The 288,358-nt window shown below is 34.7% G+C and overlaps 4 protein-coding genes across 6 annotated transcripts; 2 read left to right on the top strand and 2 right to left on the bottom strand.

Moving 5' to 3' along the window:
- Positions 1–6,763: 6,763 nt before the first annotated feature.
- On the bottom strand, positions 6,764–25,126 carry LOC101899987 (ubiquitin-conjugating enzyme E2-17 kDa). The gene is made up of 5 exons (XM_005187119.4): positions 24,756–25,126; positions 15,492–15,555; positions 12,547–12,578; positions 9,325–9,508; positions 6,764–9,248 (listed from the first exon to the last, which is right to left on the bottom strand). Exons 1-5 carry the CDS (start codon positions 24,777–24,779, stop codon positions 9,109–9,111), a joined length of 444 nt encoding a protein of 147 aa, XP_005187176.1. The 5' UTR covers positions 24,780–25,126; the 3' UTR covers positions 6,764–9,108.
- A 6,703-nt stretch (positions 25,127–31,829) lies between these two features.
- Positions 31,830–34,316, bottom strand: LOC101900449 (phenoloxidase 2). Its single transcript, XM_059126851.1, is given in 7 exon segments — positions 31,830–32,101; positions 32,169–32,424; positions 32,498–33,125; positions 33,187–33,636; positions 33,695–33,875; positions 33,938–34,103; positions 34,106–34,316. Coding segments are annotated over 7 exon segments (2,025 nt in total). The 5' UTR covers positions 34,254–34,316; the 3' UTR covers positions 31,830–31,905.
- A 6,993-nt stretch (positions 34,317–41,309) lies between these two features.
- Positions 41,310–43,900, top strand: LOC131804257 (phenoloxidase 2-like). The gene is made up of 7 exons (XM_059126842.1): positions 41,310–41,552; positions 41,616–41,791; positions 41,854–42,034; positions 42,093–42,542; positions 42,604–43,231; positions 43,307–43,562; positions 43,630–43,900. Exons 1-7 carry the CDS (start codon positions 41,373–41,375, stop codon positions 43,823–43,825), a joined length of 2,067 nt encoding a protein of 688 aa, XP_058982825.1. The 5' UTR covers positions 41,310–41,372; the 3' UTR covers positions 43,826–43,900.
- A 10,778-nt stretch (positions 43,901–54,678) lies between these two features.
- Positions 54,679–279,316, top strand: LOC101895306 (serine-rich adhesin for platelets). Of its 3 annotated transcripts, none has more exons than XM_059126734.1 (8): positions 54,679–56,462; positions 264,847–265,785; positions 265,862–266,397; positions 266,459–266,840; positions 266,909–267,007; positions 267,065–267,695; positions 268,080–268,984; positions 273,606–274,516. In XM_059126734.1, the coding sequence occupies exons 1-8, from the start codon at positions 55,695–55,697 to the stop codon at positions 273,636–273,638; spliced, it is 4,293 nt and encodes a 1,430-aa protein (XP_058982717.1). In that variant the 5' UTR covers positions 54,679–55,694; the 3' UTR covers positions 273,639–274,516. The 3 variants fall into 3 exon arrangements, with proteins under 3 accessions (XP_058982717.1, XP_058982716.1, XP_058982718.1); XM_059126733.1 differs by lacking the exon at positions 273,606–274,516 and adding an exon at positions 275,897–279,316 and having other exon boundaries at positions 54,683–56,462; XM_059126735.1 differs by lacking the exons at positions 54,679–56,462; positions 273,606–274,516 and adding exons at positions 88,057–89,380; positions 275,897–279,316.
- The last annotated feature ends 9,042 nt before the right edge of the window (positions 279,317–288,358 follow it).

Genomic DNA, 288,358 nt, shown 5'->3' with positions numbered 1-288,358 from the left:
AATACATGAAATCAACTGAAAATATATATGGGAGCTATATCCAAGTCTGTACCGATTTCAATATAAATTGTATATATTTTCCAATTATATCATACTGTGTCTGTAATCGATCAATAGATATGTGCATATAAAATCTATATTTTTGGGAGGTTCCTCCGATTCTGATGCTTTATCTCCAGTTCCAAGTGGAATTTCAAAAGTTTATATAGCCTATGTTACTTTCAGGCGATGTTATAGTATACTTGGAAATTTTCGGGGAAATCTGTGCAGCGGTTTTCGAGTCCATAAATTATAAACAAACATACAAACATTTTCCTATTTTATAGGTATAGAAGATATATACATATACATGGTACAAAGAAGAGAAGGTAGGTTAACTTCGAAAAAATTGCAAGTATAGAGGTCTACCTGTTTGGCTTGTAATGTCAGAATTAGTATCAAAACAATAAAAATTCAAACAACTTGTTGCATTTATTTTGAATAAATAATTGAGAACCGTGAAAACTCAATGAAAAGTCAAAATTTCTTTTCAAAATCATGTTCTATATATCTCTAAAGGTTTATTTCGCTACAAAAACTGAAGATTGTTTCGATGCATACGTTGAACTCAACATTTTGAAAACACTCGAATTTGAATATTTTGTGAACATTTTCTTTGTCTTTGACAAATATAGTTGACAATTAAGCCAAGAAAATAAAAAATTAAAATCATATGGTACCATAGCCCTAACTTGATCTTATTGTACCATGTACATATATAAAAGAGGAAAATGTTTGTAAGCATGGTACATTGAATCCTAGGTAGGGCAGAACTACCATATGATTTCAATTTTTTTATTATTCTGGCTTAATATGTCAACTTCATTTGTTTATGTGTGTGTTCTTTTCAATAATAAAAAAATTGTTCAGAAAATATTCAAATTCGGGTGTTTTCAAAATGCCTATTGCAACATATGCATCGACAAAATGTACAGTTTTTGTCGCGAAATAAACCATAAGAGATATATAGAACATGATTTTGAAAAGAAATTTTGAACTATCGTTCAGTTTTCGCGGTTTTAAATTATTTATTCAAAATCAATGCAACAAGTTGTTTGTTTTTTTATTGTTTTGATAGTAACCCTACCAACCCTACCAATTTGGGTGGTCATCGGATAATATTTAGCGGGTAAAATAGAAAATATTTTTTGTTGAAAAAATTCCAAATTTTTCATTAAACCGCGAATATTTTAAATCCCGGCGAAATCACAAAGCCATGACAAGGTTACTTCTGATCTTTACATTGATGTTAACATCCAACAAATCGGATATATAGCAAAATATGTGCGATATATATGTCTATCAAAGAAGATATGCTTGAAAGATCTCTTATATGTCGAGAACGGCTGAACTGATTTCGGCAGTTCTCATTAATTCAGAATGGCCTCTTGGCAGGAAAGAAAAAACGTCTAAAAAAATCGCATAAAAATATCTCTCAAAGATGAAAATATTGATTTTGTAAAATTTTCTCATATTTTTTCAATTTTGTCATATTTTTGGCATATTTTCATTTTGAATTAAACATTTAGTAATATTTCTACAGCTAAAAAAAAAAACTAAGTAGTTAGGATATCAGGATATCATATACAGATCGCATTTATGGCCCGATCCTTACGAAATTTTGCATGGGGTTAAGATGAGGGTCAGATAGAAGCCTACTCTTTTTGGAGATGATCGCCATATATTTAGGGGTTGAAATGGACCAAAAAACTGCAAAATTGTCAGCAGGTCGTAATAATCGCCCGATCCTCACGCACATTTGAATGGGGGTTACCGGACATTGCAAAAGCCAAGCAGTTTTGGTTGGCCATCCAAAAATATTCAATGTGTGAAATAGTTTGCCAACTTTTGTAGATAAAATACGAAAATGTCCATTACAGTGACTTCTTGGAGAATTCACAAATACAGGAAAGACGCACTTCTGACTATTTCGTTAACGCTGATTTAGTTGAAGAATATAGCCAAATGGCTGTATCTCATATAGATGCGTTTCAGTCAAAAACCAATAATAAATGTTAATCTTTTGCCACTTCTGAGAGATTATAGGTCTTTGGGAAATATTGGTTCCAGATCTAGGAAGACCATTTACGTGCAACATCTACCAATAAATTGGAAATGAGGAAATTAGTTTAAGTTGCTATTATTCGAAAATTAGAGAACGAAACCTGATGGTTTTCTTTTATTATTTGTCACAATATCTTGTGGAATTCTTTCGAGTATCTCGCCTATATAAACTGTATCGTTTATTATAGTGTTGTAGGGTGTTCAACGGTCGGCCCCGCTCGACGGTAGCCTTTGCTTACTTGTTTTCTAAGTGTGTCCGACTTCTGCCAATTTTGTGTATGTATTTATTGTTTTGAAAAATGGAAACAAAACATTTTCAAAATCAATGATTGGAAGACACATACATTGCGGCTCGCGCATTAAAGCTATTAACCAGTTTAGCCATGAAAATTAAGGATCGAACAGTTTGGATCATATTTTTGAGAGAAAATCCAGGCATTTCATTCATTTTTCGTGCTATTTAACTCATTTAAAAATGAGGAAAAATATGAAAAAATGAAAACAATTTGTTGTATATACTTTTGAATGAGTCTGACAGGAATCTAGCATAGCCTCAGGGCTGTATTTCTGTAATTTTACGAAGCTGTTCTACCTCCTTGTTGTACCATGCTACTAATACAAATTTGAGAAAACCGTCAATTATTGCCAATTTTAAGATCTATGAGTGAATATCAACACTTGTAGTTTTTGGTTTTCTAAATTGAATAAGCCACATCATTTACAAAAACAGAACAGAACCAGACTGCTACCTTTTTTTGGAACAAAATTACATAAGATAAATCGACATTTTAAATTGCAACGCAGAATCACAAACTAAATGCAAACCGTCAACTGCATATGTTTCAAAATCTTAATCAGGATCAATATTTGTATTTTTTAACTGTAAGTCTTTATAGATTTTCTAAAATATCGCTTTTATTTAAAAAGGATAACATTTTTTTTTTGTTAAGGAACTCGACGGACCGATTACAGAAGGTAGAACAAAGCTACCCCCTAAATACAAAATACAATAACTGGAAATTCAAATTCAATTCAAATTCGGTTGCAAAATAAATGTATATTTTCGACGTTAATGGGCAACACATTGTTTCAAACTAACCGCTGATTCTTTTGACCTTTGTTTGGTAGACACCAGAACCTTTGTTTGACCTTTGTTTGGTAGTACCGAGAAGAACAATTTTCAACTGGATACAACATTGTTAGATATATAAAGATATGCCATGTATGGAGGATTGCAGTGCAAAGTTTTATTAAAAATTTGAAGATTGCATTTGTTCTATCTACTTTTTGGTAAATATTTGACCCCAACAATTTTTTTAAACATCAATGGGGATTTCGTAAATTTCATTTAAATCGTTTGCTTCTTTCACTGTTTATAAATAAAAATACCATGAACAAATCCATTGTATTGCTTGGTGTAACGGCCACGACGAAAATGGTGCTGGATTAAAATTTGTTCGCATTCAGAAAACATAATTTTTCGCAGTGAATAGATATTAACATTCGAGCTCATTCAGAATCATAGCAGAGATTTGCTTATTTTCACTCAGGAGCGAAACTTGCTCGCGAGCAGGTTTGCTCGGAGAGTGGGAATTTTTTACGGAGTCTAAGAACAACTCCAGTTTAGTAGGTAAATGCTTGTACCCTGATTCCGGGAAATTACTTTCGCTCAAAATTGAGATTTGTGTGTGTGTGCAATAGCAAACCGATGGGAGGGAAAAGGCTTGGAAATGGGGAAGAGTGGGATAGGATCTTGTACAGGAAAAATACACATACATAGAAATACAACGACAGTATGACAAAAACTAACAAGTAAAAAAGCTGTAAGTTCGGCCGGGCCGAACTTTTAATACCCTCCACCATTTGGTATAAATTTGGCAATTTCCAAAAAAAAAATAAATAAATAAAATAAAAAAAATCCTTTAAAAATTCTGTTAAAATCTTAAAAATACGGAATGTCTATACGACGACGTATACCTGCATAGGCAACTTTTGTCATAAGTTATTACAACATTTAAATGCGAAACTTGAAGAAAAATTTGTTTATAATGTAGCTAAAATCATCAAAATACCGAATATAGGGGGTACCGTTATATGGGGGCTATACGAAGACGTGGACCTGCACAGACAATTTTCTGGCATGGGCTGAAGTATACATTACGAACTTCAAATGCGAAATTTAAAACAATCCCGGTAAATAATGTCGATAAAATCATCAAAATACCGAATATCGGGGGGTACGGTATATGGGGCCTATACGAAGACGTGGACCTACATGGTCCATTTTCTGTTTACTGCTGCAGTGTCTATTACGAACTTCAAATACTAAATTTGGAACGGTTCCGTTAAATAATGTCGCTAAAATCATCAAAATACCGAATATCGGGGGGTACGATATATGGGGGCTATACGAAGACGTGGACCTACATGGCCCATTTTCTGTTTTCTGCTGCAGTATCTATTACGAACTTCAAATACACAAATTTGGAACGGTTCCGTTAAATAATGTCGCTAAAATCATCAAAATACCGAATATCGGGGGGTACCATTATATGGGGGCTATACGAAGACGTGGACCTGCACAGATAATTTTCTGTCTTAGGCTGTAGTATCCATTACGAACTTCAAATGCCAAATTTGAAACAATTCCGGTGAATAATGTCGCTAAAATTATCAAAATACCGAATATCGAGAGGTACCGTTATATGGGGGCTATATGAAAACTTGGACCTACATGACCCATTTACGAACTTAACCTGCCTACTGGCAAAATATACATGTGTGCAAAATTTTAGCCTTCTATCTCAATTTGTTCGAAAGATAGCGTGATTACAACAGACAGACAGACAGACAGACAGACGGACAGACAGACAGACAGACACACAGACAGACAGACGGACATGGCTAAATCGTCTTAGAATTTTACGCTGATCAAGAATATATATACTTTGTTGGGTCTGACGTGAGTATTTCGAGGAGTTACAAACGGAATGACAAAATTAATATACCCTCCATAGTATGGTGGAGGGTATAAAAAACTATTCGGTAGGAGTAGAATCTTCTCGATTTCGGACGAATTTTGCTCCCACTCAAAAACGAGGAAGACATGTTCACTCCGATATCGAACGATATCGGGAAATTGATTTTCCTCGATTTTTTTTTCAGTTCCCAAAGCACCCGCTTGAATTCGAGTTCCACTCCGTTCAAATTCGAGCGAGATTTCGGAAGTCTGTTCAGAATAAAGACGAATATGGTCTCAGCATTACGATAACATACAGCTGACATTGTTATGAAATTGTAAAATATTTATTGAATTAAATTCGATTCGCAAAACGTCAATACTTACCTTTATAAAGAAAATTTATTAAGACTTTTAGTTTTGAGCGAAACGTTTTTCGGGAGAAAAGTTTCAAGTGTTTGTTATACCTGTTAATAACTTTTCTGTAGCAATTTAAAATTCTTAGCAGCGAACGAAAACAAACGAAACAAACACACGAAATCACAAACTTTAAAATAATTTTCAATCGTTTTGTACTTCAAACAACACAATACAATAAACATTTCAATGTCAGAAGTACACAAACCTTAATGTACTTCGGCTCTGATTTGCCGAAGTGTCAATATACCGAATATAGGGAGGTACAGACTTGGACCTGAATAGACAATTTTCTGTTACATTACCATTACGAACTCTAAATTCGTAATTTGAAACTACTCCGGTGAATAATTACGCTAAAATCATCCAAATAGGAGGTACCTTTATGTGGGGCTATACGAAGATGAGAACCTGCACCTGCATTTCGAACTTCCAATGCCAAATTTGAAACAATTCCGGTGAATAATGTCACTAAAAACATCAAAACACCGAATATCGGGAGATTCCGTTATATGCCTACTGACATAATAAACAAACCAACACTGTTCCATGTGTGCAAAATTTTAGCATTCGATCTCAATTCGTTCAAAAGATAGTGTGAATACAACGGACCGACAGACATCGCTAAATCGACTTAGAAATTTACCCTGATCAAGGATATATAAACGTTTGCAATGAGTTTTGTACTGTTTCGTTTCCTATGTCGCGTCATCCAGCAGAGTACATTTCAGTTTTGTTTTTGTTGCCACACATCTACGCAAACAGTACAAAACACAAAATAAGTCTCGTTTTCTTAATATCGGTTTTGTTTCGTTTCGCACGGATTCGGAAAATACGGAACGAATCGATTGCACACGTTTGGTAAAGTTTATTTTCGTACGCTGATTCTTAGTACCAGAATATAAAAGGGATTAAACCTTCGTGGATCTAATGTTTTTAATTATGCTATAATTTTTTTTTTACGTTCGAGGAACATCCCGTTCATTACGGAATTAGTTTCGTTCAAGTTGTGAAGACAAACCATTATAGATACTCAGGCAGTGACTGATTGACACAACTACAGGATCAATTATCATATGCAATAGTCTTGATGACAATTCCGTGTAACCCCCCTTACCATCCATTTCACTTAGACAATACTACAACAACAACAACGCCCGATTAATTACCAATCTTTTATAGGTAAAATCATTTCACAATCGTTCGGATGAAATTAACAGAAACGAAACTATATCTAAATGAAAATCTGTGTTCAATGAATAAAGAATGATTAACAAAGGTATATTTATGTTTTTTAATACGTTTATTATTGAAAATTATTAAAAATTAAAATACGTATTTACTTATTTAGATTACACCTAAAACAAGTGAACATCATAAATATACAGATGATGAAAAGGAGCTACAATGACAAAGTTCCATTCATAGAAAAAAAAGAAAATAAGTTTAAAAACGTCAATTGTGTGATTGGGTCTTAGCATTTATTATAGAACGAACTCTTGGCGGTGTTGTCAACTTTACTGGATGCTTATATTTTTGTTTTCATTTGCAAAATACAAAGAATTATATATTTTAAAAGATGTATATATATAATGACAGCACGGCAAAAAATTCTTTATTTTTAAGAAACCAATTTTTCACATTGCCACATTCTATATGAGAATGATATGATTGCCTTAATTCAACTGGATGCAGTAAGATTTCACTTTAAAGAATACGTATTTATAAAAAATCGAACCAAATTCTCTATACCAAAAATTAAGTCTATCAGAAAAGTTATGTTTAGCTGGGTTTTTTATTAGCTGCTTTATTTCATATTAAATGGAATTTTTAAACATTGTATACTTTGAACGATTCTAAATAAGAAAATTGGCTTGAAAATATGAACGAAAAGTAAATAATTATTGGCAGTATCATTCCTTTGTTAAGATTGAAAATTCGTTGTTCCAGCGAATCGCATTTGGAAAATAGCTATAAGAATCAAGACAATTCAATAACCACGTAACTTACTTGGCATCGTTAATTCAGTGCTTTTGAGTGGGGAAACAAACCGGATGTATTCGAGCTCCAATATAACACTACACTAAAACCCCAGCTTTAATTAAACTTCAAAACAATTTTTTAAGTTGAAAAAAATCCATCTCCGTTTGAATATTATAATTTAGAATTAAATTTTGAGAAAAATTGTAATTCAAAATAACAATATAAAATTTAAAATTACTTAAAAAAGTAAAACAAATGGATTTGAAACAACAAAAAAGCGGGTTTTTTTATATCCAATTTTAATATAATAGAATACAAATATATAAATATGTACGTCTTGTTCGAGCCATTCAGTTAATGAAAAGTTTCCCACACGATCTGTATGAAACGAAAGCATTATATAATAAATATGAACGTCTTGTTCGAGCCATTCAGTTAACGAAAAGTTTCCCACACGATCCGTATGAAACGAAAGCATTTTTGGAGAAACCCCCTGCTGAAGAAAAACTCCCAACATTTTAATTGCTGCTACAGAGGATAAATTAATGAAAACGGGGAATAAATAATAGCAGGAGACCGGCTTGCAAGTCAATTGCAAGTGCTGCAGATGTATTGGTTTCTTAAAACGCTTCTTTTTACATATTACTTTCTTTCTCAGTTTTATTTGTTTGCTATTATTCCTCTTCTCTTTCTTTTATAAATTGTTTAAACTGAATAAATGAATCTTTTATTTATTAATTAATATCATTATTATTAAATGTTTAATTGTTTTTTGTTGTTTTCACATCATTATGCTTTTTTATATTTATTCAATTAATGATGAATGTTTATCTTTTTGCGTGTATATGGGTGTGTTTTAGGTCTGTAAAAAGGGGGCGCTATGTGTGGTGTTGCAATGTTTGCTGTTTGTTGTTTTTATTTGTTTGTTTGGTAGTGTGGTATTTGTATTTTTACTTCTGTTTAATTAATGTATATCTAATTTACTTGCTGTTGCTGTTTGTTTTTTGTTATCTTTTTTACTTTAATTATATTTCCTTTAAAGAGCGTTTACACATTACATAATTCTGTTTATTTTGTCGCTAAGTTGTTGTTGTTGTAGTGATAGTAGCAAAATTCTTTTATAATTTTTGTTTTTTTTTTTCCTTTATTATTATTTTGTTTAATCCTCCAAATCATTTTTCTCTTTACAAAACACATTTCTTGTTGCTGTATTTATTCTCTCTTCAATATATTATATTGTTGCTGTTGTTGTTGCTGATGCTGTTGTTGCTGCTGCTGCGATTGTTGCTGTTGATGTTGTTCTCATTGTTGTTGCTGTTATTATTATTATTATTGTTGTAGTAGTAATAGTTGATCTTGTTTTCATTATTGAATTTATTTAAATAGTTGTAGATGTTGTTGTTGTAACCATTTGACGACGACAATAATATTATAATTAAGTTGAAATATAAGAATAAGAATAATGATGATGACGACGACGGCGGCGACGACAACGTCGGCAACATTAATGGCGTCAACGACGACGAAGATGATGGTGGTGGTGATGATGATGTTGAAGACGGTAACGACGACGACAACAACAGCAACAACGACGACATCAACATCGACATCGACGACGACGATTCAATTATACAAACTGGAACGCATCACATAGCATACTTCCTAGTCCATTCTCGTGCCAATTCATTATATTTTTCCCGATCAGTTTTATATATTCTTGCAATCTCTGGAACAAGAGGATCATCTGGATTCGGATCACAGAGTAGAGAGCAAATTGATAATAAAACTGTAACATAAAAACAAAGTTGCAATTAGTATGTGTATATGGGTGGTATATGTGTAAACATTTAATTTATACCAACCTTTTGATATAGTAAGTGCTGGCGACCACTGAGATCTCAATATATCGAGGCAAATAGATCCATTACTGTTTATATTTGGATGGTATATACGCGTTGTAAAAGCCACTTTTGGTGGTTTGAATGGATAATCTGTTGGAAAGTGAATTGTTAAGAAAAACACACCACCTTGGTACGGGCTGTCAGGCTGCAAAAAAATAAGGAAAGGATTATCATTGAGGGATAGAAGAATTGAAATAAAAATTAAGAAACAGACTATATAGATATGTGTAATATAAATCAAATACCTATAATTGTGTATATATGTCTAAAAATTACACATCTGTTTAGCAAGATATATTTATTACGCAACTGTTTGTATTTGCAAACAAATATATCATCGGCACTTTTTACAGATCATTGTAAATAAGCCATACATTATTTTGTTGTAGGCACAAAAATGCCGATGTCGCGGTTGGTACCGTTTTTAAAAATTCGGTCATTAAAATACGCTTATCTTATCAATTAACGGTTCACGACAGTAAAGTATTTGCTGGTGGCTTCTGCAAGATTAAAAAATCTGAATATTGTAGTTTGGTCATCATGTATGAATCACAGATGGACTTACAAACGATCATAGTTTATAAAAAAAATATATATAGCGAAAAGGGCGCGTGATGTGTACATCTAATATTCTTTAAAAAATAAGGAATTGGAGAGAAAATATATATGGAGTTTGCGAAAGTCTCCTTTAAATTCAGAGCCTACTCGTTATACACTGCTATGATCGACGCATGAAAATATGATTGGAATTAAATATATCAGCTAATTCAGAGACAGAATATTATAAATTTTGCATATTTTACGAAGGTGAGCAAGTGCAAAATATCATGGTCAATCTTTAGAAAGGTTTTGGGTATTAGGTTTTGGGAAAGGTATTGGTTTATGTCGATACATTTTGCATTTTTTGGAACAATTTTAGATAATTTCACAATAATAATGGTGAAGTGGCCGCTATTCCTATAAAAACTATATTTGCATATAACAAGCTTTATATATTTTTCCAAGGGTAGACAAGGACTTCAAATAAATAATTGTAATATTTTCCTTCTAAAATGTAGGGACGCTGAAAAGAATTTTCCGAAGCTAGGGGAATCTAATGAATTAAGACTATAACAACAAACCTAAAATCATCACCCATTGGTCAGGAGTTTTAGAAAAGTTGTTATCAAAGGAATAACTTATCAGAAAGAAAGAAATTTGCTGTAACCGAACAAATGGTGAAGAGGAGGTACTGTAGTGTACAGTGGAGTGTTTAAGGTCAAGCACTCCTAGTAGCTTAACAAAAGTTATTGCGTATTCCAAGCAGTAGTAGATTTCGTCTTTATTCGGCCGTAAATAAGGCTGACTTTATGAAATCAAAGCAAAAAGTCTCCCAATGACCTCTTTGATATACCCTGGGTATGATCATTAAATGTTGCGCATTTTACCGCCTATTTCCACACGAGGAATATGAAAATATCCGCACTAAGTCAACGGCCACACTCTCTACCACATGGTCTGCGATGCGAGATGAGAAAACAGCTGAATGTGCCCCACAATTCGAGGGATCACTGTCCTTCCAAACCTACCCCACTCATTCCAAAAGATTTTTGGTTACATCCTACTAAGTTTGCCGATTTTTTAAACCTAGAGCTAAAGCCGGATTAACAAAAAGGAATACAACATATACTGTTGTTACGACAACAACAGTAGCGATTGTTATTCCATACTATATCTCTTTGTATGGAAGTCATGATTTTAAAAAAACTAGCGACATTATTCACCGGAATTGTTTCAAATTTGGTATTTGAAGTTAGTAATAGATACTAAAGCCTATGACAGAAAATTGTCCGTGTGGGTCCACGTCTACGTATAACCCCCATATAACGGCACCTCCCGATATTCGATATTTTAATGATTTTAACGACATTATTCACCGATATTTTTTTTCAAGTTTCGTTAATACAACAGGTACATGCTGTATTTTTAAGATTTTAACAGTATTTTTAACGGATTTAATTTTTTTGAAAATTGCAAAATTGGTTCCAAATGTATTCATTACAGCTTTTTTACTTGTTTACAATCAAGAATGCAGCCAAAATGTTAAGACAACTTAGTAATAGCCTAATGATCGCTCTATCCTTTATGATATCGAAAAAAATGACAAAACTAGTAGATTCTTGCAGGATCTGGAACAGAACATAAGACGAACAGTAGCTATGTATGCCAATAATCAGGCAGCTCTTACAGCTGAATCCAAGTGTCACCAAATCGAGTCTCATTTCTGACTCCAGGTAAGACCTCTTGAAAATCAAAGACTTTATTAAGCTTTATTGGGTGGGTAATGAATTAGTTCGGGGTAGTTCCCAGTCGATAGATCTACAGGTTGATGAGACTGACTGAACAAGAGACGAATACATTCTTCTGGGACATATATACCATAATAACATTGCTACAAAGCCTCTCCTGGTTGGGAAAACCAACCCGCTAAATCACCCCAATTTGTGTTTTTTTTTAAATCTACATCTTCTATCGACACTATCTATAATTTATCTTACTATCCACAATTTTTCTTGCAAGGATGGACATAATGGCTATAGGTCTCCTAGTGAAGCTGCTATCGACTTCTGTATAACTACGCGTCCCTAAACCAATCCATGAATCAGTATGGACTGATTCAAAATAATTTTGTAGAACCACTACAACATACAGAACAACTTGCTGTTAATTTTGCAATAGTTTGTCCTTTAAAATAGCTTATCCTAAGGCCACTGAAAATAAAAACAAGTTCAGTTTTGGGAACTGCAACTGATACACAACAGTCCGATATAAATATACACTCGCCGTTCATTTAAATTCAAATTACTTTCTTGATAAAAAAATACAAATCCTTGTCTAACTCCTGAATAACAATTGAAATGTTTCAATGTACATATAGATTTCTTAAATTAAAAATGATTTATTTTAGAATTATCGACAGAAAAAAGAAATATTTTCATCTGAAGAAGTCCGTTTGTGTGTTCCATGCAAATAACTATTCAAACTAAATTACGTGTAGGATCTGGAATAGGAATTCGCCCAAATAGATTACACCACTTAAAGTGTAATCTTGTTTGTTTTTTTATAAATTTGTATCAAAAATTCAAGCCCTCAATTATTATTTAAAAATTGAAACTTATTATCTATCACACTATAATATCTTACCGGTCCCATTATTGTTGCTTGCCAGTGAAATACTGAAAAAGAAAGAGAAAATGTTTACGTTATGAATAATGCTAACAATCATGGTATTTTATTATATTATATTGGTCAAAAGAAATAAAAAAAAAAACTCTTTCCATATAGAAAAAATACGTGCTACATAATAAAATACATCTTTCTGTACCCGTAATTTAAAATGCGTCTTAAGGTCTATACAAGTTGTATTAGTTTCGCAAACATAATCTGTGTCTCAGATTTTGTTTCCTAAGTCTGGAGTAAATTTACTTCAACGTACTCTCTCAAATTTCCATTTTTAAGAGGCAAAACTCTACTACATAAAAAGACCTACATTTGGACTAATGTTGGAGTAATTTGGTCCTAAAGTATTGCTATGTGTTTTAATTCAATCTTAATATGTTTTAGTGAATAAATTTTTAATTGGAAAATATAAACCAACAATTGTTCCGAAAATATAAAAAAAAACATGTGACCTTTCATACTCCTTGGATCATTTTAATTTTGAAATTGAAAAGTAAATTCTTGGATTCAAATCAATCTTGGTCCCTGGAACTGAATTTCATGGCAAGTTCCGCTTCGTTTTCCTAGTGCTATTGAGTTCTTGTTTTTTTAATTTCTTAAAACAATTGTTGATTCAGTTTGTACCATAAAATTTTGGATTTTTTCCTTTTAAAAATCCAACGATAAGTGCAGCAGAGATAACGATGAACATTGATGGATACTTTTAAAGCAGCCCAGTGAAATGACGTATGCTTGCGACACTTTTAAAATTACCTTTTGAAAATTTGGTAAATACTGTTGATTTTATTAGTAGTGACACCATTGGCTTTCTCTCATTGATTGAATTGTAATTTTCGATCAGAAGATAGAAGTAGTTGCCAATACCTATGATGATCAATTACTCAAAGAGTGTAATAACTCAAACCAATAAAGTCTAAAAGTCTTGCGGGCCGACTTTATGATACCATACAGCCTTTGCATATTTAGTAAAGCTTCATTCTCGTTTCCTTTTGCCCGTTACAAACAAATACACAATGATATAATACCCTAACCACCTTGTGTAGGGTGTAGGGTAAAATGCTGTGTGCTATCGGCCGCGTCTGCAGGAATGCACAAATGATATATTAGATAGATGCGAATTAAATCTTGGACCAAATATTCGCGTGCTCCTTGGACTCGACAAAGCGACGTTACTGGTGCCCTTAATTGACCTCTAATCCCCTAACAATGGGGTGTTATTTTTTTGGGAACGCACCAAAAAACCTTTGGGAATACTCCCTCCATAACTCAGGGGAACTTTTATAATTTTTTTTCATAATCAAATTATTCACAATTCATGTTAACAATTATAACAAAGAGGTACAAAGAGAAAAAAAGAGCGGACATTTTTTGTTTAATAAATTTCCCAGCTAGGATGACTGAAGTAAATACCTCCACTACCTAAACATTGACAGAAAGGCAGCCCAGACTGCTATCATTTCCAAGCCACTCGTTCGACAGCTGTTAAAATTATTCCAGGGACAGCTCATTATATTGTTTACAGGCGTATAAAAGCTTTTTTGTGAGATTTTTCCAGAAAAAAAGTTATTCGTGATGGAATCAAGCGTGATAGTGTGATTTGTTTATATTTGGCTGGAAAATCACAAGTGGCTATCGTTAGAACACTCCAGCAGAAATGGTTCAAAAAGTAAAAAATCGACCTTCGTCGCAGTGGCTGAAAAATGGCTCTTGAGCTGAACACATCGCAATATTCCTTTCGGCAAATAATGAAAAATGAGCTCGGGGTAAAGCCATTGAAATTCCAAAAAGTGCAAGAACATTCACCGCAAGAGAAAGAAAATGGACTCAGAAGAGCCAAAGGGTTGCTTCGCTTGGCCGAAAAGTGGTGAACTGCCGAATTTTATTTTCTCCGATGAGAAAACACTCGTTGTCCAGCAGTTTCAAACGAAATGATCGTGTTTACTTGCCAAAAAGGTCAGCTGAAACTCTACACCTTCGGTTGGCAACTCAAGCGTCAGCTATGGCCGATGGACGATCTCCGCTCTTATGAATCAACCGTGGCATCAGAATAAATGCCAAATATTATCGCGAAAATATTCTGGAGGGTGTATTAAAGCCTTGGGCACGCCAACATTTTGGCCGCAGACCTTGGACATTCCAACAGGACTCAGCACCATCGCACTCAGCACGCGCCACCCAAGAATGGTTACAAAATGAGGTTCCTCTAATCATTTCTAGCGCAGAATGGCCACCAAAATCTCTGGATACCAATCCGTCTGAAGTATTTTAGAATGCAGGGTTAACACTAAAAAATACCAGTGTCGATCGCCTCAAAAAAGCGCTTCGCCGGGAATGGACCAAAATACCGCAGACCAACATTCGGGCAGCGTGTGACGGTTTCATTGTCCGTTTGATGGCCATAATTCGTGCCAAAGGTGGCCACCAATTCGAACAAATCTAAACTTATTCTAAAATTTGATGCTATTTCCGAAATGTTTTGCTTTCATTCAATAAAATTAAAAAAAAAATGTAAAAACGATAACATTTAAAAAACAATTTAAAAATTATGGGGGTTGGCTTTGTTGCAGTTTTTTTTATCTCTCCCTGTATGTCCTTGGTCGTACAACCCCACATCAATCAAAAACCAATTTGTACTGAAAGACTATGATGGAATGAAGAAACGATTGAAAACTTTGCAGATACAATGGAGATATCCTACGCAGTCTTATGAGAGACCCCCCCCCCCTTCTACAAAGTGGGAATTATCGGACATGAGGTCAAAAACATTTTTATTTAGCAGACATTTGAAAATAAAATGAGTATAACTTCCAGGATCAAATTTTTCAAATTCATAATAAATTGTTGAATGGATTTAGCTTGATGAATAAGTCGTTATAAGATAACTGTATTCATTGAACAATTATACTTACAATCGTCGCCAACTGGACCAGCAGAACATTGTGCAGGTGGATCTCTGCCCAAATCTTGTAATTCCTAGAATAAAGATAAATATTATTTAGTACATGTAAAATAGAATGAATCACGAATGAATTGAAATGCAAAACTACGTATAAATCCATAATCATACTTTAATATCCAAGGTTTGTTAAGAAAAAAAAAACTGTTATACCCAATTGTATTGGTAACTGTGTCTCATAAAACGATATGAACAAATTTATTTGCAATGAAGGTATAAATTGCAAGAAAAATGAGAAACCGTAAAAACGACAATAAGCAAACGTTTCACACGCACGCAGGCACGTCCACACATCCCACCACAACTAAAAATATAAAATTTAATACCCCCACCAAAATGCATGTAAAATTTCTGTATTAAAAAAGTTCATTGGCCCTGCTCTGGCTGCTTTCAACACACAAATGCAAGCAAAGTTTGTTTTTTTGGCAAGAGATGAAAAAAATGTTTGCCTAACAAAACCCAAAATCTGATTGCAAAACCAAAAAGTGCATGTGATGCCACTTTTGCACAGTGGTTTTGTAAAGATAACATTAGTTCTCTCCATATAAGCTCAACATGGTGGAGATTTAATGAAATGATTGTCGAGTTTATTTTAAGGCCGTTTAAAATGTTAGTGCGAATTCTAGTGAAACCGGTGAACTAAAAGCAAGTAAAACCCGAGGATAATGAACTTGTCCGATTTCCAAAAAAATCAGTTTTAGAAAATATCTCTTCACCAAATTTATTCGAAAGTTTCAATGAAAAATTGACATTTTAAAACATTATTTTTCTCGTAAGTCGGATATGTGATTCAAAACCACATCTAGTTTTGTTTTTAATGGCCTATTCTTATGAGGCAATTGAAAAAGCTTATTTTGATTCCAATTTGAAATTCTGCGACTGTTTGAGAAACGTTTTTGTTCGTGTTTTGAATTTGATTCCTATTTATCAGAGCTACAAAAATATACTACCAATTTAGTAGAACCTTTTGCGTTATACGACAAGGCAAGGCACAATATAAGAATTTTGTTTAAAAAATTGAAAAAAATAAATGAACAAAACCAACTGTTGCATATTTAAAAGTCTATTTGACACTATAAGACTCCAGCACAGAGTTGTATTTTTATATTATCTTTGTCATTCCGTTTGTAACTCCTCGTATAATAGACCCTACAAAGTATATATATTCTGGATCTGCGTGAAATTCTAAGACGTCTGCCTGTCGGTCCGTCTGTAATCACGCTATCTTTCGATCTTTGTAATCACGCTATCTTTCGAACAAATTGAGATAGAAGGCTTAAATTTTGCGTACATGCATAGTTTACCAGTAGGCAGGTTAAATTCGTAAGTGGGTCGGTCCCCGTTTTTGTATAGCCCCCTTCTAACGGTACCTCCCGATATCGGGTATTTTCATGATTTTAGCGACAGTATTTACCGGAATTATTTCAAATTTCATACTTAGAGTTCATATTAGGTACTACAACATATGACAAAAATGTTTGTATAGTCTTTGTATATCCCCATATAACGCTACATCCCGATATTCGGTATTTTGATGATTTTAGCGACAATATTAACCGGAAGTTTTTCAAATTTGGTATTTGAAGTTCATAATGGGTACTACAGCCTATGACAAAAGAATTTGTAACAGGTCCACGTCTTCGTAGTCTCAATAAAACATTTTTCATTTAAGTGGTATTTTCTTTCCGGAAGTTATTGGAAATTTTTCAAGTTCCTTCCAAATTAAAAAAAATATATATATTAAAAGTTCGGCCCGGCTTAACTGTTTTACTTGTTCTAGTTTCTTTGCATCATATAAAGAAACTATAGGTCCATTTCGTTTTCTTTTGAATGCACAAAGACATAATACCGTTGGCTCCACAGTATCAAAGAATTAAAAACTTCCAAACATGACAATTTCAAATAAACTAAAAATCTAAATTTCATGACAAAAAAGAAGAGTACAAGTGTAACATTTTACACTTTGTTTCCAATGCGATTATGCGTTATAAGAATTGTGACGACATGAAGGCAAAGAAAGCACACAAGTCCACACTATATGTCTGTCTGTCGCCTGTTTGTATTTCCTTGACGTAGAGAAAGAAAACAAAAGCAAAAAATATAAAAACACATTCACACACACCGCATGTATCGAGAAATATGCTACATATAGAGTAAGATCAGGAAGAGGTAGCACCACCATGCCTCATAATACATAGTATTTATATATATCATCGTTTATTATATATACAAACACACAAATATATCTACATAATAAATATATATGCATGGCTGGCTATAACTGCCGGGGATGTATAATATTCGTCCATCAGAAACGATCAACGTTGACAAAACGTCAGCAATGACCAAAACAAAAATAACATCACGAATAAAATCTAAAAAAAAACAAGTAAAAATAATTTTAACACTACATACTTTTAAGTATTTTTGATAGTTAACAACAGGAATATTCTTGTATTTTATTTATCTAAAAAGGCATAAATGTGTTGGTTTTTGACATCCATTTACACAAAAAGGAAATAGGGAAAGTTAACCAGTTATTTATGGTTCCGAATAATGTTCATGGAATTATTATTTAAATAGGTTTATTATACACATCGGGAAAAATCAAAAATTATGCCCAATACAAAACAAACATCTGACAATAAATGGTTATGCTCTAAAAAAGCTCAAAATACAAATCAAACGCCGACGGACCAAAACATCAATGCATTATTTAAAAATTAAGAAAATTGGTATATGAGCTATATGGTGACATAAACATAACTAGACTTGGGCACAGTTTCATATCGGGTTCCAGAACATCGCTAAAAATCATTGTCGATGGCTACATCAAACCTATTTTATAATTCATGAAAACACGCAATATCTAAACATCCGCATTTTTAAAACTTATTAAATCAGACTACACATAAAAAATTTCAAAATTAATTTGTCCAGATATACAGAGTAAGATGAAAAAAACTGCAACCAACTTCAGACTGCAGTCATTTCTAAGCCACTCGTCCGACAGCTGTTAAAATTATTTCAGTGACAGCTTATTATATTGTTTACAAGCGTACAAAAGCATTTTGGTAAGAATTTTCCAGAAAAAGGTAATTCGTGATGGAATTCGAGCGTGATGGTGTGACTTCTTTATATTTGGCTGGAAAACCCCAAGTGGATATTGATATTGATACCATCGCTTGTTACAGTGATACTGGCAGCGTAGCCCGACGTCAAGGAAGTGGACGGAAGAAAACAGCAACATCAGCAGAAATGGTTCGAAAAGTAAACATATGGCAATATTCCATTCGGCAAATATTGAAACATGAGCTCCAAAAAGTGCAAGAACTTACACCGCAACAGAATGAAAATAGACTCAAAAGAGCTAAAGAGTTGCTTCGCTTGGCCGAAAGTGCTGAACTGCCGAATTTGGTTTTCTCCGATTAGAAAACATTCGTTGTCCAGCAGTATGAAACAAACAAAATAATCGTGTCAACTTGCCAAAGAGGTCAGCTGAAAATGTGCACCTTCTGTTGGCCACCAGAACTCAAGCGCCGGCCATGGTGATGGTGTGGGCCGCCGAATATGATCGCGAAAATGTTCTTCAGGGCACGCATACATTTTGGTCGCAGACCTTGGACATTCCAACAGGACTCAGCACGCGCCACCGAAATGGTTACAAAATGAGGTTCATTTCCAACGCACAATGCGGATAACAATCCATTGGACTATTGTGTCTGGAGTATTTTGGAAAGCAAGGTTAGCACTAAAAATAACGCTTCGCCGGGAATAGACCAAAATACCGCAGATCAAAATTCGGGAAGCGTGTGACAGTTTCATTGGCCGTTTGAAGGCCGTAATTCGTGCCAAAGGTGACCAATTCGAAGAAATCAAATTTGACATTTGTTTTTATTCAATAAAATAAAAAAAATGTTAAAATAACCATCATTCTTCTTAGAGCACGTTGCATAGATAACCAGATGAATATGTCGTGCATTCTCCTTATTCATTTTTCTTCATAGAAATCGTAGTCGTTTTTATTTTTTGTAAGTTGACTCGAATTCGTGTGAGTTCACCTAGTAAATTTAGTCCCCAAAGAACGGAAAATATAAATTAATTGTTTACAAATAACACAAGAAAGAACAAGCTTAAATCATTCTGAAACTAACATTTTATATTAATTACGTGAAGAATTTGCAAATGCTTAACTTCGCCAGAAAATAAAAGCAGCAAAACTACAGTGGCCTGGTAGGTCAGACTCGTGCATTTTTGAATTTCTCTCGACTTAGTTCTAAAAAAAATTATTTTAGTTAACGTGGAGGAAAACTAACACCAATTTCAAACATGAAAATCAATATATTTAATTCTTACAAAGTAATGACCTTGACATCATATGACTCGAAGCAATGGAAGGCTATTTAGCAACGTTGCTGTTATCGCAATGACTAATGTATAATAAATGAAAAAAAAAAAAAAAAAAAAACAACCAACAAAATGTTCAACTGTGACATTTTATGATTATAAAATCCCAAGTTGCAGTTGATTATGAGATAAAAGAGATAAATAAACTAATAATAAATTTGGAATAAATATGCTTTTTTAAAGCATGCAAAACGTTAAACAACAATGGCAATTTTTGTCATATCTTCAACATGAAAAAAAGTAAAGAAAAATTATTATGATGACTCATCAACAAATGAATATGAAAGACAAAGAAAAACGTTAAACTACCGGTAAACCTTTATAGAACAGCCAACTGGCTACTTTACTATGCAAACATATATTCAAACGAATGTACGTCCACACATACCTAGGGTGATTTAGAGAAATCGCCGGTTTAGATATTAACCATTTACTCAACATGAAACAAACAACTTCAAGTCAATACAATTAATTTTAGGAAAACTATTTCGTTGAGCTGTATGGTGCTTGATTGGTTTCCGTTTGAAACAAATTATCATTATTATGCATTTCTTTCAGAGCTTAAGTATTAAACCTGGTCTGAGCAAAGACATATATTCCGAGAAGAATATACTTCAACAAGTAATATCATATTGTATTGTAAATAGGATCCAAGAACTGCTTGTGGTTAATTTTTAAAAATTATCCACGCGCGGTCCCTGACATGAGATGTCCCCAATGGTATTATTAATATCAATCTTCATATAAGACGGTAGCTTATTTAAATTTCTATCTTAAAACTTAAAACGAGTGGTACTCTATGTAGCGTCGTAAAGGTGTAAACTGTAAACCAAGAAATGGAAAATAACAAAGAGAAATGGGTACGACAGATCCATATTCTAGACATTTTTGAAGTCCTTAATCGATTTTATTGTTGTCAAGACAAAGGAAACTCAATGAGGTCAAAAATAATGTAAATTTACTTATATTGGTTTCGAAAATGTATCAAAAATATATGTTCATAATCAGAAAGTTCAGACAAACCAATACCCTAAACCTTCCTTGTAAAAATTCAATCATAAGTTACTGCTTTATTTTTATAAGAAAGAGCTTCTAAGAATGAACTTAAACGCACAAAAATAATTTGTTTGTTTAATAATATGTTCCACTAGGGGTTTCGCGTAATTTTATTATAATGCTATTACTATATAACTAATGTTATTCCTGAGAAAATGTTAACAAGAATACCTCAAAATTGAACAGTACTATATCGCATTTCGATTATAAAGTTGAGATTTCGACATCGAACTTATTGGCAAGACAGTAAATAGGTACCCTTTATCCAATTCGAAAAAGTTTAGCGTGGTATTAATTTGCTTAGGCCTAATTTCGACCATACAGTATTTATTCTTATGGATTTATATGTTAAGGTCTTTTTAGGCAAATATTGTTGTTGTAGCAGTGACAACGTGCTCCGTTGTTTATTGACTGATTAATCCGGTTCTTCCTCGATGTCCAGGTTTAGGAATTCTGTTACCTTAATGGGCTGTAGCCAAAGATCCTCTGGACGGAGTTGAGTAGGCTTGCCTGGACAATGAAACAGGTGCAGCGCATTGGTCGGACCTGTATCGCACGCTGGGCAGGCGCTCCGCACATCTTCGTCAATTCTTGCCCATGAATTGAGACGGCTGCACCATCCTGAACATATACATTAGGAAAAGGTAGCATTTTTCTCTGATGAGTTCAAACATTAACAACATTGAAGATAATTAAAAACTTTATGCCGAGTTATTAGTTTAAGAACTTCGGATTTACATATCTGTGCGAACCAAATACGGGAACCAACGTGCTTCTAAAATATAATAACACTCCCTTTTAGATAGCTGACGTTTAGTTTATCACCCATGGGTTATACCGGTGTTGAGGCTACGCGAACCAAAGTGCTTCTAAATTCGATACTCATTTTTAGATAGTCCGCATTCAACCGGGGCTTTACATTTTCACCCCCAGGGTTTACAAGATTGTACAGCAAAAAAATCCAGTCAACACGAATAATGTAAACAATGGGTACATTTGTTGTTGTTTCTGGGACTGAGCTTTTGAGGTCCACACATATCTTGGGAATTATTTTGGAATTCTACAAAAAGTATATTATTGGGATTAAAATGACTACACGCGGTACAAATTTGGAATAATTCTGGGAGGTGTACTTAATATAAATTAAAGCTCCAATGTGACATAAGCACCTCACTATTGTACAACGAGAGTTTGATGTTAAATAAGCACCAGACAATAGTACAACAGGTGTTTGCAAACCCATCAAATAGTATAATACACCAGCATTTGTCTTTGGATTTCAATTCAATTTGAATCTTTATGTTCCTTCTTTGATTCATTCGAGTCATTTACAATACCCAATAGACTTAGAGGTTTTGTATTTTTATCCGTCCCTGAAAAATCAATTAAATTTTTAGTTTTTTAACAAAAACTGTATCTTCAACCATTCCCCCTGGCGAAAGTTAGTGAGCGATGCTTTTCATTTCTACTAGTGTGTTAGCAGCTGTTCATTTTTTACAATTGTCCCCTGACATTACACATTTATTAGTCACAATATATAATATGCTTTGGATAAAGTTGAACTTTACGCGTACAGTGACACATGCTGGTTTGTTGGAGATTTCCTTTTTGAAATTTGACATTAGACGACAACAGTCAACACACACAGCATTCATTTAGCGACGAAATTTGCACTTGGCACAAACGAAGGTCAGTAATCGACCACAACTTGGTTATCAAATTAAAACACCAAAACATCTGGTAACCCCTACACCCAAGAAGATCCTTTCTTATTAAAAAACACCCATTCATTCCAGATACAAAAAAATCCGATAAGATTTTATTTGTGTACATTGTTTTCTTTTATTAAAGTAAATGTGTGCGTTTGTGTCACGCATGAGTTTTTGCAAACTATAAATCAAAAATACAACTCTGTGCCTTATAAAATTACTGAGTAACGTCAACGGAATAAAGCACAGAGAACCCCTAACTAAAAAACGAAAACAAAGTACAAAGAAAGAAAGGGACAACAGCATCAGGACAAAAGAAAATTAAAAACAGCCACAAATCTCTAAATTTTGCAAAACAAAATTTACAGAGTTAATGTATTACAACCAGACTAGGTTTTATCAATCCACCTCTGGTGAATAACAGCCTCCCACAAACAAATATCACAAAAATAAAGAAAAAGCAAAAATCCTATTGGAATAAAGCCGGCTTTGCAAGAAAACAAACAAGGGCGTAAAACAGCTGCGACAATAGAGAGCGAGCTCTCGGTAAACTCTGCTAGCTGGGCCACTGCGGCTGAACACAACCGTCTGTTTGTCCGTCTGTCAAAAAACAACAACAAACAAAAGGGAGACAACACTATTTCAAACAATTTGGCCTTTGAGAGAAAGCTATACGAATTACGAGAAGAAAAGAAATAGAAAGTAGACCCCCGACAAAAACCAACCAAACGAAGAAACAAAACCAAAACAACAAAAACAGCTAACGTCCCTGTTAAATGTGACGTTTGCCTGCTGATGTCGAGTTGTTCGCTTCGTTTTGCTTGCTGCAGTCGACGTCGTCGCCGACGCTTTTGCTGCTTATGATTGTACTATATTCTAGAAGTTTTTCTTTTTTTCCTTCTCCCAGCAATGGCAGCAAATCAATTAAAACATTGCATTCAAAATGTACAAGAATATCCTTGCACCACTCCATGAAGTAATGGCAAACACCAACTGTGACAAGTTGGCGTTTGCAATTTAAAGAAACAAATGTTAGGTTAGGTTCTTGCTCATTTGGCAGACTGGCGACTGACTGAGACAACTTGTAGTGCCGTGCCATGACTGACTAACTGCTGGAGAGTATTCACTTTGTCTTTGCTTTGTGTGTGTTGTTCTTGTGTTTTTGCTTTTGATAGCAACAGAACTGCTATAAAAAAACGTACACGGACAGACGGAAAGACTGATAGCTATAATTGCTGTGTATACCACGAAAATTGGGTAACACCTTTAGGAAAGAGCAAAAAACATTGCCATTGTGTTTTCTTCTATTTTTAATTCTGGCATAGATGGATAAATATTCCTTGGCCAAATTCGTTGAAACCGGCTTCCTCCTCAGCTTTTGATCAGACACGCTGTAATGCAAATTCTTCGTTCATTACTTTCATTCCTCATCACTGTAGGAGAAAAAAAAAAACAAAAGTCCATCATCATCGTCAACATACACACACAGGAAATGAGGGGGTCCACATGCAGAATAAAAATGTAAAAATTCGATATCTCCCCACCGAACAACACTTCTTCTACAATTTTTTATTTTGCACAGAACTTTTTCCGCAACCATTTCCATTTTACCAAGACGAGATCATTGGACTTTCCACAGCTTTTTTCTCCAATTGTAGACAGAAAAATCGTCACCAACCACAATGTATCATTTTTTTCCCTTATTTGAATTGCCATTAATACTTTTTAGCAAGCTTCAGCAAAGCAAAAAAATAAAAAAGAAAAAACTTCGTGCCGTGTGTGCGGTGTCTCATCGGTTGGACTATTCGGTCGGTAGCCCATCATTTTATTCGATCAATTTTCCCCGTCATTTTATTCGCTTCTCATTTTTTACACTCCGAGACGACGACGACGTTTCACATTTCTTGCATAAATTTTTTTCTTATGCCAATCTAAAATCATTTTTCATCTTTTTGTCACCGCATTTTTTGCATTTCAATTATTTTCGTTTAGTTCTTTATCCTTTGATCATTCTTATTCAAACGTTCTCCAACAAATTCACATACCTTATTAATTCTTTTTAACGCCATTTTATGCTGTTAAAATTTGATTACAAATTTTCTGTGTATGATTTTTCTTTTTTCCACGAGAGGTTGAAGCCGCCGCTGCTCCTCACCAACAATTGTTGTGTAGCAAAGCTCACTTAACAATCCGAATATCAATAAAAAATTATTTAATTCTACTCAATATTTCTAATGGAAAATATTTAAAGAAAAAAAGAAACGTTGGAAATTTGTGAATTTGCTCTTTTGTCAGAATTCAGAGATTTGGCAAATGAATTCGATGTAGTAACGACGAATTCACAATTCTTTGCACCACACAAATCGCACTTGATTTTGACGACTGCCTTTACAAACGAACGTACAAAAGACTCGGCTAAACGACGAGCCAAATCTATTGGTGGCTCGTTTGCTAAATTATGCGGTTGTCTCGCTCTTTTCAACGGATATGGGTACCGGTTACCAATAAGAAATCGCCAAATACCCCTTCATTTTACAGAATATTTTATTGTATTTGACGAAGTTTGTTGGTTGGAATTGCAAAGCTTTCATTGTACAGCGTATGCACTATCAACTACGGCGTATGGCGTCAACAAAAAGGCATAATGATACGTCAATACAATGGTTTTAAGAATCAGCTGTTATACATGTGGACTTCACGATACAATTATTGTAGGTAACCAACAGCAAATAACTGCTTTGTTCCAGATCGTACTAGTTTTGCAATTATTTCGACATCATAAACGAAAAGTTCGTTATCATAGTAAACATTTTTACATTCTTGCAGGGAAGGGACAAACCATTGTAATTTGTTTTCAGAGAGTAAAGACATTAAAGTCAAAAGAAGAAAATTTAGGCAAACTATCCAGATGTAATAGTAAGGTGTTACAACTTATTTTCCAAATTAGAAAACAATTCAATATTTGTGTACATTTTTGCTCTGTTCGAGAATCTGCAAGAATCTAATAGTTTTGCAATTTTCTTTGATATTATAAAGGAAAAATCCATGGTAAAATTAAGTAGGCAAAGTCATGCAGTCATATGATTACATTTTTTTTTTTTTTTGAAATTATTAATTTCGAAAGATGTATATTTACAAATCCATTGTATATAATGAATTCACAGATGGGAACCTGTTTCCTATACATTGAAAATTGACAAGGTATGGATTTAAGAGGATGTATTTTAAGGCAAATTTAATAAAGAAGCACAGGCGTGGAATTCAGGCCGTAAGCTGCTATCAGAATAGGGTTTTACATATGAGATGTCACTTTTATTTTTTTTTTATTCAGAGAAATTTGATATGCTAAATTACAGAAAATGCAGAGATGGATATTCTTATTTGAAATGACTTTACCTTCTTAATTTTACCATGCAACCATGAGGTCACACCCGTAATATCCATTCCGCAACAATAATCGTTGGTACCATATATCAGATACAACTCTGAAATAAGTGTATCAAAGAAAATGCCGGGATGGATATTCTTATTTGAAATGAATTTTCCTTCTTAATTTTACCATGCAACCATGGTGTTTAAAGTCACTCACACGCGTAATATCCATTCCGCAACAATGATCTTTGGTACCATATATCAGATACAGCTCTGAAAAAAGTGTATCAAAGTTTGTCAATATCGGTTCAGATTTGGATATAGCTCTCATATATATCTTCAACCGATTTGGGGTTAATTGTGCACTAAATGGCCAATATCAGTCCAAATGACCTGAATTTTGGCACCTCCGATCGAATTCAGTCTAGAAGAGAGTACATTAAATTTGGTGAAAATCGGTTCAGATATAGCTATATTTCCCATATATATGTTTCATCCGATTTGGTGTTTAGGTCCCTCGCATTCGTAATATGCATTCGACAACAGCAAGTCCCAGCTGATTTGATTCTATATTAATACTAGTGTCATGCTGTTTCCGCTGTTAAAAAGTAGCTATACAACATTATGTACCATATCCGTATATTTCATGTTTCCTAAAATTGCAAAATGTAGAATACTTTATGTGTATATGAAGATTGGTTTCAATTTGAAAAGAATGTTGCCATTTCCACAATTTTCTAGCGATTGCTTTAAGTGTTGAGATATTAGGATCTACAGCTAATAACTATGCATTCAGGGGAATGATAATAAAGCATTCAAATTAGATAATTGAGGAACTATTCTTCTGCATTTTAAATTTAATAATCCAAATTCTACATAAGTATATTTTTGAGATTAAAACATTTTATAGAAAATTAATTTTTTTTTTATATTTTTGGACATATAACTCTAAGACTTGTATTAGGTACAAAAACAAATTCGTATGTGGTTGTTTAACAACATTTGCTGTTACCTGTATTATTCTACCATGAGCTAGAGCATATCATCTGATAGAGTACAACAAATGTTTCAAAAATACAGTCAAAGTTGTATACCTTTATTTTAAAATTCGACGTACCGTACCCAAATATTCAACTTCCCCATTATGGCAAAATGTTTTGTACGCTCGTACGTCAGGCCCATATTTTAGAGTCTACCAAACTACCAATTCCAATTACATTAATATTTCTGGTATTATTCATTTATTGCTCTGTTCCAGTACCTGCAAGAATTTACTAGTTTAGCAATATTCTTCGATATAATAAAGGGAAAGTAGGCTGTCGTAGTAAAAACTTTTACATTCTTGCAGTTCGGGAACAGACCGTGGATCCACTTAAAAAAAGGGAAATGCAACTCTGTGCCGGGGTATTATAGTATCAAACATGACAGAAGAATACAGGTAGATGCATTAACGCTTGAGAGCATTGATATGTCAATAAAATTTAAATTTGTTTTCAAATATAAGTAGATTTTTCAACAATTTTTACAAATTTGAATAATTTTTCATTCAACATTTTCAATTCCGAAATTGGTTTGACAGTTCATTGTCCCAGCAGCTGTGTCGATGCGTCTACCTATATTCTTCTACCATGGTATCAAATATATTTTTAAATGTGCAACAAATGGTTTTGTTTACTTTACTATTTTCACAAAATAACTATATTGCGGAAAACCCACAAAATGGGAATTAAATATTGGGGTTTCTCCACAAAATTAAATACAATATAGAGGGACACTGTTGTTTAATACCAAAATACTTTTTTCTGCGCGTTAACGTGGAAAATATGAATTTTTGTTGTATCTAAATTTGAAATAATTTCAAATTATTTTCTTTTTAATTTAACACAATACACACACATATACAAAATGGATCTTTTCCAGAACTGTAAGAACTGTAAGAAGATAAAAGTGTTTACCACGAATTTTTATGATATCGAAGAAAATTGCAAAAATAGTAGATTCATGCACATACTGGAACAGAGCAACTGTATTGTATTTAGGGGGTAGCATGGCGCAATTACAAAGCTAACCCCCATGGTAAAATAATACAGGTAACAGCAAGTGTTGTTGTATAACAATCGTAACAATAACCACATACAAATTTGTTTTTGTACGTAATAAAAGTGTCAGAGTTATGTGTCCAAAAATGTAAACATAATAATTAATTTTATAAATTATTTTTATTTCAAAGATATACATTTTTGGAATTCGGATTATTAAATTGAAAATGCAGAAGGATAGTTCATAAAATATTTAATTTTAATGCTTTCACATCATTCCCCTGAATGTATAGTTGTTAGCTGTTGGTTCTAATCTCTTCAAGCAATCGCTAGAAAATCGTGGAAAAGGCAACATCCCTTTCAAGCAAACCGCATACATACATAAAATGTTCTACATTTTGCAATTTTTCTTTTAAATTCGGACTTTGGTGCACAATTAATTTGAAATCGGATAAAGATATATATGGGAGCTATATCCAAATCTGAACCGATCTCGATAAAATTTGGCAAAGCTATTTCTGAGCTGTATTTGATATATTTCCGGAGTGCATATTACGGTTGTGGGTAACAAATATAACAAATCGGATGAACAACATATATGGGAGCTATAGCTATATCTGAACCGATCTTCACCAAATTCGACATACTAGCATCTAGGCTCAATTCGGTCGTAAGTGCCAAATTCCATCCCATTTGGACAAATATTAGTTTGGTGCACAATAAAAGGTAAATCGGATGAAGTTATATATGGGAGCTATATCCAAATCTGAACCGATCTCGATAAAATTTATCACATGTATTCGGACTTTGGAGCACAATTAATTTGAAATCGGATAAAGATATATATGGGAGCTATATCCAAATCTGAACCGATCTCGATAAAATTTGGCAAAGCTATTTCTGAGCTGTATTTGATATATTTCCGGAGTGCATATTACGGTTGTAGGTAACAAATATAACAAATCGGATGAACAATATATATGGGAGCTATAGCTATATCTAAACCGATCTTCACCAAATTCGACATACTAGCTTCTAGGCTCAATTCGGTCGTAAGTGCCAAATTCCATCCCATTTGGACAAATATTAGTTTGGTGCACAATAAAAGGTAAATCGGGTGAAGTTATATATGGGAGCTATATCCAAATCTGAACCGATCTCGATAAAATTTATCACATGTATTTCTGAGCTGTATTTGCTATATTTCCCCAAATATTGTTGTTACAGAGTTCATATTACGGGTGCGGAGGACAAATATAACAAATCGGATGAACAATATATGTGAATAATAATGTCGCTAAAATCATCAAAATACCCAGGTCGGCAGGTACCGTTATATGGGGGCTATATGATAACGTGGGCCTACATAGCCCATTTACGAACATAACCTGCCTACTGGCAAAATATACATGTCTGCAAAAGTTTAGCCTTCTATCTTAATTCGTTCGAAAGATAGCGTGATTACAACAGACAGATGGACAGACAGACAGACGGACATGGCTAAATCGTCTTAGAATTTTACGCTGATCAAGAATATATATACTTTGTTGGGTCTGACATTAGTATTTCGAGGAGTTACAAACGGAATGACAAAATTAATATACCCTCCATAGTATGGTGGTCTCTTTTTTTTTAAATTAAAAATAGCCGTTATATTGGGGTCTATACGACGTGGAATTACATTGTTTGTTATAAACCATTACCATATTATAAACGGGTATAATGTAGCATCTTCAAAATACTATATATAGGGAGGTACCGTTATATCGGAGCTATACGAAGACCTGGACCTGCATAGACAATTTTCTGTCACAGGCTGTAGCATTCATTACGAACTTCAAATACGACATCTCAAACAGTTTCGGTGAGTATTGTACCTAAAATCGTCAAAATACCGAATATATGACGGCACTGATTTATGTGGCCTATACGAAGACCTGGACCTGCATGAAACATTTTGTATCACAGACTGTAGTTCCCATTACGAACTCTAAATACGTAATTTGAAACTACTCCGGTGAATAAGACGCTAAAATCATCTAAATACCGAATATTGGGAAGTGCCGTTATAGGGGGGCTATACGTAGACGTGGACCTGCAAAGATAATGTTCTGTATTAGGTTGTAGTATCCGTTTCGAACTTAAAATATCAAATTTGAAACAATTCCGGTGAATAATGTCGCTAAAATCATCAAAATATCGAATATCGGGAGGTACCATTATATGGGGGCTATATGAACACGTGGACGTACATGGCCCATTTCCGAACTTAACCTGCCTACTAGCAACATAAACATGTCTGTATAATTTTAGCCTTCTATCTTAATTCTCAATTCTATCCCTACAATATACTTTGTAGGGTCTATTATAAATATTTCGAGGAGTTACAAACGGAATGACAAAGTTAATATACCCTACATAGTACGGTGGAGAGTATAAAAAGAAATTAATTCACTCATGAAAATTTATTATTTGAATTAAGAGTGCCATCGGCAAACGATTTTAACAATTTTGTAAGAATGGATAGCTTCACTCACGAGGAATTACTAAGCCTGGTTGAGTTCAGGTATTTCGGCATCAATACTTCATATTAATTTTCTTTAATAACCCATTCTTATAAGAGTATTTCTCACATTTAACATCCCAAAGTGCTGCCAAGGACCCGTAAACTTCCAACAACTCAAAAACATTTTTGTTTTCCCAGTAACCGACATCTCTATGCACCCAATCGCTTTGAAAAAAAAACGTCACAAATAAGAATATGCATGATCTCTCCATCACACACACACGTCGAAATCGAACGTCATTCTCAAGAAAAATCAAAAAATTCAGATTTTGCTTCATGCTTTGTAGGTGTGACGCATACATACAAATTTTCACTGACACCACATAATTGCATTTTGATCGTGTACGGTGCACTTAAAGTAATATGTGACACTTGGAAATTGTAGAAGATTTTATTTTTGTTGTTACAAAAAAAATTTAAATTTTAATACCCTCCACCAAACTATGGAGGGAATATGTATATATGTCATTCCGTTTGTAACTCCTCGAAATATTCGTGTCAGAATAGTATATATATTCGTAATCAGCGTAAAATTTTAAGTCGATTTAGCGATGTATTTTGCTAGTAGGTACGTTAAGTTCGTGAATGGGACATGTCGGTCCTCGTTACATAACGGTACGTATCAATATTCGGTATTTTAATTATTTTAGCGGGCCCACGTTTTTTAGGCCTTACATAACGGTACCTCCCAATATTCAGCATTTTTATACCCTCCACCATAGTATGGAGGGTATATTAAGTTTCTCATTCCGTTTCTAACACCTCGAAATAAACATTTTAGACCCCACAAAGTATATATATTCTTGATCAGCACAAAATTCTCTGTTCGATGCTTTGAAGAATATACATATGAAAATACTGAACCAGAGACGGGCATAATGCACAATATTTTTAGCACCCTCACAATTTCAATACCACTATACAATCAGTGGGAGTACAATGTTTATATCACTATGACTAAATGTTTTGTGGTAGTGAAGAATCAAATTAGAATCTGATTACAACTTGATTTTTCACTACCACAAACCATTTAGTGGTAGTACAATTTCAATAGCACTATCACAAATTATTTCTTAGTGCACTAAAAATCTAGCACAATATGCCCAACCATGTGAACAACCAACCAAAAGAAAAGTACTTAATTTGTATATTATTTGCATTTTAGTGTAATTTATTTATGTCGTTCAATCTCCAGAATAGAACACTAACACACATAGATTAAGTTCTATCGACTACTTGATCATTGAAAATAATTTTCACATCAGTTTTCATCAAATTTGTGAAAGACGATGTCAGAGCAGTCAAAGTATTGCCCGGCAAACGTCTATCGAATGGGAAGCCCATTGTTCGTCTATCAGGATAGAGTTTGTCCTTCAAACCACAGAATGAATAGGCATCGCCACAAACATCGGGGCTACAATGAAAATAAGAGAAACCTCTCAATATGTTTTATGTTCAGATATGAAATTAAATGAATTTACCTATTGTTGGTCTGTTGCACAGCATCGTTGGCATAATCAGAGATCATGACAAACAAATCGAAGGTCATACCCTCGGGTTTGCCCTTGGGCAATAGAAGGTGATCGGGCCATCCACAGCCGCAGAACTGGAATGAAGCCAAAGCTGCAGCGTCTGTTGGTTGTGCATTGGGTCCTACACGACGCAAAGATCTTTCGAATGGAATGGTAACAGACGATTCATCAGAACGACGACGAATGGTATTTCTTCCAGGGGTCACTGCAAGTATTCAAAAAAATCGATATTAAATACACTCATTCACATACACACATGCACACTCCCAAAAGCTTACAATTGACAGTGAATTTGTCCATCTCGATAGCCAATAGACGTTGATCCTCAAGACTTAGTGGTGTTCCGCGTTCATCGGTCTTGGGGCACAGGAAAATGCGACATGTTCCCTTCTTGGGGGTGCCATTGGAGTTTGTCACATTGACCACATATTCGAATGGAGCATGTTGCAAATGAGTGAAGGTGGCGAAGACACTGCCGTTGGGACCAAAGTCCAAACCAGCAGCCAAATCGACATTCGATTTTTGCCAATAGGTCAAGAGCACATTCGGTGCTGCTGTACGGGAATTGATTCTGGCCTCAACGTTGTTAATGGTAATGCCGCGGTAACTCAAATGGTTTTGGTCGTATGGTGGCAAGAGGGTCTTGAATTTATTGAAGAGCGTATCCAAGTAGCCATGCCATTTGTAGAAAACGGGGTCACGCATTGCAGTTGTCACATCACCCATTACCCCGTACTCTTCCAAGTGGCGAGCGTCAGGGTCGTGGGCAAAGGAAATCAGATTGTGAACCATGTTATGGAGATTACCATAATATTGGCGATTAACCGACAAGGAAGAAGCTTCAACCATATCGCCGAGAATATCAATGCCCTTTACTTCGTCCAAAGGTATGCGTTTTCCAGCAGCCTACGAAGTGCAGACATTAGTCGATATTGTTCTGAAATTTATAGCCCGCTGGCATACTTACATCTTGAACAAATCCTTGATCAATGGCTGCCAAAATACGATCACGCCATCTTTCGCAATCAGACACTTCGAGAACATTATTCACCCGGTTCATGTCACGCAAAACCGTGTTGGCCACGCGGCCGGGATATGTGCGGTTATTAACACTGCTCAAGAGTTTGGGGAAGTATCCCTCAACAATGGGTTCACGCAAGTTGTTCATGATTTCGGTACGTTTCAAGTTGTTGCAGAAACGTTCGACATTGTAGCGGGCTATAATTTGATGGTGCATATAGTAGAACAACTCGCCGCGACGATCCTTTGCAACAACCTCACGTGGTCCCTCTGCGGGATACACCAAATGCCAGTGCCAATGATGCATATTCACCCCGATATCTTCACGGAAATAGGCAACACGTTGTTCATCTTCCAAATCGGAGGCAGTATAATTCCTGGGAATTTCGATTAGAGTCTGCACAAAGTGAAATGATAAGGAGTTCATCTTTGAGAAAAGGACAAAAACAACTTACACGTTTGTTTGGATCCGGTACAAGAGAAGCCTCTTGGCGAGCATCCTGCAAAAGCGAAGGCTCTACGAAGTTTGAGGGGAAAGTTTCAGCAATTGGTGGAACACGAATATTTCGTGTATCCCGACGATGTTGAATAGCAACGGAATAACAGTACTGGAACAGCAAAGGATTGACGCGGTCCCTGAAAGAATGTTTCAAAAAAGTCATATCATACCCTATTTGTGGTATACTCCACTTACTTACTTTGTATAGGCACAGAGTGAAGCAAAACTTTGTAAATCAGGACTATCCATGAACAGGCTAATAAGTTGGCTAGCCACCTTCTTATGTTGATCCTGGAACAGGGAGAACTGCTGTTTCCTTCCAATAACTTTGGCAAAGTCCAAGTTGGGTTTTCGGGCCAGGTCAATTGCAATTCTACATTGGAACTACTGTAACGATCGGTGTAGTAACTGTCGGGTAAATCGAAAGCGGCCTTGCCGTTGTCACGCGATGTAAAAACAGGTTCCAGAGGACGCTGGAACAACAGTTCAAGGGCTTTGGTATCGCTCGAAGACATATTTAAACGCAGAAGGAATTATGTTGTTGAAACACTGAAGACATCCGTTTAACTGATGGCCATTCCCAGTCCTCCATAGTTTTTATAGTAGCCGGAACAATGAAAATGTTAGTGATAAGTGCTGGAAATAACACATCGGCGGTTTTCCACAAACCATTCATGTCACAAAAATTTTGGGGCTATGTGGTCACGTTCGTAACCGCAGGAATTGATAATAGTGCGTGTTAACTATTTATTGGTAGCTGAAAAGATCACCATATAAAGAATAAGTGACATAAAGTGATAAGTTAAAGAGAAGGACTTGGTCAGTTTTATCTTCAAAGTATTTTTCTAAATAAGTTTTTTTTTAATTCATTTTGAGTTCTCACGATTTCCTGGATGTGTGATTCATTCATTTATCTGTTATAATTCTTCAATTCTTTTCTAAATATAAAGAAATGTTGTTTTCTTTATAACTCTCCTTTAATTCATAATATTGCGTCCACTACTATTCGGGATACAAATGAACAATAATTTTTTAGAATAACCGACTATTGAATGAACTAATCAATCAAGATTTTGGGATGTTTCTATTTCTGTATGGCGATTCGAAAGTGAATGTATGGTTTTCAAAATGTTCAACGTTTTTAAATTAAATTATATAAAAGGGTTTTCGTTCGTAAGGTTAAAGGTTTATTAAGCCATTTTCGAAGAGAGAAAAAATAATGATTTACAAACTATCAGGTATAAATTCCTTTCTTGTTATAATTTTGTTTAGCGATTGAATCTCAATTAAACTTACAAACTCGGCATATATTACTCAGGTAGAGTAACGTTTTCAACATGATTCGTATTGTTTTCCAAAACAATATCTTAAAAGTTTTCTTACTAATGTTTCTATTTTAGGGAATATGCTGTACCACAATACTGGATGTATAATTATTTTGTATAAAAGTAGTTTATTTCTAGCTGGGAGATCTGTATTTGCCATTCTAGAAAAGGATCCTAACGTTTTTATGATTTTCCCCTTATTTGTTTTGTATGTTTATTAAATTTCCATAGATTATTAAAAGTAACTGCTAAGTTTTTCATAGAATTTTCAATAGCGATTTCAACATCATTGAAAGTTAGGTTAATATTTTTAGATTCGGGCATTACACATCTTCGACATTCCCAAGCGCGTAGCGTATACAGATAGCTTCTGTTTTGGATGGATTTGCAGTAACTTAAGTTAGTGCAGCAAGTGCTAATTCATCGAGAGCATAGAGCAAGGAAACATCAGCATATTCCTATATAGGGGAAATCGTACATAACAATACTGTATAAATTAGGTGACAAAATAGATTCCTAGGTGGTTTCTCATTTGTAACAAGTAAAGAAGTATCGGTCGGTTTTATTTTTTTATTAACATGTGCGTGAGGTTCCAGGTCGACCGAAGTATACCATTTTCATGATTCACCTAATACAGATAAAAATATTGATATGGGCGAAATTACAAGAAAATCGAACATTTATATCCAATTTATGGGAAATCATAAATTCCATATTCATCTCAGGATTTCGGTTGATATGGCAAGTTGTAAAAAATCTCTGAGAGTTTCGCAATTTATGGCAGTTAAAATATTGAAAACTGTGACACTTTGTGGGTGTGGTACCAGAAGGGGTTCGCAGAAATATATCATCTCCGCAACAGATCTTGTGTTAGCGCAAATCCTGTGTTGATAAAAATATTTGGATGTGCCAAGTCTAAATGGAATCGGAGGTTAATTTCGCGTTTTATGAGCTTAATGAATATTCAAAATTTCGAACTTTTGTGGGAGAGGTACCAGAATTATTGAATAGACCGATATTGTCTATTTTCTTAACACCAGAGCTTGTGTTCATACAGATATTGGGATATGTGAAATTTGAAAGCAATCACACAATCAATACATTTTATAAAAGTTGTAATTATTCAAAATTTTGACTTTTTGTGGGGGAGGAACTTGATGGAGTGGACCGATATTGTCCATTTTCGTACCTGACATAGCACTGATGAAAATATTAGGATTTGCAAAGTTGGAGCAACATCAGATTATCCTTTCCCTTTCTGGGCAGAAAAATATATTTTTTAAATGCCCACCTTTTGTGGGGGAGGTACCAGAAGGAGGGGACCGATATTGTTCATCTCCGAACTCAATCTAAGTTTGACAAAAATATTACGATGTTTCCAGTTTGGACCAAATCGGATACTCCCTTCGAGAGTTATCGTGCGCACCAGCCAGCCAGACAGGCAGACAGACGGACGGACGGACATCGCTAGATCGACCCCAAATGTTCTGAAACGGATTTGGTCCAAAGAGATCTAGGGTCTAAAACCGTTATTTCGACTTGGCACGTTTTGACCGTATCAAATGATATATACCCTCTGTAGCCATATGGCTGAGGGTATAATGAGGGATTGCCAATATAGGACCACACCTTCTGGTGCCTCCCCCACAAATAGTCAACATTTTCACAGAAAAAGGCTTAACGTATGGAACAAAATCTGATGTGAAGATAAAATATATCGGTACACTCTTTTGGTACCTCCCTCACAACGGGTCAACATTTTAAATAACCATGAAGCTCATACAACGCGAAATGAGCATCGGGTTATTTAAAAAATTAATATAACGCAGCTGTCAACATTACTATGTTCATTTGCTCTCATTTACTGAACTTTTTGGTTATCGAACAATATTTTGTAATGGTTTGAGCGAATTTTATGGATTATCGTACATATCTAGTTATAGACACGATCGACTAGAATTTTTTTAAAAATTGTCAAAGCTATGTAGTGCCAAATCAAAAAATATTAACTTAATTTTTAATGAGGTTGAAATCGCTATTGACAATTTTATGAAACCCTAAGCAATTATTTAAATAATCTATTGAAAATTAATAAACATGCTAGACGAGTAAACTACTTTTATGCTAAACAAGTATTCGGTAAGTATTATTGTATGCTTATCCAACATGGTTTAGCATATTCCCTATAATAAAAAGCGAAATGGTGATAGTTGAAAGAAAGTTTTTAGGCGAATCAAGTTGTAAACGTTACTCTAACAGGGTAATATACAGGGTGAAATGAAAAACTGCCGTCATTTTTAAACCACTCATCCGACAGCTTAAAATTATTCCAGTGACAGCTCATTATATTGTTTACAAGCGTACAAAAGCATTTTGGTGAGAATTTTCCAGAAAAAAAGTTATTCGTGATGGAATTCAAGCGTGATAGTGTGATTTCTTTATATTTGACTGGAAAACCACAAGTGGCTATCGTTAGAGCACTGCAGCATTTAAATGTGAATAAATCTTCTGTGTCTCGTACCATCGCTCGTTACTGTGATACTGGTAGCGTAGCCCCACGTCAAGGAAGTGGAGGGGAAAAAACAGCAACATCAGCAAAAATGGTTCGAAAAGTAAAGAAGCGACTTGATCGAAACCCGCTTTGCAGTGCCCAAAAAAAACATATCGCAATATTCCATTCGACAAATATTGAAAAATGAGTTTGGGGTAAAACCATGGAAATTCCAAAAAGTGCAAGAACTTACACCGCAAAAGAGAGAAAATAGACTCAAAAGACATGAAGAGTTGCTTCGCTTGGCCGAAAGTGGTGAACTGCCAAATTTGGTTTCCTCCGATGAGAAAACATTCACGGCTATGGTAATGGTGTGGGCCGTCATAACAGTCGATGGTCGCTCTCCGCTCGTATTAATCGACCGTGGCATAGGAATAAGTGCCGAATATTATCACGAAATATTGTGGAGGGTGCATTAAAGCCTTGGGCACGTAAATAGTTTGGCCGCAGATCTTGGACATTCCAACATGACTCAGCACGCGCCACCCAAGAATGGTTACAAAATGATCATTAAATGGTCATTAAGCTCATAAAACGCGTAATTAACATCCGATTTCATTTAGACTTGGCACATCCAAATATTTCTATCAACACAGGATTTGCGCTAACACAAGATCTGTTGCGGAGATGATATATTTCTGCGAACCCCTTCTGGTACCACACCCACAAAGTGTCACAGTTTTCAATATTTTAACTGCCATAAATTGCGAAACTCTCAGAGATTTTTTACAACTTGCCATATCTAACATACGTCTCCCAACCGGAAACCTGAGATGAATATGGAATTTAGGATTTCCCATAAATTGGATATAAATGTTCGATTTTCTTGTAATTTTGCCCATATCAATATTTTTTTCTGTATTAGATGAAGCATGAAAATGGTATACTTCGGTCGACCTGGAACCTCACACACATGTTAACCAATACAGTTACCAATATAGTCCAAACATGGCACGTCGCAATATTTATATCATATTTATGTAGGTCCAATACGAAATGGACAATATTGGCCCATTACTTCAGAACCCACTGCATAGAGGGTCGAGAGTTTGAATACACATAACAGAAGTCAAACTATTATTAAATAATCGAACATTGGCTGAGGGTGTACATCTGTCGGCAAAACCAACCGATACTTTTTTACTTGTTACAAATGAAAAAGCACCTAGGAATCTTTTTTGTCACCTAATTTATAAAGTACTAGCTGGCCCGGTCCGCGTTGCCGGCCCGTAATTTTAGTCTTTAATGCTATTATATCATCCACCTTGGAAAGGAGGGTATATTCAAAGACATAGAAGTATAAAGATAGGACAAGACAGAGTAAAATATGGCAACCCTGTGAAAAAGACCTCTGTTGTTATGATATCGTAACAACATAGTTACAAATGTTAAGCAATTTCAACCGCTAAGGCCATATGCAATTATTTAGGAGGGTATATGGAATAGAATTTTGAAACCAATATTTTGGATTATCCAAACTTTTATTTGTCATTTTTTCCTATAATTGTGTTTTTTATATTAACATGCCTATGCCATGAGCTGTTATTCAAGGTAGTATAGCCACAAACCATTTGCTCAGAATGCATTTTGTCTAGTCTTTACCATTTTAGGTCTTTGGTATATTAACTTTTCATTCCATTTGTAACATCACTAAATGTTCGTCATAGACCCCATTAAATATGCATATATATTCATAATCAGCATAAAACTCGAAGTCGATTTGTCCGTCTGTATGTCTGTTTGTTTAAATTACGATACAGCCCACATTATTTGACGTATAGTGTCAAAATTTAGCTGAATAATTTGTATTGTGGATAGGATAAATAATTTGTATCGTGAAAGTTTAGGAAGAATTTCTGAAAGAATAGAAATCCTTTTCCTTTTATATTCGGTATTTCACTGATTGCAATCCCAATGAATTTTGCATATTGAGTTCTCATTGGACGGATTATTGTCATGTGATAGAAGTAGGTAGGTCCATGTGTTGAAATGAGCCCCATAACGTTTTGTCGGTTATTTTTGTTTATTTAAATGTGTTCGCATCTTCTATATAGTTTTTAAATTGAAAAAATTTCACGCCAAAAGGATTTTTTCTTTTATATTTTTATTGGCATATTTTACGCAATTTTTTTTTGCTAGATTCCATTCCGAAGTTGTATGAATTGTGAACATCCGTCAAAACGTTCTTGAGTTATAAGCATAGTAACTAATAAACAAATTGAAAAAAAAAATCTTCAACTTGTTCGTTGTCAATAAAGTCAAAACATGTCACGTCGCAGTATTTATATCATATTTATGTAGGTCCGATACGAAATGGACAATATTGGCCCATTACTTCAGAACCAACTGCATAGAGGGTCAAGAGTTTGAATACACATAACAGAATTCAAAATATTTTTAAATAATCGAACATTGGCTGTAGGTGTACTTTACTTGTTACAAATGCGAAACCACCTAGGAATCTATTTTGTCGCCTAATTTATACAGTATTGTTATGTACGATTTCCCCTATATAGGAATATGCTGATGTTTCCTTGCTATATGCTCTCAATGAATTAGCACTTGCTGCACTAACTTAAGTTAGACATAATTTAGATAGAGCAAATTAATTTTACTACAAATCCATCCGAAACAGAAGCTATCTGAATACGCTACGCGCCTGGGAATGTCGAAGGTGTGTAATGTCCGAATCTAAAAATAATAACCTAACTTTCAATGATGTTGAAATCGCTATTAAAAATGCAATGAAAAACTTAGCAGTTACTTTTAATAATCTATGGAAATTTAATAAACATACAAAACAAATAAGGGGAAAATCATAAAAACGTTAGGATCCTTTTCTAGAATGGCAAATACAGATCTTCCAGCTAGAAATAAACTACTTTTATACAAAACAATTATACATCCAGTATTGTGGTACAGCATATTCCCTAAAATAGAAACATTAGTAAGAAAATTTTTAGGACATTGTTTTGGAAAACAATACGAATCAAGTTGAAAACGTTACTCTACCTGAGTAATATATGCCGAGTTTGTAAGTTTAATTGAGATTCAATCGCTAAACAAAATTATTATTTTTTTCTCTCTTCGAAAATGGCTTAATATATAATTTAATTTTTTTATATAATTTAATTAAATCTTTATATAATTTAATTTAAAAACGTTGAACATTTTGAAAACCGCCATACAGAAACATCCCAAAATCTTGATTGATTAGTTCATTCAATAGTCGGTTATTCTAAAAAATTATTGTTCATTTGTATCCCGAATAGTAGTGGACGCAATATTATGAATTAAAGGAGAGTTATAAAGAAAACAACATTTCTTTATATTTAGAAAAGAATTGAAGAATTATAACAGATAAATGAATGAATCACACATCCAGGAAATCGTGAGAACTCAAAATGAATTAAAAAAAACTTATTTAGAAAAATACTTTGAAGATAAAACTGACCAAGTCCTTCTCTTTAACTTATCACTTTATGTCACTTATTCTTTATATGGTGATCTTTTCAGCTACCAATAAATAGTTAACACGCACTATTATCAATTCCTGCGGTTACGAACGTGACCACATAGCCCCAAAATTTTTGTGACATGAATGGTTTGTGGAAAACCGCCGATGTGTTATTTCCAGCACTTATCACTAACATTTTCATTGTTCCGGCTACTATAAAAACTATGGAGGACTGGGAATGGCCATCAGTTAAACGGATATCTTCAGTGTTTCAACAACATAATTCCTTCTGCGTTTAAATATGTCTTCGAGCGATACCAAAGCCCTTGAACTGTTGTTCCAGCGTCCTCTGGAACCTGTTTTTACATCGCGTGACAACGGCAAGGCCGCTTTCGATTTACCCGACAGTTACTACACCGATCGTTACAGTAGTTCCAATGTAGAATTGCAAACCCGTTACGGCGATAATGTCGAAGTCAAGGTATGTGGTATCAGTTATCAGTATATTTAGAGCATTTGGATATACAAAATCAATTTGTTGTAGATTCCATTGCGTGACCTGGCCCGAAAACCCAACTTGGACTTTGCCAAAGTTATTGGAAGGAAACAGCAGTTCTCCCTGTTCCAGGATCAACATATGAAGGTGGCTAGCCAACTTATTAGCCTGTTCATGGATAGTCCTGATTTACAAAGTTTTGCTTCACTCTGTGCCTATACAAAGTAAGTAAGTGGAGTATACCACAAATAGGGTATGATATGACTTTTATGAAACATTCTTTCAGGGACCGCGTCAATCCTTTGCTGTTCCAGTACTGTTATTCCGTTGCTATTCAACATCGTCGGGATACACGAAATATTCGTGTTCCACCAATTGCTGAAACTTTCCCCTCAAACTTCGTAGAGCCTTCGCTTTTGCAGGATGCTCGCCAAGAGGCTTCTCTTGTACCGGATCCAAACAAACGTGTAAGTTGTTTTTGTCCTTTTCTCAAAGATGAACTCCTTATCATTTCACTTTGTGCAGACTCTAATCGAAATTCCCAGGAATTATACTGCCTCCGATTTGGAAGATGAACAACGTGTTGCCTATTTCCGTGAAGATATCGGGGTGAATATGCATCATTGGCACTGGCATTTGGTGTATCCCGCAGAGGGACCACGTGAGGTTGTTGCAAAGGATCGTCGCGGCGAGTTGTTCTACTATATGCACCATCAAATTATAGCCCGCTACAATGTCGAACGTTTCTGCAACAACTTGAAACGTACCGAAATCATGAACAACTTGCGTGAACCCATTGTTGAGGGATACTTCCCCAAACTCTTGAGCAGTGTTAATAACCGCACATATCCCGGCCGCGTGGCCAACACGGTTTTGCGTGACATGAACCGGGTGAATAATGTTCTCGAAGTGTCTGATTGCGAAAGATGGCGTGATCGTATTTTGGCAGCCATTGATCAAGGATTTGTTCAAGATGTAAGTATGCCAGCGGGCTATAAATTTCAGAACAATATCGACTAATGTCTGCACTTCGTAGGCTGCTGGAAAACGCATACCTTTGGACGAAGTAAAGGGCATTGATATTCTCGGCGATATGGTTGAAGCTTCTTCCTTGTCGGTTAATCGCCAATATTATGGTAATCTCCATAACATGGTTCACAATCTGATTTCCTTTGCCCACGACCCTGACGCTCGCCACTTGGAAGAGTACGGGGTAATGGGTGATGTGACAACTGCAATGCGTGACCCCGTTTTCTACAAATGGCATGGCTACTTGGATACGCTCTTCAATAAATTCAAGACCCTCTTGCCACCATACGACCAAAACCATTTGAGTTACCGCGGCATTACCATTAACAACGTTGAGGCCAGAATCAATTCCCGTACAGCAGCACCGAATGTGCTCTTGACCTATTGGCAAAAATCGAATGTCGATTTGGCTGCTGGTTTGGACTTTGGTCCCAACGGCAGTGTCTTCGCCACCTTCACTCATTTGCAACATGCTCCATTCGAATATGTGGTCAATGTGACAAACTCCAATGGCACCCCCAAGAAGGGAACATGTCGCATTTTCCTGTGCCCCAAGACCGATGAACGCGGAACACCACTAAGTCTTGAGGATCAACGTCTATTGGCTATCGAGATGGACAAATTCACTGTCAATTGTAAGCTTTTGGGAGTGTGCATGTGTGTGTGTGTGAATGAGTGTATTTAATATCGATTTTTTTGAATACTTGCAGTGACCCCTGGAAGAAATACCATTCGTCGTCGTTCTGATGAATCGTCTGTTACCATTCCATTCGAAAGATCTTTGCGTCGTGTAGGACCCAATGCACAACCAACAGACGCTGCAGCTTTGGCTTCATTCCAGTTCTGCGGCTGTGGATGGCCCGATCACCTTCTATTGCCCAAGGGCAAACCCGAGGGTATGACCTTCGATTTGTTTGTCATGATCTCTGATTATGCCAACGATGCTGTGCAACAGACCAACAATAGGTAAATTCATTTAATTTCATATCTGAACATAAAAAATATTGAGAGGTCTCTCTTATTTTCATTGTAGCCCCGATGTTTGTGGCGATGCCTATTCATTCTGTGGTTTGAAGGACAAACTCTATCCTGATAGACGAACAATGGGCTTCCCATTCGATAGACGTTTGCCAGGCAATACTTTGACTGCTCTGACATCGTCTTGCACAAATTTGATGAAAACTGATGTGAAAATTATTTTCAATGATCAAGTAGTCGATAGAACTTAATCTGAGTTGGGTTGTAATCTGGAGATTGAACGACATAAATAAATTACACTAAAATGCAAATAATATACAAATTAAGTACTTTTCTTTTGGTTGGTTGTTCCTTATTTTAATAGGTATGTTCTTTACGTGGCATTTTATGCTAACTTTGCTGCAGCAATTACACTAAGTTCCCAACTGCTAAAGGCATTTCTTATAAATGCAGCTTCGATAAAACTCTACCTCCTGGATTACATATTTCCAAGCTTATAATGATATCATGAACAAAACAAGTTAGAAAATGTCCATTCACCCCCAACACATGATCATTTAGGCTAATAGATACACCTTAACATCTCAATGGAATTTTTACCATATAGAAGAGAACAGTCTCTCTGTGACAGTCATTCTGTGCAGACGTACTTTTTGTGCTAACAAGACCTTTGTATATTTTTTCCTCAAAAGTTTAAACATTGCACTTTGTCACCAGATTTATTATAATTGAAACGGTGAATGGTAAATATTACCAACAAATTCAAACTTTTTTTTCGAAACCCGAACAAACGGACACATTCTACAACAACTCCACGTACCCACACTCAACTGCTGAACCAGCAGCATGAGTGTTGGCAACAACAAAACCACAAGTGCTAGTACCTCCAGCACTAACCATGTCAGAGACCTCGATTGGCAGGTAGTAAAATCCAATAAACGTCGAAGCGAAGATTCCCCAATTCGCAACAACACAAAACGTTTTGCATTAAATGACTGTCCATCAACAAGTGCAAATAAGTATCATCTACTTTTGAACAATGATGTTGAAGAAACGCAAGAGATAGAAGAAGTCGCTGAACCCAAACCACCACCTATAATCATACCTGATGTTGCTGATATCAAGAAAATGTTAGAGGATATTTCAACGATTATTATGCCTCAAGAATTTACATACAAGTCAGTGAAGAATGGTCACGTAAGACTAATGACAAAATCCACAAGCGCCTATCGAACTGTTGTCAAATATTTAGACATAAAAAAGAAAATGTTTCATACTTATCAGTTGAAACAAGAAAGAGCATATAGAGTCGTTGTTAAGAACTTGCATCATACAACACCTCCACATGAAATTAAGACTGCTATTGAGAAGGAAGGTCATAACGTGAGGAATGTCATGAATGTAAGAAGCAGAATTAGCAAACAGCCAATGTCAATTTTCTTTGTGGATTTGGAACCAAAAGCTAACAATTCTGACGTTTATAAAATTAAATACATAGGCAATGCAGTAATAAAAATCGAAGCCCCTTTGAAATCGAATGATATTGTACAATGTCAGAGATGCCAAGGACATGGCCACACAAGAAAATACTGCAGATACACTCCTTTTTGCGTTAAATGTGGTCTTAATCACCTAAGTAGCGAATGTAAAAAAGATAAGAAAGATCCACCTAAATGCGTAAATTGCCAAGGTGAACATCCAGCAAACTACCGAGGTTGTACTGCTTACAAATCACTTCTGCAATTGAGATCTCAACAGAAACGTCAAAATATTTGCCCTGTTATCGACCGGGAAATATTAAGAAACCCCAATGAAGACTGCAACGAATCTTCCCCAAACTCCTATGCAGGCATTCTGAAAAATAACGAGCAAACGACTTTCGGCAAAATAGAAGAGCTGTTAAACAAACAAATAGAGTTAACAAATACCCTCCTTAGTATGATGTCGTTACTAATCTCAAAATTATGCAATTAAACCTGCGAATAGCGTTATGGAATGCCAATGGGCTTCTAAATCATACAAGAGAAGTTGAAATCTTCCTTAAAATTAACTATATTGATGTGTTTCTCATTTCCGAAACACACTTTACAAGTCGTTCATATTTTAATATAAGTGGTTATTACCTTATAAAAACTAATCATCCTGACAACAGCGCTCATGGTGGATCTTGCATATTGGTGAAAAATACAATTAAATATGAAACACTAGATGAAGTAAAGGAAAATTTTGTTCAAGCTACATGCATAAAAGTTAAAAGTAATGATGGAGACATGGTAATCTCATCAATCTATTTTCCACCTCGACATCAAGTTTTATACCGGCAATATGTCGATTTTTTCAATAAGATGGGACACAAATTCATTGTTGGAGGTGATTACAACGCTAAACATCCTTGGTGGGGCTCGCGTTTAGTTAATCCCAAGGGAAGGGAATTGTACAAATGTATTCAAGACACAAATTTATCAGTTCTTTCATCTGGTTCACCAACGTATTGGCCATCCGATCCAGGTAAAATTCCTGATCTTCTAGATTTTGCTGTTTATCGTGGTATTCCATGTACCAGTTTAGACATATCAAACGTGGACGACCTGAGCTCGGATCACATACCAATATTGATAAACATTTCTTTGTCTATTCGATATACACATTTAAAAAATAAACTGATAACCCCCGAAACTGACCTCCGGACTTTTAGAACGAGTATTGATCGCAAAATAAGTCTAAATACAAGTTTAAAAACTAAATGTGAAATAGATAATGCTATAGATCATCTCACGAAAACAATTCATGAATCTGCTTCTCTGGCAACACCCACAATTTCGAACATTCCGAGAGACAATTTGAAATTATCATTCGAAATAAGGCAACTAATAAGTGATAAAAGAAGGCTTCGAAAAATCTGGCAAGCAAGTAGACAACCCACCGATCGTATACGGTTCAATAGGGCATGCAGACTGTTGAAAAAAGTTCTTTCTGATTATAAGAATGACGCCACAGCTACCTTTCTAGAAGCGATAAATAATTCAAAGTATGATGAACACTTATTGTGGAAAACTACTAAATATTTGAAAAGACCTGTCAAGAAAAATTTCGTAATCAAGAACGCTGACGGAACATGGTGTAAATCATCTAAAAGCATAGCAGATGCTTTTGCAACTCATCTTACAGAAATTTTTCAACCCTTTGATTTCGTTAATAGAGAAGATTACAATGAAACTTGCCAATATTTGGATTCAGCTTGTCAAATGGATCGGCCAATTAAGCACATATCATTGAATGAAGTAGCAGATGAAATTAAAAGCTTAAAAACAGGAAAATCACCAGGGCATGATTTGATAGATGCTAATGCCATTAAAAATCTTTTCCGCAAATGCTTAATTTTTCTAACCAATATATTTAACGCGATCTTGCGATTGGACCACTTTCCAACAAATTGGAAAACCGCCGAGGTAATTATGATTCCGAAACCAGGTAAACCTGAACACATCCTGTCCTCATTTCGGCCGATTTCACTTTTACCAATATTCTCGAAAATATTTGAGCGAATTTTTAAAAAAGATTGTTACCGCTGTTAAAAAATGAAAATATTATTCCCGATCACCAATTCGGTTTTAGACAAAAACACGGCACTCCTGAACAATGCCACAGGATCATCAACACCATAATAGACACTTTAGAAACTAAAAAATATTGTTCGGCTGTTTTTCTAGATGTCCAGCAAGCCTTCGATCGTGTGTGGCATGACGGATTATTGTACAAAATAAAAAAGCTACTACCAGCTCCCTACTTTCTCTTTTTCAAAAGCTATCTTGGTCATAGAAATGCTTACGTAAAAGTTAAAGATGAAAAATCGCCCAAAATTGAAATTCGATCAGGAATTCCCCAAGGCAGTGTATTAGGCCCTATCTTATACACCCTGTACACTGCAGATATGCCGATATCTCCAAGGGTTACTATTGCGACCTACGCCGATGATACTGCCATTGCTGCAGTAGATGAATGCCCCCAAAATGCCTCTTTCGATATACAAAGCGAATTGAATGATCTTGAATATTGGTATAAAAGATGGAATATCAAGGTCAATTCTGAAAAATCAAGTCATATTACTTTTTCACTACGAAGAGGAGACTGCCCCCAGTTATTATTAATAACGAACCAATTCCCAAGCATAACACGGTGAAATATCTTGGAATGACGCTGGACCGCAGTCTCACCTGGAAACCGCATATTAAGGCTAAACAAAACATGCTAAAAATTAAAAGCCGCAAGCTTTATTGGCTACTAGGACCTAAATCTAAACTTAATTTAAACAACAAAATTCGCGTGTATAAAGCTATACTAAAACCGGTTTGGACGTATGGCATCCAATTATGGGGAACATCTTGTAAATCGAACATAAATATTATACAAAGGTTTCAATCGAAGATGTTACGATTAATTACAAATGCCCCATGGTATGTCAGGAATAGTACGATATCAAGAGATCTGCAAGTACGCACAGTGGAAGAAGAGATTAAAAGACTAAGTAGAAACTACAATGAAAGACTTCAAAACCATCCAAACCCTCTTGCCAAATCTCTATTGGACAACATACATGAAACAAGAAGACTGAAGAGAAAGCACGTACTAGATTTAAGTAATTGAGGAATTGCATTTATAAAATATATATCTTCTTTTTAATTATGTCATTTACAATTATGTATCTTACTGAAGTTACATAATTGCTGTTAACTTTACTTTATCTAATTTGCTTATTGTCTAGTTTTAAAGATAGATTGCAAATAAAGAAATAAATTTATATTAAAAAAAAAAATATATAGAAGAGAACTGATACGCCCCTTGTATAGCGATGCTCGATGTTTGCATCAACGTGGATGAAGGAGGTATCTTATCTGAGTTTCAGAATATTTTAAAACATTGGCCGTTTGTGGGAGAGGTAACTATATCCCATTTTCGCAAAATTTCGGTAAAAATATTCGGAAAGGTTTGGAAAATCCATAACAAATGTCACAAATTTGTTTGCAATCGAAATTGCCCATCTTTGAACTCGATTTAAGTATAAAACCAGTAAAGAAAGTCTTCAAGTCGGGCGGGGCCGACTTTATGATACCCTACACCACTTTGCTAATTAAGTAGAGCTCCACATAACAATTAAAAGTTTTTATGGGAGAATTCAATCATACACGCTATGATAATAATTATAATTCAAAGTTCAAAGGACTAAATATGCCGATGCATTTGTATCTTTTAAATTGGGACTTGTATTGCCCATTTGGTGCACAATTATAGAGATAAAGATATATATGGGACCTATATCCAAATCTGAACCGATCTCGATAAAATTTGGCAAAGATATTTCTGAGCTGTATTTGATATATTTCCCTGAATATCGTTGTTACGGAGTGCATATTACGGTTGTGGGTAACAAATATAACAAATCGGATGAATAATATATATGGAAGCTATAGCTATATCTGAACCGATCTTCACCAAATTTGACACACTAGCTTCTACACTCAATTCGGTCGTAAGTGCCAAATTCTATCCCATTTAGACAAATATTAGACGTTTGGTGCACAATAAAAGTAAATCGGACGAAGTTATATATGGGAGCTATATCCAAATCTGAACCGATGTCGATAAAATTTAGCAAAGGTATTTCTGAGCTGCATTTGATATATTTCCCCAAATATTGTTGTTACAGAGTGCATAGTACGGCGGCGGTGGACAAAAATAACAAATCGGATGAAAAATATATATGGGAGCTATAGCTATATCTGAACCGATTTCGATCAAATTTGGCACACATATTTTTAGGCCTAATTTGGGTGTATATGCAAAATTCCATACAATTCGGGCTGATATTACACGTTTGGTGCACAATAAAAGGCAAATCGGACGAAGATATATATGGGAGCTATATCTAAATTTTTACCGATTATCTCCAATTTCAATAGGGTTCGTCCTTGGGCCAAAAAAAGATCTTTGCAAAATTTCATCTGGATCGGGCAATAAATGCGACCTGTACTTTGTTTACAAAAATACATGGACAGACGGACATGCATAAATCGACTCAGAATGTGATTATATGCAGATCATCAAAAGGAACTATGGGTCTATCTCGTTTCATTCTGCCTGTTACAAACAAATGCACAAAGACATAATACCCTGACCACCTTGTGGTGTAGGGTATAAAAATATAAAGATGTGTAAAGTTTGAACTAAGTTGTGAATTCCGATTATGATTTCTAGGAGAGGTACGAAAGTGAGTGAACCGAAACGTCCCATTTTTAAGTAGGATTTCAAATTGGATAACATTTTGAGATGTGTGAAATTTGAAGAAAATCGCGTTTTATGATGGTCATGAATGAGTAGACCGCTCGTTTTATAAGAGTTATGATAATTAAAATTTTTTGTAAGTAGCGGGCATGGTAGAAAAAAATAGGTAGACGCATCGACACAGCTGCTGGGAACTGTCAAACCAATTTTGAAATTGAAAATGTTGAGTGAAAAATTATTTAAATTTGTAAAAATTGTTGAAAAACGCGAATTATAATAACCTCCGAATTACGTCGTATAAGAAAACATATAAAAATCTACTTATATTTGAAAAGACATTTAAATTTTTTTGACATATCAATGCTTCAATGCTTGGAAGCATTGATATGTCAAAAAAATTGCCCATCTTCGAACTTGATCTATGTTTAATAAAAATATTACTTTTTCCAAGTTTGGACCACTTCGAATACTCCCATTGAGAGTAATGGTGCGTTCCAACCAGCAAGCCAAATGAACGAATGAAAACGTGGAAACGGAAACAGATTTCCGCCAAACACAAGACAAAGACAAGAGCATGTTTTTATATAACGTATTTGCTTATAGCTCATTTTCTAGTTCGATCATGATAGAATAAAGAAGGTAATGTCATGCAAGCATAGGTTTACAATTTTTTTTTAATATTCATTTGACAACATCTCATTGTCAACATTTGTATTTATATTTTTTTATTAATTCAAAATGTTAGAAGTTGTGAATGACTCGTAATAGACCTATTTGGTACATTGTCATGTATTCCCGTGTTATATGTCACCGTTATTATGATTTCGATCGTGATTTTAAGTAACTTGAGAGCGAGATGATGCATGTTTTTATTGCAAATTAAATTTAATTAGTATTACTCAATTCAGAATATGCAGCAATGTAAAGTAATGTTTTAGCCTTCTGTCTATTTGTAGTTGTCAAATTTTGAATACTTAAGTATTTGCGAATCTGTATGTATTTTCTTTGCGTTAATAAATGTGGGCCATGGAATAAACCATGTAAATAAAATATTTGATATCTTCCTATTTGGGTAGAATCATCATAGATCAATGAAAATATACATTTAATTTAATATACAAATTAAGGTTTTGACGCGTACCGTCTGTTTTAATCTACCTGTTTTCAGGGTTTCTTTTTACATGTTTGTGCATTGTTGATAATGCTGTTCACTATCTGGTTGAATCGGCGTTGCCGACATTTAGAAAATTAAAAACGGTATGTTTCACATGCAGATGTCACTAGGCGACAATCAAATTGTCGGTATTGTTCCTTGGTGAATTTAAAAACACTGTTCCCACACTAGGACTTCATTTATATATTATCTGTAAGGACAGTTGAACAAAATAAGCCAATATGACCAAAGCCTGGTAGAACTAAAAACTTTACATTTTTTAATTTTTACCTTTGACATCTTATTGTCATAAATCCATAGTATATACGCAAATTCGGAGATGGGAACTGTTTTCTAAGCAGTGAATTTCGAAAAGGTTATTTACAGAAAATGCAGAGCTGGTAATGCTTATTTGATATGAGGTTATCTTTATTTAATTATACCATGGAGCAAAGGTAAAATGTATTAATATTCTATTTGTTCTTCAGGTTTCTGTAGTATTTTTAATTTAATTATTTGTGTCTTATAAAAAACACGTAAAATTTGTCAACATCGTTACCTATCGATAACGGTAAAAATTGAATCGGTGATTACAATTTTTTTCTAAGTGTGCCCGACTTCTGCCTAAATTGTATGTGTTTTTCAAAATCAATGATTTGAAGAAACTTAAATTGTAGGGCGCGTTAACAATATTAACCAGATTTGCCATAAAATTGACAGATGGAACACTTAGGATCATATTTTTGAGAGAACATCCAGTCATTTCATTTCATTAAAATAAATGTAAGCTACTTGTTGCCTATAATATTGAATAATTCTGACAGGAAGGGGGCATAGCCTCAGGGCTGTAATTCTGTAGTGGTACCTTCTTATTGTACCGTGGGTCTTAAGATGCAAGTACATAAAAAGCTTGAAGTCATGGCTAAGTGTATTAATGTCAAATTATAATGGAAAACGACGGCAAGATTTTAGTGAGGATATGTTATCCCTTCACAAAATATGCCTAGCCATGACTTCAAGCTTCTTGTGTACTTGCACCTTTAGTGTATTCTTTAATTACGTCGCAAACGACAAATTTCTTTAGTTGCGAAAATATAATCAATTGAAAAAATGTTTGTTATTTTGAAAATCGCACTACAGAACACATTTTAATTGTGATGGGACCATCAGCTTATGCATTTTAAATCGTAAAAATGTACATTTATAGATTCATTGTATGTGCACAAACAGATATGCTTTCTAATCAGGTAAAGATAAGATAAATAACAGAACATAGTAAAACCATGGTACAATAAAGAGAAGGTAGGCCAACTTTGAAAAAATTGCAAGTATAGAGGTCTACCTGTTTGGCTTGTAATGTCAGAATTAGTATAAAAACAATAACAAATCAAATAACTTGTTGCATTTATTTTGAATAAATAATTTAAAACCGCGAAAACTGAATGAAAGTTCAAAATTTCTTTTCAAAATCATGTTCTATATATCTCTTATGGTTTATTTCGCGACAAAAACTGTAGACTTTGTCGATGCATACGTTGCAATAAGCATTTTGAAAACACTCGAATTTGAATATTTTCTGAACAATTTTTTTATTATTGAAAAGAATACGCACACATAAACAAATGAAGTTGACATATTAAGCCAGAAAAATAAAAAAATTGAAATCATATGGTAGTTCTGCCCTACTTTGAATTCATTGTCCATGAGTAGAACTAAGAAGGTAAAGTCGTGTAATCATATGTTTACAATTTTTTTCAAATTTACACATTTGACAACATCCTATTATAAAGATCTATATTCATAAATCCATTGTATACACACAAAATCAGAGATGAGAAGTGTTTTTTATGCATTGAAATTTGACAAAGTAAATTACAGAAAATGCAGAGCTGGGATAGCTAATTTCAAATGAGGTTACCTTTATTTCACTGTACCATGTTACAGAAAATAAAGAGATGGAAATGCATATTTGAAATTACTTTAGCTTCTTATTTTATTTTTTCTATTTTTCAATTAAAAACTAATTGTCAACTTGATATTTTATGTTCTATAAACACAATGTTGTTCTTGTAAAACGCTAAGTAGGATATTAATATTTGAAGGCAGGTTACCTTAAATTGTACCATGTTGTCTTTATTGCTCTGTTTCAGAACTAGAAACTGGTAGATTCTTGTAGGTTCGGGAATACAGCATGTAAAACAAAATAAATTTGACATTAACAACAATTTCCTCCGTTTATTTCAATGAATATTAATTATGATTTGTTCCAAATTTTACAAGAACATCCCAAAAACGCCGTTCTCAGCAGTTGGGCATGGCTCGGTCCACTTTACAACGGATTATTCGCATTGATTTGCATTTGTTCCCGTACAAAATTCAATTGACGCAAAGAATGTTGCCTGCGGACAAGCCTCGTCGATTGGAATGGACCCTGCATGAACGGCCCAATCTTTCCCCTTTATTTTTTAACGTAAAGTTTACTGAATTCATGTTGCCATATTTTATATTGATAATATGACAACAACAACAAAATTTATTTAAATAAAAAAAATGGATGCCACTAATCGTTTATTTTATATTGACGAAATGATTTATACGTATATTTCTTGAACTTAATTACGAATTAGTTTGATTTATTGTTTATAAACTAAAATGAAGATGTCATTGTAAAAAAATGCAGTAACCAACAGTTTCTTTTACATAAAGCTTACCATATTTCTGTAAAAAATTAATTTATTTTAACGGAAACATGTAATAATGGACACCCGATAATGTGAATTTTATCCTTTAATATTCCTAAAGTAGGGGAAAACAAAGCTGGACTGTAAAAAAAAATATAAAAAAGGGGCCCTACCCCAGTTTTGCTCTTTTTCAAAATATGCAATAATCAAGTAAATTTGCAATTCTTTCGATATCATAGAGGAAAAATTGGTTATAATAGCAACATTTATTTTGCCTTAGCTATTTTCCAGAACTACGGAATGTAAAACTTTTTACTGCGATAGCCGATTTCCCCTTTATGATATCGAAGAAAATTTCAAAACTAGTAGAGTCCAGTGTGTTTTGCAGAACTGCAAGAATGTAAAATATTTTAATACGACAACTGATTTTACCTTTATGATATTGAAAAAATGTAAATTTAGTAGGTTTTTGCAGGTTCAGGAATAAAGACACAAATGTCAAAATATTGCAAAATTTGTAGACTCTTGGAGCATACAGTTGCTCTTTTTCGGAACTTGCAAAGATCTACTATTTTGGAATACATTTGTTTTGTTGCAGAACTTGGAAGGATACTTTTCGCTTTATGATATCGGAAAATGCAACTTCAGTAGTGCGAGTTGAGTTACCGACAAAATCAGTAACTTTGAATCATAAAATTTGGATATAAAAATGAGTTAAGGTTAACAACATTGGTATCTATCGGTAGATCTTAGCGATTACTTTGATTTCGTCGGTACTGAAATTATAAGCACTTTAATTTTATAGGTTTTGTCGGTAAATCAAACAAAATGAGTTAGAGAATCATACTACAGGTAAAGAACAAATGTCCCTACTGTAACCGATTGGTTCTTTAATCGTTTCCTTCTCTTTCAAAACAATAATCGATATGTTGACAATCGATTTGTAGACCCCTAAACCTGATGTTCAGGGTGTATAGCGTTGCCGCCGTTGAATATTAACAACATCGACTGGGTGTTTCGGTATTGCAAATTGAAAGTTATAAATATATTAAAAAATCCGAAAAAGAGACTCATCGAAGTACGTTTTCTCCATAATGAAAGATTAATATGAATATTTTTAAGTTACTAAATGCAAATGTCAGCATCTCAAGAATCGTAAATGTGTATAATTTACAATGTGTTGATGACAAGTTACATGTATTTCGTTCGAATTAAGTGAAGCATAAAACATGGTTTTCATTGCATTAAATGTGTTTTAAAATAGTAAATAATCCCATTATTTTGTTGTTATGACAATTCGACTCCAGTAATTGTTAAAAAACCGAAAAATATTACATTCGGAAGCTGTCAATTTGTGCAAAAACCCTCCAGTCGTTGTACCCTTCCTCCCGTAAAGCAGTCATTTTCGTTGGTTAATTTGCTTTGTTTGTTCTTTCGCCTTTGCAATTTTCGTCGTTCAGTTCAATTTGTTGTTGTGCCTTGGTCGAAAAAGAAGAAGAGTTGGAGTCTTTTTTGTCTTTCGAACCCAGTAGTGGCTTCTCGTATAGCAAGAAGTTTTGTGAAGGAATAAATTTGCAATAGACAAAATCTAGAGTTGACAGTGAAGGCGAGTGAAAAGTGCAAAGAAGAATTGTGGATAAAAGAAACTAAATTAAAAAGAAGCTCAAGGTGGTTAAACAAATACCAATGTTTTTATGACGCATGTGAGTACCACAACATGCCACAACAACAAAAGCGGCAACAGAAGCAGCAGCATACCGTCCAACAACAACAATTACAATTGCCATTCAATAACAAAAGCAATACGAAATCTCCCCAAAATCTGCAAGTACCCAACAAATTAGGCTCCGGGGCCGTTTCGGTTTTATAGTGACTCCCTTTGTTTGCTTAGTATATTCGCATTTGTTTTCCGTTCGATTTGTTTGTGTCCTGGTGATTTTGGAACGCGTCTACATAAACTTTTCCCTTGCTACCGCTGGCGAAAAGCGGTTGTTGGCGTGAGTTTCTATGGCAACGTTCGCAGACTACGATGCTCATGGAGAGGAAGGTGGAGATGACAACTCAAGTGTTACCATATGCCCAGATGTCGATGGGGATGCCGTCGTTGAGAGCCACAGCAGCCTCCGTCATGTTAGTCACAATGGAATACAAACGAACGCCTCCACCACCATTGCAATCATCAAAAACAGTTCTGAGACAACACAGAAATTGGTTTGTAAATCAAAAACTTCGCCTCCTCCTCATCATAACGGTTCTGAAGCTGCAAAGCAACATCATAATAGCAACAATGAAGACCCAGACTTAGATGATGTAGATGGTGCAACGGCTCTTGGTGAGGATATGGGGGAGGAGGCCAGGGAAAGTGGAGAAGAAATCAGAAGGTGCGGCTCGACTAGATGTGATGTGAATAATGTGGGCTTAAATGCATCTGCCACAAACTTGGATTTTTCGGAGACGGCACTCCACCAACAACAATTGCCAGAGCATCGACAACCGGAAGCATTGCCAAACAACATCTCCGACACTACCATCACCAACACCACTACCACATCCATATCCACTGCTATTGGAACGTCACCCTCGAATGCCAAGAATTTGTTATTGTGTCGCCGATTTAAGGATTCGGGTGATACGTTGCGCAACTTTACCTCATTGCCACTATTCATTTATGCCACTTCACCATCAACACATGCCACCTCAGCCGATGGTGTAGGTGTTGCCCAAGTGGCCGTTAAAGCAGCCGAAGAAGCCGCTGCAGCTGCAAATAAGAAAAAGGTAGGATTTGTTAAAGTTGTTGCAAGCTTATTGAATGAAAATCATCCATCGCAGAAAATTAATGAACTGCATTCATATCCTGAAGAGATTTAATTAAAAATATTTCATAAATATTGTTTGTTGAAAGGCGTATGTATTTGTTTTTTTCTCAAGAGGAAAAAAGCGGCAATTTTGATGTGGGTGCAGTTGGGTTTTTTATTGCTTATTACTTGAGATCCCAAGGGGATAAAGAGGAAACTTAAAATTTGAGAAAATAAATTGGCATTTCTAATCCAGCTAGTAGTAAGCATTCAGATATGGTTCACTTTGATGTGGAAAGTAAAAATATGAAAAGCTGAGGAATAATAAACTTAGACGTCCGTAGAATCCTATGGAATATGGAGATTCTAAATAGCAAATTGACTTTTGGAGATTTTTTACTTCATTATAGCTGAATTTTAATCAAAACGTGGGAAATGTTAACCTGAGATAAAAATAAAACTAAAATATTGTGAGACCTCTATAACGATTTCAAAAGCCTGAGTTTTTTTTTTTTTGAGGACCGAGGAGTTACTGCCGGTCTTATAGTTTCTAGAAGCCATCTTTAAAATCTACATAAACTCGCAGATTTAAATATCTCTATATCCGGGATAGGAATATGTTATCATTGTAAATAACAAATGGAAATAGCAACCGTTCTGTACTTCATTCCTTAGTGAATCTTGGTGGCAAAAATTTCCGAAAGTCGCAGAACAATGCACTCCAATTTGCAACCGTTTTTATCCAAATGACCAAGACGTTATTTCTTCAAATGACCACAGATAGTCGATACCGACGCTATGAAAATAATGCATTAACGGACGGTTTTCGAAGCCTTTTATGGCTAAATCAACACGTTTTATCCTAACTTCGGTCGGGATACCGTAAGTTTCTCACATTTTGTAATACAAGGGGTTGAATCGAAATAAAATTGAGAAGACATCCAAAATGTCGTATGGGTTCTGCAACCTATAGCTGAATTATGAAAAGTTTCAGTCTCTAAGAGACCTGATCGTAAGGTAAACTTCTTATTATTGCAAATTTTCAATATCGGTATTTCACTCGATTTTTCCCTCATAAAAATGTGCTATTTTTTAAGGCCCTCTCACGTAAATTTCGCGATACGACTGGCATTTGTTTTTATGAAATATAAACTGCGCTTTATAATCTACATTTTTTGACTTCGTAAGTAAAGCAAAAAGAAATCCGTTCCTAATTAATTTGTTTCTTTAATTTACACCTTGAATTAATAAAATTTTAAAAATTACGTTCCAGTGCATAAACACTTTGTTTAGCAACCTTCCTCCCACAGGTGCACACGTTGAAAAGACCAACAGAACCCAGCATTAGAAATTCATACATATTCTATGAAAACAACTACGAAAAAGATAATTGATAGATTCGAAATAGTGCGCGCAAAGTGTACGACGGATCATAAATAAGCATACACAACATGTGCCACACTGCTACACTTCCTCCTTCATCCATAATCGTGCTCATTTCAGATTATTAATATGCCATTTCATACATATTTTGAACCCCCTTTTTTGTTTTCAGTCTTCATTTTCGTTTCTGCCTGCTATACATTCATCTATCCATCCATCCGCCTATCTTTTGATACGCCAGTTAAGTTTTTGGAATATTCCGTTGCATTTCATAGACGAGGAGGTTCATCCATCCACTCATTCACTCACTCGCTCACTTGCTACCTACCCCACTCAGTGAGACAGACGGCTGATGATGACGATGATGGTTGCCGCTTTTATTCATACATAAATGTTCGGCTTCGTTGCTCACCTGTCTCATGTTGGCAGTTGCATTATTATTAGTTTGTTGTTTTTTTTTTCGTTTTTGCTTTTGTCGGGACACAGGCGGGCACATGTGCTCTTTACTGTTTGTGCTTCTGTTTGCCTAAAAGTGTTTTCCAGTAGACCATTCCTCCCCCTCGGATATTTGGTGTAGTTACTACTATTTTAATTTTTTAGTTTAGCTGTTTCTTGTGGTGGGGAACATTTTTTATTTCGTTTTTGGAAGCTTTTATAATGAACGTTAAACTCGACAACAACAAAAGAAATTAATAAATAAAAACCTCCCTACCTACCAATGTTTGGTAACTAGTGATGGAAAATTACATTAATTTTCTAGTATGTAGCCTGAGGGTTAGAAATGTCCATTTTTTGGTAGAAATATATTGTTTGATTCAATTACGATATATTTTTTTATAATATCAGACTTCCCGTAGCCAGGACTTCCTATAATTATGCCAATCTACGGAAAGATTCTTCGTTTCGGGTAATGGTAAAGATCACCTTGTTGCACTTCACAAAACGGCTCTCAGACATGTCTGAATACTTCTTCATTGCAAATTATAATGACACCACACAAGGTCTATTGGTCTACAGTCTCCAATAGCTGCCGAATAGTGACTTGAGGACCATGTTACATTTGAGGCAGATATCGTGGATGAATTGAACGCGCTGTAAAGATGATACATAGAATATTGGAAAATAAGAATTCAGTGTCGATATACAGGTTAATTTGTTTCGGATATAGCATGCCATTCTAGAATGCTTGGGTCAACAAACATAATACAGCAAGTTTTTGGGTCATCGTCTGGGGTGGGTAATATTGAAGTTATAGTATTCGGTTACCAGAACATACCTCTAAATGATGTTAGGTCCTCATTCAATCTGCTTTTTATGACCTTTTATATACCTTGAGTGATAATTTGTCATTCCGTTTGTAACTCATCGAAATAATCATTTTAGACCCAACAAAGTATATATTCTTGATCAGCATAAAATTCTGAGTTATATCGGTCAACGTCTTCATATAGACCCCATATAATTGTACATCCCGATATTTAGTATTACGTACTGTGGCAGAACATTGTCTATATATGTCAACCTTATAGCCTTTTCAAGTCGTTAGCGCTTACCACAGCTATCTGCGTAAGATTAGAAGTACGAACAAGATTCTCAAGTCTCTGGCCGGCAGCACGTAAGGAAATACTTTCATGATCTAGAGAGAGAGGTACAAAAGTATAAGAGAGAGCCTCTAGATCAATAGGCCTATCAAGCAGGCCACTCTAACACGGTTTTAGAAGTTATGGAAGGATGAATACTGTACTAGGAGACCATCCACTTCCCATCGCAGCTGAAGAGCGAGAGCTGCCCCGACAAACCCTAGAAGTGTTTGGCTCAATTAAGATCCGGATGGTGTAGCCGCCTCAATTCCTATTGGGCCCGTATCGACAGCGATCTGCAGAACATCTGCCCCAGCTTTTGGCTCAGGACCACTTGACACGCTGCACCTATTTTGCTGTCCAGCCAAACCTACTCACGTAACTCCAGTCTTGTTGTGTCATCCTTTTTGAGACTGTACATAGAGGCAGAACCCGATTGAGAAGCAGCAGTATAAGCTGCTACAACAACTCCTTGGTATTAACATATTTTTATATGATTTATTTTCCAACTGATGGAGGGTATAGAAAGTTCGTGCCGGCCGAACTAAAGTGCTTTTGCTTGTTTGGATTTATTTTCGTAAGCCCTAGCGTTTAATAATAGCCTAGGTTTTTTTTTTTTTTTGGACTGTCAAGCGAGCTCTCCTATCTTGTAGAGAGCATTGGCGATCCTCAGGATACAAAAAGCCAGGTTGTACAGCCTAGGTTTTGAAATTTCAAATATTTTGGTTTCTTTGAGTCAGAATTTTACCGATTACCAGTTATTCTATCGTATTCGGTTTACTTTATCGTTTATTTCCATTTCGTATAAATCTGTATTGTAGTGGTTATTGCAACTTTTTTGTTTAAATTGTCCATGAGTGTTGGGTAGAGCGGGTGAAGGGGGAGACTAAATATGCGCCTGTGTGTATAGACTTATGGCCACACCATGAACAACAAATGCATGGAGGGGGTGTAGACCGGCTTTTCTTTACATTGTGTGCTCATTTCTGTTGTTATTGTTCTGGTTCGATGATCACAGGCACAGTTAGTGGCAGTGAGTGAGTGCAGCAATGTTAGTGGTAATAACAAAAGTACGATCACCCGATGTTGTTGTTATTTTTGTAGCTAGCAAAGTCTATTTCTTCGGTTGTTTTACAAGCCAATAATTCCATTCATGTTTATGTTGCGCTCTTGTTATTGTCATTATTTGTTATTGTTGTTTGATTAAAACATAAAAATGTATGTACGCGGTAGTTGTTTAGCGATTAGGTTGAAAGATGACAAAAGAAGATACGATGTTTTGCTACTTTGCAACAACATATTTTCATCATCGTCGTCGGCATTGATTTGACAAAATGCAAATGGGCGTAGATTTCAAAAAAGTCACTGCTCCCTGGTAGCTAACTATTTTAGCCAATTTAATGGTTTTTTGGGTTTAGTTTTTTTTTCTTTCTGGAAATTGTCCCTACATTCTCTGGGGTGTGTTCTTTTGTGTTTGTGTTCTTGTGGTGTGTATTTATGCCCGCCTTCCCCCTTTTTGTGTGGGTTACATCAACCATAACCAAACAACTTGCTATGTCCATCATAACTGTTCTAGTATTGTTGTTTGCCCAATTAAAAACAGGTGGTTGATATACCCTGCCATTGCACACGAAAACATGAAACTGTAGAAGACAGAATATGGTATAATAATGGTGGCTTTGTCCGCACAAACCACATCCATTGTATTGGGGGTTTTTGATATAAAGTACAAACTCTATCCCTAATTTATTTGGGCATTATGCTTGGTCTGATAAATATATTTGGGGAATGATAACAATGGATCAGAACAATCTTTTGCAACGACTGTTGGCGTTTAACAAAGACCTGCAACCGGAAGACAATTAATGATTTTTGTCATTAACCAGGAATGTTTAATACAACCCCAATTTTGTTTAATAATTAACGTTTTGTTATTGGAAGGTCACACTGGTTTAGAATATATCAATAGTTTGGAAATATACAGGGTGAGATAAAAAAACTGCATCAAAGTCAAAAGCCATAATTTTTACATTTTTGTTTAAATTTTAATGAATGAAAGCAAAAAGTTCGGAAATAGGATCAAATTTTAGAATAAGATTAGATTTGTTCGAATTGGTCACCTTTGGCACGAATTATGGCCTTCAAATGGTCACGCTGCCCAAATGTTGCTCTGCGGTATTTTGGCCCATTTCCAGCGAAGCGCTTGCTTGAGGTGATCTACACTTTAGTATTTTTTAGTGTCAACCTTGCATTCCAAAATACTCCAGACACAATAGTCCAACGGATTGGTATCCGGAGATTTTGATGACCATTATGCGCTGGAAATGAAGCGAGGAACGTCATTTTGTAACCATTCTTGGGTGGCGCGTGCTGAGTGCAATGGTGCTGAGTCCTGTTGTTTGGCCAAGCTTTGCGGTCGATTAATACGAGCGGAGAGCGACCATCGGCTGTTATTGCGGCCCACACCAACACCAAGGCCGGCGCTTGAGTTCTGGTGTCCACCCGAAGGTGCACATTTTCAGCTGACCTCTTTGGCAAGTAAACACGATCATTTTGTTTGTTTACAAACTGCTGGACAACGAATGCTTTCTCATCGAAGAAAACCAAATTCGACAGTTCACCACTTTCGGCCAAGCGAAGCAACTCTTTAGCTCTTTTGAGTCTATTTTCTCTCTGTTGCAGTGTAAGTTCTTGCACTTTTTGTAATTTCAATGACTTTATCCCGAGCTCATTTTTCAACATTTGGCCATTTCTCGGCCACTGCGACGTGGGTTTCGATCAAGTCGCTTCTTTACTTTTCGAACCATTTCTGCTGATGTTGTTGTTTTCTTCCGTCCACTTCCTTGACGTCGGGCTACGCTACCAGTATCCCGGTAACGAGCGATGGTACGAGACACGAAATATTTATTCACATTTAAATGCTGGATTGCTCTAACGATAGAAACTTTAACAGCTGTCGGACGAGTGGCTTTGAAATGATAGCAGTACATAGCAGGATTGGGCATCTCTGTATATATTATGAGGAGAGGGATCCTGTTTATGGCAAAGTTGTTCCCTTCCTTTCCTTTTAAAGAAGGTTCTGCATTGACAACATTTTGTTGAGCTCATATATGGTGTAGTGGTGAGGATTCTACTGCAATCCAAAGTCCGGATTGAGCTGGAAACCTTACCACTGAGAGTTATTATATTAGTAACGCAGGAGTTATAGGCAAATGATTTCATGGTGCAATAGCATAAAAAAAGCTATCGTTACAATACTTATTTGGATGTTAGAAACACAGCCATCAAAAGGAAAGACTTAGGAATGTAAGGAGAGACCTTCATGATCTAGAGAGAGAGGTACTGAGGAATAAGGGAGAGCCTCTAAATCAACAGAACTATCATACGGGGCTGAATAACATAAATTATGACGCGTTTGCAGCAGTTTAAGCATAATACATAGTGAAAACGAGAGCTGCCTCGACAAACCAGAGTAGTTTTGCTACAACTGCAATGCGAATGGTGCAGTCGCCTCAGTTGTACCATTAGTTTTGGGGCTCGAATTTGCAGCAGCAAACAGAACGCCTGCCCAGCGTGAATGTTATTCCTACCTTGACTCTTCGCGGTAGTGGAGACCCCAGACCTTAAAAAGGAGATATTTTCAAATTAAAAGAAAAAATAATTACTCCAACTTTAAATGTTTTCAAACCAAAACGCAAGCATAAAACCCAGTAAGGCCATGGTCAATTACGATTATGTAATATCAATTTTTTTGTCCAATGGTCAAGGTTTAGCATAACAAAATTTCTATTGGCCCATCAAATTTTTAATAAACTACTTTGACTGCTTAGAACACGTTCTATTAATTTATTGCTGACCATGGCAGGTACTGTAATTTGCAACAGGGAGTGTATTCCGTGGAAACGCTGGCGTGGTCATTCCTGTAAAACCTTCAAATGAAAAACAAAATTGCAATTTGTTTGTGTTTAAACTGAAATACATTTGTACCACACCCGACATGTCTTGCGGTATGACAGACAAGTTCAACGAAATTGCGTTTTGTTTCCCTTCTGTGTTTGCTTCGGCCAACCAAGTATCTATGTATTTCCATTTACTTGCAAATATTACCCACCTTTAATAGCATTTCGTTCAAACACCTCTTTGCGTGCAGGGCTTCAAATGTTTTCAAAATTAATTGAAAAGACCTTTTACCTAGCGGAAGATTATTACACACACCGGGTACTTCGTTATTGCCCTAATCTGATATCATCTCATTTGAACTTAACCTTATTTTATGCATGATTTTCCATTTATCCATCAAAGCCCTGTGGATGATGAAAATGGCGAAGAAAACGATGATGCTGCTGCTGATCTACTCCCTGTGAAGGTTTATTATTCATGTGGCAAACTCTTGCTCCACACATTACATTTTGTGCTTCCAAGTTGCTATTGCATGCCACACACGGGCAGCCGACATTTGAAGTATGTTTTGAAGTTGTTGCAACATGACAACGAAAACAACAACAGCACCAACATGATTTCCTCACTGTCTTGACATTGTATGCGAGCTTTTGACATTCCATGTACACTTAAGGTCGTTTGTTTGTTTGTTTGCATGGACGCCTTATTGACAATGTCTAGTCTAGTTTTACACAAATTCAATGGAAGAAATACCCAGCTGGGTTTAACTTACAGAGAGGCATCGAACAATGTGACCAAATGTGGGGAAATAGCTAAATTTTAATACTTCGACAGTTTTAAGTAATCATCTCAATTTTTGTTTTGGCTATTGAATTATTATAGCCTACGACAAAAGCTCAGACATCCCAAAGAAATGTGTATTAAAAAGGCCAATAAAGCTAACTTTATATTATTCTTTCAAAAAAATATACCTTAAAACCATTTCAGAGTCCAGAATAACCAGATTCCTTTAATACTCTGTCTACCCTCATTGTCTCCTCTCCTATGTAATGGTTAAGTCAACATCTGGTCCTATGTCCTAAATAGCACGATAGCATGAATTTTGCTCGGATTTCGAATTTCACTCTATGCTGGAATTCGAGCAGAAGTACTTCTGATAGTAGAAAAATAAGTTTATTTTATTGTATTTTTCAACGCCATTGAAATATGTTTTGCTCATTGTCGAGTAGAGAAAATATTAGTTTGAAATCGCCCTTTTCCTCGACTCTTATTCTTATCTTTTAGAGAGGAGTAATAGTGAGCCCTCCCATATATAACAAAAGAGTGGATAGTTACCATTTTGTAAAATTCGTAATCTTCGAGTATTTTTCACTCTCAATTAAAATTGAGAAAATCAAATCTACGAATAGGCTTAATGAAGCGTTTTCGAATTATCTGAAAATTTATCAATTAACCTTAGAGAAGTGAGCCCACTGTACAAAAATGAAATATTGAGCGGCCGAGGGGGGAATACATCAAAAAATAAAATTGAAGCCGAATCGGTTGAATTTGTGATTAGGACCTTTAAATCAACTAGAATCCGCTCAACAAAATAATTACTCAGTTACTTAGATGCAGAGTCTCAAAAATAAATAAATAAATAAAAAAATAAATAAGTAAAAAATAAAAAGGTAGCTAAGTTCGGCCGTGCCGAACTTTTAATACCCTCCACCATTTGGAAGGAATTTGACAATTTTCAAAAAACTTCCGGAAACTACCACTTAAATGAAAACTGTTATATGGAGACTATATGAAGACGTGGACCTGCTTACGAAATTCTTTGTCATAGGCTGTAGTACCCATTATGAACTTCAAATACCAAATTTGAAACAATTCCGGAGAATAAAGTTTCACAACTCATAAAAATACCGAGAATCGGGATGCATCGTTATATGGGGGCTACTCGAAGACGTGGTTCTGCACACAAACATTTTTGTCATGGGCTGTAGCCCATGAATCTCGAATATCGGGAGCTACCGTTATATGGGGGCTATACGAAGATGTGGACCTGCATATAAAATTGTTTGTCATAGGCTGTAATACCTAAAACGTAACTTCAAATAAGAAAACATGAAAATATCGAATATCGGGAGGTACCGTTATATGGGGGCTATACGAAGAAGTGGACCTGCATACAAAAGTTTTTGTCATAGGCTGTAGTATCCATTACGAACTTTAAATATGAAATTTGAAATAATTCCGTTAAATAATGTCAGTAAAATCATGAATGTACCGAATATCGGGAGGTACCGTTATATGGGGCCTATACGAAAACGTGGACCGACATGTCCCATTTGCGAGCTTAACCTGCCTACTGGTAAACTATTCATGTATGCAAAATTATAGCCTTCTATCTCAATACTTTCGAAAGATAGCGTGATTACAACAGACAGACGGATGTCGCTAAGTCATTTTAGAATTTTACGCTGATCAAGAATATATATACTTTGTAGAATCTATTATGAATATTTCGAGGTGTTATAAACAGAATGACAAAGTTAATATACCCTCCACAGAAAGGTGGAGGGTATAAAAATGATCGGCACTTTCCTGAAAAAGAACAAAGGGAAGGGGATGATGCTGGCTATTGAAGGTAGTTTGCAATACCCTTGCCCAAAGCTTTTCGTAAGAATACGTTCATTTAATATGGAAGCAAAAGGATCGAAAATCTGAGCTCCTGCTCCGATGCTGAACCAGAGATTATCTTTAAACTGGACAAATAACCTACAAATTCTCTTCGGGCCTTCAATCACTGTGGTTAAAATTATTGGCTTTCTATCTGAAATGCTCGTTTATAAATCTCCTTAGACGCTTCTCTTTAAGGATAAAAATAACTTAACCTATCTATATTATATTCGATATTCCGAGTAGTACTGACAATAATTTCAAAATTCAGTTCGCTTCGTAATTTCTTTACATTCTTTCTCCTCTTTCCCATTCTGTAATATTACAAAACCTAATTCCCACTTACCGTATTCACTGAGACCTACCCGTACCACATTAAAAAATAATTCTATGTACGAATAACAATGACGATGATGAGGGTATGGCAATGATGTGTGATATACATCTCCGGAGATATTCGAGATACTTTGACACCAATGTGTCGATGTGATCTGTCGTTTTACATTATTTTCAACATGGCATCCTACATCATTTGTTACAGATATTTTGTGCACACCTCCTCCCTCCCCCAACCCGATCGTAGTTGCAACCATTATGTCAAATATTGGATATCGTGACATGCACACAATTACGTACATACAAACATTGATTGCTACACATGTTGAGTTTTGCCATTAAATATATTATTTGTCAAACTGAACTGAACTCAAGCGAGTTGAGAAAAACAAATATCAATTGTCTTGTTTTGGGTCATCAAATCAAATCGAATTTGTCTATATCTGTCCATTCTACCTTCAGTCTTCTCCATAGCCCTTCATAGACCACAAATTATGGTCTTCGAGAGTTGATATTATTGGTTGTTTTTTTTATTTCTAACTACTCTCGTTACTCATCTTTTCGATTTTTTTGTTGCTTCTGCTGCTGTTGTTGTTATTATTGTCGCGCAATGAGTTTATATCGTTATCTATCTATTGGGTTTATTTACTTGAGTATTGTTTACATTTACATATTTCTATGTATCATCCATCTGAAGTGATTTAACCGCAATGTTGTTGTATATTTATTTATAGATATGTGGAACTGATCTAAATTCCATTAAGTTGGCACACATGCATCTTGTGTTTTTACTATTGATGTGATGTGAGGAGAGTCATTATCAATACATTTCCGATAAACATTAGGACCATCTTTTTCAAAACTCGACAAACAAAGAAAAAAGATTGAATGGACCTCCATGTTTCAACATTACATTACATCTAATATTAATACAAAGTGCAAATTTTGAAATGAAATTGGAAACAAATTCAAGTTTAATAAATTTTTAGCTTTTAGGGAGAGGTACGACAAGTTTTCCATTATCGCTTCTTACCTAAGTTTGATATAAATATAACCACTGTTTAAATTATATCGGGTATTCGAATCCAATGCAGCAAATTGGTGGGATCTTAAATATTTGAAGTAAATCTGACATTGTTTTTCCGCTTTAATTGAGTTATTATTATCGTCCAAATTTTTGATCTTTTGTGGATCAATATTGTCCATCCTGGCCTTTATCATATCTAAATATAATGTGCTAGGTCTGAACTTTATAGGGTACTTCCAAAAAGACATAGAAGTATAAAGATAGGGCAAGGCAGGGTAAAAATATGGCAACCCTGTAAAAATACCTCTGTTGTTATGATATCATAAAAACATAGTTACCAATGTTAACTGATTTAAACCGCTAAGGCAAAATGCAAATTTTTGAAAAGGTATATGGAATAGAATTTTGAAACCACATTTTTGGATTTTTCGAACTTCAGTTTGCCATTCGTTTCTGTAATGGTAGTTTTTATATTAACATGCCTCTGTCATGAGCTGTTAGTTTATGTATTGTAGACACAAACCATTGAACTATTGTGGGGAAAGTACCATGTTCGGATTTCTCGCTTGCTCTATCATAGGACAAAATAATAGGATGTTTTGAGTTTCAAGGCAGTCGAACATAGATTTCACCTTTTTACCAGAGGAGGACCAAATAGTTCATTTTCGCTCCTGACAAAGGTCTTTTCGAAGCATTACAATGTGTAAAGTTTGAACTTTATCCAAAGACATAGAAGTGTAAAGATAGGACAAGACAGGTTCAAGATATGGTAACCCTGTGAAAATAACTCTGTTGTTACGATATCATGACAACATAGTTACCAATGTTGACTGGTTTAAACCGCTAAGGCAATGTGCAAATTTTCGGAAAGGTCCATGGAATAGAATTTTGAAACCAAAATTTTGGATTTTTCAAATTTTTATTTGTTATCTGTTTTTGTAATTGTGGTTTTTATATTAACATGTCTCTGCCATGAGCTGTTACTCTATGTATTGTAGACACAAACCCTTTGCTCAAAATGCATTTTGTCTAGTCTTTACCATTTTAGGTCTTTGCTTTATCGGGCACTCCCAGCATTTATTTTGTGAGGGAGGTATTTTTTTGTGGGGGAGGTACCAGAAATAGTAGACCCATTATTGCATATTGCATTTTCAAAAAATATTAGCTAAGTTTAAATAAAATCGGACACTATTTTTTGACTTTACAGGAGTTATTACTATTCATAATTTTGACCCATTACACCCACTTTACATTAGTCTTATCGAAATTTTGCGATGTACGAAGCTTAAACTACCCGATATTACTTCCTTCAATATGAGATTTGTTTTTATACCCTCAGGCTAATGGTTTATATCATTTAATACGGTCAAAACGTATGTCCGTCAAGATAAATTTAAATTTGATTAGCAAAGACACAAACCAAGCTGATTTTTTCTTCGGTTCACAAAGGGTTAATAAAGAGAGAGAGGGAGAGATAGAGAGAGGGAGTAGTAAACCAGAGAAAATTAAAGGTAAACTAAATTATATTAGTTTTCATCAAATTTCATAATTTTTCCTACAAATTTCAAATTTAAAATGAAATCGCTAAATAAAAACCTAATTAAAATTTACGTTGAAAAACTTTGAAACCCTTAACTCTACATTTAAACCGAGAATAAAATATTTAAAAATGAAGCGGTGTCGTGGCTGGGCACAAATGAAAGGTCTCGAGGAGTACTTTCCGAATCTGTGGACCTTATAGTCAAAAATAATTTCAGACTTAGGAATTTTTTGCATTTTCTGAAGAATAATCGCTCAATTTTAGGGAAATTGCAGATAAAAGAGTCCGCAGAACAGAAACTAAAAATGAAGCGGTGTCGAGGCTGGGCGCAAATAAAAGGTCTCGAGGAGTACTTTCCGAATCTGTGGACCTTATAGTCAAAAAGAATTTCAGACTTAGGAATTTTTTGCATTTTCTGAAGAATTATCGCTCAATTTTATGGAAATTGCAGATAAAAGCATCCACAGAATAGAAACTAAAAATGAAGCGGTGTCGAGGCTGGGCGCAAATGAAAGGTCTCGAGGAGTACTTTCCGAATCTGTGGACCTTATAGTCAAAAAGAATTTTAGACTTAGGAATTTTTTGCATTTTCTGAAGAATTATCGCTCAATTTTATGGAAATTGCAGATAAAAGCATCCACAGAATAGAAACTAAAAATGAAGCGGTGTCGAGGCTGGGCGCAAATGAAAGGTCTCGAGGAGTACTTTCCGAATCTGTGGACCTTATAGTCAAAAAGAATTTTAGACTTAGGAATTTTTTGCATTTTCTGAAGAATTATCGCTCAATTTTATGGAAATTGCAGATAAAAGCATCCACAGAATAGAAACTAAAAATGAAGCGGTGTCGAGGCTGGGCACAAATGAAAGGTCTCGAGGAGTACTTTCCGAATCTGTGGACCTTATAGTCAAAAATAATTTCAGACTTAGGAATTTTTTGCATTTTCTGAAGAATTATCGCTCAATTTTATGGAAATTGCAGATAAAAGCATCCACAGAATAGAAACTAAAAATGAAGCGGTGTCGAGGCTGGGCACAAATGAAAGGTCTCGTGGAGTACTTTCCGAATCTGTGGACCTTATAGTCAAAAAGAATTTTAAGGTCCACAGATTCGGAAAGTACTCCTCGAGACCTTTCATTTGTGCCCAGCCTCGATACCGCTTCATTTTTAGTTTCTGTTCTGTGGACGCTTTTATCTGCAATTTCCCTAAAATTGAGCGATAATTCTTCAGAAAATGCAAAAAATTCCTAAGTCTGAAATTCTTTTCGACTATAAGGTCCACAGATTCGGAAAGTACTCCTCGAGATCTTTCTTTTGTGCCCAGCCACAACACCGCTTCATTTTTAAATATTTTATTCTCGGTTTATATGTAGAGTTAAGGGTTTCAAAGTTTTTCAACTTAAATTTTAATTAGGTTTTTATTTAGCGATTTCATTTTAAATTTGAAATTTGTAGGGAAAATTATGAAATTTGATGAAAACTAATATAATTTAGTTTACCTTTAATTTTCTCTGGTTTACTACTCCCTCTCTCTCTTTCTCTCTCTCTCTCTTTATTAACCCTTTGTGAACCGGAGAAAAAATCACCTTGGTTTGTGTCTTTGCTAATTAAATTTAAATTTATCTTGACGGACATTCAAAACGTGCCCCATCAAAATGGTGGTGTTAGAACCTAGGTCCATTTGGACCAAATGTCCGTCTGTCTGACTGGTGCGTGCGTGCGATAACTCTCGAAGGGAGTATCCGCATCATAATATTATTGTCAAACTTAGATCGAGTACGCAGTTCGGAAATATCGGCCCACTCCTTTTGCTACCTCTCCCGCAAAAGGTCAATATTTTCACAAAAAAAAAATCCCCATAGAAAGAGAAAGAATCATTCGATTTTCTGCAAAACTTTTAAAATCCCAATATAGTCCACTCCATCAAGTACCTCCCCCACAAAGTGTCAAAATTTGGAATAATTATAATTCTTACAAAATGTGAAACATGAGTTCGATTGTCTTTAAATTTCGCCTAACCCAATATTTTTTTCTATGACAAGATTTGGAGTGAAGATGGTATATATCGGTCCACTCCTTCTTGTACCTCCCCCACAAAGATTTCACATGTTAAATAACCATGAACCTCATAAAACACGAAGTGAGCATGTGCCAAACTGGGCACATCTCAATATTTCTATTAACACATGATCAGCTATGAAAATTGAATATGGCAAAGCACTCCTTCTGGTACCTGCCCCACAACGGGTCAAATTTTTTAATACTTATATCACTCATGATATGCGAAATAAGCACCCGATTCTCTTCAAGTTTCGCGACTCCCCAAAAGGGTTAAAATAGTGAATAACAATTATGCCCAAAAAATTTGTTACATATTTGTGATTTCCCTCAAATTTTGCACATCCAAATATTTTGATCAGTATGTGGAAGAGGAAGACTTGGGTCCATTTTATCTGTGTGCCCACGAATATTTCAACATTTTCAAAAAAGAAGCACATGTCTCATATAAAGTGAAGGTCGATAAAGTCCAAACTGGGCTTATTATAATATCATATACTGGGTGAGATAAAAAAAAACTGCAACAAAGTCAAACGCCATAATGTTGCTCTGTGGTATTTTGGCCAATTTTCGGCGAAGCGCTTGCTTGAGGTGATCGTGGTATTTGTTAGTGCCAACCGGCGATTTTGGTGCCCATTGTCTGGAAATGAAGCTAGGAACCTCATTTTGTAACAATTCTTGGGTATCGCGTGCTGAGTGCGATGGTGGTGAGTCCTGTTGGAATGTCCAAGTTCTGCGGTCAAAATGTTTGCGTGTCCAAGGCTTTAATACACCCTCCAGAATATTTTTGCGATAATATTCGGCATTTATTCTGATGCCACGATCGATTAATACGAGCGGAGAGCGACCATCGGTTGTTATGGCGGCCCACACCATCACCATGGCCGGCTGTTAAGTTCTGGTGGCTAACCGAAGGTGCACATTTTCAGCTGATCTCTTTGGCAAGTAAACACGATCATTTTGTTTGTTTACAAAATGCTTAACTCGATGTACGTTTGGAAGAAATATCACAATCTATCAATTTTGAGCCAAATCGGATACTCTTTTCGGCAGTTATCTTGCGCTCAGACTGGCGGACATTAGTAGATCGACCCAAATGTCCTAAAAATGTTAATTTCGTTCAAATAGACTGTGATTTCGATTATTCAATTTTTGAGGTGCTACAATTTATGAAAAAAGTCCAAAATTATTTTTGTTACAAAATATTACATTTAAATTTCAAAATTAAGCATTTACTATCCCCGCAACACTTCAAGCTTATTTTGTGACATCAAATGGGTTTATTTTATGTATTTTTAAAGAATTATGTTAACATACGCATGAAGACTAAATTCCGACTTTCATATAGTACATATGTATAGACATCTATAATATCATCGCTGCTATTACCGTAAACCTCAAAATGTAATATTTGTGAAGCTACAATTCGTGTTAAACTTTTCTTATCAGTTTTGTAAGCGGTTATATGGCAACTTTTTGTTTGTCTGTTTGTTCAACCAAATTCCTATCTTTATTTGTCTTTTCAGTTAGTTGGGTAAGTCAAGGTCATTGCAATATATTTCACTGGCATTTGTTGTTGCCGTTGTTGTCGTTGGGCGCCATAAAATGGCTAGGAAAGAATCGAATGGTTCGTGGTTGTTATTAACACATGAAAAGTTTCACATTTGAATTTTTCATTTCGTAGGTAAAGGGAGAAATTTTCACAAAATGGATATTTATATCTCATTGGTGATATTATTTTAAGAAAACTTAATAATACAATGAAAAAATTAAATGATAATTTAATAAATGATAATTTAATTTTTTAATGGCTTTAATAAATCATTAGAGCAGCATGTTCTTCAAATAGGAAAACTGATGCGATTTATTTAAAGTGAAAATTGGTGGTAGTTTATACTTTGGTTCTCGCATTTCTCCATTCTTTTTCCTTAATTTCAATCAATTTTGAAAAAAAACTATACTCTTGCCTAACAAAGATGAGTTTTCAGCCATTATTAACTGCAATGCATTTCGGAGTAGATTACAGAAAAGGAAGATGTAGAAGCCGCATAATAAACAATATTTAGCCCAGGCATGGATTTAACATTATAACCTGAATCGATTAAGGTGAAGTAAGGCATCAGGCTATAAAAAGTGTTGTTGCAAAAATGCACTGGCAGACGTATTCGCGTTCTAATTTTCACTTTTTTTTGCACTTTGTCCAAAGCAACTGGGCTATGAGATGCAGTGTTCGCGGAGCTTGTGTTTTGCCAAAGAGGCCACAACAGAACAAATAACATCAAAAAGACGACTACAGTAGTTGCACTCGCTCCGGTTTACATTGATTATTTAGTTCACTGCAAAAAGGGGGAATTATTGATTTACTTCAATTACCGTTTTTGCCCTCTCGGAATAATGTTTAAATAGTTTGAATCATAAAGTGTGTGGAATACTGTTTATGGCATGTGTGCTCTGACCTGTAGGGATCTTAGATTTTTTCCTTTATTGCATACAGTAAAAGGGGTATTTTGGTCACGCTTCAGAAAAACTTTAACACTATCGCAAATTTTATTGTTTTAATTTTAGATCGTTGCAGATCTGTATTGAATCGGAGATAAGGATAATCTATTTGTCAATTAATTTGAAGAAGATAGGAAAATCCAATTTTTAATGCAATAAAAAATCCCAATCATGAAAGAATGTTGCCTTTTATCTGGTAGAGTCAAAAAAAAAAAAAAAAAAACATTATTAAATAATGCCCGTGAAGATAAATTTTAAAATATAAATGCAATGTGTTGGTGCGCAAGGGGTTAATTGAAAAAATTTTTTTTTAAAAATTAATGATTTTTACCATTTTTTTTGGATAAATCAACGTATTTTTAAATTAATTTAAATTAAATTAATTAATTAAATTAATTTAACAGGAAAATGACACAATTTCCCGACGAGGACGAATAACCAGAGTGGTGTTGGCGGTAGGGAAACTGCATGGAAAATGCTGAATTGCACAAAAACTATGCTAGCTGCGTCATTGAGGCGGATCTTCAATGAAAGGTCTCGAGGAGTTCTTTCTGGCTATATATGCCTTATATTCCTAACTGATTTCAGATAATCGAATTTTTTCGATTTTCTAACCAAAGTGGCGGTTTCGGTAGGGAAACTGCATGGAAAATGCTGAATTGCACAAAAACTATGCTAGCTGCGTCATTGAGGCGGGTCTTAAATGAAAGGTCTCGAGGAGTACTTTCTGGCTATATATGCCTTATATATAATTATCGATTATCTGAAATCAGTTGGGAATATAAGGTATATATAGCCAGAAAGTACTCCTCGAGACCTTTCATTTAAGACCCGCCTCAATGACGCAGCTAGCATAGTTTTTGTGCAATTCAGCATTTTCCATGCAGTTTCCCTACCGCCAACACCACTCTGGTTATTCGTCCTCGTCGGGAAATTGTGTCATTTTCCTGTTAAATTAATTTAATTAATTAATTTAATGTAAGTTAATTTAAAAATACGTTGATTTATCCAAAAAAATGGTAAAAATCAATAATATTAAAAAAAAAACTATTTTTCAATTAACCCCTTGCGCACCAACACATTGCATTTATATTTTAAAATTTATCTTCACGGGCATTATTAAATAAGGGTTGTTTATATTACTTTTTGGTAGCCATAAGGTCATGTCACAAAAAGCAATAACATACCAACAAAACTTGGGAGCTGTATGAGCCGAATAGCCCATTTCATGGTAATGTAAACAAACTACCTTCTGTATTATCAGTACGTTGTAAATAATACATACTTCCTTAAAAATACAAAAGAAAAAATCGCATTTTCTCCATTATCATGTAAGTTAGTTTAGGTTAGGTAAGGTTAAAGGATGCGTGGTTGTGTAAACAACCACTCCACTTCATCCTAATTTAGAGAAGATGGAAGAATAGAATAATAAAAGGGAAGGAAATGAAAAGTGAGGAAGCGTAAATTTTGAAGATAGGAATAGAGAAGTTAGTAGGTTTGTATCCACAATGTAACCAGCGTCGTCTTTAAAAATGTTGCAAAATTTGCTTACCCAGTAGCCTCTGTCTCACTCCGTGAGAGTTGGGCAGTTGAAGAGTAAGTGCTCCACCGTCTCAGTTTCCTCCTTGTCCTGGCAAAGTCTGCAGTATTCAGTATCGCCACCCTCCACTTGGAAGTTATGGACTTTATGTAGAAGTGTCCTGTAATTATGCCCACCACAAGCTTCAAGTCCGACTTCGTCATGGATATGAGTGACCTTGATCTCCCTTCGGAGTTCACCGTCCAAATCTTTTTGGAGACACTACATCCCGTTGAAGTTAGCCAGTTCTATTCTCTCTCCCATTATAACCCCCAACATAATGTTTATGCAGCATTTGGAAGAAGTGGCATAAAGTTGGCTTCACTGAGCCCTCAATCTCTAGATCTACTGACTCAGACCCGCGTCTGGTCAATTCATCAGCCGATTCATTGCCAGATATGTTGCAGTATCCAGGGACCCAACAGAGTTTGACAAACGACTTCACCTTTTCCAGAGCATTCCTGCAAGCCAATATCATGTAAATAAAGATTAATTTAAAAGGCACAAACAACCCGAATATTACTCGGACTTTGAAAATTTTATAAAGAGAGATAGAAAAAACCAATAAAAATATGGGACCACTCAACTCCCCATTTAAAGTCCACGTTTTAAATCTGAAAAGTGATGAGCGACCAGGTTTAAATAAATGGTCTTATGGAGATCATTTGAATACATGAAAATTGTAGGTAAAAATAATTTCGGACTCCAGAATTTTTTGAATTCTTTTGACTATTTATTTGTGGCACAGTCTTAGAGGAATTACACAAAAAGTATACAACTAAAAATGAGGAAGTTGTCCAAATTAGCAAAGCAAAATAATGTACTTTTCTTATTACCTAGTAGTTAGTAACGTCTGCACGAAGTGTACGCATCAGACTACAGAAGTAAAGGTTGTGAATTTAAAACTCGGCATGTCGGTGTGGATTCCAAATCGTTACTAAGATGATGTTCCGAAAGCCCAGAAATTCATAATGCTATAAAAAGACTTTTAGGTTGAAAGGTATTGATACATCTTAGAATGTTCTAGTGGTCCCTAATCTATAAAATCCGAAGAGATAACTTTGCTTTCGGTTTTAATTGGGCCGAATAAAACTGATTTATAAAAAAGTAAAAGTGGCATTCCGGCTTAACGGAAATAAACTTTGAACAAAGGTTTTTATACCCTCCACCAAAAAAGGTATGGAGGGTATATTAAGTTCGTCATTCCGTTTGTAACTCATCGAAATAATCATTTTAGACCCAACAAAGTATATATATTCGTGATCAGCGTAAAATTCTAAGACGATTTAGCCCTGTCCGTCCGTCGGTCGGTCTGTTGTAATCACGCTACAGTCTAAACGAATTAAGATAGGAAGCTAAAACTTTGCACAGATCTCTCTTTTGTCTGCAGGCAGGTCAAGTTCGAAGATGGGCTATATCGGTCCACGATATCGTATAGCCCCCATATAACGGTACCCCCGATATTCGGTATTTTGATGATGTTAGCCACATTTTTCAATGGAATTGTCTGAAAATCCACACAAGTAGTTCCTTGTGGGTACTTTATACCTCGGCAGAGAATTATCTATATAGGTCCACAATATCGTATAGCCTCCATATAACGGTACCCCCCGGTATTCGGCATTTTGATGATTTTAGCCATATTTTTCAATGGAATTGTCTTAAAAGCCACACAAGTAGTTCCTTGCGAGTAATTTACCCCCTGAGAGAGAATTTTCTATACAGGTCCACGATATCGTACATCCCCCATATAACGGTACCCTCCGATATTCGGTATTTTGATGATTTTACCCACATTTTTCAACGAAATTGTCTGAAAATCCACACAAGGAGTACCTTGTGGGTACTTTATACCTCGGCAGAGAATTATAACGGTACCCCCCGATATTTGGTATTTTGATGATTTTACCCACATTTTTCAACGGAATTGTCTGAAAATCCACACAAGGAGTTCCTTGTGGGTACTTTACACCTCGGCAGAGAATTGTCCATACAGGTCCACGATATCGTATAGCCCCCATGTAACGGTACCCCCACGGTATTCGGTATTTTGATGATTTTTGACACATTTTTCAATGGAATTGTCTGAAATTCCACAAAAGGAGTCCCTTGTGGGCATTTTACCTCCTCAAAAAGAATTGTCTATATAGGTCCACGATATCGTATATCCCCCATATAACGGTACCCCCCGATATTCGGTATTTTGATGATTTTACCCACATTTTTCAACGGAATTGTCTAAAAATCCAAACAAGGAGTTCCTTGTGGGTACTTTATACCTCGGCAGAGAATCATCTATATAGGTCCACAATATCGTATAGCCCCCATATAACGGTACTCCCCTATATTCGGTATTTTGATGATTTTAGCCACTTTTTCCAATGGAATTATCTGAAAATCCATACAAGGAGTTCCTTGTGAGTACTTTACACGCAGACATAGATTTGTCTTTATAGGTCCACAATATCGTATATCACTCCATATATCGGCACCTTCCTATATTAGATATTTTAAAGATTTTAAAAGAATTTTTATTGGAGTTAATTTTTTTGAAAATTTTCTAATTCGTTCCAAATGGTGGAGGGTATTCAAAGTTCGGCCCGGCCGAACTTACTGCTTTTTTACTTGTTTTTTTAACAATTTCCGAAGATGTCGTTACAATGAATGAGGATGGACCTTGAGGACTGTATTGGTCAATTACACCCGTGAAAACATCAACAAGACTACTCGAACATGCATAATTTAAAATTGACAGTTGTTTTGAAAAATACAAATCCCATAAGAAAACTGTGTTTTTAGGTAATATAAATAATGATCATTTTTTTTTAAATCGTAAAATATTTTATTTGGTTTATTTTTGTTTCATTGTGTTGTCATGAGTATTTTTTTATTTTTTTATTTTTTTTATTTTTATTCCTTTGAACTAAATCTCGAATTTTGGAAAGTAGAAATAAGGGATTATTATGTGAGGGATGGATATTAAATACATAGTGGACCAATATTGCCGACCACGATCTAATTCCGCTACGAATATTTAAACTTTTTAGTTTAAGTTAAATCGAATACCACACATTACATCTTCATGAGAGATTTAATGCTGATAAAATTTTGGCGTATGCCAATAGAAAATCGGACACTGGTTTCACCTTTTTATGAGAGTTATTAGCAATATATATATATATATATATATATATATATATATATATATATATATATATATATATATATATATATATATATATATATATATATATATATATATATACTAGCTGGCCCGGTCCGCGTTGCCGGCCCGTAGTTTTTGTCTATTATGCATATTTGTCAAAGCATAATTATTCACAGATATGACTGATATAAGTGTTCCCGTACTGGTCGATTAAAAGTGTTTTAAAATACCTGTACCCATATTTAAGCCGTGGGCTTCAAAGGTGTGGATGTGCTATACAAATCTATTAAAAAGTATATATCAAACTTATCCCCATGTATCCCCATGGGATCAAATTAATTTTTAGTATGGTAAAAATCGTAGCAAAATCTTCCAGTGAAATGAGCAGTAATTTGGAATTTGCTGTATTTTGTACACCTCATAATTGAGCGCTGAATGAATTAAGAATAGCCAAAGTTAATTACTTTTTTAAGCCATTAGCACCTCAGATTGTCCATTAGCGTTCTTATAAGTCCCCCTAACCATGTCGGTCTGTTTGTCCGCCAAAAAGTGGACTTGAGGGGGTACTATTATATGGAAAAAATTCTAAAATTTGTAGATATGTTCATATTTTTGTGTAAGTTTTCACCCCCCAAATACACATTTTTAGCCAAATCCTTTGAAATATGGTAAAATCAGGAGATACTTTTACATGGGCACTACTCCGAGACATCGACCTACATTGAAAACATTCTTCTAGCCCTTATAATCCAATATGACAAATAGAGACCAAATCAAAAATTTAACAGAACAACATAGCATGTCAAACTGAAAAACATTCCGCGTGATTTAAATGAGTAAAAATAGTTTTATCCACCATATTATCATATAGATGTATTTCCCAAATCTACGTTTCCAACCAATATTCTCTTGAGAGTTACAAATTCAATAGAATACAAAAATTTTCTTTTCTGACCACACATTATATGTGAAAGTGGACTTGGGGATACTCCAATGTGGGGACTTTACTTAAATAAATTCCTATGTGGCAATTATCTGTATGATGGTTCCCTAACCCTTAGAGACAAAGATGCCAAATAAGGGCCAAAATATGAAAAAAGTGGCCAAGACCCCAAAAATAGCTTAAATCATATGATGGTTATATAAATATAAAATCGGGTTGTACCCTTATCCGTGAGTTATGATCGATATCATGACCTGCAAAAGTGATTTAAGGTATCTTGAATGTTTGGGAAGAATTCCTGGAAGGATAGAAATCCTTTTCTTACTAAAAGTCCCATTCGCTCTATTATTTTGCACCCTTTAAATTTGGTATTTTACTGATTGTCCTTCCAAAGAATTTTGCATTTTGAGCTCTCATTGGACGGATTATTGTCACATGAAAGAAGTAGGTCCACGCTTTGAAATGAGCTCCATTAGGCTTTTTCTGTCATTTTTGGTTGTTTAAATGTGTTCGCAAATACAAATTAAAAAAAATGACAAAAGAAGAATAGCAAATTGAAAAAATCTTCAACTTGTTCGCTGATTTATTACAGCAAATGTTTAAAGACCCTTACTATTTTTTTAAAATTCGATTCCACGGAAAATCTTTTCGATTTTTTCCCGATTTGAGAATTTTTGCAATGAGATCTCTTTTTTGTGATTTTTTAGCGAATTTGAAAAAGTAATTATCTTTTAATTAATAATTATCTTTCTTTTGGTGTGACCGCGTTAAATTATTTCGATATCATCTATTCCGTTTCGCCACCACATAATTCGGTACTACACTTCCATGTAACCCGCCATCAATTTCAGTTCTCAAGAAATCAAGTCAATTAAATAAATTGGTTTTAATATTCGAATTCAAAAATAAAAAATAAAAAACACTACAAATGTACATTAGAAAAAAGCCAGTCAAAATAGAAAAAAATCATGCAAAATAAAACATTACTATTGTACATTTGAAAAGTCAAAATGAAAATGTTAATATATCACATTTTTACGCGATTTTTTTGGATATTATCCTTTTCGGAGAGGAGACAACTCCGAATTTGTGTGGATCTTTAAAATCAGTCCAGCGGTTCTTAAGTTATAAGCGTAGTAACTAACACAACTTACATTTATATATATAGATAAATATATATATATATATATATATATATATATATATATATATATATATATATATATATATATATATATTTATACGGGCACGCATTATTATTAGTATTTAAAATTTTTCGCTTTAAGATTCAAATTCCGACAAAAATAATGTGTGCTAATCTCCTTAAATCTGTTCCAATTGAATTTAAAGTTCAACTGCAATACGTTATGAAATGGTCATATATATAAACGTATATTTGTGTTATGAATAGTAGTAGGGTATCATTAGAGGGATCAAACTCATTTTTTGAGTTACCGACAAAATCAATGACTGGTGTGTTCACGCAGACCGACAAGGCCGGTGTATAGTTATGATATATCCCTCTTTTGACACATTTATAGGCCACCCTTACCCTTTTCTCATGAATTAAGAGCTGCTATTCCAGATTGGTGATTTTATTATAAAGAACAGTTTTACATATTCTCCCTACACTCGTGGCCTACCATTCGATATAACATTGATATGCAACTAAGAAGACAAAATTCATCCCAAGAGCCTGAAACATAATTTCTGTCCCTTTTTGTTTTCCTTTAAACATAATGAAGCAGCTACCCGCAACATGAGATTACTTTTCACCTTTACTGTAAATAACCACAGCGAAATACAAACATATCGAATACATCGAAAACAAACATTCGAACAAAGCGTTTTGTTTACTTCGTCAATGATATTGAAAATTTCACAAAATTATTGTCGCTGTTTAATTGGCCGGCCCTTCTCTTCGACGTTGTTGTTTGTGTTACGTCTGGTGTGTTTGCTGTAGTTGTTACCAACAATTCCCGGTTTTATCTGATGATAAAAACCCTTCAAGCTACAAAAACAACAATACAAATGCGTGTTGTTGGTGGATATTTCATTGACACCTTGTGTGACCTTATCAAAAATTTAATTGAGTATCTCTTGTTCGCTCTCCGTGTTGTTGTTGTAGTTCTTGTTGCATTAGCGTTCTCTGAAATATAAACAAACAATACAAAAACTAGCCGGGAACGGAAGAACCACGGCGACCCTTTTGAATGGGTGGGGACGGCCAGTATGAGGTAGTCACGCACATTGAATGCACTTTTTCTTTCCTACACTCCGTTCGGTCCCAAAAAGAAACACGTGCTCTTCTCTGTATGAGGAGTTTTCTCTTTTCATAGATATGTATGTATGTTTTGGTCGTTTCTTTGGTTGCAATCATGAATTTAAATGTGACCGCTACTTTAGTATCAATATTGTTTTGTTTTGTTGTTATTTTCATTTTATATTTGTTTTATTCTAAAGATCATTGCACTCTCACTTTCTCCCCCGGTCCTTGGCCGAGTGTGTGCGTGCGTGGTGAGTGTCTGCGTTTATTTTGTTCAATAATAAATTACTAAAATCAATTTCAATTTCGATTTCGTTTCTTGGGATTTTTGTTTACAAATCAATTTCAGGGATCTTGAAAATTAACAGTCAGCTATGTTGTGTTGTTGTTGTTGTTGCTGCCGTTATGTTTCATGCAATTGTATTTAAGTGCCACATTTGTACATACTTTGTTTGTTGGCCGCTCAAGGGTGTTTCTTTTTGGTGCGTAATTTGGTTTTAGGATCCTTGCAAATGCGGGTACCACTTTGGTGTTTTGTGGTTTTGTCAAATGGCAGGGAGTTGGGAGTAGTGCAATCTGAGAGGGAAGTAATTAAAAATGTGAGGATAATTTAATGAGAGTGTCACTGGTTATTTATTTGTTTCAACCCTTTTGAAAAAGATTGCAATAAATTTCTCAATTTAATTATTTGGTTTGGAAGTACGTTTTGAACGTAAGCGGTAACACCACTTTCCGGTTTGAGGTTGATGGATGACAAATTCCCAAACAGTGTCAAATACTCGTTTATTGACTCGTACTTCCGTAATTTCACATATCTTAACTCCATGATATAATAGGTATATAAATACTGGAAAGTGCCCGCTACTTCATTACAAATCTGGTTACCAACCCATATCGCACGAAGTTATTAGTATTTTTTGCCACTAAAATTAACTTAAATGAGTACTTGCTTATAGACTTTGAGTACTAAAAGACCTTACATAAGTACTTATTTACAGACTTTTTGTTGCCAGGAAATTACCACTTGTTTAGTGGAACATGTCTTTGTAAAAATAATTGTTTGGTTACCAGATTTGAAATGAGAATATTTGCTGTGTTCGTTATCGGAATTTAACAATGTATAGCAAATCAAAATTTAGATTGTGATTCAAACCTTTCATATTAACCAAATATAAATTTGGAGAAAAATATTACCATCCTAGTACCAGTTACAACTTTTTATACCCTCCACCATACTATGGAGGGTATATTAACTTTGACATTCCGTTTGTAACTCCTCGAAATACTCATGTCAGACACAACAAAGTATATATATCCTTGATCAGCGTAAAGTAGTAGTAGTTCTAAGTCCGTCTATCTGTCTGTCTGTTGTCTATCTTTCGAACGAATTGAGATGGAAGGCTAATATTTTGCACACATGTTAATTTTGCCAGTAGGCAAGTTAAGTTCGTAACTGAGCCATATAGGTCCACGTTTTCATATAGCCCCCATATAACGGTACCTCCAGATATTCGGTATTTTGATGATTTTAGCAAAATTATTCACAGGAATTGTTTCAAATTTCGTATTTGAAGATCTTAATGGATACTATAGCCTGTGACTATTACTCATGCAGGTCCACGTCTCTTCGTATAGCCTTCGTATAAAAGTCATCATTTAAACCCTATTTTTCGGTATTTTGTTGAAATTTTTCAAGTTCCTTCCAAATGGCTGAGGGTATTGAAAGTTCGAACTTTTTTACTTGTTTCAGTAAGAACTTTTAGTACAAATTTCCATACATATATGAGTTTTCCATCCCTTAATACTGAAAGTGACAACATTCCTGAATTCTACCTTTTATTGCTAAATACCAATAGAATTGTTTTGCTTTGTCAGACAAAACCAAACATCAAATTTCAGAATTCTGCCTTCTGGATTCCAAAAACGACACCTTGTCCGATGCTTTGCACCAATGGTGACATACATGCGAAATTTATTTGATGTTCGTAATAAATACTACAAGACAGAAAATTGTCTGTGCAGGTCCACGTCTTCGTATAGCCCCGATATTCGGTATTTCGATGATTTTAGCAACATTATTCACCGGAATTGTTCCAAATCTAGTGTTTGAAGTACGTAACGGATACTGCAGCCTAAGACAGAAAATTGCCTGTGCAGGTCCACGTTTTGGTATAGCCCCCATATAACGGTACCTCCCGATATTCGGTATTTTGATAATTTTGGCGACATTATTCACAGGAATTGTTTCATATTTGGTTTTTGAAGTTCGTAATGGACACTACAGTCTACGACAGAAAATTGTCTGTGCAGGTCCACGTCTTCGGATAACCCCCATATAATGGTACCTCCCTATATTCGGTATTTTTATGATTTTAGCTACATTATTTACCGATTTTTTTTCAGAAAATTTCGCATTTGAATGTTGTAATGACTTATGACAAAAGTTGCTTATACAAGTCCACGTCGTCGTATAAACCCTAATATAATGGCTACATTCGGTATTTTTAAGATTTTAACAGAATTTTTAAGGTCTTTTTTCTAAAACCATAACCTTATCTGATGTCTCGTAATCAGTGTGACATTCTATGAAATTTTGAGATCCTAGTCCTTGAGGCAAAGAACTATTGTCTCAAAAAACAAAGTTTTAGTACGTTTCAAAATCCCCGGCTTATCGATTACCTTGGTGGTTAGGCCCCAAATTTCAAGATATTAGCCTTAGCCGTTTCTTCTGGGCGTTAATGGGGCAATTGTAATTATATGCTGAAAGTATATACAGTTCCACAACTAATTGTTTGCGGAACGAAACATATTATTTTTGTTTCAAAATAAATAACTTATAATATATAATATATTTATTCATAGCTTAGATCGACCAATTTTGGTTATTTTAAACGTAGTAACCAATTTTTCAATTGCATGAGATGTAAATTTTCGGCTTCGTGTTCTTCATATCTGGTATAAGAAAAAAAATGCCGGTTCTGTAACAAAAGAAGATTTTTTTTTTAAATTTGTAATGTCTCAACTATAATTTTTTGAAATGTCTCTAGTGTTCATAAATGTCTCTAGTATTCCTTAAAAGGTGTTAATATTTTATTAAATAAAGCCTAATCAATTTTCTTATTTTCTTTTCAGGTATGTTCTTCAACGTTTTTAATAATTTAAAAAGGTATCAAACAAGGTGAAAGGCAATGAAATTATTTGCAATTGTCATAGAAAAGTAGCTTAGTGCCACCGTTTCTGATAATTACAAAAAAGACGTATAGAAATAGCCAACAATCTTTATCATTTAAGTAATCCCAGCCCTGTCATGTGTTATCTGAAAGAACCAATAAGATATAGTGAATTGTTGAGAGTATCTATGTATAATTTCGTTAGCGGAGAGAGCGGAGAGAGCGGAGCGAGAGTAAGAATAAAAGCTGAATCCATAAGATACAAAAGTCAGCTGCATTTGTTGGACTTGCTAAAATATTGTTTTAACAAACAATTTAACAATAAATATTAACTACACAAAAAATGTTCTTTTCAAACAGAAATTAGTTTTCTAACTCTCTTTTTATAATTTAATGTGCTTTTACTGTTTTTATAACTAAAAAAATTTAGACTTTACTCATTAAGCTTCCCCAAAATAACGAAGCAAAACAAAAAAAGAAAGTTTTGCATTTTGACTCCCCTATTCAGCCGTATATTTAGCTTGTTTTGTATCTGTTAGATACATTTTGGTTGACGTTGCTCTCTCAAAAATAATGAACAAGAGAGGGAGAATTCAAAATATAATTTTGTTATGAATCATTATTATATTTGTAGGTATTTCTCTCTTCCGACAGTGTTGCCGTTGTCGAATAAATTTACTTCAAATAATTTGTATAATCGCAGATTTTATATGTGGTTAGCGATTATATCAGCAATGTTCAGGAAAGAGAAGTTATATTTATATTTGTTAGAATTTGGATCAGTACTTCATTTTACAACTAAGTTTGTTAAATTGTTTTGTATATAATTTCACAGCAAACCATAGTTAATAGTACATAATCCAAATTCAGATACTGATACGTTCCCATTGATAGACTATAACGACCAATAAAAAACTCTTTGAACATAAAGAAAGGTCATTGAAAGTAAACATATGTAAAACGCAGAAGGATTCTCATGGGGAAAAAGTCCTTGTTAAAAAATAAGATTTTAGGAACATTAGCATTGGGATCAGCTGCAGCGGCAGCACGAGTGATCACATCGGGTCGAATCTCGACGTTAGTAAATAAACAAACACAAAAAAAAAAAAATATGATAAAATGTGTCGACATAAAACACAAATCCAACATTAGTGTGAGCTGAGTCGATCTAGTTGTGTGTACCCATCTGTGAGATGAAAAATCAAAATGTAGTCTTTAATCTGATTTTTCAGTTCCTCTATAGATAACAATTATAGACCGATCGAAATTTTGCGCGGGTAGAGTATAGGACATGACAGAAGCCACCATATTTTTTTGTGTGAAAAATTGCAAAACGTCCATTTAACTGAGAATATTTTTATACACTCCACCTTAAAAAGAAGGGTATATTAACTTTGTCATTCCGTTTGTAACATCCCCAAATATTCTTCGTAGACCCCATAAAGTATATATATATTCATAATCAGCATCAAATTCTAAGTAGATTTAACGATGTTCTTCTGTCTGTTGAAATCAACCCACACAGCCCACATTATTTGACGTATAGCTTTAAAATTTGGAAGAACAATTTGTATTGTGTCTAGGATAGTTGGTATCGGTCCACGTTTAGGAATAGCAGCCATATAACGGTACCAACAGATATTCTACATTACATTTTTTACATGAATTTGTCTAAAAAATTGGTATTTACAGGTCATAATGGGTTCTAGCACCGGTGGCGAAACATTGCCTGTATAGGTCTACGTTTTTGTATAGCCCCTATATAACGTTACCTTCCGATATTCGGTATTTTAATAATTTTTGCACATTTCCGAAATTTCCAAAATTGGTATTTGAAGTTCGAAATGGGTTCTAGCTCCGGTGGCGGAACATTTTATATATAGGTTCTATTTTATATATAGGTTTTTGCCACATTTCTTCACGAATTTGTCTAAAAACTTATATTTGTAGTTCGTAATGTGTTCTATCTCAAGTGGAGGAACATTGTATTTATAGTTCCACGTTTTCGTATAGCCCCACATAATAGTACCTCCGGATATTGAGTATTTTTCTGATTTTTGCCACATTTTCGACGGTTTTTTTTTTTAATTTGGTATTTGTAGTTAATAATGGAATTTAGCTCCGGCGACAGAACATAGAAAGTTTAGGTTCACGTTTTCCTAGTGCACATATAACGATACCCACCGATACTCGATGTTTTGATAATCCTAGTTACATTTACCCACGAAATTGTTTCAAATTTGCTATTTGAGGAGATTTGGTAGGTGACAAACCTTGAAGTATAAAATTGTCTATGGAGGTTCCCGTTTTGGTATGGCCCCCATACAACGGGCTCGCCCACTTTATGTTTTTTTGAAAACTCTAACTGTATTCTCTTACCGATATTACCGGGGATTTTAGTTTAAAGTGTAACACGTTTGAATCCAGATACTTTTGTGTAAAAATGGTTTCTTTACCTAATGGTGAAGAGTATGAGAAGTTCGGCTGGGCCGAGCTTAATGTCTTTTTAGTTGTTAATACTAAAAATCACTTTCTGACGAAATCGCAAGTACATAAAAGAGGAACATCTGATATTTACTGATTTCGTAGACTTATATAGTCTAAAATTTGAGATATGGCAATATATACACATGAATCTAAATTTCCAAATGTCCTTTCGATTTGCCGGATCTTGGCCATTCGCACAGAATTTGGAATTTTCTTATGTTTTTGGTCATGTTTGAACAGAGTAATGTAACAATGAGAATTAGGACCTTAGAACAGGAATGTAGCGCTTTGTTACTTAAAATAGCCCAAATTTTTATCCCAATATTATGTTTTTTGTTACTAAAAGCTGACAAATACGTAGAAAAAACATTGGTTTCAAACTTAGAATTTGTGTTCCATTTTACCAGAATCCTGTGTTTTACTTTGTCCGCTGCTGTTATTGCAATTTTATGATTTGTAGTTAAACACATGACATACTTTACCACTTTTGCGAACATAAAGAGTTATCTCAAGAATTATTATTATTATACATTTGACGACGCCGAGCTTTGAACTCATAATCTTCGGCTTTGCAAACGTTGAGAAAAGTAATTTCTGTGGATTTTGATTATTTGTATGGAGTAACCTACGGCACTGTAGAATGAAGTTTATTCACATTATCTTTTAATGGGTTTTTCGTCTCATACAGCGCCCAGGTTTTAACTAAATGTTTCCTCAACATTTCATCACTTTTTATGCCTAAGATAGGCATGGCAACCCTGTTGCCATGGTAAACACAGATATCTAGCCACTAACATGCAGGTCTTGCAGCCTTCACTAACTCAAAGCAATTGTTTGAGTACCACCACTTAATTGTTACTAACTCTCTTCGATACAGTGGAGAGAAAGGGAGAGCACGCAAGAGAACCGCACGTTCCAGAGAGTAGAGAGACTGCAGTCATTATCTTTGCTCGTCATTTCAGCTTGTGTGAAGGCTAAAATGTTCAGTTGTCACACCATAACCAAAACGCGTACAACATAGCCACGCTAGTCGCGTCTTATTTCGGGTAAAAGGTGTCTGCTGTTTTGGTATGCACCCAATCTGCTCTTCAGTTTGTTTCTTGTGATGACTATAGCCTACGACGACGTGGACGTTTTGAACGATACGTGAACGTAGCCACAACAACCGATTGTTGTTGTCTTATTTACTGCTGCGGCACTGTATCTGCGTGCGTGATTAAAAGAATAGAAGAAAACGACAAAAAATAAAAAAAGAAATACTTGGCCATGTCCTAATAGGTTTTCATGGAAATCTTTATGTGAATCAATGAAAAATAAAATCAAAAGAAAATCATTTTCCAATTTTCCGGCGTTTTTGTGCCACAGGAAAACAAGAGAATTATCTTAAGTGTTGTGGCGCTGCTGTCACTCTGGTGTTTTATTTTCTTTTATTGTTGTGGCATTGCCAAGCAAGATATGAAATACAAAAAAGAAAGAATCTAGCGCCGCCGACAAGAGCAACAACTTGTTTTACCAGATTTTGACGTCATATCCCGTCAATGCTAAAACCCCAAAAAGCCAGTGAAACGAAACGTGAAAAAGTTGTTATTTGCTGGCTAAATAAATAGTGAATGTTTTTTATTTTTTCTGCTGTATTTGTCCAAATTTACAACAACAACAACAAAATAAGTATCTAACAAAAATTTTGAAATTATTTACAAGAGAAGCAAAGCACAACAACAACAAAAAGTTTCAAACGAAAAAAAATATTTAAAAGATTTGTGTGAAAGTTTGTGAAAAAGTCAAGCAAATTACGAAAATGGGATGGAATGAAAAAGAAATGAATGATATTTTATTGATTGGCAACGAGCAAATAACCACAAAATAGCTCATAAGAGCCACATTAAAAATTGTTAGCAAAAAGTGAAATCAAATAAAAAAATTAACAACAAATTACCTAGTATTTGGATAAAATCTCATTTTCAAAGAAAAAGGCAATCAACAAGAAAGGAATATATATCTATCCATCTCCTCCAACCGTGGATTACCTGAACACAAAAGATCAAAGAAACCCAGAACCAAAACCAGAAGCCATAGTTACTGCAATTTTCACCTCCTGCCTCCACCTGAGTTAATTACCCATCTGCCCATTTGTGGCTGTGTGGCAGAATAAAATGTTGGAATTTCTCTTCACCACCCTGCACATCCGCTGCCTCCGCCCACGCCATCATCGCCATCACTAATGGTTGTTGGCTGTTACTGTTATCATCAGCGCTGTACGCCATCCATCCATCCGTACACCTCCAATTGCCCCGCTTAAATGGTTCGTAAACATTTCACTTTATTCGTCGATTCTTTTGTTTTCATACCGGGGAACTTTTTTTGTTTTGTTTTTGTTGTTAACTATATGTGTGGATGTAACATGCATTTCTGCATTTGGATTTCATTCTTTGTTAAAAGATTCTTTTGTTTTCTCATCATTTCCACAAAAGACAAAAAAGAAGCAAAAGAAATGCCTTTTTTAAGCCACAAAACAAGAATTTCTTTCTTCTCTTCAGAAGGCACCAAACTCTTTCTTTAACAAAATAGATGTGAGCTACAAGTTTTCGTTTACCGTTTGGAAGCTTTGGCAATTATTTACCGCTTCAGATATTTCAAATTGTGGGAGAAGGAATCTTCCATACCGGCTTAAAATTCAAATTCCATTCCCAAAGACGACTTTGGAGAAAAAAATTAAATTTATGAGGGAAAAGCACAGATGAAAACCAGCAAGGAAGGGATCAGTCTGATCATGTACAAAAATAGGTTAATGCATCTGAACTCATATTGATTATATTTTACAGACGCATTTCTAGGATTTATATGATGTTTCATACCAAATATTATTGATTTAAAAAGTCTAAGACTTATGGCTTTATCTGAATCTATTCATCCTGATTCGGCAGACTTCAATGAGGAATACGGTTTTATTTGTTAAAATTCGTTATATTTTGGCATATTTGGTATTTGCGCACAATCAACATAAAATATATATAGAGAGCTATTTATATATAAATCTGTGCAGATACTGAAAAATTGGACAACTATATTTGAGTAAAAACTCTTCGATTTTTTTCGAAATTATTCCTGATTCCGGGACTACTTCTTTCTTGGGGGACGGACCCGGACCCCAGATTTTTGACCCGGAAGTCCGGGTTCAATACCAGGGCTAGACGCGAACCCACTTTAAAAGTTTATGAAAACACCTATTCAATAAGTGGTCACATGATGTCAAATTATATCTGACACTCGTACAATTTGTGCCAATTTGGTCCAGAGATATAGTTGTATAACTTAAACTTGCTCTTTCTTAAATTCAGTAGGTCACACTTATTTTACAACAACTGTCACGAACTACGTGAACTAAAGTTTTTTTTTTTTAATTTAAGAGTTGTAAGCGATTTTCTCCTCTTCTGGCCTTCAGCCGGGGCTTGAGAATTCCTCATCTGCTTATGCCTGCACCGAGTAATGTGAAGCAAAGTTTTCAAACTTCGATATCTTTCATATATAACCGGGTCTTGAGATTTTCTTTAATGGGCATGTCCCACACCGGCAAACGCGAACCAAAGTTTGCTAAATTTGATACTTTTTATAAGTAGCCGGTCTCCAGCTGGGGCTTGAGATTTTTTCCCCTGCGTATGTCCCACACCGGCTAACGCGAACCAAAGTTTTCTAAATTTGATACTTTTGTAAGTCCAAATCGGCTACGCGAAATAAAGTTTTGTTTTATTGAAAACTTACTTGTAATGAACTGGTTGGAATCGGGTTATGCGTAGGCATCAGCACAAACTGTAGTATTTTGGAACGGTAAGAGTGTCAGCTATAATTTGGCATCAATTTTGTTAACCTTCATAATGAGTACTTTTTCTACTTGTTGGGGGGTTTTATAAAAATCGGGGTCCAAAAAATCGATTCTCTTTTAAATTTTAATGAATGAAAGCAAAAAATGTCGGAAATAGCATCACATTTTAGAATAAGTTTAGATTTGATCAAATTGGTCACCTTTGGCACGAATTATGGCCTTCAAACGGCCAATGAAATCGTTACACGCTGCCCGAATGTTACTCTTTGTTATTTTGGCCCATTCCCGTCGAAGCGCTTGTTTGACATGATCGACACTTTGGTATTTTTTAGTGCCAACCTTGCTTTCCTAAATACTCCAGTCACAATAGTCCAACGGATTGGTATCCGGAGATTTTTTTTCTTTTTTCTTTTTTTTCGATCGTTCCCATCGCCACACTTTCCCGCCCCTGCCGACCGAGGGGGCCACCTCCCCATAACGAAGGGAGCGCGTACACCCTATAGTCCGAAATATAGGGGGTTAGTAGGCTAGGGGAAACCGGCTACAGTAATTATCAGCCGGCTAAACAATAAAGTACATTAATATACACAATACAGACATATAGACTACAACAAAACTAAAATCCAATTAATTATTTCTGGCAACTGTTTCTACATTTTAAGAACACAAGATAGATTTTTTTATAACATGCAAGGGTTCAGATAAAGACATTATATTGTATAGTTTGTTATATTCATCACATAAAGACCGCAGAGGATTACACAGTTCGTAATTAGATTTTGCTATTGTCAATTTAAGAGGCAAGTAGTTTCGCGTGCTACGCGAAGGGACATTAAAGTTTATTTCGCTTAAGAGAAATTCAGATTGAATTTGCCCGCGCAAGAGTTTTATTATGAAAATGCATCTTAGCATTTGACGCCTTTTGTGAAGTGACGGAAGATCTATAAGTTTTAAGCGATTTTCATAAGGTGGAAGAGCTTCATTCGAATTCCATCCTAAGCCTCTAAGAGCAAACAGAAGAAATTGAATCTGTACAGATTCTATCTTGTCAGAATATAATTTATAGAAGGGACTCCAAAGTACACAACCATACTCCAAAGTTGGTCGAACAAGACTAATGAATAAACGTTTAGTAACATAAGGATCATCAAATTCTTTAGACCAACGTTTTATAAATCCAAGCAACGACTTGGCTTTATTAACACAAGAATCTATATGTAAATTGAAGCTAAGTTTTCTATCCAGAATTACACCCAGATCTACAAAGGAGTCTACATTATCCAATTTATATGAGCCAATAAAATAGTCACTTTTAACAGGCTGGGATCTATAGAAAGATAGCTTTTTACACTTTTTTAAATTTAATGACATCCCATTTTCACTACACCAATTCACAAGACAATTTAAATCGCATTGAAGATTATTTAATTGGTTATAAGACTCGAGATTAGAATATAATTTAACATCATCAGCAAACATCAAAATTTTAGAGCGACGAATAACAGATGGAAGGTCATTTAAGTAAAGTACGAAAAGTAGTGGACCTAAATGACTACCTTGAGGAACTCCTGAGTTTACATTTATATTATTAGAAAGAATATCTTTAAATGATACTTTTTGGGTACGTTTCTGTAAATATGTCAATATCCATGATAAGAGTATTGTAGGAAACCCCATGGAATCAAGTTTATAAATTAATAATTCATGTGCAACGGTATCAAATGCTTTACTGAAATCTGTATAAATAACATCAGTTTGACACTTGTTTGAAAAACCATTGTGCACTTGACAAGTAAGTTCTAATAAATTCGTCAAAGTAGATCTAGCTCTAACAAAACCATGTTGTTGAGGTGATATTACAGGTGAGACAAAATGAGTTATTCTACGTGTGACCAAAAGCTCAAAAAGTTTGGGAATAGCACTTAGTTTTGCTATGCCTCTATAATTTTCAATAACACATCTACTATTGGATTTATGTAAAGGAATAATATAACTAGAACGCCAAAATAGAGGAAAGTAACCTAATGTCAATGAGTCATTAAAAATTGTCGTTAGTGGTCTATAAAGTTCATGAGCACATGAGATTAAAATAGATGTTGGTACACCATCAGGACCTGGTGAGTTAGAATATTTCAATGATAATAAACCGTTTAATACGTCAGTCTCCGTGAATGTGATACGAGGGAACTGATTTAGCTTATTAACATTATAAGGGTAAGTAGTAAAATTTGAGGTAAATTTAGAGTAGGTATTCTGAAAGAATTCTGCAAACATATTTGCGATTTCTTTAGGGTCACATGATTCTTTACTCCCGAGCTTCATGTTTCTAGGATATTCCCGGACTTTTCTCTTTGAATTCACGAATTTGTAAAAATATTTTGGATTTCGGTTTAAGTTAACTCTCACTCTTATTAGATAATTAGAATAACATTTAGTATTTTGAATGTTGTAGATATTTCTGGCTATAGTGTAATTACTAAAGTTTATCGTTGTACAGCATTTTTTAAATTTTTTAAATAGTCTACTTTTTACATTTCGCAACCGTCTCAGATGTGGGGTAAACCAAGGTGGGCCCATATCTGAGCACAAGATTTGGACAGGAACTGAGACTTTAAATGCATCATTAAGTTTATTATAGAAACACGAGACTCGAGAATCAATGTTACCTTCACAGACCCAATTAATATTGGATAATGTAGTACGTAGCTGATCCACATTTGTCTTACTAAAGTTAAACTTTCGTGTTTTAGAAGACGATAATGTCTTAATCATAGGAATATTTTTTAGTTCAAGGTTTATCGATAGAGTAGGGTGATACAAGTCTTCAGGCTCGGAGAAAGGAGAAATTCTACATACGGAAGAGTTTGTAGTCGATGAAAACACTAAGTCCAAGAGTTTACCTCTCGCATTATAGATGTTATTTATTTGATACAGACATTGATCAGAAATGTTTTCCCAGAACTGTAACATATCAGAGGATAATTCTGAGGATGAAATGGGTACATAATCAACATTGTTATCACCTGGGACCCAAGTTAAACTGGGCAAATTAAAATCACCAAAGCAAATCAATTCTGAATTTAAAGGCCGACACGTTGAAACTTCTTTTATTAGGTCTGAATGTTTAAGATAAATATCTACATTTGAATTTGGAGCAATATAAGAGCACGTAAGAATAAACGTATTATTTAAATAATTTAGCTTAACACAAACAAATTCTATATTAGGACATTCTGTAAGCAAAATGCGCTCCGAGGCAATAGAATTGTGGACGGCAATGAATACTCCTCCACCAACTTTATTCAATCTGTCTTTCCGGTAAATTTGGTACTGATCAGACAAAATCTCAGTGTCACGTATGCCTGGTTTAAGCCAAGTTTCCGTGAAAACGAGAATTTTGAAATCACAGCAAAAGGATTTTAAATAAATATTTTTCAGTTTAGAATTAAGGCCCCTTACATTTTGGTAAAGAATAGATAGAGAATTGATTAGTTTTTTGAGACCGGCACACTTGAAGGGATCTTGACAGGTTTATTAGCATTAGTTTTCTCTCTAAACACAAATTCCTTTACAAGAACACCATCTGGCCAAAAAGATCTATTTAACAATGTATCAAACATATCATGAGGCACGACTATTTTGAACGATGATATATCTCGTGGTAATGACGAATTAAATTTAATAATTCTACAGTCATTTTGGTGGCCATTGTGCGCTGGAAGTGAAGCAAGGAAGCTCATTTTCTTGGAATGTCCAAGGTCTGCGGCCAAAATGTTTGCATGCCCAAGGCTTTATTACACCCTCCAGAATATTTTCGCGATAATATTCGGCATTTATTATGAAACCACGGTCGAGCGGAGACCGACCATCGGCTGTTATGGCGGCCCACATCATCTCCATGGCCGGCGCTTGAGTTCTGGTGGCCAACCAAAGGTGTACATTTTCAGCTGACCTATTTGGCAAGTAAACACGATCATTTTGTTCGTTTACAAACTGCTGGACTACGAATGTTTTTTCATCGGAAAAAAATTAAATTCCGCAGTTCACCACTTTCGGCCAAGCGAAGAAACTCTTTAACTCTTTTGAGTCTATTTTCTTACTGTTGCGGTGTAAGTTCCTGCACTTTTTGGAATTTCAATAGCTTTACCCCGAGCTCATTTTTCAATATTTGCCGAATGCAATATTGCGATATGTTCAGCTCACGAGCCAATAATAATAACTTTTTTTTCTGGAAAATGCTTTTGTACCCTTGAAAACAATATAATGAGCTGTCACTGGAATAATTTTAACAGCTGTCGGACGAGTAGCTTTGAAATGACAGCAGTCTGAAATTGGTTGCAGTTTTTTCATTTCACCCTGTAAGTTCCGAACCGCTTGAAATAACCCCATCATGTGACCACTTGTCTATATCGGGTAAGTGGATCGGACTTTCGGGTCAAGAATCTGGGGTCCCTGTCCATCCCCCAAGAAAAAAATAAATTATTTTCCCGGGATCAGGGTAAAAATACCTACGACTGGAAAATTTTCAAAAAATTTAAAAGTTGTTACTAATCAAGAGTTAAGCCGAAAAAGTTTAACATTTCCTGTTTTTTTTTTGTTTTATACCAAATATTATGATACTGAGAACAAGTTATGGCCTTCAGGTTGGTTAAAAGTCAAATTGGCTTCATCATATATATGAGAGCTATATCTTAACTTGGATTGAATACCACCGATTTCCTTTTGCCAAACAAATGAACTATCCAAAGTTTTGTCACAATCGGATAATAAATGTGACCTTAACTTTGGACATGTGAAATCTACTCAAAATGCAATTCTATACAGATCATCAGAATTATTGGTCTATCTCGCATCCTTCTGCATGTTATTAGGGTACGCCGTGTGGCGAAGGGTATAATAAAATGCTTCTGATGAATGTCAGCTTTTAAATATTAATGCTCAAATTTGATTAACTTTATGTTTTAAATTTTTAAAAAATTTCCATTTTTCGGAAATACTGCCGAAATTTAATTTTGCTTAAACTGACGGGTTAAAACACCTATGTTGCAGTCGAAACAATTGCTACATAGTGTTTAAATACAGCTAACTGATTATGGACTTAAAGTATTGTCAAGGGCAATTCTCAGAGTATTAAATCCAGTTATTTTCGCCCAAACCCATCCTAACATTAAAAAAATCTCGGATCATGATACCAATACAAATGCAGCATGTCATTTTGTGTACTCTAGAGTTGCAATTTAGCTGCTTTTCTCGATTCTACTCTGTTTTCTCATGTCAATTGTGAAGATTTTTTAATTAGTGCCCTTGGCTAATTATAGATGTTGAATGTTATTGTTGTCAAGGCCCCGCCTAGTTGTTAAATTAACTTTTACTCCAACCTAAAATTAATTTGTGATATTTTAATGCGAAAAATGTACAAAAGTAGAAATTAAATCTAAAGAGACGAACTTTTCTAGGTGGTAATTAACAGGTAGTCTGCATTTGGAAAGCTTTCAATGGGAGGGAGAGGGAAGCCAAAGAGATTTTTTTTGTTTTTAAAGTAGGGTTACAAAGGGTGATGAGTAAGTTCCACATAGCAGCGACTGACTGTGAAATTGCAATCATATTGTTTTAATTTGTGCCTTACATTTGTACATGGCTGAATATTTTCAAAATTTATTCGTAACATTTCGATTAATTTTTAGGCCATTATTAAGGTATGCATTTATTGAAATGCTCTGTTTTTATAAAAAAAGAAACAAATCTCCGATAACATAACCTCTAAAATATAATTTAACCTTGGACCTGCTTTTTTTCTTCGTAGCTGTTTTATTTCTCTTCATTCCATTGTTTGTTTGCCGTTTGAATACCAATCGCTCCAATTGACTTTGAAAAGAAAAAGACACAAAAGAGTTAAATATTTCTTTTGTTGTCATTTCAAAATCACTTGTCATTCATCGATTTTTATTTTAGTAAATGTGAGCGATTTAAATTACTTAACGTGCAGCGAATTTTAAGTTTATTTTTTGATTGAAATTTCATTAATAAAATGTAACTCTATGGAATGGAATAAACAATGTCTATTGAAATCAAGAGTTATTGAGATATGTTATCATAAAACGGACTCCAATCATAACATGTACCATTGTACAGTATCTTGCGATTTTCTAACGTGAATTATATTTAATTCGCAGGTATTTATCTCATTCCTAGGATGTTTGGTGTTCAAAAAATCGGCAGATTTGGGTATAACCGTCACGGTACGTCTTGATTTTCGGCATTTTCGGTTTTTTTGTACCAATCGTTGAACAAATCAGTTTGTAATTTGGCATTTCGATTTCTACAATATCCAATTGAGGGCCGCCTATTATGAGAAGGTACTAAACCTGCAGGAAATGTCAGAAGAACATATTTCATTTTACGTCATCTATATTTCAGTTAGACGGAATATATGGGCCTCGTTTACTTTTAGCCTACAAATAATGGTACCTTTGTTTTCGGCATTTCGGAGATGTCTGCACCAATTTCCAACTCAATGTTATGCAATTTGACATCTCAATTCGATGATCTCTATAAGCGAGTAGCTAAAAAATTTATTCTATTTTGCAAAAAAAAAAAAAAAAAAAAAAAAAAAAAAAAAAAAACGAAATAAATAGTATCAGAATAGAATGGGTCTATATTATAATGGGGTCTATATATAGAATGGGTCTCTTTATAACATATTTTGTGTGGCAAGAGATATTTGGATGTGTGAAATTTGAAGAGAATCAGATGCTTATTTCGCTTTTTGTGACAGTTATAATTATTCAAAATGTTGACCCATTGTGGGGGAGGTGCCAGAAGGAGTCGTCCTATTTTGTTCATCTTTATAACATATCTTGTGTTGAGAAAAGTATTTGGATATGCCGATATTGAAAGTAATTGGATGCTGAGTTTGTCTTTTATGAGCTTCTTGGCTTTTCAAAATTTTGACCCGCTGTGGGAAAGGTACCAGAAAGTGTAGACCGATATAGCCCATCTTTACATCAGATCTTGGGCTGGTAAAAGTATTAGAATGTGTGTAATTTGAAGAAAATCCGGCTTTTTTACGATTTATAAGAGTTATAATTATTCAATTTTGTTACCCTTTGTAGGGGAAGTACTTTATGGAGTGGGTCGATATTGTCCATTTTCGTAGCGAACCTAGAACTGATTCAAATATTAAAACTTGCTAAGTAGGAGCAAAATCACATTATCTTTTCTCTTTCTATGCAGAAAAATAATTTCTTTGATCTTATCTTTTCTTTCTTTGCGACAATTTATGGGGATGTTACCAGAGGGAGTGAACCAATATTGCCCATCTGCGAACTCGATCTAAGTTTGAGAATAATATTACGATGTACCAAGTTTGAGGCAAATCGGGTACTCCCTTCGAGACTTTTCGTGCGCACCAGCCAGACAGACCAAAAGAAAGGGAGTCACAAAAAGAAAGGGTCCGATCCCTCCCATCTTTATGACAGGCCTTGTGGTAGTAGAAATAATAGGATGTGTGAAATATGAAGAGAAGCGGATGCTTATTTCGGATTTTATAATCGTATTGGTTATTAAAAACGTTTACCCTTTGTGGGGGAGGTATCAAAAGAAATGGTCCGATCTATACGTTTTTTATAACAGATCTTGTGTTGAACGATGTGCGATGTACCAAGTCTGAATGGAATCGGATGTTAATTTCGCGTTATTTATATTCCATCCTCTCACCAGTCATTGGTTTAATAAAATATTGTGATTACATTTTAGTAGAGTGAGTATTATTCAAAATGTTTACCTTTTAGTGGGGGGACCCACATTGTCCATTTTCGCACCTGACAAAGCACTGATATAAATTTTAGGATTTGCAAAGGATTTGTTTAAGTCCTCGCAAAAATATTCAATGTAGATTATTTTAGGCAAAGCTCCATATATTTTCTTTTGATATTTTGAAGGTTTCGGCCCAATTTAAACCCAAGCAGCTGTAACTTGATATGTGGTAAGAAGGAAATTTTTCTACATACTTTGCGAAAATTATTTTATCAAACAATTTTTGATCGTTTGAATCAATCGATTTTTCAACATCTTTTCTTTTAACATTCCCTCCCTGAAACTTTGACACAATTTTTGTTTTACATCTTCGATAAAAATAATATCAAAAGCAAAATAAAAATTATTGACTGCAGAATTGATAAGGTTTCTTCTTGTTTTCATCTTTTTTGCTCATTCCATAACCGGTTGGTTGATGGATGGATGGATGAATGCAGCTGCTCCTTTTTTAGTTTTTATTAAAATTCACCACTCGGCATTAATTGGCGGCGGGTATTCATTGCATATTTATGATAGTTGTATGCGGGTATTGAAACCACCGCCAATTGCCCTAAAGAGATAATAAAGGCAGAGGCTGGCTGGCTGTCAGACAGACAGCCAGGCCGACAGACATACGCACAGACAATGCAATTGTTTAATGTGTGAAATTTCTCAAGTACCTCAAAAGTCGGACGGACAAATGAAATCAGAAATCTGACTGATTGATTTCCAAATTGCTTTTGTCTTGTGGATTTTCAACTGCCGAGGTGTGAATGCGCTGGAGGTTTAACCGTTTGATTAGCAATTGAAATGATAATGGAAAAATATGCCACTTATAATAATAATATTTTTCCGTTTGTTTGGTTAGATTTTCTCGAATTGTTTCTCCTTCTTCTGCTTATGTACATATATGTATGAGAAGATATGTATTATTTTGTGAAATATGAATTATAATGCTTTTTTTTTTAGTTTTTGTGCAAATGTGTTATAAAAACAAGGTTAATATATATATATATATATATATATATATATATATATATATATTTTTTTTTTGGTTTTAACTTATTATCATCTGTTTGATATGATGATGAAATACCACCAAAATATATACAAAAAGAAACAAGATTAAAAGTATTTAATGCTTTGCTATCAAAAAGCCCCCTCGGCAAAATATTTTGCAAAAATATTTTCATATGAATCAGCGAGAAATCGCAATGTTTATCAGTCTGATAAAAATATTGTGTCGTGATTTTTTTCTATGGGATATTTGTTTTTGTGATGATAACAAATATGTTTTTTTCTTAGAAAAACAAGGCGCAGACAATACAATGTGGCAATATTTTTGATAGAAAAAGTAGGTTTTACATGCCATGCCGGTTCATTCATCTTGTAAATTCCATTTAACATTTGCGAATTGTATACATTTGTTAGTTATTTTGCTTCGGCTGTAATAGGTATTGGCCAGGCTTTATCAAATTCAGATGCCTTTGATGCGAAAAAATCCTTTTTTTTTCATTTTCTATTAGGTGGACATTTCTATGACAAACTTCCATTAAAGTTTCCTCCTGCTTGGGCGCCATTTATTTTTTTTCAACCCAAAGTATTTCAAATTTTGAACCAAACTGTTCAGGAAATAAAATTGTTTATATTCATACACTCTAGCCATGATCATTTATTATTGTTCTTTTATTGTATGAGCAGTTCATCAATCTATTATTATGTCAAAATGCAAAAGCAAGAAAATGAGACTTTCAAAGAAATGATTCTCAAAAACGTGTTTCAGTTGTTGTTCCGCTTTTATGGAATTTGCCATAAAAAATCCAATATTTTTCTTTAAACAAATTATGTCACATTGAATGAATTATTTATGAGAATATTTTGAATTAATTGGTCCAAGTTTTTGGCAAATTTGAAATGACGTTTGAAGATGTCACATCGCAATAATTATTTGAAATATAATGAAAAATGTATTGTGGAACGGGTACAATTTGAAAGGGTTTCGACAGAGTTTTCAAGTTTTGTGGAAATCAAAACGAGCTGGTTTCAAGGAACGGTTCCGTAAAAAGAAACTAAATCCTTTTTTGTATTAAATCCCCAATTTTTCACTTGTTAAATTTTAGAGAAGCGATATACGATTTAGCGTGACCCTAGAAGAGTTACGTTTTTTTTTGATTGATTCGCTGAGCAATTAAAAACTACTAAAGCTAGGATTTAAAATACCGACGGTCTCATTCTGATAAATTATTTTGGAGGCTGTTAAAAATGCTAAAAAAAACTTTAAACCTCATGTTATATTGAGCGCCATCTATACTTCAAATTATAACATTATTTGTTAATTGCATATTGTACGATTTTCGACGCAAAAAGAGTGTGACATTATTTAACAACAAGGAAATAAACCAATATGTAGGCAGCAGTATTATTCTCTGCCCAACAGGCGTCATACAAAAAATTTCGTAAACATATTCTTAGATTCGCAAAAAGCGAGATACATTGTTTTTTTTATCGCCTTGGACTTGCTTTTTGATAACTGAAGCTCTGATTTAAAAGATTGAGATAAGTTATAAGCAATGAAATTGGTTTTAAAATGCTGAAAACGTGGAAGATCCCTGAGACACATGTTGTCTCAAGCGCCATCTATACCTCAATTAAATGCTACTCTTTCTAGTGTTTTATGGCACAATGCAGAGCTGAAGCTGTGATTTAAACAGATTGAGGTTTACTGTTAGTGTGAAGCAAACATATTGATTCTGGGCAACATGATAGATTCTCGATACACATTTTTGTATATAGCGCCATCTATACTTAAATTTTTATGACATCCCTGTGTAAGAGTTGTTCTAGATAAAAAATAGATAAATTAAGATACAAATGTTTACTTTTTTGTTGTATTACTTAACAATGGACCAAAAAGGGTACAAGCATGAAAATTTATTATTTTGTTTTCCCTAAAAAAATAATTTTATTGAGAAAAAATCTCTTGTTTATACAGGAATTGGTTTGGGTAGAGCTTATACCATAATTTGTGTATGGATGTTTCGAATAGCCAACAAGTGTGGAACTTTGCTCCTATTTCTTTTGCGATTATTAGCCATATGGCAGAGGTTTTAGACCCTAGGTCTCTTTGGACAAACTTCGTTTGTGGACATTTGGATTACGTCTAGCGATGTCCAACCGTCTGTCTGTCTGGCTGGTGCGCACGATAATTCTCGAGGGGAGTGCCCGATATGATCCAAACATCGTAATACTGTTATCAAATTCGAATATGGGCAACATCGCTCCACTCCTTCTGGTACCCACTATATTTTATATTTTCAAAAAAATGTTTTTCTGCACAGAAAGAGAAAGGGCAATCCGATTTTGTTCCAGTTTTGCAAATTCTAATATTTGCATCAGTGCTAGGTGAGGTGCAAAAATAGACAATATCGGTGTACTCCATTAAGTACCTCCCCCACAAAAGGTCAAAATTTTGAATTATTATAACTCTTGCGAAATGTGATGTACTAGTCCGATTGTCTTCATTATTTCTACTAACACAAGATATCCTGTGAAGGTGGAATATATCGGTTCACTTCTTCTGGTACCTCCACCACAAAGGGTTAATATTTTGAATATCCATGAAGCTTATAAAACGCGAAATTGGCGTCCGTTTCCATTCAGATTTGGTACATCTCAATATTTCTATCAACCCAAGATCTGTTATAAAGAAGGTAGAGATCGAACCATTTCTTCTGGTAAATCCCCAACAAAGGGACAAAGTTTTGAATAACCAAAACGATCATCAAATCTGAAATAAGCATCCAGTTCTCTTCATATTTCACACATCCCATTATTTCTACTAACACAAGATCTGCTGTGAAGATGTGATATATCAGTCCACTCCTGGTACCCCCCCCCACAAAGGGTCAACATTTTGAATATCTATGAAGCTCATAAAACGCGAAATTTACATTCGATTCCATTCCAGACTTGATGCATCTCAATATTCCCATCAAAACAAGATCTGTTATATAGATGGTAGAAATCGGACCATTTCTCCTGGTACCTCGCCTACATAGGGTTCAAGCTTTTGAAAAACAATACGCTCAAAGAAACATACAAACATTTTGCTGACACAAGACCTATTGTGAAGATGATATATATCTGCGAACATCTTCTGGTACCTCACCCGCAAAGGGTCACAACTTTCAATACTTTTATCAGTGATAATTTGCTAGTCAGTGATTCTTTACAACTTGCTACATCTAAGTATTTCTCTCAACCAGAACCCTGAAACGAATTTTGCATAAAATTGGATATATTTTCGATTTTCCAATAATTTTGCCCATACCAATATTTTTATCTGTATTAGATAATGGAATACTTAAGTCGACTATCTTTAGTACCTCATTCTAAAAAGTATCACATATATCATATAAAGGGAAGGAAGTAACCTATATAGTCCTAACCCGGCACGTCGCAACATTTTTATCATATTTATTTAGGTCCGATACGAATAGGACAATATTGGCCCGTTCCTTTCGAAACTCCATAAAATGTCGACAATTCGAATAGTCATAACAAAAGTCAAAATATTTTTAAATATCCGAACATTGGCTGAGGCTATACATCTGTGGGTAAAACCGACTGATTTTACTTAACTTGTTTCAATTCCATTTCTATATCCATAATGTGCCTGTGTATCCAATTTGCCAGACAGTCGTTCATTCAAGTTATCTCATTTCGTTTTTGTTTATTTGCTAATTGTTCTACTTTCTTCAAGAGAGCGTTTATTTGCAAACTTGCTTTTCTGAGTACTTGTTTTTTTTTCGTGTGCTTACATTGCATTTAGTTCAACAAGTTTCCAAATCAATTCAAATTTCAATAGTTTATAGTCGCTATTACCAACCTACCTCTGTCACTTGCGGCCTGTTTTCCAGATTGTCATTAACTTGCATATGTATGAGCAGACATATGTATGAACAACTACTTACATACATATTGACGTTTAGTTAGTTTTTTTACGTACTTTCTAAGTTTACGTTTGTTCCATTTCCATAATTTTTGTTGGTTGGTTGCTTGTTTTTTATTATTTAAAATCGCATTTAGAATTGAAATATTGAAAGAGAGAATGTATTCTTGAAGAGAACATTTGCTCTCTTTGAAGTTTCCCCAAACATATGTGTTTATAATTGGAATCTAGCTGGGAAATTGGTCCTGTTATGTCCTCATTACAGGATTTGGCTAATTGTGCACTCAACTCAGTCGATCCGGTAACGTAACGTAGCATTAACACAATGCACACGTACACACACGACCATATGTGTAAGAGACCATGCGTATACGTAGCTGGCTCTCTCATCGTACGTGCATGCTAATGAAAGTTTGGCATTATTATTGTTGAAGTAAATGCTAAAAATGGTGGGTTAAAGAGTTTATGACTGTTTTCTTTTTTTCGCTTTTGTTGGGTTTTGGTTTTATTTCTACCGCCATTGGCAGTTTTCCATTTCGTTGTTTATTTTAGTTTTATTTCTTTTCAGATTTCTTTGTCGCTGTTTTTTTTATTAAATAAACTTTTTTCGTACTGTATTATTAATAATAACTACGGTACCAACAACAACAGCAATAAAAGTGTGGTATAAATGAGATCTGGGTATGTTTGTGTGTGCTTGCATGCACAGACACACACATTCATATAAACATGGTATAACGAGGCATAATGAATAGGTGTTGCCTTATGCCACAGCGTAGTATTTCACTAGGGCTTCGTGGGCTTCAGATAACTACTCTGGCGATGATGACGACAACGTCAACGCACGACTATTCATAATAAAAAAATGTGAAATTATAATAAAATAAAAAAATATAAATAAATGATGAATAGAAATTTCTTGATTGTATTTATGTCTATCACAATATATGAGTACGATGAGTCTGAGTGTGTGTGTGTCTTTGGTTTTATTTGTCCGTCGTCTGTGTGTTTTGAATTGGCAATTTGATATGTGAGGTTGTGTTCGGGGGTAGGCGAAATGTTTGCTTTTTATTTTTCCTCTATAACTACGCCGATTATTGTGTATACATAAATGTGTCATTTTTATGAATAAATCCAATTTTAAACCGACACTTTGTGTGCGGCAAGCATCCAATCTCTGTCTGTTGGGGGTGTTTGGATAGTCAGAGGAAATTCTTTTAATAATAGGGTTTTAGAATGGAATTTTTAGTTTGCATAAAATAAACAAATAAATAAAAATTAGTTTAAAGATATTATTCATTGCTAAATACTAGTCAAGCTTAAAAAGAATTGTCTCTAAGAACTGCTTTAAACTAAGCTTTCCAAGTGTCACGAATTTTAATCCAGAAAACTGTAATTGATTTATTTTTAAAACAAAAATGGAACACTTTGATGGACCAGTTTTTCTGAATAAAACAACAAGTATTAGTGAATTTAAGAGAATGAATGGCCGAAATATGTTTAAAATTTTCCAAGACTTCAAAATCGAGAATAGATTTTTGCGGGAAACTACTCTCATTTAGATTTATTGTATGGACATCGGCCAATTCAGGATTGGAACTGACGAAAAAATGTCATGCCCGTCAAGATAAATTTTAAAATATAATAGCACAGACACAAATCACTTCCATTTTGAGTTGATGCACGAGGGGTTATTAAAAATTATTTTTTGATCTCCGCCTGAATAACGCAGCTATCATAGGTTTTCTGCAATTAAGCATTTTCCATGTTTGTTTCCCTACCGCCAACTCCACTTTGGTTAGAAAATCGGAAAAATTCGATTATCTGAAATCATTTGGTAATATATGAATAAAAAACTGCAACAAAGTCAAACGCCATACTTTTTACATTTTTTTTTTAATTTTATTGAATGAAAGCAAAAATATCGAAAATAGCATCAAATTTTAGAATAAGTTTTGATTTGTTCGAATTGGTCACCTTTGGCACGAATTGTGTCCTTCAAACGGCCAATGAAACCGTCACACGCTGCCCGAATGTTGCTCTGCGGTATTTTGGCCTATTCCAAGCGAAGCGCTTGCCTGAGGTTATCGACACTTTGGTATTTTTTAGTGCCAACCTTGCTCTCTAAAATACTTCAGACACAATAGTCCAATAGGAGATTTTGGTGGCCATTGTGCACTGGAAATGAAGCGAGGAACCTCATATTATTGTATTGAGTCCTGCTGGAATGTCTAAGGTCTACGGCCAAAATGTTTGCGTGCCTAAGGCTTTAATACACCCTCCATATTATTTTTGCGATAATATTCGGCATTTATTCTGAAGTCACGGTCGATTAATACGAGCGGAGAGCGATCATCAGCTGTTATGACAGCCCACACCATCACCATGGCCGGCGCTTCAGTTCTGGTGGCCAACCGAAGGTGCACATTTTCAGTTGACCTCGTTGGCAAGTAAATACGATCATTTTGTTTGTTTACAAACTGCTGGACAACGAATGCTTTCTCATCGGAGAAAACCAAATTCGGCAGTTCATCACTTTCGGCGAAGCGAATCAACTCTTTAGCTCTTTTGAGTCTATTTTCGTTCTGTTGCGGTGTAAGTTCTTGTACTTTTTGGAATTTCAATGGCTGTACGCCAATCTCATTCTTCTATATTTGCCGAATGGAATATTGCGATGTTGCTGTTTTCTTCCGTCCACTTCCTTGACGTCGGGCTACGTTACCAGTATCACGGTAACGGGCGATTGTACGAGACATAAAAGATTTATTCACACTTAAATGCTGGAGTGCTCTAACTTGTGGTTTTCCAGCTAAATATAAAGAAATCACACTATCACGCTGGAATTGTATCACGAATAACTTTTTTTTTTGGAAAATTCTCACCGAAATGCTTTTGTACGCTTGTTAACAATATAATGAGCTGTCACTGGAATAATTTTAACAGCTGTCGGTCGAGTGGCTTAGAAATGACAGCAGACTGAAGTTGGTTGCAGTTTTTTCATCTCACCCTGCACATGACGAAGAGACCTGGGTGGTGAGAGGAACATATTTGCGAATATTCCTATGTTCCCCTGGAAGATATACAGATCTTTCTTGTCGTACTATAATCCTATATTCAATCTATGTATCACCCGAGAAATTCACCAATTCCCTGGGAATAGAAAACCAGCTATGGGTTACATTTGTAAAACCCGTTTCACACTTTCTTCGCATTTGTTAATTTAAGCAACATTGTCGCCATGGTAGCCCCCGGCTGAGTGCAAAATGTTGCCACCACTTTAATTTATGCAATTTTCTTAGACGTCGTTGTCATTAAATCAATATTTAGTTCATGCGAAGACATTTCACTTTCATTGGAATCGTTGTATAATTATGGGACTGTTGTTGTAACAAATGCAGTTGCCAAGAGACTTGACTGCGCGGCAATATTGTATAAATTATAACAAGTTTACGAGGTGACTTTGGCCAGAAATAATTTAGAGCTGGAAAAATCTTTAGGAAAATAAATTAAGGACTGTTATTGTTTTTAAACGATAGAAAAATAACACAATAAAATTTAATATCTCTGAATTGAATGACAATTTAAATAAAATTTAAATTCCAGTTCCCCTATTCCAACACATTTGTCGCACAATCAAATATTTTTTATATGCAGTGCCGAAATATCCATTAAAATTGAATAAAAATTTTATTCTTAGAACACCGCCCCCATACCCATAAATTAAACAATAGGAAAATAGTGGGGGTGACAATCAGGAAAATAATATTTTTTCATTTAAAAACACCCTCGAAAACAAAACAGAAAAAAACAAATGTTTACGTCTTTTTGAGTTTTTATCACTGCATTGCATTTGTTTTAGTGGTTTCTATTTTATCACTCAAAATTGTGTAGTCTTGTGTGTGTTTTTCTTTTATCAGCAAGTTTAAAAAAAACATATTCAATGTTAGAAACGTAATTTTATTTTCACTGGAAATTCAATTAAATTAATGAATATTTGCAAATGACGACCACCATTCAAATTGGTTGTGGAGTTTCAAACGATTTCCTTGCAAACTGATTCTGATCGAAATTAAACGCATCTCTCTGCGGAACTCATCATCTGCATTTAGTCATACTTACCTACTTGAATTGTTCTATTTTATAAATAGCCAGTCATGTGATGCCAGTTAATCATCTCCATTTACAACTCTCCGATAATAAATGGTAGATAGCCTATATTCCGCACTTGGCATAGAATAACAACATTGCATGGTCTCCATAATAGATTTAGTTTTATTAATCTAGAACATTGTACTGAACAGTGGTTAGATTGAAATGGGCACGTATGCCCGTATATTTTCGATTCGTTCCAACAGTTCGTGTTAAGCCTTTTTATATCGTCCACCATACAATGTTTGGAGGGTATTTTAAGTTCGTCATTCCGTTTGTAACTCATCGAAATAAAAATTTAAACATAACAAAGTATAGATATTCTTGATCAGCGTAAAATTCTAAGACGCTAAAGTCAAAACGAATAAAAATAGGAAGCTAAAATCTTGCACAGGTCCGTCTTTTGTCTGCAGGCAGGTCAAGTTCGAAGATGGGCTATATAGGTCCACGATATCGTATAGCCCCCATATAACGGTATCCCCTGATATTCGGTATTTTGATGATTGCAGCCAAAATTTTCAATGAAATTGTCTGAAATCCACAAAAGGAGTTCCTTTTGAGTTCTTTAACACCCGGAAGAGTATTGCTCACATAGGTCCACGATTTCGAATATCCCCCATATAACGGTAACTCCCTACATTTGGTATTTTGATGATATGTCAATGGAATTGTCTAAAAATCCAGAAGTATTTTCTAAGCTTTTTACCCCCTGGAATATTTAAATCTACGATATCTTATAGCCCACATACAACGGAACCCCCCGATAATCCCCGATATACGATTTTAGCGACATAATTCACCGGAGTTGTTTTAAATTTCATATTTAACGTTCGTCATGGGAATTACAGTCTATAGAAAATTGTATATGCAGGTCCAGGTCTTCGTATAAGCCCCATATATCAGTACCTCCCTATATTCGGTATTTAGGTACAATATTCACCGAAATTGTTTGAAATTTCGTATTTGAAGTTCCTAATACTACAGCCTGTGACAGAAAATTGTCTATGCAGGTCCAGGTCCTCGCATAGCCCCGAGATAACTTCCCCATAGATTTTGATGATTTTAGCTGCATTATTCACCAGATTTTTTCAAGTTTTGAATGTGAATATTGTAATGGCTTATGACAAAAGTTGCCTATGCCGGTCCACGTCTATTTTTAGGATTTTGACAGAATTCTTTAACGGATTTTTCTTTTTGAAAATTTCTAATTTCGTTCCAAATGGGGGAGGGTATTTGAAGTTCTGCCCGGATGAACTAACTGTTTTTATGCTGGTTAGAACTCAAAATGCACAATTTGTTCAGTTCGACAAAATTGTATACCCTATACACCATTCTATGGAGGGTATATTAGCTTTGTCATTCCTCGAAATACTCAGGAAAGACCGTGCAAAGAAATATGGAAGTGACATTGTGTAGAATCGATAATATCGACATTTTGAAAAACATATAACGAAACTTTTGAATATGGTAACCGCCGTTTCTCTAGGTCTAGTAAAATCCGACCTGGTAAAACTTTTTGTTATTTATATTCAATTATAATATCAGCTGACGCGTTACAAAACATTTCCAACTATTCTCTTCAATACCACAGTATAATCAACATTGTAACCAGTTATTTAATTTATTGAAGTCCTCGTTGTCCATTCTAGCCGATAAAGATGGTGTTGATACATATGGTCATGTGGTGGTGTTACATTTTTGTACCCCCTTTTTTCTTCTTCTCTTGCTCTCTGCGAAAATGTATCGAACACACAATAAGCCAAACATGTTCATAATAAATATGGTAAAATCAAGAAGTGTGTTGTAGGTTGTTGCCGTTTTACCGGGCATGCAACATGTCGAGGCTGTGTGTGGCTGAGTATGTGTGTGTTTTTTATAGACCAAAGCTGCAATGTATTTAGGCCAGATTGTCTTCTTTTTTGCTTCTTCGTTCCTATCTAAAGAAATGTGTCTAAAAGAGGCAAGAATTTCAAATTCTTTAGAAATCCCGGCAAAAGACACACACACAGATACGTGTGTTTATACTACATTACCTCTGTGTGTCCATAAATATAGAATAACAACTGGGGCATCCTTCTTATTGAAAAAGAAAATCGGAACAACAGTTTCTATTAAAAAAAAACAAAAAACATACCTGAGGCACCTTAATCCCACATTGGATAATGGATGTCACCATGTGTTGTGTTTAATCTTGTTAATCGCAACTATTTTTTTTTACAAAAATTGTTTTTCATAATTTTATAGGTTGTTGGATTTTTGCCTTCAACACAGTTCACATGGCGCTGCTCATTTAACAGCTTCTCTCGATGTTGTTTAATTTTTGTTGTCTTCTTCTGCGTAATCACCATCATCATCGCCCTCTTTTGTGTTTAATTGGTTTTAGAGTTTATTGCTTCTTTTGTTCTTATTTGCATTTTTTCGCTTTTCTTCTTTTGTTTTTCCATGTTATTGTTGTTGTAGTTTTATGTCGCACTGAAAAAAATCATGGAATGCGGAAGTTTTCATTTGCCAGAGAAAATGTAACGCATGTGTTGTTGTTATTATTGTTTTCGGTCGTTGATGATGATGTTGTTCATGTTCATGATGACAACAATTCGCCTGACTGCCGGTCGGCGGCCCACCTATATCTAAACATGCATATCGTGAAGTTGGCTCTTAAGTGCAGGTTCGGCTCCTCCTCCTCCCCCTCGTAGCATTGTTTGCCATATGTTAGTTGTGCGTTTTTTTTTTTCATTGTTGCCGATATTGTCGCACTACTTATGTTGTGTGTCAGCTCTCTTATCCCTCCTCGTTTGTCCCCTATATTAGTATTCATTCAAATGTAGTTGGGCATACCCCTACAACTCACAGTCATTCTATTCTATTCTTTCTTCTCTCTTTTGTTTTTACATTATGCTGTTGTTCTAGTGATTGTTGTTAGATACTTTTGCATTGCTGCACAGTATTTGGAAAAGTTGCACTGACTTTTTCAAAATAATTTAATCTTAGCTCCCACTTTAAGTGAATATTTTGCATTGTTGCGAAAATGAAGAAGGCGAGTAAAAAACTATGGCCACCAACAGGAAAACGTAGCAGCGGCATCGGTTAACTGGATTACGACGTTCAAATTTTAAAAACTAGATCTACATTGAGAGGAACTCCGTTCTCACCCATTAAGATTTCACATGTAAATTATAGACTGGAAAAGTCAACCAGGGCCTAAACAGAGCCTGAAACAACTTTGTTTTGAAAATCGAGTGCAGCTTAGGCTGTGTGGTACATAGTGCCTTTCTTTTGAAACCAAATCTTACCAAAATCCTCCTTTTCAATGTTTGTGAACCTCAATTCGTTCAACATGGCTCGCTAAGGAAACGTCCACTCCTTGTTCATGTTTGAAGAATAATTGCTCCTGGACTAAAATCCGCACTAAGCAGTGACTCGTTTTGAGTGCAACAACATATTATTTCTATGCTCGAAATGCGACAATTTTGTTCGTTTACTTACAGAGCTTACGTTGCTTCTCTTCTTCCAAAGCCGTACGCAATTTTCTCACACATTCTGCAACACTGCCACGAGTTTCATTTCATTTCCCAGAGTTCTTCAAGCGTAAACAACCATATGCATTCAGCGATAGAATAAAACTAATTATCTACCAAGACATGAGCCTAGGTGTTACCATTCACGAAATAAGCATTATAAGAACCAGAACTCCGAAATGCTCGACGAAAGAGTGAAATTTGCTCGACTACAAGCAGATGTACTGTTGCAAGTAAAAAAATCGAGTGTACTCTATTTTTCTATGCCTCTTGAATGAAGGTTTTCCCGTTTTCAAGTGAGAGTAATATTTACACGAAATCATGCAGATTCTACTTTTGCCGAGTACTGGTTTAATTTTTTCTATACATATATATAGGAGCTATTGCTATATATATGAGCTATAGCTATATCTTAGCCGATTTTTAGGCCGAAATCCATCGGAAGAGTCAAAATTTGGTCCACTATTACACAATAAACTTGACATCGGATGAAGGATATATATGGGAGCTATATCCAAATCTGAAACGATAAAATTTGGCAAAGGTATTCCCGAGCTCTATAAGATATCTGGTACCAAATATCATTGTTGTCGAATGCATATTGCGAATGTGAGGGAATTGAACACCAAATCGGAGCTATAGCTATATCTGATCCGATTGCTTCTGGACAGAATTCTGTTGGATGTACCAAAATTCAGGACTTTTGGTTTATATTGAAAAGTTGGTGCACAATTAACTTGAAATCGGTTGAAGATATATGGGTGCTACATCAAAATCTGATACGATTATCACCAATTTCAAATTCAATAGTTTTCGTCCTTGGGCCAATAAAATATTGTTTGGAAATTTTCATCTCAATCGGTTAATAAATGCGACCTTCATTTTGTTTACAATAATACATGGTCGAAGGGATGATATGCATAAATCGACCCAGAAAGTGAATCTATGAAGATCCTCAAATGTAACTATGGGTCTATCTCGCTTCCTTCTCCATGTTACAAACAAGTGCACAAATACATAATACCTTACTACTTTGTGGTGTAGAGTATAAATAATATATGGAGTAAATTACAAATTTATATTAAAATGGATAAAACATTTGTTATCAATCCTTCATGAGTCAAAATTTTTCATTCAGATTTTAGTATGTAATTGATAAAAGAAAAAAATACATTATTTTGACCACCAAAAACTTAAATGCAGCAACAAAATATAGAAAATATTGTAGAATATTTTAAAATAATTATCTGCCACTTATAACACATTTAATCTTTATAATTAAGTTCACATTTTGTTCGCTCACAATTATTTTTTTTCTTTTCGAAAAATACTAATAAATATGTTTTTTTCTTTTTTACAGGTATGTCTTGAATGGGTTCACACCAAAAAAACTAAGGTATTGTTGTAAGAAATCAATAAATGAAGTTAAATAAAGCCATGTACATTTTTATGTATTTTCTAAAAAAATTTCCATTAAATTCAAAACACTCTCATAGTCAGTCACTCGACATTAAAAAACCCGAACATGGCCATTGTAAATTCACTCACGAGCGATGTTAGTGCATTTCATTTCATCGCTTCTTTTCTCCACTTAATTTAAACGATGATCTTTTAAATTGACTCTTTGTGGATGCTAAATTAAACTGACTCTATTTTTAAAGGGGCCTCCCGCCCCTTGCACTTCAACTTATCATTAGTTTACTCTGCTATGTGTGCGTGTGTGTACTTTTATTTAGAGTTGTATGTTGTTCTCTCCCGGGCCATGCATCGTTTACAGGCCGTTAACATTTGTAACACTTAATGTCGGTGAGTCTGTCACTTAATAAAAGAAGATGTAGTTTTTTTTCTATCAAAGAGTAGGCAGTACGCAGATTTTTATTAGGCCTCCCGTTTTTATTTTACTGTGCAGTACGACTATAACAATGTTGTTGTCTTATAGTAGTACCATTAACAAACCACAACACCACAGTCTGAGCATCATAGATATCGTTGAGGTTCCACAATTAAAATCAAAATCAACGATGCATCAAATGATGGCGACGATGGTAATGTTCAATGTGGTGATAGCATAAATTGAAGTTTCATCTTATTCGTACTCTCACTTTTTCTCTCACAGATAATCTTAAGCTGTCAACTCAGACAAAGTTTTTCGTTGCTATGTAAATTGAATTCAGAATATCTCATATATAAGGAAAGTTTCGATTCCAATTCTGTTGGATTTTTTGTTATTAATTTCAAACGATATTTTGTTATTAGATATCAGACAATATTCGTTTTTTAGATTCAGTGTTTCATTGAGTTTGCGAGGATTTTTTTCTGAACGAACTACTTGAGAGTTATTTTTCCCTACATCGTAACACGGTACCTTTTTTGCGTTTACATAACCGTTTAATCCTGGAAAATCTGAACATGCTTTTGAAAAGCTTTTACATTGACGGATGGGATTCGTTCCAAAAAGTTTTATCTGTAGAGGGATTCTCTGACTAAATTTTGAGTTACCGACAAATATCGGTAAAATGAAATCATACAATTATGAATGAAAAGTCTAAATTAAAGTTGGCAGCACTGTTGCTATCGGTAGGTTTGTTTTAATAGCTAGGATGATTTTAACGATTTTTGTTGGTAACTCAAAAAATGGTTTAGAGAATTCCACTACTGAAGTCAATAATTTAAGCAAAAAACAATTACAATGAAAGTATATTTTGATGTAGAGTTCTGTCGGAATTAACTCGTTCAAATTGATTATTCAGGAATGGAACGATTGCTACAAACTTGACTTGTACATATGTAGTTGAGAGGGTCAAAAATTAATTAAGAAACGCATTATTTGGTAATTAAAGTTTATGCTGGGATGTTATTCATGGTCCGAACCATTTAGATGTTTTGAATATTTTGAGAGTATTTTCTCTCTGTAAGCCAATATTATGTCTTATTAAGAAATATTGTAAATGACTGTGGGCTTCATTATCCATACTGCTTGTTTTGTCCTATTTTTATACCCTCTACCATAATTTGAAGGGTATTTTAAGTTTGTCATTCCGTTTGTAACACCTCGAAATATACATTTTAGACCCCACAAAGTGTATATATTCTCGATCAGCAGAGAGTGATCGTCTGTGGAAATCACTCTAGCTTCCGAACGAAATGAAGTAGGTTGATAAAATTTTACTCAAATGCATATTATGTCTGCAGGACTTTTGGTATTGAATATGGACCATTTAGGTTCACGTTTTGGTATAGCCCCCATATATTGGTACCTCCCGATATTCGGTATTTGGATGATTTTAGCGACAACATTCATCGCAATTGTTTCAACAGCCTAAGACATAAAATTGTCTATGCAGGTTCACGTTTTGGTATAGTCCCCATATAATGGCACCATTATATTATAACGATACCTCCCGATATTCGCTATTTTGATGATTTTAGCGACATTATTCACCTGAATGTTTTCAAATTTGGTATTTGAACTTCGTAATGGATACTACAGCCTATGATAGAAATTTTTCTGTGCAGGTTCTCGTCTTCGTATAGCCCCCATATAACGGTACCTCACGAAATTCGGTATTTTGATGAATTTAGCGACATTATTCACCGATTTTTTTTTATTACTACAGCCTATGATAGAAAATTGTCTGTGAAGTTCCACTTCCTCGATATTCGGCAGTTTGATCACTTTAGCGACATTATTTACCGGAATTGTTTCAAATTTGTTGTTTGAAGTTCGTAATGGATTCTACAGCCTATGACAACAAATTGTCTGTGCAGGTCCACGTTTTGGTATAGCCCCCATATAATGATATCTCCCTATATTCGTTATTTTGATGATTTAAGCGACATTATTCAACGATTTTTTTTTCAAGTTTCGCATTTGAATATTGTAATGACTTATGACAAAAGTTGCCTATGCAGGCCCACGTCGTCGTATAGATCCTAATATAAAGACTACATTCGGTGTTTTTAAGATTGCAATAGAATTTTTAAAGGATATTTTTTTTTCCAAAATTCAGCCCGGCCCAACTTTCTTATTTGTTAAAGTTTCATTATTTCTTCATGGGGTGGCTTATTAGAAGTTTGGTTAATTCTTTTAATATTTTACCACTTTGCCTTTTTAATTTATTAAACCAATGCAAATAACAAAAATTGTTGTGGCATTCTGAATATATGACGAAACGTTCTGGTGTTGAGAAAACTAGCTTTTTTAAATGACACAAATGTTCATCAGTTTTCTGTTCCAAGATAAGAGAAACGTGCTGACTTAAACGTTTTAGTAGTGAAACGTTACAAATTTACAATGAAGTGTATCTACTTGTTATATAATACCCAATGATAATAGACATTTCATTCAGTTCCCTTCAATTCAGACTCGAGAAATCAATCGAAACTATGAAAACGATAGCATGTGCTGCAGTTCAGTGATTTTGTCGAAAAATATAACATGCATTCTCCTGCCACGATACTGCTGCAAGATTTAAGACTATGAATTTTTAAATTCGGATTTAATTTTAAGAAGTAAGGAAAGGCTATAGACGTACGAGGCCGACCATCCACTACAATATGTTGGAATCCCTCTTATGTCCAAATCCATTTTGGAAGATTTCGTTTTTAAATTAATGTCATAGAGACCTACCCAGATGTTGTTCTTAGCTTCTTGACCGGGGCCAGTTGTCCCCGTCATGTTGTTAGGTATTCAAAACAATTTCTCACGAAAGTTGTGGTACATTTTGCAGCTAAATATAATCAAATGATCATCCAAACTTCTTCCCTATCCTTAATTCTCTCCTCATGCAATATTTCGTGTCGATTGGTTTTCAATTGTGACATTCAGAGTGAGAGCAAAATCATTCAATCATTTAAGCTGTTAATATCTTAAGAGTTGGTTTGTTTACATTACCTTGTAATGGGTTTTTGGGCTTATGTGAAAATTACATTGCCTTGTGATGCATTTATTCTGGATGTAGCTATGCACCGAAAGAACACCTTTTCATTTTACAATTCAAAATATTATTTTAGCATTTTCTGCATTTGCATGTTCTACTTTTGTTTCCTTCCTTGTTTTGTTATTCCATTCTATTTCTTGAATGAATTTCAACCCTTCCATTTATTGTTGCCTTTGGTTGGGTATTCCGTTTCAAGTTTTGTTTTTTTTAATGTACCTACACTTTTATTTTTCCGTTTTGCATCATTTTCCATTTTTGTCTCTAGGTGTCGGCCGATGTATTGTCATTTAATTAAATTACAAATGTTGACTCATGCCAAGTGTTTGTCTGTCTGACTGACTGCCACCACTATTACAATCTCCATTACGGTAGTATGAAAGTATAAAATGTTATAGTTTTTCACACCATTTCCCATGGTTTTCAGGATGAGAACTAAATACGTTCAGGAAAATTGCGTATTATAATTATGTCTAGCAAGAAGGAAAAATATGATAAATGATTTTAACCTTCAACAACTACTTTTGACTAAATGGATTTTAATTGCTAGAGGGCTTGTTTGTAGAAAATTTTTTCTTCTAATTAATTATCATTTTTTCGCTATTATTCCTACCATGGTGGCTGTTTTTTGCAGTCTTTTTACTCTAAGATGGGGGAGTGAAATTCCTCCAGCTGTGATGAATGAAAGAATTTGTATATAATAAGTTATTTCCTTTTTCGTTTTGAAATTTTTGCACAGAGGTGAAATCTTGACCAAAAAAGACTGCTTGGTCTCCTGGTCTCCACCTAAAAGTAATAATATCATCAAAGAGTAAAGAAGCTGCATTACTGTTTGAGAATATCAATAAAAATGGTTTCTTGTGTGAACTGTTGTATGAGTTTTTTATACATCTTCCAAAAAAACTCATTACCTAATAATGTGTTACGTGGCCTGTTTTTAACTTATAAATCGACTTACAAATCACTTTTTTGCAAAGAAAAGTACTACAAAATAAGTAATTATTCTTTGGCTACTGAATAAACTTATCATCCAATTTACCAAACTCTACATTTCTATTATGTTTGCCGCTGTATTACTTGTATTACTAACCCATTATTTTAATATCGAAATAAGTAAGCTCCAAGAAAAGTGAACCTATCTTCTAGAACATACTTCGATATATAAACTGTATGCAAATTCGTACTGCCCGAATCAAAATCTTTTCACCAAAAAAAAAACTAATTTTTACAAGAGCATATCACAAGAAATAAGTAGTTATTCCTTGGCCACATATTATAGCTAAAGATTATGACTTATTTCTAGATTTATTTGTATAAATACTTATATTTTATGACAGGGTCTTGTTAAAATAATGGGTTTGTAATGAGTTTTTTTTTTGCTGGAGGCATCACTTCTGGTTTCCTTTTTTGCTTGTCTATCGACGCTAGGTACCAAACTGTCGTTGGTGCGGATACTTAATAATGAATAAACCAAATTATTTTTCTGCTATTTATTTAAGGAATAACTAATTATACAGTGTGAGATAAAAAAAAAAAACTACAACAAAGTCAAACGCCATTTTTTTAAATTTTATTGAATGAAAGCAAAAAATGTCGGATATAGCATCAAATTTTTGAAAAAATGTAGACTTCTTCGATTGGTCACCTTTGGCACGAAGACTGTATGGCCATCAAATGACCATTGAAACCGTCACACGCTGCCCGAATGTTGCTCTGCGGTGTTTTGTCCCCTTTCCGGTAAAGCACTTGCTTGAGGTGATCGACACTTTGGTATGTTTTAGTGCCAACCTTGCTTTCCAAAATACTCAAGACACAATAGTCCAACGGATTGGTATCCAGAGATTTTGGTGGCCATTGTGCGCTGAAAATGAAGCGAGGAACATCATTTTATAACCATTCTTGGGTGACGCGTGCTGAGTACAACCAAAATGTTTGTGTGCCCAAGGCTTTAATACACTCTCCAGAGTATTTTCGCGATAATATTCGGCATTTATGCTGATGCCACGGTCGATTAATACGAGGGGAGAGCGACACCATCATCATGGCCGGCGCTTGAGTTCTGGTGGCCAACCGAAGGTGCACATTTTCAGCAGACGTCTTTGGCAAGTAAATACGATCATTTTGTTTGTTTACAAACAGCTGGATAACGAATATTTTCTCATCGGAGAAAACCAAATTCGGCAGTTCAATACTTTCGGCCAAGCGAAGCAACTCTTTAGCTCTTTTGAGTTTTTTTCTTTCTGTTGCGGTGTAAGTTCTTGCATTTTTTGGAATTTCAATGGCTTTACCCTGAGCTCATTTTTCAATATATGTCGAATGGAATATTGCGATATGTTCAGCTCATGAGGTGATTTTTCGGTCACTGCGACGCGGGTTTCGGTCAAGTCTCTTCTTTACTTTTCGAACAATTTTTGCAGATGTCGCGGTTTTCTTCCGTCCACTTCTTTGGCGCCGGGCTATGTTACCAGTATCACGGTAATGAGCGATGGTACGAGACACAAGCCATTTATTAACATTTAAATGATGGAGTGTTCTCACGATAGCCATTTGTGGTTTTCCAGCCAAATATAAAGAAATCACACTATTGCGCTTGAATTCCATCACGAATAACTGAAGTTGGTTGCAGTTTTTTCATCTCACCCTGTGATTCGCACAGACACCAAGCATATTTTTCTTGGCCACATATTTAAGGTACTTCGTGTCTACTTCCATATATTTTTGCATTCATGAAATAATTAAGAAGGTTACTGAAGGAAATGGTGCTTTCTGGATAACTAAGCTGGTTCTCCTGTTTAAAAATAAGAAAAAAAAAACAAAACAGTTTAAAAAGTACTAAACGCTTCATATGGTGAAGTACCCTTAAATGGGCTTAGCTGGCTCCACTCACTCTATGACTTTGGAGTCAAAAGTGTGCCGTTTGTTTGTCATTACATTCTCCTCCAGTTGGCTGTTACAGGCTTTTCCTTCTCGGCCTGTCGCCAGTTGTTTTTTTGACAACAGCCCCAACAACAACGACGACAAATTTAACACATTTTTCCACATTGTCTGGCCTGTGGAGATTGTTGTGTTGTCTGTCGTGTGGTACGTTTTTGACCTTTGCCATTGCATTTGACGATTGCTGACGACTGAGGAGGGAGAGGGGAGTGCATGCATGCATGTATGCATGCCCCAGTCGTAGGTCTTGTGGGCTTGTCGTCATTTGCCATGGCAGTTAGGCTACCCAGCTACCTAACGATATTTCTGTTCCTTAGTTTTTCTCTCTCCATTTCATTTCCTTGTTTATGTTCGTTCATTCAGTTGGTTATTTGATTTTAAACTGCCGACATTTTTATTTATTTGGAAAAAAGCTTTAAAATTTCCTTCTCGCTACTTTGTTGTAGTCTGCTTTTTTTACTTTTATGGCCATTCTTTGATGAAAATTAAAACAAATCTCAGTTTAGTTCCGAGGAGGGGAGAATAGTTTTGTTTTTGTCGTTTGTTGTGATTTATGAACGCACGTGTTGTTAAACAACAAGAATAGCAAGAACAACAACAAAAAACCGAATGTATTTTAAAACAAATCGAAGGCTTTCGTTGGCACTGCTTTTCTATTTACAAAGCACTACAAAGTATATTTCTTATATAACAAAATGTTAGTCAGGGAATCCAGCAAATCTCCCCCTCCTCCTCGCACCTTTCTTCTTCTTCTCCTCTTTTTTCGGATTGGTTCTTTTGTTTAGTGTTCTTAAAATACCTGCTTAATGGATTTTGTCGTTGCATTTTTATTTTAAAGGCTGCACCAAATCAATGGAGGAAATATTGCGACTGTTGAACTTGAATATTGAAAAAATCAATAATTTAGATAGGTTTTTTTTTGTTGGATTTGTAAATAGACAAGGAAATGCCATTGTGTGTGCGTCGGTGTGTGTTGTTGACGCCGACAGTGTCCCTTAAGTGGTAAATCAATTTAGATTATTTTGTATAACATAATTTACGATAAAAGAGATTTTGTGATATTTAAAAGTTCCACAGTTGAATGTCACACTCAAAATGTAACGATTACCGTGAAAGGTACATAGATTTTTATGCCCTTTACCATTCTATGGAGGGTATATTACCTTTGTTATTTGTAACTTCTCGAAATGTTCATAATAGACCCTACAAAGTATATATATTCTGGATCAGCGTAAAATTCTAAGACGATCTAGGCAGGACAAGTTTGTAAATGGGCCATGTCGGTCCACGTTTTCGTATAGGCCCCATATATTCCATCTTCACACCAGACCGTATGTTAATAAAAATATTGTGATCTGCGTAATTTGGAGACAATCGGCCACTTACATCACATGTTATAAGAATTAAAATTATTCAAAATATTGACCCTTTGTGGGTGAGGTACTTGATGGAGTGGGCCGAGATTGTCCATTTTTGCACCTGACCTAACACTAATGCAAATATTAGGATTTGCAAAGTTGGAGCAAAATCAGATTATCCTTTCTCTTTCTATGCAGTAAAACATTTTTTATATTTGAAAATATCGATCCTTTGTGTGGGTGGTACCGATATTGTCCATCTCCGAACTCGATTTAAGTTTGATAATAATATTGCGATGTACCAAGTTTGGACCAAATTGGATACTCTCTTCGAGTGTTATCGTGTGCACCAGACAGACGAACGGACGGACATCGCTAGATCGACTCCAAATGTGCTGAAACATATTTAGTCCAAAGAGAACAAGGGTCTAAAACCATACTTGGATGAGGCATGTTTTGGCTTATAAAGCCATATGGTTGAGGGTATAATAGTGGGTCTTTCTGAACAACCAACAATGTAAAAGAACTTACTTTTATCATACCAAGTAATGAGTAAAGGTGGCAATAAGCGATCACTTCTGACAACAAAACCAAAGTTTTTCTTTAACTATTCCTGCATTCATGTAACTGCATTGATCACTTATCCATTCAATTTTTTTAGCACATGGATCTCATTATCTTTTGGGCAATAAATTATTGCCATTATTATTATAAATCTCATTATTTCCCTATACTGATTATTCACTATTCACTCCAGAATGGCATTTCAAAATCATAATTTTTGCTGGACATCTGGAATGACACATTTCATAAGATTCGCATCACTGATTTTTAAATTTAAATTATCATCTCTACACGAGAACATATTTTTTAAGAATCTTTTAATCCCAACTTCTTATCGTTAAACGCAACTGGAGTGAAAATGATGCAATAAAATATTCATGTGCCAATTAAATTGTGGGGCAAAAAAAAAAATACTGCCAATTTTCATTTGATTTATTATTAATTGCCAAAAGCTTCGTCTTTTTTTCTGGCAATTTTAAACAAATTATGTTCAACAGACTTGGCAGAGGACTTGACTCAATCTAAATTTACCCCTTTTGGAGGCAAATCACTGACGAAAATCATTAACATGGAGACACTTGTCAGGGCTGCAGCAAACATCAAAATCTTGTTTTTCTAAACACAAACTGAAACCTTAGAAACGCGCGCCCGTCCGTATTCAAAGTTCTGAAGCGAACGCCTGTCTTTCTGTCGCTCTGTCAATTACAAAGTCTTATCTTGCAACAGACACAAAATTCAGATGTTATTGACACAGTTACACTTAATCGAGTAACAAGTTTCAATTGATGCAATGTGCGCTGAGCGTCTGTCTGTCGGTGTGTGTGTCAGGCAAGATACAACAACACGAAAAACACCAGTTTATTGCGAAAATACAAAAATTCTCAAATTAACATAACCCAGCTACAAACAACAAGCACGCTGACACAGTATCCACTATAAAATGAAAACCGGGTGGCATGTGAAACGAAAAAGGGGGGGGGGGGGTTACGGGTGGAATATTTTTTATTTATTTGAACATATACTAGGCTTCCAACGGTTTTTCTGTTTTTGACTATCGTTTAAAAATCAACGACACTTTATGAAAAAAAAAAAAAAAAAAAAACGAACGAGCGAGCGACCGAGCGAACGAACCATGTTGTAACTCAAAACCCAAAATAGGCACAAGCCAAAAGTCATTCTCATGATTTAGGAGACATGCAAATTAAAGAAGTCAGATACAAAATCAAAACTCATGAAAGAAAACGCAATGAATGTCATTGCATTGCCAATTGCTTGATTGGACATAAAGTGACATTCGCATAAGATATGAATCTATTGCGATGACAGTAATGCTAATATTCCATTAGGGTATTGGCGATATTTAGAATTTATCTTCTCTACTTAGATAGTCTATGGAATTTGTATTTACAAGTAAAAGGCAGAGTTCGGCCATAAAATCCTTAAAAATTTACAGGGTGGGATGAAAAAACAGCAACCAACTTCAGACTGCTCTAATTCCTAAGCCACTCGTCCGACAGCTGAATATATCGCAATATTCCATTCGGCAAATATTGAGAAATGAGCTCGGAGTAAAGCCACTGAAATTCCAAAAAGTGCAAAAACTTACACCGCAACAAAAAGAAAATAGACTCAAAAGGGCTAAGGGTTGCTCCGCTTTGTCGAAAGTGGTGAACTGCCGAATTTGGGTTTCTCCGATGAGAAAACATTCGTTGTCCAGCAGTTTGTAAACAAACAAAATGATCGTGTTTACTTGCCATAGAGGTCAGCTTAAAATGTGCACCTTCGGTTGGCCACCAGAACTCAAGCGCCTGCTATGTTGATGGTGTGGGCCGCTATAAAAGCCGATGGTCGCTCTCCACTTCTATTAATCGACCGTGGCATCAAAATAATATTCTGAAGGGTGTATTAAAGCCTTGGACACGCAAAAATTTTGGCCGCAGACCTTGGAGTCCTAGAGTCCCAACAGGACTCAGCACAAAATCAGGTTCCTCGCTTCATTTCCAGCGCACAATGGCCACCAAAATATTCGGATACCAATCCGTTGGACTATTGTGTCTGGAGTATTTTCGAAAGCAAGGTTGGCGCTAAAAAATACCAAAGTGTCAATAACCTCAAGCAAGCGCTTCGCCGGGAATGGACCAAAATGCCGCAGAGCAACATTCGGGCAGCGTGTGTCGGTTTCATTGGCCGTTTGAAGGCCATAATTCGTGCCAAAGGTAATCAATTCGAAAAAAATCTAAAATTTGATGGTATTTCCGACATTTTTTTTTGCATTCATTCAATAAAATTAAAAAAAAAAAATTAAAATGATGGCGTTTGGCTTTGTTGCAGTTTTTTTTATCTCGCCCTGTACACTCCATACTGTGTATGGAGACACAATAATTCCTAACGAAACAATAAATTTGATTATTTATGGATAATGAGAGCTTTTTCGGACGGTAGGCTCTTTTAAAAATAGTGTGCAAATCAAGAATTGAGAAAGCAACCATTATTTGGTAATGCATGTGTTTGCTGGGTTATTAGCGAAACCGCTAAGAAATCATCAAAATAGTTACTAATTCAAATTTCGATTTTTTTGGTCTCTGCTCACTGCAACTTTTTTCAACTTTCGGAAGCTCCCTTCATTCTCAAACTGTCGGAGATTTGATGGTATTGGCCTTGAGAGTTCTTAGATCTACGAAATTTCAGGCTTTGCATAGACCCCGACCGCTATTTGAAGAAACAGTTCACTTATTGGGTATCGGACTCATGTACCTATACTTTTTTTACATCTTAGGTTCCTCAAAAAAATTGTTATTCCGTGTGGAGATTTTTCAGAGTCCACCCGTGTGTGCCCTGAATGGTGACATCAAAAGTTTCCTAATATCCACACGTGAAGATTTTCTACTCGTTTCTTACAGGATTCGAAATGCGGCGGATAAGAACATGATCATGTGGTCGAGAACAAGACTGAAGTACTTAGTATTAGAGAAGTGTTCAAAAACGGTATTCATGTAAATTTCCCTTTTCTTCTAAAAATATGTAGTTCATTTTAGATAACGTATCACCTATTAATCGTATTGCTCTTTAAAGAGTAAACACATTTGCTTTATGAATCCCAAACCAATATTCCCTTTTTTTGTTAATTGCCACCGTGGGTCTCTTATCAATCACAATCAACAGACTTGTTAAAACAATCATTATCTATAAATCTCTATCTCTGAAATACTGATTACGGAAGAGTTCGAGATATTGATAGTAATGAAAAGTACCCCCACGTTTATGGCATAATTAAATCCGCTAAACTCCAATAAATATATCAAAATGTTGGATTAGGTCGAAAGATTACACTTTGCAGCGATGGTCAGGGTTGAAAATTGTTCATTGTTGGTAGGAAAGTGGGACAGATTTTGTTGGTGGTTTCTGTAAATGGTCATAATCTCTGTGTTAGAAAAAAGTGGCTAAACGACATCTGAAAGAGAGTGAAAGGAGATAGCTGAAAGTATTTTCTTCAATATTCTGATTGAAGATTCCGGGGGTTTTTGGAGTAATGAAGACTTTTTGACAGAATAAACCATTTTGCGAAATAGTTCGTACTACACATTGACACTAAGCGCTAAAATAGCTTGGTGGGAACTTCCAGAAAAAAAAATACGGAGATTGCAAGCATTTATAGATCAAGATATCGGATAATTTCATATAGGAGGGTTGGCCTAGTTTTATTAGATATCATTATAGATATCATTTTCATAAGACCATGATTGAAAAGTCAAATAACAAGTTTGTGCTATTAAGACTTACAATGGAGTCATATAGAAGTTTTGAATATGAAACTAAAAATATTTTAATCAAGTGGATCAAGTACACGGATATTACTAAAATGTTCAGAATCGAACCACCTTATGTATTTTTATATCCTCCACCATACTATTGAGGGTCTGTCTTTCGAACTTATTGAGATAGAAGGCTAAAATTTTGCACACATGTGTATTTTGCCAGTATGCAGGGTAAGTTTGTAAATGGACTCTGTCGGTCAACGTTTTCGTGTAGCCCCATGTAACGGTGCCTTCCGATATTCGGTATTTTGATAATATTAGCAACATTATACGCCCGAATTGTTTTAAATTTCGTATTCGATGTTTGTAATGGGTATTACAGCCTATGCCTAAAAGTTTCGTATGCAGATCCACGTCTTCGTACAGCCCCCTTATAAAGGTACCTCCCGATATTCGGTATTTTGATGATTTTAGCGACATTCGCCTGAATTGTTTCGAATTTCGCATTTGAATATCTTAATGTGTTCTACAGCCTATGAAAAAAAAAAAATAACTTATGCAGGTCCACGTCTTCGCGTAGCCCCCGTATAATGGTCATAATTTAAACAATATTTTTCGGAATTTTTTGTAAATTTTCCAGTTCCTTCCAAATGATGGAGGGTATTAAAAGTTCGACCCGGCCGAGCCTAGCTGCTTTTTTACTTGTTTATTTTCAATTAATAAGAGATTGTTTCAATATCAGAACGGATATTTTAAAAGCCGTAGTCAATCTTTTAAATGTATCTATATTTGGGACCAAAAATTATGAAACCAAATTCGGCAGTTCACCACTTTCGGCCAAGCAAAGCAACTCCTTAGCTTTTATGGGTCTATTTTCATTTTCTTGCGGTGTAAGTTCTTGCACTTTTTGGAATTTCAGTGGCTTCACCCTGAGCTCATATTTCAATATTTGCCAAATGGAATATTGCGATTTGTCCAGCTCACGAGCCATTTTTTGGCTACTACGGCGCGGGTTTCGTTCAACTCGCTTCTATACTTTTCGCACCATTTCTGCTGATGTTGCTGTTTTCTTCCGTCCACTTCGTTGACGTCGGGCTACGCTACCAGTATCACGGTATAGAGCGATGGTACGAGACTGTATATCTTTATTTTTAGCTTACTGGCAATGAAAAGCGTACATAGTTTACAATATTTTTGGGTCACTGGTAATGCAGAGTGTGTGTGGTTATCATTACTAGGAATGCTGGACACACTGTTACTATGTTTTTGTTGGAAGTAGGTGCCAAGTTAAAAATCAATTCTGAGTGCCTTAGTTCAGTAATTGTGATTCTGGATAATCGCTTGCAAAATCCAATTACTCCCCAACTTTATTATCCAAAAACATTTAACAATTGACCAAATTTGTTCAATCAAATACCCGCCTGAGGGTCAATTCAAACAGAAATCTAAATGGGTTTTAAAAGTTTCTATGCTTTTGACTAACATTCGGTGAACACATACCAATTATGCATACCAAACTGAAAATAATTAACCAACATTTTGGTTTTGCTTTTTAAAAGAGAAATAAATTAATTTTCATTAGTTGTAGATAATCAGCCATGTGTTAGTACGTATGTGTGTTTTTGCAAAAAATGTTTGGCCAACAAAAATAATTGATATGCAGCAGAGAGGTGGAGAAGCGAATACCCAACAAACAAACAATAGGCTCCAATCAATTTGTTAACAAATTCGCAAAAAAGCCAAATTTTCAAAATAAAAAAAGCTAAAAACAAAAGAGTTAACATAAAAAAAGCTTTGTTTGGTTTCGTGGCGTATAAGAAATAAATAAATGGAAAATAATAATAATACTATCTAGCGCATATGTGTTCAAACATAATGATTTTCAAGACATTCATATTGCTATTCATTTTTTTATGAAAAAAAAAAAAAAAAATGCTTCATGGTTAAAAACAACAGCCAAAAAAACGATTCAATACCGATTTCAAATCATAATAGTCACAACATCGTTTAGTTATTAAAAACCCCAGCTAATTTGGTTGGTTAGTTAAGACTTTGGGTTTTAATCAATATTTGCCTGGCAAGTGTCTTAACTGACATTCACAAAAAAACGAAAAAAAAAAAAACAAAGCACAACAAAAAATAGCACATAACAAGCCAACAACAAAACAAACAATAGCTATTAGCTAATATACATTCAGAAATTGGCATATTCCAAGAGAACAATAACAACAACAACAGCAGCAACACACGTTTAACCAAGCTACCATAACTTGGCCATTGTCAGTGTGTCTAGCAGTAGACAAAGTGTTTACTTGTCGATCTAATCAATAGATTGCCCCCTTCTATGCCTCTTTTGTTCCCTTTGCTGTTGCCATTTTGGTGCCTATGGCAACCGGGTGGTTATTGAATTTGGGTTTCCAAAAATTTTCTAAGCTTTAGTCATCACCATGGATTTAGTTTGGCATTCGCGAATTAGGTTGGGCGCCAATAAATGCCTGGTATGGAAGTGGGATTTTTAGGTTAGATAAGGAAGCAAATTTCAAGAAAAATTTAAATATGAAAGCATATTTCCGTACTCTATCATATACTTATTATGAGATGTTTTTGCCAAAAAGAATACTCATTACATATCCGGTCACCAACCCGTTTCAGGGTGAGATAAAAAAAACTGCAACAAAGTCAAACGCCATAATTTTTAAACCTTTTTCTTTATAAATTTTATTGAATGAAAGCAAAAATGTCGGAAAAAGCATGAAATTTTAGAATAAGTTAAGATTTGTTCGAATTGGATACTTTTGGCATAAATTATGCCCTTCAATCGGCCAAAGAAACGGTCAGACGCTGCCCGAATGTTACTCTGCGGTTTTTTGGCCAATTCCCGGCGAAGCTCTTGCTTGAGGTGATCGACACTTGGGTATTTTTAGTGCCAACTCTCCTTTCCAAAATACTCCAGACACAATAGTCCGACCGGTTGGTATCCGAAGATTTTGGTGGGCATTGTGCGCTGGAAATGAGGCGAGGAACCTATTTTGTAACCATTCTTGGGTGGCGCGTGCTGAGTGCGATGGTGCTGACTCCTGTTGGAATGTCCAAGTTCTGCAGCCAAAATGTTTGCGTGCCCAAGGCTTTAATAAACTCTCCAGAATATGTCCGCGATAATATTCGGCATTTATTGTGATTAATACGAGCGGATAGTGACCATCGGCTGTTATGGCGGCCCACACCGTCATCATGGCGGGCACTTGAGTTCTGGTGGCCAACCGAAGGTGCACATTTTTAGCTGACCTCTTTGGCAAGTAAACACGATCATTTTGTTTGTTTACAAACTGCTGGACATCGAATGTTTTCTCATCGGAGAAAACCTAAATTGGCAGTTCACCACTATCAGCCAAGCGAAGCAACTCTTTAGCTCTTTTGAGCCTATTTTCTTTCTGTTGCGGTGTAAGTTCTTGAACTTTTTGGAATTTCAATGGCTTTACCCTGAGCTGATTTTTCAACATTTGCCGAATGGAATATTGCGATATGTTCAGCTCACGAGCCATTTTTCGGCCACTGTGACGCGGTTTTCGATCAAGTCGCTTTACTTTTCGAAAATTTTTTGCGGATGTCGCTGTTTTCTTCTGTCCACTTCCTTGACGTCGGGCTACGCTACCAGTATCACGGTAACGAGCTAATGACCTGTCACTGGAATAATTTAGCAGCTGTCGGACGAGTGGTTTAGAAATGAAAGCAGTCTGAAGTTGGTTGCAGTTTTTTCATCACACCCTGTATACTGAAAGACACATAGCTCCGTAAGTACTCGCTCGGATTCGGGTAAAGAGCGTATCTCGCTCCTTTCTTCACCACTCGAATACGAACGATTATACTTTGTTCTTTTTCAGACTAAAAATAAACAAAATAATGTTTTCCTCCCAATTTCAATTTTAGAGTAAACTTTTACTCTATTTCGGATATTTCGACTCACACAAAGATTTTCTATTTGGGGTAAATCGCGAGCACTCCCACATAAAACAATAGAGTGCTGAGTAAACTTCGTATATAACTTCGAGCACTACCGTTTACGAATATTTTTCACTCACGAGTAAAAATAGCAAATCTGAGCTCTGAAAATTGGAGAAAAAATTGTCATTTCAGCGATATTGCTGAACTAGGTTGATTCACTTTAACAACGACACCAAAAATTTGTAGGGCCATATTGAAATTCTTACTTATATCCCCGTAATGCACCAATCTCACATGTATTGAAATAAAATTAAGCAGTGCAGTTTCGACTTCTGGAAGAATGAAAGATGTTTAGAAATTAGACGTTGAGAGGAAAGCTTCCTGAAATAAAATTAGCAATATTTTTTAATTATTCATTAATTGACTAAGTATACCAACTAGGCTTTCCGTAATGTCAAACTACTGAAATTTCGGCTGCCCGCAAACATAAACTATAATTCATTTTTTCATAATTATTGCAATTATTATTAAGTGTGTCTAGATATATTTTTTTATGATTTATTGCTAAATTAATGATTCATTAACCAATTTCCTTGGTCATCATTCATTATATTTAGACACTTGCACTACCTGATTTCCTTTTTGCCCAGCAACTATTACAACAAAATTATAATGGGCAGAAAATGTTTTGGGGCTGGATGGCAGGGGTAGGGGGCTTATTGTGTAATAACGCACAACGCATGTTCATTCGAGTACATGAAAAATGCAAGTCAATACCAAGCGACGGCCAGTAATCATTAGACCGAATGCACTTTTCATAATTACTTACATACATACCTAAAGCAATCAATATGTACATTCATACATGTCCATATGTCTGTTTTGCGGATTAATTACAGCATGTAATAAATTTAATATGCTCCCATAAAACACAATGGATAGTGTCTGTGCTTTTTGCCCTGGCCATTTATTTCTTTGGCGATGATGTAATTCTATTAAATTCGATTTTTGTGAATTTGAACAACATCATGAGCAACAATTGAAAATAAAATTAAATAATTGTTATCATTATGGCAATCAACAAATTTGGTTGCAGTTGTTGCTGTTAATTTGTTTTGATTGCTGCCAATGAGATTTTGTTCTCCTGAAATTTGAAATCTTTGAACAAATTTTCTCTCTAATTTGGTTAACTATGAGGAGATTAAAATTAATTTCAATTTAATTTTAAATTTTGTATGGCTATAATTGTGAAAAAATTATAGCTGATCAACAAGGTTTATATGCATAACATGGGTTCAAATGTATTTAACATTTAATAGACATAACCAATTGTCTATTTTTTTGATTTGATGGATAACCTTTTAAATCGCTTACAATTTATTTTGAATGATGAAAAATTGTCTTGAAACATCCACCCATTTGCATACCAATAAATCATTTTACAGTGGCCTGAGATGACCCTCCGCCTTCGTTTCGATTTCACTTAGCCATGTAAACGAGAAGTGATTAAAGAGTAAAATTTGTTTTGAAATTTATGATTTCATTCAAAACATTAGTTATTTACAGTTAGTGTTTTAAAGCTTAAATGAATATAAATGATTTATTATTTATTATCATGTTCAAAACAGATTACAGCTACATTGTGTCAAAATCTACCAAAAAAATACACACTTCTTCCAATGTTCCAATTATGGTTTGTGGGTGACCACAGATCATGAGTTTGCCTTTTGTTTTTCTAGGTCAATTCAAAAATTGATTTTATAACGGTAAAAATATAGAGAAATCCGAGAAATCCTAGACTGTCGCACAGTGTTATTTATCTTGTCTATTCGTCGAAATAATCTTTTTTTGGTAATTCAATATATAAGTGTACCAAAAGTAACAATAGGTACGAAACATTGTAGCATTGAAAAATGAGAAAGATTCCGACTTTCAAATATGAGATAAGATGTCAACTGTAAGAATCGAAATTATGCTTGTAACGTGTGGCTTTATCTAGGGCTGACGTGAGTTCATTCGCTGCCAGGATCAATCAAAGCACCCACAAACAAATTATGTAAAACACTAGTGTTAATTATTTCAGATTACGTTATTATAATCTTCTAGGGTTTATACAAGGTGGCGCAAAAGTAATCCACCTATCAGAAAATGCTAAAAATTTTACGATTGGTCCCTAATGTCAGTTCTGTTTTGACAGGTAATTTTTTTTCAAAAATAATCATGAGTGATGAGACCCACTTCCATCTTAGCGAGTACGTAAATAAGCGAAATTTACGTTCTGGGGCACTGAAAATCCGCGTGTAACCCACGAAGAGCCATTACACCCGCTCAAAGTCATTGTATGGTGTATTGTTTTCGCTGGAGGAGTCATAGGAACATTTTTCTACGAAGACGTCGTGGCCCAAACGGTTACTGTGAATGGTGCGCGTTACAAACCAATGATCAATGACTTCTTTTTGCCGCAACTTGATGAGTTGGTATTGGAAAACATGTGGTTCCAACAGGACGGTGCAACGACACACACTGCGCGTGCCACAATCGATATGTTAAAATATGTATTTCCCTGGGGCCTAATCTCCCGTTGTGGCGATTTACATTGGTCAGCAAGATCGCCTGATTTGACCGCTCCAGACTTGTTTTTGTGGAGCTTTTTGAAGTCGCTGGATTATGTCGGAAAGCCTCACACTCTTTCAGTTTTTAAAGACAATATCCATCAAAATTGTGATGACCTATCTCCGGAAGTTTTGGCTGAATTCAAACTTGTTCCACTTTATACTACAAATGCCAGCTAGACCGTTAGGATAATGCTGTTAAACTTTTCAAAAAATCATAAAGTGGGTGAGACCATTGTGTAGGGGCCATGCTAAAACGGAACCTCCATAGACAATTTTATACTTCAAGAATTGTCATATACCAAATCTTTTTATACCTTCCACCATCCTATGGAGGGTATATTAGCTTTGTCATTCAATTTGTAAGTTCTCGAAATATTCATATTAAACCCTACAAAGTATATATATTCTGGATCAGCGTAAAATTCTAAGACGATCTGGCGATGTCCGTCTGTCTGTCTGTCTGTCTGTTGTAATCACGCTATCTTCCCGATAGTTGGTATTTTGATGATTTCAGCAACATTATCTACCGGAATCGTTTTAAATTTCTTATTGGAAGATCTTAATGGGTACCACAACATATAACAAAAATTTTCGTATGCAGGTCCACGTCTTCGTTTAGCCCCCATATGATGGTACCTCCCGATACTCGGTATTTTCATGATTTTTGCGACATTATTCACTGGAACTGTTTCAAATTTCGTATTTTAAGTTCGTAATGGGTACTACAGCATATGAAAGGTTGACGTGTTCGTATAGTCCCCATATAACGTTTTTCAATTACAATTACTTTTATTTACTCGTTAAATACTATATTTGAAATAATTTCGTGGGTACATGTAACTAGGATTTTCAAAAAACCGATTATCGGCGGGTATCTTTATATGTGCGCTATAGGGAAACGTGGACCTAAATTTTCAATGATCTGCCGTTGGAGCTAGACCCCCTTATGACAAATAAAATACCGAATATCGGGAGGTACCGTTATATGATGGCTATACCAAAACGTGGGCCTATACATACAATGTTTCGCCACCGGAGCTAGAATCCATTATGAACTACAAACACCAATTTTTAGACAAATTCGTGGAAAATGCGGCAAAAATCATCAAAATTCCGAATATCGGGAGTTGTCATTTATGAGGGCTATACGAAAACGTGGACCTATACATATAATGTTTCGCCACCGGAGCTAGAACCGATTAAGACCTACAAATACCAATTTTTAGACGAATCCGTGGTAAAATGTGGCAAAAGACAATGTTTCGCCACCGGAGCTAGAACCCATTATGACCCAAAACTACAATTTTTTAGAAAATTGAATATCGGGAGGTACTGTTATGTGGCGACCATTCCAAAACGTGGACTGATACATCTCATTTTTAATACCAGACTCAATTCAACCGAATGGTTCTGGCAAATTTTTAAGCTGTACGTCAAATCGTGATTTCAACACTTAGATGGACAGACATACGGACATGGTTAAATCGACTTAGGATTTCATGCTGATCATGAATATATATACTTCATGGGGTCTACGACAAATATTAAGGGATGTTACAAACGTAATGACAATGTTAATATACTCTCCTTTTCAAGATGGAGGGTATAACAATATTACAAATCGTACCTAAAATGTACCAATTCACAAAGTCTGGAAATAAGAATATTATCATAAGCAACATTTAGTATTTTATTATGCTTTTTAAATATTCAAAAAAAATAAACAATAAACTGTTCTTCAGAAAACGAACAAAAATCGTACTGACAACCTTAGGAAAGGTATATGTTTTGAAAAAACAGATATATGGTAAATATTTGGGAATTGAAGAAGTTCTGAAATGAAATTTAGAATTCACATAAATTAAATCGATTATGTGCATGTCCCCTAATGGTTTAAGGTCATGCATTTCGTTCCCCACTTCCACATTCGAAAATCGATTTAAAAAAGCTTTTAGGAAATCCAATCTCACTGACAGCTGACTAGAAATCTTTGGCACTTTTAACATCATATTTTTACATGATAAAGCATTAGCGGCGCAATTTGGAAGGGAAAGCCCTAAGAAAACGAGCTGAACGAAAGCATGTGGGAATCTCAAAAAATAATTCGACTTTCATTAATATTTCAACAAAAATGTTGTAGCTTTACAATTTGTTACATATTTTCCTTTGCCGTTTGTCGATACAATGCGTTCAATTGAAATCTAAGCAATGCGTTCATATTTCATACTTCCGTTTTTGTGCAATCATCAAATAATAACAACAACATCAACAACAATGTGGAGTGGATGATTGGAGGCATAAATGAATAACCTAAATAATAACACAAAACCAAAAGAAAAACATTCAATAGAGGCTATGTAAAACTATGTATGTTGTAGCACGTCCTATGTACTAACGGCTTGCAATGGCAGTCAATGAGAGTTGAGCTCCGAGCCGTATGCAGCTGATTGAAGTGGTTGGTTTTGGCAGGCTGACTAGTCAAATTCATTAGGTACCTCCTCAATTTACAACAGCAACAGCAACAACAATGAAAACGCAATTCCATGCAAGATTACATAATTAGTGTTAACACTTTTTTCCCGTACTTTTTTTTTTTTTTTTTTGATTCGTGTGCTCATAAGCCTGGCGCAATGGCATATGGAGTGCGTCGAATTGAATCAATTGAGCCAGGTTTGGTTCGACGACGTACGATATAAATTAACAGACGCACATCGACGACCACAAGCCAAGAAAATCTTAACCTAAATTTCCAATATGACTGTATTATGTTTCGAATGCGTCGAACAAAATATGAAAAGTAAACAACAAAAGCCAAGCCAACAACAACAGTATTAATTACAAATTGTAATTCAATCGGAATTGTTAAGAGCAACAACAATAACAGAAAATTCCACGAGACTAGAAATAGTAACGAAAGAAAAAAATGCCGTCGAGGTGTAGAGTTATTGAAGGTGCTGGAAATTCACACCGATCTCCGACTCGACTCGTAACAATACAGAATGCCATGTTCAATTGCATTACATTCTGTGAATATGTCGAGGTTAATGATGAAGTGGCGTGTTATGAAATTTGTTAAAAAAAACATAAATGAAATATGCATTGGAAATGAATTTGGTGTTTTGGAAAAATCTCCCGACAGATCTGTTTATTTTGCAATAGCTCGAAACTTTTTTCAAAACTCTGATACATTTGAACAAGCTATTACAGGGTGAGATAAAAAACTGCAAAAAAATGAAACGCCATAATTTTTATATTTTTTAAAAATTTTGTTGTTGCAAAATGGTCAGGCTTATCCCTTTATTGTTGTTTTTATAGAAACAACGTTTGTTTATTAGTGGAGAACGATGGTAATGTTTACCAGGGGATAAGGCTAAGTATTCCCTGCCTTACCCCCTGGTAAACATTACCATCGTTCTCCACTAATAAACAAACGTTGTTTTTATAAAAACAACAATAAAAGGGATAAGCCTGACCATTTTGCAACAACAAAATACTACGGTATCCCGAACAAACAAGCCACACTCTTCTATTTATAGACAAGGCACGGTGGACGAAGGGGTTTTTGTTGTAACAGACAAAACCAACTTACATGGTTATGCTACTTCGTTCAGGTTGAACGAAAGTATACAAGTGGAGAAAGATGAAAATGTTTATAAGTGCGGTTGTAAGATTTAGAAGACTTTCCAAAAGAATTTTAGTTTTATATAATTCTTTGGTTCCTCTTCTATTGAGCTTACGATCTCGTCACATGGGTAAAAAATGTTTTTTGTCATAGAAGTTATTTTTAAAATAACTTCTGGGGAGAATATCCCAGACAAAAACAAGGGAACTAATGAGGATTGGTGGCTCTTTCCGAAACCTAGGTATTCCCTGCCTTACCCCCTGGTAAACATTGCCATCGTTCTCCACTAATAAACAAATGTTGTTTTTATAAAAACAACAATAAAGGGATAAGCCTGACCATTTTGCAACAACAAAATACTACGGTATCCCGAAAAAACAAGCCACACTGTTCTATTTTTTAAAAATGTTATTAAATGAAAGCAAAAAAATGTCGGAAATAGCATCAAATTTTAGAATAAGTTTAGATTTGTTCGAATTAGTCACCTTTGACACGAATTATGGCCTTCAAACGGCCAATGAACCCGTCAAACGCTGCCCGAATGTTGCTCTGCGGTATTTTAGCCCATTCCCGGCGAAGCGCTTACTTGAGGTGATCGACACTTTGGTATTTTTTAGTGCAACCTTGCTTTCCAAAGTACTCCAGACACAATAGTCCAACGGATTGGTATCCGGAGATTTTGGTGGCCATTGTGCGCTGGAAATGAAGCGAAGAACCTCGTTTTGTAACCATTCTTGAGAGGCTGCTGAATCCTGTTGGAATGTCCAAGGTCTGTGACCAAAATGTTTGCGTGCCCAAGCTTTAATACACCCTCCCGAATATTTTCGCGATAAAATTCGCCATCGGAGAGCAACCATCGGCTTTTATGGGGACCCACACCATCACCATGGCCGGCGCTTGAGTTCGAGTGGCCAAATGCAGGTGCACATTTTCAGCTGACCTCATTGGCAAGTAAACACGATCATTTTTTTTGTTTACAAACTGCCGGACAACGAGTGTTTTCTCATCGGAGAAAACCAAATTCGGCAGTTCACCACTTTCGGCCAAGCGAAGCAACCCTTTACCTCTTTTGAGTCTATTTTCTTTCTGTTGCGATGTAAGTTTTTGCCGTTTTTTGGAATTCCGATGGCTTTGCCCCGAGCTCATTTTGCAATATTTGCCGAATAGAATATTGCGATATGTTCAGCTCACGAGCCATTTTTCGGCCACTGCGACGCGGGTTTCGATCAGGTAGCTTCTTTACTTTTCGAACCATTTCTGCTGATGTTGCTGTTTTCTTCCGTTCACGTCCTTGACGTAGGGCTACGCTACCAGTATCACGATAATGAGCGATGGTACGAGGCAGAAAAGGTTTATTCACATTTAAATGCTAGGGTGCTCTAACGATAGTCACTTCGGGTTTTCCAGCCAAATTTAAAGAAATCACACCATCACGCTTGAATTCCATAACGAATAACTTTTTTCTGGAAAATTCTTACCAAAAATGCTTTTGTACGCTTGTATACAATATAATGAGCTATCACTGGAATAATTTTAACAGCTGTCGGACGAGTGGCTTAGAAATGACAGCAGTCTGAAGTTGGTTGCAGTTTTTTCATCTCACATTTTACTATTATTCATTTTATGGCTCTGCCTTCTTGCGAGTCTTCAAATATGATTATCGAATGTCGAAAAGCATTGCCGTAATGCAAAATTCTCGGCAATAGTACAATCTGAATGTTTTCATGTTCCCTCGGGCAGAGCATTTTCATCCTAATTCAAGCTAACCCAACAAAATAGAGTTAGACCGTTTGGTTTCTTCCTACTCACAGGTATGCTCCCGCTCGATTTCGAGAGAATTTTAATATTTTGTATTTTGAGAGAAGTGAGTGAGTCTACTGAACCTCTCTCACAGCATGAACGACATCTATTGAAGCACTTTTTTCAGAGATAACAGATGAGATAACTTTTTAGTCTATACCTAATTTGTCTATAGTTAGACCGTTTGGTTTTTTTTTCTACTCACAGGTGTGCTCCCGCTCGACTTCGAGAGAGTTTCACTTTTTACTCGAATTCGAACGAGTTTTCCGGGGTTCGGACTCCAGCTTATTTTAACTTTTTGATCGGAATTGCCAATTAAATCAATTTGAGCACAATTTATTCTGCGGGAAACATTTGGTTTAGCCAATTTATTTGATAAACAGATTGTTAAACTAATTATTTCTGTCTGCCACTTCCTCACATATATTTTAATATTTCTATAATTTTCCTCTAAAAATTATCATTATACATAATTACCAAGTATTTTCTTCATCCTTCCTTTTATTTTTGTTTTCTTTGCAGGTAAGCTTAAGATTTAAAAAAAACAAGAACCCCCGCCGAAGAAACTGTTTAATTTTGTGGTAAGCTAATAAACTCTCAAAGCGGATATTCTAATTAATGAAGATAGATTTTAGATTTGGGAAGCAAATTATTATTTCGATTGTTCGTTTGCTTCCTTTTTATCATTCTAAGATCAACATCAGAAAAAACTGTAAGGCTTATCAAAATCCAATCTAAACCCCAGTTGCTGACCATTGTTCAGACAATGAAATGAGGTCATCCATTTCATTTTTTTTTTAATTTTATAATTTGTTTTGGGTTGTGGGTTCATAAAACCTAATAGGGAAATAATTGCCTACATTTGTTAAATTACAAAACAACAACAGCAGCAGCAAAAACATAAATAAATACACGGGGTGTTTGTTTTTTTTAACTTAAATTATTTTTAATTTCTTCTAAAATTACATTTTCAGGTTAATGTCATGCTCTTTGTTCGTGTGGTGTCTTTTATTTGCTGCTATCATAGTTAGCAAAACTGACACCCGCTACCTTTTTTCTTCTCCTTCTTAAACTCGTTAAAAGCTAATTATTTAAGTTTTGATGGTGTTTGGATCTAGGTAGTCTCATTAGGTCATACAGTAGATTCAAAAAAAAAAAAAAAAAAAAAAAAAAATATATATATATTAAAAAAATATTTATTTTTCGCACAATGAATTAAAAAGGTCTAAGCCGAAATTTTTAAGAGAGTGCCAAAAATATTGTGTTATTAAAAAGGGCTAATCTAGGTTTTTATTTGGGTGTAGCCACAAAGTGTGTAGCCATAAAGGTTTAACACTACCGTATGACAATGTTAAGAACGGAGCATAGGTTTTCGAAAAATTGAAATGAATTGTGCCACTGGATTCTTCAACTAAGTATCTAGGAGTATTGTTAACAATTGTTTATCTTGATGTTACCGTTAAAATTCGGATTTTAGGGGATTTGATTTTAAGAGCGGAACTGTAGCGCTTTATTTCAAACATTTTATTATCAAGAAATGGAAATTTTTTTATTTCGGGAACCAGTAGCTATTTACAAAACTCCTTACTCATCCCCGTGGCTATATAATGATAACCAGTAAAGAAAGGCCAAAGTCGGGCTGGGCCGACCTTATGATACCCTACACCACTTTGCATACATAGTAGAACCACAAATAACAAATAAACTTTTTTCATGGAGAATTTATTAGAATATGATCGTTAAACCAGTTATAGTTTAAAGCCACAAGGAACTAATATATGACAGACTTCTATCGTATTCTACCAAATTTGACGAAGGCATTTGTGTCTGAACCATCTGAATTCATCAAAATCCATCCATATGGGGTGGGAAGCTGTGAGAAATTTAAAAAATCGGATTAAGAATGTATATGGGATCTATAGGTATATATGAAACGATTCCCACCAATTTTGACACAGTGCAAAATGTCATCTAATTTGGGCTAATATTACATATTTAGTGCATAATAAAAGGCAAATCGGGCGAAGATATATATGGGAACTATATCTAAATTTAGACCGATTATCTCTAATTACAATAGGGTTCGTCCCTAGACCAAACAATTGTTTTGTGTTTACAAAAAACATGGACAGACGGACATGCATAAATCGACTCAGAATGTGATTCCATGCAGATCATCAAAAGGAACTATGGGTCTAACTCGCTTCATTCTCTATGTTACAAACAAATACACAAAGACATAATACCACAGTGTGGTATAAAAATAGCTATTAAATCACCAGTACTGGGAAAATACAAAGATCATGCTGGTTTTCAGAGCAACATAGAAATGTGGTCAATTATCTTATCGCAGTAAAAATTTGGTAGCCGTATGTGCCACTTTCATTGCTAGTATAACTCCTCTACACTACCAATCAGAGGGCTGCAATGAGTATGATTGAGTAGGCTTGATCACACACAGTGGAAATACAATCAAACTCAATCAGTCGGTCAGATGCAACATGTTCATTCGAGTTACTCAAGGCAAACGAAAAAGTTGTGATCAAACATGTATTGATCGAAGTTTTGTGATCGCAATCAAATAGCTCACATGAGTTATTTGTTTACGAACATATGTTGAATTGTTCATAACGGGTCGATCATCTATGATGAGTCTGATCGGTTTTATTTATCCTAGTTAAGTGAGTGATTTGATTTGATTAAAACACAAATGTTTGAATTTGAGCGAAATCATGATTGTAATTTTACTAAGGATTTCATAATTAAAAGATGTCCCCATTAAAGAAACTGGTACAAGTTATATTTAATAAGCATACAATTTTTCATTTCATTTGGGTTTTTGGTATGCTAGACAAAAAAAAAAAAAAAAAACAAAATTAAATTTTTTAATAAACACATCATTAGTATGTAGAAAACTAAAAATGTTTAAATATTTTTTTTTATTTTACAATATTGGTCAAGATTTTTCACAAACTTCGACCTTTTAGTTTACCTACTTGCAACGGTCATTTCATTCAGATCAAACTAAACGACTGCATCAACAAAAATCATGTAGGAAACCGAGTACAGTAAACTACGGATAAATGCACATCGTTTTTCTAGTAAGTTTTTGTGCACTTATCCGTTTTTTGCATTTATGCAAACCTCGGATAAATGCACAACGATTGCATTTACACTAACATTGCATAACTGCATGATAATTGCATTTATGTAAACATTGTTCCATTTTTAGAAAACAATTATTACATGAAAATATTAAGAAAAGAACTATTTTTAAATAATTTTTTTATTTTATTTGTATTTAATCCACATTGTACGCTTATGAACATACATATATTAAAAACTTAAAAATTAGTTCAAACAATTTATAAAGTAAAAAAAATCACAAAGTTAATTTTTTGGTTTTAGTTTTCTTATTTTCTGACCAAGTGTCCGGCATTTTATGCATCGACAACTTGAAGGAAATAGAAAAAATCAGTTCTGTTCAGAAAAATTATTTATCTTAAAACTTGTTTTTATAAAAAAAATTGAGATTTACTCATGTGTACTAAAAAAATCTGAGATCTTTTTTTGAATCAAACTTTCTGTCTTTAGCTTCAATAATGCATCTTCCATTTTTTCAAAATCAAAATCCAAGTTATTGCTTTCACAATAGTTTTTGAAAATGTTGTATGCTTTTATAGCCTCCGTGCGACTAGGAAGAGGATCTACGGCACAATCGGAATCGTCAACACGCTCATCAATATGATCAGGAATTTTATCTCCGTTTACCCAACCAATTTCCTTTAAAATATCGCTTTCAGTAAGATCACCGTAGCATTCTAAATTGTCGTCACAGTCTATAATAGAAGAAAACTCTTTTTCCGGAATTGGGGGTAAATCGATGGTTTCACAATCCTCTAGAACATTCGTTTCTTCTTCATGATTTATGAACCCGGCTTTTTTAAAACAGTTTTAATCACCGTAGGCGTTACAAGCCACCAAGCCCTTTTGATCATTTTAAGTGCTTGCAGAACAGTTATCCTTTTTGAAAAATTTTCAGATGACATACCTCCCTCCAGAGCCAATAACTGTTTACGGATTAGGCATGAGCGGTATTGCACTTTAAAGTTTTTAATTATGCCCTGATCCAGAGGTTGGATGAGGGATGTTGTATTTGGTGGCAAGTAATGTATTTTTATATGTTTAAAAATAACCTCATTGGGAATCTTATGACAGCTTGCGTTATCAACAAAAAGAACAATGTTCTTTTTCAGGATTTTGTCGAAGTTGTTTAAAATTTCAATCCATATGGAAGTCGTCATCCACGCATTAGGTTGTCCATAATATTTGATTGGCATCGTTTTTCCCCTGCAGCAATGTGGATTATTTGCTTTTCCAATCACATACACATGCTTATCAGACCCGTCCGAATTACATAAAAATAGGAGAGTCAATCGCAGTTTGGAAATTTTTCCACCAAACACTGACTCGCCTTTTGATGCATATGTCCCTGTAGGTAGTGCCTTATAAAATAGTCCTGCCTCATCGGCATTGTACACTTGATCAGGAGATAAGTTTTTGATTAAATTTGGTAGGGTTGATTTTGTCCAAACTCCAGCAGCCCCATAGTCAGCAGCAGCCTTTTCCCCGCAAATTTTTCGAAAAGTAATGTTTTGATTTTTTTTCCAGCGCTGCAACCAACCATCGTTTGCTTCAAAATTATCAATTTTCATTGAAATAGCAAACTGATTAGCTCTTTCACATATCATTGGCCCTGTAATGACTGCATTCTTTGATCTCAAGTCTTTAAACCATGTTGTAACGGCCTTGTTTACCATGTCATAATGCCCTGGTTTAAAGCGTTTCCGCATGATATTCTCCTGGCCAGTCCTTGAAGCTTCAAACTTTCCTTGATTTTTTAAAATTCTTGAGACTGTTGATATATTAACTTTATACTTATCAGCTAGGTCCTTTCGACTGCAGCCGGTTTTAAAAGACTCAATTAATCTCAACTTTTCCTTTACGGTGAGCGTATGTTTTGAGCTCATGGTTGTCTGTTAGGAACAAAAATATTAACATATTTAAATCAAAAGTCAATAAAAAGCTCATGAACTTACAAAAACCATAGATATGTTTTATCCAGCAATAAAATACGCAAATAAAGACAGCTGATTTTATTTATTCACATGTGCTGCTCATTTCTGAGGAGTTGGATAAAAGTGTAGTATGTTTATTAGAGATGTGCATTTATAAATGTAAACTGACACTAAAAAAGTACTTTTTGGTTTGGAAAACTCATGCATATATGAGTTGTTTGCATTTATGCGTGTTGCATTTAACCGGGTATTTTTGCATGTAAAACCGTAAAAAAGACTCGCGGCTTCAATTGGACATGCACTTATGCGTTTTTTGCATTTATCCGTTTTGCATTTATCCGTCGTTTACTGTATGCTTGAATTTTTGCATACTCGTTGCAGACCTCTGCTACCAACATCCCAAAAAAATGACAAGTACATACTTTCTGCATTACCATCAAGCTAAAAATAATAGGTTATCCCTATAAAATTTACAATAATATAACACCTGCTTTTTGTACATATTTATTGGCTCTTGGAAGCAGTTTGGAAAGTACTTACTTCATATGAAATCCTTAAAATTAGGGGTAGGAGTGATGTCTTGCTAGTAGTTTCTAGTGCCAAAATGTAGTTAATAAACCCATTATCTGTTGATGAGTTTCTTTGCTGTATGTTTTTGAGCTGTTAAGTTCTTAAAGGAACTATATTGAGCTACACAAGACCGCTATTTTCACTTAAGTTCCGAAAGGAGCGAATATTTTGTATTCTGATAATCGTGGATGTCGTGTCGTTTCGGAATGAACGAGTTTAAGGAAAGTACTCTGCCGAAGAAATAATCTGAACCATATTCAGCTCTTTCGTTTATTTATTTCCTTTAGTCACTTTTACTTCGTCTCGTTCTTTCGTCTTAACTAGTTTTTTCCACTTCTTTGGCTCCTCAGTTCAACGAAGAGCTATGAACTCAAACAAACTGACAAAATTTTTCATACACGTGTATTTTGCCAGTTGGCAGGTTGGGGTGGCGCATGTCGGTCCACGTTTTCGTATAGCCCTCATATAATGGTACCTCCCGATATTCGATATCTTGATGATTTTACACTATTCACCGGAGTTGCTTAAAATTTCGTATTGAAAAATCTTAAAGGGTTCTACAGCCTATGAAGAAAAATTATTATATGCAGACCCACTTCATCGTATAGCTCCATATAATGTTACTTCCCAGTATTCGGTATTATTGTGAATTTAGAGACAATATTGACAGGGATTGTTTAAAATATCGTATTTAAAGTTCGTAAAGGGTACACAACCTATGACAGCAAATTGTCTATGCAGGTCCTCGTCTTCGTATAGCCCCTATATAAGAGTTTTCATTTAAGCGAAATTTTTTCGAATTTTTCAAATTCCTTCTGAATGGTGGAGGATTTTAAAAGTTCGACGCAAACGGCGCGCAACAGAATTGAAAGTTTTCAGGAGAAGTAAAATTAGGTCATGGTCACTTTTTTCAAAAACGGATTTAGCTGCGAAAAGTCCAATGTTGTTCTCTTAGGGAGCTTCAGAATTTATGCTTAATTTTTTTAGATGTTTCAGACAAACATTTTTAAGACTGAATGAAATATGTCTCAATTTCTTCTCATGACCCATTTATCCTCTTAAATTCGCAATGACCTTATTGTACCACATGATAATAGAGTTGTGAAAGCATGCTGCCAACGACGAAAAGCCATGACCTCTTGTACGTCCTTCTGGGCACTTATTGTTTACTACAATGCAGGTTCGTAAGTGATAACGGAAGCACTTTTTTTGCAAAATTGCTCTATTTAGTTGCCATGTCATATTTAGCAATGTCTTCTCTAGCTAGTGAAAATTTCTTACTTGCATCAATGTTCGTCAACCTTTTTTGCTGTGAACTTTCTTCCTTATATATAGAATTGCATTTCTTACCACTCCCCCCACACATCCCTAACGGTGTGGTGAGTAGTGATGAATCACCCTGATATACTAGTTGCTCTTCACGACATGTAATATATTTTTTACGAGCTTCTAAGGTTGAACCAATTTATTTGTTTGCATTAAATTAAGAAATGATTGCTTGCACGATTACACGACAGTGCAAAAAGGAGAATGAGAATAAGAAGTACAATAGATAAGTTAAAAAAAGACATTATAAGAAAATATAGGTGTGTAGGTCGTCTGGTAGGTTGACTTTTTAACTCAGTTAACGAGTTAAGGGTGTGGTGTAATAAGTGATGGAACAATGTGATCACTTCTTTAAAAAAAAAAAAACTCAGAAATATTTGACATTGCATAGCAATGCAATCACAACTACTTACTTTGAACATTACAGGCAGCCAAAAAATAATGTGTAGTTTCCAATTAGAATTTGAAAATTCAGAGCAATAGATTTTTGCACTGCCGTGACTCCCTACTTTTGGTGCCTTTATGACCATTTTCTGTGAAATTTCGTGATTCGAAACTCCCGTGCTAAAATCATGGGTAAGTGGGTGTATTTGTAAGTAGATACATTCTTCCTTTTTTCCTATATGATAATTTTTTAACCCAACTTTGTGGGATATACCGAAATGTGTCCAAATGAACGACATTTAAGAGCTATTTAGCAGGATAATAGTTTTTTTCTAAATTATCTAATTTCTCATTACTTGGTAATGGGACCTAAATGTTTACGAATGGACGACAGTTAGGAGTCTTTAGCAGGGCATAGATTTTTTTAACTAAATTGTTTAATTTCTCATTACTTGGTAAGGGGTCATATGCACTATTAGTGGCAAAAGGATTTCTCAAAATCTGTTGAATTTTTTGACCATAGGATTTCTTAAAAATCTTAAGTTGAGTCCATAATTTAAACAAGAACATTTCAAAATGTCTACCAAACTAACCTCTTATTTCATGGCACATAAATTTCCCGTTGATAGAACTACTCGACTGCTAAAAAGAAGACTGGGAGAAAGAAATACATGGCATCATTAAAATGGATTAAGGTTTAGGCACTTTTTCCAAATGTGTTTTTTCTTTTTCTTTTCGTTTGTTTACTTTGCAATGGAAAGTCTTCCCATTGTGTACGAGTACTGCACGTGAAAAGCTACGCTAGCTTTTGTGTTGTAATGTGGCACGATGTTGGCAAAATTATAGCTAACCTAGAGACAAACAAAATAGCACCAACAATATGTCAATGTGACAGAATTAATGCTGAGTGTGTTTGTGTGTCTGTTTGGCCTTCTATTTGACCGATAGACTTGCTATTTGTTCTTCAGCTGACATTAGAAATGACACACACACATGAACCTACTTTCAGATCTTTCAAGTGAAAGACAATCTCCAGCTGTATGAAAACGTGGAGAAAAAACGCACACACTAAATGGAATGTATGAATGTAGGCTCTTGCCAAAGGCCATTATTGTCATTTAGTTTAAATTTATCATCTTTTGTTGGGTGTTGTTCTCCTCTTGGATGCCCACCCAATAAATGTGGCGTTTTTGTAACCATTTTCCATGATGCAACAGTGTTTTTTTCTCATTGCATTATGTTCTGAAAAATGTTTTGTAGTTCAGGTATCCACTTTCCGGCATGTTCTTATGCTAATGGAGTAATGGTTTTGTGTGGCATACTCTGTTTGATGGGTGTTAGTTACAACCTCAACATCGAACTACATACAATGCTCGTAGTGGGAACACTGGGAAAGTTTTTTATAACCTAGAGAGAGGTTCAAAGCTACAATGTTATTCTAGTAAAGTGGTATTCACCATATATAGGGTGAGATAAAAAAAACTGCAACAAAGTCAAACGCCATAATTTATATATATATATATATATATATATATATATATATATATATATATATATATTTTTTTTTTTTTTTTTTTTTTTTTTTTAATTATTGAATGAAAGCAAAAAATGTCGAAAACAGCATCAACTTTTAGAATAAGTGTAGATTTGGCACGAATTATGGTCTTCAAACGGCGAATGAAACCGTCACACACTGCCCGAATGTTGCTCTGCGGTATTTTGGCCCATTCCCGGCGAAGCGTTTGCTTGAGGTAATCGACACGTTGGTATTGTTTAGTGCCTACCTTGCTTTCCAAAATACTCCAGACACAATAGTCCAACGGATTGGTATCCGGAGATTTTGGTGGCCATTGTGCGCTGGAAATGAAGCGAGGAACCTCATTTTTTAACCATTTTGGGTGGCGCATTTGAGTGCATGCCCAAGGCTTTAATACACCCTCCAGAATATTTTCGCGATAATATTCGGCATTTATTCTGATACCACGGCCGATTAATACGAGCGGAGAGCGACCATCGGCTTTTATGGCGGCACACATCATCACCATGGCCGGCGCTTGAGTTCTGGTGGCCGACCGAAGGTGCACATTTTCAGCTGACCTCTTTGGCAAGTAAACTCGATCATTTTATTTGTTTACAAACTGCTGGACAATGAATGTTTTCTCATCGGAGAAAACCAAATTCGGCAGTTCACCACTTTCGACCAAGGGAAACAACTCTTTAGCTCTTTTGAGTCTATTTTCTTTCTGTTGCAGTGTAAGTTCTTGCACTTTTTTGAATTTCAATGGCTTTACGCCGAGCTCATTTTTTTAGTATTTGCCGAATGGAATATTGCGACATGTTCAGCTCACGAGCCATTTTTCGGCCACTGCGACGCGATTTTCGATCAAGTCGCTTCTTTACTTTTAGAACAATTTCTGCTGATGTTGCTGTTTTCTTCCGTCCACTTCCTTCATGTCGGGCTACGATAACCGTATCACGGTAGCGAGCGATGGTACGAAACACAAAAGATTTATTCACATTTAAATGCTGTAATGCTCTAACGATAGCCACTTGTGGTTTTCTAGCCAAATATAAAGAAATCACACCATCACGCTTGAATTCCACCACGAATAACTTTTTTTCTGGAAAATTCTCACCAAAATGTTTTCGTACGCTTGTAAACAATATAATGAGCTGTCATTGGAATAATTTTAACAGCTCTCGGACGAGTGGCTTAGAAATGACAGCAGTCTGAAGTTGGTTGCAGTTTTTTCATCTCACCATGTATGCATTAGTAGTGGTAAGAGACTCTCTCGTCATTCCTAATCAACGGTGATTGAAAATCGAGAGAGAATACTTTTGTATTGTATTGAGTAAGGAGGTAAGCATGGTTCGGAGGAAATCGTATGTATTCGATCCATCATTTGCTAGAATTTTGATCTCTACTATCAGAAATAAATTCTAAGCTCACCTTTTAAATAATAAATACTACTTTTGATTCCTTTGCCTTTGAGGCTGGTGTGTTACAATTAGTTCAGGCCCAAAGCTTGTAACGGTTGTGCTTAACGCAAGTCAGTTGTGGTTATATTCCATGTTTATCTTTCTTCCATTTCTACACCCCCGGAGCATGCACGCATCTTTCTTTCATTCAACCATTTAAACTCAATAATTAAAAAGTCGGTAGTGTTGCTCGTCATCTGAACTCCTCCATTAGATATTAAACAAATGAGTGTGTGTGTGTGTGTTTGCCGTATTCCGGATCGTTTTTCATTTGGTTAAACGAGGTTATGATTATTATATTTTTTTATTCTCAAGCCATGCTGCTGCTGCTGGTAGCTATTTGTTGTTCTAAAAGCAGCATTAGTTGTTGCGTTGAGTTTTAAGTTTCATGAGTTCATTGCGCGGAGGAAGGGAGTTAGCTCTTGGCTTTATTTCTCATCATGTTCCTTTAGATAACAATTCGGTGAAAGTTTTCTAGTTTGCCAGCGGTAGTCTGTTTGCTTTTTTTTTTTTGTTTTCTTCCATATTATTCTCATCGTGTCGTTATTTTAGATTTGTTTATTCTTCCACTTCTGTAGCTGCTTCTTTTACTCTCATAGCCAAAATGTACGTCATTTTCGCCACAACTTGATTCGTGAATGCTCGGTGGCTCGGTGGCTTGGCTTGTCTTCATTGTGTGTATGGGAATAATGATAATTATTGTTATTGTGGCATTTAACACTTTAACCGCATTAGCCATTTAATTAGGCCATAACACCACATCCACATCAGAATGCCGAGAGAGCTACCAAAGCTACGCCGATCTTAATTGGTGTTTCTATTTATATTTGCTTGACTTGATGAGCAGAAAAATGCGAATCTAATGGAGCATTCGAGATGCATGATTCCGATCACGTTACTCCTCATTTTATTGCAACAAAGCAGTTGTTATGGGGATTTTAAATAATAAAAAAGCAATTCCAATTCGATGGGGATAAAGAATCGTTAAAGATGTTTGGAAGATAATTTTTTTGGAAGAGGAGGGACAGAATTCAAATTAGCCAGATTTATTCAGAGATAATCCAAATAATTTTGGCAAATAAGGAGAATTTTCAATGGTTGTATAGATGATTTGTCAGTTGGGTGATTGTTGGTATTCATTCTCTGAATTCGTAGAATTTGTATTGCAAATATTGCTACTTAATTCTGAAATCACTTTTAAAATCTAAAAAAATAATAGAATAAGTAGTTTTGGATAGGAACTAAGAAAAATCATATCTAGGTTTCGTTGAAAATTTAATGAAACTATATAGTGACTGACCAACTGTCACCAACATCAGGCAAGAGTTCGTGAGAAGATACACCCATTTCGATTTATATTGACGACTTTGATAATCTCATTGAGTTTTTTTTTTTAACTCAGAACCCCGAAACTAGGTTATTTCTAACTTAAGTCGTGTTTACGTTAGAGTTTTTTTCCGGGTTAACCTTCGTTATGGAGATTTATTTGAAGTATACACAACGGAATTGACAATTTAAACCAACTGGGTTTTCTAAATCCTTTACAACGTAAACATACTATTACTGTCTCTTTCCTTATTTTACCCACCGAAACACTTTCGATTCTTGACCAGCGTAAAATTCTAAGACGATTTAGCCCCGTCCGTCCGTCTGTCAAAACGAATCTAGAGTCAAAACGAATTAAGAGAGGAATTTAAAGTTTTGCACAGATCAGTATTTCATCTGCAGGCAGGTCATGGCTACATCGATTTTGGGAACATTCGTCACCGGATTTTCAAATGTTGTATTTAGAGTTCGAAATGGATACAACAGTCTATGACAAAAAATTGCGTATGCGGTATAGCCTCCGTATAACGGTACCTCCCTATATTCGGTATTTTGATGGTTTTATTCGCCGGAATGGTTTCAAATGTCGTATTTGAAGATGTTAATGGGTTTACATTCAATGACAGAAAATTGTCTATGGAGGTCCAGCTCTTCGTGTAGTCCCGAAACAAGGGTACTCCCAATATTCGGCCTTTTGATGGTTTTAGGAACATTATTCACCGGATTTTTTTCAAATGTCGTATTTATAGTTCGCAGTGGGTACTTCAGCCTATGACTAAATTTTTATGATTGTGAGAATTTTTTTTACAGATTTTATATATTTTTAAATGTCCAAATTCGTTCCAAATGGTGGAGGGTATTCAAAGTTCGTCCCTGCTTTTTTACTTGTTTTCCTTCCGTTTGTCGCTGATGCAGAACTTAGAACATAATATTTTAGATATTTAAGCATGTCTGCTGTTGATATATATTTTTCTCTTACCTATCAAAACATTGTCGCATTTCAAAGCAGTTGGCTTACCTGCCACTGATTTGGATGTTAGGGATGGTACTCAAACCCACATTTGTCCATAAAAAAATCCTGTTATAAATAAAGTGTCTCTATTTTTTCCTCGAAGTTATAAAAGCATGGAAATGTCCGATGCTAATGGCTTTATACTTAGCAAAAATACTCATTACACACCAACCCATTATTTTAACAGAAGGATGTGTAATGAGTATTTTTGCTGTGTAGGATAGTTCATAAGTATTTATGGTTTTACATCCTAGTTTAAAAGCTTATCATTTGGCTAACGCTCCTTATCATAGGTAGCTGAATTTTTATCCAGAAGGATGCACAATAGCTCGCTCCCCTATTTAAAAAGTGGCCTACCAAGAAGTGGCCGATTCAGTATTTGGCACGTGACAAAGAGCTCCTCTTGTAAACTACTGCAAGTTGAACAAATATCTCTCAATTGCATTTGAATTGTACAATTTCAAAAAAAAAATGTTTGCAGTGTACCTCATCGTCTCCCACGGAGAAGTGAAAATTAGCCGCTTTAGATTAACAAACTGTGGTTGAACACGAGCGCGCTAACATATTTTTGTTATTTCTAAAATAAGAAAAACAAAACTGTTGGCTATTATTTTTGGCAGTTGCAAATTTCGGGCCTCAATACCATTAACAAAGATGGCTCAATATTAACCAGCGGCTTTTGAAAAAATATTTTTGCTTTGTATGTTCACCTCAGGGCCCCGACACATAACAACGATATTCAAAGATAAATTGTAACGTGTGATTTGTTAAATAACTTCGTTTTTGTGTAGCCAGTTAGAAAAAAAAAAAAATGAAAAACAAAACAGAAGCAGCAGGTTACCAAAACAGTGAAGAGGAAAAAATAAAAAAAGAAATAGCAACGAAACTCCTGCGGCACTACATCAAATTGGCAAAAACTTTAGCAAAAAACGAAAACCATCTCCATCCACAAAAAGGAAATACATGAATGTGATTTGAAAGGAGGTTGCGCGATATTGGTCTATAGATTTTCGTGAAGGCCAAAGTCCATATAAATTTTCGGAAAGATGAGTTTTTTCATTTATCACATAATCCACGTGAAACTGAAATTAATGTTGAATCAGGGTCCTTTCAAAATTGTTTAATGGTTTCCCTAAATAATATGAATCCGGTATCCTATTGCGAAACATAATAAATAAATAAAATTAGATAAATAAATAAAATGAGATTCTTAAACAATTTTTGTCAATCGTAGGTAAGAAAAAACGGTTCTCTTGCTTTGTTATGCAAAAGGTAACCTGGTGGTAATGCCACAAGTAATTGGTTATTCTGCTCATACAACTTCCTGTTTTTCCTGAAATGGCAACTTTATACATTCCCAATTGAAGAACAAGTAAAAAAGCTGTAAGATCGACAGGGCTGAACTTTGAATACCCTCCACCATTTGGAACGAATTTGGCAAGGGTCTATACGACGAATTGGACCTGCATAGCTAACTTTTATTACAAGCCATTGCAATTTGCAATATTTAAATGTGAATCTTGAAAAAAAATCTGCGAATAATGTAGCTAAAATCATCAAAATACCAAATATAAGCAGGGTCCATTATATGAGGGCTATACCAAAACGTGGACCCACACAGAGGGCTAAACGAAGACTTGGACCTGCAAAGACAATTTTCTGTTATAGGTTGTAGTATCTATTACGAACTTCAAATACCAAATTTGAAACATTTCCGGTTAATAATGTCGCTTAAATCACCAAAATACCGAAAATAGTGAGGTACCATTCTCTGGGGGCTATACCAAAACGTGGACCTACATGACCCATTTTCAATACCAAAAGTCCTGCAGACATAGTATACATTTGAGTAATATTTTATCAACCTACTTCATTTCGTTCGGGAGCTAGAGTGATTTCCACAGACTTACGTGTCGTCGCTAAGTCGACATAGAATTTTATGCAGATCACGGATATATGTACATTGTGTGGTCTAAAATGTATATTTCGAGGTGTTACAAACGGAATGACAAACTTGATATACACTCCATACTATGGTGGGGGGCTAAAAAAGATCGAATTTTTCATGAATTCTTTAGAAGTCATGCCAAAGAATCAGTGCAATAACCACCTATGATTAGTTTTACTGGGATATATAGCGCTTACATTTTAAACACTTTGTATTGTGGAATGTGCCACTCATTATTTCCTTGGTTTTTTTTTTTTTTTTTGGTGAAACAAAGTGTGAATAATTTTAAGGATATAAACATTTTGTTTTTGGCAAAAAGAAAGGAAAAATAATTGCTACATAAAAAACCATTTGTTAAAGTAGCTAACCACTGCACTGTAATGCACCACAATAGGCAAGCGCAATTATCGGCACATGCCTAACTGCCTCTTTGGCTACGGCATGGCGGCGGCATCGCCATGCAGCAGCATTAATCCCGAAGAAGTACTTCCACTTTTGTTTGGGGTTAAGCGATAGTCAGTAGTTAGTTATTGACCGATTGCCTAGACTAAGAAGCGATGCCGAAGTGAGCAGCCTTAACAAAATATGAGTCCCAATTGTAGGATTGGTTGGCTGGCAATGGCTTGTGAGCCATTGTTATTCAATTTCAATGGATCTGCAGCTATTTTTGTTTTCATTGTCGTTGTTGCTTTGTATTTTTCCTTAGTTTATTGCCTGGCATTTATTTTGTTGGTGAAAAATGATAAATTATTATATTTCACCATTCGAAAATGAAGTTGCAATTGTAAGAAAAATTATCGAAATGATATGAGCTTACAATTGTGGATTTTTGTCTATTACTTTAGCAAACATTTTTTAAAATAATCATTTTATTGGCGATAATTGGCATTGTAAGGAAGGAAGTCTTGAGAAATTTTGACAAATTAATACTGAATTTAAAGCAGGAGATATGGGGACAAAATGTGCCGAATGTGTGTCTTTAACTGAAGAAATTATAAAATTGGATATTTTTCTAAGGGTGTCTTAGCTGAATTTAACGAGTTTAAAAATACCTGTCATGACAACTACTTACGTTTTGCATTACATGTGGGCAAAATATAATAAATAATTCCTTAAACAATTTAAAAAAGGATTTGTCAAGTAATAAATAAAGGCGCCACTAATGTGCATGTCGCGCTACTAAACTTAAAATCGCCGGTGTTAATCTCTATCTATCTATAAAAATAAACAGGCAGGCCGAGAATCTTAGCCCAAATATTTCTTAAGAAGAAATCTTGTTCAATAGAATGTTTCTCTATAAATAGAAATCGAAATGCACTATGTCCTTCTACAAATCCCTATGGTCTCTGGTTCGAATTTCCACGTCAAGAAAGGCCCAAAAATACGAAGTTTTTGCTGATACATTTACCGGTGAAATTAGTATTTAGAAGATCGCAAGTTTTTATTCCTCCATTGCAAAAAAATATGGAACTATATTATATAACGCCATCTAGGTGTCAATTCTCTTTTTTTTTTTTTTTTTTTTTTTTTATCCAATCCAAGGTAACGATATTTATATGCCAATTTTTTTCTGTGAAAGGATTAGCTACTCTTAGACTAAATACTTCATAAAAGCATGTCTTCTTCAATACTATTCTCTGTAAATAGAAGTCAAGATGTTTGTGAATTTTGGTTTGCAAAACCAAAGGTCGCTGGAATCTCCGTGCCGACAAGGAAGCCACAATGAGAAGAGTTTGACGATGTAAACCAAACTATATATCAGACGATCCCAACATTAAACAGCTCAATCGCAAACAAAGATATTGAGTCATACTCGGTTAGATAAAACTGCAAAAAAATCAAAAGCCATAATTTTTGCATTTTTTTTTTAAATTTTATTGAATAAAAGCAAAAAATGTCGGAAACAACATCAAATTTTAGAATAAGTTTAGATTTGTTAGAATTGGTCACCTTTACCACGAATTATGGCCAATGAAACCGTCACAAGCTGCCCGAATGTTGCTCTGCGGTATTTTGGTCCATTCTTGAGGTGATTGATACTTTGGTATTTTTGATGGCAACCTTGCTTTCCATAATACTCCAGACACAATAGCCCAACGAATTAGTATCAGGAGATTTTGGTGGCCATTGTGCATTGGCAATGAAGCGAGGAACCAAATTTTGTTACTATTCTTGGTTGGCGCTTGCTGAATGCGATGGTCCTGTTCTGTTGGAATGCCTAAGGTCTGCGGCCAAAATGTTTGTGTGCCCAAGGCTTTAATACACCCTCCAGAATATTTTCGCGATAATATTCGGCATTTATTCTGATGCCACAGTCGAATAATACGAGCAGAGGGCGACCATCGGCTGTTAAGGCGGCCAACCGAAGGTGCACATTTTCAGCTGAGTAAGCACGATAATTTGATTTGTTTACAAACTGCTGACAACGAATGTTTTCTCATCGGAGAAAACCAAATTCGGCATTTCACCACTTTCGGCCAAGCGAAGCAACTCTTTAGCTCTTTTGAGTCTATTTTCTTTCCGTTACGGTGTAAGTTCTTGCACTTTTTGGAATTTCAATGGCTTTACCCCGAGCTCATTTTTCAATATTTGCCGAAGGGAAATTTTCCGATATATTCAGCTCACGAGTCATTTTTCGGTCATTGGGATGCGGGTTTTCGTTCAAGTCGCTTCTTTACTTTTCGAACCATTTCTACTGATGTTGCTGTTTTTTTTCGTCCACTTCCTTGACGTCGGACAACGCTACCAGTATCACGGTAACGAGCGATGATACGAGACACAAAGGATTTATTCACATTCAAATGCTGGTGTGTCTAACGATAGTCACTTGTGGTTTTCAAGACAAATATAAAGAAATCACATTATCACGCTTGAATTCCATTACGAATAACTTTTTTTCTGGAAAATTCTCACCAAAATGCTTTTGTACGCTTGGAAACAATATAATGAGCTGTCACTGGAATAATTTTAACAGGTGTCGGACGAGTTGCTTAGAAATGACAGAAATGACAGTGGCTTAGAAATGACAGCAGTCTGAAGTTGGTTACAGTTTTTTCAATACACCCTGTACTTTGTTAGGTCTAAAATTATTATTTCGATGAGTTACATACGGAAATTAATATACCCTCCTTACCATTTATGGATGACGGTAATTGTTAATACGATGTTTAATTCTTGTTTCTACATCCGCGGACAGGGCTTTTATGAGGTGCAGCGGTCATCTCTTCAGCGTCATTATTATTTTTTAAAGTATTCTTCCACAGGAACCACAAATTTTTTTCATCCCTAGCCTGAAATCATTCTCATTACTAGATATTTTATTTTTGCAATTGCCACCTCATCCCATTTGGTAGTAGGGCTTCCGGTAATCTAGTCACCACCAAGTTGCGGTTGCAATAATTCTATTTCCGGAAGTTTTTGTAATGCTCACATACGCTTAAAAATTATTTCGAATACTCTCATAATTTCTATCGATTGGGCTTCTCCTTGGCTAACAAAGTCATAATCCTCACCATCATCACGGAATCATGTTACTACTTGGTTTGAAGTTTTCGGTTGGTTGGTTGGCATTATCATCAGCTGAATTCATAGACAGACTAGCATTTGCAGTGTTTCTTTCGGTTACTGGCAGATTTTTGGTCGCTGATTTTTCATTTTTTTAATAATTGAGCAGTTACACTGATGTTGTAATTATCTGTTTATAACGAATATTACCGAACCATTACCAAAAAAAAAGAGAAACACAAGAAACCTTTGCGCCAAATACTAAAGCAAAATCATTGAAGACCAAAAGCCAGCCTGCCTGGCATGGCCCGAGCGGAGAGACCTTCCAACGTATTGCTTGCTTACATTGTTCGTTCGAACTAAACGAAATCCCCCAAATCAAAAAATCTTGGCAATACAAAAAGCCATGGCTGAGTCAGAAAATATTGTTGTGGAATTACAAAAACCAACAAAACAATGAAAAAATGACTGGAAATCACCAAAGCCGACAGTCAGCCAACCAACCAGCCAGCCAGTTATTGTCGAATATTTGTCGTCATCATCAGCCATGGCTAACGGTGCTGCTGCCGCCGCCTTATGATTTGGGGGGTTTCTTGAATGCTTGGCGTTGATGGTGGCGGCTTTATAAAATTGTCGTAATGTTCGGTAATTACTTTGGTAATCACTTATTTTTGAGAAAGTGTTACCTTTATTTAGCTCCGAAACAAATTTTCCTTCAGCTTTTCCTTTGTTGCCGCCAGCGGCAAGATTTCTGTTTCTTGCTGGCTTACCATAATCGCATTTGTTTAGGAAAATATTTTTCTTATTTTTTATCGTTTTTTAAAGTCCGAATGGGGGAGACTTTATAGCAAAACCTTTTTGTCCATTCCATCGATGATGATAATGAAGTTATTGCTCAATGACAATATCATTGAATAGTTGCAATTAATCGTTAGATTTAAGAGTTTTGTATTGACGGCGACGACGACGGATGTTGTGAATGGAGGGTGGAGTTTATGAATGACCATTTTGGGTATTGGGGTAAGAAATACAACAGTTGTTGATATGATGTGTTGCAATCTTAAATTTGAAAGAGAAAAATATTTATGAAAATGAAATAAAAATCCACATCTGCATGGATTTACAAAAATATATTTTTTTTCATATAAATCATTAAAAATGTTGATACTCATTAATTGTAAATAGGTCTTTATATCGGTCCGTTTTTGGAATTAAGCTTAAATTTGCCTAAGGATCTTTTATGAAACATGCACTGAAATTCAATTTGTTCAAAGTAAAGGAGGTAAAGAATGGTTTTTTGTAGAGGAACAATATGCGATCGCTGAGTGCTTCCACAAAATCTAGTGAGTGTTGCAATTAAAAAAATAAATTCCCAAAACCATGTACAGCTGTAGTCATTGAGTATTTATTAGCTAGCCATATGGATAACGAGGATATATATCATTTGATACGGCCAAAACGAGCCTCATTGAAATAAAGGTTTTAGACCCTAGGTCTCTTTGGACCAAATCCGTTTCAGGATATTTTGAGTCGATCTAGCGATGTCCGTCCGTCGGTCTGTCTGGCTGGTGCGCACGTTAACTGTCGAGGGGAGTATCCGAATGGGTCCAAACTTGGCAAATCATAATATTATAATCAAACCTAATATTTGCATCAGTGCTATGTCTTGCACAATATCGGCCCACTGCATTAAGTACCTCCCCCACAAAGAGTCAACATTTTGAATAATTATAACTCTTATAAAATTTGATGTAGGAGTTCGATTGTCTTCAAATTACACACATCACAACATCACACTGGTGTGAATGTGGAATATATCGGTTCACTCCTTCTGGTACCACCAAATTTTTGAATATCCATGAAGCTTAGAAAGAGCAAAATTAATATCCGATTCCATTCAGACTTGGTAAATCTCAATATTTCTTTCAGCACAATATCTGTTATGAAGATGGTAGAGATCGGACCATTTCTTCTGGTACCTCCCCCACAAGGGGACAAAGTGTTGGATAACCAAAACGATTATAAAATCCGAAATAAACATCCGGCTCTTTTCATATTTCACTCATCCCATTATTTCTTCTGACACATGATATGCTATGAAGATGACATATATCGGTCCACTCCTTCTGGTACCTCCCCCACAAAGGGTCAAAATTTTGAATATCCATGAAGCTCATAAAACGCGAAACTAACATCCTTTTCCATTCAGGCTTGGTACATCACAATATTTCCATCAACCCAAGATCAGCTATAAAGAAGGTAGAGATCGGAGCATTTCTTCTGGTACCTCCCCCACATAGATTTCAATATTTGAAAAACAAAACGGTCAAAGAAAGCGAAATAAGCATTAATCTCTCTTCAAATTTCACACACACAAAATGTTTTGCTATCACAGCATCTGTTGTGAAGATGATATATATCTGCGAGCCCCTTCTGGTATCTCACCTACAAAGGGTAAGAAGTTTGTAGTAATTGGCTCCATATAACGTGAAATCTTTACATAAAAGTAAATGTCTAATAGTTGGCACTGCTGTTATCAATCAATGCTTTTTTTGCAAATTTTTTAAAATTTTGCAACCGCGTACCTTACTGGTTACAAAATGTCGCTGAACGCATTCTTAAAGTTATATTGAGTTTATTAGTTCAAAACGTAAATGCCTAAAGGTGTAATTTTTATTAGTCCTGGTATTGTTGCAATAGTTACCCTTTTTTCTAAATTGCGATATAAAATATAACCGATTACCTTACTGCTGACAAGGTAAGTGTAAGTGCTTCTCTTATACATTACGTTCTTAAGTATATATTGATATCCTAATTATTTTTTTCTTTTACGGCCGATATCTTGTCATTTTCAACTAGTGCTATAATATTTAGGGACTTCTTTTTATTCAAAAAATTTTAGTGGGTTATATTTTACTGCTTTAATTTTTGCAATTTAAAAAAAAATCACCAAGTCTTATCTTTGTATGACTTCATGCCTTAATTTAATTAAAAAAACAATGTCGCGTCCATTCAATTTTTATTTGGACATTACATAAGTATGGGAAGCGAATTTCGGAAAAATTGATACCTTCCTCTGCATTCAATGTAAAACGCCAAAGTGCATAGACCATAAACGATTTATTATACCTCTCACCTTTGACTGACATCACCGGTTGCCAGTCCATCAGTTAGCCACCCAGCTGGTAATAGATAACCAATGAACCCATTGTGCGTAACTGAAACATGGAGTTTTCAATGAAAAATTATTGTGTAGAGATTTCATTTGTTCACAAACACATTGCGGCAGAGAAAGTCGGAAGCATGTGTTGTAACGAAACGATGATGCATCACGAACAATTGAACGAAAGCTGAAACGTTTAAATCTAAAGAGAAAAAAAAAAATGGCAATTGCGGATTTTGCTATACATCGAAGCAGAAACGTTTCATTCAAATAAATTTTTGTGTTTTTTTTTTTTTTCTATACTTCAAGCTACCCTCCTCCTCCTCCTGCTCTCCCCCAAAATGCAATAATTTTGGAGTTGATGATTAAACGTCGTTTTTTTAAATTTTTGTTAATGTTTGCCAGCAACAATATTAGGCAACATTATTTTGGTTAAATAGCTCTGTTAAGGTGAGCAAGCTTGGCTGGTTGTTGTGTGGTATGGAGTGGAGTGCATCACCTAATAGCTGGGGGGTAACCCATGTGTTTTTCGTTATGCTATTGGTTGGATCCCTGCTTTACTGCGCCTAACCACCCAGCCGGAGTTATTTCTATTAGCTGGTGTTAAAAACAGTTTTATTGCGTAATATACAGTTAACAAGTATTCACTTGACGCTTGTTCGTTCGTTGTTGTTACCGCTCTACGCTGTTTTGCCATTAGTTTTAAGCCTTTTTGTTGTTGTTGTTGCTGGTATTTTAGTTTAATTTACACTTGAAACCGTTGTAATTTTAACATCATTTTCGATGTTGAAAATTTAAATAATCTTCAAAGGCAACAACAAGTTTTTAAGCCAGCCCAGTAAACCGAATTGCTGGTGACTTTCCTCGTTCATGTCTGCTGGCCATTATCAAGACTTCATTGGTGGCCAATAAATGTTGAGGTTTTTAACTTTTTTTCGCAGCAACGGTAAATTTATTGTGAAAATCTTTTGGTGTTTTATATTTTATGATAATTTTTGTTGGTTGTTGTTGCAATAACAATTTAGTTAATTGTAATGGCAATTAGTGCAAGATGTCAAATTTTCAACAACCCAAAATGTATTTTTTAGAAACATGAATTTTGGCGTTTCCTGACTAAATCAGGGGGCCTGTTGTGATGAAGACTATGCACCTATGAGTTGTACAAAAATTTAGAAAATATTTGTTAAAATTTGTGGAATCATAGCTGAGGGATTCTTTTTCATGGTCAGAAAGGAAAGGATATATATTTTGTATTAATATATGTTTTTTTTTTTTTAATTATTATCTACGAGAACCAATAATTGTGCTACATATGTAAAAATTTAAAATTATCTTGATTAAATTTTTATCCACCTTACATAGTATGGTATGAGTTCGTCATTCGGTTTGTAACTTATCGAAATAATAAGTTTATACCTAACAAAGTATATATATTCTTGATAGTTTAAAATTTTAAGACGATTAAGCACTGTTTGTCCGTCCGTCATAGGAAGCTAAAATTTTGCACGGATCAGTCTTTTGTTTGCAGGCAGGTCAAGTTCGAATATGGTCAAGTTCGATATCGTATATCCCCCGGTATACCGGTATTTGATGATTTATCGATGATATTTTGACGATTTTAGCGACATTTTGTACCGAAAGTGTTTCAAATTTTGTATTTAAAGTTCGTAATTGGTATTACAGCCTATAACAATGGTGTATGTAGGTTCACTTCTTCGTATAGACATATATGGGGTCTATACCGATACCTCCCGATATTCAAAGCTCGTAAAGGCTACTACAGCCTATGAAAGCAAATTTACCATGCAGGTCCACTTCTTCATACAGCCCCATATAAAGGCATATCCCTTTATTTGGTATTTTTATGATATTAGAGCGATTTTTTACTGGAATTGTTTCAAATTTCGTATTTAATTTTTTTTATGAAATTTACTCTGCACTCTTCTCCTTTATTTATTTTTTATTTATTTATTTATTTAATCTATTAGTCTATGGATAATTCCTTACAGACTATATATGTACATAACTAATAATTGTATAATTAAAATTAAGAATTTAAAAACATTATTATTTTACTTTTTATAGTATTAATATCCATTGTAAAATCGATAAAATTATAAAACGCGTTAAAATCTTTTGAAATTCTTGTTAAAGGATCAGCGTTTGCATAGCTCATCCTGGAGAATTGAATTGCTAGTGGTGCATAGTGGCGGGTAATACGTTGAGGAACATTGAAATTTATGTTGTTAACAAGAAAGCCATATAGGAGCTCTCGTGACTTGTTTGAAAATGTGTAGTGGGACTCGATCGTCTACCAAAGTCAAAAAGAGAAAACAGCAGAGGTAAGGGACTGGTGTGCAAATTGGAGCACTACTCTCCCACTTTTTTTCTTTCGTTTGTAGCTGTGCCTTTAGAAAAGGCACATACCTGCAAATAAAAGACACGGTATCACAAAAACCTAAAAAAGTATTCGGCAAGAGAATAATCTGCTCGAATTCGAACAAATTTTACTCTAACTCGAAAACGGGCAATGCATTATCTTCTTTTGAAAATATATACAATTCTAGACTTGAACTAAGGTTTCAATTAAACAATTCACTGAAATGAACTTGTACATTAGTTCGGGCAGGGTGTGAAATTTTAGAGTCGAAATTTTAATAAAACTATTCAAACATTTCATATATTACACTGTACGACACGATTTTTCACCCATGATCAAACTGACAAAATTCTGAAAATATAGCTCAAAATAAAATATACGTATCTCCCAGTTTTTCTAGATCAATTCATTTAAGCTTTTTACGAGCAATTTAATTTTTGGAGTATTAAACATTAAAAATGCAATTTTTATAGTTGTAAATTAAAAGGTAAAACTTAACAGTTAAATTAATTTGAAAATTTTATACGCTTATTTTGACGTTTGTACATATCGGTTCTTGTCTCACGGCAAAGTGACCAACAGTATTGAGCCAGCATATACCTCATGTCTTTGCCTTTGTACCTCTTTTCAATTTCCGCGATATCTTGGTGAAATCTTTCACCATGCTCGTCGCTGAAGTCGCCTAAGTTCGGCGGGAAAAAGTTCAAATGGTTGTGAAGAAAATGTATTTTGAGGGACATATTGACTCCCATCGCATGATACGAAGCAATCAGTTCTTCTACAATTTCCTTATAATTTTCCGCCCTCTTGTTTCCCAAAAAATTATTTATAACGTTTATGAACGCGCTCCATGCTCTTTTTTCTATGGGACTAAGCATATTTTGAAAGTCTATTCTGCTTAACAGTTGTTTGATTTGTGGACCATTGAAAACACCTTGAAGAGAGGAACAATTAAAAGCTAAATAATGAGAAGAGGGACATGAAGCACTTACCCGCCGTGATCTTAGCTTCGCTCATTTTTGGAAAGATAGCTTTAATAAGCTTAAACGCTGCGCTGTCTGTGTCAAGTGCTCTTATAAAACTTCGAATTAAACCCAACTTAATATGGAGAGGGGGTAAAATTACTTTGTTGGATTCAACCAATGGTACATTGTCAATACTAAATTGGCCTAACTGAGCATCTGTACGAGGTTCCCATTCAAAATTGGTATAGTGAAGATCTTTTCTGCGTCCCTCCCAAACGCACAAAAAGCATTGGTGCCTCGAAAATCCTTTTTTTACACCGGTAAGCAGAGAAACAACTTTAAGATCACAACAAATCATCCATGTGTGTTTCTTGTAGTCTATTGATTCCAAAATTATCTTCATATTTTCGTACGTTTCAACCATACAAGTTGCGTAAGCAATTGGTACCGATGGATATTCATTTCCAATATGAAGCAATACCGCCTTCAGACTAGTCACTGAAGAATCGATAAACAATCTCCATTCCTGTGCTATATGTGGATGACCAATTACTTTAAATAACGCATCAATATCATTGCAATAGCAAAACTGCTTTCCAAAATCTTCATGGAAAACAAAGTATTCACAAAATGGCTCTGTATTCCCTAGCTTACGTGCAGCTGTTATTTTAAAGTCGTTATCTACCAAATTCCATTGCTTTAAACGAGAACCCACTAGTTCTGCCGACTCTTTTGACATTTTAGCATCGCGAACCAAGTCATTAAAGTCCGCTTGTGTCACAAAATGTGCTGCTTCTGAACCGTATTCACTTGTCGGAAAAAATTCTGAAGGAGATGGTTCTCTTATGGACAATGAATCAACTTCAATTTCCTGGCATGCTATATTCTTTTCCGAAGGAGCTGTTGGAAATTGTGTGCATCTAAATTGCGCCCTTATAACTGATTGAAGGTTAGGGTAAACAATTTTTTCTCGTGTGTTATAACGGAATCCACGAGTCTCTGTTAAACAGAAATAACATTGTTCAGATGAGTGCTCAGTCCGTCGTAACCAAATTGTAGGCCGGACATATTTCATTTTATGTACAACCGATCCACTTTTCCATCCATTTAAACACCGATAGCAATAATCGCAGATTACTTCTGGCACGTACCATAGGTTTGGAACATACGAAACAACGAAATACTCTTCAAAACCTTTTTCAACACTTGCATTAATACATCTTAAATGCTTTGGAGGTGCAAATAAGCCACAAACGTAACAAAATTTATTTTTTTTTTGACACTCCATTTCTTAACCGTTTGAACACTTACGCACTGTTGTTGATAACATCAATGTTTTTAATATCTAGGGTTACTAGGACATTAAACATATATAGGTATATACTGGCTAAATACTCCAAAAATTGAATTGCTTGTAAAAAGCTTAAATGAATTGATCTAGAAAAACTGGGAGATACGTATATTTTATTTTGAGCTATATTTTCAGAATCTGGTCAGTTTGATCGTGGGTGAGACCAAAAGTTTAAATTTGTCGTACAGTGTTATCAATGTAAGCACCACATCAAATTGCCCACCAAATCGGCTTCTAATCGTTAAATTTTTCATAGAAATATGCGTGGTCTCATCCGAACTAATTTAATTGAACGATGAACTGACATTAACATCCAAACTAGTTCAGATAATGGCACTACTTTTCTCAGTATCTGAAAAAGGCAGTCGCAGATGACAAATAAAATAATAAAACTTCAATTATTGTATATATTTAAAGTTCTGGAATAGAACTTGTTGTACAATTTAACAATTCACTGAAATGAACACATAAATTAGTTCAGGCAGGGTATGTCAAGACAAAGTTTTGTTAAAACAGCTAAAGTTCTTCATATATAATCTGAGAAGTACTACTTTTAACCATAAATGCGATCAGACAGTATATGTTTAGGATAATTAGTCAAACTTTTAATAAATCAGTCAACACTATGAAACTTTTAAAACCAATTGGAACCAGACAATCTTCAAAGGGAGATATAAAGTGCTGGAAAAATATAGTTCAGTAGAAAGGTTTTGATGTTCATTTCATTGAACATCCAAACCAGCCCAGACAGTGACACTCCTTTTAAGCATTTCATAGACTATCACTCCACTATTGTTTTAAAACCATGAAACCAAATTGAGAACATCCAGTGTTCAATGAAATGTGCAAAAAAATCTATTCTAACAAAAAGATTTACTGAAATGAACGCCTGAACCAGTTCCGACGTTGACATTTTCGTAGTTTATTTGTGGTTCTAAAACTTCCCATTAAATAATGATTTTAGCCATGACCATTTCAACAATCATTTAACATATGGATTAATGTTCAAATATTCGTTCGTTGTAACCAAAATTGTCATCGCAAAATAGTAATCAAAAAACCTTATAATAAATTTACTTAAGCTGTTGTATCTCCTCTCCAATAGATCAAAGACCAACAAACAATGCTGTCGGATTTCAGCAACCTAGTTTGTATACACTTTGCACAACATACCAAGATGTGAACCCTTAATTTTACAAAACGAAAACTTTCTTTTAATTATTTCAGGCCTTTTTTAGTTTTAAATAGCGTGATCATATCTTACGCCTGCATTCGTTTCATTCCTATGCGTAACAGTAATTCGAAATGACATTTTCCACGCACCAACTACCTGTAGTGCGTCATTGCGTGGAAAACTATTTTGAAAAGTATTTGCAAATAAAACAGTGGGTACCCAACGTCAGTGAGATGCGATGCCAAAGGTATTCGAAAATCAATTTTAAACTATTAGAAAACGTTTTTTTTTTTGGTGAATTATTTTAAATATAAAACAGGTTAAAAATTATCAGCCGGATTTACCAATGTTAAACTTTTTAAATATATTTTGACTTTTGTTATGATTTTTCAAATTGTTGATCCTCTAGGCTCCGAAGGGATGGGCCAATATTGTCCATTTCGTATCGGTCCTAAATAAATATGAAATAAATATTGCGACGTGTCAGCATTGGACTATATTGGTTACTTCCCTAAATGAAATGTGTGTGAGGTACAAGATATAGTAGACCGAAGTATTCCATTTTCATTCTTCATCTAATTCAGATAAAAATATTGATATAGACAAATATCGAACATTTATATCAAATTTTATGCGAAATCATAAATTCCATACTCATCTTAGGTTTCGGGTTGAGAGAAATATTTAGACATAGCAAGTTGTAGAGAATCGCTGAGTTCTTTCGCAAGTTATGGCAGATATACGTGGGTGATGTACCACAAATTTCGGAGATATATATCATCTTCCCAAAAGATCTCGTGTTAGCAAAAATGTATATATGTGTGAAATTTGAAGAGAGTCGGATGCTAATTTCGCTTTCTTTGAGCATTTTGTTTTTCAAAATCTTGAACCTTATGTGGGGGAGGTACCAGAAGGAATGGTCCAATCTACTATCTACACTGCAGATCTTGTGTTAATAGAAATAATGAGATGTGTGTAATTTGAAGACATCGCACTCTTACATCATATTTTATAAAAATTATAATTATTTAAAATTTTGACCTTTTGTGGAGTGGGTACTCGATGGAGTGGACCGATATATTCGCACACTGATGCAAATATTAGGATTTACAAAGTATCAAAGTATATCAAAGTACGGCCGTATCAAATTATTTTTACCCTCTGTAGCCATATGGCTGAGGGTATACAAATTAAGACATAGTAAAAAAACTTCGTAGAATATTTCGATGTACCCTAAGGGCGAAAATACCATTTTTTCTCTCGATGGTCCTGATTTATTGCTTTACAAACTAAAATAATTAAATTTATTTGTTCAAAGAAAGTTCTATTAGTCACTCAATAACGTTTGACGGACCTCGACAGGTCCTCAATGCATTTTGGAGGTCTTGAGGCAATTTGCCAAAATTTTTATAGTTATCGATCATTTATTGGCAAAGTAATGTAATGTGTTTTTGTTGTTTCCACGGTCTGACTCGAGCGGGTAAGAAAAAGAAATCGCTCGTTTTTGAGTGAGAGTAAAATCCGCTCCTTCGAGCAGATTCTACTCTTGGCGAGTACTATTTGATTTTTTGTCATAACTTTGTTTTATTTGTATTCATGTTTATTTTTTAACCCAAAGCTCTATGAGTTCAACATTTTAGGACAAGACAGGTACTTAAAAGCGTTTTGCAGGTCTTGGGACAATTTGCCAAAATTTCTATTGTTATTTGATCACATCAGGCTCCGAGATGCGTACGGTTTTGAACTTTTTTCTCGTACTCGAGCGGGTAAGAAAAATAAATCGAAATTGATACTACTTCAATAAAAGCAAGTAGGCTTCGCTCGTTTTTGAGTGAGAATAAAATCCACTCATTCGTGAAGATTCTATTCTTGCGAGTACCGTTTGATTTTTTCTTGTCAAAACTTTGTTTTATTTGTGTTAAAGTGTATTTTTCCAACCCAAAGCTGCAAACGAAATGAACAAACCGAACACATTGAAGAGCACTGTCATCAGTCTGTATCAAGGGAACGTTTAACGGTGTTGTTGCTTTTGATATTTTGTACACAAAATCCACCGACTCCTCTGCTTCTGCTGCTCGCGAGTATGTTTTACAGGCGAGCAAAACGACCAAATCTGAGTGAGTGGTTTAAGTACTTAAAAATATTAGTAATTGCCCAGAACCATTCGTGAGAGTTGTGAGTATCCTCAAACTCTTTCACAACCGTCTTTTTCTCGAGAAAATATCGCAATCAACTGAGGGATTTTGGCGTGGTGTTATTAACACGTCTGTGCCAAACACACCCCCTATTAACATTGCTATTTTTAGAATTTTTTTATCTTCGTATAGCCCCCATATTGCGGTACCTCCCTGCATTCTTTTTGATGACTTTAGCTGCATTATTCAACGGTTTTTTTTTTTCAAGTTTCGTGTTGGAATATTATGGCCTATGACAAAAGCTGTTTATGGTGGTCTACATCTTAAATAGACCTCAATATTGTGGCCTTCCTATATTCGGTATTTTCAAGATTTGAACAGAATTTTTAATAAATTTATTTATTTTTTGAAATTTTCAAAATGCGTTCCAAATGGTGAAGGGTATTCCAAGTTCGGCCCGGCCGAAGTTGCAGCTTTTTTACTTGTTATTAAAATATTTCGACTGATCATTAATTTTAGCAAGTTTTTACTGTCATCTAGGAATTTAATTTTGCCACTCTGTCTAGATATGCTGCAATAAAAACAACAACACCACCACCAACAACCATAAAACTTACGCACCGATCATTATGTGGTCGGTCTCCACGCTATATATTTGCGTTGCTGCTTTTTACCTTACCATCCACCATTAAACCCATTTGTTGCATTCATTCATTAATTTGGTCAACGTGAGCCGTGACAAAACCAAATCCCATTAAAGTTGAAAGAAAGAAAAATTGAGCTCGGGAGGTAGTGACTGACTAAAAGAAATTTCGAAGAAATTTTTATAAAAATAGAAATTCGTGTGGCAGTTGCTGGCATTTTTGGCCACTTGCCCACTGGGGGTGTTGGCGGAGGCGATTTCTTCAACTCTTCACCAATGCTTTATTACCAAATTTCCTTCAAATTCTTGTGACATTTGGCGCGTTTGGGTGTGTGCGTTGTCATTCAGGTGAGTTGATTTGGTGGAATTTTCGCTTGGCTGGCCAGCTATTTTTAAATCTTGTCTAGCATTAAATTTTAAAATTATTAAAATTATTAAATTTATTAAAATTATTAAATTGTTGCTGGTTATCCTTCCATTCCATTTGATAGCCAGCTTAGAGTTGCGACTTTTCTTCTTCTTCTCATTTTTTTCCATTGCCTTGATTGTCATCTCATTGCCACTTGGCTGACATATCTTTTATGACAACTTTGCCATATCTTGTTAAAATTTTTCGAGTTTTTAGCATTGTTTTGGCCGTTTTTGTTTGTCTCCTGCCTTTGTGGATCTGTAAGCCAGGCATGGTTCGTTGTTGTTGTCCAAAAAGGTCTTAGCCATTGTGATAGACAGCCGGTATTTGATGATAACCATGAACTGGTTTTTGGAATTTGGCCTGCAGGTTTCATTTGTGAGTTTGTGTGTTTGTATGTGCTCATTGGGATTTATGTCACATGTGACCGGCCATTGGCTGCTGCTGCTGCTCGGTGGTGGCCCAACCTTATCCACTTAGTTGTATTACGGAGTTTGAAGTTTTTTTTTGTATTTTTTTATCGAATCTTGATGTGATTGTCACAAAATCTGATGCTGTTTGACATGTGTATAGTAGGAGAGACAAAATTAATATTTGAAAATTGTTGGTTTTTTAAACAGATTTATGTGGGGTGGAATGTTGTTGGGAAATCGTGGTTGTGGGTAGGTGAAATTTCGTAAGCCAAAGATTTGCGATTCTTATGTTGAAAAATAAATTATTAGACCCTCTGATCTTCTATGGGAGAAGATTTCTTCTATCGAAGATGCCACTTTGATTGCCTTAAAGATCCTTTTGTTCTATAAAAGAAGTCTAGTCTTTTGGACAACCACAACAACCCACAACCACGAACGCAATTTATCCTATCAAGATCTGAATCATAAAAAGCGGAAGTAGGATTAAAAGTAATAAAGCATAATTAAAGAAGACTTATTAATCTTCTATAAAGAACGACCTACTAAGCTTACATCGAAGAAGTCATTACATTTCAAGTCTTCTGAAATAGAAGATCCTTCTAAGTCCTTCTGGAGTTTTATTAAAGAAGATCTTGTATTTTTATACTGTAAAGACTTTCTGGCTTTTATTGAAGAAGTATCTTTGGACTTTTATTAAGGAAGACCCTCTGATCTCTCTATAAGGAAGATCTTGTATTTTATTATAGAAGACTTTTTAATGTTCCAATGAAGAAGAACTTCTAGTTTTCTATTGTCTTCATTTGGACTTCTAAGGAAAAAGTCTTCTGGTATTACTTTTTCTCATTATGTTCTTGTATAGAATTATGACTTTTGGTGTCTTTTGTACTACCAGGAGAAAAACCTAGTGGCCTTTAAAAAATCACTTTTCGGGACCTCCTTGGCAGAGAACTTCTTGTCTCCAATTAAAAAAACTTTCATCTTACGTGGTCAGAACTTTTTGTTCTTGTATAGAATCTCTTATATCACAAGTTTGTTTTTGTTGTTTCTTCAGGAAAGAATATCTTGGGTTTCTGGAGAATGCTACATCAGGGCCTTATAGAGAATATCTCATCTCTCAGTGGTCTTTCAGAGAATAACAAATCTTGGCCATCTAGACAAGAATACGTCATGTACTTTCTGAGATGGGGAACCATAGTTTCCTATATAACATGACCTGGTCTTCTATGAAGAATACCTCCTGATGACATTTTTAATAAAGGGGCAAATTCTCTCTTATGATTTTTTGATAAATGAAGGCAATATTATGGTATTATATGGAAGATGATTCATTTTAGAAGAACTAGATGAGCTTTTGTTCTTGGAAATGTTTCCCAAATTAAGCATTTCTTCCTTGTCTCCAGTGTCTAGTTTCAATGTCTAATTATATCCCTCTGCTGGAGATTATAAAAAAACAATTAAAAAAGCAGCTAATTTTAATACCCTCCACCATTTGGAAGGAACTTGAAGACGTGGACCTGCGTACGAAATTTTGTCATAGGCTGTAGGTCTCATTACGAACTTCAAATACAAAATTTGAAACAATTCCGGCGAATAATGTCGCTAAAATCATCAAAATACCGAATATTTGGATTACCGTTATATGGGGGATATACTAAAACGTGAATCTACTTACGATTTTTTTTGTCATAGGCTGTAGTAGCCATTACGAACTTTAAATATGAAATTTGAAATAATTCCGGTAAATAAGACAAACAGACAGACGGACATCGCTAGATCGTCTTAGAAGTTTACGCTGATCCAGAATATATATTCTTTGTAGGGTCTATTATAAATATTTCGAGGAATTACAAACGGAATGACAAAGAATGGTGGAGGGTATAAAAATAATTACTTAATCCTGGAGTATTTGCTCCTTGGCTTAACTTCATATTATTCTCTATTACAGAGATTAATGATATTGTAAAACGAAACTGAAAGCTTTGCAATACTTGCTGATCGCTGCCAATATCATGATTTCATCCAGGCGAGGAGAATGGTCTACTACTATTTAATGTCGAGGATTCTCAAGTAAATGAGAATCATAATCACTGCTTGCCTTTCGCAAAAATCATCATTACCAAATATTGCGAAGCCACCAGTACATATTCAACAAAGAACTCACCAAATTCTGAAAATGTAAAGGATAATCCACACAGTCACCTGTGATATTAGAAACCAGTAAAGAAAGTCTTAAAGTCGGGCGGGGCCGACTTTATGATACCCAACACCACTTTGCTAATTTAGTAGAGCTCCACATAACAATTAAAAGTTTTTATGGGAGAATTCAATCATACACGCTATGATTATAATTATAATTTAAGGTTCAAAGGACTATAAATATGCCGGAGCATTTGTATCTTTTAAATTTGGATTTGTATTGCCCATTTGGTGCACAATTAATTTGAAATTGGATAAAGATATATATGGGAGCTATATCCAAATCTGAACCGATCTCGATAAATTTTGGCAAAGATATTTCTGAGCTGTATTTGATATATTTCCCTGAATATCGTTGTTCGGAGTGCATATTACGGTTCTGGGTAACAAATATAACAAATCGGATGAGCAATATATATGGAAGCTTTAGCTATATCTGAACCGATCTTCACCAAATTTGACATACTAGCTTCTAGACCCAATTCGGCCGTAAGTGGCAAATTCCATCCCATTTTGACAAATATTAGACGTTTGGTGCACAATCAAAAGTAAATCGGACGAAGTTATATATGGGAGCTATATCCAAATCTGAAGCGATCTCGATAAAATTTAGCAAATGTATTTCTGAGCTGTGTTTGATATATTTCCCCAAATATTTTTTTTTTTTTTTTGCAAAGTGCATATTACGGCTGCAGAGGACAAAAATAACAAATTGGATGAACAATATATATGGGAGCTATAGCTATATCTGAACCGATTTCGATCAAATTTGGCATACTTATTTTCAGGTCTAATTGGTTGTATATGCAAAATTCCATACAATTCGGGCTTATATTACACGTAAAAGGCAAATTGGACGAAGATATATATGGGAGCTATATCTAAATTTGGACCGATTATCTCCAATTTCAATAGGGTTTGTCCTTGGCCCTAACAAATGTTGTTTGGAAAATTTCATCTCAATCGGATAATAAATGAGACCTGTACTTTGTTTACAAAAATACATGGACAGACTGACGGACGGACAGACGGAAGGACGGACATGCATAAATCGACTCAAATTCTATGCAGGTCATCAAAAGGAACTATGGGTCTATCTCGTTTCCATTTGCCTGTTACAAACAAATGCACAAAGACATAATACCCTGACCACCTTGTGATGTAGGGTATAAAAATATAAGAGTTTTGTGCTTGTTAATTATGAATATAGACGTATATTTATATATTAATTAATGCAAATATATTAATATCCTAATTTTTATTTTTCTTGCAGGTAAGAATGCTCCCAACTTAATTACATAGTCATTGTAAGTCTATTCATGAGGAAATATTTTTCAATGTTCCATAATATTTATATTGATATTTATTTTATAAAATTGCTGCATTAGTGGCGAAGACGTCATTACAACTTTCCTCGGAAGGTCCCAAATCTTTAGTTTAAGTGTTATTAAAATATTCTCAAGCAATTCTGTTATAAAGGTGAACACAACCATTAAATTTCCATAAATGCAAAAGTTGGCAAATGAAAGCAAAAGTATTTAAAATGTAATTATTTTTCACTTTTTCTAGGCGATTTTGTTCCTCCGTTTGGGATTATCTTTTCTATTTTTTTTTCTTTTTTGGTTTTCATTTGTTTTTGCTTGCAAAGCAAAGTAAATTGAATTCAAATGTTACGGCGAATACAAAGTCTATGGCATTTAAGATGCCATTAAATAAGACAACGTCACAATTCGTATCGTTTAAATGCTCGTTTTCATCTCTTACATCACCTGACGATGACGACGCCAACAACGACGACGACAACGATGATGATGATGAATATCAGCGTGTAAAACTCTCTGACATTATCCTTAAGATACGACAAAATGACCCCGATGGCTATCTGTTGCTGTTAATTTTTTTTTATTTTTTTTTTAGATTCGTTTATCCTTAACGGCAAGTCATGTACATCACCTTAGCTCTGTCTGGCAGTCAATCAAACAACAAAAAAGTTGAGTTGCATGATGCCGTTTCTTTTTACTTTTTTTTGGATTGCATTTCAAACTGCACTGCCAGACTTGAGAGTTTATTCGCCACCATAAACATACACTGACTGAGTGACTGACTGGTTGTCAGTCCATCAGTCAGACAGACAGACAGCCATCTAGCCAGCCAATCAAATCATATGTCTGATTCTTATTTGCCTCCGTTTTTGTTTTCTTCTTCTTCTTCTCATAAAATAAGTTTCACTTACAAAACATATGCTGTTATTGCTTTCGTTTTGTAGTTTCGTTATTTTTCGGGGGATACCAGACTCTCCATTCCATGGAGATTATTTACGCATATTATACAGAGTGTTATATGGAGTAGCAAGCTGTTCGCCTTTAAGCCAAATCCAAACAACCGGTAATCCTATATGGCAAAGATTACGACAAAGCTCAGTAAATTTAAGCAACAAAAGAAAATACACCCCAATAAAAGTTGTGAGCGAGATACGGTCGTCGTCATCGTCTTCTTCTTCATCATCATTGCCGTCTTTCACCCCCTCCTCTAACATGCGAGGGTAAAGCACAGCTCAGACAAAGCTTAAGATTTACTGATATAATTATCCATAGTTTGTGTATGAAACAAAGAAAAAACATGGTCTACATTTATAAATATGGCTGTATGTATGTATTTGTGGCGGCTGATGTTGTTTTCGGGGGCGAGATCCACCCATTACATTCTACAGAATGTGTTAACATGTTTTCCAATACATTGCTTTCTACCACCATGAATATGAGTCGGAATAAATCTCATATTTTAATGTGGTCATAAAGAATGATGCCTATTTTTGCTGCGGGTTTTCAATGTATTTCATGTAACTGTATTTTATGAAAAATAAGGGTTTTTTGATTTTTTTGGTGGGTATATTCTCAGAAAAATTTGGTAGGCGTATGTGGCACTTTATGCTATACTAGTAGTCCCCACACTTCCCTTACATTGCTAGTAAGCTAAAAAATAAATGTCTATTTCTATAAAATTTAAAAGGCAAAGTAACCGACTACAAAATCTAAGGTTGTTGATTCAAATCTCCGCACCCTTTTAACAGTTAGTTATAGGTGCAAGAACGCACCATTAGTTTGTATTGAAACACTTACTTGGTTTTAGGCTCTCTAAAGATTTTGTAAAATTTACCATCAAGTAGAAATATTGGTCAAAACATTAACGTATCTTTAAAATCACCCCATATGAAACGAATATTCCATTTTTACCGGTAGATTGAAAATAATGGGTTATTTCAAGAGTTCAATATCAAACAAAATAAGAGGAAGGCGGATTCGAAGAATTAAATAAATATATGATTTTACTTACTGGTCGTCTTTTGTGGGCCTGAGAATAACAACTTATTTCCGGCTCCGGTAGGTGGACTAAGAAGTAGTTACCAGTACCAAAAACTCTTAGGGATATCCACTATTTGGTTATGGATTTTTTTTATTTTAATGAGTCGTTATACCTTTACATACATAAAGTTTTTCATTCTTTGGACCGCGAATATAATTTTCGGAAGAAGAAAAAAGAATACCAGAAAACTTTTTCCTAAGAAGCCCACAAGAATACAATAAAGAACTAGTAGGTCTTCTTCATTGGAACACCAGAAAGTCGTCCATAATAAGGGTCATCCTTAATACGAGCAATTCTTCAAAAGAAGATCAGAAGGTGATCTTCAATAGAATACTTGAACACATATGATGCGAATATTCCCTTACAAGGTAATATAAACATACTACCTTCTGCATTACCGGTAGATTGAAAATAATTGGTTGTATATTTCAAGAGTGCAATATCAAACAAAATAAGAGGAGGAAGTATTCTAAAATTTAAACAAAAACAATATTTTACTTAATTGTCGTCTTTTTTGGACCTAAGAGTAACTTCTTATTTTCGGCGACATATCCTTGAACAAATAACCCATAGGTTTACTAAGAAGTAGTTACGAGTGCCAAAATTTGTTTGAAATACCCATTATTTGGTAATGGATTTTTAAATGAGTCGCCATAACTTTGCATATATGCAATAGGGTTTTTCATTCCTTGGGACCGAGAATATATTTTCAGTGGCATGATCTGAGAGTCCCTTTTTAGACCAATTATTCCATAATTATATTGCCGTGGAGAGCGCTACAAGTAATTTTTATATCGTTCAGTATATACCCAGCAAAAAAACTCTACTCTCAGACTTCTCGAAATAAATAGTTATAATAGTTGTGGCCAAGAACCACAAATAAGTAGCTGTTTTTTACATAATCCAAAAATAAGTACTCATTTGTCGACCAATTTGTGGCCTTATTCTTTGGCCACCCATTTCGAGTGGCATATCCTTGATAAAAATAACCAAGTGTCCATAACCAAGTAATACAAAAAAGTATATTTTGCATTACCGGTAGGTCGAAAAGTAATGGGATATTTCATAAACACATTCTAAACCAACAAAAATGATCGTTACAAATCAGGTTACAAAAATGTCGGTTTACTGTGTGCCCCAGTTACTCTTTACTTGGTAATGAGTACAATTAGTTAATTTTTCTTTCCAGAAAAAATACGCGTTAAAATTCGGGTTACCAACCTATTATTTGAACAAGAACATGTCTCTGGAAATAAATAGCTATTTTGTAACCATTAAAAGCCAATAAAATCAGTATTTATTTATCCACTTTGGCCACTAAAAGTCGTTTTAGAAGTACTTACTTATTGAATTTTTGTGACCAGAAAATAATTAATTATTTTGTGCAACGTATCACTGGTAAAATAATGGGTTAGTAAACTGATTTGTAATGAGTATGTCTGCTAGGAAGTAATTAGTAACAGAGACACAACCGAGAGCCGAGGTTTGTCAGTTCGACTCTTATTGTAGGCAAACATGCCAAATAAAATTGAAGAATAGCAACGATCCTTAAGATACAAACCGGGCTAAAAACAAAGAGAACCCCTGGTCCCTTTGTATGTTCAATTTCGCCTGTTAGCACAGGGATTCAGAATTCACATGAGCCGAATAACCTATTACAGGGTAAGGTATTCAAACATTCATTCGCGTTGTTACAAGGTTAGAACAAAATGGGTTATTCCCTAACATTTTACAAGGAAAATAACTTATTTTTCTCAATACCACGTAATGAGTAACATTGGCAAAATTGGAGCTTGTCCCACTACAAGCCCGAAGGTTGAAGGATAAGGATTTTCTCCTCAAAAATTCTTGTTACCATATAATGGATTCCTTAAGTCCATTTTTTTTAAGTTTTTGTCCCCATTACTCATTATTTGGTAGAAAAAAGTAATCTATTTTATGGAAAAAAAAACGTATTACATTTCATCTTACTGGTAATACATTTTGCATGTAGTTGACATTTCTAGTAATGCTGAAAGTGACCAATTCTTTTTGGGTGGGATTGAAAAATCTCTATTTTGGCTAAGTTGCATGTTCTGATCAATTAGCGGTTTTTTATTGACTCATTATTTTGTAATTCCTTGTAATGACAAAAGATGCATTTTTTCTTTGTAATGAGAAAGAATATGGTATTCGTTCTTATATTTGAAGTTATTATAATATATTCCCTTTTTTTTTAACACTGCGCCACACTTAGTGACACAATAACCGCAAAGAAGAAGATAAGAGAATACGTAAAAGAGAGAAAACCTAAAAAAAAATATGAAAATAAAACAGAAATTGCAGCTGGGCTTGTCATCATGCCACGGCGTTGAAATGGCTGACGAATGATGACTCCAAGTTGCGTTTACATTCGGAATGAGTAAACAATTCTTGGGAGGGTGTTTGTGGGGGGTCTTTGGTTGGTGTTGTAGATTTTATGTTTCTTTTGTCATAATTCGTTAGCAAAATGAGTAGCTATAGAAATAGAGAAAAAAATAAAAAAAGGCATAAAGCGTAATCCAGAAATGACCTTGGCTTATAGCCACTTGCTGCGGTGCTGGCGACAGATTTCGTAGTGCAGAACATCTGCCGCCATGCATTGTTGTCTTCGGATTTTGCCGTTTTTTGTGCAAGCATGTAAACAATCCGGCAGATGCTTCTTTAACATGTTTCGTTGCTGCAAACTACACCTGATGCATGAAGCCATATTTTTTGTTTTTGGCTGGAATCTTTTATTCCCCACCTTAATCATGATAACGAAATCTTCTTCATGGCATGATGAGGTGTGCCAGTTTAGTGGGAGATGGACGGGTGGAGGTTTCATTAAATTTTATGTTCTTTTTCTTTTTCGATTCTGAATTTAATATTCTTTGTGTTTTTTGTTTATTTTTTCATTCCCCATTTTTAATATTCTCCTGTAGTTTGTTTATTTTTTTCTCTCGTTTCTCATGAATATTTGGTGTTGTGTTGATTAGTTTTTTGTTTTGCGCTCTTTTCATTTTTGGGTCGTCAAAAGACGCTGCATCAACAGGCAAATTATGAGCCAGCCGCGCCGCCAGTAAGTCAGCAAATTTTCGGATTTTCAGTCTGCCTACCAACTCACTGGCTGGTTGCCTGGCCGCTTTGTTGGTGTTGTACCACATTCTGTTGCATGTTGAATCTTGCTGTGGTTGTTGTTGTGTTTTTGTATTACACTTCTTCATTTCATGGATGAGCTGAGCATGTTGCCGCCATATGTTCAACGATTTTTCAACATACTGCCAACTTTATATATGTAGCAGGCCAGAGGAGACGACGTCGGCAACGACGACATACATGAAATGTACAGTAATATTGCCTACTTGTTGTTGCTGATGATGTTGTTGTTTATGTTATTTTTGTGTTGTTGCTCTCATTGGCAATATCATGTTTTAGTGGCAACAACGGTAACAGTAGCAACTTTTGTTTATGTGCCACACAACAAGATTGCCAACTTTGTCCAGAAAGTGGCAGGTGGAAACAATTTTGAGGGATTCAATTTTCAATGACATCTGTTCTCTTTTAATTTTTGTTCTTTGGAATATAGTTAGGCCTTGTTTGTATGTACATTTCGCTTATTTACTCGAAGAGTGTCAAAACTCCAAAAATTCATTTCTAATTCTCAGCGAATCAAAGTTGAAAGCTGATAACTTTCATGAGAGTCCCTTTTTTGGAAGGGGAAAACTCAATTCAAATAATTTTTGAGTACTTTGAGTCACAACTGATCTTGCAAAAGTTTATTTTCAAAATGTCATTTTTTAATTGCAACTACAGAAAATATGTAATTAATGTCTTACAATTTTACAGTTGGACTGGTTATTGTCGGACACAAATTTTAGTTCGATTCCATTTCCATTAATTTAAAAAGGCCTAGGTTCTATGATTTTTGCCTTTAGCAAAATAATCGCCATTTCGTCAAACTGATTATTTTTCATTTGGCAGTTTAATCGTTACATACTTTTTGATCGTATGAAAATTCAAAAAATTGCAACTTGGCGATTTTTAATAAAAGAAAAAGTCGATTCTCGACTTTTAAAATTGTCAGTACTAAAAGACTATAATTCGAACTTACGTTTTCCCAATGATCTATGTTGAAAATGACGAAAATCGAATGTAAAAAGTCGAATTTGGAAATTTATGTAGCAAACAAAAGTAGGTTTCACTTTTTAGATTTTCGCCACCAAAATTTAATTAAACAGCAACCAAAGAACAGAAACAGTGAGAAAAGGACTGAGAGACTCAGGACAAGTTCAATCTCTATCCAACTTTCAGAGACAAGAAGCAACTGAGACTCTGAATCCGACATAAATTTATCAATTTTGTCTCAAATGATGTAGAAGTCAAAGCTGATCATAAATAAGAAGCAACAGCAGTATGCGTCTCTCAAACTTCATATTCCTCGGAAATGGGGATGATTATTAGGTAACAAGAAGTAACTGAGTTGAGCAGCTTTTGACTGAGAGCGACAAATTGAGTTCGAGTTCGGGCCTGGTTGTAGGATCTCCTTCAGAGTCTGTCGATGCTGTTGGTGAGTCTCGGACCCTGCTGAAGACGATGATGATACTTCAGATACGGTAAAAAGCCACAATCTCGGGCAAAAAGGCTAAGGAATTGTGCTGTGATGTGCAGTAACCGAATAATCTTATGCAGGATAAATGGGGTGATTCAATGAGCCACTCCGTTTAAACGAACGTTTACAGTCTTTGGACCCCAAATTATGACGTTGGTCGTGAGAAGATGGGAAATGGTTCGCAGCAGACCTCCAAAAACTCGGTCGATTTTGCTCAAAGAATGAAACTCACTCGAATTCGAGCGAGTGCTCCTTGTGAGAAGGAAAAATTTCCTCGTTATTTTTATTTCGTTTGTCTGATGGAGAGGTGGAACTGGCAAATTTGTGCATGGTAATCTGGTGTACAAGGTATTTCCGCATATTTATTGTCGTTATGCTGCCGTGGAGATTCGATCCGCGAGACATTAGGTTTTTTAGTCGGACTTGCTCACTCTGTTCCGTCATTACTCCTTACTTGGTATGATAAAATTTAATTTGCCTTGCCTTTTTTTTTTTTGAAAATGACTCATTATTTTGTAGCTTATTGGAAATGCAATAGTCATTATTTTTGAACAACTGATAATGCATAACATACACATTTATGCTGGCAATATTTCGCTGGATGGCTAAAACTTTTTATTGCATAGATTTTTTTTATTAAATACATTTAACTTTGAACACTTAAAAGAAATTTCGGTTTTTTTCAAACACTTATTTGATTTTGTGATAAATTTCAAATCCAATACAATTTTATTTTCAATGCATTGAAGATACTTTGGCAACTCTAAGTTTATTTTATGAAAAAGTTTCATATCTATGTCACAGTGTCGACTTCTGTGTGCAAGTTGTTTTAGAAATGAAATTCCTTCTAAAAATAGCAACAATTTCAATTTCCTTTTCTAGACATAAGAAATAGACTTTAAAAAGCCATGTGTGAGATTTTTTTTATTGGAAATTCCTACTGTTTTCTTTCTTTTTCACCTCATGATTCTCGTCAATTAAACACACACACATTTATATGCATATATAAAATCCCAGCAAACGAATATCTGAAAATCGCCAGAAATATCCGATATCCGGCGAGGTTCTAAACTAAATTTCGAAACGATTTAATTTTTGAGTTTTGCCTCATAAAGTGGTTTATTATATGTCTATAATTGTATTTGTTTATTTCTCTATCCAGATGACCTTAAGGGTCAGAAATTTGCAGTGCATTTTTGGAGGAAAATTTGATGCTTAAGACGAAATATCTCATCAATTCCCTTAATTCTAATGGAAATATGTGGACAAATTCCCACCAGTATGGGAAAAATCCTTAAAAATTTAAATATCTGCAATTGAAACACCACACACTCACACAAACGTCAAAATGTGTTTACATCTCAAGTTTGCAGAAGTTAATTAAAAAAAAAATTGTCTAGGAAAATATAAATTCCAAATAACATAAATTTTTACAAAATATCAAACCGATGAGGATCGGTGGCTCTTTCCAAAACCTAGGTATTTCCTTCCTTACCCCCTGGTTAACATTATCGTAAAGGGTGATTTTTTTGAGGTTAGGATTTTCATGCATTAGTATTTGACAGATCACGTGGGATTTCAGACATGGTGTCAAAGAGAAAGATGCTCAGTATGCTTTGACATTTCATCATGAATAGAATTTTCGTGAATTTTCGTCGAATTTTCAGTGAATGGGCCCTAGAAAAGTTGGCAGAAAATCCGCTTTTTTATCGACAATTTTTGTTCAGCGATGAGGCTCATTTCTGGTTGAATGGCTACGTAAATAAGCAAAATTGCCGCATTTGGAGTGAAGAGCAACCAGAAGCCGTTCAAGAACTGCCCATACATCCCGAAAAATGCACTGTTTGGTTTGGTTTGTACGCTGGTGGAATCATTGGACCGTATTTTTTCAAAGATGCTGTTGGACGCAACGTTATGGGGAATGGCGATCGCTATCGTTCGATGCTAACAAACTTTTTGTTGCCAAAAATGGAAGAACTGAACTTGGTTGACATGTGGTTTCAACAAGATGGCGCTACATGCCACACAGCTCGCGATTCTATGGCCATTTTGAGGGAGAACTTCGGAGAACAATTCATCTCAAGAAATGGACCGGTAAGTTGGCCACCAAGATCATGCGATTTGACGCCTTTAGACTATTTTTTGTGGGGCTACGTCAAGTTTAAAGTCTACAGAAATAAGCCAGCAACTATTCCAGCTTTGGAAGACAACATTTCCGAAGAAATTCGGGCTATTCCGGCCGAAATGCTCGAAAAAGTTGCCCAAAATTGGACTTTCCGAATGGACCACCTAAGACGCAGCCGCGGTCAACATTTAAATGAAATTATCTTCAAAAAGTAAATGTCATGGACCAATCTAACGTTTCAAATAAAGAACCGATGAGATTTTGCAAATTTTATGCGTTTTTTTTTTTTTTTTAAGTTATCAAGCTCTTAACAAATCACTCTTTATTTCACCACTAATACAAAAACGTTGTTTTTATGAAAACAACAATAATGGGATTAAGCCTGACTATTTTTCAACAACAAAATACTACGATATCCCGAACAAACATGGCAACAATGTTCTAAAAATATCAACATTTGAGAAAATGTCATGATTTTCCGCAATAATCTCGATCTCCCCTTAATTGGTTTGCTGGGTAACCTCGATGCCTGTTTGTGTGTGTGCAGCGGAAAAAGCGGATAAGTTTTCAACAAATCCAACTCATTAAAGTCATCACTTAACAAGTGGCCATCATCCTCATTTTCCAGCAAATTTGTTTCTCTAGATAACTTAGAATTTTCCCCCGGGTTGTCAGCTTCTTTGCCAGCTGTCATTTGTTATGGAATGAAATGAATAAGCCACATCCGTAGAAAAGATATTTTGTTTTTCTTCTTGCCAGCTAACGTTAGGATTTTCTCAAGAAAACCAAACAAATATGAAAGGGGGATTTGAAATTTTCCCATTGTGGTTAGTTGAATATTTTGTTCGGCTAACTTTGTTGTTTTTTCGGTTTGAGTGTCTAAAACCGCAGAAATTTTTGTTTGGTTTGACGAAGTTTTTACTTAGCTGCGAACAAAGCCACTGTCAATGATTCGCCAATTTGGTTTTTGTCGTTAACATTGTTAGCTTACTCTGCTCCCCATTATCTTGATCAGACTTAACCATGCATTCATAATTTATTATAATTGGTCTGATCCATAAATAATGGCAAACATTACAAACTTTGTTGAAAGTTGTCCTCCTCCTCCCCTTCTGCGAAAATAACGAGCTTGAACTGCAAAACATTTTTTTTTATTTTTGATAAAAATATAATAATTTTCCTGTCATCAACGATAATTGCCTTTGTTGCCGATCATGATCTTCGGCACGATCAGCGCGATGCCACCACCTACTCCATTTCTTTCTGACATGGAATTTTTCCCTTGCTTGCCATTCTGCTTCCAAATATGATACCAATGTGAAAGTGTACAAAGTTATAGTGGATTTTATCAGATCACATTTTTTGCCGTTTAAGGACGTTTTTTTTTTTGGTTCATGTTAAGACAATTATTTTTGACCGTCATAAGTTGGAGATTAAGTTATTTCAATGATATTCACTTATGAAAAAAGACTTAACAAAGTCTTTTGTTGCAATTTTGGTAAATTATTAAGGTGGGTTTCGTTTAATAAGCATAGGATATTTTTAATTTCGTTTAAAGACTGCTTTTAAAATGCTTTTATTAGCTGGATTGTTGTACTCTATATTAAATAATCATCTAGCATATTATCTTAGACCGCAATACTCTCTACAGCGGAACTAGTTCCATTGACGGATTCATCATTTATGGTAACAGATTTAGATAAGTCAAAGTCGTATTTATTGAGTACAGCTGAAGAGGGATTGACTAACTTTAACCGAAAACAGATAGAACGTACCGTTTACCCCCGGCATAAAAAAAATCAACACTGTTGCCACTTTTGGCAGGCAATGTTGTTGTATTTTATATGTTCCGTGTATCTAAAACTGGCGACAATGCTGTATTTTTCACACCAACGTCGAATGAGACTTTGTGTCCGTTTTCTTCTTTAATGTAGCGAACGAAGGAATAGATGTAAGCCAATTACTTACACTTGATTGAAAATTTTCACTTTTAAGAAAAACGAAGGAAAATCTATCTATACAGGGTGAGATAAAAAACTGCAACAAAGTCAAAGGCCATAATTTTTACATTTTTTTTTATATTTTATTGAATGAAAGCAAACAATGTCGGAAATAGCATCAAATTTTAGAATAAGTTTGGATTTGTTAAAATTGTCACCAATGGCCTTCAAACGGCCACTGAAATCGTCACACGCTGCCCGAATGTTGCTCTGTGGTATTTTGGCCCATTCCCGGCGTAGCGCTTGCTTGAGGTGATTGACACTTTGGTATTTTTTAGTGCCAACCTTGCTTTCCAAAATACTCCAGACACAAAAGTTCAGCAGATTGGTACCCGGAGATTTTGGTGGCCATTGTGCGCTGGAAATGAAGCGAGGAACCTCATTTTGTAACCATTCTTGGGTGGCGGGTACTGAGTGCGATGGTGCTGAGTCCTGTTGGATTGTCCAAGGTCTGAGACACCCTCCAGAATATTTTCACAATAATATTCGCCATTTAATCTGATGCCACGGTCGATTAATACGAGCATTTATTCTGAGCACGGTCGATTAATACGAGCGGAAAGCTACCATCGGCTGTTATGGCGTCCCCACACCATCACCATGCCGGCGCTTGAGTTCAGGTGGCCAACCGAATGTGCACATTTCCATCTGACCTCTTTGGCAAGTAAACGCGATCATTTTGTTTGTTTACAAATGCTGGACAATGAATATTTCCTCATGGGAAAAAACCAAATTCAGCAGTTCACCACTTTCGGCCAAGCGAAGCAACTCGTTAGTTCTTTTGAGTATATTTTCTTTCCGTTGCGGTGTAAGTTCTTGCACTTTTTGGAATTATAATGGCTTTACCTCGAGCTCATTTTTCAATATTTGCCGAATGGAATGTTGCGATATCTTCAGCTCACGATCCATTTTTCGGTCACTGCGACGGGGGTTTCGATCAAGTCGCTTCTTTACGTTTCGAACCATTTCTACTGATGTTGCTGTTTTCTTCCGTCCACTTCCTAACAGTGTAACGGTAACGAGACACAAAAGATTTATTCACATTTAAATGCTGGAGTGCTCTAACGATAGCCACATGTGGTTTTCCAGCCAAATATAAAGAAATCACACTATCACGCTTGAATTCCATTACGAATAACTGTTTTTCTAGAAAATTCTCTCCAAAATGTTTTTTTTACGCTTGTAAACAATATAATGAGCTGTCACTGGAATAATTTTAACAGCTGTCGGACGAGTTGCTAAGAAATGACAGCAGCCTGAAGTTGGTTGCAGTTTTTTCATCTCACACTGTAGAATACGCACGTAAATACAATGTTCTTTGGAAATCAGTAAAGTTGCTGGGTATTTGACCAAAATCAAATTGCAACTAAAGACAATGCATATAAGCAAAAATTAATGCATTTCCTCCTTTATTGCACGAAGTTGAAACTAGTAAAATTGAAGTAAAGATGGCGCTATGCAAACATGGCTTTCTATACTTTGAAATGTTATATTTTTGTATGGCTAGGAAGGATGACCATTATTTATCAAAGATGATCTATCTGTGCAGGTAATTTAAAAAATATATTGTTGCAAATATTCGCAATTATACATTCGATTTAAGAAAATCGAGAGAAGTTGTTTAAAAAGTTTATTTGGCCAAAACAAATCAAAACTCAGCTGCAGGTTAACTAAAATTACTGTATTTCTTTCATTATTATACAAAATCAAAATATAAGAATATAAAATTGAAATGTATATGGCGATCGCTCTAACAAAGTGTAATTGAGACACTTGCCTTTTGTGTGGCACTAATTGAATTTCTGCTACATACTTATGTAATAAGATTACTGTTTTTTAACACTGTCCTCTCTTGAAAATTATAATGTAACAGAACAAAGAATTAAAAATCTTCAAAAGCCAAATTCGTTTAATGCGAACCAAAAATTATGAAAGAAAAAAAAAATAGTTCAAGACATGTCAGTGACATCGGAGGCATGTTGACATCTTCTTAAAAAATATGAATTGAAAGTCATGTCAATTTCTTAGCTATCTTCTTATTTTATTTCATTCCTTGCACTCATCATCATCAGTCATCGTGCTGTCATTCCATAATTGCCCTCTTTAGCTTTACCATTCAAGCATTAATGCCAACGACGTATCTATATCCGCATAACAAAATTTAATAGACCTTGACTGAAAAAGGGATTATCTTTCGAAGCATGTTTTTTCCCCGAGTCAAGTTAGATCTACTTGCTAATTGATACCTTAGCAATTAATTGCAATTTAAGAAAATAGCAAAGTAGACACAACAAACAACAAAAATTTGTAATCGATGCCCACTTAAATTTATGTAATTCAACATTTAAGCTCAAAGAAAGAGCAGACCAAGAGACAAACAATATTTGAATTATCAGAGAAATGTATTAGTTATTTGAATAAAAAAAAAGGAAAATTAGACTTTGGCTAAATTTTCATAAATTTCAATAGTGTTTCCTTCCCATATTTAATTGTCATGTGGGCAAGTCCCAAAAACTTGTCATAATTTGTAGAATATAGAGATTTAAGAAGTATTTTGAAATAATTCTTTTAGTTTTGAGTTTTTGCGGTGTTTAAGTTCTCTTCTTGATTTTCCGGATCAATGCGACATTGTATATGAGATTTCATGACACATTGCCACACATGTGTTTTAGTACTAAAAGTATGCAGCACGCTTTAAGCAGAAACAAAATGTTTAATCTTCCTTTAATGTTCCTTAGGAATGCCGATTATAAATTTGTTTGAATAAAGAAAGTCAGGTATGCAGCACACGCTTACCATTATGCGACGTAGTTCACCAAGAGATGGATGGGTGGTTAAAAGAAGGAGTCGATTTTTAGACGTTTTGATTTCTCCCTTCATCTAATTTTCGGCCTATTGATTTTTAGAATTTTTTTGATGTGTTATTTAGCTTTCCGTTGATGTTTCCGATTTTATGGACCTTTGTCGATCATTTTTAAAAAGTAGGAAATTAAATCTGCAAATACTTTTATCGTTGTATACTTCTAGGGTCGTATAGGAGGTGAGGTCAGTTGGTGGATGGGTATCTCTAAGTTGGAGTGATAGTATTCGATTGGCAGACCAAATCAATACCTTTTTTTTCTTATTGGAGGCCTTTTACTACCCACAAGGGTAGTCAAAATGTTGCTCTATACTTTGAAAATTTAAAGATAACGCTTTCAAATATGTTCTCTATCATGTTTGGATTCCGTCCGGACTCTTGGGCACAAATTATGGTTCACATCGGTCCACTTTCTCGTGTAGTCTCCATATAGGGGTACATTCCAATTAAAAGTATATTTTACGTTTTAACCCTTTTTTAACCATCCACCATACTATGGAGGGTATATTAACTTTGTCGTTGCGTTTGTAACTACTCGAAATACCCATGTCAGACCCAACAAAGTATATATATTCTTGATAAGCGTTAAATTCTAAGTCGATTTAGAGATGTCCGTCTGTTTGTCCGTCTGTCGGATGTAATCACGCTTTCTTTCGAACTAATTGAGATAGAAGTCTAAAATTTAGCCACATGTAGGCAGGTTAAGTTCGTAAATGGGCCATGTAGGCCCACGTTTTCATATAGCCCCCATATAACGGTACCTCCCGATATTCGGTATTTTGATGATTATAGCGACATTATTCACCGGAATTGTTTCAAATGTGGTATTTGAAGTTCGAAATGTATACTACAGCCTATATAACTGTACCTCCCAATATTCGGTATTTTAACGATTTTAGGGTCACTATTTACAGGAGTAGTTACAAATTACGTATTTAAAGTTCTTAATGGGAACTACAGTCTGTAACAGAAAATTTTCAATCCAAGTCCAGGTCTTCGTATAGGCTCCATATATCAGTACCTCCTTATATTCGGTATTTTGATTTTACGTGCAATACTCACGGAACTTGTAAAGAGATGTCGTCTTTGAAGTTCTGTCGTAAAGCCTGTGACAGAAAATTTTCTATGTAGGTCTAGGTCTTCATATCGCTCCGATATAACGGTACCTCTCTATATACGGTATTTTCATGATTTTAGCTACATTATTCACCGTTTTTTTTTTTTTTTTTTTTTCAATTTTCGAATTTGGCTCATATTTGGTATTTGGTTTTTGTCTCTTATTAGGTATGGAACAGAAACCCTGTTTGCAGATATTTGTCACTATAGCTCAATGTTTTGGAGTAGAACTCATAAGAAGGAACCTCGCCAGTTAAAAAATACCATGGTCCTAGCCATCTTTTCAATTGATTTGGTTGAAATTTTGTATTTTGTTTCTTAGGATTTACTTCCTTCCAAAATACTATCCCCTTCACTTCGAATTTTTCCAACCCCCAGTGGTTTGTATCTTCAAATGTTTCCTCTAATTGCTTACTTTTCATGTGTTTTCAATACAATCAAGTTGTTGAAATAGCATTTTTATATAAAAAGGCTACTTCGATGGGTGCAGCCTAAATGTATGCACCACAAATCATCTCATCATTTATAGAACTAAGTCAAACCATACGATTTTCTTTAAATTACTTCTTCTTCTTCTACTAATGGTTTGGTTGTTTTTAGCTCCCAAAAATGGCCTATTCATTCTCATATCGCTTCCATTAAACTAAACTTTTAACCTTTGGTGTGCCTCGCTCGCTATAATGACAGTTAATCTCATCGATTAGCCAGCCAGCATTTGCTGTTTGTGTTTACCTGTCTTTCTATGGCTGCTTTGTTAACGTCGACGTCGTCTTGGCAACTTGTAGGCGTTGCGCTGTTTAACTTTTCATTTATATCAACCATGACAATGACAGATAATTTTTTTTCTTTTTGTCATATATTGACTGACTGACTAATAGCAGGAAGGAAGGAAAACAATTTCACCTTTTATCACGTCTAAAAAAGCTTAAGCGAAAAAAAATAACAACAGCAAAACAAGCGACCGTCCGACCGGCCGGGTTTCTTTCGTTGCCATAATTTCGCCTAGTTTGTTGGCCAAGGAAATGATAATGTTTTTAAATGGCAGCTATATGCCATGCGAACAAATTGTCTTGGATACGAGAAACCAGAAATACAGGAGTGTTATTTTGGGCACACGCTCGCTCACGCATTTAGAAATAACTGCTGCCAATTGTATGTTTGGGTGTGTAGACGGAAAATGGTTTCTGGAGCTGTTACACAGAAACTTGCTCTACAGACACAGTCTTTATCGAAAGCACCATCACCACAACCAACCACAGCCATTGACAAGGCTCATCTCCTTTTTGGGATTCTCCTCTACTCACCCTCTGTGTCCAAATTACATTTCAAATCACCCTGCTAATCCATTGCATACGAACGTGTTTTCCTTAAAAAAATAATGGCAAATCAAATACTTTATTATTGCGATCATTAATGAAACTCATTTTTAAAACTGTTGGCTACATCGATATGGCTTTGTTGTTTATTATCTTTGGTGTATTTGGTAGCAGAGCGTTGTTTGTCGCATTGTTTTGGCCAAAAACAAGATCTGCTGGATTGATATAACATTTCGATTTCCTTCTTCACCGAGATTTATCTATATGGTTAATTTGTAATGTTGCGTAACTAGATCGAATGATAAATACAATATTTATTTGGCTAATATTATATTAACAGCGATTTGTCAAAGTTACTTAGAGAGAACACAAAATGTACTCAGAAGTGGAAGTAGCATAAAAATACCAAAACAAAATGACAATCTAAAAACATATATACAGGGTGAGATAAAAAAACGGCAACAAAGTCAAAAGCCGTAATTTTTACATTTTATTAAATTTAATTGAATGAAAGGATTGAATATATCCCCCATATAACGGCATCTCCCGATATTCGGTATTTTGAAGATTTTAGCGACATTATTCAACGGAATTGATTTAAATTTGGCACTTGAAGTTCGTAATGAATACTACAGCCTAAGACAGAAAATTGTCGGTGCAGGTCCACGTTTTTGTATAGCCTACATATAACCGCAACTCCCGATATTCGGTATTTTGATGATTTTAGCGACATTATTCACCGGACTTGTTTCAAATTTGTTATTTGAAGTTCGTAATGGGTACTACTGCCTATGACAGAAAATTTTCTACGCAGGTCCACGTTTTTGTATAGCCCTCATATAACCGCAACTCCCGATATTCGGTATTTTGACGATTTTATCGACATTATTAACCGGAATTGTTTCAAATTTGGTATTTGAAGTTCGTAAGGGGTACTACTACCTATGACAGAAAATTGTCTGTGCAGATCCACGTCTTCGTATAGCCCCCATATAATGGTACCTCCCTATTTTCGGTATTTTCAAGATTTTAATGACATTATTCACCGGAATTGTTTCAAATTTGGTATTTGAAGTTCGTAATAGATAATACTGCATATTTCAGAATTTTTTCCATGCAGGTCCACGTCCTCCTATAGCCCTATATAACGGTACTTCCAGATACTCGGTATTTCGTTGATTTTAGCGACATAATTCATCGGAATTGTTAGAAATTTGGTATTTTAAGTTCGTAATGGATACTACTGACTATGACAGAAAATTGTCTGTGCAGTTCCACGTCTTCGTATAGCCCCCATTTATCGGTACCTCCCGATATTCGGTATTTTGATGAGTTTAGCGACATTATTCATCGGAATTGTTTCAAATCTGGCGTTTGAGATTCGTAATGGACCTGGACCTGTGTGTGCAGGTCCACGTCTTCGTATAGTCCCCATATAACGGGACCTCCCTTATTCGATCACCATCAAAACGTTTCACGCTTGGTCATCCCATCCCTTCTAGCAGGTGTATCAAAATTGCATGTTTTAATGATTTCGATTTTAAAGTCATTGATTTTTGGTAGACTTTTCATATGAGTCAACGTGTTTGCCGCTTTAATTTTCTAATCTTGTTAGTCAAACCGCCGATCCTTTCATCTGTTGGCAGAGCTAAAATCAAAGTCCAACTTATTCGACTTTGGTTTGCGAATTCAAAATCGAAAATCGATTTTAACTTGATTGGACAAAAAAGTCGAATAAAACATTGAGTTTTGACCTATTTTTTTGTTCGCCTTTGATCAGTCCATAAATGTTTGCCTCAAGACAGCCTAAATCTCTCGGTTTTTTCTGATTTTTTTCATTATCACTGCGATAATCTAAGAAGAAGTGCACATTTTTTTTGCTGAACAGACCAACTGTGTGATTTACAAAGCATTGCTGGAAGTTCATATGTATAAATTTAATCAAAGCTCAGAACGCCTAAAAGTATGCATTACTCATTGTTTTTCATATAATGTGTCATATGTTTCTTATATAATATATTTGACTAACTACTTTCTTTCCCTGAAGCCCACCAAATGTCAGTAACTTTCATAAAAGCTTGCTGAAATGAAATCACACCTCCAAAATTTAAATCGATTCCATCAAAAACGACTAACATTTATTCTCCGAGTGTAGTCTAAGACCCACTAAAAATTCCCAGTAGACAAACAGCATTTATTGCAAGATGTATCGTTGTTGTTATGGTTTTGGCTTGTACTGTGGTTACCAATGCTGGTGACACCAATAACAAAAACTCACTGTCACCTCAAATGTCGATAGGTTTTGTTTTTCTTTTTTTCACTGGAAATCCCAAATAATGTCAACTGTTGTGTGTTTGTGTGGAGACATGCAAGAAATCTGCAATTGCAATTTTTTTAGTAGGTTTTTAGGTGGTTCGGCTAGCGATAACCCAGCAGCTCTTCTTCTGCAGTGGCAGTGGCAGCGGGTGTCGTTTTTCAAGTGTATTCATCATTAACTGGCCTGGTTTGTTGCAGTGGTTAGCCATGTCTAGCTGCATGATAGTTTACCACCTCACCCCTCTCTCGGTTATGGTGTGCTACCTGTTTGTGGCAACAAATGGGAGAAAAATAGTGGTCTCTTCCTAGCGCTTCATTTGCGTAGCTGCCATTTAGTCACGCACTCGGCAAGTTAGTTTGGGAACTTTATTAGCCAGAACCCCAACCGTCAGCCTGCCAGCCAATCCATTGGCCGTAAATTAATAGAATATTCTTTCAGTCTTTTTCTGTGTCGACTAAAGCAAATCAACACAACTATCAAGTGGAAATGTTTGATTTTCGCTTCCTAGCTGGCTGTTGTCTAGCTACCCCCAGCTAACATGGCTCCTGCCCCGTCCAACTCCATGTGAGCTTAATTTTATGCTTCACAGATATGAGAGCAATGTGTTGTGTTCATCGCTGGTTGGTTGTTGGTTCAATGAACTCAATTGGTGTTTGAATGTTGTTGTTGTTATTGCTGCGGCTGATTTTGTAAATGTTCATGGACTTACATATGACAAGGAATATGTAAATCGCTTTTAGTGTGTGTTTATACCCTACAACACTATGTGTTGGGGGTATTATAAGTTTGATTGGGCCAAAAATTATGTAACACCACGAAATATTGGTTTCCCACATAGGAAAGTATATATGGATCTTCCTAGCTCGCCGAGCTGAGTCGATCTAGCTATGTATGTCCGTCCGTCCGTCTGTCCATGTTAATTTGTAATCACTCTACAGGTCGCAATTATGGCCCGATCTTCACGAAATTTAGAATGGAGGTGGGGTTAAGGTGAGAATAGAACCCTATTTCTTTTGGAGATGATCGCATGATATTTAGGGGTCGAAATGGACCAAAAACTGAAAAATTTCTTGATTTTGCAGTTGCTCTGCAGGTCGCAATTATGGAACAATCGACGCGTAAATTAGCATGGGGCTAGAGCAACGGGCTGGGCAGAAGCCTTCCAATTTTGATGGTCATCGGGTAATATTTAGTGGGTGAAAAAGACTATACATTTGTGTTAAATAAAAGTCAAATTTCCATTAAACCGCGAATATTTTTAGTCCCGGCGAAATCATAAATAGACGAACAGGTCAGTTGTGACCGTTACGTAGATACTGATAGTAAATATATCGGATATATATAGCGAAATATGCACAATATGTATATACAAAGGGAAGGAATGTTAGATAGAATGCTTATATCTCAAGAATGGCTGGACCAATTTTGACAATGTTTGCCAATTCAGAATGCGCTCTTAACATAAAAGTATAAAATCTAAAAAAATCGCATAAAAATGGGTGAAAAATGATGTTAATATAGATTTTGTAGTATTTTGTGACATTTTTTTATTTTTTCATATTTTTTATCGCATGCGATTTTTTCCATTTGCCACTTATTTTTTTTTTTCCACTTACAACACAGGTTTGGGATATTATATACAGATTGCAATTATCGTCCGATCCTCACGAAAAGGGTAGGGTTAGGCTCAGAAGGGCTAGGCATATTGTTTTGAAAGATGTCCGCAATATATTTAGGGGTTGAAATGGACCAACAACTAAAATGATCCTGATTTTGCAGCCGTTATAAAGGTCACAAATAGAAACTAATGGACGAAACCTAGCATAAAGTTAGAGTTTAAGACAGCGGGTAGAATGAACCACTACTTTTGTCTGAAAAATTTCAAAAGCGAAATCTGCCAAAATGGATTTGGACATAAGGGGGCTTTTAACATATTATAGTGTTGTAGGGTATCACATGGTCGGCCCCGCACGACTATAGCCTTTGCTTGTTTTTTTTTTTTTTTTTTTTTTTTTTTTTGTTATTTTGTTTTGAAGTCTCTCAATGTATTCACTTGCGATGGAGTTTCCTTAGAGACAAGTTCGCCGTTGCTGCTGCTTGCCTACCACTGTAGTTGTTGTTACTGTCAGCAATTACTGAGCATGATTGTTGTTGCTTGCTGGGAGTAATGGATTGTGATAGTGGTGGTGGTGTTAGTGGCAGTAGCGGCCGTTTATTGTCATTACTGACATTTACTAGAAAGGATGTCAGTAGTTTCAAATAATTATATCCTAGTAAACAAATAAATACACATTAATGTTGCGTTGTATGTTATTATGTATGTATGAGTATGTCGATTGTAATGTTATTAAATATAACAATTTTTAGGTCATTGACATGTTTTTTAGGGGCGGTCGTCGTATACTGTGCGTTGTTCATGTCTATTTTTAAGGACATTTTTTTGGAATAATTTGTATAGTTTGGGTAATGATGTTGTTCAATATGGGTGGCAACTTGGTTTTTGTCATTACCGGTCATTGTCCTCATGAAAAAGTTGTGCACACCCTTCGACAGATACGAAACCATGAAAATCATCAACAATTCTTTCCCCCTTAAAAAAAATTGTGGATAGTGTTGTGTTATGTGTGGGTAATTTGCTTTCGTGACTTTGCAGGGAATTATATTAAGAAGTCATATTAAAAACTAGGTTAATGTATCTAACTACTATAAGCAACAATAAAACCGATACTGATACAATACATACAGACGCAGAAGAAATGCTTTACTGGACAAACAAAAATTGATAAATGGCAGGTTAATTGTTCCGTACGCTATTTCTAACTTTCGAGATAGTCACTTAAAAATGCTTAATTTTTAAGAGTGTCGTGCTACACAATATATAATTTAATACAAAGGTATTCGGTATTCGGAATCTCGGCATGTGAAAAATACACATACTCGCTCGTAGTCTCTCTGAAGAAAACTTGCTCGCGAAATTGCTCGAAGAGTTGGAGTTTAGTGTAGAATTTACTCTTACGCTCGAAATAGAGCGAGAGTTTTCTCCAAGAAAGAAATCGAGTGGGTGTTCATATACAAAATTAAAAAAAGAGAAAAACAGTACAAGCAACGGGTCAGTGGATTTCTATGCTTTGTTGGTACAGGGGCCAAATCACCGCAGTCGAAATCGAGTACTTCGGCATCGTAATGTAGTTTTTTAGGCAAATATTTTTTTGAAGACCGAAGGCGGGAAAACGAAAAATGCTTGGATTCGTAATATATTTGTACACATGTATTTTAACACACAAAAACAATATAAATTTCTCAGAATTAACGTATTTTGATCACAAAAACTTATTTTAAAATGTGAAAAATATTAGTAGACAAAATAAATTATGGTCGAATGCGGTGATCCAAAAATTTACAGCGATCAAAATGTGTCTCTATGCGAAACAGAACTCGATGACAAAGGCGATAATTTGGCCCCAGATTAGCGACAAGCAAATGCATAGGAATACAACAATTGTGTGACAAAAACTGAAGTAGTAGAATCTGTTCGTTTTCGAACGAATTTTGCTCCCAGTCTAAAACGAGCTAAGTATACTCGGCTATATTCGAACGAAGCTGAAAATTAGATTTTGCTCGTGTTGTTTTTTCTACTCCCAGAAGTGCTCTCGTCTCTGAGCGAGTTTCTCTCTTCACTCTAATTCGAGCGAGTATTTCGAGGGTCTGATTCCAATAGATACGCAATGAAAAAGAGACAATTTATAACACATTTTTGACCAAAAACTTTTCGAAATGCACTCTTAGAAATACGTTTTTCTAAAAAAAATGACGTAGGGAACACTTAAGTATGCCACCGACGAAATATAATTGAACTGATTCATTCCTTCGGTATTTGTGAGTTGAGTTTTCAGCTGAGGTGACTGTACACATGAACACAATTAATATCATTTAGATTTAGATAAAAATTTGTATTTTGGTTTCCATGGCGGTAAGCAGCCTTTCTACAGATGTTTCTCAATACATGCTTATAGGTATGGTCCCCCAAAAACGGTATATTCCGATTTCAGGTTCCCAACCGATATTGTCTTGACAGGGAAAGGAAAATTTCACATTTCAAAGTTGATGAAATTAGTTTCTTACAGCAAAATTCCAAATGGGTTTTTAATTCACGTGACAATTTTTGTTTTATTGACTGTTTCACATATGGTGGACTTGAGAGGGTCCGAATATTATCATTTCCACTTGAAATTTTCCATACCCCAAACTGGTTGTTTTCCATTGTTTGGTGACTTATCCAAATAAAGATTTTGGACCTTGTATTTTTTGTTAGTAGGTTCGCCTGCATGTTAACGTTCGTCGAAGGGCAATATTAGTTCAATGCTCCTGGTAACTGGTTCAAAATAATTAAAAATGACATAGAAAACGGGTAATTTCTTATCAATCTTCCCCAAATATCGCTAATAGCAATATTTCTTCGACACTATTTCAAGGTAGAATTAGGTAATACTGGCATACTTCTGTCTGTTCCTTCCCTAATAGGTGGTTTAAACTCGGAAAGATATAATTCTAAGAAATTTGTTGTACTTTTAACAAATATAGGTCAAGAGAAAAAATTTGTAATATCCTTACCTCCCTCTGATTCCTTTTTAACGAAGAACCAAAAAATTAATTTCAAATTAATTTAATTTGAATAGTTATAACTCTTATAAATGTGATGTCCGATTATCCGATTATTTTTAAATTACACACATCACAATATTTTTATTAACCCAAAGTCTGGTGGAAAGATAGAATATATCGGTACCTCCCCCTTCTGGTACCTCCCCCATAAAGGGTCAACATTTTAAGTATCCATGAAGCTTATAAAACGCGAAATTAACATCCAATCCTATTCAGACTTGACACATCTCAATATTTCTCTCAGCACAAGATCTCTTGTAAAGATGGCAGAGATCGGACTATTCCTTCTGGTACCCACCCCCCCGGACACGAGTGAAAATATGAGATCTGCATATTTTCACTCTGTCCGTTATCTCCTTTCAGACAATACCTTTGTGAGGAAGGTACCAGAAGGAGTGGACCGATATGTCCCATTAGTAAACTGAGGCGCATATAAAGTCATTACAATTCAGTTTACCAACCTAGTTTTTTAACAGGGAATTTCGCAGGAAATATGTAGTTATTTTTTCCCCATAAAAGATCGATAAATACATACTTTATAGAATTAATGATTTAACGACTTATATTGACCAGAAAATAGCTAATTATTTCGTGTCATATTCCTTTTTAAAAAAATGGACCGGATGGATTGTTTTTCTCTCTTTAAATTCCCTATCTCATTTTTCGCTGTTAAGTTCATTTTTATTTCAATTGTTATTGCTCATGTCCTCAAATCTTTGAGTATATACAAGATCTTTGCCATCTCAATCAGTTCATTGCCTTAAAATATTCCAAATGATATAATCAACGGTGTTCATATTATCTAATAATATCCGATGTTTGAAATGTTTAAAAATATTTTTGACATTCATTTCCTTTATATCAACGATTTTATTTATTTATTTTTTTTTTTTGCATTTTCTTCCAAAGATAAATGGACAAGACAGAAACATATTTTTAAACATGGCTTCATTACTTTGCATGCTCATTAAATTGCAACAACCACAGTAACAACAACAACCACAAACGTCATAATATTTCAAGACAAGACCAAATTATTTCCTTAAAACAAAAAAGACTAAAAACGATTTCAAAATAAAAGACAGAGATTTGAATAAAAAACAGCAAACCAAGAAGAAGGAGTGAACTGAACAAACGGACAAAAAGACAAAAAAAAAATCAAACAGATAATTAAAATGTTTTTTTGTGTTTTCATCTTCTTCTACATGATTTGATATCCAGGCGATGAGTTTGAACACAACAAAAAGTAAATAAACTCTGGAGATGTGGCTGTTGTTGTTGTTATTTGTGTGTAGTTTAATGACCATCAAGACAATAACACCACAGACACTTTTTTCCTCGTTACGGGGCTGGCCAAATGCCAACAAACCGACAAAGTCAAAAATAAAAATCATTAAAACACAACTAAAACAAAAACAACAAATGCAAAAAAAACATTGTTAAGCTTAAAACGGACAAAAAATCATTTCATTTCAAGCTGGAAACACGAATTTATTTCCAGAGATTTGTCCGCACAAAAAGCAGGGCAAATGAAGTTTTTTGAGCCAGAAAAAGCAACAACACAGTTGTTCGAACCGAAAATCAAATAAAGTGCAAGGGGAAGAATAAAAAACCACAACACCAATAACAAAAATTGAAACAAATTAATTTGCATATGAAATAAGTTAAAGCTTCAGTTTCGACGCATTCAGAAATACAATCCAAGCTGCTAAAAAACTGGCCAACTTAGCACGTGCTGGAGAATATGTAGTACTCGTAGGAGAAAGGGATAGCTCTATCCCAATATCATCCAGAAGATAAGTGAACACATGTAGATGAGTGAACTTTCTATTAGGAAATTATGTATTGCGGTGGCGCGTCACAGCACCTCAAGATACTTCACCTCTACCAACTACCTCTTTCGGGAAAGTAATCCTCAAAGTAAGAAAAAAAATATGTGTCACATCCATGCTAAATTGTGCAGCTGCAAGACCACCAAAGGTCCTTTCTTTCTGTGTGTGGGTGAGAGAGAAAGCCGTTACGCCGTCTAAAGTGACAAATAAAATGTGTAATGCCTTAACTTATTATCTTTCAAAGAAGGCATATCGTATTTTTCTGGCATACAAGCAACTTTGTATGGTAGTGGACAATATCGAGAGTATAATCATAAATGACACTCTGCAACAATGTAAGGCATAATATTTTGTGGGAAATTATTTTTTTTACAAATCATTTGATGAGAAGTGGTGGCGAACAATTGAATTCACTATCGATATTGTTGATTTTTTCTGTCTTGCGTCAAGGCTGATACTTTAGAAAAGGCAAAGAAGGTTCCATGGGATGTCTGTGTATTCACCAACAAAAACTGCAAAAAATATTGTCCTGATTTTTTTTTAAATGGGTTTGTGTGGATATTTACGGATATTTTTATAAATACTTATAAATATATAAATGTAATTTAAGAAGCAAAACTTAAATCTGTATACATTTATCTATTTCATTTAATTTTCTATCCGACAGAATTTCTATACCGATTTACATTTTATACCCAATAGTGGACAATATCGAGAGTATAATCATAAATGACACTCTGCAACAATGTAAAGCATAATATTTTGTGGGAATTTTTTTTTTTTTTTACAAATCATTTGATGAGAAGAGGTGGCGAACAATTGAATTCACTATCGATATTGTTGATTTTTTCTGTCTTGCGTCAAGGCTGATACTTTAGAAAAGGCAAAGAAGGTTCCATGGGATGTCTGTGTATTCACCAACAAAAACTGCAACAAATATTGTCCTGATTTTTTTTAAAATGGGTTTGTGTGGATATATACGGATATTTTTATAAATACTTATAAATATATAAATGTAATTTAAGAAGCAAAACTTAAATCTGTATACATTTATCTATTTCATTTAATTTTCTATCCGACAGAATTTCTATACCGATTTACATTTTATACCCAATTAAAATTTTTTGAATATAGATATTTTAGAACTGAAACTATATATCATTTTAGAAAGACGACTCAAAGACAAAAATATTATGCATTTAATATTATCAAAATCAACAACGAAAAGAACTCTCCATTTCCATTATATCAAATAATTGAAGACATCAATGAAAATATTTCCTAATTTCTTGTATTAATTTGCACACCGTCTTTTCGTCGAGTTGATATAGGAAAGTTACATAAACTTTCCTTTTAGGTTGTTGCAAAATGGTCGGGCTTAATCCCTTTATTGTTGTTTTTATAAAAACAACGTTTGTTTATTAGTGGAGAACGATGGTAATGTTTTCCAGTCTGAAGTTGGTTGCAGTTTTTTTTTATCTCACCCTGTATATATTAAAAGTGGACTTTTTGACTGATATAGGTTTCTAGTTTAAGTAAAAACCTCCCTAAATAATTATTTTTTGGGAAAGTGTCAATGAAAGAAATGTTCTTGATCAATTTTCATGACGAATCTTTGGACTACATAAGTGTGTAAACTTAATATCAACCATAAAAATATCACCTATTTTGGGGTTAAACCCCTTTTTTCATTATTGAAAAATTTAGAGCTTATTCCGAATTCGCTTAAAATGTTCATAGAATTTTATAGTATGACAGTCAATCAGTGTTTTGGAAAATTGAAAGTGGATTTGATAGTATTCGGTTTATACGTCAAACTTCGTTTAAGGCCCTTTATGAAGGGAACCGGTAAAACCGCAAACCGAAGTATATTTTTTTAAATATATATAAATGTTAGCCATAACGGAATATATATTTATCCATTTTCTAACAAATGATAATCCATTTAATTTATTAATATTTATTTTTGTTTATTTTACGTATTTCTTTCAAAAATATTTCTGATGTAATAAACAAATACATCTGTGTGATGGTGAACATATTTGGGTCTAGGCTAATATTCGATGCCAAAACCAAAGATAAGGCTGACATATGCGCGGCTCTTTTATAGATATGCGTACATATATGTACATATGTATATGACAAGAAAATATGTTTAGATAATTATATGTTGTCTCTGTGATTCTCGGTATTCTGTATTTTCATCTCGTGTTTTTTCTTTCTCCCTTTTGTTTGTAGTTCTTCAACTTGACATTGTTTTGTTTTGGCTGTAAATTTAAGATTTTTATAAAGATTTTTGTTTTTGGCATATGATGCTGTTAATTTTTTTTATAGTTTATTATTGAGTTTATATGTTTTTTCTTTTAATATTTTTTGGCAACTAATAATAATATGGTCTGTTGTATGACGAATTGCCATTATTAACATCTCCGATTACATTTTAACCATTTTTGGTTGTGGTTTTTTTTTCTATTTCGACTTCTACTCTCTGTGTGTTCATTTTATTTATGCTTGTCTCCTTCGTCACTCTATCCGCCGACAAGCAACTACAGGCAAATAAGTTTTTGTTAAGGTTTTTTGGTATCTTTTTGCTGTCGGTTTATTGTCTATTTGTTTCTTCTCCTGTTTCCAAGGTCCATGACTTTATTTCTTATAATTATGTTGTTTATTGTTCAAAGTGATTTTTATGGCAATTTCGTTGTTGTTGGTTTGACTTCAGTCACAAAACTCAAAGCCAAAGTACTGCCAAAGACTATGCTTACAGTTTTGAAATCTTATTTAAAACTGAAGTCAAATTAAATTGAATTTTTTTTTTTTTGGTTTTGCTTTTTCAAAAGCTTCACACGAACCGATGATGACGTAGCAGCTAATCATTATCATCGTTCATCGCCAGCACCGCCATTGTGGCCTAGCTAATTTAAAAATGACAGTATTTAGACATTGTATTAGGAAATTTAACCTTTTGTTATCTTGATAAAAGTAATATTTTTTTTTTTAATTTCTATGAAAAACTTAAACCAACATTTGAAGGGATACAACCCCATTAAGTAATTTCTGTGGTTTTCAACTGCGAAGTTTGGAAATATAATTTTAACAGTTAATTTTAGATTTAATGTATTATAGTTTGAATTATATTCAGTTTTCTGGAACAGGGGAGAAGGTGTTATATATATTTTTTACATAATACCCTGTTGTGGGAGAGCAGAAAGGGTTGTAGCTCCGTCAGATTTGTCTTTTTATTTTTAAGGCGACCAAAGGGGGTGTCTAGTTAGATAGACATAGCGTTTTGATGTACCAGTACATCCATGACTATTATTTTGAATTTTTGTTAAATATTAACAATTTACAGAACACTTTTAATATACAGGGTGAGTTAAAAAAAATGCAACAAAGTCAAACGCCATAATTTTAACATTTTTTTTAATTTTGTTAAATGAAAGCAAAAAATGTCGTAAATAGCATCAAATTTTAGAATCAGTTTAGATTTGTTCGAACGAATTATGGCTTTCAAACGGCCAATGAAACCGTCACACGCTGGCCGAATGTTGCTCTGTGGTATTTCGGCCCATTTCCAGCGAAACGCTTTCTTGAGGTAATCGACACTTTGGTATGTTTAGTTCCAACCTTGCTTTCCAAAATATGTACTCCACAATAGTCCAACAGATTGGTATCCGGAGATTTTGATGGCCATTGTGCGCTGGAAATGAAGCGAGGAACCTCATTTTGTAACTATTGAGTGCGAAAGTGCTGAGACCTGTTGGAATGTCCAAGGTCTGTGGCCAACATTTTTGCGTTCCCAAGGCTTAAATACACCTTCTAGAATATTTTCGCAATAATATTCGGCCTTTATTCTGATGTTGATTAATACCATCGGCTGTTATGGCGGCCCACAACATCACCATGGCCTGCGCGTTATTTCTGGTGTCCAACCGAAAGTGCACATTTTCAGCTGACCTCTTTGGCAAGTAAGCACCATAATTTTGTTTGTTTACAAACTGCTGGACAACCAATTTTTTTTTTTTTTCATCGGAGAAAACCAAATTCGGCAGTTCACCACTTTCGGCCAAGCGAAGCAACTCTTTAGCTCTTTTGAGTCTATTTTCTTTCTGTTGTGGTGTAAGTTCTTGCACTTTTTGGAATTTCAATGGCTTTGCCCCCAGCTCATTTTCCAATATTTGCCGAATGGAATATGGCGATATGTTCAGCTCACGAGCCATTTTTCGGCCACTGCGACGCGGGTTTCGATCAACTCACTTCTTTACTTTTCGAACCATTTCTGCTGATGTTGCTGTTTTCTTCGGTCCACTTCCTTGACGTCGGGCTACGCTACCCGTATCACGGTTACAAGCGATGGTAGGAGCGCAAAGGATTTATTCACATTTAAATTCTGGAGTTCTCTAACGATAGTCACTTGTGGTTTTCCGGCCAAATATAAAGAAATCACACTATCACGCTTGAATACCATCACGAATGATTTTCTCCTGGAAAATTCTGACCAAAATGCTTTTTTACGCTTGTAAACAATATAATGTGCTGCCACTGGAATAATTTTAACAGCTGTCGGACGAGTGGCTTAGAAATGAAAGCAGTCTGAAGTTGGTTGCAGTTTTTTCATCTTACCCTGTAATGTCGCATCTGCAAAATTGGATTATTCTAGGTCTAAAAGTACACAATTGTAGCCCACAAACATAGTTTCCAGTACTTTTTAGTAACATTTAGGAATTTCAAAAAACTCCCGACTTTTAAGCCGTCTTCCACTAACAGATAGCAGTTTCTGATGGGTGTTTTAGTTAGCCAATTCGATTTTCGATTTTCTAAATTTTGGGGAGCACTCGAAAGGTACGAATTTTACTACAAGCCTACTCTCCATTTCTTCATTTTAAGGGGGTACGCTCGCGTGCACAACTTTTTGATAATTACGATTAAATTGAATAATGTTTTCCAAAATAGGAAAGAGTCTTCACTTGAATTATTTACAATTTTGTAATTTTCAAATAATTTTTCAATTCTACTAAATGAGCCCATTTTAATTGAAAATTCAATTTTGAATAAAAATTTTCTGTGTTTCACTTATTTCTCATCATATTCTTTTGGCTCCCTATTGTCAAGAAAATATTCTGTGGCAATAAAAAACATTTTGGCCAAACCTTCGAGAATTTATTAAAATTGTCTATGGGAATCTTCCTTACTTCTTGGAACTTCTGAATAATATAAAATTCTTGGTAGCAAGCCCAAACAAGCCCAACCACGAATCTTCACACAAAAAGATTTATATAAAAGTTCAAGGTCTTCTCATTTGTCATGTTTGGACGGCTAACAAAACAGAATTGAAGAATTCGTCAAAACAACTTTGACGTTTTGTGTTCTCTTCGAAATCTTACACAACAAAAACTTGAGTGATTATTTATTGTTGTTTTTCATACTCTAAACAATTAACCCATTAAAATCTGGGTTTTTGTGTTCTGGTGAGGGGAGGCGGTATGGTGGAATACGCCGAACCCTTTTAAGTGTTAAAAATAAAAAAAAAAATTACATAAATGTCGAATAAATTTGACGAAGGCCCGGAAGGAGTAAAGAGTTATTTTTTTCCCCTCTATTGCCCTCACTTTAGTTGCGACGGTAACCTTTGTTTCTATAACTTCAATTTGATATGAGTTTGAAAAAAAACCAAATAGGTCATGTAATTTTAATTAAACTGCCTACCCTACTGGCTGGCTTTGCTGGCTGTCTGGCTCATCATTCATTGACATGAAATGTTAATATTTTTGATTGCCATTCGCTCACTCACTCATTCACAGGCGTTGATTGATGTAAAAATGCCAGTTCATATTCGAGCCTGAGGCAATTTTCAAATTTTGCCGGCTCTCAGTGAAATAATTATGGCAGTCAAATCTTTTGAGGTGTGAGGGTACTTTGATGTTATTCAAAAATTGTTATTATTTTCTACTTCGAAATATTATCAAACTCTTAAAAATCAATTTTTGTAAAGTAGTAAATTAATTTAAACCGGTTTAACAATCAATTACCAACCATATGGGTTGATGAACTATGACTTTGCAATATATTGGATTGTTTTGCAATGCTACAATGAAATTCTTTTTATTATGATTTGCACATGGTTCTCAAATCATTTGTAGTAGAATTCATGTGGCAATGACATCGATGATGAGGAGAAGTTTAAAAAATTATCAATTTTGGTCAGTAAGAAAGGTAGGCAAAAACGTTTCCCGAATAGTGGTAAGATTGCAGATGGGATTTGCGATTAACTATTCATTTAAAAGTCTCAGCCCCAACCAGTAGATACAGAAATTCCGGAAACCATATCAGACAGAGATCAGATTCTTAGATCAGACAAAAGCAAAAAATCAAGCAATGAAAAAATCTCATTACCGAATAATGTGTTTGTTACTAACATTTTGGGATGAGTAAATCAGTACAACAAGTAAAAAAACTGTTAGTTCAGCCGGGCCGAACTTTGAACACCTTCCAGCACATGGAACGAAATTGGCAATTTTCAAAAAAAAAAAAAGAAAAAAACTCTTTTAAAAATTCCGTAAAAATTTTAAAAATACCGAATGTAACCATTATATTAGGATCTATACTACGACGTAGATCTGCATAGGCATAAGCCATTACAATATTCAAATGCGAAACTTGAAAAAAAGAAATCGTTGAATAATGTAGCTAAAATCATCAAAATACCGAAAATCGGGATGAACTGTTGTATTTGAGGCTATACGAAGACATGGACCTGAACAGACAATTCTCTGTCATAGGCTGTGGTATCCATTACAAACTTTAAATTCCAAATTTGAAATAATTCCGGTGAATAATGTCGCTAAAATCATCAAAATACCGAATATCGTGAGGTACCGTTGTATGGGGATTATACAAAGATGTGAGCCTGCACCGACAATTTTTTGTCATAGGCTGTAGTGTCCATTACGAATTTCAAATACCAAATTTAAAACAAATTTGAAATCATCAAAATACCAAATATTGGGAGGTACCGTTATATGGGGGCAATACGAAGACGTTGACCTGCATACAAAAAATTTTGTCATAGGCTGTAGTATCTATTACCAAATTTAAAACAAATTCGGTGAATAATGTCGCTAAAATCACCAAATTACCGAAACTAGGGAGGTACTGTTATATGGGGGCTACACGAAGACGTGGACCTGCACCGACAATTCTCTGTCATAGTGGTATACTTTACGAACTTCAAATACTAAATTTGAAAAAAATTCCGCTGAATAATAACGCTAAAATCAACAAAGTACCGAATATCGGAAGGTATCGTTATGTGGGGGCTACAGTCAATTCTCTGTCATAGGCTGTAGTGAATAATGTCGCTAAAATCATCAAAAGTACCGAATATGGGGAGGTACCGTTATATGGGGGATATACGGAAATCGGCATAGAATTTTGTGCTGATCATACTTTGTGGGGTCTAAAATGTATATTTCGAGGTGTCACAAACGGAATGACAAACTTAATATACCCTCCATACTGTGGGTGAGGGTATAAAAAAGCACTTATTCTATCTTTAAAACACTGGAGTTGAAATTGTCTTCAACTTGGGATTGAACTGGCGATCGTCTGATAGATAGTCGGTCAAACCGCTAGCTTGAGTTCTGCAAAATTTTCAAAAAAAAAAAAAAAAAAATAACTCTTTCAAAAATTCCGTAAAAATTTTAAAAATACCGAATATAACCGTTATATTAGGATCTATACTACGACGTAGATCTGCATAGGCATAAGCCATTACAATATTCAAATGCGAAACTTGAAAAAAAGAAATCGTTGAATAATGTAGCTAAAATCATCAAAATACCGAAAATCGGGATGAACCGTTGTATTTGAGGCTATACGAAGACATGGACCTGAACAGACAATTCTCTGTCATAGGCTGTGGTATCCATTACAAACGTTAAATTCCAAATTTGAAATAATTCCGGTGAATAATGTCGCTAAAATCATCAAAATACCGAATATCGTGAGGTACCGTTGTATGGGGATTATACGAAGATGTGAGCCTGCACCGACAGTGGGTGAGGGTATAAAAAAGCACTTATTCTATCTTTAAAACACTGGAGTTGAAATTGTCTTCAACTTGGGATTGAACTGGCGATCGTCTGATAGATAGTCGGTCAAACCGCTAGCTTGAGTTCTGCAAAATTTTCGTTTTTTTTATTTATTTATTTATATATATATATATATATATATATATATATATATATATATATATATATATATATATATATATATATATATATATATATATATATATATATATATTTATATTGTTTGCTAACCTGAGGTCGAATCTGCGGTCACATGTTTTGGTAGTCGGACTTGCTTACTCTGTGCCACCGTTACTCATTACAAGGTTTAATGAGTAAATTTTGTAAATTTTATGGAATAACTTATTATTTTCTGAGTAACTGGAAATTCAGAGTTAACAATGTCCGTCAAAATAAATTTAAATGTAATTAGCAAAGACACACACCAACACCGCTTCATTCTTAGTTTCTTTTCAGTTCACCCTTTTGTCCCCTTTTCCCTCAAATTGAGCGATAATTTTTTTAGAAAATTCGAAAAATTCCTAAGTCAGAAATATTTTTTTACTCCTCGAGGGCTTTCATTTGTGACCTATAATTTTTAAATCCTATAATCTGGGTTTAAATGTAGAGTTATGGGTTTAAACATTTTTCAACACAATTTTCAATTATAATGTTTTTATTTGTTTTTATTTTGGCGAAATTTGTACAGAAATTTTTGAAATTTCATAAAAATTAAAAAAATCAAAATACCTTTAATTTTTCCATTGTTTACTACCCCCTCCCCTCTCTGTATTAACCCTTTCTGAACCGGAAAAAAATCGCCTTGATTTTTGTCTTTGCTACTTAAGTTTAAATTTATCTTGACGGACATGACTTAATATTACTTTTGGCCTACTGGTAATGAAGAGGGTATGTAGTTATCATTACTAGTAATAAAAGTGGCATATGTAACCACCATTTTTTGATGGATAAACCTATTAAGATTTAAATTTTCCATTTAGCTTTCGTTTCTGTTTTTCACACACAATTTTTCTCTATCTCCTTAGGTTTCTTACTTTTTTTTTAACTTTCCTCATTTGGATTTCCTTATGCCATCCTTCGCAGCAGATGTGACAGTTAATCATTTTCAGATAACGATTTCCAATTAAGATATAACGAATAAAAATCAAACATAATTAAAAAATTGTATAATCCACAAAATTGCAATGCATTTCCTGCGAAATACATATCAACAAGAGACTATTACGTTTAATTATTGCAACCACATATGTACACACATATGTATGGCTGCAATGTTTTAATTTAGTGTTTATGTAATTTTCTCTTTAATTAAAAATCGAAAACTAAAACTAAATCATTTTTTTTCTTTTTTTCATTTTAGGTAAGTGTCAAAAACTCCATTTGAGAGATTAGCGAAAGCGAAAAACATCATTAAAAACGCCATGTGTTGTAAGTTTGCCATTTCTTTGACACCTTTTTCAAATTATCGATTATAAGCATTTTTTTCAAAGAGTGCGAAGGGAGGGGGGTCTTTATTTTATAAAGGAAGTCATGCTGTGTTATTATTTCTATTTCTCCTGGTAACTAAATCGATGTGGATATTTGGTGTTGGAAATAGATATTAATAAATCTTTTTATATCACACATGTTTTGTGTGGAGGGACAAAAGTAATTATGGCCAAAAAAATTGCTCCCAAAATAAACCAACAGCTGTTGCGGTTTAACTTTCTTTTGGCGGAGTTAATTAAATTTTTGTTATGGGGGCTGATCCCCTGTCGATATTTCTTTGTTGGTATTTTAAGTCATTGATGTTGTTACGAGAAAAATGGCAACCATTTAAAGGCTTAGGTCTAGAAAAGTTATTGGCAAACTGATATAATAATTTCTGTATCGCATGTAATGACACCGATATACAGGGTGATAATTTTACATTTTATTGAATGAAAGCAAAAACTGTCAAAAGGATCATCAAATTTTAGAATAAGTTTATATTTGTTCGAATTGATAACCTTTGCACGAATTATGGCCTTCAAACGGCAAATGAAACCGTCACACGCTGCCCAAATGTTACTCTGCTATAACCAAATTCGGCAGTTCACCACTTTCGGCAAAGCGAAGCAACTTGTTAGCTCTTTTGAGTCTATTTTTTTCTGTTGCGGTGTAAGTTCTTGCATTTTTTGGAATTTCAATGACTTTACCACGAGCTCATTTTTAATTATTTGCCGAATATGAATATGAGATATGTTCAGCTCACGAGCCATTTGTCGGCCACTGCGACGCGGGTTTCGATCAAGTCCCTTCTTTACTTTTCTCGTTCACGATATCGTATAGCCCCCATACAACGGTACCTCCCGTAATTCGCTATTTGGATGATTTTAGCGACATTTTATACCGGAATTGTTTCAAATTTCGTAGTTAAAGTTTGTAATGGGTACTACATCCTATGACAAAAAGCTGCGTATGAATGTTCACGTCTTCGTATAGCCCCCTATAACGATACCTTCCGATATTCAGTATTTTGATGATTCACCGGAATTTTTTCAAATATCGATTGTGAAGTTCGTAATGGGTACTACAACCTATGGCGGAAAAATGTTTATGTAGGTCCATGTCTTCATATAGGCAACATATATTCCCCATATAACGGTACATATGTTATATGTTTTAAACTTCTCATTTGAAGTTCGTAATGGGTTTTTACAGCCTATGACATGCAGGACCACGTCTTCATATAACGCTTTTCCTTTGAGTGGTATTTTTCGACGGATTTTTTTTTAAATTTTCAATTTCCTTCGAAATTGTGGGGGGTATTAAAAGATGGGCCCGGTCGAACTTATCTCCTTTTTTACTTGTATGAACTATTTTCTTAACAGTTGGTGATAGTTTGGTAAGAACTTGTTATGACATGTCATTTGCTAGGATGCTGTTTTGTAATTAGTTACTTGTGCACAAATATACCCATTTATGTTAAAACCATTATTTGGTAATGAGATTTTTAGTTGGGTTGGCTTTCGGCAAATATTTAAAAAGAATTGGATGATAATGCTTAATTGAAATGAGAGATTTCTTTATGGCTGGCATCTCAGCTTGAATACACTGCTAATCTAAGTAGACTTTACTGAGGTGGATATGTTAGCTTCCTCTCAAAAAGTATGTGAACCGATTTGATCAATCGTTTTGGATCTGTATGATAATACTTGTGTCAATATCTCCGACATAGCTTTATAATAAGAAATTTAAAGCAACAAGAGTGCAATCTTATACTTGAAGTCATTTTACTCTACCCTATTTATTACGCATTAGTATTTAAGTCAAGTTTTACTCCTCCTCCTTGTAGGCCAACTTGACTGATTTCCTTTGTGTTTCGTTTTTTTTCTTAATAACCTACAATGGCTGTCAACATTTTCCACTCACTTACGCCTGTGAGTGAATCATTTATCAAAGTTATGAATATAAAATTCACCCCAACGATTTATGCCGCATGTTGCAGCAATGGGCCAGCCAACTAAGCTGCAGCAACGCAAGACAACACAGTCACTCAAAAAATAGACACGGAACGTGAGCTTTAATACTAATTACCCTTAAAACAAAACTATATAAAATTAAACTGCAAGACCAGAAGCATAAACAGCAAAAAACTCAGCTAATGTGACAAGAAGCGGACAGAAAAAAAAAAACACCAACATGAGGGTAAACTAAACTGATTTCATTTTTTGCTGGTGTTGTTGTGTTTTTGTTTTATTTCTCTTTTATGATTATAACTCATTTAACACTTTCGCCAAGTATGGCCAAATGAACCCCAATGGATGGACGGATATAGTCGGTTGGCTGGCGGGTTGCTTAGTTTTTTTTACCACCACCACTGCTGTCAAAGAGTTCAGCTTCTGTTGTGTTAATTTTTAATTAATGTTAAATATGAAAAAAAAAAAAAACAAAGTAAAACAGAAACTCATTGTCGTCAGGTCTTTCAAAGTTTACCTGGCTTTAAAAAATTGCGAAAAATAACGACGAGAGGAAGAGCCATAAAAAAGGCGTCACTATAAAACTCATACGATTTCCTTTATGATCAGCAAAAATTACTTTCTTTTATAGTTCACAAAAAAAGAGTGTCAAGTCATGCATTCGAGATATGAATTGGCAACAATAGAAGGAGGCATAACTTTATGACTTAAATTAATTTCAATTTTTAAACTGTGGTAGCCTTAAGAGACCTCTTAGAAATTGTATTCTATTATTTGGCTGTATGTCCCATAGGGCACATATAATTCTACGATTTGCTGGTTTGCATACTATATTGCTTATAAACACAATCCTGCTTGGATATATCACATTCTTAGGTGTGCTACAAATATCTATCCAAAATTTGATTAAAATATTTTAAAACCAGTAAAGAAAGGCCAAAGTCAAGCTGGTTCGGCTTTATGATACCCTACACCACTTTGCATATATTGTACGGCTAAATACAAGAAATAACCGGTTTTATGGGGAATTAAAACAAAGTAACAATGTTCGTTTTTGAATGACTTTAAAGCAGTTATAATTTAAAGTCGAAAGGAACTAATATGTGCCAGGCTTCTATCGTATTCTATTTAATTTGACGGAGAATTTTGTGTCTGAACCGATATTCATCAAAATCCATCCTATTTGAGCTGATATTACAATTTTTAGGCACAATAAACGTGAAATCAGGTGGAGATATATATATGAGATATATCCTAATCTGAACCGATCTCCATAAAATTTTGCAGAAATATTTCTTTGCTGTATCTGATAGTTGGCAGCAAATGTCATTGTTGTGGAGAGTTGTGGTGTGAGGGAGTAAAATAAAAAAGTCCATTTAACACAAACTCAAACGCCATAATTCTTGGCTTTTTTAAAAATTCTATTGTATGAAAGCAAAAAATGTCGGAAATAGCATAAAATTTTAGAATAAGTTTAGATTTGTTTGCCACGAATTACGGCCTTCGGCCAATGAAACCGTCACACGCTGCCCGAATGTTGCTCTGCAGTATTTTGGCCCATTCCCGGCGAAGCGCTTGCTTGATTGATGTGATCGATGATTGACACTTTGGTATTTTTTAGTGCCAACCTTGCTTTCCAAAATACTCCAGACATAATAGTCCAAGAGTTTTTAGTAGACATTGTGCGCTGGAAATGAAGCGAGGAACCTCATTCTTGGGTGGCGCGTTGGAATGTCCAAGGTCTGCAGCCAAAACGTTTGCGTGCCCAAGGCTTTAATACACCCTTCAGACTATTTTCGCGATAAAAATCGGCATTTATTCTGACGCCACGACCGATTAATACGAGCGGGAAGCGACCTTCGGGTGTTATGGCGGCCCACACCATCACCATGGCCGGCGCTTGAGTTCTGATGGCCAACCGAGTTCTTATGGCTGACCTCTTTGGCAAGTAAACACGATCATTTTGTTTGTTTACAAACTGTTGGACAACGAATGTTTTCTCATCGAAGAAACCCAAATTCGGCAGTTCACCACTTTCGGCCAAGAGAAGCAACTCTTAAGCTCTTTTGAGTCAATTTTCTTTCTGTTGCGGTGTAAGTTCTTGCACTTTTTGGAATTTCAATGGTTTTACCCGAATGGAATGTTGCGCTATGTTCAGCTCACGAGCCATTTTTCGGCCACTGCGATGCGGGTTTCGATCAAGTCGTTTCCTTACTTTTCGAGCCATTTCTGCTGATGTTGGTGTTTTCTTCCCCCCACTTCCTTGACATCGGGCATCGCTACCAGTATCACGGTAACGAGCGATGAGACGAGACAAAAAAGATTTTTTCACATTTAAATGCTGGAGTATTCTAACGATAGCCATTTGTGGTTTTCCAGCCAAAATATAAAGAAATCACACCATCACGCTTGAATTCCACCACGAATAATTTTTTTCTGGAAAATTGGAAATGTTTTCGTACGCTTGTAAACAATATAATGAGCTGTCACTGGAGTAATTTTAACAGCTGTCGGACGAGTGGCTTTGAAATGACTGCAGTCTGATGCGGTTGTGATTTTTTCATCTCACTCTGTAGATCTGATTCAAAGAATGGGTCGCATAAACTACCTCCAGAGTATGAAGTGAACTCGTATGTCATTTTTCCTAATGGGACCACGCGTAAGAAGCAAATGGTTTTACCTTTTGGAATTTTACTTCACTTGCATTTCGAGGATTATAAAATAGCTTTTCAATTAAATTAGCTTTCAATTTAATCCTAAAAGTTATAAACATGTCATTACTAAATCCAACAGATCTTAAATATTAAAACAATTTTTAAAAAATTTAATAATTTTTGGTCTGACTTTTGGGATTAATTGCCCAATTTCCAATGCGTTTTCTTCCTCTTTGGCCAATATTTCCCAACTTCCATGGGCTTTATTATTAAAAAATTGTTTAATATTGTACAACTTGTCAAAAAACTTGATTTCCATGTCACACCACGCAGCCGACCCCAATCCATCCATCCCATATTGTTTCTGTTTTCGATGTTCCGCAAGTCATTCGGCGTCTTACAACCTGCCTGGGCATTGCCAACTACAAAATCAGTCGGCACATTTGTCAGTCGGTGTGCCGTGTGTCTGTCTGTCTGTCTATCAATCTAAATTGTATGGTGGCCTGTCAAAGGTGTTTTATTTCTCTTCATATTTTAGTCGTTTTTTTTTCCTCCGATACCGCCTATTTTCCTTTGGTGTTTCTTTTGCATTCAAAGCTTTGTTAAACAACGGAAAAGGGGAGTTGAAAAGTGTGCCTATATTTTATTATTTTCCATTTTAAATTCATAATTACCTTGTAATTGGAAATTATTTAATGAATGTCAGTCAGTCTTTGCACAAAATGATACGATTTATATGCATTTTGGTTGGGACGGTCCGTGGGGTCGGCCGCCACTTTGCTGCTGCTGACCAGTCCGATGTGACGACTGTACGTTATGCTAGGAACACAATTGGAGCGAACGACGAATTTCGCCCTACGCGGCGACAAAATGAGCCGCGAAAATTCGTCGTATGGAACACAATACCGACGAAATTATAAAACAGCTGATGAAGTTGTTTACTTTTTGCTCATTTGTTGACTACAATGAATTATACAAGAACACATAATTCTTTACGTTCTCTATTATAATTTCACTTATGTCCATCTTCTCTATTATAAATTCACTGATATCCATCTTCACTCAGGCGCAAGTACACAAATAAATAAACAAGTTAATTATGTTTTTTTTTTATACGAGTAACAGATAGTAGAGTGACCATAACAAATTTTAAAGTAAAAAGTAACTTTATTTACTAAAACACATAAAATTCGTACAAGTATGGCCACCTTGTACTGTTTTGTTCGCCGGTCGCCGGCGTATGAAATAGAAATAAAGCTAATTGAGTTCGCGGCGACCGACGAAATTTTCGCCGGTGCCGTGATTGTGTGCACTTCCATATACACATATGTGTTTTATTTTTGACGACGAACATACGCCGCGAAAAAATTCGTCGTTCGCTCCAATTGTGTTCCTAGCATTAAGTGTTTTTCGTTGTGTCAGCCGATATTGAGGGTAGTTTTTGTTTTTGTTTATATTTTAATTTTTGTAAAATGGGATTATTGTGAAAGCTTTGATTTGCGGTCATGCCGTCGTTGTAATATGACATTCGAGAGCGTGTAATGGGGTGATTTTGCATAATATTATGCGATTTACATTTCAAAATTATAATTATTATTGAAATTTGATCCATATCGAATGCAATTTTCAGACTAGCAATTCGTAAAGGGGAAGAGGTGTTTTGAGATTGATATTAAATAATTAAAACTATATTGATGTATTCATAGTGCATTTTATGATGATAAAGTTGTTATATCATTTTGTAATTAATATAAATTTTGTAAATAATCTTAAATTGCATATCTAGTATTTATTTAAAAATAAATTCAAACAATATTCTATCCTGACTAGAAATAAACCTTATTAATGTAATTGTTTTGCAATTGCATGTTCTGTACGCACCCATGCCCATGTTACTTAGCCAGACCTCGAGTTTGTGGCAATGACCATAGAAACCTAACATTCATTACTTAACAACAACAGCAACAACAATGCACCAACATTTTCAATCATTACAATACAATGGCGATTGTACAAAGCGAGCGAGTGAGCGATCGATTGATTAGCATTCTTCTCTTACCTCAAATCAGATAATGAATGGTAAATAATCTGCGGTTTATTGAACTATTTGAAAAGTTTTGCAGCAACAGCGATAATGGATATTAGAGGGCACTTGGGGTGAAGGACGGTGGGCAAGTTTTGAAGTTGAATAAAGGAAAGTTTTAAATTAATAAAGAGGAACTGGAAAAGACTGTTTTCTCAAAGGGTTAGAAATTAGAAGGGGGAAAAATCTTATTATTCTATCGCCATTTTAATTTTTAAGGGCTTCAAGTTTTTCTTTCAAATCGTTTTTTTTTTTTTTTGAAAAAGAATGCACGCTTTAGACTTAGTTTAATCCGACCAAAGTTGGTTTTTCTAATCCCATAATGTAAGGAAATATTGATTTTTTTTAATTTTAAAAAAGTATATTTTCAGGACAAAAACCGCAACGATCTCCTTCAGCCACCTTAAAAAATAGTTCATAAACTTTGCCACAATAATTCTATTTTTACCCTCCACCATACATAGTATAGTAGGAGACTGTATTAGGTTCGTCATTCCGTTTGTAACTCATCGAAATAATAACTTTAGACATAACAAAATATGAATATTCTAAGACGATTTACCCTGTCCGTCCATCCGTCCATTGTAATCACGCTAGAGTCAAAAACGAATAAAGATAGGAAGCTAACGTTTTTCATATATCAGTCCATCGTCTGCAGGCAGGCCAAGTTCGAAGATGGGTTATATCGGTCTTTGATATCACATAGCTTTCATATAATGGTACCCCCGATTTTCAATGAAATTGTGCGAACACACAAGAGTCTTCTGAGTACTTTAAACCCTGCAAGAGTGTATATAGATCCACGATCGTATATTTCCCATATAACGGTACATCCCGTACCTCCCTATTTTGATTATTTTAGCTGCTTTTTTAATGGAATCGTTTACAAATCCGTACTATATCGTTCGACCATATCATATAGCCCCCATATAGCGGGGTACCGGGATATTCGGTCTTTTGATAGTTGTAGTCAAATTTTTCAATAAATTGTCTGAAAATCCACAAAAGGAGTTCCTTTTGAGTACTTTACCCCATGAAAGAGAAATGTCTATATAGGTCCACGATATACACATACAACGGTACCCCCGATATTTGGTATTTTTGATGATTTTAGCGATTCACCGGAGTGGTTTCAAATTTCGTATTAAAAGTTCGTAATAGGTACTACAGCCTATGACAAAAAATTTTCAATGCTGCTTCAGGTCTTCGTATAGGCCCCATATATCAGTATCTGCCTATATTCGGTATTTTGACGATTTTAGGTAAAATATTCACCGAAATTTCGTATTTGAATATCCTAGTAGATACTACAGCCTGTGACAGAGAATTGTCTATGCAGGTATGTATAGTCCCGATATGACGGCACATCCCTATATTCCGTATTTGCATGATTTTGGCTACATTATTCACCGGATATTTTTCAAGTTTTGTATTTGAATATTGTGTTGGCTTATGACAAAAGTTGCCTACGCAGGTCCACGTCTTCGTATAGACCCTAATATAACAGCTATATTCGGTATTTTAAAGGTTTTAACAGAATAACGGACTTTATTTTTTTTTAAATTTTCAAATTCTTTTCATATGTTGGAGGGTATTTAAAGTTCTGCCTGGTCGAACTTACTGCTTTTTTATTTAAAAAAATCTGACAAAAAATGAAAGGAAAGGTATAACCAAACAATAATACTGGTTTATTTATCAGTTTCAGTTGAAAAAAACACAATGCGTCACAGTACCAAAATAAAATCGCACAATTCAAATTCCTCGAACAAAAAATTAATACATATATAATAAATGAATAAAAAAAAAACACCTGAAAACCACTCATAAAAAATATGTGTTAATTAAATAAGGTTGAATTTTTATATCACAAAGTGTATTAAAAAACTTTAAACAATGGGCATTCGTTTTTTGCGACAGTCAAACATAAAAATAAATATGGCATTGTATATATGACAATCACATATTTTTTCCACGTAGATCATCCATCAACACCACCACAATCAGTGACACCAAGTCAAGCCAAAATTTTAGTTTGCCTAATAAAATTTTTCCTTTTCATTTTTTTGTATTCGTTCGTTTCTATTTTTGAGATAACGTTGCTGTCTCAAATGTAAGTCATTGCAAGATTTTCCATGTTGGCCCCCCAGATTTGTGCCACATGTTGCAAGATTTGACACGAAATGAAAATTGGTGCAATGTGGGATTTCCTTATTTTCCATCATCTTCTCTTATGCAGCTAGGAAAATAAAAATTAACAAATGCACGGTGCAGTGTATAATTAGATGTCAAAAAGGTGTGAAACTACTACGTATTGTGAATGATGAGGTGATGTGTGTGAATTCTTTGATATATAACGCAGAAATATAAATTTTTTAAAAAAATAATGAAAAATATTTTTATTTTAAATTTACGGACAAAATAAGAAGATTTATTAGGTCGCCTTTTGGTGTTTCTAGATCAACCACAATTCTTGGATGTCTCTAACAATATTTAAACGTATATAGTTTCCCTGTGGAAGTCCCAGAACCATTAATGAACGGTTCTTAAAATCTTGAACAATCCACATACAAGGGTGAGATAAGAAAACTGCAGCAAAGTCACACGCCATAATTTTTAAATTTTTTTTAATTTTATTGAATGAAAGCCAAAAATGTCGGAAATAGCATCAAATTTTAGAATAAGTTTAGATAGCACAAATTATGGCCTTTAAACGGCCAATGAAACAGTCACACGCTGCCCGAGTGTTGCTCTGCGGTATATTGGCCCATTCCCGGCGAAGCGCTTGCTTGAGGTGATCGACACTTTGGTATTTTTTAGGGCCAACCTTGCTTTCCAAAATACTCAAGACACAATAGTCCAACGGATTGGTATCCGGACATTTTGGTGGCCATTGTGCGCTGGAAATGAAGCGAGTAACCTCATTTTGTTACCATTCTTGGGTGGCGCGTGCTGAGTCCTGTTGGAATGTCCAAGGTCTGCGGCCAAAATGTTTGCGTGCCCAAGGCTTTAATACACCCTTCAGAATATGTTTGCGATAATATTCGGCATTTATTCTGATGCCACGGTCGATTAATACGAGCGGAGAGCGACCATCGACTGTTATGGGGGCCTACACCATCACCATGACAGGCGTTTGAGTTCTGGTGGCCAACCGAAGGTGCACATTTTCAGCTAACCTCTTTGGCAAGTAAGCACGATCATTTTATTTGTTTACAAACTGCTGAACAACGAATGTTTTCTCATCGGAGAAAAGCAAATTCGGCAGTTCACCACTTTCGTTCAAGCGAAGCAACTCTTTAGCACCTTTGAGTTTATTTTCTTTCTGTTGCGGTGTAAGTTCTTGCACCTTTTTCGAATTTCAATGGCTTTACCCCGAGCTCATTTTTCAATATTTGCCGAATGCAATATTGCGATATGTTTTTCGGCCACTGCGACGCGGGGTTCGATAAAGTCGCTTCTTTACTTTTCGAACCATTTCTGCTGGGGGTGCTGTTTTCTTCCGTCCACTTCCTTGACGTCGGGCTTCGCTACCAGTATCACGGTAACGAGCGATGGTACAAGACATGAAGATTTATTCACATTCAAATGCTGGAGTGCTCTAACGATAAGCATTGTGTGTTTCCAGCCAAATATAAAGAAATCACACTATCAAACTTGAATTCCATCACGATTAACCTTTTTTCTGGAAAATTGTCACCAGAATGCTTTTGAAAGCTTGTAAACAAAATATCCATGTTAAGAGTTGCCCTATGGCATCTCCATTCGAAACCAACAATTACCTCTTTATATTTTGGCTCACTGGTAATGTAGGAGGTATGGTGTTGCCATTATTTGTGTGTGGAATGTTTGCCGGCCAATGTTCCAGATAAGGATTAAATTTTACGTGGCCAACAATGGTTGTCTTAAACAGTAACAAAATAAAGCTATTGTTTATTGAAATACTGTCTATCCTAACAATTTTTTTGCAATCGATATTACTTACAAATCAATCTTCTAACCCTTATTTATACAAGAGCATATCGCTCTTATATTTAAAAAAATTATTTATTTTCCTTTGGATTTTATTAAGAAATTTTTAACCTACTTGTAATTTACATTACTTTTTAATGGATTATTGGATTCATACAGCTTTCAAGTTTTTGCTCGGTATTTATACTTACTCGACTTACCAGCATTTCGAACATCTATGGTAAAAAGTGTCATTCCAGATTTATTTTTTTTATTCGCCCGACCTCGAGTAGAGACTTCATTTCATTATTCAAATTCTAGACTTCATCACAATAATGCCCTGCGGAACACACAATGCTGCCACGTTGGGTTTGATAACCTTCTTCTTACGTACTTGACCGTGATTTCATGTTTTTTGCGGTTTTAGCCCTTGGCTAATATTAACATACAAGCATTTTCAATTTTAAGTTGACTTTTTCTATAATTTTATCTTATTTATTGAAAAAAAATCTATCTCTAAACCAAATGCTAGAATTATTGTTAACAATTCTGATAACAACAAAAACGAAATCAAGCCACCAAGTGTTCAGCAACCATTCAGCTGAATTATCAGCCTTATCAGAGAAAACAACTTTGACGAACATCACATGTTAAAGGAACCCATGAAGAGAAGATAAAATCGCGATTTAGGAGCAGAGGGGCGTGAATGCAACACACGATAATATACTTGTGGTTGCAGACAACGAATTTTGCGTATAACAGTTGTGGAAAATACTAAAACACGCACACATACCATCCCACCCAACCGTGAACATTCTTACCGCGCGAAAGCGAGGGAGGGAAGGAGGGAGATGGTTAGGAGATATTTATGATAAGATACGCTGTCATTGATACACTCGGTTGCTGGTGCTGTTGTTATTTTTGTTTATTATGCACTTGTGAGTAAATGTGCAATTTCCGCTTTACTTGAAATAGTCTGTGCCTCCACCACAGCAACAACACTCAAAAAGTCATTCGCTTGTGACAATGGAGGGCTTGATTAAGGCAGCAACTGCCAGAGAGGCAAGTCAACGATTTTGGAAAGAAATCAATAGGTTCGGCAAGCCCTAAAACCAGCCAACAATACCTCTGTTTACCTTACCCTCCAGTCGTTATGGAGTTGAGTTCGTAGAACTCCCAAATACACCACAGTCGCTCCCTCCAATCTCATTTTTGTTTTGTTAATTATTTTAACTGAAAATCACTTGACCAAATCACACAATGGCTGACTGACGACTGCTGAACAAGTGTTTTCAACTTGAACGACAAAACAAAGCAAATGATGGAGTTCATTATAAATAATCACCGGATGTTTGTAAATTGTCAATCACATGTTCCGTCACCAAAATTAAAATGAAATTGAATTATTGGATGTGACCTTATTTTGTTTGCTGACTTCTCTTCAGAATCATAGTTCAGAGTAAATGTGGTGCGGAGAGCTCTAGTTAAACTTTCCAGATGGGCTCGCTGTAACGTGAACCAATCTAAAACTGAACTCGTACTTTTTACAAGGAGGCCGAAAATACCAGATTTTTCGCTACCAATGCTGGATGGTGTTATGCTAAGCCTGTCTTCGGAAGCGAAGTACCTCGGTACCGTCGTAGACCATAAATTAAACTGGAAGAGGAATATCGACAAACGAACGAAGAGGGGCTTAATTGTACTTTACTCCTGCAAAAACTGCAAAAATAGAAAATGGCTGGGGACTTAAGCCTCATATAATGAAATGGTTATATGAGTCAGTCGTCCGGCCAATCCTAACCTATGGAGGGCTAGTTTGGTAGCACTCTCTAGGGAAAACAACCTTCAGCGAAATCATTGATACAGTCCAAAGAGTTGCATCGCTATTAATTACAGGCGCGCTTAGGACGCACTCAAATCCGCACTAGGTATCCTACTTAATTTAAAACCCCTAATTTTATTTGTAGAAGAACAAGGGCACACCTAGCAGTGCCCTGCGATTGAACTGGGACAATGGCGGAGTCAGTCCTTTGGACACTCCGTCATTCTCAAGTATGTGGAGATCATAGGAAATCAGGCTATAGCCAGTGAATATATATCACCTAGGCAAATCTTTGAATTACTTAATATCCATACAGAGATGTCTGGACCCACAACATTCCATCTTTTAACGGTATAGCTGTCTATACTGATGGGTCAAAGATGGAAAGTGGAACGGGAGCTGAGGTCTTCTGTGAAAGTCAAAGTATCCAAAGTTACTTCAAACTAAACAACGACTGCAGAGTTTTTCAGGCAGAAATCTTTGCTCTCAGTAAGGCCATAGAGCTGCTGGCAATCAGAATCAATGAGCTGGATGGACCGGTGACTATATATGTCGATAGTCAAGGGGCCCTGAAAGCTCTACATTCTTTTATAATCAAATCTATGGCAGTTCTGGATTGCAGGAATGCTCTGAAAAATGATAAGTTGTTTGTGAAACTCTGTTGGACCCCTGGACACTGTAACATATCTGGCAATGAATCGGCTGATAAGTTGACCAGACGCGGATCTGAGTCAGTAGATCTAGAGATTGAGAGCTCAGTGAAGCCACCTTTATGCCACTTCTTCCAAATACTGCACAAACAGTATCTTGGGAGATTTCAACAGAACTGCCTAACTGGAAGGGGATGTAATGTCTCCAAAAAATTTGGCCGATGAACTCCGAAAGGATATCAAAGTCACTCATATCCATGACGAAGTCGGACTTGAAGCTTGTGGTGGGCCTAATTACAGGACACTGCAACGTAAGGGCTATGACTTCCAAATGGGTATGACGATGCTGAATACTGCAGGCTTTGTCAGGATAAGGAGGAAACTGAACTGAAACATAATTTTGGGCTATCATGCCAATAACATAAAATCAAAACAAAAACTATTACAAAAATCGACTGGAGCAATAGTTGCTCATTTCTACCGGAATCGAATTCAATCGACATTGATTTCAAAATCCGCATTGTAGGGTATCGCAAATTATATTTAACACACAACATTAACTTCAATTTACACGATGGCATTTTGTTGCTGCTGATGATATTGTTCCTATTGTTGCTGCAATTCTATTGTTTTTTTGCTTTTATGTTTGTCAAATCGAAGTATCTGTGTTGTTGTTTTTTTTTTGCGCCTAACGTAGCCTTTGTGTGTGTGAGTGTGGATATAAATCAATCTTTTGATTTTCGATTTGAAAAGCGAAATGAAAAGGGCATTGCCCGCCACGAGGGCATATTCAGATGAACGAAAAATTGCGAGACATTAACGACGGCGTCGGATTGAAGAAATCATTGATGCATCGAATGAATAGTAACAACAGAGCATTCAACTAATTTCCCATATCCGAAACATTCGCATCAGCTTCGCCTAGTATTGTCTCTTTCATTTTACAGTTCCACTATCTGAGCATTGCAATCGAAACGAAATCCTAATGCATTTTTAGCTTCATTTTGCAAATGGATATTTTCAATATATTATCCAAGATTGGTCATTACTTAGTGTAAATGGAAAATGCTGCATAACACACGCAGCTTTATGTGAGCACTTGAAATTTTTGTGGGAGGGTAGGATTTTCCAGAATAAATTATAAGCCCTCAATAAATTGTGCTATCATAAAAATTATCGGAATAAATAAAAATAGCATTTAGCAATTTCAATATCTTTGGCATACCATTTTACTTCAGAACATAGATCAATAAACTCTGAATCAAATGACCCTCGCCCTTACAGATAGGCAGTCAAAAATTAATTAATATCCAGATTTGTATTTTTCCTATATAAAGGCAAGCTTTTCAAAGAGTTCTTCTTTTAAACTCATCCCAGTGAAAAAATCTAACCAAAGTATGTATATTTAGGGCGAGATAAAAAAAACTGCAACAAAGTCAAACGCCATAATCTTTACATTTTTTAATTTAATTGAATGAAAGCAAACTATGTCGGAAATAGCATCAAATTTTAGAATAAGTTTAGATTTGTTCGAATTGGTCACCTTCGACACGAATTATGGCCTTCAAACGGCCAATGAAACCGTCAGACCGAATGTTGCTCTGCATTATTTTGGCCCATTCTCGGCGAAGCGCTTGCTTGATGTGATCGACACTTTGGTATTTTTTAGTGCCAACCTTGCTTTCCAGACACAATAGTCCAACGGATTGGTATCCGGAGATTTTGGTGGCTATTGTGCGATGGAAATGAAGCGAGAAAACTCTTTTTGTAACCATTCTTGGGTGGCGCGTGCTGAGTGCAATGGTGCTGAGTCCTGTTGAAATGTCCAAGGTCTGCGGCCAAAATGTTTGCGTACCCAATGCTTTAATACACCCTCCAGAATATGTTCGCGATAATATGCGGCATTTTTTCTGATGCCACCTTCGATTTACACGAGTGGAGAGCGACCATCGCCTGTTATGGCGGCCCACACCATCACCACGGCCGGCGCTTGATTTCTGGTAGTCACCCGAAGGTACATATTTTCAGCTGACCTCTTTGGCAAGTAAACAACGAATGTTTTCGCATCGAAGAAAACCAAATTCTGCAATTCACCAATTTCGGCCAAGCGAAGCAACTCTCTAGCTCTTTTGAGTCTATTTTCTTTCTGTTGCGGTTTTTTGGAGTTTCACTATTCGGAATAACTATTTTTCTGGAGAATTCTCACCAAAATGCTTTCGTACGCTTGTAAAAAATATAATGAGCTATCACTGTAATAATTTAACAGCTGTCGGACGAGTGGCTTAGAAATTAAAGCAGTCTGAAGTTGCTTGCAGTTTTCTCATCTCACCCTGTATATTCTTGATCAGCGTTAAATTCTAACACGATTTACCCCGTCCGTTCGTCTATTGTAATCACGCTAGAGCTCATCACTGGTTCAATATGGGTTCAGTATATCAACTGTGGTTTGATAAGTTATCACGGGTCTACCAGCTCACCATTGATTTGCTGCCGGAACTATAGGTTTTTAGTTCACAGTTCACTTAAAAAAGAACTGCTGATCACGAAAGGCCAAGAAGAAACAACTCGTTGATAAGCATTACATTGTTCACTGGGTTAGTGCTCGCAAAGTAAGTAATTTTTGTTGAATTGAAATATTTTCATTAGTCCCTGAATCGCCGGTAGTCTCCACCTATTTACAATAATTGTACATTTCATGGAGATACAATTCCGATTTTTGCCTGGTCATTAAAATCCTTTGAATTTCGTTGAATTCATTTAAATTACCTTCCTCATTAGTTCGTGAGCGAATGCAACGGAAGAGATATTTTCGGCTATTTTCCCTGCATGTACCACCTTCTAAATCATTCAACGGGCGTGTGGTTGTCGAGTATAATATGGCAAATCAAACCTTCTGGCTGGCTGGCCGGCCAGAGGAGAGTTTTTATTCAAATATGTGTTCATTTGTTCAGTCATTCATTCATTTGCTTCCCATTTTTTCGGTTTTTGTTCAAACATGCAACCAAACAACCGCCGGCAATGAATATGCCAATCACAAATCAAATAAACCAAAGTCAACCAAGCAAAAGCGGCAGAGCTCTATAGGCAGCGTCAATGATATTTAAATATTTAAACGAATTTTAAACTTTTGAACAACACCGCCAACACTTCAGCGTACATACGTACATAAGCCGTCGTCATTGTTTGCAAAGCCCCAAAAAATAGCGGAAAAAAAGAAAACTACAACCATTAACTTTCACTTGAATGAATTGTAGCAACAACTTCTCGTAAGTAACTCTGAAATCATTTAACGCCCGCTTGTAGAAGTTTATCCCGAAAATCACAAAAAAAAAAAAACAAAGAAGCGTATAAAATCTGAACAAATTGTTGTGGGAAGATGACGACGACTTCCATTATCATTGATCATGGATACGGATTTCCATACAAGCACTTTGTTTCGAAGAGGGGGAAATGACAAAAAAAAAAAAAAAAATAAACGGAGGAGAAACTTAAAACAGCGTTTTAATAGCCCCATGGGGATGAACACGCTTGCTCTTAGAAACATATACACACAGACAGGTCATCGATCAATGAAGTGAAGATTTCGGACTTTTTTTTGCTAAATTGTGCTTTATTGGCCTCGGGCATATCGAAATCGATTTCCGATTTTTTTAACACTTGGAAGGGAGATTTACGTTTCAGTAATACCAAATGACTAATGAGTATTTGTGATTTTGTATTTCACATCTGTATCTGATGTTAATATACAAAATATTATACAAAAAGGTTTTTAATTGTCTTAAATTATTAATGATATAGAAGATAAATATTATTAATTATTTCTTAATTAAAAAAGTGAATTTTTTAATTTCACCTGAAGACCAGGAAACACTAACTTCTCAAATAATCAAGACATCAATTTATTACCAACTAGTATTTCTCCCAGTGTATTACACCAAAGCCAAAGTTAGCCATAAAATTATTTGAATTTTTTGCAATACCACTGGCATGGTGACACATCTTATTAACCCATAAGTTTATGTAAATATATTTATGATTATAGTCTGGGTGACACTGTGAATATCCAACACAATAATGAAAAGTTTATTTTTGCAATCTTGACTGCCTTTTATTGTGGTTTGCCAACCACTTTGTTTAACCATATTTTTTTTTTTCTTTTTACCATAAACGATTTTTTGTTTAAATTTAAGGTTATGAATTGATTTTATGCGTGAAAGGTTGGGTTGCACTTCATTTAAACGACCGTTACTTATTGTAATTGGCAATGGCTAAAGATATTCAAAGGGAACAGTGAATAAATAGATAATTCAATGTCTTAAATTGAAAAATTTAATAATGAAAAAATTGTTTTCGCACTGATTTAGGTTTATAATGTTGCACCAAAAATTGTTTAAATTACCGCGTTTTTTGAAAGTGGTTTTCTAGATCCAGAAACAATGGCTGAACAATGGTTCACCTACAGTTCACTAAATGTTTACTTGGTAAACTAAGTTAGTTATTAAAATGGTATTCAAAGGTTCACTAACTCAATAACGTTCAATAAGTGTCCTGTAATTCATCACCAGTTGACTAGCTCACCAAAGTATTGTTGTAGAATCTAGTCCATTTCACTGACCGCTTAATAGTTTCATCTCTTTTGATTGAACTAGTTCGTGAATATGCCCGTGAAGATAAATTTTAAAATATAAATGCAATGTGTTGGTGCGCAAGGGGTTAATTGAAAAAGTATTTTTTTTTTAATGTTAATGATTTTTACCATTTTTTTTTTTTTTTTTGATAAATCAACGTATTTTTCAATTAATTTAAATTAAATTAATTTAACAGGAAAATGACACAATTTCCCGACGAGGACGAATAACCAGAGTGGCGGTTTCGGTAGGGAAACTGCATGGAAAATGCTGAATTGCACAAAAACTATGCTAGCTGCGTCATTGAGGCGGGTCTTAAATGAAAGGTCTCGAGGAGTACTTTCTGGCTATATATGCCTTATATTCCCAACTGATTTCAGATAATCGAATTTTTTCGATTTTCTAACCAAAGTGGCGGTTTCGGTAGGGAAACTGCATGGAAAATGCTGAATTGCACAAAAACTATGCTAGCTGCGTCATTGAGGCGGGTCTTAAATGAAAGGTCTCGAGGAGTACTTTCTGGCTATATATGCTTTATATTCCCAACTAATTTCAGATAATCGAATTTTTTCGATTTTCTAACCAAAGTGCAGTTTCCCTAACGAAACCGCCACTCTGGTTATTCGTCCTCGTCGGGAAATTGTGTCATTTTCCTGTTAAATTAATTTAATTAATTAATTTAATTAATTAATTTAATTTAAATTAGTTTAAAAATACGTTGATTTATCCAAAAAAAGGGGAAAAATCATTAATATTAAAAAAAAAAATATTTTTCAATTAACCCCTTGCGCACCAACACATTGCATTTATATTTTAAAATTTATCTTCACGGGCATTTCGTGAATCCCGTTCTTAGTTCAATATCTAGTTCTAAGAACCGTTCACCGAGACTGAATCTTTTATTGAGTATGAGCTCGTCGTTCGCTGGGTATGCAAGTCTTGTAAAAGTTTTCGAAGAACTCTTTCGGAATCAATGTGACCAGATTGATAGACCTAGTATATACCCCCTTTTCAATAATTTTCTCAATCGAAATAGAGCCATCGGCCATTGTTTACAAAATTAGCAATTTATTCTCACGCACATCTTTTCTGTAATTTACTATCTCACCAAAGATTCATCTTCAAACTAATCTGTCCACAACTCACTAATTTTTCCTACACTGAACGATGGGAAAATCGAATGGTTCAAATTATCCCAGCATCTCTGGTTCAATAGTGGTTCAGGTGCTCAATAATTCACTTCAATGGTTCATTAATAATTCACCCTGACACTATAGATTTATCAATTTCCGATATTTTCAAAACCTTACCAAACATTAACAGGTTCACGTATGGTTTATTGAAGTTTTTCAAGAGTTGGTGAACTAGTTTACTGCTCGGTCTTTCATCTTGTTCCTTATAGTTCAGTCATTTATTTCAGTCATTTATTTCAGTTCATTTATTCCTTCCGACTATAGTTTACATTAAATTAAATCGTTCTCTTTCTATACAATAAAAAATGTTTGGAAGAAAAGCAAAGTACGTCCAAAGAAATGAAAATATGAGACGAATGAACGAGATGTACTATTCGAACTATATGAACGAAAGATCTGGATATAATTCCGATAGTTCCTTTCGCGGAGTAGTTCCTTTGGACTAGTTCATTCCGGAACGACACTTTTTCGCTAGCTCAGAAGTGGTTCACCAGGTCAACAAAGTTTGAAGATTTAACCAAAAGTTCACCAGCAAACCTACGATTCTGCGGCTCACCATTGGTTAACTACTTCACAAAATATTTGCATAGTCATAAATGTTTCAGAGGATCAAACCATATCTACTAAATGACCAAAGTTACAAAGATTGTTTTTCCTTTGTACCAGTAGTTAAATTTGTCAGTAACTCACCAGATTGTTCACTAGCTCACAAACGCTTCACTAGCTCACCAATGGTTCAATACCTCACCAATGGTTTACTTGCTCACCAATCGTTCACTAAGTCATCAATTAGTCACCAGCTCACCAATGGTTAACTGGCTCAACAATGTTTCACGGCTCACCACTGGTTCACTAGTTCTCCAATGGTTCACTGGCTCACCAATGGTTCACTAGTTCACCAATGATTCACTAGCTTACCAATGGTGCACTAGCTCATCAATATTTTACCAGCTCACTAATGGTTCACTAGCTCATCAATGGTTTACCAGCTCATCAATGACTCACTACCTCACCAGTGCTTCACTAGATCACTGATTGTTCACTGGCTCACCAATGGTTCACTAGCTCAACAATGGTTCACTGGCTCACCAATGGTTCACTGGCTTACCAATGGTTCACTAGTTCACAAATGATTCACTAGCTTACCAATGGTGCACTAGTTCACCAATGGTTCATTAGTTCACCAATGGTTCACTGGCTCACCAATGTTTTACTAGCTCACCAACAGTTTACTAGCTCACCAATGGTTTACTAGGTTTATTTGCTTATCAACCAGTTAAGCAAATAATTTCTAGCTTTATCAGAAATTGTTTTATTTCCCTTTTAATTTACCACGATCTATACTTTATTTTTGTTATGGTATACTTTGAAGCGATAATTACTCATTATTTTTTGACGCATTGGTAATGTAACATTTAGTTGTCATTACCCGGTAATGAAAAAAGTGGGTTCAAGTAAAAAAAAAAAACTCATGTGTTCTTAATTTCTTCCCAGATTCTTTAATAGGACCTCTTATTTATGTAAATGTATGTTTATCTAACTTAATTTGTTGCAATTCTCGACCTGCGTTTTCTGTATTTATTTATAGTTATTATTTTTTAATTTTTTTACATAATTAACCCGTTAGATAAGCACATTTCCTTGCAACCTCCACAACAACACCTTTTTGTGCATGCTCAACACTCACACATGTGTCGCGCAATGTGTCAGAACATTGACAATGCAATCGTGGATGACTCAGCTGTGGGCCTTTCCTCTTTGTATTCTTTAGAAGTACGAATCGATAGCTTCTACAAGATAGCATTATGAGACAAAATTTACTACCAACCCACAGAAAGAAGAGGAACTCTTCATAGAAAAGAAGTGAATTGTTGACTGTGGAGTTGTCAATTGGTGTTGCCAAAATAATGAAGAAGTTGGACACGCACGCATGCGCACATTTGCCTTGAACAATACCAACCAGCAATAATGCCCACTTTGTATGTTGTTGACGATTATGGTCGTCGCTGCTCGTCGTCGTCGTGAATGAGTAAATAATGAATGTTTGTTTTTGTACACAATTTATTTATTTAATAAATAAATGAAAATGTAAATAGTGGCAACACCATCACCACCGTCCGTCATTGGCATCGCCACCGCACATTTGGTAACTGCAAAATAATTGCAATAAATTGTTGGAACGTGAGGAAATTCTGAGGGCAAAGTGAAATACACGATTGTCTGTTAGTCATGTTGTTTGTAGCTTTTGTTTTTGCATAAAATGGAGAATTAATAGCTATTTAATTGTGTTCAAAATAGAATAATACAAATCAATATGATCATGGTTTTTATTATTTTGTGATTTGTAAATAATTTTCTATTTATTTTTTATTAAAAATTTTGTGATTTGTTTGCTAATGACAACATTTGTATTTTCTCATTTCAGGTATGTTTTCCACCTTAATATCTGATGAATTCTGAGGTAAACTTTTGAAATACCTTTCAATTAATCATTGACAGAGCCGTTTTTGTGTCAAGTTCTTGGGTTATCCTGAAGTCTTAAAGTCTTCATAGTTGCTCATTTTTTGTGAATATGTTAAAATCTCGGCGTATAAAATATATCCATAAACTACAATTTCATTAGAGACGAGGAGAACCGAGAGTAAATGTAGAAATTTAGTGCCTCCGTTTATCCAATTAAAATTTTGAATACTGTTTCCCAAGCAATTCAAAGAAATTAACTTAATGTAGCCTCCTTTATAAACAAAGACCTGTAAGCCGATCATTTGGCAAAAAAAAATTGTCATTTATTTAATTACAAATGTTTTTTGTACCTCTTCTAGTTAGAACAATTCCAATCTCGCTACAGATTCTCGATATAAGAATGAGAAAGGAAAGAAATGCATACGTATATAATTTTGTTCTTTCAGAACAAAGATCATGCAATGTCAAAAAACATAACCTCTGTAGTGCTTGCTTTTTTACTATGACCTATGAAATTCGGTAACTTGAATTTACAATATTTTCTGACCTTACAAGAATTTTGGGTTTTTGCTCCAACTCAGTTGCAGTTCTAAGCCACCAGTAGCCTAGAACTAATAAAAAAATAACCAAATGAACTATGAACTGAATAAACAAATGTTCCACTAGCTCACCAAGGCTTAACCAGATCAGGAGTGGTTCATCAGCTCAACAATGGATCACTAACTCACCAATAGTTCAGTAGCTCAAAAAAGGAACTATAAATTCAGCTGTTTTATAAGAACAAACTGAAAAAGCTAGGTTCCCCACTTTGGAGCCAACAAATGTGTACATTGATAGGCGGTAATCACTTAAGCTTATTTTTAAAAATATGATTTTTTTAGATAATACGTTTTTGTAGAACTTTTGGTCATTGCAGATTTATACTTTATTGATTACAATAAAGTTTTCCCAATATTTCGCAAGAACAATACAGGCTGAGATAAAGAAAACTACAACAAAGTCAGACGCCATAATTTTTACTTTTTTTAAAATTTTATTGAATGAAGGCAAAATATCGGAAATAGCATCAAATTTTAAAATACGTTTAGATTTGTTCGAATTGGTCACCTTTGGCACGAATTATGGGCTTCAAACGGCCAATGAAACCGTCACACGGTGCCCGAATATTGCTCTGCGGTATTTTGGTCCGTTCCCGGCGAAGCGCTTGCTTGAGGTGATCGACACTTTGGTATTTCTTAGTGCCAACCTTGCTTTCCAAAGTACTCCAGACACAATGTCCAACCGATTGGTATCAGGAGATTTTGATGACCATTGTGCGCTGGAAATGAAGCGAGGAACCTCATTTTGTAACCATTCCTGGGTGGCGCGTGCTGAGTGCTAAGTCCTGTTAGAATGTCCAAGGTATGCGGCTAAAATGTTTGCGTGCCCAAGGCTTTAATACACCCTCCAGAATATTTTCGCAATAATATTCAGCATTTATTCTGATGCCACGGTCGATTAATACGAGCGGAGAGCGACAATCGGCTTTCATGGCAGCCCACACCATCACCATGGCCGGCGCTTGAGTTCTGGTGGCCAACCAAGTGGCTAATTTTCAGTTGACCTTTACCATCAAGTCGTTGTGTTTTATTATGTTTTCCCTCCTTTGCCGACACAGAGTCAAAAACTCTCTGACTTCCGCTTAGTAGTCGCACGCCCACAAACTGTTCCGATGTAAATTCGTTGCTTTTTAATTTTTTAACCCACATTATTGTCAATCTTCGGGTAATGCAGAAATTAGATTGTTTTGCATTACCTTTTAAAGAGTTATTCGGTTCATACATTTCCCAATCTATTGCTGGAAGACATAAAGCTAATTACAAAGTAATGAGTAGCAATTAATTATATACTCTTCAAGTGCAAAGTAAAACAAAAAATATATATATAACGTCGGAAATGTCATTGAAAATGTCAAATCTCAAATTAGGCTTTTTATTAAGACCCGTAGATGTGACCCCCAAATAATTGTTTTCATTTGCAAATGGAAAAGTGTGCACTTCCAACCCTGTCCACAAAACCCAACTTATTTACATTTACCGACTTAAAGTCATTTGCAAATGTCTTTAGAACTTGTTTGCTTATGTGTATATGTCTGTCTCTTATTGCTCGGCAGTAGCACTCTAAATGTGGTTGAGTAATAAAATTAAATTATGTTTATAATTTAAATTAATTACATTTGTCATTTGTTTCGCCTAAATGTCAGTAATTTTGTTTTGTTTTGTTGCAATAGAACTGTCAAATAATTTATTTTGATGGTAATGACTTTTGATCTGTCGTCAGATTGCCTACAACAATTCTATGCCATATAAATACATATGTCTGTCCGTCTACATGTATGTATGAACCTATATATATAATTCGAATAAGGTCTGCTGTCTGGCGAGCAAGGCGAGCCCTCAGCTCAGTGTATCGCAATTGTGTCAGCCATTTATGGTCATAGGGTAGCGAAAATAAAAACGCTTTAACAGTTTAATGGTTTAATTGATGTGTTACAGGAAATCGATAAAAATGTCAAAATGCTTATAAAGCAGAAACAACAAATAAACAAATTAGAAAAGAAAACAACAAAAAACAGTCAGTGTAAACCAATTACAAATAAATTCTAATGTAATTAACTATATATGGCTGACGTACAATAATGTAATTGTTAAGATTTATGGATGCGGATCATTTCAATATTTCACTGGTCTTATACTCATGGAAAATTCTTGCTATCGATGGGAATTGATAGAAAACTGGAATTATACGAAAAAAATAAATAAATAATAAAAATAAAGGGCTGTAGCCGCCAATAAGCCTTTGGTAGCATTTTATCCACCGAGATACTTCTAGCATAACCGAGGATTATCACTCGAAACTACCGAAAAGTTCTGTTGAATGGGAGGGGAGAAATCTAAAGAAAACATTACCAATTTTTAGTTAATTCTCGGAGGTGGTCAAAAACATTAAAATAGTGCGAACTCACGAAACATCACAGAACACAAACAAACCTGGAATGTTTGTCACTGTTTGCGGGTAGATCAAATACACATTTTTGGAAATAAAATGTTACTAAAACGTCCTATTGTAATGATCAAATATAAAGAAGAGAATTCGGAAAATTGGGTCATTTTTTGTGTAGTTTTTATATACAGGGTGAGATAAAAAACTGTAACAAAGTCAAACGCCATAATTTTTACATTTTTTTTAATTTTATTGAATGAAAGCAAAAATATCGAAAATATCATCAAATTTTAAAGTAAGTTTAGATTTGTTCGAATGGGTCACCTTTGGCACGAATTATGGCCTTTGAACGGCCAATGAAACCGTCACACGCTGCCCGAATGTTGCTCTGCGGTATTTTAGCAGCGGCGAAGCGCTTGCTTGAGGTGATCGACACTTTGGTATTTTTAGTGCGAACCTTGCTTTCCAAAGTACTCTAGACACAATAGTCCAACGAATTGATATCCGGGAATTTGGTGGCCATTGTGCGCTGAAAATGAAACGAGGAACCTCATTTTGAAACCATTCTGGGGTGGGGCGTGCTGAGTGCGATGGTGCTGAGTCCTGTTGGAATTTCCAAGGTCTGCAGCTAAAATGTTTGCGTGACCAAGGCTTTAATACACCCTCCCGAATATTTTCGTGATAATATTCGGCATTTATTCAGATGCCACGGTCGATTAATACGAGCGGAGAGCGAGCATCGGCTGTTATGGCGGCCCACACCATCACCATGACTGGCGCTTGAGTTCTGGTGGCCAACCGAAGGTGCACATTTTCAGCTGACCTCTTTGGTAGGTTAACACGTTTGTTTACAAACTGCTGGACAACGAATGTTTTCTCATCGGAAAAAAACAAAATTCGACAGTTCACCACTTTTGGCCAAGCGAAGCAACTCTTTAGCTCTTTTGAATTTATTTTCTTTCTTTTCTTGCTCTCTTTGGAATTTCAATGGCTTTACCCCGAGCTCATTTTTCAATATTTGCCGAATGGAATATTGCGATATGTTCAGCTCACGAGCCATTTTTCGGCCACTGCGACGCGGGTTTCGATCAAGTCGCTCCTTTACTTTTCGAACCATTTCTGCTGATGCTGGAGTGGTCTAACGATAGCCACTTGTGGTTCTCCAGCCAAATATAAAGAAATAACACTATCACGCTTAAATTTAATCACGAAGAACTTTTTTTTGGAAAATGCTCACCAAAATGCTTTTGTACGCTTGTAAATAATAAAATGAGCTGTCACTGTAGTAATTTTAACAGCTGTCGGCCGAGTGGCTTAGAAATGACAGTAGTCCGTACTACTATATCGATTAAGCTAATAATATCCTCATTCGGACGTATGAGTAATATAATTATTATACCACGAGCGACCTAAATATATATTATTGTCAATGAGAATTGTTAAACCCCTTTACACTTAACCTTGTTGTTTTATGGCAAATATCTTATGGCATTGGAATTTTTCATAGTTGGTGGTTAGTTAAAATTTTAATTTTACTCTAAGGGCCATTACGCTTCATTAGCCAAAACAAATGACATTGCAAATGACGTTGAGAGTAGTAACAAACAAACAAACAAAAATGCTCTACATTTTAATTAGAAAATTAATTACTGTACTACATATTTCACGAAAAAAAGAAGGTTAAGTTTGCATTAATTCTAAGGTAATGTACGTTATTCTCTTTGCTCATAAACCTCCATTTTTTTTAACAATAGACATTTCAATAAACAAAAAACTGGAATTTGCATTTTCATCATATGGGAACTCCCAAAAGAAAACAATTTCACTTTTTCCTGTCTTGTCGCTTCGCAAAAGGTAACGTTTTGAACTTTTTCTTTTATTGAAGTTGTCATTTTTTCTTTTTTACGAAGTTATGATGAATTAAACAAAAACTACCTGAAAAACCGGTAACATAAAACGTTTTTAAAATTGTGTCATTACTTATGTGCAGGAAGAAGAAGAATAAACTAAAAGAAAAAAGTGTCTGACCACTGGCCACCTTTTCGCTGTCCAAGCCACCGTCTGATGACCCCTTGACCTTGTCACTAATGCAACGACGTTAGGCATGTTGCTGCTGGTACCTCCAACTAGTTGCTTGTCTACTTAGCTTCCAGGTTATTTCTTTGGATATCACTTTCAACGACTAAAACAACTCCATCTTCCAAATCATTTATAAATGACAACCAATTTTTGCCAACCAACTTCCATTTCATTTCACAACGAAACTTGGAATTTTAACACGCCTGCTTTTTTGTTTGTTTTTTTTTTTTGCAGTTTTTTTTTGTCACAAAAGTCATGTTTTAATGTCCACAATTACAACAATTGACCAAAGTTTAGACATGGATTTTCTTCAAGGAAAATATCCAAGTCTTTGACAATTTAAGTGTTGACATGATGGAAATGAAATCTGCCGCCTTAATGTTTGACATCCATTTCGAAGCTTCATACCGGTTTCAGGTTTTCATTTGGCTATTGGCGGCTGTGATAAGATGACATGAATTATGTTGTCTGTCCGTCTGGTGGTTGGTGTGTTTTTGATTTATAGGGTAATATTTTAGTTGAGGTCATCATCCACTCATTCATTTCGGTTGGAATGATGATATTTTGTGATAAGCGTTTTAAAATTTGAATTTGATTTAAGGTAATTAGTGTTGTAATTTGATATGACTTTAATGGCGTTGAAGACGGTACTCAATTTACACTTAACTGGGAGAAAAATGTGTGGTGTTGTAAATTCGAAATATGAATGATTTGAATGTCATAGGGTTGTATGAGGCTTAATCGAAAAAAATAATAAAAATCAATTAACATTTTTATTACCTAGGAGGATTTATTAACTTAATCAGCACAAAATTCGAAGTCGATATAACGACCACCAACATAATTTGAGGTAGAGCTTAAGAAAATGACAGAACAATTTGTAGTGTGTCTAGGATATTGAAAATAAGATATATCTGTCAACGTTTGGAATAGCCGGTATATAACGGCACCTTCCGATTTTCCATACTTTGATGATTTTCGCCACATTTTTTTCACGGATCTGTCTAAAAATTGGTATTTGTAGGTCATAATGGGTTCAAGCTCCGGAGGCGAAACATTGTGTATATAGGTCCACGTTTTTGTATAGCCCCATATATTTGTGTTTTGATGATTTGTGTTACATTTTTCCTCGGATTTGTCTACAAATTGGTTTTTGTTTGTAGTTCGAAACGGGCTCTAGCTCCATCGGCAGAACATTGAATATTTAGGTCTACATTTTTCTGTAGCACACATATAACGGTACCCACAGTTTTTAATAATCCTAGTCACATTTAGCCACGAAATTGTTTCAAATCTGGCATTTAAGAAGATCTGGTAGATGAAAATCCTTGAAGTATAAAATTGTCTATGGAGGTTATCGTTTGGGTATGGCCCCCACACAACGACCTCACCCACGTTATGGTATTTGTCATACGGTAACGGTCTTACTGGTATTTGTAGTTTAAAGGGGATTACTTGTGAATTCAGATACTTTTTTATAAAAATGTTTTCTTTACCCATAGGTGGTATTAAAAGTATGGTCCGACTGAACTTAATGTTTTTATACCCTCAGCCATATGGCTAGAGAGGTTAGATTTAATTTAATACGGCCAAAACGTGCCTCATCGAAATAACGGTTTTAGACCTTAGTTCTTTTGGAGTCGATCCAATGATGCCCGTCCGTCTGTATGTCTGGCTGGCTGATGCTTACAATAACTCTCGAAGGGAGTATCCGATTTGATCCAAACTTGGTACATAGTAATATTATTGCCAAACTTAGATCGAGTTCGGAGATGAGCAATATCGATCCACACCTTATAGTACCTCCCACACAAAATGTGAATATTTTCAAAGAAAATAAATTACTGTACAGAAAGAGAAAAGATAATCCAATTTTGCTAAAACCTTGCGAATACTAAAATTTGCATCAGTGCTAGCTAGATCAGGTGCGAAAATGGAAAATATCGGTCCACTCCATCAAGTACACCCCCACACAGGGTCAACATTTTGAATAATTATAACTCTTATAAAATGTGATGTAAGAAACCGATTGTCTTACACACATAATAATATTTTTATTGACCCAAGGTCAGGTGTGAAGATGAAATATATAGGTCCACTCCTTCTGGTACCTCCCCCACAATGGTTCAACATTTTGAGTATCCATGAAGCTCATAAAACGAGAAATTAAAAACCGATTCCCTTTAGACTTGGAACATCTCAATATTTCCATCAACACTAGATCTGTTAATGATAGTAGAGATCGAAACATTCCTTCTGGTACCTCCCCACAAAGGGTAAAAGTTTTGAATAGCTCGATCATAAAATCCGAAGTAAACATCCGATTCTCTAAAATTTCACCCATCCCATTATTTCTACAAATACTAGATCAGTTGTGAAGATGATATATATATATATATATCTGTCAACCTCTTCTAGTACTTCACCAACAAGGGGTCGCAATTTCCAATACTTATATCTGTCATAACTTACAAAATAAGTCGGCGATTCTTTACAACTTTCTATATCTAAATATTTCTTTTAGCCAGAAATCTGATATAATATTTATTTAACAATAGGCTCGTCCATAAATCTATATAGGCCATTAGGAAGAAATCAAATTCCGAGCAAGGAATGTTTAGTTTTTGTTCACGTTTAGTTATCGGTTTTTGGTTTATTTTTCCATGTTAATCATATACCTCGCCTAATATAAACATTTAAGTTCTTAATATCATGCTCAACTTTTTTAAATTGGCTCATACAGCTCCCATATTTTTGCTGGATACAAAAAAAAATCCATCTCTCGTGTTTTGCTACACCCTATATTTAAAGTTTTTTCTATATTATTCCATCTGTTTGATCGATATAAAAATTTATTTTCTTGCGGAATTTATTTTATTCGTTTTCTTTTTGTGAAATTTGTTGATTATTTGACATTGTTGATTGACGTGGTATTGCGCTTGGTAAAAGTTTTTTTTTCTTTTACTTCAAATTTCAATGAATAATTTTGTTGTTGGTGTAATTTCTTTTTGGCTTGTGCTCGTCGAAAAATGTCATCTGGGAATGAAAGCGAAAATAACATAAAATCCATCACACACAACAACAAAAAAAAACTAGTTCCAGCATGCAAATATATTGAAATGTCCATAAATCATTGAAATCAATTTAAATGACGTTATTTTGGAGCAGTCAGACATGTCGCTGGTTGGTGCGTGCTTTGGAGATTGGCTTAATGAAATTTCGAGAAAACAAAAAAAAAAACAAATCACAAAACAAAAATTGCACAAACAGCCCCAATTTTATTGCTTTTAAGATAATTGCTGGTTTGCCAATTAACAGCTACCATCGCACCAAGTCGAACCTCTCAATATTGCTCGTTGTGATTTTTTTTTTTTTGGTAGACATTAAAATATTTTTTTCCAAGAATCTCCACATCGAAGCCTTAATTTGTTTTTCTATTACTTAACCTTGAATTATTTGAAGAAAAGGAAATCAATTGCCAGAGTTGCGACTTTATGCTAAGCAAATAATTAGTTAAATGTCAATTTGCTTATTAAGCAGCAGATTTTGTTATGAAAACAGTTTCTGTTTATTTTTTAATATATCCGTTAAAATATTTTGCTATATCCAAGGCAGTTTTGTTTAAAAAACTCGATTTGTAGATATTCTTTTTAAGAATCAATCCGATTTTTACATTTTATGTAATCTCAAATTATAGCTTAATTCTTCAAACATTGTAATTGTAATATGACGCCCTAGTTGCTCAGAGGGGCCTAACTCGAAGTTGTTTATTGAAGATAACATTTGCCCCTAAGATCTTTAAGATACAATTGCAGTTTACCTCTATATTTCGTAACAGCATTTTGACATTTTTTGATGACTTAGTTTTAAGCATTTCAGCAATATTCAGTAATTAAATGGTAGACGTGTGTACCACTTTCAGCATTAGGCTGTTTGGTAAAAAAGGGGTTAGAAAGCAGTCTGTAAGTAGCTACAGGTATGGCGATAATTCTCTTCAACATATTTGTTTTTGCCTCTTTTGTAGCTGTGAGTTGAGAAAATACACACAGGTACAAATACAAAAAATAAAAATTATAAAAAAGCGGCAGGAGTAGAGTCTCGATTTCGAGCGAATTTTGCTCATTCTCAAAAACGAGTAATGCTCGCTCTTATTCGGAAGACATCCAAAAATATAGGGTATGCTCCATTTTTTTTCTACTCCCAGGATAGCTCTGTCAAGAAACGAGCGATTTTTACTATTTATTCGAATTCGAGAGAGTTTTTCGGAAACCTACGCAAGAGTACTCCCGCTTTAATGCGAGTAGAGAGTGGAACTCGCCTGAATTGTAGCCCTTCGAAGGTTTGTGGTGTCTACGACACTTGTTGCCAATGAAAAAGTCAAAACCAAGATCATTATCTCTCTCTCGCTCTCCCTCTCTCTGGAAAAATAAGCTAAAAATGCGTACAGCACTTTTAGAAAAGCATTCACATAATATATGAATTATATCCTTCAGAAGCATACATGTATTAAAGCATATATTTTAAGTGTTTAAGACAAATAATGCTCCAGAGAAAATTTAGGTGACTTAAATATACCAATATCGGATTATCCTAGCCCCAAACAATAATTGTAAATGTATTTGGCCATGTTGTGATATAAGACTGGGAGCCAATTCGAGACATTTTTTATAAAATACCTCTTCCTTCAACTTTGATACAGGAACAAATGTTTAAGTAGACTGAATATAATAATGGTGCCAGACATCAGATATTTCAAACGATTTTTGATAGACGTCTGCCAAATTGGCTTAACCTTCATATTTGAAAGTTTGACTATTTATATTTCCTATACGATTTTTAAATTGACTTTCAATCTCGGGTAATTTCTAAGCTATACCAAGAATGGTAAATCATCCTGGGGTCTCTCATTACGATGCGTACATTGCGTAAGTTTAAATTTACGCTTTTTGTATTGTTCGAAATGCTATACTCTTACGGAAATTATTCATTACATCCATGAATTTTGTTCAAACGAGCATTCATAACCGTTAATGTCTTAATTGATATATGGTCACACCCACACAGACTCATGGCCACAACAGCCATAAATAATTAATAAACATTTATGAATTGATTACTGCGTGCTGCATGCCACATTTGTTCGAATACCCAAGACTAAATCGATTAAAGCAAATCGTAGCAATTGAAATGAGAAAAAAAAAAACACCAAACATGTTGCAACATCAAGCCAAGATAAACGAATGGAGGGAGTGCTGCTGGCCAACGATAATGCCCACCATAAAAGTAATGCAAATGTTTAAATATTCATGTGAAATGTAACATAATTTTTCCGAAAGAAAGAAATAAATGCAAACGTACGTGCAACTTTTAGATTTTGTTTGGATTGGCCGTGTTGTGTTGTGTGCAACAGCGAGATACAACATGGTGCATCAGACCGATGCCGCAAATGTATCCGCAATGCGAAAAGTGTTGAGGAAAACGCAGGTCTCACAAAAATCCAAATTTGAAGAAAAAACGAAAAACTCCTTCATAGTCTGGTTGGTTGGGTGTTTATCATGATTTGCCAGCGGCATCTAGCCTATCCTAGCCGTATGGGGAAAGATCACATGATACATCTGATGAAGAGACGACGATGATGGTGGTTGTGGTGGAACAACGGTCCTCTACGCTCATGCCACACTTTATGCCATCTTTGGCGGATATTTTTTCAATGTGTTGTTTTTTTTTTCTTGTGTGTAAAAGCCACAAGTAATGATGATTATGTACCACACCATTGAACACGATCTGATTTGGTTTTGCACCAGCTTCATCGTTGCAAACAAAATAAAAAAAACAACTTCGTGTGCATTAGTGTAATGTAATGCCTGGCAGTTGGTAGATTGTTGTTGCCAGGCATTTGCATAAAACAAGGCTAACTCTCCGACCGACTATTTATGTGTCCGATAGACTATATTTGGACTTTGGAAATTTTCATAATTAACATATTTGTTGTAATAATGTTTGCATTATTTTTCGATTTTATTACAAATGGAATTGTTGGAAATTTCAAACATTTCGTTTTATTTTCAAACTTTGTCTCTCCCATTGTTTTTGGTATTATTTTTATTTTTTTTTGTAAATTTTAAAACTTTGTTTCTTCCATTCTATATTTTCCAAATCACCTTCAAAATTGTACAAAAAAATAATAATAAAACCTTAATTATTTTAAAGTCAAACAAAGCTGTTGCTTACTTTTTTTTTATCAATGGCCTTAAAATAAATCTTAAAACAGAACTAAAGCAATTGTGTTAAGAGTTTGCTACTGGTTTTTTGTTGCTTTTGTTGTACATTTCAAAAAACCCCTCTGAAACAAATTGAGCTGTTGGTGTCTGGTGACTCATAAACTGATTGAATTGTTTGCGTCAAAGTTGGTCAAAAAAATCATATCCGCTTGAAGTGTGTTTATCCGCATTTCAATTCGCAGTCGGAATGCTTAGGTTGTCTATTGACCAGTGCCACGAAAATTATGACTGTCACTAAAACCCGAAAGATTTATTACACTGTGCAACAAAATAAAGATTAAAATCGAGATTTGACAATTCCTTTTGCAGATGATTAGAAAAAATTAGTTTTCAGTCAAAACGATTTTTTTTAAATATATTTATTGGTAGAATGTTGACTGAAAGTAACAATTAGTTTTCAGATTATCTTTTTCGTAGAACATTTTATACTTTTAACAGTAATACTCCTATATCGTTATGGTCCTTTTTTCGTGGACCACAACATACGTACCACAAGATACTATTAAAAACCTATTTGTACAGTTCTCATGCAGGATAGACCAATGGTGTAATTTTTGGTAGCCCTTTTTTACTTTTACGCCAAAATTACTAAAATTTCAATATTTTTTATCTATGCTATTCCTGCAATTGATTTGGATGATTTATGTAGGCACAAGAAATGCTTACCATGGGTGTGTTCAGATGTGTCGATCTATGTAATAATATGAAATTTAAAGTATATATCACAACAATGGTATCATACGGTTTGGCCGACAAATGTATACCCTCAGTCAATGTTCGATTATTTAAATATATTTTGACTTCTGCTATGATTATTCAAGTTGTTGAAGAAGAAGATATATATATATATATATATATATATATATATATATATATATATATATATATATATATATATATATATATATATATATCATCCAGAAGCTTCACACTCACAGTGATCCAAATACCAAAGTTCTTATTTCATATGTATTCCTATACTATCTGCCATATTAAGTTCCCTTTAGTACTTTTCATGCGCTTGTTGTACGTATCAAAATTGTTGTACATATCAAAAAATGTTCCTATTTATATCAACAGTCGCACCTTTTTCCATTCATCTAGAAACATATAGTACCATTAAGTACTATTAGTATACCTAAGTACGCATTTCCAAAAAAAACTCCTTATATCAGGATTCTCATATAAAATTTTAAGAATGTACCTCTCCTTTAAAATAATAAAACACCCAGGCTTACATCGGACCTCTACCCTGCGGTCGGTCCCTACCCAAAGTTGTACATTCTACCTTCAGCCATTTCGTCTTTGATTTAATGAATACGTCAGTAAACTCTTTAAATAATATAAATAATGATTTTTAATAAATTATTTTTTGTTCAAAGAAAACAATACTTCAAAATTATCTTCATATTTGATAATTTTTTCTATGGATAACACAAACAGTACATTTTTTATAAAAGTTAAATATTGAGTTTGTTTCAAAATAATTCTCTTGAATTGAAGTTTAAAAAAAGGTATTATTTCGAATATCCGTTGAAGAATACCTATTTAAAATACCTACAAAAAGAATACCTATTTCGTTAAAACAACGTTCTAAAAATAGTGCCCCCTTTATACAGTGCAAACAAATGGAGTGTCAGTCAATCTAAAAATTTTTTTTTTCTTTTTTTTTAATTTTTGTCGCTTGATATGATTTTTCCTTTCAAAAGTGTTCGCATATAATACATTTTATTTTTGTTATGAAGTATTTACACATTTGATGTTTTTCTCTAAAATTCATTCTGATCTAAAACATTTTAAAACTCTTACATAAAAAATGTTAACTTTTGAGATATTTGGCATGAATTTTGAATATTCTTTAATATTAACTCTTTAAAATTTTTCATAATTTATAGATTTGTCCGAAATCAATAATTTGAATTAGATTATGGTCTTTCTATTCATCCGTTTAAAATCTTATAAGAACGCCAATTTGTTTTTTTTTTTTTTGTTTTTGACAAAACATTTAATTAGATCTTTGTTTTATTTATTTGTGGCTTCGAACTATATTAGGCTACCAAATGATTGGCATTGCTACCAATTCATTTTGTTTGTTTGGGTTTTTTTTTTCTCTGCTCCTTCTTCGGTGGTTTATCCAAGTGTTGCCATTAATCTTGGCAGCTGCCGTTGCTGCTGTTGGTCTGTTGCTTGCTTTACCTAGAAGTCTTTTGCTTTAGTGGCAGCTCTCAAATGATTTGCAGCTTTTAAAACGTTTAGTCATCATCATCTTCGTCATCGACGACGTTGTCGTGTCGTGGCAACTTTGCGTTGTTGCTTTTGTTTTATTATTATTTACGGCTAATATTAAATAAAATATCTGTTGTTGTTGTTTTTTTTTTTTAATTTTAAATCAGATTGTGTTGGGTTGTTTGCTGGTCGTCCCAGTAAATAATGTAATTCTTGGGCAATGCTTTTTAGCCATTGTAATCCGCAAACGGCCAGAACGCAAACAAACAGCTGTAATAAAAGACAATGAACCTTTTAACATTCGTTGTTTTTTATTGTTGCTGTGGTTTGTTGTTCCATTGTAGTGGCTGGTATTAATATAGAATTATATCAGAATTATTTATTGCTCGCATACATGGGTATAATTTCCAATATTGTTTTATAACAAAATCGAAATATTTGCAAATACATGTCATTTCGATTTTTTTGATTAAACAAATGCTCTAGGCCAATGTTTTTATTCCCTCCATCTCTGTATGGACATCGACACATCGAAATAAGTCCTTGCGGTTCTAAACAGTATATATAAGAGAGTTCAGTGAAAAATAATTAACGAATGCCCAGACGAAACTGTCAAAAATCAAACATTGTTTGTGGGTACTAAAGGGGTTCGAAATCTACTAAATAATATGACGTTAACCTGCGGGACTTTTTTTCAACCAGATGAGAAAACCGTTTTTATGAATGCATTATTGCGGTTCTAAACAGTATATATAAGAGAGTTCAGTGAAAAATAATTAACGAATGCCCAGATGAAACTGTCAAAAATCAAACATTGTTTGTGGGTACTAAAAGGGTTCGAAATCTACTAAATAATATGACGTTAACCTGCGGGACTTTTTTTCAACCAGATGAGAAAACCGTTTTTATGAATGCATTATTCCACAACTAACTACAAATTGGTTGAAAATTCATCTGAAGATCAACCTGTTAAGAATCCACAATTGGTTGATATTCAGATGGCTTTTCAAAAAATTTTAAGTTAGTTGTAACATAATGCATTTATGAACTAACTACAGGGTGAGAAAAACGCCATAATTTATAATTTTTTTTTAACTTTATTGAATGAAAGCACAAAAAAAATGTCGGAAATATCATCAAATTTTAGAATAAGTTTAGATTTGTTCGAATTGGTTACCTTTGGTTCGAATTATGGCCTTCAAACGGCCAATGAAACACACCGTGTCCGAATGTTGCTCTGCTTTATTTTGGCCCATTCCCGGCGAAGCGATTACCTGAGGTGATCGACACTGTGTTTTTTTTTTTTTTTAAGTGGCAACTTTGCTTTCCAAAATACTCCAGGCACAATAGTCCAACGGATTGGTATCCGGAGATTTTGGTGGCCTTTGTGCGCAGCAAATAAAGTGAGGAACCTCATTTTGTAACCATTCTTGTGGTGGTGCGTGCTGAGTGCGATGGTGCTGAGTCCTGTTGGAATGTCCAAGGTCTGCGGGACCAAGGCTTTAATACACCCTGCACGGTCGATTAATACGAGGGAAGAGCGACCATCAGCCCACACCATCACCATGGTCGGCCATCGAACCATTTCTGCTGATGTTGCTGTCTTTGTATATTGTATATTGTTATTGTTGTGGTTGATGTGTCGATTTTTTTGTTCAACTGTTGCTGGCTCTAATTCAAAATTGAAAAATTCGACTATTTCCATAGGCTGTGTCCATTTTTGATTATAAAATTTTATTTTTGGTACTTAACACTAAAGATAAATGAAAATTCTATACCCACATGCCCCTTCTGTGGTAATCACTTTCAACCCGTTAACGTAACTATCTGCATTGTTAAAATTTAGCTCATATTTGTAAAATTTGTGCAATTAGAATATTTGTTGTTTTTTATTGTACAAGTAGGCCAATTTTGCAGATAGCCTTGTTGCCTCTTATTCCGAAAAATTTTTGATCTAATGAACACCTGTGTGATGACCATTGACTTTTTTCTTTGCTAAAACCTAACTCTCATAAACATCTTTTATCTCAAATGTCCAACACTGCCACTTTAATTATTTATCTATCTTTATGGTCGTTTTTATGCTTGTCCATGGCTATATCTTTTATTTGTATAATAATACCATTTCTTTGGAAATATTATTGCAGTGACACATTCATTAACCCTCTCAGCATTTTTGGGGTTTGTTTGGTCTTTCATTTATGAAGGCTGGAATAAACCCACATATGCAGTAGAACATCAGAAAAGTGAAGATAATCAGTCATCTGAAAATTTTAAAAATATTAATTTTTCATTCCCCTTTTAATTTTTTAATATTTTCTATGACCAACCTGGTATAAACAAAAAATTTTCCGAATATTGGCTATTTATTTATTCATACTAAAAAAGAAGATTGAAATAACTTTCTCCATTTTTTAAGGAATCAAAATAGGTTTTTGTTGTATTTCCCAAATTTTAAGGACATCGACTTTTCATATTTTGTAAATATTTTTTTTTTAACTTGCTTCATTATACCGCCCATCACAAACCAAAGGGTTAATACATTTGTAATAAGCCTAATAACGGTTAGTGCCAACATTTTACTTTTGTCTCTCATCAGCATTTTTTCGTTATATTCATTTAGCTGCTTTGCTATTCTGCTTCATTTGCAAAACTGAAAATTTTAATTAAAAACCCCTTCCCAAAAAAACAAAAAAGACAACTTTCGCTAAATGTGACACCCAGTCAAATGTCAGCTGTAATTGCAATGTTTTGAGCCAAATTTGTAATTATCACTTTTGTTGCTTTTACTGCTTTAATTAATTCGGTGAGATTAGTACGACACATTTACTTGACATTTGTTATGTGAAATAAGTCAAAATAGTGAATTTGTTGTAAATTAATATGCTGCAGATTTACATTTCATTTGATAACATTTTCATGGATTTGTGGAAGTCGAAAATGCAGTCCAACTTCTTTTTTCTTGCCATAAATTAAAATAGATTTTATCACATTTGGGGTTTGAATAAATTTCAAACCAAATTTTATTTATTCACTTGCAGGATTTGTAATTTAGCTGGGAATGTAAAACAGAGATATAATATATTTTCGTAAAGAAATTAACACAGGTGGGTATAATGGAAAGACCGATGGGATGGTTAAGGTGGTATTACAAATAGATGGGGAGAACTTGATATGAACTATAAAATTGTATAATAATCTTCAAAAATCTTCTTCCTTCTTAATTTAGGGAGCTCTTAGTACTTTAAAATCAGCCTACTAACCCATCATCATTTCGCAATGTGTAATTTATTGGCCACTAGGAGTAAAAAAATAACTTTCAACATATTGTTTCTGCTTTCGAACATGGCTTGGAATAATTGCCGATGAAAGAAGTCCCTGTTGAGCTTGATGATGTATTTATGTTTAATGCCACCTCAATACTCATTTTCATTTTGTCCCTGGGCAAAAATTTACGTTCTAGGATCCTGCAAGTCAAAATAATTAACAATTATTAAAAACATAGATATTTTTTATATAGACCCCAAATAGCGGTTCCATACAATTCTCTAAATACTTTAAAGATTCGTCACCGATTTTACTATGAATTAAATTTTTTGGGATCCTTTTTATATGTTAATTAATATTTTTTTTTAATGTTGCACTTTTGGGAGGGATGTATCAGACGGATTGGACTGATTTTGCCATTTCCGAACTCGATCTAAATTTGATAGAAATATAACGTTTTCTAGAATTTGGACGAATTCGGAGTTATTGTGCACACAGACAGACATTCGGTTTATTCATAGGTTGATCGATTCAAAATCACCAACAAATCTCTAATAAGCTTTTTCCATAATTTGGTCCTATTTTTTGCGTTATTACCCAGCAAACCAAATGCTAAAAGTCCAACCTACTTGAACAACTTCTGGTATCCTTTCTGAATTTTCTGACATATGGTACATTATGGTATGAAATGAATAAATAAATAAATAAATATCTCTTCGGATTATGTTCGATTGCCTGGGGACGATGTTTATCTAGCTTTTTTCTCTTTTTTTTTTAATAAGACTGATGTAGGCAGGTGAAGTTCACAGAAATTCTACACAAGGAATTCTTTGTGAGTACTTTACTCCCTGAAAGAGTATTGTCTATATAGGTCCCCGATGTCGTATATCCCCCATATAACAGTACCTCCCTATGTTCGGTATTTTAATGATTTTAGCTACATTTTTAAATGGAATTGTCTGAATTTTTAACGCCTCTAGCTTTTGGAAGGGAATTGTCTAAATAGGTCACCCATTTTGTATAGCCCTTATACTATAGGTACAGGTCTTCGTATAGCCTCCATATATCGGTACCTCCCCTCCCTATATGCGGTATTTTGATGATTTTAGCTACATTCACCGGATTTCTTTTTCGTATTTGAATATTGTAATGGCTTTGAAAAATCTTGCCTATGTAGGTCCACATCTTCATATATAATAAAAACTGCTATATTCGGTATTTTTAAGATTTTATTCGAACATTTTGCCTTATTAGGGTGAAGGACATTTGTGGATTGATGTTTAATAATTTTTCTTTTGAATTGGGCTTTTAATGCCCTGAGGAGATGCTATTCATAATTTGGAAATTAGTCCCAGACATCCAATCAGTGTGCAACGCGTTTTGCCTAAATTAAGCAGCTCATCAGGCATATTTGATGCTATTTTAGTGGAGACGAAGACCAATTTTTTATCATTGGATAAATGTGAACGCGAGTTATTGGAAATCATTTTAAGATGTGCATTTTTGTTGTATCGAAAACATTTCAGACTTTTACCCGACTTTTCGGTCAAAGACATATAACATTTCGGAGGCTTATCATTCATAAAAAATTTAAAAAAAAAATATTTTGAATCCCTAATTCTGTTCGATCTATGTTGAATTGGTTTGCTGGGTATACCTGCGTATTCTTTTTCTTTTCGTATGTGGTGGAAGTATGATTCAAAATTCTTGCGTGGTAAAAACATTTCTCTGGAGAATTATACTGTCATGTTTATCCTTCTTTCACAATTTTCTATACACTCGAAAAAAAAATAAATGTGTGCTTTGAAATAGTAACGAAGATATTGCCAAGTCTTAACCTTCAACTTTGGCACCTAAGGACGTAATATTTCTCTATAATTTTGCGGAATTTTGGAAAATTTTAGATATTTTTATAAATTTAAAATATGCATTCTAAAATAAATATTTCTATTTGTGTGATTTACATGTTTTTGGTAAAAAATATTATAACATATGTAATAATAAATGAGAAAACTTGATAGAACAATTTAACAAACCTGTCTTCGATATTATCATACGCACTCATTCTTTCATTACGGCAATTAATAATTTTCAAAATATTTAATAAGGGGAGCAGTTTGTATTTGATTCTCTGGTATCCTGGTGGTGCATTCAATGAAATGATAATCAAAACTTATTTATTTGAAAAGGACACGCAAGGCAACTTGTGAAATATGTTTCATAGTTTCTTTTTTCCTTCTATCTTCACTTTGTCTTCTACATGATTTAATTAATTTGAGTAGTTGTGTAGGCATTTATTTCGAAATTCATGATGATATCTTAAATTGTTTTTGTTATTGTTTGAAATAAGTCTAATAAATATTTTTCTCTATTTCTCTTTCCAGGTACGTTTTCCGGCGTTTTTTGTAAGTGTAGAAAGAATAAAATAATTGTTCAATGCCATAGTTCATCATCTATTGAATGTGTCCAATCAGTTATTAGTAAACTTGTGATGTATTTAATAATTTTGAAATTTAAAAATTGCTAATTGTAGTAACTCTTATTTTTGCCTATAAAACAAATCCCTCATTTTCCAACGAACTTTCTACCATGAAACATCTACTCAAACTCTCCTAAGGCCTCAAATTTCAAAACTAAAAAAATAACAGTAACATCTATTGACAATTTTGGCCAAACACTTTCAACAACAGTTAGCAGTTGACACCAACAATTATTATTGTCTTTCTCCAGTAACAAATTTTCTTCTTTCTTTAACAAAAAATGGTTTCGTAATTTCGTATTTTAAACAATTTCGAAATGGCGACAAATGACAAAAAAAATCAAGACAAATACTCCCATTCTCTCCCATCTCCCTCTGCTTTACTTCTCTTAGTTGGTTTGTTGGGGCTAATGATGGTGGAAATGGAAATTTGATGTCAAAAAACCAAAATAATGATGATGGAACACCACCACATCTAGCATCCGTTTAAAAATGATTGACCAAACCAAGTTGCCGGCATTAGGCAAAAGACCAACAGCGACGCCAGACAGATGCGACGGACAGTCGGATGGACAACCAGACGAACGGAGTTGCAATGAGTCCGTCTAATGGCTGTGTTGTGTCAAACAATAAAGTAGGTGAAGCTAATCGACCATTTAAGAGTCTGACACAACAATTTTGGAGATTTTTTTTTTTTTTTGAAAATTTCATTTCGTCTCGATTTCGTCGTTGGCTGTTGCAATCGCTGTTATTGTTGTTGCCGCCAAAGTTACGGTAATTGTCGATTGCTTAATATTTTGTAAAATAAATTTGTTTACAAGGTAATCGTTTAAGTTATTGTTGTAATTTTTTTTAGCTTAAAACCTTGTTTCTTTCACTACTCTTCTATCGCTAAATTTAGCTTAGGTCTTGTTGGATATTTTATTTAAGATTTATTGTTGTTGTTAACGTTAACATCATTTTAAAGTGTGGCAATTTAAAGCCTTGTAAAGTTTTGACAGCCAACATGCAAACTGTCATGCCGCCAAACTCTATTTCAAATTTGAGTCAGAGCCAAATATTTTTTGTTTTTATTTCATTTTTTGCCGTATTTGCTTATCTAGATTACATGCAGGTCATCTTTTGGTGTTTCTCTAGCGAGTTTTAAATATTTAATTTAAGTCATTTTAAACAACTTGAACGAAGGGGCTGCTAAAAATTAAGTTTTTGATCCGTAAGAAATAAATAAAATAAAAAGTCAATTCTTGATTACCGCAGCACAGCATAAGCTTCACCTTCCTCTGTTCCGAGATCTAGGGATGCGCCAGCTATGAATCTAATAATGAATCGCCTGTCCCTTGCTTTTTTGTGCATTAAATTTTCTTTCCCATTGCTCTGTAGAATGAACGAAATGGATCGGAGGATCTGTGGATAGATTAGCTTAAACCTACTCCGAACGTATTGCCTAAATGCAAACCGATATCCTAAAAGCAACATAAATATCTGCAGCATTTTCAAATTAGAAGTTTCAATGTGTCTTTATGGCCCAGGGCAATTCTCAAAATTTCAATGTGAAATGTTTCTTCATTAGGGTGTACCTCTACCAGGTATGTTTAACAACGACTTGGGCCTACTAGAGGGTGATTTTTAAAGAGCTTCTATAGCTCTTAAAAATTAGAAAAGTAAATTAAATCTTTAATTGATTTGTATATTTGATTATTTCATGTAAATGTTGACCGCGACTGCTCCTCAAATGTTCCATCCGTTTAGCCCACTTTTGGTACATTTCGACAACAAATTTGGATATCATCTCAGGGTAGCGTTTATTATTCTCAGTTAGGCGACGATACCCATCATGTTTGCAGAGATACGTCCAATAAACCGCACCAAACTAACTTTTCCTGGTAGCTTTTGCAATGCAATCTTCACTCCAAAATCGACAATTCTGCAAATTAGGTACCCATTGAACCCGTCGCTGAAAACAATTTTTCGATAGAAAAAAAAAAGGGAAGGGAGTACGTATTTTGATTCCGTTTGTAATTTATATCGAAATAATAATTTTAGACCTAACACAGTGTCTATTCTTGATCAGCGTAAATTTTAAAACGATGTAGTCCTGGCCGAGTCAAGGTCGGACGCTTAAATTTTGCACAACTTAGTCTTTTCTCTGCAGGCAGATCAAGTTCGAAGATGGGCTATATCGGTACACGATATCGTATAAGTAGGCAGGATTTTTGGTATCGAAAATAAGCCATATAGATCCACGTTTTGGTATAGCCCCCATTTAATTGTGCGGGCCGATTTAAATTGTTATGGATGTTTTAGTCACAATTTTTAACCGAATTTGCTTGTCAGCAGGAAGTTTGTGTTCCTAGTATAGAACTGTTCATAAGGTCCAAGTATTGATATTCAATATTCGGTATTTTAACGTTATATGTCACTCTTTTCAATGGAGTTGTTTCAAAGTTGGTATTTGGAGTTCCTAGTAGATACTACTTACAATGAGCGAAAGTTGCAGATCCAAGTATCCGTATTTTACACCAGGAGTTCCTTCTGTGATATTGCATATTCCCCATATAACGACATATTTGGTCGGAATTGTTTCCAATTTCGTATTTAAAGTTCGTAATGGGTACTACAGCCTATGACAAAAAATTTTAACACAGATGTACGTCATAGTTATACTCCGTTATGGCTTTCCTTTGAGCGGTATTTTTTGGTAATTTTTTAACTTCCTTCAAAATAGCGGAGATTTTTTAAAGTTCGGCTCGACCGAGCTATACTGCGTTTTTACTTGTCTCATTTAATTATTGACTCTTGGTGATAGGATTACTCGATCAGTTATTTATTTATTTTTTTTTTTTAATTCCTTTAAATATTTACCCTTCGTCAACATTTTCAAGTTATTGCAAGCTTACATTTCTAAATGTCAATTCTTTATAAATTTCTTTTGTTCCCCAGTGTGTTTTTTTTCACTTCCACCATGCCTACAATGACAGTTTTCCCGAGAATGATTAGTCTTCAAATACTTATTTTGATTTGGCAGCAATTATTTCCAGCATTGGTTTTGTTTTTTTTTTTACTTTTTGTTAGAGCCATGGATAACATGTCTGTGGCTTTTCAGCATTTTCCCCAAATGGGAAAAGTTCTAATTGCCTGGCATAAAAGAAAGTTTAACTTTTGTTAAGCGGCTTAATAGCTGGCAATGCAGTATTGCATCAGTAACTTAAATTGCATGTCATGTTAACGAAACAGAAAAAAAAAACAAAATTGGTTTAATTGAAATAATCGAACAAACAGTGAAAAGTCATGGATATTTCTCTTTTTTTTGTGTAAATGGTTTTATTATTATATTATAAAGTTATTTTCACAATAAAATACAGTTAAAGGATTTATTTTATAATTTTTTATGGATATCCAAACTACGGCAAATGTCTTGCATACATCTGAATTCTTTTGTGTGTCAAATTTGTAACCAATTGTTGAGGATATTAGTCACGTTTTATATTTGTGTTCGGGACCTTTTCGTGGCTCCATACTTTGTTTCATACCAACTGTGTATTCATGGCTTAACTTTTTGAACTAAATCAAATCCCCAAAATTATTGATTTCCGTCAAGAAATTATCATTAACAAAACCACAGCCATCATCATCACGACTATGATGTTGAACAAATAATCTTGATTAATTGAAATTGATTTTTATTCAAAATGCTGCATTTTGAACATGAAACCATTCACTTGTTGCTTTGGCATATTTCCTAATATTGTCTATTTTATTTCATTGAAATTTGTACTTCCCTCCAGTTAATTAAGTTAACATTTAACTGTTTTTGGAACCCGGTTGCCACTCGCATTTGCGTTTTTCCATCGACCCACGTTCTCATCTTAGATGGTGCCTAATTGTCGCGACTCCGTCTTAGTGTTGGCGTTTACCAACTTCGTTAATGAGCCACAAACTTTTGCGAAAATAGTTTGTGCCCAACATAGGCCTACATGGTGTCATATTCTTGACAAGCCTGTTTGCTGAAAATATTTGTGTGTAGTTTGATTTATTTGTATTTAACTAATATTTTTTTTTTTTTTTGAAAATGCATTAAAAATGAAATGGTAGAAAGTATTTTTTGAGGACATATAGGGGAAGGTATTGTAATCATATTCATATCAGAATGGGAGGAGGACTGAGACAATTAAAATGTGTTGGTCTTGAGACCTCGACGTACCCCGAAATTGTTCAAAATTAAAATAAAAATTTGAAATTTCTGGTAAAATTTTTTAGAGTTACTCTTTGGGGTAGCCAATTCCAGCAAAAATATGTTAAATCAGTCATTACAAGGTAATGTAAAAAAATACTTTTTTGCATTACCAATACATAACCGTGGCAAAAAATTTCATTACCAAATGGGTTTATAAAAAATGTTGGCAACAGCAACTAATTACAAAACAGCATTGTGGCCACTTATTTTGAGGATTCATAGGAGGATCATAGGAAGTAAGTACTTACCAAACTGCTTCCAAGGGCCAATAAATAAGTTAAAAAAAGACGTTATTTTTTATGCATATTCTATTACACCACACCTCAATTGTTTTTTCGTTAGGGTGTTCGATCATCAGATTTGTAGTCGGACACGCTATGTACTCAGCCAATTGTATGAACATTAACTGTTTTTAAATGACGTGTGTGCTCGTCGGAAAACTCTTCGTATTTTTCTAGTGCGGAGATTGTTGACTGGTGCGGAGATTCGAACCAGCGATCTTAAGTTTTATAGTGTAGTTTTATATGGTATGATAAAAGTAAGTTATTCTGAAATCTATATTATTTTAGGAATAACTTATTATACCCTCCACCATAGCATGGGGAGTACATTAAGTTTGTCATTCCATTTGTAACAACTCGAAAAATACAGGGTGAAATAAAAAACTGCAACAAAGTCAAACGTCATAATTTTTATTTTTTTTTTAATTTTATTAAATGAAAGCAAAAAATGTCGGAAATAACGTCGAATTTTAGAATAAGTTTTAATTTGTTCGAATTGGTCAGCTTTGGCACGAATTATGGCCTTCAAACGGCCAATGAGACCGTCACACACTGCCCGAATCTTGCTCTGCGGTATTTTGGCCCATTCCCGGCGAAGTGCTTGCTTGAGGTGATCGACACTTTGGTATTTTTTAGTGCCAACCTTGCTTTCCAAAATACTCTAAACACAATAGTATCCGGAGATTTTGGTGGCCATTGTGCGCTGGAAATAGTGGAAGGTGCACATTTTCAGCTGACCTCTTTGGCAAGTAAACACGATCATTTTGTTTGTTTACAAACTGCTGAACAACGAATGTTTTCTCATCGGAGAAAACCAAATTCGGCAGTTCACCACTTTCGGCCAAGCGAAGCAACTCTTTAGCTCTTTTGAGTCTATTTTCTATCGGTAGAGGTGTAAGTTCTTGCACTTTTTGAAATTTCAATGGCTCTACCCCGACCTCATTTTTCAATACTTTCCGAATGGAATATTGCGATATGTTCAGCTCACGAGACATTTTTCGGCCACGCGACGCGGGTTTCTGTCAAGTCGCTTTTTTACTCATTTTTCAATGTTTGCCGAATGGAATATTGCTCACTTCAGTTCACGTGTTAGATCAACTTATGTTGCTGAACACATCAAACGCTCTCGAACACTCATGTTTGATTGTGAGTGAAGTGATTCAAACAAAGCGTTCGATTCGATCCGATGCGAAAACTATCATTTTATTCAGATTGAACCAAACGACTGCATCAACAAAAATCGTGTATGAACCCTAGTATGATTGAATTTTTTCATACTCGTTGCAGCCCTCTGTCCCCACATAACCGACCCACACCATATTCGGTATTTTGATGATCTATGTCACTCTTTTCAACGAAATTGTTTCAAAACTGGTATTTGGAGTTCCTAATAGATTCTACTTCCAGTGACAGAAAATTGCAGATCCACGTCTTCGTATAGACCTTATATAACGGTACCTTCAGATATTTGGAATTTTCGCTATTTTAGCCATACTTTTTACCGGAATTATTTCAAATTTGGTACTTGGGGAGGAATGAGTTCTCTCTTCTATGACAGAAAATTGCCTGTGCAGAGTCATGTTTTCGGATAGCCTCATATGTCACATTTTTGAGGTAACTATTTCAAATTTGGTATTTGGAGTAGGTAATGTTTGTGTTTAAAATTAAAAATTCCATAGCGTTACACGAGTCGAGTTTTTTTATTTCCCCTCATGCTATATTTTTTGTTAAACGGTTTTAAATCGCTTTGAGATGTAACTATTGGTTTGCTTTATTTTAAGTTTTTACAAAATATAGGAGAGAAATTATAGTATTTTTCTTTCAAATGAATTTCGATTAACTCATGGATGAAAGTGAAATTAAAGTTACTTTACAGTAACCCATAAATTACAGCTTTTGGCGAAGAAGAACTTATGCTAATAAAGTTTTTTTTTTTTTAGTTGCCATAAAAATTCTCCAAAACTTTCTTTGCCCATTGTTGCCAATTTCCGTAAATAAATTTTACTATTTTACCTTTTTATGTAAACATTTTATGGAAAACACATATATTTTTCCCTACACAAATTTATTTATTGCCAATAAAAAAATAACAGTTACACTAAAGTACAAAAGTAGAAATCAAAACCCATGGCAACATGGTTTGCATATGAAATGTACAAAAACAATTCAGCTGTTGATACGAATTGTTTTACATATTAACACGTTAACGTAGGGGAAACCTTAAAATTACAAACAACAAAAATAATATTGGTTTTTAATAAATATTATTTACGAAAAATTCAAGCCATCCATGTGGCAGCAGCAACAAAACAAGTCAAGTGATATCCAATCTCTATTTGATAGTGTAAATTATATTCAATAACAGCTTTTTTTTTTGTTATTTTAAAATTATATAGCGTATTTAATAGTACTCGTACCTTTAAGTACCCATACAGTGACATGAGAACAATAATAACAACTCGTTTTGGAGAACCAACCAATTCATTCAAGTCAATGGCAAATAAATGACAACAAATTATGATGAACTGACTGAATATTGTTTATTTGAGTGACTCGCCGACTGACTGTCAGAATTGATTGGCTCCAACTTACTGGCTGGTGACATACATTTCAGTTAATTGTTGGTTTTGTTTGTGTGTATTATGCTTTGTTAGTACTCATCATTGACAAATATTTTTAATTTTTTTATGGTCATTGTATTTTTTTTTATTTGCCAAATGGAAAGTGAAATTCAATGTTGTTGCTAAAAATTCAAAAAAAAATTGAAGCGAATCCACGACGTGGCTCCTCATCACGAGCGTAGTCCCCACAATTTAGTCTTGTAGCAAAATTTGTCGACGTTGCTTTTTTTAATATTACAGATGGCCGCAATTTTTTCTCACTCTTTGCTTAAGATATTGCAAATTCGTATGATATTTGTTTGTGTTTTATTGATTTTTGTATTTTTATATTTTTTCCTCTATGCGCTCGTTTGAGAATTAATCAATGCTACTAATAATTATAATTGATTGGCACAATAAAAGGTTTAGCCCAGAAAATATACAACAATGTCGAATCAATCACAATACAATTTAAAAGAAACCACCGCAGCGCTGTACTACAAAAAGGTGCATTTTTACAAGGTGGGGTCATATGAGTTTTTTTTACCCCTGGGCGGTGGTTTTATGCTTCAAAATTGAATTGAAAACGTAGATGTATCGATGTAGCCAAGTCTGTTAATCTTTTATTATTACTTTACATTTGGAACTAATCAAGGTAGTTAGAACAAAGTTTAGCTCGCCCCAAATACATACTCTTATCTTTTTATATTTTAACCTTACGGCTGTTACTATCAAAAATGTTCCACCTCAAAAAAAAACCTATTTAAACGTTAACTCTTTTTTCCGTTTGTCCGTCTGACTGGCTGGTTCGCACAATAACTCACGAATGGAGTATCCGATTTTTTCACAAATACAATTTGGTCAAATTATTTTTAACAAACTTAGATTTCTGACAGTCTGTTTCAGTTGAAGCGAGTGGATATCCGATTTGTCGTAATTTTTGTATCATGTCCTGATCTGGGAAAACAATATCCCCAATATCGGCCAACTCTTGTTGGTACTTTCCCGACGCTAAGCTGCACACATCCTAATATATTAATATTTCTTTCAATATTAGATACGACACGAAGGTGAGACATATCAATTCAGTGCTTCGGGTAACTTTTACTCACGAGTACAAAAGTTACAGTCTTTTATCTCACAGCAAGCGAAAATATAACCGATAGGGAAATCGGCGTAATATTTATATTCTTATCAATGCGAGACGATTCCCGGATTTTTTACAAACTTGGCATATTTCAATATTTTAAGATTAGATCTAACCCCTCCCCCTTCCCCATGAGAAACAAAGCGTGTATTTTAAAAGAAGCCTATGGAGTACCCTACTTTTCATATCGTGCAGGTGTTGAAATTGTCAATATCGACTCACTCATCTCACTACTCTCACCTCTTCCCCACCAAAAATATGAATAATAGGAACTCTTCTAAAAAAATGTCTAATTATCATATATGGTGAAGCGAGTACCGTGCTTATTCGATCTTCAGTTATCATGAAAAAATTGTGAAATTTAAATTAGGACTACAATGGCAAATATATGTCCATAGCCATGTGCAGATTTTAGCATTACTAGTAATGACAACTTCATACCTTCTGTATTACTAGTAGGCCAAAAAAATATAACTAATATATAACAACTGCATTACCAGTAAGATAAAAAATTAGGACTCATTCCTAAAAAAAATAGCAAGGAAAAGGAACATACTTTCCTCATTACCAAGTACGGTATAATTACGTCATAAACTGAGCACAACTGACTATAGACCTAAGATTGCTGGTTTGAATCTTCGTTTTCAGTTAAGCTCGGCCGGACCGAACTTTGATTTCCATCCTATATTTCTAAAAATATGTCTAAGTGACGACCAATTACGATCTTAAAATACTAAATTTCAAACAGTGCCTAAACTAATCAAAAAACCAAATATTTAGCGTTTCCGTTGTATGGGAGCTATACCAAAATGTGGATTTGATTGAAAATGTAGCTAAAATTATCAAAACACGGAATATCAGGTAGAGACTGTAGCAAAACATACACCTATGTAGAAACTTTTCCAGAATGTAGTGTACACATAGAATTTAAACTATCAAACTTTAAACAGTTTCGTTGGATAATGTCACTTAGATGAGGGCAACGAAGGAAACGTGGGTCATTAAAAAATTCCCAAGCTGTTTTGATGTGCTATTACAAACGACAAATGCAAAATTTAAAACAATTTTGTTAAAAAATGTAATAACGAATATCGGTGGGTACTGTTATATAGGGGTAATAGGAAAACACGGGGCTATACGGATCCGCGGCACTATATAGTCTACTTTCTGCCCGAGAAGCTGGCACCCACTATGAATTGTAATTTCAATCAATTCCGTCAGTAAATGTGGATTCAATAATCAAAATACAATTTATCGCAAGGTATCTTTTTATGGGACCACGACAATATGGACCTATATTCCCCATTTTCAGTCAGATAATTTCAGATATACCATTTTACCATGCAACCTTCGGTTTCGCAACCTTCGGTTTTGTAATGAGAATTTCACACTCTATACCGACCTTGCTCGTTACTTTTTAATGAGAAAAAATATGTTCTTCTAATTTGTAATTGTTTTAGGAATAACTCATTACTAATTACTTCTCTCATCCAATATAATGTCGTTCTAAATCGCTGGAACTCTTTATCCAACTAGTTCTTTGGCATTAAACATGCTGAAGTGAAATTGCTAATCTGGTTCCCATTAACTAACCCTTTCTCGCCAAGGGTATTTATTTTCAAGGAATTATGAAATTTTAAGCATTAGAGCTTTCCATTCTTACAATATATTAATGCATTATGGAGGCCTACTTGAATTTCATATTTTTCATATGTTAGAACATCACCTTTCTACGTCGGATGATCTCATTGCATCATCTTATCCTTAGTTCTGCTCGATTCCCCGTTCCAAAAGTCATTGAACCCTCGCCCATTCGAGATCATCTCAACAATATCTAGTTTATAGTCTTTTTTCATTTGCCTTTTTATAGATTTTGTTTATTTCAATGTTGTAATATAATCTAAAAACAGGCCATATGTAAAGATCTGTCGATATAAGACACCCAATAAATCATAGACCAATCAATGAACGGGTGGTCGGTGGTCGTATCTATTGTAGGAATCAATCGATAGAATGGGCAATTTAATGTAAACAATTTTTATATTAGCCAAAATAAATAAACAAATAGAAGCGCATACACACAAACTCACACTCAATGAAGTCAATGGAAAATTGCCTTAAAATGAAAATTAATGGAATGAGTCTAATGGAAGTTAAACTGACTTGGTTCGTTCGCATTTCGTTTGGGGTTAAGTAGGCGACAAGATTTTTTACTTGTCGTCTATGGCTAGACGCCGCCGGTGCTTGCTACATACTTGCCTTGCCACCGCACCACAGCTCCATATGTTCAATGGCCTAGCTGTCTCAGCCCCAGCAAGCACCTACCTATTTACCGAACTGAACAGCCTACTACTCAGCCATACAGCCAGCCAGTTAAATGCAATTGATGGGCTCCCATATCGATGAATTGGAATCTCTGTAAGTGGAAATTCGAAAAACACACTACTCTACTACTCAAAAATTATTGTTGTTGTTGTTGCTTTGAGGAAAATAAAATTGAACAACAAAATCAAATTGTCTGTCGATGTTTGTAGTTAAATTTTATTTTATTTTATTGCCACTGCCAAACTTTAAACGCTGTTTGTTTGTTTGTTTGTTGTGCTCACAAGGAGATGCCGAGTTGGCCGTTCGATCGACAAGGCGGTAATAATGAATTGAAGTTGGTGTTGCGTCTGTCATGTGATGTGATGTGGTGGAGACACCGACCGAGTCATATACAATTTGTCTCTGTTCTTTAACTTTTTCGTTTTTTTGTTTCTCTTTTCTTTCCTTACTTTTATTTGGTTGAGTGGAAATAACATCCAACAACAGCGAATGAACAACATCATCCATAACCATCATTGCGTTTAAATTCAATTTAAAACTTCCCACTTTAAAGTTTTCGAAAAACTGCTGCTGCTGCTACACATGAGGAAAACTAAAAACAAATAAACAAAAAGTGATAACTTGGATAAATTGAAAAATTTTTAAAACAAGTTGCACGAATTTAGAATGTCATTGAACCAAAATTGTTATGGTATTGTTTTAGGCAATTCAATTCAAAATGAGACCTAAGGCAGAATATTTGCTTTTTATACTCGGGACGTGAAGAAAATAAAGAGTATTTTTGATTAGGATCCCAACAAAAACTTGGGAGCAATATGAGCCGAATAAGTCACAAAAAGGTAATATAAACAAACTTCTTTCTGCATTACCAGTTGATTGAAAATAATGAGTTTTCCTTAAAAACGATGCAAAACAAAATAACTTATTTTACTCACTACAAGGTAGTGAGTAACGTCGTTGCGCGTCATTTGCGACTGAACGAATTGTAATTCTGTGAGAACGACTGTTGGAAACTAGAAAGAATTCTAAGGATAACAACTCTTGTACTTACTCCCACAAATCAGTGTCTCTTTTCCTAGACTGGAGAGCATCTCCTCTAAGAAATAATGCTGGACAGTTACATGATTTGAGTTTTACTTTCTAAGTAGAGCGCAATCTTAGAAATCGTCAGACCGGTTGCTGACCTGGAAATCACACTTAAACCATTAAAGGAAATAATAAGGAAAATATAACATTCAAAAGGAAATGAGACATACTTGTAGTTTGTTTCGGTAATCTGCGTAGAATCATATTTTGCGTCGATCTGTCTGTCCATGTAATCAAAGTACAGGTCGCCACTGATGAATGCTACACAAATTGGTGGTAATCAGATCTCATTAAGATATAATTCCCTTATTTATCTTCGTCCGATTGTACACCAAATGCGTAATATCTGACCATATACAACTTATTTAGCACATACTTCCAAATTTAGACTACAAGTAAATTTCTGAGATTTGCTGAAAATCAGTTCAGATTTAGCTATACTTCCCATATATATATTTTATCCAATTTTACATTGAAGCATCTCCTTAATATGCACTTTGTATCAATAATATTCGGTACTATATATCATTGCTATAGCCTAGAAATACCTTTGTAGTTTTGCTCGGAATCGATTCAGATATAGATGTATGTCCCATATATATTTCCCAACTTTGCTACGTTTCTATAATTAGGTTAAATTTTGGAACATACGATCAAGTTACGACACGAATAAAGTCTGCAAAGTTTAGACGAGATTTCTTTCATCCGATTTTATTTGTTACGAGAGACCAAAAAACAGACTAATTTTATTTCAGAATTTGTATACCCTTCTCCATCATATGGAGGGTATATTAACTTTGTCATTCCGTTTGTAACTGCTCGAAATATTCATAATAGACCCTGCAAAGTGTACATTTTCTGGATCAGCGTAAAATTCTAAAACGATCTAGCGATATCCGTCTGTCTGTCTGACCGTCCGTCTGTACGTCTGTCTACATGTCCGTCTATGTCTATCCACGTTTTCGTATAGTCCCCATATAACGGTACCTCCCGATATTCGGTATTTTCATGATTTTAGCGACATTTTTAACGGAATTATTTCAAATTCCCTATTACGGCCATCGGAATCGTTTCAAATTTCGTATTGGAAGATCTTAACGGTTAGTACAACCTTTGGAACACAATTTATATATGCATGTCTGTGTCTTCTTATAGCCCCCATATGACGGTACCAAACAAACAAATTTCGTATTTATAGGTCGTAATGGGTACTACAGCCTATGAAGAAAATGTAAATTTGTTTACATTACATTGTAATGTGGTTCCCAATTGTTTTCCCGTCAGTAATTTAAAGCTTACGTCAACAGCTCTTCGCTTTTGTCGGCACTTTGGACTGGCAGATTTTATTCTTCGAACCCTATCATTGTTTTTAAAGCTATTGATAGTGCAAAAGGTAGCAAGTTTATATAATTTCTGTGATGAGTTATTCGGTTTATCTGCTTTCCATTTTTTCCTGGGTATTTACTACTCAGCATTATTATTTCTTTTGTTTACACATTAATGATTTAGTTTAATTTCAAAAAAATGTTTATTATAATCTGAGTTTAATTTGATTTATCAAATTTCCTACGGATTGTAATGCACAATGTAGAGCAATTACCGTTAAAAAGCAACTACAATTCAAAATCATGTATCGTTAAAACTTGGCAGCTCATGGTTACAAAAATAAGTCAAGAGACAAACAAATTTGGCAAAAAAATAAACAAATAAAATATAACGGCCAGAAAATTTAATTCAATTCTCCACATTCATCTAAATGACACTTTTAATTTGAACACTCCAAATTTAGAAATTAAGTTTTACAATAATCATTTGTGTTGTTGTTGTTGTCGTTTGTTCGTCTACGGTTGCCATATAAGGACAATTGTACATATTCATGATGACAATATATCTGAAAATGCTCTTAACGCGAATAGAAAATTGATACACGATGCTAAATGTGAATGTAAAATAAACGATTGGTTGAATAATATAATTAATTATCGGGGCATAATTTTCTTAAGGTACACATTTTTTACTTTATTTCTAGTCTTTATCGCTAGCAGGATACAGTCTCAATTTATTGACGCAAGAACCAATTTATTGTACCAACAATAATGGCTTATAAACAATATGGGCTATACTTATTCGTAAATAAAATAATATTTTATTATTGTTTAGTTTTGCCAATATAAATGTTTGATCGATATTATTTCTTTTGCATTGAAAGAATATTCTTAGTTTGGTATTTGCATACATACAGTTAGCGCCATATGTGGGTTTTCACGTGAAGTCATCAAATGGTTTTACACCAGCAGTTATGCTAATAATATTTCTTTGCAAAAGCTTTTATTTACAATCGTTTCTGTTTTATGGAGTTTTCTATTATTTTTAATATCGCCACTTTACACCCTTTTATTGGCACCCACTGTATAAGAACTATCAATTGAATAGAGTGCATTCGACAAATGCGTGTCTGTTACACATTAAAACAAGACACCAAAGAAGAAGAACGAACGCATTTTTTCCATATTTAAGATAAGTAAATGAAAATTCTCTTAACTTTCCATTGATTGTTGGAACTTCTGCTATTAAATTTCTTTTTTACACGCTTACTGACGAAATGTCATTACAAAATGGAACAATATGTTCTTGTCTGCTATAGTATAATGTTTAGAAGTACATTTGTCATTAATTTATGTTGTTTTTTGTTGTTGTTCTACTTTTCTCATACAATGCAAGAACATTGTTTGGAGTAGCACAACTCTTGCCCCCTTTCTAATTCGTCTTTTTATCATCTATGAATGGTTGTCTCGTTTTCTTTTTGTTCGTCCATTGTTAATTGAACTTCATTGAACTTCATTCCATTGAAATGTATGAAGATATAAAAAATTAGAAATTTGTTGTGGAACATTGTTTTTGTTATTTTAGAGCATGTCTTTTGTTTGCCCTTTGACATGAGTCTGCATTTTCTAGATTATTAAGGGGTTTTGGATGGGGGAAAAACATAGGCACATATTCAAACTTCAAATTATTAAAATAAAGTAAAATTTAATATATTCTTTTCATAAAATTGAATTATATTTTAAAATATATATTTATTGAATGAAATTAAATTTGTTCGAATAACTGTTTAAATATCTCAACTTTTGAAAGCAAATTTTAAAAATTCAATTGACTGTATGACTGTCAATTTGCTAGGCACCTGGACAAACCAGTCTTCCGGAATAGGTATCGAAAGAGCAAAGAAAGCTCACAAATACAGCTTAATCTGTAGAAGGACAATGGGTTCAAAATGGGGACTTAATTCAAAAATGGCTCACTGGCGGTACAGAAGCGTGATAAGACCTTTTCTAACATACCCGACAGTAATCGAGTGGACAACGATTAAAGAGCACAATATCAAAATGTTGCAAAAAATGCAAAGAATGTGGGCTTTCTTTTTATACACCCAGTGGAAATACATATTAAAAATAAGGTCTCACAACTCCCATCAAACAGTTATATAGGTCACTATGGGAGACTCAATTGAGGAAACCAAAACCAGAGAAGAAATTAGTTGCACTAATCCCGGACAGAGACCCTTTCAACAACGAATACTTAGCCAATATGCTAACCGGAAAGAACAGACTATGCCTGCTTATAGAAGACCCGGAGACCGAAACCTCTCTTCACCTACCAAACTACGGTTGTTCAGGCGGAAATCACAGCAATGACAGAGTCTCCGAATTGGTATAGTACTAACACGGGACCAACGGACAGTAAATACGCCATCAGGCCAACAAGTGTCAAATACAGTCAAGTCAAGAACGGTATTGAACTGCAACAAGAATCAGTATACCTCAAATCGCAAAGAGATTAGTGGTTACGAAGAGGTAAACTCAGTGGCGAATCTTTAGAACATTTTCTTTGCCACTGGCCAAAATCAAACATAGGGGAACAGTTTTTAGGGGGATATACGCTTTCAGATCTGAGACCCATTAGGGAAACATACCTTAACAAAATTAACCTATTTCGCCCCTCTGCTGGATTTTTCAAATAGTAAAAACGCCCCTTTTCAAAAAATATTGAGGATGTATTTTTAAACAAATTTTTGTGTAGGTGGTAAGTGTCATATATCAGTAATTAAAAAATCCGCATCTAAAAATAACCCTCCCCCCGATGGTAGGGGTACATTTCTGAAACTCATATTTTTAGATACTTTTTAAATTAATTAAGAAAAGTCGAAATGATGAGGAATTATTGCCAATAAAAACTAAATATAACAAGTAAAAAACCTGTAAGTTCGGCCGGGCCGATCTTTGAATACCCTCCACCATTTGGAACGATTTTGGCAATTTTCAAAAAAAAAAAAATAATAATAATAATAAAATCCGTTAAAAAGTCTGTTAAAACCTAAAAAATACCGAATGTAGCCGTTATATTAGGGCCTATACGACTACGTGGACCTGCATAGGCAACTTTTGTCATAAACCATTACAATTTTCAAATGCAAAACTTGAAAAACAACTTAAAAATAATTGCAAAGCTGTGACTTCGTGTGAGCAGTACATTAATTATTTTGTTTGTTTTCGTACGCTGGTAGAAAATCTCTTTTCATGTAAAGTATAGATCGAAGTTTGATATAGTCCACTTGTTTAGGCTTTTAGCCCAAATCAGTACTCGTATATCTGTCTTGAACGATTGTAGCTGTTTCAAATGTAGATAATGTCAATTTCAGAACATAAGCTCCCTAAAAATATGAATACTGGCAACCCACATTCGTTTGACCCTCATCTAACTCTGACCCCTTCTTTATGACATGTTTATTACGTTTAAAATGTTCTTGTCATTAATTTTCCTCATTTATTATGTTTCCATTCGAACCTTGAATGATTGAATCTAACCAAGTTCCAATTAGATTCCAATACCGCATTTGTAGTACTAGTAATATAAAAATGTTTTTTTTTTCGATTTCACTTAATAAAAACTCAAGAGAAGACCAACACGAAGAATTTGCATTTCAATGTCAAATTAAATAATGGGTCTGTGGGTCTTTACGGTTAAATGATGGTTGTTGGGGAGAGGGGGGGCTGTGTGACCCTACATTTTTCGCACACTTTGTTTATTATGATTTTGTGGTTGATTTTTTTCAATTTTTGGTACACTGTTATAATGTTTGAATTTAACATTTTTGATATGGCATTTGTCATTGTAAGTATTTAATTACATGTTTACACAAATACAAGTACACACAGCTTACATCCATCTAGGTAACGATCTACATTATTTTCTTATACTTAGATATCCATACATTGACATTTCCAACATGTCGTTTGTTAATGCGAAATTTTAATTAGCCACATAGCGTATGTACGTATGCATTTGTGTATGTATGTTTGTAGGTATCTATGATGAAACCTAATGATTTCTGTGGTAGTAGTAGTAGTAGTAGTTGTTGTTATTTTTTATTGTAATCTACGGTTGCCAAGCAGGTCACCCCCACCAACAATGCCACATTTTCATCATTGCTGGGCAACCATCAATGTTTTCCGAACAAACCTCCTCACCTGTGTACGTGTTTTCCAATCGTAATGACAATTCTGTTTTTGTTTAATTTTATTGTCATTATTTCCAGCAACAGCTGCACCAGCAGCAGCACCAGCAATTTGTTATTTTAAGGGTTACATACATACATTCATATCCAATGTCACATACAAACACACATTGGCGACCATTGTTCTGTGACAACTCGTTCATGGTAGATTATTTTGGTTTCACAAAACCAACACCAAATGATATAAACAACAATATTTTCCCTTAATAAAAATCACCGGGGCAACCCATTCGCATTTGTTTCGATACCACCGATGTCACTGGTTGCTGCTGTTTTTTTTTTATTTTGGTGCCACACCACATGCTATCACAGTGACGTTGAACTTATGTAGCATTTAAGAATTAGAGCACTTTCTAAGTGTATCTCAAAATAATGCGTTCTGCTAACATAGTACTCTCTTCCGCTCTCTAAAAACCCGTTCTCGCGCGGCAAAAAGGGTCATTTAAAATATTTATTTAAATTAATCTAATATTCTCTCCCAACTATACTATTTAAATTAGTTTTTAATTTCCCCAGAGACGCCTTTTAAAATTGTTAATTCTTTCAACCTTTTCTAAACATTTTCCCATGACCAATAGATCAAGTTTCGCCACCACAATGTCTGTGCCGCCGGCCACTGCTGGGCCTCACTTGTTCGCCGATCTCATTAACATCTCAAACTACTTCAAAAAATGAGACACAACGCCATAGGCGGCGCGCATACCGTCCACCCAACAGCAGCGTCTAAACGAGTGAGCTAACGAACAACTTAAGGTTATTCAGCAATTAAGATATTGCAATTTCAATGTGTAATTATGTCGGGATGGAGACACAGTCTCAATTACCGGTGTCCCCCATTCAATGTGACTAACAGTCAGTCAGACAGAGTTGACTTTTTTCGCATCTAGCGTAGCTACTTGGAGGGCAAAGTGTGGCAGAATAAATATAAGTCTTTGTAGGCGTTCAATGCTAATAAAGTTTCCTCCATAGTCATGTCTTTGGTTTGGGAGACAAGTGAACTTATAACCATTTGCTGTTGTTGTTGTTGCCTCTCTTGTGTTGTATGATATCATTACTATAATAGTTTTAAATGAACAATTAACGTTTCATACCTTATTGGAAACTTTGGTATTGTAGGTTGACATAGACTGATTAACAAGCCATTTTGAGAAAAATGAACCCTAATATGAACTATGGGGTCAAGTAATAGAAAAACCTATCCCCTTTTTAAGCTTGATAAGCCAGATTTAAATTATTGGTAATCATTTATATTTCTATCCGACTATCTATCAATTTGCTGCAATATCAAATAACTAATTCTCTTCTTTCTATTTCGATTACTTTCAGAATGAATCCCATAACTTGGGCCAGCGTGGTAAAAACAACAACAACATTAACTACAATAACAATTCTACGCACAATACCATCCCTAAAGGCGGTGTAACATCAGCAGGTGGCACTGTACAAGGTGTCATGGACTGTATGCCTTTAAGTGTGGGCGTGGGTACACACCATCCACACTTGATGGCCTCCAGCAATACAGTGAATGTAACTGTAGCATCACCCACCGCCATTGTTGCGGCTGCCTATCCACATCATCATCACATGAACCTCAATCATCATCATTTACTGGGTAATCACCCGTTGCCCTACTCCAGTGGCTATGGCGGCCTTACCAATCACCACCACCACTCAAGTTCAGGTCCAGCAGTGGCAACAAACAGTCATCACCATCACCACCAGCATCATATCCACAGTGAACAGACAAAATCGTTGCAGGAATTGCAACATGAAGTTGGAGCACTATTGGAATTCCGTGATCTAGTTATAGAAACCTTTCCCGATCTCAAACATAAAATGGCCTCAATATCATCGGCAGCGTCGAATGTCTCCTCGACGGCATGCGGCGGTGGCGGGGGTAGTGGTGGCAACCAATCGGGTAGCGTAAGTGGTTCAGCATCGACGACCACGCTTACAAGTGGCTGTACATTAGTCTCGCGCCGAGAATGGGAACCCGGCATTCGGGTGAAGAGAAAAGTCTCTCAAAAGGAAACAAACCATCCCTCCGCAACAGACTTGACTTCATCTTCACTGACCAGGAGTCGCAGTAATTCGCATAGCGGGAAAAAAGAGCCAAAGAATAGTTCAGGTGGCGTTGTGGGTAGCAGCAGTGCTGCCAGTGGGGAAAACAATAATGGCAGTGTAGTCCAAGATTCAGGATTCTCAACAGAGACTAGTTCTTCAAAAGAGGGCCACAGTGCTTCCTCAACAAATGGTGCTTTGACGGTACGTACTCATCTCCCACCACCATGGTGTTATTGTTTTTCAATATTTTAATTATTTTTCCACCTTCTCTATTCAGGGCACCATTGCTTCAAATCGTTTGTCTTGTCCCGAATCAGATGATGAACTTTTAAATTTACTAGATGTCATACATCGCAAATCAACGCGCTTACGCGAAGAAGTTGAACATTTGCAAAACTATGAACGCCAACATCTGAGATCGAATGCCAGATCAGAAGATCATACGGATGACACAGCAGCTGGCCCAACAGAAGGTGCCACCGGCGGCGTATCCAAGTCCAGCAGCAGTAGTGCCAATACAGCTTTAACACCAAAAACCTTCCGCGAACATGTAGAACGCCTAAATAGGGAGGACATACTGCAGTTGCGCAGGGAACGTGATCGTCTGCTGGATAAATTGGCCGAAATGGAGGCCGAGACCTTGACGGGCCGCATCAAGGCAACCAAAATGAGTGAGCAAGTAGAGGAACTAATTAAAGTGAAGAAGGATTTGGAGGAGCAGTTAAAGCTGGCCATGGCACAAAGGTTAGAGTTAAACTCTAGGGTGCAACAGCTACAGCAACAACAGCAGCAACAAAGTAAAAGTTCCAACAGGTTGGTTCTACATTAAATATCTAAACCAAACTCCTTCACTAATTCTTTTTTTGTTTCACAGTCAATCGGACTATTCCAGCCCAAGAACTTTCCTCTCCTCTTCGGCTACGACGGTCTTGTCAACCGTCAGTGCAACATCGTCCAGACAAAATACATTCCAACCCGTGGTCGTGGAGCAACAGCATACAAATTCTTCGTCTAACGAACCGATTGCATTCCATCAAAGCCCTGGCAGTGATAATAACAAACACAACAACCAACAGTCGACATCGTCACAGCAAACATTTGCTGTGGACCAGTTGGGACGCCTAGATGGCATTGTTAGTTCACCGGGAGAAATAAAGTGTCGTTCAACCGATTCGAAGCGATTTGCTGCTATACTCCTGGAGACAAGTGTTATAGAATTACAAAGACATTTATTAACATTGACTGTTAAAAATCAGGTAGGTTTTCCAAGTATTTATCAAAATAATGGACATGTTTCATTGTGTTTCTCTTTCATTTTCATCAGATATTAATGCAAAAACTGGAGGCTGCCTCAAAAGCAAAATGTCATTTAGTCAAACGTTTAGACAAATCCAAAGATGATGTAGAGGATTTAAGGTTTCAGGTATGCCGAGTGATAACAATATCTTGAACAATATTGAATTCCAATTTTCTATTTCAGCTCGAAGAGAAGAGCATAGAACTGGAAGGAACTAAGGCGCAATTACGTGTCTTAGAGTCTAGACTGCATTCGATTACACCCAGCAGCGGTGCTGCCACCAATTCCTATTTACACTCGCAAAACGATTATGAAACAAATCGTTCATCGGCCTCCACTACCCTAATGCTGAGTAGGCGTGGTGGCAGTGGTCTCGCCATGGAGTCTCCAAGTGATATTCGCTCGTCAACACCAACACAACAGCATAATGGACAAATGCCGCAGCCTATTACAACGCAAATATCTACACCCAGCATGAAGGCAATGACACATTTGCCCATGGACGATATGCAGCATCACAGTAGTAGCACAGAGTCAGCTCATGAACATGATTCGCAACATCCACAGAAACAAAATGATGTGATGAGCAGCAGCAAAATGGCGGCAAGTAAAATAGACAACGGTCGTGAAATGCGTCAAATCTTAATGAGTACCAGTGTGGGTGGGGTCAGTCCATTCGAACAACAGCTACAACAGCAACATGTGACGGCCATAAGGAATCAAGTACAAGCTCTAAAGAAGTTCAGTGGGGTTACCGCTACAAAACCAAGTAAAATACCATTGCCTGGTAGTAAGGCGGCAGCCTATTTTGCGGGTAAGTTTTAACCGGATGTTGTGAGTGTTCTGCAATTCAGGCATGGGTTTGTTGTTAATATTAGAGAGAATACCTTACATTTTCTAAATCAGTAAAGTTATTCTTACTGGAAAATTAGCGGTGCTATTGGAAAAAGAACTTGGAATAGCTAAGAAATTTTAATATCAATCACTGAGAATATCAGAACTTGTTGAACACACAGAACACAGGGCGGAAACAAAATTGCGTTTTGAAACCATTCAAGGAGTTAGCCCATATAGCAAAAATTACTACTAACATCCCAATGTTTTCAACACTATGTGTATAGGATGTTCTTTTTCATATCAAACTTCTTAAAAACATTCCGATATTAATTTTGTCTTTTATAATATTTTTTCTTAACAGGGAAACCTCCATCTGGTAGACCTTCAACCGCTGGTCGTTCACCGCCATCTGCCAATTCATCAGGTTCATCGCAAAGTCGTTCGCCTTTAAGCCGTAGCACTGGAAATCTCTTGTATTCCAAATCGCCCAATAGCTTAAAGCGAGCAGATTCAGCACAAAGTATACGTAAGGATGTGTCGTCATCTTTTAGCACGAACACAAGTCGCTCGTCCACCTCGTCTTCTATACCATTGGCTACGACACCATATGGTTCAGCTTCCAAATCATATGGAGGTGGTTCAACGGCGACAACAACAGGAAATAATAATACAACTACTTTAAATAGTCCGTCCTCAAGAATTTTACAAAATTCACCACTACCCAAACCAAAAAGAGAATCACTATCAACAAAAGTCAGACATATGGATTCTCTGTCGCGTGCTCATAACCACAGCCATCAGCATCAACAACATCAGTCTCACAATTATTCCAACGGTAGTAATACTAGTGATAATACTCCCACAACAACGGTGGCCACATCACCAGCACCAACGGGTAGCTATTTAGTTAGCAGTACGCCCAAACCCTCATCGATAGCAGCTCAGTTAACCACCTCGTTACGCAAAGACTTGCAATTGAGTACGAGTAATTTTTCTGCTAATCAAGCCCCTCCACCCTTCCAGAGGAGAGCTACAGGCGGAGGACTTAGCAGCAGCAACAACAGCAATCCTGTGGCCACACGACGTTTTAGCAGCGCCTCTGTAATGGGAGCCCGTGCCGCTCGTCAAGCCGAAAATGATTTACACCATAGCAATATAAGTGGAAACAGTGTTGCTGGCGTAACATCAAATTCTTCGTCCTCCCATGGCAGCGGCGGCATTGGTGGTGGTAATGGCGGCACTGCCAGTGATAGCGATAGTGGCAAGGTACGCACTTTAAAATCAACATTTTTGGGTTGGCTTAATAAAAATCTAACATAAACATACATTAAACTATACATATAAATAATATAAACATAACATACTATCTATTTATGTAACTTTCTTTCTCTATGTCTCTCTCTATATATACATATTTACAAAAACACATACTTATACATGGAGAACTAAAAGAAAAACAATGAAAATCAAAAGAAAAAAGCGGCTATAAAATGTTTGTTTTCCCCTCACATTTATCCTTTGCGTCAGGGTCGTTTGATCATGCATATATTTTTACATAAGCTTCATATATAACATATATTAGTACATAATCAATACTATAAAATTATACACACTTGGGAAAAAACAAAACAACTATGGGTTCATACTGTTAACTAACATGCCCATCCGAATCACACTTTCCACATAACCAAGTGTTGTTGTGTCCTGTTTTGTTGTGTAAATCATATCATGTCATTATTGCATCCATTTACAGATCACTCGCATTTATTAATTTTTTCCCTAAAATTTCTTTTCAAGTGTTTGCCATTGTTTGTTTTTCTAATATTTAAAGTACGTTTCTTAATTTGGTATTAATAATTTTTTTAAAGTATTTGAAAAGAACTCTTTCAAAGTCTTAAAAACTGTGTGTGTAATCATTGCATAGTCATCTGCTCCACATACAATTGTTGTTATTTGTTAGATAAGAAATAGAGAGGATAATCTTTAGCATTTGTTTCAAATAAGCTTCAATCCATGTAATAACTGTAAGAACCAAATAACACTATCGTCTTCAAAAAAATAATTTTTTTCTTTTGTTTGAACAAAGATTTTATCTATGTACAACTTTGGTAATCAAACTGCTATTAATTTTCTTAAAATATCTTAAAAATAAAATTCTAATGCTTTTCTGGCGGAGATGACATTCATAGGTTCTATATGCTTGTATCTTTATTATCCTAATGATGAAAACAAATACTTTAAAACTTTAATACCAAAAAGAGTAAAAAAGGCTAAATTTCCCTTAGATCCCCTTTAATTTATTTCAATAATATTTTGTTATTGGAAACAAAATCATTTTGAAAATATTTTTTTCTTTGTTTTCATTGGCCATAGTTTATTTCTCTGTGTCTTTTTTCTTTCGCTCCTTTTCTTCTCATTTCCTTTATTTTCCATTAATTAACATGTAACCAACCCAAAATCACATAATCATGCAAAGTCATTTACAATACTTCACACATAAATTATTAATTCGTTTTATTATTAATTTAATTGTAATTGTTAATATAAGTATCGTAGACATAAAATACATAATGTTATATTATTATTATTGTAATTATAAAAGAAGAAATTATTTAACAAAAACATAAGTGAAAGAACAAAAACTCAACACAAAACAAAGTTTGCTAATTTTTTTTTTGTCAATCTTTTCTCTACAAAACTCAATTCAGTTCAGTATCTCCTTGTATTTTGGGTAACATCAATGTTCGCTTATATCATCATTTTGCAAAAATATTAATTTGGATTTTTAATAATACATCTGGTTGGTTGTTAAATTTGCTTAAAGTCGGTTTAAATTTTGCTTTTCAAACTGTATACATTGGCATTTTGTGGTTAAGGGAGTGTTATCTGTTAATAACCCGAAAATATATGAAATAAATATAACAGAAATCTTATTTTTCTTATGGTAATCGAGAATGTTATTGGCTAACAACTAAAGTTTGTGAATTGTTCAGTTTCCACTTTCCCAAATGTGTCTTACTTCGAAACTGAGACTGGAACGGCTCATGTCGAAAAAATCTATACATAAAAAATAAGAATTCGTCTTTAAAATCTGTCAAACAGTTTGTTAAAAAGTAAGAACTCTCTTTTTAAAGCATTTTTAACGAACGTCTTCCTTTTTTCTGTCACTTGTAATAAACAAATAAAATAGATATCTGGTTTCACTGTATCTACAAAGCTGTAGGGGGTCTTCAATTTAGTTTCATACATGGACTTTTCAAAATCTGGTTTTCTAATGAGATCAAAATTGGTTTCTGTCGCCTAGCTAGTTACTTCCGTTTTACAATCGATTATGTATGTGATATCCTTCCCATTTGATGTGTAAATATCTAAGAAGTTACTTCACCAAAAAAAAAAAAAATAAATAAATAAAAATAAAAAAATAAATAAAAAAAATAATAAATAAATGCTCTAAAATAATGGAATTATCAAGAATTATCACAATTTAACAAAAATATTTGTTTTGATCGGAAACATTGATTTCTTGAAAATATGTATAGTTACCCAGTTTACATTATGAGAAAAGATTCTGCAATTTTCAAGATTGTCTAACAAATAATCAGATGTGATTAATTTTCAATGTCGTGATCTACATTTGTTAAAAATTTCTCATTGATCGCGTCATTGTAAAGGTCATGCGTGCTGCAATAAACAGTGTTTGTGTTTTCATTTCATTGTGTATTATATATTTTGTTAAAAATAAACCTTAAAATAAAACAACAATAAAAACAAATACACCATTGAATTGTATACTGCAATTATGTGATAACAAACAATTATAGTTGTTTGTTATAAGTTTCGTTTTGTTTTTTTTTTTAATAATTTAACCTTAATTAAATATAGTTATTTATCTTTAGGTTACGTTAGCATTTTAATTTATAAAATACATTTTTGTTTGTTTCTTTTTTTTTTTTTTTGTTCGTTTCATTCATTTGCTAATCATTGGAATGTCTTATCCATAGTATTGTGTGAAATAATAACTATAAATACCAATAACGAAATAATAAAAGACTTGCCTATCGAGTTAAGAAAACCTAATATGAACTGCACTGAAGTGTTTTGTAAAAATTTTGCTATCAACTAATGGATGTATTAATAGTTGATTCAGAAAACTTAAAACTCAAAATAAGTTGAAATATTTGCCCTTATTAATCACTTGTAAATCAGAGTCAGACAAATATAGTTTCTCTCCATAAGCAGCGTGTTTATGGTGAAATTAAAAAGTCCCATTTTCCTTGCCTATAAAATACATCCATTTGTTGATATTAACTTGTATATTTTGCAATTATTATTATTATTATTATTTAGAATGTTTTGTTTCAATTAACTTGAAACAAATAATGCGAAGACGGACCTAGGTTATACATTTTTTTGTAACTATGTTTATAGTTTAGGTATCATTTATTATTTTCTGTTTATTTAAGGAAATTAATGTTTACGTTTTTATATTTAAGTTAAATGTTTATTTTAATTTTTTCTTGAAGATCATTAAAAATAATGGCTAGACTTATGCAAATCATATAAAATTGACATTAAAAATCAGAAATACACTCAATTATATATAAATATTTTTCCATATTTTCATGGCGTTTTTAATTTGTTTAGGGTAATGTTTTTCCACTCTTGTGAATTGTAAACTTGGTTCTAACTAAGCACAATCATTCAGGCTTGTTGTTTTGTTTTATATAGATTCCTCTATTTTAAAAACGAAGCATTAAATATCATTTTCCTTTCCTTTTTTCTATATGAAACTCATATAAACTTGAGCGTGGAAATGAATTTATAACGTCAGGCTATTTGTAGAAAGACTCCTTCTTGATATATGTTTTTGACATACAAAAAACCTTCTCGTTTTCATTTCGCCATTTTCTATATGAAACCTATATAAAATTGAGCTTGCAAATGAATTTATAACTGCAAGCAATTTGTAGAAAGATTTCTTCTTGATATAAGTCCGAGACATACAAAAAAAAAACGTCTCTTCTTAAACTTTGTACACGGGATTTTTAAATTCTTTAACTCTGACCCCACATGCTTTCTATTTCTTTAAAAGACATCAGTCGGTTATCAATAGCATATCCTCCATTTTATTTTGATTGTATTTCTTTGGAATTTTTTTTTATTTTCACAATTGTTAATACTAAAAATCTTTAATTTCGTTGATATTATTTTTAATATCTTTTTAAATTAATTTTTATGAAAATTTTTGTTTGTAAGATGTTTCTATTAAATAATAAAACTAAAACATTGATATAATTAAATATAAAATACAGACTGTAGATAGTTGAAATATCACAAAATTCTCTCATGTTATTAAACTCATTTGTAAAATTTGGTAATTCATCGGTCTCATGAAACATTGGTAATCAGTGGAAAATACTAACAACCAAATACTTGAAAACCCCACCCCATTACTCATAATCAATCATTCATTGTCATAATTATCTTGCTACAACAAATATTATATTAATCATAAAATCCCCTTCATTTCCTTTGATTTTGTTAAAATACCTAATCCATTTATGCAAATAACAGCTTATAATGTGTTAACCAACCAAAAATTTAACAACAAAACACTACTACAACGAAATGTATCTAATTTCTCTGTATTTGTTCTTTTTTAACTTTTTTATATATTTTATATATACACTGTCTGTACCTCAAATCAAAATATCCTGTCTACCACCACCACCATCTGTCTACTTCAACACCAAATATCCTTCACACAACCAATTGTATCCCCAAATGCAATACAAAAAAATAATAATAATTCAACAAAACGACAAAACACAACAAATGTGTTCCCTACTTTTTTCCCTCTTCAAAATATTTATCAAAAAAATAATAGAAACGTATTTCGAAAATCTTAGCATCCAAATGAATATAATTAATGAAATAATAATTGCATGTGAAAAGAAAAATCAAAAATAAAACACATAACTAAAAACATACACATAGACATACTCAGCATACAATCAATGAATGATTCGCTAAATATGTACTTCTTGGACCTAGCATACGATAAATTTGTCGTACTCTGCTCACTGGATAAAGTATTTGTGCATTAATCAATATTAAAACTAATGTCCCCTTAAAACCGAACCATCATCACATCATGCATTGGCTAACAGATAAGACAAAATCACAAAAGTTACAGACAAAGATACAAATACAAATGTAAACCGTTGAAAAGCGTTTGAAGATATATTGCAACGTATGTACGTACCAGTTGAAAACACAATGCAAAATTATAAAGGCTTGGGGTTACAGCTACTACCACTACTACTCTGTAAGATATAAATGTCTACTACCACCATCTTTACCCAATTGCATATAAAAAAATAAATCACCAAGGATATGGAATCATGCTAATCAAACAAAAAATGCGCAATAAGCCTTATATGTGGTTTTGGATCTCAAAGTATTAACTAAATATCTGGAAAGTATATGAAGGAAGAAGGATGTTGGCTGCCTGGCTACCTGCCTGCCTGCTCGAGTATATTTGTGTGTGTGTGTGTTTATATAAGGATATAAAGATTTCTGTGTATGGAGCTGAGCTAACCAAATTCATCATGGCAAAATAAAAACGGTCAAATTGAAATACTCTTCATAAAGCATTAATCTCACCCTCATCAATATCATCATCGTCGTTGGTGCGTCATTGCCGTCGTTGCCCAAGAATTGTTGTCTAAATAATTTCTTTCAATAAATTTTGCCACGTAAAATGAAAAACTATCTTAAGCCTCTTCCCAACGAGGTAGAGTGTGAATGAAATGAAAGTCGTACGATTGATTTGGCAGTTTCTATCCGTAAGTTTTGTTTGTTTTCTTTCCCCTTTTATTAGTTTAATTTAGTTTTAGTCAGTAGATTTAGAGTTTAGTTAGAGCACCCAATAAGTTAAGACACTCATTGACACGTGTTGACAACAGCTGAACAATAGCTTACCCTTCTTTTTGTAATATTCAAAAATTTCCCCTCACTAAACAAACCTAAATTATGGGTAAGTGAAATAGTAATTATACATTTAAGGCGCCGTTTAATCCACAAAAATTATTTAATAACTTTAACCAAATTATATAAATACTTTTTACATTTGACATGCCCGCCCTACAAATAATTGATTTAAGAATTAGTAATGCGTTGTTCTATTCTGTATACATAGACATCCCTTTAAACCGATGGTACTATCTTCGTAGCTATTATTTGAAATATGAACTAAACAGATTTTTGTCGAAAGCCCCGAGTTATTATAATAGGCCAATATTAATCATTTAAGTTTCGGGCAGTCAGTATAAATAATTTAAGTTCTGGCATTAATCAGGCCTATTACAAATAGTTTCATTGGAAGGCAAAGATCAGGGAAATAAATGCTGTATGACAGTTTTTATAAAACAGTTATCAGATATTCTCGTCTCCAGTGAGCATTTTAAACATATCAACTTTAATTTTTTATACATATATTCTCATTAACGCAAAATGCAATTCTCAGACAAGGCATCATCAGGTCAATGTGAACTCATATTTAGTTATACCAGAATTAAAAGGCCAGTTTTAGTTTAGTTCGAGTAAAAGTTATGTCTTTCACTTAATAGATGAGGGAATATTTTTTGAGCAAGGGTTAAATATGTAGATCGACCAAAATTGTTTTATAATTTCAATGTCAACGGATTCTTACTTTATATCTTAAATCCTTTAAGTTTTCAAAATTAAGTATCAATTATATCCATTTTAGTCGCAATAAAAAACATTTTTATTGGTGGACTGTGATAAGTTCAATCGGTTTGAGTTATTTTTTTATTGAATCTTTAAATTCATTTCATTTTTTATTGCGTTTTATTGGTAAACTAATCCCTATTATCCCTGTTGCCTAACACAATCAGATTGTAGCTAAACCTATAAAAATAAAACATTGTAAATATATTTTTAGTAACATAACTTTTAAGTGTAAAAAATAAGTTTTGTTTAATTTCCAATTAATTTAAGTTTAAAATACTTCCTTTACCAAATTCTAATAATTTTTTTCTTTTATGTACTTTTTTTATTTTGCTTTGAATGATGCTGATGCTTATATATTGCCTCTTCTACTTCTTCTGCTCCCAAAATTGCGACTTTTCATTTGACTCGTTCCGGCAATGACAGAATTTTTCATTTGACAAAAATTATGGTTATATAAAGGAACTCAAATCGGCATTGAATCAATATTTTGAAGAGGATCTGGTAAATGACGCGACGACTATAGCTGTAACTGCTGCGACAGAACCTGTGACATCTGTACCAAAGAAAACGGTGCAACGTTCAATGTCTAATAAGGTTACATTGAGTCAATATTTTGAACGAGAACTATTAGAGGAAACATCGGCATCGGAAAGAAATCGCAATGACTCAATTTTAATGTACCAGGGTGATGATGATGATGTTCCAGTCTCATTGGAAAACGAAGAGGAAATTGACATTTACACATCATATGCCTCATACATGAGCTCTTCGGATCCAGGCAGTGATAATATTTTGGTGACCATTGATTATGGTTCCATGGATATGGAAGATGAGTTATCTATCGATAGCCTGGGCATTGTGGAAGAGGAGCCAGAGGAAAGTCTGAAGAAAATGGATTATTTACAAGTGCCAAGCCAGAATGTACATATGTCCAAAATCAAAAAAGAAAGAAGTAAAGAATCTCTACTAAAATCTTCGGAATCATTGCTGCGACGTGTCCTAAATCCTTTTCAAGTTCATCATGTCCAACACACGGACACCGCAACAAATAGTGCCATATCATCTATGAATTCACTGCCGTGAGTACAATGTCGATACATCCGGTGATTACGGATCGTGGCAACAACAACCAGAATCAGAATATAGCGGTACGGGTACACCACGTGAATACCGCTATGAAGATCTAATTAAAGATGAGCGCATTAATGATGGCAACAATTATTGTGATGATGACGATGGTGATAATGTTGGGGATATTGGAGGTGATATCATAATAAATCGTGTTGAGGAGGACGATGATGTTGATGATTTGGTGGATTTCAGCTATGATGTTGCCCTATCGGCTCGCTGGTCCAGCGACTCTGTTAATCGTTACTATAGAAGTGTTGATTATTTGAATTAATTTTTAGAAGTATATTTTATTTTCTATATAAGAATTTGTAACATAAACTCAAACATTGTAAACTATACATTTTTATTTTTCTTTTTTTGTAATTCTGTAATTATGTTTGTTAAGAAGTGTAAATCGTAATTTTTTGTATCCAATTGTCTTCTATGAATTTGTTTCAAGAACTAATTACAATTTCTTAATATATATTTTCCATTTCTATACATGTGTGTTTTGCTGTTAGATTTTATTGTGATCGCAATGTTGAATCTACCATGTTTACTAGAGAAATAATTTGTTTAAATGTATTTCCATATTTTGCTCAAATCTTCTTATAAACAATAACTTGATGATACATCTCAGATATTTCAGATATCTTATTGTTTATTGTTAAGAAAAAACGTATGTTCTCGGAAAAAATCTCCATTTAACAATACATGGTTACGTCTTATACATCTAAGTGTAGAAGATATATGCAAGTGATGTACCCGTTTTCTTGTAGAACCATTGTCAACATATAATTGGTCTTGATTATTCAGTAAAAAAATAAAACATTAACGGCTTAACCATGAATATTCGCGCGGAATTCTATGTGATTTTAATTTTTAATTTGCTCGAATTTTAATGAAAGTTTACATATGATAAATATCGTTCCGTGGTTTGAATGAGTTGCGTAAAGAGAGTTTTTTAAATACGTAACTTCGGGAATTTTCAACGCCTTTATGATAATATTGCATATGACAGGACATAATATACAAAAACATTTAAAAATTATTTCATGATTTCATTTCATGCAAAATAAAGGAACAGTTTTTCAAAAAATATACAAAACTCACAGGTCATTTTAAGTTCAACATATTTAAATATTTGTAAAAAAAAATGACAAATTTAAGAATTATTCAAACAATCGACCAAATAGAAGATACAACCATAAAATTTGAAAATCTTGTTATTGCATTTTTGGAAATTTTGCGTCTAATTCGTTTGCTGTTTGTTGTGAAAACCATAGACTTTGTCAAAAATGCTTTGTCAAAACTGCTGAATACTGTACAGCTAAATACTGTAAATAGCAAGTCCAAAATTGGGCTACTTTGTTCATTTGGTTAATGACATCAAATACCTTAAAATTGTTTATGATTCTACACAAAACTAGTACACCATTTGCATTTGTCCTCTAGTGGTACTCTCTTTTGTATAAATTATTTGTTGCTAACATCATTTTTATTTTTATATACTTTATTTATAAATTTACTAAATTTAAAAAAAATGATATATTAATTGAAAATAATTAACACTTCTTTGTATTTCTTTAGGCTCAGGATAATTAGAAAAACACATATAATTACACGTAAAATGTCCTTTTTGTAAAATAGTAATTAACAAAACTAGTCTTAATAGACCATTTAGATACTTCATACCCAAACTCAAACAAAACAGACACAAAATACACACTTAACCACAATTCATTTTGGCTTAAATTCAATGACACAAAAAATGCTTAGAAAAAAAAAAAACTATCAAAAGAATAGAAACTCAATGGATAAAAAATTGAGCTTACATTAAAATCAAATTGAAAAGACAAAAAATAACATGTATTTTTAGAACTTCTCAAATTGTTTTTTATTCAGTCTCTTTGTATGTTGAGTCCTTCTTGTCTTGTCCATAATGTATTTGAATCTAATACAAAAAGTTGTTATAGAACCTAAATTATATCCCATAATGACGATTTCTTAATTATATTGATCTATAATTTTAATGTTTTCTTTGTTCGTTCTATTGATAACAGTTTGTAATTTCATTTAGCATTTAATGCCATTCTCTGTAAGTAATGATAATTAATGAATTAACTAATAACCACATTATTATTATTATTGTTATTGTATAAATTCAATTATGTTTTTTTTTTCTATAATACATTATATCTTCATAATTTTGCTGTAATTTAAATTAGCTTTATAAAGAAAAACCATTATGACAACAACAATGAAACAACTACATCTACTCCACGATAATTATCTGATAATTAAATATATAAGTAGTTTATTATTCCTATTTAGAGTTTTTTATTAGAATTTTGTAATTTTTGGTAGAAAGTCTTTTTTTGTAAATCATTGAATAGTCCTATATAATATATAATTTTTTATTACTATTCCTTATGTCTGCTGTGTTTTTTTTTAACTTTGTCATCTACTTTATCTATTTCCCAATATACTGGTATTATATTTTTTATTAAATTTGTATATAAATATTTAATACACCTGTCTGTGTATTTATGTTAATTTTCGATAATTGGTTTACTATATTTAATAAAAAAAAAAAAACAAGAATACGAAGAAACTGAATTAATTATTATTACTATTATTAAAGATAGCAATAGAAATTATGTAATGGAACTCATTAATAAACATTAAAAAAAAAACAATGAAGAACTATTATTGAAAATTAAAAAAAAAATAAAATATCACGGCGACTTCTTATTTGGAGCAAATATGTCGTAAGTATATTATTTGAGGAACCAAATCTATGAAAATTGTTGGTATACATGTTTTGATCAATAAAATAACAGCTTTTCATAGAAACTTCTATTGTGATGAATTTTAAAATAGTTGAAATACAATAAAGAACCCCATAGTACGGCAATTATTTTACCTCAATACCTGTGGCATAGCCTTCAACTATGCCCATGAGCTAAAACTTAAACTTCAATGATACTGTTGCAAGATATTGAAGGAATATAAAAATTTTTTCCTAAAACAAAGTAATTGATTGATGACAGCCTAGGACAGAAAATTGTCTGTGCAGGTTCACGTCTTCGTACAGCCCCCATATAACGGTACCTAGCGACATAATTCACCGAAATTGTTTCAAATTTGGTATTTGAAGTTCGGAATGGATATTACAGCCTATTACAGAAGATTGTCTTTGCAGGTCCACGTTCGTACAGCCCCCATATAACGGTACCTCCAGATATTCGGTATTTTGATGATTTTAGCTACATTATTCACCGATTTTTTTTAGTTTCTCATTTAAATATAGTAATGCCTTTGACAAAATTTACCAATGCAGGTCCAAGTCTTCGTATAGACCCTTATAAAACAGCTACATTCGGTATTTTTCGGTCTGAAATTGTTGAATAATATCGTATAGAACTAAAATAGGCAATGTGCAATGTCCATCTATAAAAATTACAAATGTATAAACATGAGAAAATGAGAATAGGTGTGTCTGGTTACCCTAAAATTTGTAACAATTGTTACAAATTGTTACTGGAAGTCGTCTGTTAACCCGAAAGTTCTGCAAAAGAGAGCGGTTGGAGAGAGAAATTTTGACAGTTCTTTCAGTGAGAGTTTGCAAATTCTTGCTGGACAAATTTCTCCTTGCAATCTCTTGCAACTCTTCTTCTCATTCATCGACATTCAATCAGATGTTTTTTATTGTTTATTTATTTCTTTTTGTGATTTTAATTTGAAAATATTGTTTTGGAATTAGCAAGACTAATTGTTTTTGGAAAACAACTTTACAAAATGTGAAAAACATAAATATTAATATGTAATAAGAAAATAAAAGACTATTTCCAACATTTTTAGACAATTTCCATTAGCAATAGGTTTAAATAATTCCACAGAACACATAAAATCTATCTTCCTTTTATTGCTCATATTTTTATTTTATTGTCAATTTCCTTTTTATTTATAAAACTTGTGAAATTGGTGGAGGTTCCTTTCGTTTAATTCTTTTAATGGGAGACAAATTGGTTTGTTTTGACAAATCAGTTGATTAGTTGCAAGCTTCTGCAGGAATACCGTCTGTTTACTATTTGCAATTTTCTTGCAAAAGAGAATAAAACTACCTTACTCTCTCAGAAAAATGTTGCTGGACAATTCCTGCAGGAAAAGTAACCAGACACACCTAATTTTAAGTCGATTTAGCGATGTCCATCTGTCTATTGAAATCACAATAGAGTCCACATTATTTAATCGAGAACTTTGAAATTTGGCACAAAGTTTTATATTATATGCAAGCTGATTGGTATTGGGGCTATATAGGTGCACGTTTAGGTATTGCATCCATATAACGGTATTTTTAGATTTTTGGTATTTTTCCTCCAGATTTTCGTTTTTTTTAAGGTTTCTGCCACAATTTCCAACTAAATTAGCTGAAACATGACAAATGGGGTACAGGGAATGTCTGTTCTCTCCTTGCAAAAAAAAATTGATTCAAGTATAACCCCCATATAAGGGTTCGGTCCAGCCCGGCCGAAATTTAAGCCCTATTAACTTGTTCTTTTCAACTCTTAATCGAATTTTATTATTTATTTTTATTTTGGGATTTTTAATACAAGTCTCTACAAGTGTACGTCTTCGTCACATTTTGTTATAAAATGGACATATGTGAAAGGTTGAACCCCTATCTCGCGGAGCTTGCCGCATACTTCCACGCGAAGAATATGAAACTATCCGCCACATTCTACGGAGATGAAAACACAGCTGAATGTTCAAGTTGTCCGCGCAAGCCACAGCTATCAAGTACAAGATGAAAAGTAGGAACAATGTCCTCAAGGCGCTAGTCGGCAGCACTTGGGGTGTGGACAAGGAAATCTTGACCTCTTATAAAGCGTTGGGTCGGTCTTTGGTCAGCTATGCGTGTGGTCTGAGAATACTAGTGCTACGCAGTGGAAACGAATCCAGGTCTGTCAGAATGCTGCCCTGAGAAGTACGACAGGGCAACTCCTCATGACACCAGTGGACCATCTACATGAGGAGTCAAAAGTCCTTCCCTTACGTCAGCATAATCATATGCTTTCGTTGAAGTGTTACCGTGTGAGCCATTCCAACCACCATATGGTGGATGCAAGTCCCCCACCCAGGAGTGTTAGATAGGACATACATGATCTTGAAAGAGATGTCCAACGCTATAAGGTCCGAGTAGCATTCATACCGATGCAGTCGCAGATGCCATTGGCAATTACAGAGTGAATGACGTCCTCGCAGTCCCCCCCTATATGAAGAACGGCAGCCTTTCCATTACAGTCCATTGCAGCTCAAGAACGACAGCTGCCTAGACAAACCAGGGTAGTTTTGGCGTAATTACGATCGGGATGATACAGTCGTCTCAATTCGTATTGGGCACGAATTGACGAAGATGTGCGTGACGTCTGCCCGTGTGTGATACAGACCCACACAATACGCTGCACCTCTTTAATTGCACCACCAAGCCTACCCAACTCACTCCAGAATATCTCTGGTTTTAAACCTGGAGCTTGAACCAGATTAGCAGAATACAAACATCTACATGTACTACTGCTACAACAACAACAACAACAGATAAGTAGAGTTTATTTCTGTCTTTGGTAAACAAGTAAAAATCATTAAATTCGGCCGGGCTGAACTTTTCCCCCACCATTGGACAAAAAAAAATATTTTTATAAAACATTATCTGGTTTCAAACGTGTTCGCCTTAAACTACAAACTCCAGTAATATCGATAGGAGAATGCAGTTAAAGTTTTCAAAAAACAATATAGTGGTTGGAGCCATTATATGGGGCCATACCAAAACAGGAGCCTATATATAGAAAATTTTATGCTACAAAGATTGTAATCCATTGCAAACAACGAATGCCATTTGTTAGACAAACCCATGAAAATGTGGCAAATATCATGAAAATACCCAATATCGTTAGGTATGGGAAATATACGAAAACGTGGACCTATAAATACAATGTTTAGCAACTGGAGCTAGAACCCATAACGAACTACAAACCAATTGGTGGAAAAACCATCAAAATACCGAATATAGACAGCTACCGTTATGTATATTTAACGATGTCTGTCTGTCTATCCTTCTGTCTGTCTATCCGTCTATTGAAATCACGATACAGCCCACATTATTTGACGTAGAGATTAAAAATTTGTCACAATAGTTTGTATTGTGTCTAGAATGGTTGGTATTGAAAATGAGATATACATAACGGTAGCTGTCGATAGTCTATATATATATATAGACTATCGAGGGTATTATATCTTTGTGCATTTGTTTGTAACATGGAGAAGGAAGCGAGATAGAATGACAAAGTTAGTAAAGATCACAGATCAAAGTAGAATCACTTTCTGAGTCGATTTATGCATGCCAGTCGGACTGTCCGTCCATGTATTCTTCTGAACAAAATGCATGCGACCTGCATTATTATCCAATTGAGATGAAATTTTCCAGACAATATTTATTTGGCCCAAGGACAAACTCTATGGGAATTGGTGAGAATCGGTTCACATATTTAGATAAAGCACCCATATATATCTTCAACCGATTTCGGTACACTAAATGGCCCATATCTGTGTGACCTTAAATTTGACACTTCCGGCGGAATTCAGCATAGAAGACAGTACATCAAATTTGGTTAAAATCGTCTAAGATATAGCTTTAGCTCCGATATACATGTTTCATCCGATTTGAGGTTTAAGTCCCTCACATTGGTAATATCCACTACATAAGAATGACATTTGGTACCAGATATCTTATAGAGTTCGGAAATACAAATTTTAGCGAGATCGGCTGAGATTTGGATAAAGGTCCCATATCCATAATCCGATTTCAGGTTTATTGTCCAAATAATGGCTAATATCAGTCCAAATATAGTGGATTGCGGGACGTACGTTTTCATTTGGTGGAACTCGGCTCCGATACATATGTTTTTAATATAATGATTATATTAAAGTGATCGAAGTGATAACATGCACTCTATAGTAATGTTATTTGGTATTAAAGGTAAAAATATCTCTGTCAAATTTATTGAAAATCGATTAAGAATTGGATATGCCCTCATATATTACTTCACTTTGAAACCAAATTATAATTGCTCTAAAGCCAAATGTTGATAGGTGGTAGAATCTATTTCAAACAAATTCTTTTGTTACGGGAGCTCTTCTAAATATGCATAGTGGTGTAGGGTATCACATAGTCAGCCCCGCTCGACTTTGGACTTTTCCTTACTGGTAATATTCATAAAAAGATTTGACTTTTGACCTAGATGTGTGTTGAATTAGTAACTTCATTGCCGGGTTGGCCCAAACAAAAATAGCTAGAATGTCAAAAGCGAGCTAAATAGCGGATCCTGTGCAACTTTAGTCATGTCTAATAATATTTAATAGCAGATGCACTCTACGATATGTCTAATTTCAACAAGTGCTGGCTTTTAAACTTTGCTTCAGTCTTAATACTTAAAAGTTTTAACCAATTCATAATCCTTCATAATTGATTTTTTATACAATGGTGTCCATTCGGATTTAATCATTTACTTTTTTATTGTTATGCAGATGCATAGTTATTGTTTTTTCTTACTGCATAATAAGATCCGCTTCCCAGGGCCCACTTTTTTCGAATTTTGAAAGTGGGCAATACCTACCTATTACTAGTACCGAATTAAAATGAAACTTCTTGTTTGCAGTTTTGAAAGTAATTAATAGGAAACTTTTATTTTTTTTTCTTTGTTTTTTTTTTCTTTCATTCTTTTTGTAAATCTATACTTATACGCCTATAAAGACAACGTTTGTTTTTTATGTAAATAATTATGAATAAAATACAACTCTGGGTGTTTTTTTTTGTTTTTGGTTTCTCATATCTTTATAGAAGAAGAAGAATACATAGAGTACTTATACGAGAGGTTTTGCAATATCCTTTTTTCACACTTTTTGTTCAGTTTTGTTTTAGAAATTTCATTTGATTTGGTTTGCTTATAATTAGGATTTTTTATTCTTTATTAAAGATTCACACAACTCGGATTGCAATTAAATACGAACAATTGAAGATGTTTTCTGTGGTTAGAGATTTAAGAAGGCTTTCAACTTAGGGTACTTGATGACTACTACTGTTCTAATTAAGCTAATTTATTTTTATTTGTTTTGTTTTTTTTTTCCATTATTCAATAACAATATGGGATTTCGCTTTAAACAAAACTCAGTGTATTGCGAATTTATTATTGGAGGAAAATATTCTACTATTTAACGCAACACAAACAACTAATTGCCTAAATGTAATTATTGACTTTTGTTTAAATTATATTTATATGTATTTATTTAAAGTATTTTTTAATATTGCATGTAAGTTTGTGAGAGATTTATCTGGGTGTGGGTGAATTAAATATAACAAAATAAATGAAATTTAAATTCAAAACTTCAGCATTGCTATAATCTATTAATACAATTGTTTGCTATTAATATGTTGAAAATTAAGAGTAAGCTATTGGACATTCTTTCTATTTCGTATTTTATTTTTGGTGCGAAATTCAACTGAAATAAATAACCCTCATTTAAGAAGACATCTTTAGAATAAAAATTTCATAACAATTCATAGCCAAATGAACTCTCTGATGAAAGTTCTATCCTGAAGATTTGGTAATAAGCAGCTAGAAAAACCAGACCATATCAATTTCTTTTGGTAGAAAGATTTGTAACTGAACAATTCTGATGTACTTGGAGGTCTTCGGATTAATGAGAAGCACCTATTTTGGATACCGGAAATAATAATTTTTCTTTTGGACCCAACAACGTTTAATAGCCTGCACCATGAAGTAAAGGAAACATTTAGAAATAAAAGTATCGGAATTGAACATTGGACCCACATCCATTATTATACCACCCACCTTGATTATATCTAAATATTCGTTGTGGACCCCATAAAGTATATATATATATACATGATCAGCATAAAATGCTAAGTCGATTTAACGATTTCCGTCTGTCTGTCTATCTATCTGTCTGTCTGTCTGTCTGTTTTTTGAAATAACGATACCCACATTATTTAATGTAGAGCTTCAAAATTTGGCAGAACAATTTGTATTGTATCTAGGATGGTTGGTATTGGAAATAAAATATATCGGTTCACGTTTCATAGCTTCAATATAACGATACTCCCATGTAGTCAGTGTTTTAATGATTTATGTCAAATTTGGCTCCGGTGGCAGAACATTTAATATTTAGGACCACGTTTTCCTATATCGCAGATATTACGATGCCCACCGATATTTGGTATTGTGATAATTCTAGTCCCATTTAAATTGTTCCAATTTTAAGACATTTGAGAAGATTTGATAAATGAAAATCCTTGAAGTATAAAGTTGTCTATAGGGGTTCCCGTTTTGGCATAACCTCCATATAGCGGCATCACCACTTTATGGTTTCACATCACTATCCAAACGGTCTTACTGGTATTTGTAGTTTAAATTGGAATGAATTCAGATACTTTTATATAAAAATGTTTTCTTTACACAACGGTGGAGGGTATTAAAAGATGGGCACGGCAGAACTTAACGCTTTTTTACTTGTTTTAAACAATTCTGCTCAAAATATAAAACTGCTAATACAATTCTTTCGAAAGATAGCGGGATTACAATAGACAGACAGTTGGAATTTTCCACTGATCACAATATATATTTGTAGGGTCTAACAGGAGTATTTCGAGGAGTACCCTCTATAGTATGGTAGATGATATAATGGATTAAAAGGCTCCACCTTGCAAAATTCTCTTTTTGATCTAACCTTCGTAGTATTATTTCAGGGATGAAACACTAGACTTTTAAAGGGTTTCAAATAAATGAAAGGGCAAATAGAGTAATATAGCTGAGGCAAACAATTCCAACAAAAAATTGGTAAGTAACATAAGTGCGTTTTGTCGACTTTTAATGCCAAAGAGTAAGTAGTTATTCTACTTGAAACTCCTCAATGACAAACCTATTTTAAAACAAGTAAAAAAGAAGCAAAGTTTTAATACCCTCCACCATTTTTCAGAAGTAACTTGAACACGAAGACGTGGTTCTGCATTAGAAATGTAAGTAATTGTCATCGGCTGTAGTACCCATTACGCACTTTAAATACAAAATTTTAAACAATTCCGGCGAATAATGTCATTAATATCAAAATACCGAATAAAGGGAGGTGTCGTTATATGTGGGCTATATGTATTCTGGTGAATAGTGTCGCTAAAATCATTAAAATACCGAATATCGGGGGATACCGCTGTATGGGGGATTACGATATCTTATATCGATCAATCATTAAAATACCGAAAATTGAGGGTCGACATATATGGATCTCCTATCTTGCCGAGCTGAGTCGATTTAGATATGTATGTCCGTCTGTCGATGCTAATTTGTAATCACGCTACAGGTCGCAATTGTGGCCCGATTCTCACGAAATTAAAAATGGGGGTGGGGTTTGGGTCAGAATAGAAGCCTATTGTTTTTGAGATGATCGCAAAATATTTGGGACTTGAAATGAACCAAAACAAGGAAAATTTCCGGATTATCACAATTATAGACCAATCAACGCGGAATTTTGCATGGAGTTGGAGTTTAGGGCTGGGCAGAAGCCTACCAATTTGGGCGGTCATCGGACAATATTTAGTAAAGTAAACCATAACTTTTATGTCCGAAAATATGAAAATTCCACAAATCACATATACATTGAAAGGTCACTTCTTACCAGTACAGTGATGCTGATAGCCAAGATATGGGATATATGGCAAAATAGATTTTTCACTTTGTGTTGAGGGTATTATATACAGGTTGCAATTATCGTCCGATCCTCACGAAATTTTACAAGAAGGTAGGATTAGGATCAGAATTTTAATTTAATATTCTAGTGTTGTAGATGGTCGGCCCCGCACAGCTATAGCCTTTGTTTACTTGTTTTTAATTAAATCCTTTGGTATATGAAAATCGTTATATAAATCTAACTCCCTATATTTGATATTACTATAATTTCAATCAGATTTTGTTAACGAAATAGAAAGAATTCAATATGTGAAGTTCTTAGTAGGTACCAAACTTTCTGACAAACAATGTTCCTTCCTTCCTTTATTTTAGCCACATTTTTCGATAGAATCGTCTGAAATTTGGTAATTAAAGTTAGTATAGTTCTGCCAAAATAGTTTTTTTGCATTAATGGATATATTTTCTAAACATGTTTTACGTTTAGATCGTTTTTACCACACTTTTTACTCTTCTTAGCAAACAAGAATCTCGTTGCTATAAAAAACAATTAACGATACATTTCATAAATTTATTTCAAAATAGACAGCTTTTGTTAAGTCATTAAATTTGGACCATAAACCGATAACCAAATTTTTACTTGCTTACGATAATTTCTCGATTTTTGATACCAACCTTCCATTACATTATTTTGATTAAAATAATATGATGGAAATAGACTTAATATGATGGAAATAGACTTAAGATAATTAAATAAAATTAAATAATAAAAATATAAATGTTGAAAATGGGTAATCCATTCTCTCACAAAATGCAATGCAAAATGTATGTTTCTTTAAATATCAGTAGCATATTATTTGCTATTTATTCATCAACGTATCTTTATCTATTATTCATTGTATTTAGAGAATAATTGTAATTTCAAACAAACAACGCAAATCTTGAACTCTTTTTAGAAAATACATATAGTTGGTATGATTTATTTATTTTCTTTTTTTTCTTTTTTCACCTTTAATTT

This window comes from Musca domestica, unplaced genomic scaffold, assembly GCF_030504385.1.
Source record: "Musca domestica strain aabys unplaced genomic scaffold, Musca_domestica.polishedcontigs.V.1.1 4, whole genome shotgun sequence".
NCBI lineage: Eukaryota > Metazoa > Arthropoda > Insecta > Diptera > Muscidae > Musca > Musca domestica.
This window is presented reverse-complemented; position numbering and strand designations above follow the sequence as displayed.

Coding starts and splice junctions, on each gene's coding strand:
- LOC101899987 (XM_005187119.4), bottom strand. CDS start 24,779: ATGGCGTTAAAAAGAATTAATAAG. Junction 9,509..12,546: donor AAGCAACAATAATGGGACCG/GTAAGATATTAT, acceptor ATTTTTTTGCAG/CCTGACAGCCCGTACCAAGG. Junction 9,249..9,324: donor AGCACTTACTATATCAAAAG/GTTGGTATAAAT, acceptor TTTATGTTACAG/TTTTATTATCAATTTGCTCT.
- LOC131804257 (XM_059126842.1), top strand. CDS start 41,373: ATGTCTTCGAGCGATACCAAAGCCCTTGAACTGTTGTTCCAGCGTCCT. Junction 42,543..42,603: donor ATCAAGGATTTGTTCAAGAT/GTAAGTATGCCA, acceptor TGCACTTCGTAG/GCTGCTGGAAAACGCATACC. Junction 43,232..43,306: donor GGACAAATTCACTGTCAATT/GTAAGCTTTTGG, acceptor GAATACTTGCAG/TGACCCCTGGAAGAAATACC.
- LOC101895306 (XM_059126733.1), top strand. CDS start 55,695: ATGGCAACGTTCGCAGACTACGATGCTCATGGAGAGGAAGGTGGAGAT. Junction 266,841..266,908: donor CATTGACTGTTAAAAATCAG/GTAGGTTTTCCA, acceptor CATTTTCATCAG/ATATTAATGCAAAAACTGGA. Junction 268,985..275,896: donor GTGATAGCGATAGTGGCAAG/GTACGCACTTTA, acceptor CGGCAATGACAG/AATTTTTCATTTGACAAAAA.